This window comes from Notechis scutatus, chromosome 2 (assembly GCF_049901735.1).
Source record: "Notechis scutatus isolate UNSWTSFEM ecotype Mainland chromosome 2, rNotScu1.2, whole genome shotgun sequence".
NCBI classification, from domain to species: domain Eukaryota; kingdom Metazoa; phylum Chordata; class Lepidosauria; order Squamata; family Elapidae; genus Notechis; species Notechis scutatus.
This window is the reverse complement of record NC_142010.1, coordinates 210212272-210470094: the sequence shown is the minus strand read 5'-3', so window position 1 is coordinate 210470094 and position 257823 is coordinate 210212272. Positions and strand designations below refer to the sequence as shown.

Below are 257823 nucleotides of genomic sequence, written 5' to 3'. Positions count from 1 at the left end.
TTATACATTAATCAGTTTCTTTCAAAGGTAAATAATGTGCAGCTGGTAGGTTGAAAGGACAGTGCCAGCCTCTAGCATTATTAAGATTGCCTTTAGCGCCTTTAGCTCCAATGGTGTTCTGAGAAAATAACAGGGCTTTGAAAGGATCTTAAGTATGACCACCTGCCTTCAAAAAGGCTACTGGGAGGTAAATATGTCCACAGATTCACTATGTACTTGCAACAGGGAAACTACAGGGAGAATGTTTGAAGTAGTGCTGTTCTGCTGAGATGAGTTGGTGCTAAAACAGACTTTATGCAAAATAGATAATATGCAATTACAGTCATTATCACCTTGAAGACAGAAAATTAAACCAACAGAAACATTCAGAAAAAATGTGTGATTCTAAAGGTGAAATCTATCTTTCTCAACCCATAAAAATATGTTAGAAGTGGAAGTTTACTCATTATATTTCTCTTTTGCACTTCTGAAATGTGATCCTGGTCACTGATGAATGATGGACTGTCTTTATTATTCTTCCCACCCACCCCTCCCATCTGGAGTTTATTACTTCAAAAGGACCTGTGGAGTGTTGGCATTTGCTGATATCTAGCTGCTACTGCACACCCAGGTTACATCCGTAGAAGAGTTATAAAATGCATTACAGCAGCAAAAGAAATATCCTGCATGTGCCTTCAGCACATATGAATTTAATGCGTTCATTGCAACAGAAAATGGAGATATCTGTTCAGGTGTGTATACGCACATATGTGGTATTTTGTTTTGTTTTCTCACAACATGGAGAAATATGAGCTGATGTGCGTTTCCCCACTTATCCCTACCCATATCCCTAGTATATCATGACATTTTTGCTATATCCCCACGACATTGCCTTTATCTTGGTCCAACATGAGAATGAAGAATATCATAAACCAGCTGCTCATTCACAGTTCTGAGGAAGGTTGAATTTTTGTAAATATCCTAGAATAATTACTTAGGGAGGAGTTCTCCATTTGTGAATTGTAAAAATGTACTGTAAGTCTATCAAACAATGTGTTTTGTACTACCATTCATTACTATTCATAATAAATGACATATCAACATTTACTATTCTTAAAATCAATAGATGGTGAAAATCCCCAGTGAGTTCATGGGTTTAGATAAATCTTGTACAAAAGACCTGAGGAAAAATCTTCCATTTCAAATTCACCTTGTTTTCCTTGACTGGATAAATACATGAAAACAATCGTATTGGAATGGAAGTCCACTTGGATTAGGATTAGGCTTCCAGGAATTTGGAGAAGAAAAGAAGCATCACTAATTGATTTAGTGAAGCTCATTATTTTCCAAGGCTGATTGAAATGGATGTTAATATCTGTAAGGTATTTCAAGTAGATTGATTGATTAATTATTAAGGATTTCTTTAAATTGGAAGGATATTCCCCGCTAGAGTCTAGGCTATCCCATTATAGTTCCTTTGTTGAAAGATTTCTTTTACTCAAGTATGGCTAGATAGGATTATGGCGACTTTAATTTTCCTGACCTTCCACTTTATTTTTGGATTAAATCCAAGCGATCAGGTTCCAAAACCACCCAGAGCACAATTAGATACTTTTTGCGCCAAATTATTTAAACATTCAGCTGTATTTCCAAGATAAAGATCTGCAAGGTGTAGATAAAAGAATGGAGGTATATCTTCCATCCTGATGTTTATCCTACATGAACAATATATAGCATGGAAATCCCAGTTACATAATTGCTGTAGAGCTGCCTTTTGGAATTTATGAGCAAGTAGCAGTATTAGTATTTTAGATCCGCTTATTACCAACCACATTTTTAAATCCTTTGTATTCCAGCAAGTGAACTTGGATGATCAGGAATGGCAATATATTCAGTTAAAATATATTTTGTTTTCATAGGAACGTGATGGCTCTGTGATTAAAGATGCTGAGCTTGTTAGCTGGAAAGCTGACAGCCTGGATTTGAGACCTGAGCCCCTTGCTATGGGGTGAGTTGCCATTACTTGTCCCAGCTCTGGCCCACCAGTTGTTCGAAAGCATGCAAATGCAAGTAGATAAATAAGTACCACTTCGATGGGAAGGTAACAGGATTCTGTGTGCCTTGGCATATCTGGCCACATGACCATGGAAATTGTCTTTGGACAATGCTGGCTCCTTTGGCCAAGAAACGAAAATGAGCACGGTGCCCTAGAGCCGGACATTACTGAACAGGAATGCCCTTACCTTTACCTTGCTTTCATAGTTTTAGTAGTATCTAAAATTCAAGATTTACTTCCAGCTTTGGATTTTCACTCTACTTTAAATCAAAGAATAGTAAACATAATAATTCTAATAGTAATTATCCTGAACAACGTTGGAATATAAAATTGCAGTATCTCTACAGAACCAATGAGACTTTCGTGGAGTTCCTCTAGTATTGCCTGTGTTCCTTTTCAAGCCTTGGAAGATGCAAGTTCCTCATTAAAATATGGGAGATCTTATCTTCAGTTCCAGTTTAAGTGGTGGCAATCCAGAGAGTTCAATTGAATCAAGGAATTCTGCTGGAAATTGAGTAATGTTAGTTCCTTCACTGACAGCAGTGGCAGGAACAATAATCTTTCAGCATTCCAGGGAAGCATCTACTGCATATGGAATTGATTTTTCTTACCATTTTATTGAGACAAACTAAGATGGAGTTTGAGAACAGTTCTTCAGAATTGTTAAATGTTGGGTAGATGAAATGTACATATTTTACCATAGTTCTTGTTGGCAGTACCATATGTTCAGATAATTCTATTTCATCGTTTTGATTTTTCTGAATTTTGTTTTTGCCAACATCCAATAAGAACTCAGGATATTTTCCTTCTTCCTCCCTCAATCACACATTTCTCTTTAATTGAAACTTGACAAAGCATTTCCACAAGTATGATTTTTTGTTGTTGCATGAATTCTGCATATCCACATTTCCTTATTTCACAATTAGTAGAAGCTGACAAAAATTACCACATCACCAAAGGCCTCATTTTTTGCCACATATATAATGAAGATATATGGCTACAGCTTCAATGATGATGACTTCGTTGGCAATTTGTGCATTAAATTTTCTCTCATATTCAAATGCTGGTCTCTGGTCAGGATCAATAACAATGGAAACTTCTGGCATGTCTCAAATTTGTTATTTTGCAGGCTGAAGGGACTCAATATATGGGTTTCACTGTAATAGTTTCTCCAATAATTCAACAATCTCATGTTGAATTCCGTCATTGTGGAATATATCAATTCTTAATTCCAAGCTATCTTGGAGATCCATGAAGTAAATTTGAATAAATTTGGCTTGCTGATTAGGATCTGCCATTAACTGTTCAGTGTAATGATGGAATTGCCCTTGTATAATCATAGGATTCCATCTGTTCTTCATTAGAAGACCTTATTTGGCACCAAAGGATGTCATTTGAAAGAGACAGTTATTTTGTCTGATCTTCTTGAATTCATTTGTAGTAAGTTCATCAATGCTATATAGATTGAGTACTTCCTTAGGTAAAGCTTGAAATAGCTTATTGTGACCTTTCTCTTCATGCAGCAGAAAATGGTAGTTTCTTCAGAGAATAGGAGTGCATAACACTAGCAAAAGGCAGACTTTGGTCATGATACCAACAGAAATATATCATGCACACTGCATTTTGCCTTGCTATTTCTCTCTTGAGGTCTTCTTGTTGAAAGCAGATATTGTTGTGTTGAGGAACTCTCACAATAATTAGTGTTTGCCACATATTTTTGAGTTGGTGTTCCCTTTCCTCTGCCATCTTTTCTTGTTTCCTCATGCTTTACCTTTTCTTGTAATTCTGGAGAAGTGCAATCCTTTCATCCTCTCTTTCTTGAGCTCTCCTCCTCCTTGCTACATCCCAATGACATTTGGTGTCATCTCTTACCCATGACATCCCCTCTCTCTTTTCACATGATATAATTATGCTGATGATGTTTTAATTTGGTTTAATGTAATTATTTTTACAACAGTGTTGGACATAGCTGTTCTCACTTCAGCATAGTTGAGAATCCCTGCCAGCTTCTCCACTGAGTTAGAGAAAACTATCATAGACAGTTTACACACAACTCTTTGTGTATGCTGTAAAACAACTTTTGCTTTTTTGTTCAGATTCTGACCTGGATTGCAAAAATCAGATGACCATAATGAGACAGAACATTCTAAATTTGTTGTGCCATTGTGTGATCATTCAGAGTTTTGTAGCCTTTATCTGGTACCCCTATTTCAAATGTGTATGTGTTTGAGTGTAAATGTGTGTGTATCTGCATCTGTACATACCTGATGGGAACTAGTACTGTGATAAGCCTTCTATGATTGTTCAGTTTTGGCTTAGTAGGCTATGTTCATCCAATCCTTTAGATCAGTGATCCCCAACCTTTTTTATGCCGCGGCCCGGTACCGGCATCAGCTGGACGCCGCCATCTTTTTTTGACGAAAAAGTGCTTCCGGTGACCTCACCGGAAGCACTTTTTCGTCAAAGATGAGCGGCGCCAGCGCTCGTGAGCTTTTTCGGGTAGAAATGGCTTTCACCCAGAAAAGCTCACGGAGCGCTGCGCCGCCATCTTTTTGATGAAAAAGTGCTTCCGGTGAGCTTTCTACCCGGAAAAGCTCACCGGAAGCACTTTTTATCAAAAAGATGGAGGCGCCCAGCAACCAGCAGCCCGGTAAGACTTGTTCCGCGGACCGGTACCGGTCCGCGGACCAGCGGTTGGGGACCCCTGCTTTAGATAATAAACAAGGATTTGTGGTTTATTGAGCCAGCAGTGGTTTATTCAATAAGCTATGGTAAGCAAGCCTGGCTTAATAAAATGTGTCAGGAATCACATGCCCACAGTTTGGGCATGAATCTATTGACACGCTTCATTGGAATCAGTTCAGCTCTGGTGATCTCGATGACAAGAGATCAGATGTGCATATTCTGTCCTGCTGGAACATTAGTTCCAGAGCTCCATAGAATAATCTGTCTCTTGGCCATGTCTTCGCCTCACTTCATCCCTTTCCAGAGGGTTTGTTCTTGCAATGTGCAAGTCTGGTATGCATTTAAATAACATTTAGTACATTCAGGAGCACAGGATACAGAAATAATCTGCCCTACGGCTTTACCAATATCAGTGAAATCACTGGCAGTAGGTTAAATATGCTCATTTGGTCAGTAGTGCACAGGTGCTATTTTCTAACCCAAAATAGATTACAGAAAATTGTTCAAGGGAAAACTATTTTCATGCTGTTTTAGCAGCCAGTCTGCTTATATTTCGGTTGAACTGCAAGAGAGATACCCCCCCCCCCACCCGTGCAATGTGTTTTGTGAGGAAACAACCTTAACAATTTCATTCTCCACTTGGCCTAAGACCTAAAATATTTTTCTGAAGCTTGGAACAGGCTTGCTGGCTCTCTCTTTCAGCCAAAAGGCTGACATGTTAAATTACACCTCGTCACAGTGAAATTAAACACTAACTTTCTCAGAATCTTTTTTTCCTCTATGTCAGGCATCTATGTATATGTATACAGAACATTTTTCTCTACAAGCAACATATGACTATAAGGCAGGAGTCTGGAGACTGCAGACAAACAGCCAAGTTGAGCATTTTCATAAACCCCAAAGATCAGGTCTGCTACAATCCAACAAAAGTCATACACTGGGAAGACAGAAAATTTTAGAATAGAATAGAATACTTTATTGGCCAAGTATGATTGGACACACAAGGAATTTGTCTTGGTGTAAATACTCTCCGTATACATAAAAGAAAATATACATTCGTTAAGAAACAAGAATCATAATGAACAACACTTAATGATAGTCATAGGGTACAATCAGCAATCAAATCATACTAGGAAACAGTCAATATAGATCATAAGGATACAAGCGACAAAGTTACAGTCCTACAATCACAAGTGGGGGTGGGTGGGTGATAAGGAGTGATGAGAAGATGAACAGTAATAGTAGTACAGACTTTGTAATAGTTGAACAGAAAATTTTAAAAGACATCAAGATGGCAGCTGCAGTATCATGATTGAAACTCTGACTCTTTTTTTAACATGTAGTGCACATTAAAAAGGGAGAGATTTGATTCTGCAGTCATGGCCATTATCTTGCCTTACTTTGACTGCCCTTCCCCCAACTTCTTCATCCAGCATGAACAAAGAATGATGGTGTGAATTAAAAAGGATGGATCTGATATATACAGTTGTATGGCAGCAGAATTCATCTACAAAACTTTCTTAGCTTCTCAGACTTGAAACAGTTCAAAGCAGCAAAGTAGAAGTAGTCCTCGACTCCTGACCACAGCTGAGCCCAAAATATCTGTTGTTAAGCGTGACATTTGTGAAGTGAGTTTTGTCCCATTTTATGACATTTCTTGCCACAATTGTTAAGTGAATCACTGCAGTTAATAAATTAGCAGCATGGTTCTTAAATGAATCTGGTTTCCCCATTGATTTTGCTTCTCAAACGATTGGAAAAAGTGATCACATGACCTTAGGACATAGCAACAGCCATAAGTATGAAGCACCTGACCAACATCTGAATTTTGATCACATGATCATAGGGATGCTACAAAGGTCGTAACTGGAAAATGATCATAAGTCATGGTCACAAAAGGTGATCTCATAACCCTGGGACACTGCAACCAAAATAAATACAAGTCAGTTGCCAAGTGTCTGAATTTTGATCATGTGACCATGAGGATGCTTCAACAGTCATAAATGTGAAAAACAGTCATAAGTCATCACTTTTTTCAGTGCAGTTGTAACTTCAAACAGTCATTAAATGAACTGTTGTAAGTCGAAAACTACCTGTAATGAAGTTTTTGACTCCTCCAGAACAGCTGTCAATCCAGAACCATGTGTGAAGTGAGAGTTGCAACTTAGCATCACTGTAAGGCAAGTTAAGCTATATCTCTCCTGTGAACCAAAGCAATAGCTGGCAAAGTATCTCTTGTCTCATGTCACAATTCTTATTAGCAGAATTGCATGATCAAACTTCTTAGGTCCAATCTTTCAGACATGTATCAAGTGGAGCACATTGAGAGAGAAGATCCTATGTTGAATTGCTTTTCAATTTAATGAATCCAGCCAGCCAGTTATGAGATCTATTTAAGATCTTACAGAGCTCCCTGCTAACTATAGCAGGTTGTACTGAGCTAGCTTGCAGCTCCTTATTATGCTATGCATAATTCTGGGTTTTTGCAGGTGGGCTATCTTGGATGCAAAATTATGTATCTATGCATTCTCTGAAACAAATCTTTGGTAAATTTATAGGTAGCTTGGAGGTGGAAAGGGATTTAAAATGGTCTGGAAAGAGCTTTCACATATAATTCCAGACAAATTTATAATTTAATAAGTGCATCCCCTCTCCGTTGTTATCTCTTATTTCCTATTCCAGTTCCTCTTCTCTTTGAAACAGAACATATTGTTATGCAAGGAAAATGCAAGGTTCTATAAAAATGAAAAATTAACATGCATTTTAGAGTTCCAGAAGCCTGCACAGTGCTGTGTGACTGAAAGTAGATAAATATATTGAGTTTTAAGAATGTGAGTTTAAAGGTGCAGTTGAGATCATTTGAGTGAGAATGCAAAGAAGACAAAAACCATGTGTGAATGAAAGAAACAGCCAAGCAATAAGAAGTGAATAATACCCCCCCTGAACCAGATTACAGAACTTTCACAGAAGAGACACATAGTAAAAATGCAATACTATTTAGAATCAACTTGGTCAAGATTTCAAGGGCCCCAAAACTCCTCAGTGGACTTTCCAATTGTTTCATTGTGGAGGATTTGGTGCTCTTTAAGATTTGTTGCTTGCTTGCAGGCATTTCATTACCCTACTATGTAACATCTTCAGTGAGAATGGTGTTTATATACTATAGCTTGCCCTGTCAGTTGGGGGTGTAGTTTGTTTCATTTTCCAGAGGACTGAAGAAGACATGAGGAGATCAGTTCTTTTGACCTGTCCTTCACCGATAGGAAAAAAAAACTCAGTGAAAATGTGAAACAGGTCACAGGACAATTGGCAATTTGTCAGAAATTATATACTGTATCGGCACTTGCACACTATTTCACTGAGAAAAAAAATGGAAGAGGGGCAACTTTTGATTGAGCTAAAAGATAAAGGTGAGTGTGCATCAATACCTCATTATCAAATTAGAGGGAAGTATTGACTGAAGTACTACATAGCTCCTTTCTACACCTGGTGCTGTTCAACATGTTAAAGATTTTCTCCTCTGATTGAAATGAAATGAGAAATGGCAGTTAGCAAAACTTAAGAATGCTGTAATTTTATGATGTGCAGAGCTTATGTGGACCAGAGTTTATTTTTACTCTTTAGCAATTCATTCAAGGAATATAGGAATATGAGAAAGTGTTTAATTATTTTTATATGATCTGAAGAGTTATTTCATTGTTGATTTACAGGATGTGCACAATAGGTTTGAATTAAGGATATTTTGTGCAAATATTAAGTTGAAAATTGTTTGCTAAATGTGATGACAGTTAAATGATGGAAGTAAAGCATGCGTGAAAATAAATGGAAACCCTTGTGTATGTTTCAACACAAAGCAGGGAATAAACCTCTATTGTTATTTCTGGGAAATGATATGTTCATTGAGAATGTGAAACTCTAGCTCTGTATGCAGGGTATGTTAGTGCCTGAAAGCGTCAATGATTTTCAGTGTGTATTAATTGCATTGTATGATGAAATGAGGATGATATATTTAAAAATTACTCTCAAGACCAAAGTAGTTGCATGTGATAGAACAATGGAGTGAGCATGCATGCATGGCAAACAGCTTAGAGCAAGTACAAGACTCAGCAGTCCATCTGCATTTAAAAGATAAAAGCCACTCTTTTGAAGAGAGGAAAGTCCACATTTTGGACAGAGAGGACCACTGATTTGAAAGAGGGGTCAAAGAGGCCATTGTGTCAACACTGAACAGCCCTCTCTCAACAGAAGAGGACGGATACCACATCCTCTATCTCCAGTCTACAGCACAGTTCCAAGAAGTTTCCACACTCATTTGCACTACTCAGGTGACCCTGATGACACAGATAAACCTCCAGGTGGCTTTAATGATTTTCTTAAAAAATGCAAATGACCATCTGTCTGCAAGGAGTATAAATCCTTCCATTCCCTACCATTCTGTCAAAGCTGAAGAAGCTTCTTGGATGAGAAGCGAAACATCTTCAAAGAAGAACAAGAAAGTCCAGTTGCCTCTTGAAAAAGCACCTTTGGGACAACTATGTCCTGACTATGACTAAGAATTGCCATAGACATTTAGAGCAAGGAAATAAACTTGTGCAACCTGTCCTTTGTGGGATGTTTTCTAAAAAAGTGTATATAATAAAACAGAGATAGGATTATGAATGAATAGAAGTAAAGGTGGATTGAGTACAAAAGTGAATTAAATATGATGAATGTATATTGAAATGTTTAATCATGCAGAGGGAGTGAATGAGAACCAAATATCAAAGCAAATGGAGGAAAGAAGAGGAAGGGAAAGACCAGGAAAGACTTAGTTGGATAGAAGAGAACTGCTAAAAGAAAGAAGTTTAAATACCAAATGACAATTCAGAGTGTACAGACAAGATGAAGTAGTTATAGTTTATTTATTACATTTGTTTGTCACCCATCTCAAATACAAGGTTGCAAAGTTATAAATGGAGCTGTATAGTTTACTTTAGTTTATTTTCATTGCACCTCATACAATGAAATTAAAAGCCACCTTCAGTGTACATTGTAACTATAAAAATAAAACATAAACACACATCCTTCACATTCTATACAATTGAATTGAAAACCCCTGATATTGCATTAATATTGCACTATGCAGTAGAATTCAATATAGTTACTGCCCTGGGATAGAAGCTGTTTTTCAGCCTATTGGTCCTTGTTTTTATTATCCTGTACCATCTCCAAGATTAATAGTTCAAAAAAGGGTGCCCAGGATGAGATGGATCTTTAAGAATGTTTTGAACTTTCTTAAAACAGCGGGAGCAATAAAACTCTTCCAAAGAGAGGAGAGGGCAACCAATAATCTTCTAGGCAATGATGTTGTTAACCCTCTGGAAAGCTGTCCTAGTGCCACTGTGCAATTGGCAAACCATACACAGGTGCTGTAAGTTAAAATACTCTCTATGGTGCAGCAGAAGGTCACCAGCAGTTTTTCATTCAGTTGTTTCCTGAGAAGTCTCAGGTAGTATAATCTTTGCAGGGCCCTTTTGACCAGTGCTGCAATGTGAGTGCCCCAAGTCAGGTCCTTTGTTATGATAACACCCAAAAACTTAAAACCATCCACTTGCTCCACTTGGTGGAGTGGTATAGTGAGTTGTATTGGTGTAAAGTAGGTTTGTTTAGAGTTCCCTGTCTTCTGTCTAAAGCAGGGGTTCCCAACCACCGGGCGGTCCGTGGATCACTTTGCACCGGGCCGCAAAGAAATAAAAATAAAAAATAAAATACAAATGGCGGGTTTCTTCGCCTTCGGTGAATGCTGCTGGGATCAAGGATCAAGGACACAAATGAAAGAAGGGGAGGGAGGAAGCAACCAAAGCCTGTCCTGCTCTCCGGCTCAGTGGCTTCGGTTTCCTCCCGCCTCGTTCCTCTCAGTCGTTCTCTCGCTCCTCCACCAGCCCAGGAAGAAACTGCTTCAAAGAAGCCGGCAGGGTGGCTTTTCCTGTCGGCGCAGCTCCCCCGAAGCGCCCGTTCACCCCCACCCCGCTGCCAATCAATCCAGGTTCAGTCCAGTGCTCCGTTCTGCCTGCCTGCCTGCCTTCGTTTCTGGTTGTTTCGGAGAAGCTTCGGCTGAGAATAATAACCATTCGCCTCTTTTTCTCAGCCGAAGCTGCTCCGAAACAACCAGAAACGCAGGCAGGCAGAACAGAGCACTGGATTGAACCTGGATTGATTGGCGGTGGGGTGGGGGTGAACGGGCGCTTCGGGGGAGCTGCGCCGACAGGAAAAGCCACCCTGCCGGCTTCTTTGAAGCAGTTTCTTCCTGGGCTGGTGGAGGAGTGAGAGAGCGACTGAGAGGAACGAGGCAAACACCTTAGGGATGAGGCTGAGGGAGGCAGGGCCGAGAGGGGCTTCTCAGCCGTCCTGCAGGGACTTGTCCTGAGCCGCGGAGACAGCCGTGGGCCGCCACCGCCCAGCGCTCAGTTTTGAAGGCGCTCCTCAGCCCGGCGCAGTTCCTGAATCTGCAGCTGAAACCCTCCGTTTTAAATGTCCCAATAGAAGAGAATATCTGTCGCTCAGGGTTGCAATGAGGAGGCATTGGCGCTCCCTGAACTTGGTGGTTTGCTGGCAGACGTTTTATTACCTGACTAGGTAACAACATCAGATGTTAGTCAGGTAATGAAACGTCTGCAAGCAAACCACCAAACTAGGACTCCTCCCCCCCTGGTCCTTGAAAAAGTGTTTCTGCGTGAAACTGGTCCCTGGTACAAAAAAGGTTGGGGACCACTGGTCTAAAGCCTTGCCCTGTCTTGCATAGTGTTTTTCACTTTTTATTGTGCTTGTAGATATGCTAATTATCCTAGAAAGGGAATTGCACAAGGTAGGTGTATATATGCCATGTCGGATGAGGCATTAGTATCCATTTCTTGGATCACAGAGCTTGACCCGTTCTTTATAACAAATTATTCCCAGCCTTGCCTGGCAAATCCTTTGTTTACTCCCACTTCATGGGAAAATAATGTGGACTGGGAACTGTTAGATGTAAATCTTTCAGGTATACATTTGTGATGAATCTAATTGCCCCACACCAAAGAGATTAAGTAATTTGAGCAGAAGATTCTCTTTCTTACCTAGTTCCAGCCCTAGAATCCCTAAAAGGTCCACTTTCACAAGTTAGGAGCACAGTAATTAACCGTCACCTTTAAAGTAATGCTTCCCTCCTCCAGGCAGGTGATGATATTTTGACCTTTTTGTACCTGGTGCAGCTTTAATCATTTAGATATACAGTAGAACTAAGAAGGTTCCAGATGGAAGCTGAACCTACGACCCCTTAACATAAAAACATCTCTGACACCAATTACACCATCTGTTGGTCATAAAACCACATTCACTATCTTCCCTAGTCTCTTGTGTTTTATAAAGCTGAAGGTTGAGATTTGGGACTGTTCAAGTTTATCCAGGAACTTTAATACAGAACACATTTCTACCCAGAGAGAACAAAGCACAAAAGCCCTGTACTTAAATATATGTTCCTTAAGTCAGTTGAAAACAAAACAAAAATGAAAATAAGAAACAGTTGTCCAAAGGCCATTATTTTTTTATCCCAAACTAGCGTTTCAGATGAGTACATCTCATCCTTCTTGCTGATTGTATTACATATATTTACATAAGATAGATAAAGTTTAAAATCTGAAAATAATTTTGTTTTTTAAATTTTTTTTGCTCGTGATATAAAAAATAAATGTAATTAGCTGTTTAAACCCCAATTCAATTGACAAGCATTACTTTGTGCTTTCTTTTCTCCTCAATCTCTCTCTTTTTTATACTTGTCTTTTGAGAATTTTGAGCAAGCTTATTTTGAATGCATTGTAATACGTCCAGAAACTTTGCTGGTCCTTTTAAAGCTTAGGAATAAAAGATTATTTTGCAATAAAGGTAACTTTAAAATAATATTTTAAAAGAAACGGGATGTTCTAATGTAGGAGAAACACTCTATTCTACTCCTCTACTTCCATAATGTTTACTTTCTTGTTCTTCTAGCATCAGCTGTCTCCACAGAACCACTGGGAATACTTAATTTACATTGGCCAGCTTTTGGGGAGCACTTATGCAAATCTTGGGATTCCCTCCAAACTTGGTGATCCCCCCTTCCCTCCCCATGCATGGGACTTGCTGTTTTAGCTATAAAAATCAGAGGTTTTCCTTCCCTGATGTTGATGTCTAGTAAAAAAAAGTTCACACAAAAGGTTTTGGCATGGAATAATCCACAAGATATATTATTTTCATTATAATATGGAACTTGCAAGTATACCTGTTGAACATGAATTAATGCAAACTTTGGGGAGCAAGTGAGCTTTAGCTATAGCTACTGTATCATTCCTCACCCTCAATTGAAATTATATAAGCTTTTTTTAAATGAACTGGTTTAAAGTGCAAAGTGAAATTCTTATTCCAGAAAAGGATTGAAAATGCTTTGCTCGGGCATTCAAAAGCCTCTTCAATGACTTAATGGGAGTTTTGCCCCAGAGCTAAGCATATTCAGTTAATACTTGGAAAAAAGATTCCCATGGAATGTCTTAAATGCAGCAGGCATTCAAATTAAGCTGATTGGTTCCTCACAATAGAGACAACAACTGTATAATCAAAGCTTCACCCCTTTTTATATGTATTGCATCATTAAAAAGGGGGCAGGACTTTGATCTCATAATTGTGGCCGGTATCTTGACTTCTGTAATGCTCCTGCAACAAGCAAAATACACAGACTCAGAAATGCAAATGCAAAACAAATACAACACATACATCTGCAAATTTGAGGCACCTTCTCTTTTTTCTTCAGCAGGGAGACAAATGAAGAATGTATATCTTTCCTCCTTAAAGTTCTCCTTGGAAGACTCTGAGAAAGCAACTAAGTCCAGATTTGGGCTGTTATTTGTCAAACTATTCTTTTCTTTCCCAGAAAGTGATCCATCCAAATTAAAATAGAAACAACATGGCAGGAAACCTTTCTGAAAATTACTAGTAGAGGGTAAAAGTTAGCTAAACCAAGAATGAATTTGCATCCTCATTATCAGAATTTGAATTAAATCACAATATATTAATGCAAAGGACTTGCAATAAATTTAAAATCATGAAGAAATTGTGGCCTATTCTGAAATGTCTTATTGTGTGATGATGTCTCACCTTGACTTTTAGTTTATTTCCATCATGAAGACATATAGTGTCATATCCATACACCATAGACTCTCTCTTCTATAATCAACTCTGCATATGACCTGAAGACTATTTGGGACAGTGTCCTCTAAGATGTAACAGCTTTTTCGAGAAAGATTAATGTGCTTTCAAATGCTGTGGAATTTTTTTTCAACTGGGTTTAGAAATATTCTGTTTGCAACTTCTTCATTAGTGTTCCTAGGTATTAAATATGGCAGTGGTGACGTTACACAATCCAGTTTAAAACCTAATCCAGAATTAGGTCTGAACCCAGTCTGTGTGGCTTCCAAGGTAACTTGTTCTAAATCATGGGTGTCAAACTTGCCGCATCATGTTGCTTTCACATGATGTTTAACAACATTTTCCCCATTCCTGGAGATGGGGTGGGTTTGGCCTGCACGTGGCACATCCGGCCCATGGGCTGCCAGTTTGACGCCTCTTGTTGTGGTTTGCCAGCAGCAGATGCAGACGTCTGAGGTCTCAGAGAGCGAGGACTCAGATGAGGGGCCTGCGTGTGATGCAGGGATGGGGCCAGGACCATCAGGGAGTGGAATGCTGCTTCGGAGATTGTGGAGGCTGGCAGTAGTGATGAAAAGCTCCCCGAGGAGCCCGTGCCCAACGTGCATGCACACAGGGCTGCTCCAAGGAAAGGGCAGCTGCAGCAGCACAGGCGACTCAGGAGTAAGGCTGGAAGGTAATGGCCCCTCCCTGAGAAGGTAAAAGCCAGCTGAGAAACTGCAATTCTTTGCAGAAGGCAAAGAAGTTTGATACTTAGGCCTGATGGACGTTAGAATATCTGAGTTAGTGTTTGGACACTCTTTGATTTATTGTTTAGGAACTTTATCTGTTGTTCTTGGCAGCCTTGCAAAAACTTGGCAAGGCTCTTTCTTGTCTGAGCTAATTAGTTGGAAGCAGCCTTTTATCTGTGAAGAAACAGGATTTGTTAATGAAACAGTAAAAGGTTGTGCTGTTACCTTTGTCTTGTGTTTACTCTCTTGGAACCAGGTTTGGGTCAGAACACCCCTGTTCTAAATGAAGCAGAATGATACGAAATTTATATACCTACCAGGCGTTATGGTGGGGGGAAATGTGAAATAAGGGTTATAAAAATTGCTCCAGTTGGTTTTAGTCTTTTGACTGATATGTTAAAATACTGCTCATGATATTGTTTGAGAGACCAACCATGAGAAAGCATGTTTCAATAATGACCCACATCATCAAGAACATCTTGTCAAATTCAAGCAAAAACATTGGGGATTTTGTGTAAAAAGAAGAGCCATTTGTAAGGAATTACAGTGCCCCTTCCTGAATGTAATGAAACATTATAGATGGAATAAGGTTAAAATATAAGGATCTGACTTAAGGTTCCATAAAAGTTGTTAGGGATTTGGGAATTAACCCCTAGAAGAGTATTGCAGCAGTAGTCAAGCCAGGAAGCCAAAGGAGAGCGGAAGGGCCCCAGAGTATACACACACTGAACACAAACACTGTTTGTAGTTTAAATAGTTTTTAATCCAGTTAGAGTTTATGCATTGTCATTCAGTCCATTAAGTCATTCACAGTATTTCCATCCAGTAAGACTCACTAGTATAGTCCAAGTTAAGAGTCCTTGCAATATCTTTATCAGCCGATAAAGATATCTTCTCCTCCTCCGGTTTCACTCTCCAGAGAAACAAACGCTGGATATTCAGTAGAATTACGCAGTAATCAGCAAACAGTAGCAAACAATAACTGTTCAGTCACAGACACTCACAGTCAGTAATCACAGTTAGTCACAGCAACACACAGTTAGTCGCAGCAGCACACAGTTACAGCTAGCAAGCTTTTAATGCTTCCTTATATTGTAACTTCTAACCTCACCCTTAATCGGCTAATTGCCTGCTGCATTGTGCTTAAAGTGATAAGCACTTAAACCATGATATCTAAGTTTTATATATTTATTCACCCAAACCATATTTGGTATCAATGTTATACCTAACATACTCCCTTTTGGGTGAAATAAATATATAATACCTTTACAATCTAACCCCATAATTTTCACAACTCTCCTGGTGCTTACTGGCACCTTGGGCTTTAGTAAAATTATCAGCTAAATTGTCCTCCGACATACAGTACTCTAGCTGAATCATCTTACTTCTTACAGATTGTCTCACGTTTAGGTATCTTAGATCTGTATGTTTGCTCCTTGTTTTTACTCCAATATTTGTGGCCATTTGAATTGCTGCCTGATTATCTTCATGTATAATTATAGGATAATCTACAGTTATACCTATATCAATTAACATTTGTTTATACATTATTAATTCTGTACATAACAATGATAAACAGGAGAATTCTGCCTCCATAGTAGACAAACTTATATGCTGTTGTCTTATTGACTTCCAGCCTATTAATGTATTACCCAGCATTATGGCTGTTCCTGAAGTCGACTTTCTAGTGTCTCTTTCTGATGCAAAGCTAGCATCTGCATAAGCACTCAAAATTAAATCACCCTTTGGTTCTAAATACAATGAATAATTCATTGTCTTTTTAAGATATCTTAATATCCTCTTAGCTGCATTCCAGTGTCTTTCACATGGTGCAGAATTGAATCTAGCCAACTGATTCACACAGTACAATATATCTGGTCTAGACCAATTACTAATATAACTCAAACTACCAATTAAAGATTGATAAATCACCTTATCAAACTCAGGGCTTTGTACATCAGTGTTGCTAAACTCCTGACTCATTGGAGTCTTAGCTGGCTTACAAAGCTCCATCTTGTAATCTTTTAGTAATTTGCTTATCTTATCTTCCTGAGATATCTTAAAACCTTTCCTTGTTTTCTTTATATTCAAACCGAGATACTTCTTTATCTCCCCTAATTGCTTGATCTTTATTCTCTTTCCTAATGATGCTATTATTTTATTTGCTTCATCATTAGTTTCAGTAATCAAAGCAATATCATCTGTGAATAGTAATAATAATGATACTTTCCCATTTGTCTCCCTCTTAAACAGACATGGATCGGCTAAACCAGCTTTAAATCCTATATTGTCTAGTTCCTTTACAATATACTGGTTCCATTTATAGCCTGATTGTTTAAGACCATAGAGGCTTTTCTTTAACAACCAACAATCATTATTATCCTTATTTTCACTTTTAATACCAACAGGTTTTTTCATATAAATAATATGTTTTAATGGGGCGTGCAAGTAAGCAGTTTCCACATCTAAATGGTTAACTATATAGTTTTTACTAGCTGCCCACACTAAAGCTGCTCTCAAGGTTGCTGCCTTAAGACTAGGTGCAAACACCTCATCATAGTCATTAGCATTCTGCCTAAAACCTTGGGCTACTAACCTTGCCTTATGGATTAAATTACCATCTTTATCTGTTTTTTACCTTAAATATCCATTTGCAGCCAATGGATTTCTTTCCTACAGGTAATTTGGCATTTTCATACACCTTCATATCACTTAATGAATTCAGTTCCTTATTCATTGCTGCATACCATCTTTCTTTTTCCTTAGTAGGATACTTTTTAATTTCTTCTACAGAATTAGGAACTTGATTAATCTGGCACACTGTGTTAGCCTGGTACCTATCAGGCGGTCTAGATACACGTGTAGTTCTTCTGGGAATTACAGGGCTTACAGGAGGACTTTGTTGAACTACTACCTGTTCATCTTCCTCATCCTGTTCAGCTATTGAATATGTTTCTTCCTTTATGGGCACTATTTCATCCTGTATTTGTCTCTTTACTTTATTTTTAAAGTTACAGGGATAACTAATGGGATTTCTATAGGATTCAACAATTACATCTTTATTGGCATCCTGTTCTAATTTCTCCCATCCTTCATGTTCTAGAAATTGGGCACTAGCACTACATAACACTTTAGATGTGCCTTTCTCCCAAAATCTATATGCCCTATGGTTTGCCTGATAACCAACGAAGAAAAATCTTTTAGCTCTATGTTGCCCTTTTTTCTGAGTTGTGCAGGAATATGCACCCATGCTGGTGCACCAAATGTGTGCAGGTAACTTAGATCAGGTTTCCTGCCATGCCACCTGGTAAATGGTATTTCACCTGTTGTTGTATTAACAACGTTGTTCAATATGTTATTAGCACACATTGTAGCCTCCCCACAAAGAATCAGGTAACCCAGAATCAGTTAACATTGTTCTAACCATTGCCTGTAGTGTTTGGCCTCTTCTTTCAATAAAAGCGTTATGTTCTGGCCTGTATGGAGCAGACTTCTTATGCTCTATTCCAGCTACCTTAAGTCTGTTCTGGAATTTGTTATTAACAAATTCCGTGCCATTATCTGTCACCAGGGTTATCAGTTGTCGTTTAGACTTTCTTTCAGCAAACCTAAGCCAATTGAAAAAATGTTGATATGTTTCAGTTTTGCTTTTCATTAAATGGCAAAACCCATATCTAGAATAATGGTCCATAATGCTCAGTATATATCTAGCACCCCCATACTGGGTTTCTTTGGACCTATTATGTCTGCAAATACTACTTCTAAAGGTTCTTTTGTTTTGAAACCATTTAGCCTATTTGCAGGCAATACCTTGCTCTTATCTTCACAGCAAACATTACAACGTAAATATTTATCACAAGGTTTTAACCTTATTCCTTCAGATAACTCAACTGTACGTTTTAGCATTTTAAAATTTACATGCCCCAAACGCCTATGCAATAAATGGATACATTCATCATGAGGCTTTATATTATTAAATACAGTTTGAGCCTCCCTTTCTTACTATTATCTAAGACATATAATGTTCCATTTAAAGCTGCAGTTACCCTTTTGTTATCTTTTTCAATTATGCAATTATTATCCTTAAAAGTAATTACATAACCTAATTTATCTAATACCCTTACTGAAAGCAAATTAAACTTTAGTTGCGGTACATACAACATTTTTATATCCTGGTTTATGTACGGACAACGTGCAAAACCTTGACCTTCGCTTTCAGGTTCCAGCCATTTGCAAGAGATATATGTTGAGAGCTTGTAGACATTTTTATAAATTTTGTCTTATCTCTTGTGATGCAGTGGGATGCGCCACTGTCAACCACCCATAAATTATTCTTCACATCAGAGTTGCTAAACGTGGCTAGTTCAAATGCTTTCTTTGGCTTTTTTATATTCTGGCTTTTTCTCTTTTTGCAGAATTTTGCCAGATGTCCTCTGCCTCCACAATTAAAACACTTTTTAATTGTGTATGCTATCGAAGATAAATTCTCTTCTTCCAGGTGCTTTACTTTGCTTTGCTGGTTTCTTTCAAGCTTTGAAGATAATTTCTCTTCTTTCTTATCTTCTCTCAGCTCGTCACGCTCACGCCTTCTTCTGGCTTCTTCTAATAGCCTGCCTGTAATCTCGGTTAATGAGAGGCTTTCTTTTGGCAATACCTCTAACGAAGTCACATAGTCATCATAGCTTTGATCTAATGAAGATAATATTATGTAGACTTGTTGCAGTTCATTAAATATAAGCTCTTTTTCTTGCAATTCTTGAAAAATGCTCTTCATACAGTTTAAATGAACTAACATATCTCCATTCCTCTGAAGATGCGTTCGAAAAAACTTCCGTGTAAGATTTATATGTGCTCCTACACTGTCCCGAACATAAATCTTCCTGAGGTTCTCCCAGCAGTTTGCAGCATTTTCTTCTCCACGAATATGGACAAGCTGCTGATCACAGAGAGTCAGTCCTATGATGCATAAAGCCTGCTCATTCTTCAGTTTAAAGTCTTGTAACTTTTCGTTATCATCATCATTAGCAGGATCCCAGCTACTCACATCTGGTGGGTTTGCTATAATGTCCCACAAACCTTCTCTGCGTAGAAGTAAACTACATTTCATTGACCATGAAACATAGTTTGTTCCATCCAGCCTGGATATCATGGACAGTTGTGACAAATTTACTTGTGCCATTACTCTTCAGATATTTTGACTATTTTAAACTAATTAAAACAGTTTGTTTTTTACAGTAATGTGCAACTCACACCAACTCTCTCTGCTATATCCTGGTTAGTTAGACTATGCTGCTGGGCCCATAACCAATGTTAGGGATTTGGGAATTAACCCCTAGAAGAGTATTGCAGCAGTAGTCAAGCCAGGAAGCCAAAGGAGAGCGGAAGGGCCCCAGAGTATACACACACTGAACACAAACACTGTTTGTAGTTTAAATAGTTTTTAATCCAGTTAGAGTTTATGCATTGTCATTCAGTCCATTAAGTCATTCACAGTATTTCCATCCAGTAAGACTCACTAGTATAGTCCAAGTTAAGAGTCCTTGCAATATCTTTATCAGCCGATAAAGATATCTTCTCCTCCTCCGGTTTCACTCTCCAGAGAAACAAACGCTGGATATTCAGTAGAATTACGCAGTAATCAGCAAACAGTAGCAAACAATAACTGTTCAGTCACAGACACTCACAGTCAGTAATCACAGTTAGTCACAGCAACACACAGTTAGTCGCAGCAGCACACAGTTACAGCTAGCAAGCTTTTTAATGCTTCCTTATATTGTAACTTCTGACCTCACCCTTAATCGGCTAATTGCCTGCTGCATTGTGCTTAAAGTGATAAGCACTTAAACCATGATATCTAAGTTTTATATATTTATTCACCCAAACCATATTTGGTATCAATGTTATACCTAACAAAAGTACCTCAGTTGCTCAGCTCATCTATTAGCTGACCTAATTCACAGAACAGCAGCACAACAAATTGGTGACAAATGAGGTATTATGGATACCTCACTAAAGCTATGGTTGAGCGACCAATGAGGGGATTTGATCACAAAAATTATTCTGATATCAGGGGAAATCTTCATTCATGTATTCAGGACTGCCATCCCCCAGAGCATTTTACTCAACTAATAACCTTTGTTCCCCCTTGATTTTTAGGGTTGCCGTTTCAACACCATCATTTTCCAGATCCCTGGAAAAAAGAGAGGAGGCATGGAGTTTCCCTGAGATCCAGAATTAAAATAAGGAGAATTCAGACTTGTCCACTCCATCCAAAGGAATGAAAATCAAACGCACACTTCTTGATATATATTGGGTTAAATTGGAAAAAAAACCAAGCTTTTGTTCCCCCAGAGATTAACTGCACTTTTCAAAAAGCTTCCAAGAAATGAGCAGCCAATCATTTGCACCTTGAGGGTGGAGATTCAGTCCCTGAGCTTGTGGGTTGGTTTCCTAAAGTTTTGTTACTAGGCTAGGTAACATCTTCAGTGGAGTTTAGGGCATGTTAGTGTCAGTGTTCTTCTGTTTATAAGGGTTTCAGGTGTGGGTGGGTCAAGTGAGGGTCTTGTTATAGGTCAGGTGTGAGTCATCAGTGAGAATCTTATGATGGGTTTTGTGGTAGCGAGGTTACATTAGGTAGGGTCATTGGGAGGTAAACTGCTGGGTGTGTGTGGGGGGGGGGTTGCATGTATTGGTTGAGGGTTGGTGCTGTCTCTGGTTGACTGTGCAGTGATTTGGATTCTGACAGGTTTGTTTGTGTCTGGTTATGTCTGTTGATGGCATTGCTTGTAGAATGCCAGGCTTTGATGAACTCACAAATGTGGTGGGTGGTAGCAAGCAATTCCAGCCTGGCTGATGATTTTTATGTTGCTCCAGTCAAACTGGTGCTATTTGGTGTCGGTGTGGGTAGAGATTAAGGATTTGGGATCATGGCATTTGACTATGGTGTTCATGGATCCTGGTTTTTAACTGATGTGATGTCTGTGCCCCAATTGCACAGTCAACCAGAACAGCACCGACCCTCAACCAACTCCCCCCTCCACCACCAGTTCATCTCCCAATGACCCTGACCTGATGTAACCTCCTTATCACAAAACTCCCAGTGATGACTCACACCTGACCCATCATAAGACCCTCACTTGACACACCCACACCTGAAGCCCTTATACACAGAACACTGACAGCGATATCCCCTAAACTCCACTGAAGATGTTACCTAACCTGGTAATGAAACTTTCAGAAACCAATCCACAAGCTCAGAGAATGAACCTTCACTCTCATCCTACACCCGAGCTACAGATATTCACCACATTTGCACCTTGCTACCATGTCTACTTTGATACTATATCCTAATGCCCAGAAAATGAGGGAATAAACTGCATGTAACCAAGACCATTTTGTCAGTGGCTGCTTTTCCTTGAACAAGTAAAGCTCAAAAAAGTATGAATCTTTACAACCTAGCCCAACAAACAGCCCCTTGACCTTTAATCCAGGACTATAATGGGAAACAATAGAGCATAAAATTAATCTTTTTAAAAAATTAGCAAAAGGTATGTTTATACAGAAGCTGCCAAGAGAACATTTTAATAGATAACAATAAAATATAGCTTGACAAAACATAACACATACATAGGCAATATATGATAAGATTAGCTGTTAATTTAAGTGTATAAAAAGCAGTCCAGTGTTGGCATAATTGTGTGATTTATGGCAGTTCTTAAGTTCATGCAGTTGTTTATTTGCTGGCATTGTAACTCTTAAACTAAGGCCAAGGATTGTTGAGTGCCAACATGACTTAAACAGTTACTGATTTTTGTTGTTTATGTTTTGTCTGGTTGAAATAATTGTTTAAAGTAGACATTTAGGTCCAAAAGCCACATCTGGTACCCACTTTGGGATTGGGGGATGCAGACATGTGTATACATGCATTGCGCCTACCAGATCTGGGCTACAAAAACCCAGGTGGCAACCTTTGTTGATGTTGTTCACTTGTTCGGTTGTTTCCAACTCTTTGTGACCTGATGGACATCATTTTGTCAGGATGGTTTGTCAGAAATTGCTTTTTTTGAGTTCCTGTAAGCTCATGCTTATTTCATTCAGACCTGGATTGAGCTACTTTGTCTTCTATTGGCCTCTCTTTTGATTGCCTTTGACTTCTCATGCCTTTTCATTATGTATCCAAAGTACATAAGCATTAGGTTCATTATAGGGCTCGCTCACAGGATTCAAATTTAAGTGGAACCCAGAGTGAAGGTGTATGATATTTCTGATCAGTAGGGTTAGAAATCTTCTGTCTGCAAGTACTTCTATCTTCTTCAGTATCTATCAAGATATCTGTCAGAAATATATAAACAGGCACTTGTCACAAACTTTTATTGGCACTGGAACTTTGTATTAAGACTCTACCACGAACAATATAGGCTTTGTGTCTCTAAAGATATTAGAAAGGCAAAAGTCTCCAGATTTCTTATATGGAGAAAGCAATAGAATTGCCTTGTAAATGTTAATGTGATGAGTCTATTCCTCTTTGGCATGAAATAACAAGTCGGTAAATGATGTCGTGATGAAAAAGAAGTGCCTTATCAATGGCTCTTTCAACTGTGGATAATTCTTGCTCCCAACTCAGTGCCAAAGAGTTGGTGTTTGTATTTCTACATATGGTAATTGTGAAAAATATGGTAACGTTAAAATGTAATCCTTTTGTTGGAAATGGAAGGTATGTATGCTTGTTGTTTATATAGAAGCTGGTTATGTACTTTTGTTACATGCGTCTGATTAAAACTTGCCAAGAAGGTTGTAAACTTGCTTTCCTAGGAAGACTCCATTTCTTTTTCTAGCATTGGAGATTTTATTATTTCCATAAGCTTTCCATCTTATTCGGCTCTTTGTTTCAAATCTCCACTCCTCCTCCTACACCAACAAATTCTACTTGTTATTCTTCAAATCAAGTTAATATATTGCATCAGATTTTAAAACAAATGCTGACAGCAGCGGGACTGGACCTAAATACCAGGCCGATAACACATGGTTTAAATAACTGATGGAACCCCACAGAGCGGGGATCAAATCAAAATCCTTGAACACTCATTGCTGAACATTGATCCAAATCTCTGCCTTTAAAACTTCTCCTTGATTTTTCACTGTAATTGGGTTGGGGGATGGGGAGTGGGGCTGGGGGCGTACAATATATCCTTTTCTGGGTATATTTATGTAATTCTCATTGAAACTAATGAGATTTCCCAAGGGTTCCAGGAACAGCAGCTCAATTACTTGCTCAGCTTAAATCTTGCTTCTCAACTGGCAGTCCTGCTACAAACACATATATTGGCATGTCTGCCTGACATACTGCAGCAAACAACACCGCAGCACTTGATGCAAAGAACCATCAGCTTTCTTCAGGCAGATTTTATCATGTGCAGCAGGACTCATATTATGTTGAGATCTGTACTTCCAATTTGCCAAAAGATTCTTTTTTCCCTGCAGAAAAGGCTTCTGTTTTTCAGACTCATTTTAAAGCCAAACACTTTCACCTTTTGTTTGATTTTACCTTATTGCCAAAAGATCACGTGCATTCTGCTGGTTTTGCTTTCTGGTTTCCCTATCACGCTACAATCTGGCCAATATCTGTGTAGGGTGAGGGTGGAGGTTCATTCTCCAAGCTTGTGGGTTGGTTTCTGAGCATTTCATTACCAGGTAATATCTTCAGCAGAATTTAGAGAATGTCAGCATTCCTCTGTTTATAAGGGCTTCATGTGGTCAGTAGTCTTGTGATGGGAGGGTCATTTCAGATGAGGATCTTGTGATTGGTCAGGTGTGGGTCATATCAGATTGATGGTCTTGTGATGAGTCTTGTGATGGGGAGGTCATGTGACCAAGTTTTGTTATAATCACAGATTGCAATTATGGTAAAATAACCCTTAGGTGCAATCAACAAACTATATCAACCACATTACAGACACTTACTTAGTTTGGTGTGTATGGGTGCACAGAGATGCATGCATATGTATCTATGTACTAATCAGTACTATCCTATGGCAATGATTTTCTTATTTCTTTTTATTAGACTCTGTGTGTGTGTGTGTGTGTGTGTAAATATAACAATCAGAAGACACACTAAGCACAGTGCTAATAAAATTAGGAAAAAATAGAATTACTAAGTGAATGACATTTATAGAAACTAAAAGTATATCATTCAAATGTTAACACTAGTTTAGTATTATTATTAACTAGCTTAGTTTTAATATTAAATCTAACCATGTAAAATATCTATTGCTCCATGTGTCAATATGCCATTTTGACATAATGATATTTATGTACTATCGTTGGATCTACAATATAGGCACCATAGAATAATAAAGCTTTTTGAGTCCTCTCTCTAGAGAAGTTCATCTAGTTGACTAAGCAAAGTTGTTATTAAAGACAGAAGCAACCTTAGGGTTCATTTGCACTGTCTCAGTACATGGATGGATTATACCATTTATTATTTTAGGAGGGCAGGAGAAGAGGATGTTCTTGTCAGCCCACTGATAGTATGTTGAGAAGGTGATCTTCATCTGAATGTTCTGTGATACATCAAAAGTAACATTTCCCCCTTTCTTTTGACAAGAGTAGGACAGCCAATTCCAGTCTACCTGTATGATTGGATACAGTGTTGTACAAATGCCTCCATTCCAGCTGGTGTGTGCTCTGGTAGGCACATTCTTCCTTTTCCTATTTTTCTGCCTTCAAGAGACATTTGCACTCTACAATCACCTGTCAAGCCCACCATCATCACCTACTTACAATTTAATGCACCAAATCACACCACACTACCTATATGTTAAATTTAGATAACCAAGAGAGCATGTAAAGATTTGTGAGAGGACTATGTGGTGACAGCATCACCATATATGCTGTCCCACTCACTCACATATTAACTGTGGTTTAGTGAGTATATGTATTAACTGTGGTTTAGTGAGCGTACTAATATTCCCCAGCAATTCCCTTCACCCAAACCCCAGAACCAATTAAGTCCAGCCACAAGCAGACCAATGCTAGTCAACAGAGCAATGCCCAAAGAGTCCACAAGACGCTTAAAAGTTTCTCAGTCAAAATAAATCCACCAGGTAAACTTAAATCCACAACATGAGAGAGCTCATGAGGCAAGAACAGTCAAGTTTCCAAGGCATAATCCAAGTAAAGGCATGGTGTCAATCCAAATTGAGGCAGGAATCACAATGACCAGAAAACACACTACTAGGAAACAAACACGTTGTTCCCAGCATCACCTCCATCTGTCTGCTATGCTAAATAGCCAGCTTCTGGTGCAGCCCATCAAACAGGGCAAGGCTTTCTCCTTGCAAGTAGCCTGACTGACCTCTCCTCCTGCCTTTTCTCTGCCCTACCTGTTCTCAGATCAGGTGCAGAAGGCAGTTCCTCTTCCACCTCACTGACTGGCTGCAGCTGCATGCTTCTCCCACCTGGAGCCTCAGCCAAATCCCACAGGCAGCTGCTTGGAGCCATCAATCAACTCAGCTGCTGATGTGCCAGGAATCGGTTCATCCTCTCCCTAACTGACATCTAGAGAGGTATCTGGAGAATCAGCTGGGAGAATCATCACACCAGGTGATTCTCTCAAATCATCCATATGAGAAACGGGTTATCTGCCTGTCTGATCAACTATCCCCTAGGTATCTCTTCACCTGCCTACGTGTCTATCTCCTTCCCCCACTTCCAGCCTCCTATTCTAATGTGTAAAATGTATTTGCACGTACCTTTTAGCAATGCTATAGGAATCTTCTGCAAATCTGTTTTGATTTTAGTCAATTAACTCTGATCTGCTGACAATGTTTATATCTTATCAATCTGGGCAATTTACAATTATAGCAGTGTATTTACAGCAGCTGCTTACTATGTGAGAAAGTTTTTTCTGTTTGCACTTTAAGGAAATAACAGTCTGGATCTCTCTCTTTCTCTCTCAAAGAAATCTCTAAAGTTCTTATTTTCTGTTGGAAGAATGAAAGCCTGATAGCTATCTTGCCATTAAAGAACTTGCATCCTGTGTCAAGATGTAAAAACTAGACAAAAGTTGAACCAGCTATAATCTTCAGTTTTTCATAAAGAAAGGACGGTAATGATAACAGCAAGCTAGAAGAGTTTGCTGCTTTCAATATTTGTGCTCATTACTTGGATTTCTGAAGTTCAGTGGTGGTAGGCTTCTTCAGAGGCCCTGCTTTCTCTTCTTAGGCATCTCTATCTTTAATTAGGCTTGGCCTGGACTATTTCAAACTGCAGTCCAACAGATAGAAGTTCAACCTCTTTGTGATTGTGATCATTCTGCCCATTTTTTGCCTTTTATAAAGTGGGAAGTCAATTATATTAACTTCACCTCATCTTTTAATTATAAGCTTTATTAAGAAACCAGGAGAATCCTGCATAAGAGGGCTGCAGATCATGGCCATTAATCTTGACAATATGTTTGTCAATTTAAATAATTTTAAATTATTTTTATTTAATGGTGAGGCTGCGAGTCCTGTTACTATGGTCCTGATAGCCATAGTAAATGAACTGATTTATTTAAACTTGCAAGAAATATTCAGTTATAAAATATGTAGATATATTTAGATTTCTTTTTAATTGCATGTCCCTCATCTCATATTTAATGGCAAGATAGCAAGCATTTCTCTATGTCCCACTATGGGACAAAATTGATGCATTCATAGAATGCATAGTATACAGAAGCATAACAAGAGCCAAGTTAAAAATACCAGATAAATTTGTATAGACGCTTCACTAACAAGTTTTTATTTGCCCATACAAAAGTATTCCACAGCCGTGCTTATTTATTTATAAATCAAATTTATAAGCTGCCTAACTCATTACAACTCTGACACATAGGTGAAAAAACACATCCATACAAGAAAAACCTCACAGAGAATTACCTAGAGTATAAAAGATTGTAGCTTAATCTAACATTGGTGTCAAACTCAAGGCCCATGGGCTGGATCCAGCGGTGGGATTCAATTTTTTTTTTACTACCGGTTCTGTGGTCGTGGCTTGATGGGCATGGCAGGGAAGGATACTGTAAAATCTCCAGTCAGAGGTGGTATTTGTTGGTTCACCGAACTACTCAAAGTTTTCACTACTGGTTCTCCAGAACTGGTCAGAACCTGCTGAATACCACCTCTGGCTGGATCCAACCCAAAGGGTGCTTAGATCTGGCTCACAGGACTGCCCTGGAAACAATGAAGGAGTGTCCTGTGGTGCCTCTGCCAGTGAAAACGAGCTCAGGGGGGCTGTCTTCCTGGGCTCCATTTTCGGCTATGATGGCCTACAGTCCTCTGCCAGCTTAAAAAGAGCTCGGGAGGGCTGCGTGTGGCCCTCCCGGGCTCTGTTTTCACTGGCAGAGGGCTGCAGGAGGCCATCGCAGCAGAAAACAAAGCCCAGGAGGGCTGCGCTTGGGCTGCAGGATGTCGAGCTGGCCATGCCCACCCTGACCACACACCCCAGCCATGCCCATTCACACACCCCTGAGGTTAAACACAACCCTGATGTGGCCCTCAATTAAATCAAATTTGACACCCCTGATCTAATAGAATAACTGAGTTGTAAGGGACCTTGTAGGTTTTCTAGTCCAACCCCCTGCCCAAGCAGAAGATCCTACACCATTTCTGACAGATGGGACTCCAATCTCTTCCTGAAAGTCTCAAGTGATGATGCTCCCACAACTTCTGAGGGCAAGCTGTTTCACTGATTGATTGTTCTCACTTTCAGAAAATGTTTCCTAATTTCTAGGTTGAATCTCTCCTTGATAGGTTTCATCCATTATTCCTTGTCTGGTCTTCAGGCACTTAGGAAAATAGGTTGACCCCTTCTCTCTGTGGCAGCCCCTCAAATATTGGAAGACTGCTGTCATGTCTCCCTGGTCCTTCTCTCCACTATACTAGCTATGCCCAGTTCCTGTAACTGTTCTTCATATGCTTTAGCCTACAGTCCCCTAATCATCCTTGTTGTTCTCTGCACTCTTTCCAGGATCTCAACATCTTTTTTTATAGTGTGGTATAGCTTCAAAGACTCACTCCAAATGTGAGGAAGTTGACAAGAATGGAAATAGAAAGAACGGGAAAAAATTATTGGGCTCATCTCTATTTTTCCTCTTTGTGTTGTAACTGCAGTTTAGAATGTTTCAAGGAAGCTGATTCCTTCCTAGAAGAAATCTTCTGGAACTTTATTTTATTAAAGTAACTTTCCAGTCTTTGCCAAGCTAGTCCTTGCAGTTCCAGAATTGGGACTGACAAGTGAGAAATCACATGTTCATGATTGTGCTTTCCTTTCTCCACTCCAGAGGTGGTATTCAGCAGGTTCTGACCAGTTCTAGAGAACCAGTAGCAGAAATTTTGAGTAGTTCAGAGAACCGGAAAATACCACTGCTGACTGGAGATTGTACAGTATCCTTCCCCTGCCACGCCCACCAAGCCACGCCCACAGAACCTGTAATAAAAAAAAAATTTGAATCCCACCACTGTTCCACTCCCTCCACGCTTCAGAATGCTCACCCTGGCAGTGCTGGGTGGCCAGCTCAAAACTTGAGAAGACGAATCCATTTTATACCTTGGGCTTTTATTTTCTTCCTAACCACTTCCCTATCATTTGAATAGTCACACCCGGACACTGGGATAATTGACAACGGTGGAATTAATGCTTGTATTACATTCATTGGAGATGAAGAGATCACAAGAGAGTAACCCGGCACACAGTGGGGAATACACATCAAATGAAATGCAGTGGCACTGGCAGCCCTACGCACTCTACGCAAATTTCTTTCTCTCCATTCTCTCTTTGGGTGGGGGGGCAGAGAAAGAGAGGAAAAAAGCAATTTCTATAGTCAAATTCTCCTGTGCCTAGATTACCCAAGAGTAAGCAGCTATACAATCTGGACTACATAGGCTGTTTGCCTGTGAGAATTGCTTTTGTGCATGCATTATATGCTCATTTAGGACTATATCCATCATTTAGGACTATATCCATCCCACACCATCAAATAATGCATTTTATTTACATTTTGCAATTGCTTCTTGCTATTTCTTACTCACCTTCTTTCTTATATAAGAATTTGACCTGCGTAGCCTAAGCAAAAGGGTTGCATTATGTACCTTTAAAAAATTGTGATGCCTCCATCTGAAACATTCAAAATTCATTTATTGCATGACAATTAACACTAATAGCACAAGTGTTTATTATCTGTGGTGGGAGCAACTAAATATTTAAGACTTCTCCTAAAATATCTATCAAAGAAAAAGACTTTGGTTTGGAGTCACAATTAATTTTATACCTTCCTTTGAAGTTGCTATTACTTTATGTTTTCATCTTTAAGCTCTGTCAAAACCTGCTTCCAATACATCTGAAAATTGTTCCATATTTAAATGCGGAAACAACAGTCACTGGAAAATTAGGATGAAATATCCTGGGTTTTTAAAAGTAATTTTAGTTTATGAGGGTCAGAGAGTTCAGACTGCAAAATGCTACAAAGGATCTCATTAATGCTTTTCACTGGAGAATTATGGGAATGAAATCTGTTCCTTTGAACAGATTTGGACGGTTTCTTTTCTTTTTTGAAAATAATAAAAAGTGTTGAGTTTTGTTTTTGTTTTCAGGAAGGGGAAATGCCGCAAATATTATAGTGTGCGCCCTTTCCCACATATCGCTTCTTATGACATGAAAACTCTTCAGCATCTGCCTGATGCAAAGGACTGTCCAACATCTGTTCCAGGAACATGTGGTATGTTTACAGAGGCAAGAGAAACCCAGAGACAGATGTTTTGTGTGCATACTTGAAAGAGAAGGAAAGAGAATCCCTTCAAATATTTTTTTTAATGATCTCGGAAATTACTTCGAGAAAGTACAATATATTAAGGGTCTTTCTAAAATATTCAGTATACATGCCATTAGATGTCTCTTAAAGCTGGTATCCAGTGAACCACTCAATTGGTTCCATGTGCCCAATGGGACTTTGGACATGATTTTTCAAACTGCAGCCCCTCACCCCATAGAGCAAGTCTTGCTTGAAACAGATGAGATTTCAAAAGCAGTTTGTGACATGAGGATTGCTGATCAAAGCGTGGTGTGTTGGGGAGGGGGGTCAACTCCACTTCTAAGGGGGCGCCTTCAATTTTTGGCCTGTGAACCTAAGTTGCCAAATGTGTAATCAGTGCTTTTCATGACGTTTCCAGATTAATTGGAAATCTAGATTGTACCTGGTATATCTTTACTATTTTTGTTTCAGTAATAAAAAAGAGGAACAAAAATAAATTTGCAAGTAATAAAAGTATGTATTATAATGAAAACAGTATTTGCTGAAAATATACTATCTCCTGAACTAGAACGAATAGAACAGGAAAAAGAACTGATGTTCTTTTCTAATGTTAAAAAAGTGGAAATGACTCTATAGTCTCATAGGGAGTAAATTCATAAGGAATACATTTGTAAGTAAAATATTTTAATCTAGTATTATAAGAACTAACCTTTACATAAACTTTAGAATAAGGTGCTTAAATGTTTGTGAACCAGTAGGAAGTTGCCTTAATTTTTTTAAACCTTAAAAGCTTAAAGCCTTATCACAACAGCAAATTCAACATCAACCTTTTGAAAAGAGCATGAACTCTCAAGTTTCCTCTTTTCTTTATGTATTCAAAATAGACAGTGATATATGTGTGTGTGTTCGTCTTTATGTGTGTATGCATGTGTATGTATATATATATATATATGTTTTCTTAAGTTTTCACGGGTACTTACATGTATGGCATTCAGCTTTGTTCGGGTATTTTCCCACGTCATTATAGTTGTGCTTTTAAAGTTGTAGCAACGTTTCGGCAGAATCTCATCTGCCATCATCAGGCTTCTGTATTGTGTTCGTCTGTGAGTCAGACTTTTACTTATACACACACACACACACACACACACACACATATATGTCTGTCTGTCTGTCTGTATCTCTCTCTCTCTCTTTGTGTGTGTGTGTGTGTTATGTATGAGTATGGGTAGATATATACTTTCTTTTGAGAGAAGGCAACAGAATTTCATTTTTAATGTGGGCCAGTCTAAACCCCTGCTTGAGGAGGAGCTCCTGTACCATTCTGGACAAATGGCTGTCCAATCTCTTCTTGAAAACCTCCAGTGAGTTATGAGGATCACCCATGGTTTCTGGAGGCAAGCCATGGGTGATCCTCATAACTGCTTGTTCTCACCAACGGGAAATTTCTCTTTAATTCTAGGTTGGATTCCTCTTTCATAATTTTTCATCTGTTAATTCTTGTCCTGTTTCCAGGTGCTTTGGAGGATACCAGTTTGTTGCAATTGCCTTATTTTTCAGAATTAGAAAAATTAATTCACGTGTTCTGGATCTGTCCTATTATGTTATTTTTAGCTGAAATTCATATAAGATTGTTGACAGGACATCAGATGTTGATTATATTACCAACAACTGGTACATCTAGAACTGTAGAATTTTTGTAGATAGTGGATGGCCAAAATAATTATTATATAACATTGAAAGGTCACTGATTTGTAACGATGGATTGTTTATTGACATATGAATTGTTATTTTTCAGGGAAGCAATAAGGTATCGAATTTTCAAGCAATTTGTTCAATTTTTTAGGAATAGTTTTGTATTGAAATAATTTTCCAATCCCTTAATCCTTTTGAAGTAACTTTAAACACAGCCAATTGACCAAAGTTGAATGTTTCTGGGATCAGTTATTTCTGGACATGGAAAAAGCTACTCTTAAATTCCACAAAGTATTGCAATCTGACCACTGGCAAAATACAAATATTTTCACATCAGAAATATTATTTTTGAGGGAAAGTATGTTTGGTTGTTGTGAAACTATCGAGCGAGAAATGAGGAGATTTATCAGGCAAGGGTTCTTGAACAAAGGGATTTCCAGAATTCAGTTTTCTAAGAGTTTTTTTTAGGTCTTGACAAACTAAAATTCTTAGGATTCTTTTTTTGTTTTTTGGCTCGGTGAGGAAACCATTTAAAGTGGTAAAAAGTCAGCAAATCTACAATGTGGTTTTCTTCTATGAATGCAAATCTCTGAGTCATTTTTCCATTTTTTTGTAATCCAGAGAATGAAATTCTTCAATTTGTGCACTCTTCTGCTCTGTACTCAGAACTCAGATTTTGTCAAATCTTCTGAGAGAAATCTATTATCTTTTCTTAATGTGTGCACAAAGTTCCAAAAAAGTGTGCTTTTGTTTGCACACTGCTCTTCTTAAAGGGGTTTTATTCCAAGATGAATTGTAAAAGTGGTTCTGTAGATTCCAAGACAAATTAGTGCACAACTGAAACAATGGGAAATCATACTTGAAAAATAAACTATTGCTTTGGCCAGTATGGGAAGAGCTGTTCTTAATATTGTGGTCTATTCAGAGAAAATGGACTTGGACTACTGATTAGTCTCTTGGTCTCAGGATTTTTCAGAGCTTTATTTTGCCTTCTTTATATTAACATCTGCATAAAAGCTCTCAAAAATAATAATAACCCAAATTACAAAGTGAAAGACTCAGTGTTAATCTGGTGAGTTTCAATTGTACCTCCTTTATTTCAAGTAGTGCCAAGTCCTAAGTTATGAAACTACCATTGGGATTGACCCATTCACTGGACATAGCAAAGGATGAGCTAATTATGAACGTGAGAATTAATACTTTTTCATAGTCAGAAGGAAAGACCCCGAAATCAGAGGAGCCTATTACTATAACAAGGCAATTGGTCTTACTGTTCCAAAGAGAAAATTGCCAACATTTGAACCATGATGATGCTGGTGATGGGGCTGAATTTTTGTCACATAATGAGGCACAAAATCAATCATACACGTTGTTTTAAAAGTAGTCAGCCACTTGAAGAGGTAGGTTGGACTAAGGGGTAGTAAAGTGATCAAAGTAAGTTTTCTGACTGAGTCTGGAGTTGAACATGGCTGTCCTCAATCTTAATTCGAAGTCTTAGCTCTACACTGGACTTATTGTACTTTAATATTGCCTGTGGTTGAAAGGAATGTATGTTCTAATTAAGAATTACATTTTATCATTATAAATAAGAATTATGGGTTTTTTTTTAAAATAAAAGATCATAGATTCAGTTGTTTTCTGCATTGTCATAAGTTGCATTGGAAGCCCATTCAGTCTCAACCCTCAGGCAAAGTAAATCCTTTTAGTTACTATATGATTTGAAATGAGTCTGCTTACTCATTGGAATAATCAATGAAATATTACTTTCATGTCCTGCCACTGATAAAGATTGACTTGGTGCAATTAGATCTTTTCAAAGACAATCCTGGGATTCCTATTCTCTTCCTTCTCTGCTACCTGTGTTTAGTCTTGAAGCCAACTTTTTTACTTTAATGTTTTGGCAATCCATCTGGTAAACTCACAACATTCGTTTTTCTCATCATGTGCATGTATATATCCAAACTAGACTCTGTTGTTTCTCTATGTCATATAATATATGTAGGTATATGCATATTTATTTATTTATTTATTTATGATCATGTTTATGTAGTCTGCATTGGGGGTGGTGACCATTTGAGAGCTGTACACAACAAAATTTCATTTTAATGTTTGCTGATTAGTGTACATTTAAAGTAACAATAAAGTTATTCTAAGTCTAATGGATTGGAGGATTTTAAGAGTCAAAATGGATATTGAAGCTTCTGTTACTAATACGTCAATTTTAAGTTTTATTTTACAGAAAAATAGCTTGCAGGTTGAAGTTGCCATTAAAGTAATGATACCAACTAGGGGCTGCTGCTAAATTATGCGAATTTCAATATCTTCCTATCTTTGTTTTAGTAAGCTCCAGGGTTTAATTGAAATTCAGATTTAAGTGGAGATACACCAATATGAAACAATTTGTTCGTTATTGCTACATACTGTCTAGATTTAAAATTACCGCAAACTAGAAGCAGCAAAAGTCCCATAGGAGATGAACAGATTCTAAACCAGTAAGTCATAATTAGTTGCCAAGTTCTTGGCTGTGGCCTGCTTCCAAGCACATATGAGTATTGGAAACTGAAGCTAGCTACCAAAGAAGGTGAAAGAAATTAAGCAGCAAATTGGCACATAGGAGGGAGAAGAAGTGATGGAGTATAAGAGAAAGAAGCCATTTTGCCATCAAATTTCAGTGTCATAAACTGAGAATTTTCTGGAAGCTGTAACATAGAGATAAGGAGTAATAACATTTAGCCCCTGGTGCTTCAAATCCAAGGATATAATATAGCACAGGGTGTCAAATTCGATTTCACTGAGGGCCACATCAGGGTTGTGTTTGACTTTGGGGGGGCAGGGGGGCCATGGCCAGCTTGATGTCACTCATGTCGGGGGCACCTGTGGTGGCCCGAGCACTCTGCCAGCAAAAATGGGCCCCAGAGCTCTGTTTTCAGCTGGGATGGCCACCTGCAACCTTCTGCCAGGGAAAACACAGCACATAACCCCCCCCAAACTCCGTTTTTGCTGGTAGAGGCCAGTCCTTTGCGGGACAGTCCTTTGCTGTTTCCAGGGAAGCCCGGCGGCCTTGTGTTTGACACCCCTGATGTAGCAGATGTAAAGAAGAAGTACCTGGTAGAAGATTAGACAAGAAAACAATATGAAGAAACTGTGAGATTATTGTACTATGCCTAAAACAGTTATGCAATAGAGAGAATAAAATACAGTTTTCTCTGGAATCATTGTAAAGCATCCTCTAAGGAAGAGTACAATGTGGGCTTTGGGTTAATTATTCCTTCTCAACAGCATGAAGATAACTTCTCTTAAGGAAGAGAAAGAGATTGATACAGATACATAAGTAAGTTTTTATTTGTGTTGTTCTCTTGTTTCCCGTTAAGAATGATTATTTTGTAGCAACTTGTTGAAGATTTGGAGGCTATACCCTATTGGGTACCATTGCTTCTCAAGGAAAGGAGCTGCATAACTTCAGTCTGATGCTGGTTTACTTTATGTACAGCAAACATAAAGTAAAATGCTATATGGTGTCCACAATTTGGAACAACAACTTAATTCATGCTAATTATTATACAGTACATTCTAATTTATAAACCAGTAGCCTAAATTTCAGAAATAGTAAAAGCAACTTGGCTACAATTAAACTTCTCTCAATGTAGTGGAACTGACTTCTAAATATGTGTGCAGAGAAAGAGACTAGGCTAAATCAGAGTAGGTTACATTGTATTTTCTTCCACTACACTCTTCAAAAGTGTATCCTACTTCTGCCAGATTTTCTTCTGTTCCCTAACCAAATAGTACAAAGAGCTTTGTTACCAGATCTAAGCTTTCTCCCACACAAATAATCTTGTAAAGTGATTCATAGCCTGCAAACTTAAGTTGAACAAAAATGAAATAAAATACAATATTGTACTCTTTTGTTTTGCTTTTGTTGTCCCCAAAAATACCTGTGTTATGACCAAAAAAGTTGATAAGCAAGGATGGAACACTCTTCTGTGCAAAATCTTTTCCTTGCCCTGTCCTATTTTGAGATTTTAATAGCAACATAAGAGAGGCCTGCGCCATCGCCTGCCTTTCCACATCATGATTGATTTCACCACAACTCACTGAGTTGAAGTCAGCAGTAAAAAACAAGTTTCCATTTTTACTTTAAGAACGAGGTCATATTCCACGGAATTTTACACAATGCCTTACAAATCTTCTGCAGTATTTACAATGTTATGCCACTCTGGGAATATACAATACTGGAGATATTCAGGCCTTTCAATATAATATATACATTTATGCTACTATTGTAAATGGATGGTAATGGAGAATGGACACCCCCCCGTTATTAGATATATATGTATATCTCACTTTTAATTTTGTTCAGTTCAAGGCAAGGTACATCATATTTCCTCTTCCTGTTTTTCCCATCATAACAACAACATTCCTGTGAGGGGATTGGGCTGAAAAAAGAATGATTGGCTTCCATGCCTAAGGGAGGACCAGATTGCCTTCCCATTTAACCACTACTAGTTCTCAGGGCTCTGCACTGGAAATGAAGGACTGAATTGCTGTGTAACATGTCTTGAATGCAATTTTGCAAATGTGCCATTTGCAACAAAGAGGTGGTATTCAGCAGGTTCTGACCAATTCTGGAGAACCAGTATCAGAAATTCTGAGTAGTTTGGAGAACCGGTAAATATCATCTCTGGTTGGCCCTTCCCCCATCTATTCTCTGCCTCCCGAGTCCCAGTTGATCGGCTGGGTCTTCTTTTGTTGCCCTGCACAGGAGAACGGAGCTGGAAAGCAGGTTAGTGGGGTGGGATTGGGGATTTTACAGTATCCTTCCCCTGTCACGCCCACCAAGCCATGCCCACCAAGCCACACCCACAGAACCAGTCGTAAAAAAATCTGAATACCACCACTGATTTAAATGAAGAATTTAACTTAATTTCCTGTACTGAAAAGTACTTCCATTCTTTGGGACAAGTGAAGGCAATTTATTGCAACATAATTGTAGTGGATAAAAAGGATGGTCTTGAAGGACAGAAGGAAGATCTGCTACCAAGGTATCTGCTATCAGGTGAAGAACACTTGACCCCAGGCCAAAAGAGTTGTTTGCCAAAAGGAATCAACTTTCCTCCTGCTGTAATTCTCAGAAAAATAAAAGAGGCAAGACAATATTCTGTTATTACATGTAGTCCTCATTTAGTGACTGCAGTTATGTCATTTGCAGTTATGACAGTGATGAAAAAGTAGCTTACCAACCAATTTTCTCATTTAAGACCTTTGTAGATCTATTAAAAAAGTTGAAGTAAGATTGTAAAATCATGTTTCACTTAGCAACCACTTTGCTTAACAACTCAGTTGGTGATCCCAATTGTGGTTACTTAATGAGGACCACCTGTAGAACTGTTCTAACAAAAGTAGCTTTGGGTCTGACTGTGTCTGTGACTTGGTCTGGTCCACTTGACAGAGGTGACAATAACAACAGTCTACAGTCCACTTTATCCAAGCATGGAGAATTATGTTGAGAAAGAATTATAGATACCCACCCACACTTGTAGGAGAGAATAGTAAGAAGAGAGGTCGGGTGAAAATGAAAAGTAGGAGAAAACAATGATGATAATGACCCAATAGGATTATGCAATGCATTGGGAAGAAGTATTTTAATACAGAATGTTGTTAAGAATGAAACCATTTTTTGATGCATTCAAGCAGCCTCCATCTGCTTTTCATCACAAATGAAAAGAGGGACTAGGGCTGACATGACAGCAGTGAGTGTTTCAATATCTCAGGGGTTGCCATAAAGAAAAGGGAGTCAAGCTATTTTCCAAAGCACCTGATTTTCAGGACAAGAAGCAATGGGTGGAAACTAATCAAGGAGAGAAGCAACCTAGAACTAAGGAGAAATTTTCTGACAGAACAATTAATCAGTGGAACAACTTGCTTCCAGAAGTTGTAAATGCTCCAACAATGGAAGTTTTTAAGAAGAGATTGGATAACCATTTGCCTGAAATGGTATAGGGTTTTTCCTGCCTAAGCAGAGGGTTGGACTAGAAGACCTCCAAGGTCCCTTCCAACTCTGTTACTCTGTTCTATTCTATCTCTAGAAGTTCATAGAACTGGAAATCCACACACAAAACTCTTCAACTTGCAGCGAAGAAAGAGTCAGCAAAATGAAGAGGCAAAGTTAGGTGTTTGTTCCAACTGTGAACTTTTAATTATCTCCAGATTAACATTAACACTTGTACCTGCATAATATTATTGGAAGGATAGGGTCCTTTAAAAACCAGCTAATTTTATTATAGATTTAGTGCGTGGGACAAAAATAACTTCCCCAGGAATTTAGAAGCAATTATGAAGCCACTGAAAATTTATGATGCTTGAGCAAGACCAGCTCTCAACAGCATTTTGAAAGAAGAGTCAACTTTTAAATATTAAACATTTAACTATTAAATAGCACATAGTTAAACACAGAGATGATCAAAGACTTTTCATCATTAGGCCACAATTTCCTAAGCATACATGCTTGAAAATAAGTCCCACTGAACTTAGCGGCACTTGTATCTACAATTTGTGGCTCCTTGCACCAGTCACATTTTTTACAGATGGCCTTGCAAACAAATCTTTGACTAGATCTTGTTTCATCAAATGGAAAGCAAACAATTTTTTGTGACCAGATGTTTAAAAATCTTAAGCTTGCATTCTAAAGATGTAAAAGAATAGATTAAGCAGCCCAGAAGCTGTTTGCTCTTTTGTAAGCCTCTATTATTATTCCCCTAGCCCCCAGGAATGTATATGTTTTACTCCTCACTGTAATAACAAAGCATGGATTCTGAGAAGGTAATGTGATAGCTCCGCACAATATGAACATCAGATGAACATCCAAAGCTTCCTTGTACAAAATCGAGTCATTCATGCTTCTGATCTGTGTGTGCAGTGATTAAGCTGTTAAACTAAGACTAGAATACACCTAGAGTCAAGTTTATCCTCAGCTATGGAAACAGACTAGGTGATTTTGGATTAATAAATACAACTTACCTCTCAGTTTAGTTTAGTTTAGTTTACTTTGTCACTGCACCTCATACATCGAAATTAAATATCATCTTCAGTGTACCTTATGACTATGAAAATAAACACAAACACACATCCTTCATATTCAATACATTGAATTGAAAACCCCATTAATTTTGCACCATACAGTAGAATTCAATAGAGTTACTGCCCGGGGATAGAAGCTGTTTTTCAGCCCATTGGTCCTTGTTTTTATTATTTTCTGTACCATCTGCCAGATGGTAATAGTTCAAAAAAAGAGTGCCCAGGATGAGATGGATCTTTGAGAATGTTTTGAACTTTCTTAAGGAGCGGGAGCTATAAAGCTCTTCCAAAGAGGGGAGAGGGCAACCAATGATCTTCTGGGCAATGACATTAACCCTCTGGAGTGCTGTCCTATCTGTCACTGTGCAATTGGCAAACCATACACAAGTGCAGTAAGTTAGGATTAGGGTTGATATGAGGGAAAATTAAAAGAAGATAGGTTTGGTATACTGTCTTGAAGAGAAAAGAATTAATATAAATTTATTTAATAAAGGACAGTAACTCCCCAGGTTTCATCCCTAACTTCATTTACAGACAGATATATTTAGTTAACAATATTGCTACACAACAAATTTGTACAGAAAAAGTTATTTGCTTGCAATGGAGAGGAGGATTGATGTAGAGCGGGGTGTCAAACCTGAGGCTATATTGCAACGTATCGGGATGTTTTTTTGCCTTTGCGGAGCCGGGGTGGACAAGGCCTGCCTGGGTCTAGGCATGGCCTACCAAGGCTGAATCCAGCCCGTGAGCCACCAGTTCGACAGGACTGATGTACAGGAAGACTAGGGGAATAAAAAAGTTTACCATTTCTCCCTTCCAGGTAGCGTTTGTTGAGGAAGGGTGGTCTGTACATGCATTTCTTTTTAATCAATAGATTTCGTTCACAAGCAGAGATCTCTCCCAGACCTGTGAGCAACTTGGAAACTGTAAATTAATTGGTGCATGAAAGGATGTGCAAAGCACATGTTTGATACTGCTGAATGATCTCCCGTTAATGTAGTAGGAAACACACTATCAGACTTAAGAGATAGGCAGGGCCTTTTAGACTCATCTTGCTCCTCCTCCCACCCACTCTTTTTTTTTTTGCAGGAATATATTTTTAATAGTATTTGTGCAAAGAAACTGAGTTTAACCTTGGAAAGCTTACACAGAGATCAGTATCTTTGTCTTTAAAATGCCACAAAAATCTATATCTCCGTTGCAAAGATGTGCAGAAGGAGGAAGATCTGATGTCAGTGGAGGAGATCTGATCTTGCAAAAGCCTTCAAGACTTTATCTAAAGTGTTAATGGTCCTTTCTCCAAATTCAAAGAAAAAGAAAGTGTGTTTTGCTATATCAGGATGTGGCCTGGAAGTGCAAAATCTGCAGCCTTTCTAGTTCCTAACCTAGAGTTTCAGAAAATATAACACCTAGCTGCCATATATAATGTCTTCCTAACTGTACCAAGAAAAGACTTTTAGAAATTGAAAAGAAAAATTAAAATACACTTCTTTGCTTAAGAGAGCAACTGTTTTTATATACATGCACACGCAGTGTGTGATTGATTTGCCTGTTGTTATTTCTTAACAATGGTTTCTCTTATGCCAAATTTACAGAACAGTATTCTCAGTGTGTCTCTTGGTGTGTGGAAAAAAAAAATCTTTTCTGGTATTCTGCCAAGCGCTAAGTCTAAACATGTTCTGTACGCAGTGTACATTTTTACTTCAGTTAGCCTTGGTGGTAGGAATAGAAGGCTGTGTGTTAATAGCAATAGTTTTTTACACTGAATTCTATACTGCTAGGAGACTAGTGATTGACCACTGAGAGGACAGGTTGCTGGACTAGATAGGCCAGGGGTCCAATCTAGCAGGCAAGGCTTATGATCTTATACAATTGTAAGGGGAGGAGGAGTTGAATATGTAAAAAGGAGAACATCTCCTTACACTTTTTCTGCATGAAGAGATAAGGAAATTATTCAAGGGCATGGCGTAAATAAATTAAAAACCATGTAACTTTAATATACTAGAGATAGAAAGGATATATTACTTGTAGCTGTTTCCTCCTGCTCCTCCTCCCCCCTCCTTAGCCTTTATGAGTTTAACAGATTTAAGAGTAGCTTGGAAATAGCTCAATACAGCAATGTAGCCCTAAATAAGAAGAGACCTAACAGTGAAGAAAACTTTCTCTTCTCCCAGTAGTTTCCCCCTCCCCAAAGAATTGAAAAAAAAAATAACAGCAAATGTTTTGTAGAACATATGGAAAGCTTATTATGTTTTAATCATGTGTTATTTATTATTTAGATTTCAGAAGAGAAACATGAAGAGGTCTCCTCGGACAATTCATTGCAGTAGTAAATGCTTACATAAGGAATGCCTTAATGTTCTTGAATCCAAGAATTTTGCGATTTAATAGGATAACTGATCATATGTAGTCCATGTTTGCCTGAAAATGCTTTCCTTGTTCTTTGACACAATATTCTTGGAACTAAATGAAGAATAGGACTGCTTGTCCTGATATGAAAATCTCAAGACATATATTGCAGATTTTATTTTTTAAAGTTTTAATTCAGAAAGTTTCCATATAACTATGTACAAATCAATTAAAGTTTGCATTAATAAGCACAATCTTTCTATCAAATTCTTTCAAGAGTGGATTTGTTTTCGAGAAGGGATGGGAATTAATTTTGCTTCTCATTTTGCACATTCATCTTCCAGAAACAGGGAAATAGTGAAAATTGTTGGATCTCTTTATTGTCCTCACTGCTGTCTTAATTTGAAAAATGCAGTTCAGTCAAGGCAATTTTTTAAAAATCACATCCATTTTGTAACATGACCCTTTGTAGATCATATAAGTTTGTAAACATTTGTCCAACATGTGGGGGCGTTTTGAGTTTTAGTGCTCAAATCGAAAATAATTGGTTCTTGAAATAATTTCCTCATCTGCATAAAGATACCATTGTAATTTTGGAGTTACAGTATCTTAGAAAGTAAATCTACACAATGGACCCTTTTCTTCCCAGGCTGTACTAATCAATCCATGCATGTTCCACAAAAAGTCTTTCCAAGAGATGACCTGCAGTCTCCTGTGTGCTGTGAGGAAATTTGCTCTGCTTGATGAATGTTTCCAATTTTGGAACACTTCCTCTTCCCTGATTTGCTGTACTTTGGATGGCTTTCTTAATCCTTCATTAAAACAAACATGAAGCAACCCTGCTCATTTAGAAACTGTGATAAGGACTTTCCTGTTTCATGTCTTCCTGCTCATCATAACTGCTAGTTTTTTAAATGCCATTCGGTCAGATTCTCACGCAGTGGTAACATCATTCATCCTGTACTGTGATCCTACATTAGTTCCTGGATGATGCATTCAATTTTTCTCTTCCTATTGCTCGGAACTTCATCTATCGGTACTTCCACCACTCCACTTTTGTTTCCTTTGTGCGTTATTTTACTTACTTCTATGACTTAATTTCTACCTTCACCTCTCAAAATGTCTCTCATTCTCTCCCTTCCACTCCAACCCATTTTGATGTTAATCCATCCATTCCTAAATGGCAGATAATAATTTTTTTGGTATCATTTATCTAACCTCCCATCACCCATGTTGCTGTGCTTACAATATATAGGAAGTTGAATTGTGGATGGTGGCATGGAAGAGAAGGAAGACATGCCTGTAATTTGCTCTTTATGTGGGCCAAGTGGCTATATAGGCACACTGTCTCCACCCTCACTTCCTCAGGAATTCTGGAAACGAACCCAAGGATATGTATACTGAAAGCTAGTGAAATACTGTTCCCAATGTTGTTAGATAGACTTATCTTCATACTCCATTTATTTTTCAAGTCACCTGAGTTAAGCTGGGTAGTGCCAAGAAAAAAAACTCTTAAAGTGCTCTCCTTGATTCTCCTTCTCCTTGCTCACAGCAGCTTTTAGTTTCTATCCTTTTTGTTTCTATCCTTTCTTTCTGTCCTTTTTGTTTCTATCATGCCATGTAAACAGAACATCAGAAGGACCATACATAGAAACAAGTTACGTATCAGCCAAATGGCTCTTAGGCAACCAGAAAAAAAAGTACTGTGATTACAAGTTTTCTTCAAGTTGTTGGGAAATTTGGAGAAGAGCAATCCTTCATGGCAAAAGGTTTTGTTGCCCAGCCCCCCTTACAAATTCTACTAAGAGTGTTTTCGTGTTTTATAGACTGATTCTTTTAGACCTAAGACATGCATAGAAGACAGAATAACTCTAATAAGAAGGCTACATACTGTTTGAGTTCTTTTCCAAATGACTTTGACAACTGCAATAAATCACTCTTGAAATGTTTTGCAAATTTCAAAGGCCAATCAGAAAGAATTTTAGTCCCTCACTGGGTAACATTACTCAATTTACTTTTAACACTGAATTGAGTGAAATGTAATCCCCTGTGTTTTCCAGAAAGGCTCATGTTCTCTTGGACAATCTGATCTTAGACTGTGTATTACTGCTATAATCAATCTGGACAGTTTGTTAGAAAGAGCAATTGGTTTTTGATCACTTTACTTAAAAGTGACATAGATGTTCAGGTTGTAGCTAAGATTAACAAAATTTATCATTGGGCATTTTTCCTCTAGACAAGATTAATGGGCTACAAGACCCGTTAAACATTTTGTTTCTCCTCCACCCACCTCAACTTTGCTGCACTGTTTGCTACACATGCCTAAGACCTTGTTTTCAAACATTTTCATATTATAGTGTGCATTTTTCTATGTATATTTAGGTAGTTAATATTTCTGCCTTACTATTCTGTCCCACATTTATAAAAGTAACATTTAGAGTCTGCATGTAAATTTTATATAATTTGGAAAAAATATATAATCTACAGCAGGGGTGTCAAACTCGATTTCATTGAGGGCCACATCAGGGTTGTGTTTGACCTCTGGGGGCTGGGTTGGCCCAAGCACTCTGCCAGCAAAAACGAGTTCCTGAGCTCTATTTCCAGCTGCAATGGCCTCTTGCAACCTTCTGCCAGCAAAAATAAAGTTTGGGAGAGCCGCACACAGCTCTCCTGAGCTCCGTTTTCACTGGCAGAGGCACTGCGCGCCAGTCCCTTGCTGTTTCCAGAATGGCCCTATGGGCCAGATTTAAGCTGCCCACAGGCCAGATCCGGCCCCCGGGCCTTGAGTTTGACACCCCTGATCTACAGTATATCAAATTGATATTCTTTGATGGAAAATCATATTTTGTAGGGATTGACCTTCAGGCAAGAGGAATTGGATGATGAATGTACATATACCACATACATTTAATGGACATGTGCTTTAACAGACACCCCTTCCATCAAATATCTGTAAAATTGAGGTTTTAGGATCTCTTATACTGCACATTATTGCTCATTCGTTCTAAATATTAAAATGAAAACCTACCTGAACAGTTTGCCTTGTCCCTTCTTTAGTAAATCTGAGACAAAGCTTGTTGATCCTTAAAATGCCCTGTTACTTTTTATCCAAATCTGTAGTAACAGGGTTTTTGTTAAGCAATAAAATATAACATCTATTAAAAAACAATTTCATACGAGAACATTGAATCTCATGAAATGCTATGATTGCAATATCCTATTTTCCCTTACATAAAAATAGCTTTTCATTTCAGTTTACTATCACCAGGAATTAGCCAAATCTTGCTTAAAATTTAGTCTATGTTATCAGAGGATTGAAATCAGTATGTCATTTCAAAATAAATTTCAAATTGGCAATTGAAAAACTGGCCACTAATTTGATCGGATAGTACTTGACAGTGTGCTGGAAAAATATAGAAGCATGAACATAAGCCAAAAAGGAGAAATGCTTTTTGACTGATCCCTAGTCCTGCTAGGTATGTAATAATCTGTCCTGGAGGATAATTATTAGAGGGAAGAATAAGTTAAAATGGAAGAAACCATTCAATTCATAGCAGAGAAACTCTGGATGCAACCCAAAATATTATGGACTACTATTTCAATATATTCTTGTTTCTTATTTCTGAATTTCTGACTCAAGTGGAGGCCATAGAAACAAATGATCTCCTTCAGTATTATTAATTTTTTCTTCTTTATTGGTTGGGATTTCCTAACAAATCTGGAGCCAGGGTCCAGAAAGCTGCAACTATTCATTAGACTATAACTAGTCAATATAAAATAGCTTATAGGGAAAAGGGACCTTTTGGTTTTACATCTGGGTGTCCTTCCAATTTCCTATCAATAATTTTATAAAGACTTTTGATTATAATGGTGAACTAAACTAAACCAAACTTAAAGAACATAGAATACAAAGGAGTAAAAAGCACACACACAAAAAGAGAAAGTAAGAAAAAAGAAATATATAAGAGGTGAATCCCAACATTCAACACAAGTATATAATTTAGTGATTCTTCACCCCTTCTTTTTTTTAAAAAAAATTTTATTTCATTTTTTCACATTTTAAAAACATCTCTTTTAGAGAACAGCATGATTCCAGGATTTTACACTTCCGTACAGACATGACTATAATTATATACTCTTTCACATTTAGTTTCATATCTTACCAATACTTTACATACTTTGTGTTATTGTTATTGCTTGTTGTTGTTGTTGTTGTTGTTGTTGTTATTGTTATTATTATTATTATTATTATTATTATTATTATTATTATTAATTATCCAAATACTTTCCTCCAGCTTAAACCTTAAATAGCTCTCATACCTTTCCATTCATTGTACTATTATACTTTTATCTGTCAGGTTTGCAATTTCATCGCATATTCTTATTTCATCATTTCACAAATTCTAATTCAATTCAAACATTTCAATGAGATTTCCCCCCACAATTACTAATAACTTATATATTCTTTAATTAACTTTAAATGCCATTATTCACTCAACTTTTAATTATTACCTAAAATAATAATAATAATCTCCTAACAATTACATAACATAGATACCTTTTAGGTTCAGATTCTGCATGGTACTTTCCCCTTCCATTACATAAAAATATTTATAATTTCAAAAAGAACAATTAATCTATTCAATTGATCATAAACACTGATATTAATCTCATTGCAACAATCCTCATAATTCATTTCAACTATATTCTATACATTCATTAAACATAGTTAATAAACTTATCATAATTTTTCTTTTTTCACATTTATTCCATTTATCTCTATATATAGTTTAACAAAGAATGAACATTTCAATAACAATTAAAAATATCAGTTCCAACCTTTCATTTTAATAATCCATATTTCCCTATTTTCTAAATAGTTTATAACTTCTAATACATTTATACTACCCCTCATCTCCTTGCAGAATCCCCTTTTAAAATTCTTATTTAACTATTATCTCTATGTCTTTTAAATAAGCAATTTATTTTCATTTTTATTCAATTTCCATATTTCTTTGTTTCCTGGTCCTGTTTCTTATCCTTTCTCCCCCCCACTTCTTTTTATCCTCCAGCTTTTATCCTCCTCCCTCTTTAAAGCTTCCTTCCACAATTTACTTTTCTGCTGTTTCTTTTTAAAATGTTTGGTGTTTAAGATATTCCCCTTTTTAGTTACCTCCTTGAACCCCAAGTTTTTAATTCCCACTCTTTTCCCCCTTCACTTTAATATTCATTATTCAGTTTGTTCATTAAAAATGGCCTCTTCTTTAATCAGATCCTCTTCTACTGGCACTCCTTGTTGCTCTTCATGTTCTAGAATTGCCATTTCCAAAAATTTGAAAGCAAAGCCAAATGATTTGCCTCTTTCTTGTAGGGTTTCTTTCATATTTCTAGTTCCAAAAGAGATTCTGCCATTTTTAAACACTTCTGTTCAGTAGTTTAATTCAACTAACATCTGTAAAGTTTATTTCCAACAGTCAGCTTTTGTTAATTTCTCTTTAAGTTTTTCAGATTCAATAAATAGTCCAACATCCATAAGTTTAAGTTTATACCAAAATCACCAAACAATCCCAAGATAATTTCTTCTTGCTTCTTTCTTTGTTTTAATGTTCAAGATGTTTTACTTTCCAGGGTCTCTATTTTATTGTATCAAGATTTAACTTACTTTGTATCAAGTCAAATTTAACTGACTTTGTATCAAGTCAAATTCTTAAGAAAAACAGGTTTTTTAAAAAAATCATAAATAAGTTCTTTGGCCCCTTGATGGCACTCTCTTTTTTGCCCAAATTTCACCCTTTTTTCTTCTGCTTTTTCTTTATTTAGGGCTTTTTAAACTTCAAAATTCCAATAAATCCAAGTATCAATTACTATTTTTTCTTTTTTTCTTTGACATGTTCAAATTCAGCTTTAGTTATGCCTTTTAGTGTCAAAAGTATATTTATTCAGTTTAAACAGATGTCTTCTGGTTTCTTCCTTTTATGGTTCAAAGCCACTCTCAGCTGTCAAAGACATTTTTCCCCCTCACTTTCTATGTCAGCTGCTTTAATTGTCTTTCTTAAAAATTCTTATAATTTTAATTCTGGGGTACCTTATATTTAAATGTTGTGCCAAATTATCCGTTTCCTTGCCATCCTCTTCTTCACTGTTCCTGCACAATCTTATCCTGGTTAGCTCTTCCTCTTCAGGGTGGCCACATTGATGACTGCTACAGCTGTCTTCGGAGAGGAGTTGCCAAGCCAAGGAGTTGCCAAGCCAAGGAGTGGAGATGCAGCTCCCCTTGGCTCAGTGGGTGGTCTTCTCTTTCTTCACCACCCCTACAGAGTGGCTCCGGCTCCAGATCAGGATGATCGGGGCCCTCCGACAGGAGAGTACAGATCAAAACTGCGGACAATCACGGTCTCCAGTCCGTTTTCAAGGAAGTCCAACTGGAAGTCGATTCTTCACCCCTTCTAAGGTTACAAATATTGATCTCTTCACCCCATACCTCACCTATTATCTATAAACAAATAAGTATCTTTTCAGTCTTGCTGTCAGCAAAAAGTCCATAAAGGATGATCAGGAGTAATTATATATTGTTTTAACCCTGCTCAAATAGAACATTTTCTATTCCTTCCTTTTCCTTCTAACAGTTTATTTAAATATTGCTGTAGGATTTGACTTCTCTTCACTTCTTCTTCAGAGAAGATCACACAGTTTTTTTCAAGGCCTTAACAAGCCTCTTTTAAATCCAATAGGAAAAAAATAATCCAAATCACTCTCTTGGTTTGTTATTTGTATTTCCCTTCTAATTTTTAAAACTTGGGCGGTAAAATAGCAAAGTAGATCCATTTTCTTAAAACTTTTTCTAAGTCATCCTCTTGGCCTGTCAGTTGTAAATCAATTTTCAATATCACCTCTGTCCTTTTAGATAATAAATTTTGTCATACATCTATAATTTCTTCAAAAACGTATTTTGGACATAAAAACAAACCTTATCTCAGACATTGTTGATAGTGGAGCTATTATTTTATAATTCCATTCTTCAAAAGTCTCCTTTAGTATTTTTATTGTTATAATATTTTGCAATATTTACAGGCTTGTAAATCTTATCTACTTAAAAACTTTAGTCTCCTCTATTATCATTTTTCAAATCATGAAATTGCTTGTCTTTGTTTTGTCTTGTAAAAACCAAAACAGGATTATTTCCCATAAAAGCTGTTTGTTCCTTATAAATTTATTGTAAATAAATTGTAAATTATTCCAAATTTATTTGGACCCTTAGTCTATTTATAACTTTGTAAGATCAAATTTTGCCAGGCATTCCTGGAAGCCTGACATTCCATCAATATCATTCAAGTTTGCATACTGTCAGATAAAAATCCTAGACATTGTCATTCCACTTTTAATATCATATTAATGCCTCTATACTGACTGTCTTGATTGTTATGCTATCACAATTCGTACATTTATTTCATTTTTATTGATACTATGCTCTTTCTGTGTCTGCATTTTAGGGTATAAAAGTCTTCTCACTGTCCCACCCTTAGGAAAAAATATATCAAATAGTGACCCAATGCAGGGACTTCTCAGAGCTGGCAGTCTTGGAATGGTCTTTGCAAAGATCAATGCCTTTATTGATATTTAATTTCTGTATATGAACAATTTATGTACTTTGTTTTTTATCTTCTCTTGTAGTATCTGTAATAAATGATGGGATCAAATAATTAAAATGCTATGAACTATATTTGCAATATTTATGATTACAACTGTTCAAATACCCACATCTTATCACATTTTCAGGAGATTCCCACCCACTTGTTTTTATGCAGGGAATAATTTTATGCAGATATTGTTTTAATCAGGCCTTGAATGATTCACAGCTTTACCCTTTGTACAACTGACTACATATTGCTATTGCGTTTTCTAACTCTTAACTCTTAGATCAAGTGTGTTTAAATTTTCAGCAGAGAGAACAATCCTATCAATGGGGATAGAGAACTCTGAAAGCAGAAGGGCCGTAGCATTCATAGTGTGTTCGGATGAGTAACAGGAAAAATTTCCTCTTTCTTCATACTTTGTAAATCAACATGCAAAATTTGAGGCTATAGCCAAAAGGGATAAACCACACAATATTGCTCCTTTGTCCATAGAATATCAACAGATGAATATGAGTAAAAACAGTAACTAAAATTATCTGCACTTATCAATGATACTAATATAAAATCTTTATTGGCAAAAAGCAATTTTTCTTCTGTAGCCAGTTTTATATTAACTAAATGCATATGTGGTAAGCATCACATCTTCCCATCAGGGATTATGCATTTGTTTTGTCTGGATCATCATCTCCAAACAAATGGAGAATTTGGCTGTCTTGATATACTGAATATTCAATAGATTTTGGATACCACTGGCTGTGGAATTTTACCTGTGGGCAAACTACCAGGTGAATGAAAACATTATCTTAGTTCTTAAAAGTGGTACTGGAAAACTATTATTTTGTACTGGAGCAGCTGTTATATGTGGTTCACCATGAATCCATTTTGGAAATTGTCCTTCATGCTGTTGAATAAGTATATGAAAAAGTTGGGAGAGGTTCTTAAGGAACTTGGGATGAAGCATCACCAGAGTGCTGACAACGCCCAACTCAGATTTCTCCTTTTCATCAGAACCAGGTGTAGTGATAAGCTTTCCAACCTTTCTACTCAAGATAACTTGTGTATGGAATAGGGTGAACTGACTGTGGGCAAACTAATTAATCCTGAAAAAGTGGATTTTGTTATGATGAAAAGCCAGGGAATCCAGGGAGCAGTCGCTTTAGTTATCTGCAAAAGGGATCAAGGGTTAGTGCTGTTAATTCTAAACTTTTGTGTGTGTGTGTGTATACCAAAAACTTGGTATTTTTTTATGGAAAGTAAAGTTTGTGTACATTTTCATGAGTTATTTCATGTGCCTACCATCCCTGTCCTATTGTTTCTCTTATTCTTTATTTTCTTATATGTACCCATTTCATGTATTCACAACTATGTATACACTTATACTTATTATCTTGTAAACAATTGGCAAATCAAATAAATAAATAAATAAAATAAATAAAAAGCACGAAAAACATTTGTAGCCGGTTCCACAGACGCGGCTTTTCTCAGAAATAACGTTTCTACTTCAGTGCGATTCTGCAATGCAATAATGCAACGCTTTCGAGAAGTCAGATGTTGGGTGACCCTGTTGTGTCTTGTCTACCAGGGAGTTAAGACCCACTAAACTCGATAGGTTTTGCTTCCAATTTGGGCCTTCCAATGAAGCCGCAAAGCAACGTGATCTACCCCGGTGGCATCCAATCTTTCTCCTTCATGATTGGTTTCAGAAGTCCCGCACAGCGCCCGGGGCCAGGCCGGACTTTCTGCCGTCCTTTTCTTTCTCCGGTCGAAGGCTGCCAAAAGAAAGGAGCGATCCTCCCACCGGCCGCTCGCTTTCCCTTCGCTTTGGGACTGCAGGTCGGTCATTTGGTGGGCCGACGGGCTTCAGGGTAGCCCGAGCAAGAGGCTGGTCAGCGTGAAGGGACGTCCGCGCCCACCAGGCGGCCTCAGCTCTCGCTTCCCCTCGTCCGCCGCGGCCAGTTGCAGGGCGCGGATCCCGCTCGGAGAAGGCGGAGCGGCAGCTCCTCCCTCAGCTAGGAGCCAGCGGGGGCTGGTCGGACAGGCAACCTCGTCGGGAAACTCCAGTCCGCCGCCGCCGCCGCCAGTTAGCCCAGAGGAGACGCGAGCGAGGCCACAAAGACTTCTTTGTGCACCGGCGGCCGCGGCCCCCTCGTCCCTCGCTCTTGGCCGGCGCCAGCATGGGCGCAGCCAGCGCCGCCTTCTTAGTCCTGCTGGCAGCGTCCGGGCTTTTTCCTCTGATCGCGGCAGGTAAGCCCGAAAGAAGCTCAGACGGCTCCGGGCGCGCGAGGGTTGAGCAACGTCTGGCAACCGCCCGCTGCTCTTCATCCCCAGAGCAAGCGAGGGTTGCAAGAGGAGCTTTTCCCTCGAGCTGAGCCCACTTGAAAGCAAACTGTTGAGCGTGGTGGCGGGGACCCCGCCTGTTTCTTCTTGCTCCTCGTTTGCACCGAGATGGAGAGGGAGCCTTGGGGGGGGCGGGGGAAAGGAAGGGCCCCACCCGAGAGTGAAAGTCTCCCTTAACTTTAAGCAGCCTTGTGCCGGGGACAAGAGACGTCTTCGTTTCTGCCCTTTCCTGAGCAAGTGGCGGTGGGCTTGCCCTGCCGACTCCCTGGCTAACAAACAGCCTTCGCTGAGGACTAAACACGCCTTGGGAAGCGCGGGGGGGCTTTTCTCTGGGAGGAATTCTAGCCTTTGTAGGGTTACTTCTGAGGGAAGCCTTCCCGGGTCCTGCGGAGCTGCGTGCATATAGGCTCGCCTTTAAACCGCTTACTCAGGGGTTCACCAGAGACCTTAGTTAATTCTCGTCAGGGATTGGGGGCTAAATGGCCTCGGGAATGCAGTCCTTGTTCCCGCGGTTTCATGGAGGGAAAACTGTCCTGAAGAGACCACGAAGAATGTCCCGTCCTTCCTTCCTTCCTTCCTTGCGGCGATGCGTGCCATATCCAATGCCGGAGGCTCCTTACAATGCCCACCGTCGTGTTGGGAACTTGTAACATCGCCGCCGCGCCATCCTCGCCTTAACCATTTTAAGCCCCAAGTCTCAGCCTGGAAGATAGACACGAGGGATGGAAAAGTTTTTCTCCTACCTTGACCCTACTCTGAAGTGAAATGGCTACTGGGGATTGCCGGCTCCCCCCCCGTTTTTTTTTTTTTTTTTGCTGGAGTGGGTGGAGAAATACAAAGAACAACCCCCCCTCTCCTTTGACTACAGGGTGTTTCTCAGTGGCAGTTGGGGGGGCAGGACCAGCTGCCTCCCCTTAAAGGAAGGGGGATGTCTACTTCTTTGTTTCAATAAACACTTCTGCTGCCTCCCTTTCCAGCTCAGTGTGGTTAATCGGTGTTGAGTGAAGCCAGAGGCAAACCAGGAAACCACCAAGGGAAATTTGCCTGAGTTTGAGTGGCTTGTTTGGTTGTTCTCCCCCTTTGCTTTTTGGGGAGGAGAATCCTATTTCCTGTGCACTCCCTGGCTGCCCCAAAACTTTCGGCCTCAGGAAACATTAGGACTCGGTTCAACAAGCTTTGCGATTGTTTAGAGAACCTGAATACAAGCGGCCCTATTAACATCTGACCTTGCGCCATGGTGGGGTGGCGGGCTTGACTGCTGTGTCCAGTTCATCCCCCGGCATTTCTTTCTCTCTCTTTTTTTCTCCTTTAATAGCAGCAAGATTTATGAGCACAAGGGGCAGGCGGGGGAGGGGGGAGAGAGAGAGAGTCTGAAGCGTGTTTGAGACTCCAGTGGAAAAGACTTCACAGTTCTCGCAAAGGCAGTTGCCTGATTGTGCATTCAACTGTGAAAAAGTGGTGTTTCTCAGGAAGATTAAACATGTCTTACATTTGGTGTCTCTCGCATCCTCCTTGCCTTCCTGATGACATGAAGCAGGCAAAAAGGTGCTGTTGGGCCACCCTTTGATCCCCGGTGTAAATCATTCTATGCGTAGCCACCTTCCAGAACTCTTCCAGGTCTACCCTAATTTGCCTTGCACTGTAATGGAAAGGAGAAACGGCATGTTGAAACATCATTTGAAAGTGGAATAATTTGGTTCGTAGCCTCCTAACCTTCCCTGTTTAATAAATAAATAGATAAATCCATAAACAAATAAATGGCTGAATCTAACTTATATGAAGAAGAATGGGAGAATCTGAACCTAGTGGACAAAATAACAGACCATAGGCCAGATTAGAGAGGAATTGTTAATAAGATAGGGGCTTAAAATAATGTTTCTTCCTTTTGTTTACCCACACAATCTATTTCCTTCACCCCAGGAAGTGACAGATGCTTAGATTTTCTGTTATTTGGCTTGGGGGTTTCAAGGGTTTGCCATTTGTTGCTTTATTATGGGATGGGAGATAACATTTCTGAGTTAATTTGGGGGAGGGTCAGGGAACCTTATGGCTGCATGGTTGGAGGGCACAACAGCAGAGTTAGTTCCAAAAAGTTCTATGTATCTTCTATTACTTCCCCCTGCCTTCTGTCCTAATGGGAAAATGCAACGGAAAAAACCTTACTATTAGGAGATAGTTGCAAAATGTAAGGGTGTTGGTGATTATATATTTAATTTTTGCAAAGTGAGAATGTCAATCTCTCTCAGTAGGAGTTGCAGCCCAAAATAACTTTCCAACTCAACCCCAGTTTTCTTGCAACTGGTGGATTTGTTTAAGGTGATTAGTAGTAAAGAGCACAGAAAGTCATTCTAACTACTTCCAATGTTATAATGGAGCCTTGCTCTCTTTTTAATAAGAATTATTCTTTGCTGTAAAAACTTTGTAGATCTTGTACCATTATGATTGAAATGCTTGCTTTTTTTTAAGAGAAAGAAGAAATAATAATAGAGGAGTGACATCTTGGCCCAAAACTAAAAATATGTTAATTGTGCCCTTCCTCTTTATTTTCCTTGAGGTGTCTCATGCTTAAGGATAATCCATATCTTTTCTTTCTGTGGAAAACTTGGATTTTTCTGACAGCGCAGTCTATACATTATGATTGTTATTATTATCATGTCAAATTTAGTCCAGTTCAGGATAAAATCCTCTTCACTGAACATTATGGATTGTAATCTACTACACTGATACGGTGTAGATTTTAAATGTTTTCCACTTTTCCAGTCTAGGGTTGAGATAAAATGACAGGCCCAACCTCACCCAGCCAACTTCTGTCCCTAAATGACTGAGGACTAGAATCTTCCTGCTTCCAGGCAAGTGCCTTAACCACTGCACTTCATTGCCTCTTCTTATATACACTTACTCAGAGTGTTCAATGAAAAGATTTTGTAGGTAAATATGCATAAAACTCATTTTTGTATTAGCTAAGTAGCTTTGCATGATTTGACTATAAAATATGTATTGCAGAAATTGGCGGATAGGAAGAAAGTATTGGCTTTCTTCTTTTTGTTGTGTAGTTTTTACTGAGATACAACTGAACATTTTTATTTCAAGGGACAAAAAGTCCCAGCCAAACTGTTAAGTGAATAGCATGGAAACATCCACACATATTTGTGGCTTACTGTAATAGAATGAATCTTACTTTGACCACCCTCTTTGCATTTCTGATGAGAGAAGATACAATAAGGATTTTTTTAAAATTACCAGCCATCACCAGCTTGTTCATATTTGAATGAGATAGACTTCAGTGGGAGCATGGTAGGAGGAAATCAACACAAAGCCTTCCTCTTTACTGTAGAGACAATATTTTACAGCTTCTGTGGGTACAGTATGTTCTATCATATTAAGACTTGTTTGAATGATGTCTCCTATCCCACTTTAGGAGCGTAGATGGTGTTCTATATCAATTGCTTTTGTGGCAGTTCTTAGGATGACTGTAATGGGAACATTAGATGCCAAACTTGCCAAACGGATTCTTGATAAGCTTTTTGAAAATATATTTCATTCACTTCTATGGGAATTACTTGTTAAGATTGCTGATTAATTTTCTGACTCTATTTCTATACACTTTTATTTAGAAGTATGACGTTTCTTTATTATATACTAAAATCACACAGAAGTTACTTCCTTGTGGTATAATTTCAGATAGTTTCAATATGTATATGAATGCCATACTACTTGGGTGGGTCTGGTTATGTGGTTTCTTTCGGGTCTAGTAACTATTTGCTATTCTGGTAGGCTAAAACAGACTTAGGAATGGTGCTTTCTAAATATTTTAGATTATAACTCCCATCTTCCCATAATATTGTGAGATATAATTCAAATATCTTAAGGTAATCAAATTGTCTGTTACCCACAGGGTCAGGCAGTCTAATTAGTCCCATTCACATGTATGCATGATCCTATAGTATTTGAATTATTCTTATACCATATGTAGTCCTTATTTCTTAATGATAGATGTGTAAGATAAGTTGACTAGAGCCACAGATTAATTTGTAATCTGTGGTTAACAAATTAAAATAATGTATTTGATGCAATATATTCAGCGAAAAACTTGACAACCTATATTATGCTTGGCTACATATGAGCCAATTGTTCTGTAAAAAAGAGACTTCATGGTGCATTATTACATATATCATGGTAAGTTCATGCTTTTGAAGGCTACTTTAAATACGTGATGCTTCTAAGGTAGATTAAAAACAATTCTGTTGCTATACTCAGTGGTGATAAGGTTGACTGCCATCCCTCTAAAGAAAATGCTACTCTACTAAGCACACTTAATGAGGCTATATTATTCCATGCTAATGTTACATTTTGATTTTTACAAGAAGTATTACTATGGTGAGCATCCCAGTTTGGGAAGTTAAAAATATTATTATAATAAAAATTGACATGTCCATAAACTAACAGGAATTGTTGCTTTTCAAGAAGGTGGATTGATGCTATTGTCTTATTTATAACTGAGAGAAAATCCAGAAATCAGTCCTATTTTTGAGTAAACATGTAGAGAATTATCATCTGATTAATTGTGCCTTGATCCAGTCATGTATTTTCATACTAGTCCCAACTCCAGATAAATGGAGAGGGTTGATGTAACACTTGGTGATCTGCCTTGTAAAAATCTTATCCAGGAAATTTTATATAAAGGCTCTCAGGAATTAGTTATAGTGCCCAGTGGTAGGATTTCCAGACCAGAAAATATCCAACAAGTTACTGAGGAAAAGCAAGAACCTGCAGTGAGTAATCCAGGCATTAACAATGTATCACTCTGAGAAATTCACTATCTATTACTCAGGACAGGACACCAGGAAAACAAATGGAATGACATTTATCAAAAACAAGAATCTCACCCAGGCAGTGCTTTTCAATAGTTAATGTTCATATTATATCCATCCAAATCTGTGCTAAGCACTGCAAAATCACCGCAAAATTTATGTCCCAATAACTTATATGAAACCATCAGAACAGATGAATGAAACCCAATTTACTGCTTATAAAAGCATCAGAAACAAGAGAAAGAACTATCTGACCAAGGTGTCAAGAACAGATGGCGTGAATATACAAAAGAACCCCCTCTTTGAGCGAGGTGGGTTGTTTAGAAATATGAAATACAAAATAAATAAGGTGTATGTCAGTAACAAAGAGACCAAGCCTCCTCAGGATGACGAGGCAAGGGAAGCAAAAATAAAATTAGCTATTTTTTAGGAGATTGAGTGGGCAATGAAACAACTGCCAAGCAGCAAGGTCTCAAGTGTTGATGTATCCTGCAGAAATGCTGAGTCCATATTTCTCATAGTCATCACAGCTTTGGGAAATGAATACATGGCCACAGGATTGAAAAATATTCATTTCATTGCAGAAAAGTTTTTCATTAGTTCCAACTTCAAGGATTGCTCCAATTATCCTACAGTTGGCCTCATCCAAGCAGAATCATTAACAATGTCTGGCCCAACCATCAAAAGATAATTACCAGATGTTCAAGCTGGCTTCCAAAGGGGTCATATCAATTATACTTCAAATCATGAAAAAAATTTCATGGATTATTGAAAAATTTCAGTATCAAAAGAACACCAACATTTGCTTTATTTATTTATAAGAAAGCCTTGAATTGTATTGATCATAACAGACAGGAGAGTCCTAGAAGACATGGGGAGTGCCAACACATATGGTCAAGGTGGTGCAGTCATTGTAATCAGGAAGCCACTGTGCAAACAAACACAGTCTTAATGGACAACCAGCTAAATATGAACCAGCAGTGTGCAGCAGCCGTCAAAAAAGCTAATGCAATCCTAAGTTGTATTAACAGAGGGATACAGTCAAGATCAAGGGAAGTACTAATACTACTCTATAAAGCCTTAGTAAGACCACACCAGTTTTGCATCCAGTTTTGGTCACCATATTATAAAAAAGATGTTGAGACTCTAGAAAAAGTACAGAGAAGAGCAACCAGGATGATTAGGGGACTGGAGGCTAAAACATATGAAGGAACTGGGCTTGGCTAGTCTAGTAAAGAGAAGGACCAGGGGAGACAGGATAGTGGTCTTCCAATATTTGAGGGGCTGCCACAGGGAGGATGGGGTCAAGCTATTTTCTAAAGCTCCTGTAGGCCAGACAAGGAATAGCGGATGGAAACTGAACAAGGAGAGATTTAACCTGGAAACAAGGAGAAACTTTCTGACAGTGAGAACAATCAACCAATGGAATAGCTTGCCCTCAGAAGTTGTGGGAGCGCCATCAGTTGAGACTTTCAAGAAGAGATTGGACTGCCATTTGTCAGAAATGGTGTAGGGTCTCCTGCTTGGGCAAGGGGTTGGACTAGATGACCTACAAGGTCCCTTCCAACTCTGATTATCTGTAAGAAGTGAAACCTTTATTACTTAACCTGTATGCTGAAGTGATCATGAGGAAGATAGAACTTTAAGAATCAAAAATTGAAATAAAGAATGGAGAAAGGAACATCAACAAGCTTCACTATGCTGATGACCCAACTTTCCTCTTGGAAACTAAAGAAGGACTGAAACATCTTGCCAAAAGGTTTGAAGAAGAAAATGTGAGATTTGATGTCTTCCTGAATATCAAAAAGACCAAGCTTGTGACTACACAGAGGAATGATAGCAAAGTGATTGAATATGTGTAAGAATGCATTTTCATGGGATTGCAGATTGATCAAAGCAGTGAATGAATCCTGAAATAATGTGTTGAATTGCATTATATTGCACAGCAATGATGAGCATGAATTGAGTATAGAAAAGCAAGAACATGAATGTGACAATTAAATGTAGATTAGTCCTCACTATCATGTTTTCCATACTTATCTATAGTTGTGAAAATTGGTCCAGAAAAAAATCAGACAGGAGGAATATCAATCTGTTTGAGCTGTGGTATTGGAGAAAGCTCCTTCACATTTCTTGGATAGCAAACAAGTACTGGAGCATATAAAACCAGCCATATTGCTGGGATGGAAAATCACAAAATTCTATCTTGATTATTTCAGCCATGTCATGCAATCAAACTCACTGAAAAAGACAGTTATAATCAGAATAGTCAGCAGTAAAAGGAAACAAGGCTGCCAAAAATGTGGTAGCTAGACACCAACATAATCCAACACCAACCAAAGCATAAAACGACTGAATGAAGCCATACAAATCAAAATGTGGAGAGGGCTGGTCCACAGAATGCATTGTTTGCTTTGTCTTGGTTCCAAAGCTCAGCAGGATGACACCTTGGGAGACCTCTAGGGAATATCAAGAAGATATTCTTGAAGACTGGGAAGTTGAAAGACCTCCCACAAGAAGGCAATGCCTATTGTTTCTTGGGGTTACCAAGAAAATGGTGTGGATGAGGAGTGTGTCCTCCAGGAATCAAGCTGATAACTTTACTTTTGAACAAACATGACTGGTATTGGACTCTCAATACTAATATTATGCTGGCTGAGTGAGAGGTAAGTATCTTTCTGTTAGGTAGGTATATTTTCAGACTAGCCCCATGAGATTTAACCAACTCCATGGCAAGTATCACAGATTGGTTCATGCAATTTGCAAATCTCCTGTTTTTTAAATGAAAAGGTTTTCTTTAATTTCAAAAAAGATCTGCCCCCTTTATTTTACATTTCTATTTCACTAAGGAGAGTTATCTTTATTCCTGGGAAACCCCCTGATTTTGTAAAAAGCAGTTTTCTGACACAGATGCAATCTCAATCTGTTGCCTTGTTCAGAAAAGCGTATAAATGCAGGGGGTGTGTGGGTGTGGAGATTGGCAGGAAAAAGGAAGATTGACAAACTTGAAGGATTAATCCTACTTAGGCGCTTTCCACTGTTTGCAAGAAAGCTGATCTTCCTTAATATGCTGCACTTTGGCCAAGGTGTTAATAGCATCCACATTTGACATTGGTATGGAAGCAATTTGGTTACTAATAACAAAATGAACCTTTGAGCCCTCAAGAGTTTGGATAGGGAAAATAGGGTTTTTTATATCGAGATCTTCCGTGCTTAATGTTGACTAAATTAACTCTTATTCAGTGAATAATATACATTAGTAATGTGTAACAGCTGAAGTGTGTATTAAATGCCAGAAATCTTTGCTACTTCCTGGAATGACAAGCCTTTCATATATTCCAAACATTAAAAAAACTCGTATCTAACAACTTAAGTTATATTATTCAAAATACATTTAGATTAGCTTACATATATTCTATATAAAAATAATTGTTTTTTTAAAAAGTAAGAGTTGATAAAGGGTGGATGGGGTGATAAAGAAGAAAATGCAATTTAACTTTGGGACTATTTCTTTCTGAAGGAAGTGCCCTTTTTAAGCGAGGTGTGTTTGGAAAGTATGCAAGTGTCCATGTTTTCTAATTCAGTGGGTACAAGTCAGCTAAGGCTTCAAAGAAAAGGACTGGGAGGCTTTTGCTGCAGAAGAAAGAAAAAAGCTTTGTTAATTCTGTCTTTTATTGTTATTTAGACTGCTGTCTTTGGTAATATATCCCCTCACCACTTGGGAGAAACAGCAATTTGATGTAAATGATTGTCTTCCCTTTGTTTCTTGAGTGAACCATGTGAGAGATTTAAAGTCAATGCCTCTTTCCTTCCTTTGCTTTTCTGCAATAGTCTTACTTTTTTAGAGTCCTCCTAATTTTCTGTGTGTTTGGGGAAAAAGCATATAAGTTGTACAGTCTTTCTTCAGCCTTCATCGAAACTAACATATTAAATTGCATGTTTTGAAAATGAAAGATTAGTTTTTACTACATATTTTAATTGTTTTGAAATTTGCATGTGGATAGCAAAAATGCATCATGGATTTTGTGCCTTAATGCATGTTTTCTTATATATGTTCAGTAAATTTGCCATTTCAATGCTAAACATTCACTAAAAACTTTCAATTGCACAAGAAAAGCCTCTTGACTTACATTTCTGGAAGTACATTTATGGCAGATGAAGTTTGTAAAAATCATGTGCCTTGCTGGCTAATGCAAAAGAAGAATTCTTAAAAGATGTAACAAGGTATTTATAGAAGAAATATATTACTGTAATTCGTTCAGTTTTTTTTAAACCTTTTGACAAAAGTGATTTGTTGGGACGAAGTTGATAAAGTAACACTCAGCAGACTCTAAAGCAATGTGATTGTTTTGGTCAGTATTGTGCTTTAAATTCCTTCAGCTTATGCTATTATTGAGCAGTTTATTAGCAAAAGGGAACGTATTGTCTTAAGACAAATTGCTTTTCTCCTCATAGTCTTCTTTATAATCTCAGTTTATATCTTGTCTGGCCTGCCTGCCTGCCTGCCTGCCTGCTGGCTAATGCAAAAGAAGAATTCTTAAAAGATGTAACAAGGTATTTATAGAAGAAATATATTACTGTAATTCGTTCAGTTTTTTTAAACCTTTGACAAAAGTGATTTGTTGGGACGAAGTTGATAAAGTAACACTCAGCAGACTCTTAAGCAATGTGATTGTTTTGGTCAGTATTGTGCTTTAAATTCCTTCAGCTTATGCTATTATTGAGCAGTTTATTAGCAAAGGGAATGTATTGTCTTAAGACAAATTGCTTTTCTCCTCATATTCTTCTTTATAATCTCAGTTTATATCTTGTCTGGCCTGCCTGCCTGCCTGCCTTTCTCCTCAGCTTTTGATGACCTCACAAGTTATAATCTTTTTTTCTTCTTTTCAACCATATGGTGTCTTTGTCCCTGTAGCTATATCTCTTCCCATTCCCTGCTAGCTTCAGTGGGTGACAAGTTGAGACTTTGATTTTCAAAAACCACAAGACTGGCAACAGGGTGATTTTTCTCACTTTTCACAGGAACCAAGAAAGTTGAGGACAGTGTAAAGAATTGTCAGAGACCACATCCCACTTCTTTTGAGAGGCTTAAGGATTTGCAAAACGTAGGAATAGCACTGTTCCCTGTTTTACTCCATCTGTTATGTATGAAATCTAATCCTTTGAATCTTGGTGTTGGGGAGATGGTGCTTCCTGCAGAGTTACTCTTCTGGAACTTTCTTTGCTGACACTGAGTTGTGAATAGCTGTGGAAGTTGCTGTAATTCTGAACTGATAGTATAGAGCAGGGGTCCCCAAACTTGACAACTTTAGGACTTGTGGACTTCAACTCCCAGCATAGCTGGCTGAAGAATTCCTGGGAATTGAAATCCACAAGTCTTAAGGTTGCCAAGTTTGGGGTCCCCTGTCATAAAAATACAAGGAAAAAGCATTTAGAGGGAAAATCAGCATAGCTGGCTGGAGAATTCTGGGAATTGAAATCCACAAGTCTTAAAGTTGCCAAGTTTGGAGACCTCTGGTATAGAGATTTGTGTTATTCTATATCCCTATCAAGATTGTTATACATTGTTCAAGGATATATTTAATCTAAAATGATGAAACAATGATAATCTTTGGAAATTACCATCACTTTATCAGAGTGCCATTCATTGTTTATTACTTACTAGCAATCAGTAAACCTTGATCAGAATGAATGCATGTGATTATTGTTGAGTACTTCCCATGGCTAATACTGAAAATATGGGCAGAGCGGGGTGGGCCTTCTAAATTAAAGCCATGGAAAGACAGCTCCCCTTGTAATCTCTTACACATCCAAAGAATGATGGGAATAAACAAACTGTTCAGATGGTGTGCAGACTGAAAGTGTGGTGCTCTGTTTGTATAACATTCACTAAATTTAGTATTTCAGTTGGTACAGAATAAAGAGACCTCTGTGTCTAGTGATCTCTGTACAAATAAATAAAAAGACATACAATACAATATAGGATTTCCTATGACAGATATGAAATTGTGCCCACTTTGACTTCCTGTTAGAAATTTTTCCTGTATTGTCTCATTTTAAATGTATGTGGGAGAAAGGGATATTCTGTAATAGGTCTTTGTATTAATGCATAATGCATAGATCAATATTTTTAGATATCTGGAGATATAATGTAGTTATTCCCTCCAGATTATATTTAATAAGCTCCAGTTTTGCTTATTTTTGATATGCCATCACCTGACTGCAAAGTGACTTCAGTGCATTAAACAGAATAAATCCAATATAAAAATAAACCAGTTACAACAACAAAAAATCTAAAAAAGGAAATAAGTAAAACAATGAATCTGGTCCTAAACTCCTAACACTGTATAACTTTTATGTATTATGTATTCAAAATTTGTGTATCCTTATTATTTTATTATCTTAAAATGTTCTTGGCTTTTAAGCTATTCTTGTAATGCAAGTAAGAACAAGTGAATGCTAAGCTAGGATTTTGAAGAAATGTGCCCTAATGTTTTTGAGGATCAGAGTTTTTGGCTTCCCTATTGTTAACTGCACTTTTGCTGCATATGTTGTAGTACTGAAATAATACAGCATCTGACTTCTATGGTTCTATGGACAGCTACATTTTTCTCAAAGGATGGCACCAATAGATTTAAAGGATTTTCCAATAGATTTATTGGAAAATAAAGAAGGAAAGTTGTGTTTATTTATGATAGCCAAACATCAGAAAGCTTCTGATAGCGTCTTATTGGACAAACAAATATTAAATTATAGGTAGTCTCAACTTATGACCACAATTTGAGCCCAACATTTCTGTTGTCAGTGAGACATTTGTTAAGTGCATTTTGCCCCATTTTATGACATTTCTTGCCGCAGTTAAGTAAATCGCTGCAGCTGTTACATTAGTAACATGATTGTTAAGTGAATCTGACTTCCCCATTGACTTTGCTTTTAGAAGGTCACAAAAGGGGATCACATGACCTGCAACGGTCATAAATATGAGTCAGATGTCAAACATCTGAATTTTGATCACGTAACATGGGAATGCCACAGTGGTCGTAAGTGTGAAAAACAGTCATAAGTCATATTTTTCAGTGCTGTTATAACTTTGAATAGTCTTTAAATGGATATAAGTTGAGGACTACCTGCACTCTTAATTTTGTTTAAATTGTAATAAACGTTATTCTGAAAAAATGTACCAAATTTCCTCCTGATTTTTAGTCATATTGGAGTACTTTTTATTGCTCTGGTTTCAAGTGATGTAGAAAGATGCAGAATGCTTCAAGTAATCATTCTTCTGTAAAAATACAGTAATCTTTATCCTTCTGTTTTAAACAGTTAATCTGATAAATATTATTTTGCAATGAAGTCTGCTTTGGCTGAATTTACTTGCCGTTTCCAGTTTAACATGTTGAATTTTTTTTGTACTTTTGTGTATTTTACTAGATGCCTTTGCATACAAAATTCATAAAACTATAGTAGCATAGACTTGGGATTGAATATGGTAATTGACTTTTCGCCACACACTAATATAATTGTCTTAGTTGAATTGTACAGCTATTTTAGAAAACTTTTTTTGGGTGGGGGGGTTACTGTGAAGATTGAATTCTTCATTGAGCACCGATATCTGAAAGAAGTAAGTATATGGAAGGAGGAAATAGTGGTGATACTTTCTCTAGAATAAATGTTCTTTGATGTCTTACAACTTTTAGTCTAACCACACACAACCATGCTTTTTCTAGTTTGTTGATGAAATTAAGCTAAACAGACCAAAGTGAAATCTTTTCTTCCTGCGAGACCACATAAAGAGAACATATGCTGGTGTATACTGTAATCCTGTTGTTTTCTTTTTGTGGTGCAGTTTATTTATTTATTAATCAAATTTGTATAGCCAGCCATCTCACAAAGAGCAGCTGGGCATTGTACAAGAATTAATAGTAGCTCGAGATTGAATTACATGTACTAAGCTGTATTCTTTATAGCATACTTCTGTTTGCCATTTGATGGAGCTATGCATTTATTATATTGATTTTCTAAATTATAACAGTAAGATGGCTTATCCCACAAGTAAAGCAAGAAACCTGGTGTTGATTCTTTCTTGATCAATAGCCCCGGAAAAGGTTATTTTAATTCCTAAAGCTGATTTTTCATCATTTTTTGCCTGTCAGTTTTGGGTAGTGGGCAGAGAGGTTTGATGGGTTCTGTAATCTACTAAATCATGTGGTAATTATGATAAAGGTATTTGGGGAAAAGTGAGGTCTTAACCTACTAACCTCTGGGCTTAGTTTAGCAGTCATGAGTGTAAACAGGCACCTATGACCTTTCAGGCTGCTTGCCCATATTTTCCATTTAATAAGCTAGGGGTCTTCTATCATCAGACAATCAAAGATCCTTTTGCCTTTTACCATTACTTTCATGAAGCTACCTTTAGCAAAGTTACAGCATATCGTTTCTTGCATTTTCCCCCCTCCACTTCTTTCTTATGTGGTTGCAAGAAGGTTTTTGTCATTATCTTAAGAGAGACTTTGCATTTCAAAAGAGCTATTTCAGAATATTTTTCAGAATACCATAATGATAATAATCTGAGCAAAGTAAGGGTTTATTTATTCTAGTATGCACTTATATGCAGTTATTGTTAATATTATCTTGTCTGACTTTTCAAAGTTTTCTCAAAACTTCACTGTTTTGAATTACATAGAGAGGCCTATCCATGAATCCATTAATAATGCACTTATTAAAATACAGCAGATCTCATGTTTTTACTAGGGTGGATAAAAATTGATTTTTAAAATAAATAAATAAAAAACATTGGATTTTTTAAAATTTAAATCAGATTTTTTTTATTTTTATCAAATTTATTTTAATAAAATGCTTTTGGAATAAAAATCTATCTAAAAATAGTTTTCTATTTAAGATACTATAATAATTTAGTTTATTCAGCATGAGCTGAGTTATGTAGCATGAGGCTGTATATTCTGCAATATTTACATTTTTGGTAAACTCATTCAATGAATCCAACCTCTGCAAGCTGAGATAATATGCACTGAGTTGATGCATTCACACAATTTCACAGCAAAGATGATAGCTTCTCTTTAAAAGTTATGATTTAAATCGAGTTGATTTAAATCAAGCTTTTTAAACTAATGATTTAAATCATTAAAATCCTGATTTAAATTGAGTTGATTTAAATCAAATCCACCCTCGTTTTTACTGACCCAATATGCCATAAAGAAGTATACAAGAACATCAGTTATGTTCAAACTTCCAGTAGTGTGTCTTCCCTATCTTACTTAGATCAGAAGTTAGATTGTCCTGTTTGATAAAAATAACCAAATTGCACTAAGATGCATTAATAATTACAAGGGATCTCTTAATGAGATCTGGACTTCAGTGAAATCTCTTCAGTTAAAACAATGATTTAGAATGGAGCTTTGACTCCCCAAGAAGTTGTCTTTATTTTGTTTATACCACTTTGTCACAATCCTTCTGCATTGCCTAGCCAGAGAAAAAGCAAGGAAATAAAAAGATAAATCCCATGCGTTTAATAATCTGTTTTTGTATTTTTTTGCTGAACTGCCTTGTTTCAAGATTCCAGTTTTGGATTATTTAATATCAGAAGTAAGGACAAAAACTTAAAGGGTATTTTTATAATGCTTAAATATTTTTATGGAAAGATTCAATTCTATTGAATGCAAAAATGTTTTTGAAGCTGAAATTGTCGGAATTATTGAATTTGAATGGCTGTAAGTTAATTTTACAAAAGAGAAACATTGAATGTTTCCATATAGAGTTGTTAAATAGCATTATCTTTTAGTAAGTCTCCATTTGACAGCCCTGTGATATAAATCCGAAACAGATGTGGTGCAGTCCTAAAGCTACTTTTACTATGGTAACAGAGTCATGCTAGTCTGAATATGCTACTTCTGTTCCTTCCTTTATCATAACTGGGAGGAGGGCACCCTCTGAAACATTTTTGCAAATTACATTCCTCACTTGGGTTCAAGTTTTGTTTATGACATAGTTGTCTTGGCAGTGAATCTTGCCTTTGTCCTGTTTAATTCACTATACTAATCCTCTTTATTCACTATACTAGTAATGCAATGTTACTTTTATTTTCATAATTTAGATATTTAATAAGTAACCCCTAACCACTGTGGTACACTCAAATGTGAAATGTTATATACCACTTTGACAATAGTCAGAACTTTGACAAATGTAGAACTTAGGGATAGGCATGATGTGGTCCTGATGTTTTTGTATATTAGTTCTAGGTGCCTAAGTCAGCAGGGCTAAGGATAGGAATTCATGAGAAGCATGATTCAAAACATCAAGATTCACACACTTGTTCCCCCCAAAAAGTAATTGCACATATAGATGTGCTGGTAGGTCTCGCCTACAAGGAGAAATGGTGTTCAGGTAAAACAACATTCATTTTGATTCATAGATCACTTCTTCGATTACATGTGATTTTAGCCAATAATAATAGATAAAATATTTTCTTCATCATTATCTAGGCTAGGCTAGATTATTTACCTTTGTGTTTCCAAACTTAAGTTTCAATTTGAATATTTTTGGCTAGAAAAATAGTTGATTTACTTTGAAACATAGATCTCTTCAGTAGCTCCAGCCATACTTGGCAACAGAAATGTAGAACTTTTTAAATTTAATTTGGGATGGTTACTACTACATTTCTCAGTATGCATTATTCATGCTTTTAATTTTATTTTCACATGCTGTTACTGATAGTGTTTTTCATAATGTTCCTGTGTGAGAGAAATAAAAGATTAGAAAAAGATCCTGTTTGGATTTAAATGAAGTATTAATCCCATTTCTGTTTTCATGTGGCCTGTTTAAAAAAAGCAAATGGATTTCTATTTTTTAATGCAATGAATTTCTAATCTTATTTAGGATTGGATCACTTGGGTTGCTATGTGTCCTCATATTTTAGTTTCTTAGTGGAAAATTGGCCATAGTTCCTCCATTATCAGTTGCAAACACTAAAATTTAGAGTTTTACTAAGATTGTGCATGCATGTGTTGGGAGTCAACCAATGGTATTAAAAGACTATTTGAAGAGATAAAAATACGACTGCTAGTAAAACCAAACAGTTCAGTCTATGCAATAAAGTGCTTTTTGGGTGGTCTGCTCCTGCAAAGAAATATGAGAGTATTTCTTTCCTCACTGCAATTTGGGATAGATAGCAGAAAGAGAATATAGATGAGCCATCTATGTGATCTTGCATATAGGTCTCTGCAAATCATACGAATCAGACATGTTCTACTTCATGTAGTGTTAATAATCTGAAAAATAATCCGAATATAATATTTTATAAGGGGATCTTCACACATGTTTCATATCTTACACATATATAATTGCAGGAAGAAAACAGTATATGCAGAACATATGTGATAACTATACATGTCTGTTCTGCCAGATGTTTCCATGGTTTTTCATTTAACTAAATAAAAACTTTTCTTTTGATACACATTAATACAGAAATAAACAATATAGTGCTATCTAAATCTTTTGGTTTAAATACAAGATCTATAAATCACAATCAGTACACCAGTGATTTCTGGGAGTTTATTTCATTTTAGTTAATTTCTACCTCACTTTTTTGTTCATTGTACAGTGCCAAGATTCTATCTGGTTAGAAGCAAAATACATCATGTATGTGTAATGTAGTATTATTGTGCTATATTCCGCCTTTGCTTATCTAGAATGTGTTCCTTTGTTTAGTTTTTACCGATGAACTGATGGAAATATATGGCAATTAAATGGAAGTTACAGTCTAACTTCTATAGTCAAGTAATGACTATAAAACCAAAAATGGTGTCAGAAATCCCCACATTATTCTTGTTTCAAAAATTTGTCGAAAGGCCTTTCATGTTGTTCCCCTTAAAGATAGCAAGATAAATACTGTATCAGTTGCATGTTTCTACTGCTTCATATTAATCCTGTGTCAGAGTTTAGCATGTGGCTTCAGTGCTTCACTGATTTACCTTGCTATTTAAATATTTTGATGACTTTGTGTTTAATACATACTTCCTGTATCTGCCTCCCATCTCCTTTCATTCTGTCTTCAAAATAGTCTGAATGGATTTATTTTCTCCCTACAATCTTATCTTTTCAGATATTCCTTATTTCAGTTTCTGTTGGTTTCCACAACAGGAAATCACAGGCTTTATCATTTAGTATTTTTCTGTCAAGATAGCCCCTTTTGGTCTGATAATTTTATCAATGTGCAGTATGTAAGACTCAGAATTTTGGATAAGACTCAAGTTATCAAGGCTGAAACTCCTAGGCTGGGAAATTACATCATTCAGCCTACCGAAAGGCATGCATTTCAGGCATTTGGGATTTTTCTATCAGTGGGATATCTTATCCCTAAAACATTCCTGCCAGATGGTTTTCCTACCTTTGCTCAGAAACTGAAACAAGAAGTCCCTTGGCCTCTCAAGGCAGCATATTCCAAGTATTTGCACTGTTGTTGCCCTTACGACTCGATTTTCTTCTCTGTAACTTAAGTCCATTTTTCCTGGCATGTTTTAATACAATTTTCCCTGCCACTTAAGATATAACTAGGTTTTGCAAATTGTCCTATAGCTAAAGGACCCCGATAAAATAAAGAAAAACAAACTGTCTGTGCTTTATATTCTATATCCTTTATTATTTTTGTCTTGTTAACGTGGGTGCATAAGAATTGCTTTTTCCTGTGCCCCAGGGTGCCTCATTTAAGTAAGCTTCATTCACGGCACAAATAGTTTCCTCTTCTGCCCATTTCAAGAGTAGATACCTGAATCCTTGCCTTAGTTAGTTCCTGCTAGTCTTCCTGATCTGCTACTATGTGACAGTTCCTAGAATATGCTACTATGCTACTATGTGACAGTTCCTAGAATATTTCCACTGGAAAAAAACACATTTATACACAATATACATTTCATACACTGTATGCTTTTAGAAACTAAAATGTAATGTGTCTGCATTTCAGTATGTTGGTTTGGAAATCATCTACATTCCCAGAAGTGAGACAACATTAATCCAGGTGGTTGAAATAATTCAGGGCTACTAGTGAGCATATTGTTGTCATTATTGATTAAATTTATTTGCTACCCATCATGCCATAAAGAGACTATATTTTTAACCTTTCTTGTATGATGTTGTTTGGTAACTTGTTTTTTCTACAGATAACTTTATTTTTAAAGGAAAAGTAAAAGTAACAAAAAACCAATAGTCAATAGAGAACAGAAGGAAGAATAAACAAATAAAAGACAGACAGAGGTGCAATAAAGAAAAAAATAGAAGCAAAGATGCACACACAAAAAAATGACTCCTGACTTCTTTTACCACAGATATACAGGAAACTTAAATTCAACTCTTGCTTTCCAATTAGATGTAACACCCATTTTATACACTAACTAGCTTGATATATGAAACTATGTGATCAGACTTAGATTTGGGGGAGGAAAATAAGGGGGAAAAATCTGACTCTGTTTACCAGCATCTATTGGTATTCAACTGGGTAGCGTCCTGTCAGTGTGTGAGAGAGTTGAGGGCTGTTTGGAAACTGAAACAGTATTTGCTGTGTGAGCAAGAAGGAGACAGCAAGGAGCCTGGGCGTGGCTTATGTCAACTATTCTGCACTAAAGCTGCTTGGTACTGTGAAACTGAAACTGAAACTCCTCTCCTCTGGTTATGTTTTGCATTTGGAACATATTTTTTTTCAGGTGGGGAGGGGGAGTAGAACTCAGGGGTGGGATTCTACCTATTCGGACCAGTTCTGTAGAACCAGTTGTTACAACTCTGCACAGTTCGGAGAACCGGCAAATCGCGCCACTAGTTGGCCCCTCCCCTCCCCACTCACTCCTTACCTGGCATACGTACCATCAAACTTGCCTGCGGTTGGTAAGTTGCTATTTTTCCTCCCCCCGACCATCAGCTGTTCTGCTGTGCCAGGAGATTTAGATTCACTAGAAAGCAGGAAATCGTTGGATTTCTTGCTTTCTAGCTAATCTAAAAGCAGAGCTGAACCTTCCTTAGGACTGAAGCTTCTATTTTTCAGTGCAGACTCAGGTAGCAGATTGCAGAAAGGTAGATCTCTGAGTGAATCTGTGATTCTGTGAGCAATTCAATCTGCCTGCCTGCTTTGCCTGATTTTGGGTAAAAGTTGCTCTTTTTTAATAAAAAAATTCAATATTTATATAAATATTTATAATATTTACATACAAGCCATGCCCAGCCAGTATCCAGTCAGCAAGCCATGCCAAGCCAGTCACATGACAACCAAACCACACCCACAAATTAGGCCATGCCCACAAAACTTGTTAAGAAATTTGAATCCCACCCCTGGTAGAACTCCTTAGCATCAGAGTGTGTTAATAATCATATATGAAATACTATGCTCTGATGGTCATTTAGAAAAATGGAGATTTTGTGATGACGCTTGAGTGGTATTTCATGTATATATATATATGTTGTATGTATGTATGTATGTATGTATGTATGTATGTATGTATTACTAATTGTCAGAGTCTGTAGCCATCTAGCCAGCACACAAGTAAATAATTCAGCAGGATTCATTTATAGAAGAAACTATTAATATATATATTACCAGCCATTTGGAAACCCGCCCTCATGAACAGGCAGTACCCAACATGATAAATGACACCAGACCCACACCCATGAGGGCCACACAAGATGCCACCACCACACTTCCACGTAAAAATCAGACTCACACCCACACAGATGAGACACGACCACAGACCAGAAGCCGCACTGCAGCTGCATCACTACCCACTTCAAACTCCTCTGAACCATACATGAAGCGAACTGACCCCCACCATGAAGATGTGGCACGACCACGAACTCGAAGCCAAAAGCGAACACAGACCCAGACCCCAAACTCAAAGCCATATTAAAAACCCAAAATGCTACATCACAGCCACCCGCTCAGGACATCACATCAGAAAACTCAAGAAACTACACCTCAAGAACTCAAGAAGTCACAACACAGCAAATGACCCAGGATATCACAGCACAAGACCAAGGATACCACAGCAATAAATCTCACAAGGTCATCACACAACCCATTACCCAAGCTGTTACTACACAGGAGGCTAATCGAAAAGAGATCAAAACACAAAGCGACCCAGGAGATTACAACGCAAGACCCAGGATACCACAACAAAAGAACTCACAAGCCCATCACACAACCCATTACCCAAGCCGTTAAAACACAAGAGGCTAACGACCCAGGAGATGACAGCACAAGATCCAGGATATCTCTACAACAAAAGGCCATTACACAGCCCATTATACCAACATCAACTCCATCAACCAATCAAGAGGCTGCAGCACAGCCAACCAGCCCAACACACCATCCCCCACCACTTGTATATATAGAGATGGCAGCTCCGGTCACACACTGCTTGCACTGGCACTAAGCCGAAAGCACCAGCCTGAAGATGGCGAGTGGGACCTCGCCCGAAGCGTTGCCTAGATACTTTGAATCTTCGCGGGAGAGAACCCGAATAACCAAAGATCCACATACAAATACCCATGAGAACCTCAGAAAACATATATATATATATATATATATATATATATATATATATATATATATATATATGTATGTATGTATGTATGTATGTATGTATGTATGTATGTATGTATGGTGTTCGGCTTGGTTGGGTATTTTCCCACGTCATTGTAGTTGTTCTTTTAAAGTTGTAGCAACGTTTCAGCAGAATCTCATCTGCCATCATCAGGCTTCTGTATTGTGTCCGTCTGTGAGTCAGACTTTTACAGTGGTGCCAAGCTGCACTAAAGGCCTCCATTAAAGCAACACAATGCTGCCAGCCAATCAAGATACAAAAAGAGCCAAAAACAGACAGAAGATATTAGAGACACCAATCAAGCAGAACACAGCAAACTCCGAGACCAATAAACACAGACCAAGACTCCCAACCAATCAGGATGAAGAAAAAAACATTCTGGCACAGCAATAGGCTGCCCCAAATTCAAATCTGAAACCACTGTAAAAGTCTGACTCACAGACGGACACAATACAGAAGCCTGATGATGGCAGATGAGATTCTGCTGAAACGTTGCTACAACTTTAAAAGAACAACTACAATGGCGTGGGAAAATACCGAACCAAGCCGAACACCATACATGTAAGTACCATGAAAACTTAAGAAAACATATATATTTATATTTATATATATATATATATATATATATATATTTATATTTATATATATATATATTTATATTTATATATATATATATATATATATATATATATATATATATATATATATATATATATATATATATATATATATATATATATATATATATATATATTATACACACACACACACACACAATAATATAAAACATTCAGTTTCACTATAAATTGAAAAAGCAGAAATTTTACATACACACATATAGTGACCAGACACATCAGTAGAAGCCAAAATCACAAGACTATGTCTGATTTACTTTGGGCATGTCATGCATGCAAAGTCATTGGAGAAGGCAATTATGCTAGGAATAGTTTGTGGAGCAAGAAGGGTCAAGCAAAGAACTTTCTGGCTTGATACCATCAAGCTGATAGAAAGATCAACATCCAACAACCAAAAGAAGCTGTTAAAGATTAATATTGAGAAAACGGCAGAACTTTATTTATTGGAACTAATGTATAGCCAAAATACTCATGGAAGCGATACCAACTGTATCAGGATTATTATATGCACAACAATAGAGGAATACTGAAATTCTGTCAATGGTGGAATGGTTATCAGAATTGGCGGCAATGGCAAAACTGATCTAGTTGGTCAGGAACAGTAAGCATTTTTTTAAAAACTGGAAACCTTTTATTGACTTTTTACTAAAAATAGAAAAAAGTGAAATTATGATATTTGAATTTGATGATTGAAAAGGATTAAATAAAGGGGTAAAGAGATTTCAATACAGGTTTCCCCCAACTTACATAGGGGTGCTTAATGACAGTTTAAAGTTACAATGGACTTGCCTAGGTGGAGTCAAGATCCAGATTCCAAATTTTGAAAGTCTGCCCCACCCCGAAAGACACATGACCACACTTAGTGTGCTTGGCCACCAGGCCACATTCACAGTTGTTCTCCAGTAACATGACTGTGTTTTATGACAGTATTGCTGAAAACAGCATTTACTTCCGTTTTTTGGCAAAACTGCACCCACAGCAAACCATTGGTTCATTTAACAACCATGGTATTTGCCTTATGAATGTTGTGTTCACTTAATGACTGCCACAAAAAATGTAATAAAATCAGGTAGGTTACATGGGTGACTGGATCAGGTCATGTTAGAACTACCACAGATGTAACTGAAAGACTACCTGTAATATCAGGGGTGTGTAATAAGTGTATTTATAGCTGTTGAAAAGGTCAAAAGTCACTTATTTTTCTGATTCTTGTTTCATTAATTATCTTTATACTTGTTTTCTTTCTGCACTTTCTTTCTGTCCACTTTGTTTTCTTTGTATTATTTTTTCTTTAGATGTGTATTTTACTTAGGAAAAATTATATAAAAATTATTATGGTCTTTGCTGCACATTTGCATTTCTAGACCGCAGTGTTAAAGATAATTGTCACTAAATTCAATCTGCATTTTTGAAATCTGTTTGCTTGGGTGTGTTTTCACACAAGCAACAGATCGCAGAAACAAATTACTTTTGCTTTATTGGTTTTGCATGTCCTTTGGTAAATTGAAAGGAATCACTACATTGACTGGGACAAGCATTCAGCTGAAATATTTCTTTTATTTTATGTAGCTATATTTATAGGGTATAGCTCAACTTGTAAAAATGCTTCAAAAATCCCAAAGTAACACAAGTGTATATTCACTCATTCACAAGACAGTGATGAATTGGTTCTGCCTTGTCTCTATCTCAGCTAATTCAGAAAATGGGAGTGTATTTTCTCATGCAGCTGCAGAAACTGAAAAGTCTAATCCCAGTGTGCTATGAGAAAACCTGCATATACATATGCAGTAACAACTGACAAGTATCTACTGTTTCAAGTCCAGAAAGATGTTCTGGATTTATTGTTCTGTTCAAAATTAAACAAAGGGATATATTTCACATTTACAGTTGTTCTGCTTCATGTAAATATGTCTTGGCTACATAAATAATAAATGTAATTTTTGCTGCCATATAATATAAGAACATAACTGTAAGTACATTAATGTGGAAGTATGGAGAGAAATGAGCCTCTTGCATAGTTTTCTCTTTAAGTGAGTTGTCAGCTTGTTGGTATTTAGATATCTTGGGGTTTTCTTTACTACAAAAGGACAAGGAAGCTTAAAAACAGTTTATATTGTACAACTTTGGTTTACCTTACATCAGGGGTGTCAAACTCAAGGCCTGTAAGTCCTTAGATCTGGCTTGCAGGGCTGCCCTGGAAACAGCAAAGGACTGTCCCACAATGCCTCTGTCAGTGAAAATGGAGCTTGGGAGGGCCGTGCATGGCCCTCCCAGACTCCATTTACGGCTGCAACAGCCTCCAGCAGCCCTCCTGCAGCACGCGCTCCCCTGAGGTCAATTTTTGCAAGCTAGAGGGTTGGAAGAGGCCGTTGCAGCTGAAAATGGGGTCCAGGGGCCATGTCCATTTTTGCTGGCAGAGGGCTAGCAAAACAAACTAAAAGCAAAACAATATATATAAATATAAATATTTCTCCTGTTGCATTTGAGCATTCAAGAAGGATGGGAAAGGAAAGAGAAAGAGCAAAGACAAGGAAAGATAGGAAGATGGGAAGAGAGCAAGGAAGGAAAAAGAAGGAAAGAGGGAAAGTAAGAAAAAAGGAGAATGAGGAGGAAAGGAAAAGGAAAAAAGGAAGAAAAGAAGGTTTAGCATGTTTAGCACTTGGCCACCAGCAGCCCTGCTGCCCTTTCACCTTGTCTCTCCTCCTAATCTCTCCTGGCAGTCTCCCATCCTATTGCTTAGGATGCTTTGGTTACAAAGCCAGGTCTTCTTTCATGGAGAGGGAGTGGGCCTCCCTCTGACCCAAATATGATCCTGCACACACCATGAGCAACCTGGCCAAGGAGAGTGAGAACAACAGCAGCAGCAGGCACCGCCTCAAGGAGGAAGAAAGCGCAGCCTGGCACCCCTTTGGGGAAGCAAGGCTGGGCTGGACTGTGTGGTCCTGGTGCCCTGGGAGCATGAGAGCCAGGCAGGGCATTTGCCCTCCACTGCCTAGGGCTCTGGACAGCCTTCACCACCATCTGGGGTTCCTCCATGTGATCTGAGAGGGACGATGAGGCTTCTCTGGAGGACAAGGGTTTGGCGCTCTCCCTGGTCTCGCCTTCTTCCACTGGACGCAATGGATCCCCCCCAGCCCTGCTTGGGCCACCACAGGTGCCCCCAACACAAGTGACATTGAGCTGGCCATGGCCACCATGGCCACACCTACCTCCAGCCACTACCACCTCGGCCACACGTGCCCAAGGTCAAACACAATCCTGATACGATCCTCAATGAAATCAAGTTTGATACCCCTGCCTAACTCGACCCTTTGAGGTAGGCTGAGTCAATTAACAGGCATCTCATAGTATTGATATGAGATAAAATAATCTTGACATTACTTTGTCCAAGTTTCTGTCTGCCACATCTTATTCTAAACCAGATCAAGGCAGGGTTATTTTGACTTCTTTTCCTATTTCCTGCTACCTCAGGGTTGTATAATCTTTTTTTCAAGTCTCACTTGAGTGGCTGGCATCCTTATTTCCTTCTTAACAACTCTCACCCCAAGGTGAGTCAAGTCTCTATTCCTTATACTTTGTGATTCAGTTTTTAGCATAATTTGCACATTTGGAATGTATTACTAAATGAATAAGTTTCATTTCATCGTTTATATTTTTGGCAACTTGTGTTTTAGAGTGAGTTTATTGAGTTATCCACATTGCTAGTTTTTCTCCTAAATGCTGCTGTGAGAGCCCAGGATGGGTTAGATTCCTCCTGATGACATCATCAAGATGACATCATCTGTCTTGTATAAAAAGGACTGCCTGTGGGAGTTTCTCCCAGCTTTGACTCAGCTTCTTTCGATGACAATTGAGCTGTGTCTCTGAAAGCAATTTAGCAAAGCAACAACAGCAAATTCGAAACAGCAATTACAAACCTTCAGCACAGCTCCTGGGGACACGGTGCAGCTGTGCCTTCAGGAGAGCGGGCTTCCGTTCTTCTGCAATGCAGGGAATCATCCCGTAATCCAGGGAGACTGTAAGTAAGGGAGAAGCCATAGGCCCTCCCCTGCAGCTCTCCCTGAGCAAATTTGGCAGCCGCGATTGTAAAGATCGGAACTGAGATAACAGCGCCTCACAGCTGATAGTAAACAATGCAGTTTCCTTTCTACTGCCGATTTAGCCGCTTGGGCCATTTTTTTCTGCCTATAGAGCGAGGATCAGCCATTGCAGGCTGCAATTGTGTGAGGGGCCATTTGGATCGTCTTCTCCTCAGTGCACGTGGCGAGCGGCCATCTTAAGTGGCCACACTCATCAGCGGCCTACCCTGTGGCACAGCAGGCCCCAATCAAGGCCTCTACATAGTCAGCACATAGTGAGGGTTGCTCCCAGCACCTCCTGCGCTTGTCCATACCAACGATGGAGGAGGATAGAATTCAACAGAGCTTTCAGGCCTGGACAACCAGGGTCTTCAAACAACCAAGAGGAAGAGAAAGAGACAGCGCTCTCAGTTAGTGCAAAGGTAAGTAGAGGCCAGCTGCAACAGGCCTCCCAACCATCTTACCCTCCGATTGTTCAGGCAGGTACTTCCAGGGGGATGGTTGTAACACTCCAGCCCCTTTTTGACAACACCCAAGTCCGGTCTCCAGAGCTGGTTGAGGAACAATTCAGGCCTCTAGACCTAAGCAGATCAGGGCCCAATTTTTAAACAAGCCTCTTGGGACCTCTCTTCAGCTTGGCCCTCCATGGCCTAAGGTGTTCTTGACCTAAACTCGAGGCTTCCTTCATCCCTACTACAGGCCTTTGCCCCTCAGATCCATCATTTGGTGGCAGACCCAACTACATCCAAGATGTAGTCTCCTCCATTGCCATCAGACAGGGCCTAGCAGAAGGGCTGCAACAAATTTTTTGACCCTCAAGCAAGGCCCAAGCCCCCCTTTGCTGGCTTACCACAAGCCTGCTTCCCAAGGACTGCTTCACCCACAGGAGACCAAGGCCCTTCTGCTCAATCAGAATGGGGGGTGCTAGAGCAGGGAGACTATACAGAACCAATCAAAACGTAGCCACTCCCCTGCTTCTGTATGGGAGGTGGGAGAAACCTGGGTCCCCAACCTCTCTGAGGAAGTGGAAGATCTGCGACCCGATCAACTCCCATCAGCCACAAACCGGCTTTATTCAAGCCTCCCCTCCACAAGGCACTGGTTACTGCCCCGTGTCCCCAGAGGAGGCTGCCCCCGAACCTCAGGTGGTACAGTCGGGGTCCAGAGATTCCCTCTTCTCCAAAAACATAGTCCACTCGAAAGTCCTTCCATCACCCATATTTTCTGGATCTGATCAGAATTAATTCGCCTCTGCTGCCGCAGGCCCCTTCCTCTTCTTCATATGACAGGTGGTTCTACAATGTGAGCCCTTCCCTCGCTGCCACTCTTACAGTTCCCTCTGTAAATGCTCCAGTCATGGCTTCCTTCTCCTTGGGCACTCCAACTGAGCCCGAGGATGTACTTTAGGCAAGGGACAAACGTGCTGAGCAGACATTAAAATGTAACCACCAGGCCTCTGCTTTGGCTGTCTGGGCCTCAACTGCTGCATCGTTTTTCCAAGGTCCTCTATCCGCTGGCTACACCAGCTACAAGACTGCATATCTCCATCAGACTTGAGATCACATCAAGATCTCAATAAGATTATAGCAGCAGCGGAATTCACGGGGATGCCACCCTAAATTCCGCCAGTTCTCCTCTATCATCACTCCCAGGTAATTTTCTGCTCTGTCCCGTCTCGTGGGACAATAAAAAAAAGGGGGCACTTATGGAATCTGCCATTCAACACCTAGTTGACATAATGACCATTCAACCAGTCCCTGAACTCCAACGGGGATGTGGGTTTTATTCTCACCTTTTTGTTGTCCTCAAGGCCTGGGGGGAAAGCTATTCTCAACCTAACATTTCTGAATGCGTTTATCCCATTCAGGTGCCTTAAAATGCAGGTGCTGCGTTCTATTCTAGAGAGTGTTCTGGAGGGCTATCTCCTTTCTTCCATTGAACTTATGACCCATCGACAGTTCCTCAGGTTCTGTTATAATGGGAGACACTACCCATACAGAACCTTGCCCCTTGGACTTTCTTCAACCCCCAGATCATTTACTAAGCTGATGGCAGCCTTGCCAGCCCTTATTAGGGCAATCCCAGTAAGAGTCCAGTGTTACCTGGATGATATACTGGTCCAGTCATCTTCCCCATGTAGGGCAGCAGAAGATTTGGATGTCTCCATTCAAGTTCTCCAAGAGCACGGCTTCTCTGTCAAAGAGGCCAATAAGCCACTTTACTCCCACCAATTCCTTACTCCATCTGGGAGCTGTAATAGATACTTTTTCCTGCAAGGTGTCCTTGTCCCAGGAACATCAGGAGAGTATCAGTTAATTGGCCATATAAAATCTAACCCTAGAGTGCCCCTGGCTACACTTTCCAAACTCCTGGGGAAAATGATATCATGCATTAATATAGTGCCCTGGGCTAGATTCCATGCCAGGTTGCTCCAATGGTTTCTTCTACCTTATCAGATGACAGGTAGGAGTTGTTCCTCTTTCAGGTCAGATTAACTCCGTTGATCCTTAAATCTTTTTGATGGGGGTCATCTGAGGCGTTTTCCATGGGACTCTTGTTCAAGGAACCAGACAGGTTAGTGCTGACCACGGATGCCAGTCTGTTTGGCTGGGGAGCCCACTTTCAATCCAGGGTGGTCCAGGGACAATGGTCCCAGGCAAATTTGGCCCATAATATTAATTGGCTAGAGCTTTGAGTGGTCCATTTGGCCCTGACACAATTAGAGGATGCTGTCTCAGATAGGGACATCCTGATCTTGCTTGACAAGGTGTCTACCAAGGCGCATATTAGCCAAGGCGGGACACATTCAGGACTGCTGATGTTAGAGGCAGATCAACTCTGCTTATGGGCAGAGAGACACCAGGTATCCCTCAGAGCTGAGCTCATTGCAGGCGGGGCCAATGTTGAGACTGACTGGCTTAGCAGAGCCACCACTGACCAGGAAGAGTGGCGTTTGCACCCTGATTTATTTCAGGAGCTCTTGGAGCACTTCGGATTGCCAGCAATGGATCTCCTTGCTTCTCAGGACAACACACAACTCCCGGGGTTCTCCTCCAGGTGTGCGGTTCCGGGGTTGGAGGGAATGAATGCTTTACACAGCCCTTGGCCACGAGAACTCCTGTATGCCTTTCCTCCTCTGCCCCTGATTCCGGGACTCATCCAGAAACTGGGGGCAGAAGAGCAGAACTTGTAGCCCCTTACTGGCCCAGGAGGTCATGGTTCACAGACTTAGTAAACCATTCCATCTCCAGTCCTTGGAGGATACTGGTAGACAGAGTGTCACTCAGACGGGGCCAGTATTGCTTCCAGAGCCCTAGTGGCTTCAGTTGGTAATCTGGAGATTGAGTGGGGATCCCTGATCCGGAACTATCATTCCTCCAGAGTAATAAGAACTATCCAGGCCTCCAGGGGACCCTCCACCAACTGCATCTACAATGCAACCTGGAAGGCTTTTAGATTGGTGTTGTAAGTATGACATTCCCCCTCTCAATTGCCAGATGATGGACTTCCCCCAAGACAGCCTAGACAAGGGACTTTCACCTAACACTCTGCAGAGGCAGGTTGCAGCCTTGTCCTCTGTTCTGTCCTTGTGGGGAGTGGAATCTTTGTCTAGACATCCCACGGTCCGCAGGTTTCTGAAGGGTGCTACAAAACTGCGGTCTCCAGTGGTCATCAAGATCCCACATGGGACTTCTTTAAAGTACTGCAGTCTCTGACTGAGGCCCCATTTGAGCCACTGAGGTCAATTTCCTTGCAGTTTTTTGTCTTGTAAGGTGGCATTTCTGGTAGTGATCTCCTCTTCTAGAAGGATTTCGATCCTGGCAGCCTTGTCTGTCAGAAAAGACATCTAGACCTTACCTTTTGTACCTAAGAGTAATACTGGGTTCCTCAGATCCCAAGACATAGTGTTACCTGATTTCTGTCCCTTTCCGCTCCTCGACTTAGAGTGCAAGTGTACACCCTAGATGTTAGCAGAGCGCTTAGAATTTACATCAGATGTCCCTCGATGTTTAGCATAACTGAGGCCATGTTTGTGTCCTTTCCCCTTCCCATTGGGGGCAACAAAGCCTCTCCTCCCACCTTGAGTAGGTGGATCACGGCATGCATCGCACAGGCCTTCTAACCAGAGACCTTCCAGTACCCCAGGACCTAACAGCACACTCTGCTAGGAGTGCCTCAACTTCAGCTGCCTGGGCCAATCAGACACCCCAATGGAGATTTGCAGAGTGGCTACGTGGACCTCCCTGTCTCTGTTCATCAGACATTACCGTCTGGACTCCTATGCCTTGAGGAGTGTGGCTTTTGGCAGACGGATGCTTCAGTGAGTGGTTCCAACTTCGGAGAGACTTGCCGGACGAGGACCCTCCCGTGGACATGCGGGCTTTGGTATGTCCCATCCTGGGCTCTCGCAGCAGCATTTAGGAGAATGGGCGTTGGTAAATTTACCTGAGAACGCCCTTTCTATAGATGCTGCTAGAGAGCCCAGCCCCTCCCTTATTTCGTCCAGACCATGGTAAGATGTGTTACTGTTAAGGTTAAAGATTTTGTTTGGCTTTCAGAGATACTTCCTTTACCTTCGCCAAAGCTGGGGGAAACTCCCACAGGCAGTCCTTTTTATACAAGACAGACCCAGCTTGATGATGTCATCAGGAGGAGTCTAACCCATCCTGGGCTCTCTTGCAGCATCTATAGAAAGGGCATTCTCAGGTAAATTTACCAACGCCCATTTGACAGCATTGTCTTTTCTTTTTATTTAAATGTTTTAGATTTCCTTTGGAATGGCAAATATGTTTGTAGCTTGCCATCGTATGCCTCCTATCCAAACTTTGTACGTAGCTCTTTCACTCCTACCATCTTTTCATGAAGGCAGACAAGGAGAAAATTCTAAATATTCTTAAAAAAATTATTAGTAGGACTACACATTATTTAACTACAATAATATATTCAGTGGTTGATTACATTATGTATTGGAGGAAACTCTGCAATACTGAAAATACTTAAGAATGGTTACCTACTAGGGTTCTACTTCCTTGATCTTGGCCAGCAGCAGGAAGAAGAAGAAGAAGCAAATATCAACTGGGTGGGCAAGACGGACAACAGAATAGGGTCCCAGAGTGCAGAGTAAACAAAGGGTAGAGATGAGGGAAGACAGGCAGCTGGGGGAATTCAAGCAAAGACATATGTCTATGGAGATTCTCAGTTATCCAGGTCATGGTTGTCCCAAAGGTGCTTTTTCAAGAGGCAACAATTTATGTGGAAACTATGATGGAAACATTTACCATTCCATGTAATTTATATAGAACATAATAAGACATACTGTGCCTTTGAGACTGTTTAGTAGGCCTTCTAGACTCTTCATATCCAGAATTAGAAAATATGTACTCAGGATACAAAGGAATAATTTTCAAGCAAGGATGGAACTTGGACATCTCTTCCTATGGGTAATAAACATGTGAATCCAAGAAAAACATTGCTGTATCTTCTCTAGTTGAATCCTATGCCAAGCTGTAACTATGTGAAATGAATATATACTCAAAAGGAAGAAAAAGGTTATGGGAAGAAATGAAGTGTAGTAGACCACCACTATGTATGCTCGGAAATGCCAAGTGGAAAATAGAAGCATGCAGAGTGGCCAAAAGGTCAGAGATAGGGTAGTGATAGACAGGTGGAGGGAGTTGGAGATAATCCCTAACCTTACAGAGGCTTGTGGATAGAAGGGATTAAGTATGGAATGGCTTGGATAGGGGTGTGTAGTTGCTTAACAATGTGCGATTCTTGGTTGATGACTGCAATGCCTCGAACCGGAATTGTCATCTTAAGTCTTTGCGTAACATGATGTCTCACTTTATGGCTGCATTGACTTATTGCAGGAATCCCAGTCTCAATTGTAATCATGGAGACTATTTGTTAACTTACAGTCTCTGAAAATTCTTAAATGGCCTATAGCTACCATTCATGACTCAACTGTTTCCACTGGTAAATATAAATCACAAGGTTCTTTTTGTGCTGCCCAATTTTATTAATCAAAAAATACCCTTTGGATGAGTATTCTTTGGCAAGCCAGTGAATCAGTACAGGACCTCTTAAAAGTTACACAGAATTTTATTTGAATAAAATAAGGCTTTTAGCTTTTACACTGTTGATTTGATTGATTCACTTGAAATAGATACACAGCTTTGGGCCATGGAATGAAAGTCTTACGTATATACTGTGCATATTTCTTCAGTTCAAACTTCTAATCCAGCCAGAGTTAACTATGCTTTTATTCGCTATATTTGCTATCAATTACATATGGCTCTATATTGCTAACTTTGATGTGATCTAAAATAACATTGGATTCATTAGCTCAGATTTTTCCTTCCTCCTTTGACACATTCACAGGAGATGGGAGGGTTTGTATTTGAGCTGTGTTTTTTCTAAGAGATGAACTGAGATACACTGAGGATATACCTCAGTGGGTTTAAAGAAACAATCTGTGATCGGGGATTATAGTTTGAAGTAGGTTTTTTCCTAAAATTATGATTATGTGCAAACAAAATTCTGTACAACAAACTATTTAGATGCTAAATGAGTGGAAGATAAGAAGTACTGTATAATGTTATAAGTGAATAAAGAAATTATTTACATTCATTTGCTTAATTTGTCATCTAACAAAAGTAATGTAATTATAAAATAAAATTACTACTGTTTCTAATATTAAAAATATATTACAGAGACTCTGGTCATTATCTATTTATTATTCTGATATATTACCTTTTAACTAATCTTCTAGTAATGTAAAATATTTCTTACATTTGACCTATATCTGATTTTTTGCATTTAGATATTGTGAGTCATATTGTGTACCCTTTTAACATGGGGATAAACATTCAGCAATCTGGATTGTGTATGGCTACTAACTGGTTGGTTGCACTTGGGGACTAGAGCTCATGAAACTGTGTGAAGCAACAAACTGATTCACAACCATAGAAGACTCAAGTAAAGTAATGGTATTTTTGTCTATTTGTGAGAAGTGTCACATAGTGTAAAGTAAAGGTGGTCCTCAACGACCACAGTTACAACCAAAATTTCAGTAGCTAAGCAATACAATTATTAAGCAAGTCATTATATAACTGGGAGTGATTTTATGATCATTTTCACCACAATCATAAAGTAAATCACATGATTGTTAAGCAAATCCAGCTTCCCCAACTGATTTTGCTTGTTGAAAGTTGGCTTGGAAAATCACAAATTGCAATTACGTGACTGCAAGATGTTAGAACCTAGCCAGTTTCTAAGTGCCTGAATTGTGATCACATGATTGTGAGGTTATATGGTGGGGTTAATAGTCTTAATTTTGATGATGGGGTGTCACTTTTTCCAAGGCTATTGTAACTTTGAACCATTGTTAAATGAATGGTTGTACGTTGAGGAATAACTGCATTTCAGAAAAAGGGATTTATTTTTCTTGGGAGTACTGAAATGTTACATTTAAACATATTGTTTTTAATTTAACAAAGCGCTATTACTACTATAATTATGTAAGCAGACTGCATAATAGGAAGCAGAAAATGAAATGCAATCTAGCAGGAAACTTTCAGGTGTAGGCAGGGGTGGGATTCAAATTTTTTAACAACCGGTTCTGTGGGCATGACTTAGTTGGTGGGCGTGGCTTGGTGGTCATGTGACCGGGTGGACGTGGCTTAGTGGTCATGTTATTGGCTGGGCATGGTCAACTCAATATCACTCACATCGAGGCATGTATCTCCTCGCCTGGCCTCTCATGATTGTGGGGAGGCTACAACAGTCGTAAGTGTGAAAATGGTCATAAGTCACTTTTTTCAGTGCCATTGTAACTTTGAATGGTCACTCCACACAAGCAAAGTACCAGCAAAGGAGGGGAAAAAACTCCAGAGAAGTTCCTGAGGCAGAAAGCCTAGTCCTGCCAAGAATGTAATAAGAGTTAAGAGGCAGTAAGAGGCAGTAATAAGAGAGGCAGTTTCTGTAAGCAACACCAGAATGTTTCCTTCCTGCCTTCCTTACAGGATTAGGCCAGTAATTTCTTCTAATAACTGGTTCTCCGAACTGCTTAGAATGTTAACAACCGGTTCTAGCAAATAGGTGCGAACTGGTAGAATCGCACCCCTGGGTGTAGGCCACAAATTTTTGGTATAATATATATATTTGCTTAAAGATAATAAGCAGATCAGCAAGATTTGACTTGGAAACATAAAGTCAGAAAATCAATATAAAAATGTTTACTAGGGTTTAATTATGTAAAAATGACTGAGGAACAAAAGAAAGAAAAAAGAAAAGAAAAGAAAAGGAAGGAAAAGAAGGAAAGAAAAACATATTGTGAAAGCCAAAGGAGGAAAAAAAAACCTCTAAAATTTTAAAGATAAAAAGTTGTAACTGACTTTCAGAACCAGCTGTCATGATAGTTAAAGAAAAACTGTGTGAAAACCTTAAGCAACAATAATGATTACTGAACACAAACATTCAGTGTCAAGCAAAAAAGGAAAAGGAAAGATAACTCGTTAAAAATAGAGGAATACAACATGATCTTTTTTTTTAAAGGTCAGAAAAATCACAGGAATGTTTAAATCTAAGGCAGTACTATAGTAAAAACAGAAAAGAACTAATAAAAGCAAATAAGATTAAAGGAAAACTGGATTATAGGATGATAGCGTAGAGAGTTTATCCAGGAACTGGCTCTAAAAATGGAGGTACAACATATCATTAGTTTGTTTAAAACTGAAGGAGGAGAGGCAGATCAAATACAAACAGCTCTATAGTAAAAAAATGGTGTGGTATGGCCCAAAGATCAGAAAAGATTATTATATATACTTAAAAGTGAAAAGGGGAGATAGAAGAGAAGGCACAAATATACCAAATCATTCCAGTAATTTGCTCAGCAAGCCAAGATTTGGTTAAAACTTTTTAAAAAATACACAGAGAGAAAAATACTAAATAAATAGGTTTCAGAAAGAGATGAGGGATGAGATGAAACAATTGTTATAAAATATTGACTAATGGACAAAATAAGAAAATGCAAAGAGATTTCATTGTTAGACCTTCTTAGCAACAATCAGTGCTGGATCTTTGCAAATTCTGATGGATAACACTTAGAAAGAATGTTTAATTAAAAACACAATGCAAGTATAACATTGATTTCAAAAGTGGACTAATTTACAAGGAATGAAAGTTGTTGGATTCTGGCTGATTTCCTCCCTCATTTTTGGTATAATTTGTAAGACAACAATGTCATTTGAGAAAGCAAGTTAATCTGTCCTTGGGTTTTGTTCATGTAATGGTTGCTAGAGGCCTTATTAGTGTGACAATTCTCTCTAACATTTAGCTTTGTTTCGTTACTTGTAGCAAGATCTTTCACTGCAGAAAAGAATCCAGAATATGGAACATTCAAAGACTAACCGAAGGTTAATGGATGTAACAAATGCTTAATCATGAGTTTTAATGATTTCTGCAGTGTTATACACAAGATGAGATGATCTGGTAGATTGTGAAATCAGAAAAACTGACTAGACTGTGAGATATCATTTTTTTAAAAGTTTTCTGGAGGTATTTTCCATGAGTTGAAGTTTAATTTTAAGACTGGGTTTTGAATTGAAATTATAACTGGAGGCCAAAGTCCTTTGTAAAGGCTAATAAAATCCAAAATGTTTGCCTGTACAGTGTGAGATTAACCAGAAAACATCTGGGTAATGAGAATTGGAAAACTATACGTTGGCTTTCAGGAAAAAAAATGATGGGATTCATACAAAGCGTTAGGAATTTTTGGTTTCTTGGTAGAAGTCCATGCAAGTAGTTTTTAGTACCCTAAAGCATTCATTCTCTGTACTGTGTTTTTCTCTGCCTCTGTCTGGGATAGTTGTTTATTGGCTGGCTACAGCTTTTACAAAAGTAGTAACTAATAAATATTAAATAGAAGCAAAAATCGCTGTAATGAAAAACTGAGGGCAAGATTCCTCACACAACTACCACAATAAAGCTAACTACAAAGTGTGGTGACCACATATCTGAACGTTCTTTAGATAATATTTTGTGCACCTGGGAAAAAACACGTATGCACATGAACACCAGGTTTCATTTAGAATCTGTTCCACGAGTATAGCCAGAAGCAATTCCATGTTCCCTGAAATAATTCATTCCAGATACATCAAATAAAAAAGAATTCTCTTTCTTTTGATAACCACATTTAATATTTGGTTGGACTGTTCTGTAAACACTAAAGTGCTTTTTATTGAACAAATAAAGTAAAAAAAATCTTATAGATATAGACGTTTATAGAAATAAAATATAAGTGATAAATTTGGTAAAAAGCCAGTCTCCTGATATTTGAAGTGAGTACTGAAGCAATTTTATGTAATGTTTACTTTAACATGATTGAATTGGTACCGTATTATTTTCTGTTGGGAAAATTTTTCATAATTTTAATTGATAACTATCTCTATAATACTAGTGATACTTTATGCCTTTATAGTTTATGAGTTGTTCAGTCTCTCCAGCTTTGTCCACTAACTCAGATATTACTTATGAGTTAAAGTGAATATTCTGGATAGTTCATTAGATCTTTTATCATATTTAAAATAAATAAGATGTCAATTCAGATTATAAATTAATAAGAGGTAATCTGAACTAAACTTTAAAGACATATAGAGTTGGTGTTACTAGTGATTGTTCTGAATTTCTATAGAGTTTTGGTGAAAATGTTAATTGCTGACTGCAATTTAGCCATCAATGACTTAGGCTGAATCACCTAAGTTAAAGCATGAGGTTTGCCTGATATTAAGAAATTTTAGTTTAATCACTCTTTAGTTTCCCTGAAATCAATAAATATTAATGATTAAGTATCTAATTTCTCTGTATTTGAGATCAAAATTTTCTTTTTATTTTCATATTCTTTCAATTTTAGTTATTTGTGTATGAAACTTAAAACAAGTTTATTTTAAAATAAAACCCATGAAAGTTGTTCTCCTTCCTTTTAGACTAGTGCTCCTGTCTCCCTTCCATCTTTTATGTCAGCTTCCCATCCTTCCAATGTTTTTCCATCACAATCCTGCAAGCTATTACCTCCATAATGTTACTCTTCCAGCATAATGAAATTAAGCGTTAGTTGAGAGATCTAATAACATGAAAAAATAAGTTTCTCTTATCTTAATGTCATATGATATACATACTTCATTAAGATTCTTAACCCACTTTTATATAAATTAGTATGCATAATACACTAATGATATATTATGCATATTTATTTATTTATTTATTTGATTTGTCAATCGCTTACAAGATAGTATAAGGATAAACATAGTTATGAATACATGAAATGAATACATATAAGAAAAATAAAAGAAACAATAGGACCGGGATGGTAGGCACATTGGTGCGCTTATGCACGCCCCCTACAGACCTCTTAGGAAAGGGGTGAGGTCAATAGTAGAAAGTCTAAGATTAAAGTTTTTGGGGTTTGGGGAAGAAACCACAGAGCCAGGTAGAGTATTCCAGACATTGACCACTCTGTTGCTGAAGTCGTATTTCCTGCAATCAAGTTTGGTGCGGTTAACCTTGAGTTTGTATCTGTTGTATGCTCTTGTATTGTTATGGCTGAAGCTGAAGTATTCATTGACAGGTAGGACATTGCAGTATATGATTTTATATACTATACTTAAATCGGACCGAAGGCGGCATAGTTCTAGGTTTTCTAGGTCTAGAATTTCATGTCTGGTGGCATAAGGTATTCTGCAACGAGTAGAGGAGTGTAGAACTCTTGTGAAATATTTCTGGACTTTCTCAACTGTGTTAATATCAGATACGTGATGTGGGTTCCAGACTGATGAGCTGCATTCGAGTATTGGTCTAGCAAACGTTTTGTATGCCCTAGTTAGTAGTGTGATATTACCAGAGAAAAAGAATTGTGAATACATAACATCAGAATGTGGACATACAACAACAACAGTTGGTCACTGTTTAATATGTTGATTTTGCTGTCTGTTAGATTATTTTAGTCTAGGTTGTTCAATTTAACCATTTTAGCTGTTTTTATGTTTTTTCTACTTTTGTACCTCATCCTGAGTCCACTGAAGTGGGTGGCCAGTAAATTTAAATAAATATTTTTTTGTAAATCATAAGGCCTACTTAGTTAATTGAAGCAAGTCTCATATACTTCCTATAACTATAGTATATCTATGTAAATATGTCAAATGTGTAAAATTGGAGTGTTTGTTTCAGTTCTCTTAAATATCTGAGTATGATAATTCCAAAGAAACATTATTCATTTGTAAATACAAATATATTAAATTGCTAATATTGGATATTTTAAAAACTATGTTCCTATGTTAAGAAGCTTCAGAAAAAAATATTTTTATTGATGAATAGGTAAGTAGTGTTTTATGGAAAGGAGAATCTTCTGACTTTTCCCCAGTTTTGGATATCTATTATGATAGTAAGATATCTAATAGATAGTATTTTATCACTCCTGATTTTTCACGAGGCCCACTTTTTGAATTTTATTTCCTTGTGGAATTCAAGTAGTGTAGTCGTCAATTTATGACCACAATATGGACTGGATCAGGGGTCCCCAACCACCGGGCCGCGGACCGGTACCGGTCCGTGGATCACTTTGCACCGGGCCACAAAGAAAATAAAAATAAAATAAAAATGGTGGCTTTCTTCGCCTTCGGTGAATGCTGCTGGGATCAGGGATCAAGGACACAAATGAAAGAAGGGGAGGGAGGAAGCAACCAAAGCCTGTCCTGCTCTGGCTCAGAGGCTTCGGTTTCCTCCCGCCTCGTTCCTCTCTCAGTCGCTCTCTCGCTCCTCCACCAGTCCAGGAAGAAACTGCTTCAAAGCCGGCAGGGTGGCTTTTCCTGTCGGCGCAGCTCCCCCGAAGTGCCCGTTCACCCCCACCCCGCTGCCAATCAATCCAGGTTCAATCCAGTGCTCCGTTCTGCCTGCCTGCCTGCCTTCGTTTGTTTTGGAGCAGCTTCGGCTGAGAATAATAACTATTCGCCTCTTTTACTCAGCCGAAGCTGCTCCGAAACAAACGAAGGCAGGCAGGCAGGCAGAACGGAGCACTGGATTGAACCGCGGGCGGCGGGGCGGGGCGGGGCGAGGGTGAACGGGCGCTTCGGAGGAGCTGCGCTCCGAAACCACCAGAAACGAAGGCAGGCAGGCAGAACGGAGCACTGGATTGAACCGTGGGCGGCGGGGTGGGGGTGAACGGGCGCTTCGGAAGAGCTGCGCCGACAGGAAAAGCCACCCTGCAGGCTTCTTTGAAGCAGTTTCTTCCTGGGCTGGTGGAGGAGCGAGAGAGCGACTGAGAGAGGAACGAGGCAGACACCTGAGGGATGAGGCTGAGGGAGGGAGGGAGACACCTGAGGGATGGGGCTGAGGAAGGTAGGGCCGGGAGGCGGGGCTTCTCAGTCGTCCTGCAGGGACTATCTGTCGCTCAGGGTTGCAATGAGGAGGCATTGGCGCTCCCTGAACTTGGTGGTTTGCTGGCAGACGTTTTATTACCCGACTAGGTAACAACATCAGATGTTACCTAGTCAGATAATGAAACGTCTGCAAGCAAACAACCAAACTCGGACTCCCGGTCCTTGAAAAAGTGTTTCTGCATGAAACTGGTCCCTGGCACAAAAAAGGTTGGGGACCACTGGACTGGATAATTCATCATTAAGTGATACAGTTGTGCGACATCATATGAACACACCCAATTTTATGACCTTTTTTTACCATAGTCGTTAAGCCAGGGGTGTCAAACTCAATTTCATCAGGGTTGTGTTTGACCTCAGGGGGTCAAGGTTGGCATAGCTAGCTCAAGTTACTCATGTCGGAGGCACCTGTGGTGGCCCAAATGCTCTGCCAGTGAAAAAGGGCTCCCGAGCTCCATTTTTGACTGCAACGGGTTCCTGCAACCCTCTGCCAGTGAAAACAGAGCTTGGGGAGAACCGTGGGTGGCCCTCACAAGTTTCATTTTTGGCTGCTAAGGCCTCCTGCAAACTGCCAGTGAAAATGCACGTGGCCTTTCAAAGCTCCATTTTCGTTGGCAGAGGCACCGCGGGCCAGTCATTCGCTGTTTCTAAGGTCTTGAGTTTGACAACTCTATGTTAAAAGCAAATGTACTATGGTCATCAATTAAGGCACACATGACAACTTGCAACCTTCCTTGCTGTCTTCTCCATTGACTTTGCTTGTTAGAAAGTGGCTGGGAAGGTTACATATAATGGTAGGATGTTGTGACCATTATAAATGCACAACAGTTGTCAGGTTACTGAATCATGATCATGTGACTTAAGGGATGCTGTGACAATTGTAAGTGCAAGGACTGATCCTAAGTCATTTTTTTTCATCACTGGTGTAACTTTGAATAGTCACTAAATAAATGGTCATAAGTTGAGGACTATATTTTAAAAAATATAGTGGGAATCTCTTTGTTACAATAAGCAGCCTTGGTGTTCTCAATCTTATTGTGTTTTCAGCATTAAAGGCCACTGTATAAGATATTTCTAAAAAATGATGCGATGGAAGTATAATTTTGTCTATTATTTTCCTACATTTGAGAATTGCAGGTTAATTTTTTTGGAGGGGGGATATTTCAGAATTATATTGGTTTATTACCAATCAAGTTTCTAAATTATCTGAAATATTCTAAGAGTAATAGTTATGTAGGTATTTAAAAATATTTCTAATAGTGTTATTGGCTATTTATTTTAATTTTGAAATAGAATTGGAATAAATGATATGAATAATTCAAGGTTTCTAATTTAGAATAGAAATTTCAATATAACCCTTCCTCCCCCCACACATATACACAAACACACCCACAAACAAATATAAAAGACTCCTTTGGGGTAAGGAGGTTTTAGTCAAGACTAAGAGAGTAAAGTGGTGGGCAACTTTGCTGGAATTCTTCTCATGGAACAGTTCTGTTGGCTTTTAGTTCTTGAAATACCGTATGTACAGACCTCTTGGCTTTCTTGAAAATATGATATGTTAACACTGCAGCCCAATAATAATATGGAGACCCAACTTTCTCATTTGCTTTTAATTATTTTTTAAAGGCTTTTCCATAGCAAAGGTCAGAATTGTCCATTTATATGAATGATTACATTTTTCTTAAAGCATGTTTTTTTGTAAAAGGGAGGGGAGAAATGTTGATTCTTTAATTATAACTGCAGTGCGTTAAAGAATACCAATTTTGTGAACGCTTCTTAGTAGTGTATAGTTGATAAAAGAGAGAGAAAGGCCACCTGCATGAATATTTCTCTTTGTTTTTTTATGTTCAGTTGGGTAGGATTTATGCTTGATTAAGTTACTGTCTTTTATCATAATTAAAGAAAAATGTTGTGGAGAATGAACTGAAAACATTGCTCAATGAAAAACAGATTGTCTGAACCGAAGTGAAACAAAAGGTATCCTATCGCACATGTTGCCTCCTTTTTACTGAATAATGATCAGTCAGAAACATTTATTGGCTGTGAAAATGATCTTTTAAGAATAGGTAGAAAAAGAGAAAATGAACATACTTTTCCTCAGAAAAGATGCTGCATCCTTTAGTTGAAATGATACTCATATTTATTACTAACGTTTCTTTTTAAAGTTTCTATGTTCCCTCAACCCTCCCCCACTCCAATGGCCCCAGAAAGTTGTTTGATTTCAGCTGAATTTATGGGCTTGCATTTGTGTACATTCATCTTGGCTTAGAAAAGAATTAAGTGTTTAATATGGTGCCTTAGAGTCTCTATTTTTGAACAATATACATGCTTCTCCCAAGCTTAATTCCATAGTTTGCTTGTTCGTTTTTACTTACAGTTACCCACTAATACTAATATGCTATATGGAAATTGTATAGTGTTGTTTTATGTTTTCTTATTTATTTAGTATTTTTTAATATTGCTACACTCTACAAGCATAGCAGTGTATCATTATCCCCCCCAAAATCACAAAAATAAAATGTGGAATTAAACAGAAAAGGTCTTAAATCCCTTCCTAGTAGAAAACAAGGATAAACGGAAGGTGTCCTCTCTTACCAGGACGGCTGATAGAAGGGCTGCTCCCTACATCTGTAGGCAGCCATTTCATTCCTCAGTCTCAAGTCAGGAATTCTCACAATTCCAAAGATCCTACCAGCCCAGATCAGATCGACCTCCAGAAAGATCAGGATTTTGAGATAGAAATAGACAACAGTTCCAATCCAAATGGCCCTTTCGTGGAATAGGAGGTTGTCCCTTTCATTGATCCAAATGACTGCTGGACCCCTCTCCCCATCGGTGGCTGGCTGGCCCTATTTGCAGACCAATGGGAGTTGGTCACATCCGATTTTTGAGTCCTGAAAACTCTGCAATTCGGTCTCACCCTGGATTTTATATCCACTCCTCCGAGGACCTTCACATGTTGCCCAACCTCCAAAAACCCTTTGTAAAAAAGCTCATGAAAAAAGTGGTCTAGCACTTGTTGAGTATCCAGACCATCAAGCCAGTGCCAGAGGACCAGAGGGGGCAGAGGTTTTACTCCATTCTATTCGTAGTTCTGAAGGCCTTGGGGGAATGGGGGGTGGAGAGCGATCCTGGATCTAAAAAAGCTGAATGCCCACATAGAGTATAAGAGATTCAAAATGCAATCCCTGCAGTCAATCTTGGAAGGCATGGTGGGGGGGTCGATCTCCTGACATCCATCAATTTGATGGAGGCCTACCTCCACATTCCCATCTATCCCTCCCATCGGAGGTTTCTCAGGTTTTATTATGTAGGGAACCATTATCAATACAAGGCCCTGCCATTTGGCCTATCATCGGCCCCCAAGACCTTCACAAAAGTGCTGGCAGTATTGGCAGTGCACCTCAGAACAATCCCGGTGCGCATTGAGTGCTAACTGGATGACATCCTTATCCAGTCCAGTTCTAGTCAACAAACCCGGTCAGACCTGCCTCCACAATCCGGGTTCTACAGGAACAGATTTTCTATCAACTTCCAGAAAAGCCAGCTCATTCCATCCACCTGCCTACTACATTTAGTACGGTGATAGATATCAATCTGTGCAAGGTTTACTTGTTTCAGGAGCGTCAGGAGAGCATCAAGTCCTTGATCATCCAGATCACAGTAGATCGAGTGGCTCCTTTAGTGGTGCTTTCCCAGCTCCTGGAAAACTGATCTTGTGCATAGCCATAGTGTCCTGGGCCCATTACATGCCAGACCCCCTCCAATGGTTCCTCCTGCCATTTCAGAGGGCAGGCACCAGCACCTCCTACATCAAAGTTCAACCGAAGTCAGATGTCCTCAGGTCCCTCAGTTGGTGGGTTTCCCCAGTGATCACCAAAGGGTCCCTTTTCAAGGAACCCAATCGCATAACAGTCACCACAAGTGTGAGTCACAAGTGTTAGAATGGGGAGCCCATCTCCAGTCTCAACGCACGCAGGGACAATGGTCCCTAGTGGACCTTCAACACAACATAAACTGGTTAGAACTCCATGCCATGCACTTAGCTCTCAAACAATTCCAATGCACAGTAGCCAGCCAACACGTATTGATCCTAATGGACAACATGGCGGCCAAAGCACATGTCAATCACCAGGGAGGGACTCACTTCAGATCCCTCATGACTGAAGCAGAGCAACTGGGAATCTGGGTGGAAGCTCACCTATTGTCTATCAAGGTGGAGCACATATCAGGGACATCAAATGTACAGTCAGATTATCTGAGCAGAACCAGGATGGACAACTCCGAGTGACGTCTCCACCCAGATGTCTTTCAGGAAATGTCTCAAAAATTCAGGAGGCTGATACTTGACCTCTTTGCCACCTCAAGAAACACCCAACTTCCCTGATTCTTCTCCAGATTCCTGTCGCCAGGTGCAGAAGGGGTCAACGCCCTTAGCAGCTGATGGCCCAAGGGTCTCCTTTATGCCTTCCCTCCTCTTCCCCTCATCCTGGGGGTAATAAGGACAGTGCTACTAGAACCGGCAGAAATCCTTCTAATAGCTTCCCGTTGGCCCAGACAGTCATGGTATGTGGACCTAGTGAACTTGTCAATGTGTCCCATCCTTGGAGGATTCCTCAGCCAGGGGGTCTTGGAACACCCAGAGCCTCAGTGGCTCCAATTGACTGCCTGGCACTTGAGAGGAGGATCCTGAGGAAGGATAACTTTCAAGAAAGGTGATCAGGACAATACAACCCTCTAGGAGGCCCTCTATGAACAGAATGTACAATGCTACCTGGAAAGCGTTCCATCACTGGTGTTCCAAAAAGGACACGGATCCCACTGCGGCCTCTATTTCACAGATCCTGGACTTTTTGCAGGCGGGACAAAGGTTCTCTCCTAGTACAGTGCGCAGACAGGTAGCTGCCCTACACAGTGTTGCACTACGGAAAGTGGGACTCCCTAACCCACCATCTGATGGTCTGCACCTTCATCAAAAGAGCTGTCAATCTCAAACCACCAACAATTCACAGGTACCCTTCTTGGAACCTGTCTACAGTTTTACAAGCCCTTACCCAGGCACCGTTTGAAACTCTTCAATCTGTAAGCCTGCGCTACTTAACACTCAGAGTTGCCTTCTTAATGGCCATCACTTGACTAGGCACATATCAGAATTGGCAGCTCTTTCAGTCAGAGAAGACCTCTGCACCTTCCACACAAACAGGGTAGTTCTGCGCCTTGACCCCTCCTTCATCCCTAAGATAAACTCCTGCTTCCATAGGGCTCAGGAAATCATCCTACCTGACTTCTGCCCCACTCCACCTCATGTTATGGAGCACAGATGGCACAAACTGGATGTAAGGAGGGCACTTCGCAGATACATCAAAAGAACATCGTTGTATCGCAAAACCGAAGCCCTGTTTGTTTCATTTCAGCCGTCTTCAGTGGTTACCACAGTCTCTTCTTCAACCATAGGCCATTGGATCAGGGCTTGTATAGCCAAGGCCTATGAGATTCAAGCTCTTCCTGTACCCAGATGAGTAACTGCCCCTTCAGCTACCACAGCTGCCTGGGCGACACAAGCCTCACTTGAGGACATCTGTGGGAGCTGCGACATGGTCCTCCCCGTCTCCTTTCATAAGGCACTACAAACTGGACATATACGCCTCAGCAGAGGTGACCTTCGGCAGAAGAGTGATACAACGACTGCATATAGATGGGGGTTCACAGGACCAGACTTCTTCCTGGCCATAGGGACTGCCAGCTTTGGTATGTCCCATATGTGTGGATTCTCCCATAGGCATGCTAGAGAATAGGCATTGGCTTACCTGAATGCAGTTTCTGAGCATGCCTTGGCAGAATCCACTCCCACCTGGCAATCATCTGGTTCAGTGTCCAGGTGAGAGGCAGAGCCAACGCCACAAAGAAGATCATCAGGTGGCTGTGCCTTTATCATGACTAGGGCCAGGGGACTTCCTGGCCTGACAGGAAGAGGCGTGGCAAAGATTGATGACTCAGTCTCTGGGCAGAAAGGCAGATTCAACCCATATGAGTAGATTCTCCCAAGGCATGCTGAGAAACTATTCAGGTAAGCCAACACCTATTTTGTAAAATATAGTCAGAATAATATAATTTTTAGTGACAATTACTTTTTCTCAAATCCTACTGCTAATGTATTATTCCTGGGCAATAACACATTTTCTATGTCAGTTTTATATCACACTGCTTTTATATGAAGGACATTTCTCCCATGATAGCCATCTTATAATACAGCTTCCTTTGTGTGTTATTAGGTGAATGTCACAAAATATTTTAAACATTCTTCTAAGCAATGCTGTGGGAAAATAGTCGCCCACATCATTGACATAAACAAATAGAAATTATTCAGTTTTGCAATTCTGTTTTGGCTTTTAGGTCTTTTCTCACCTACTTAGAACTGCAAAGACAGAACGTAAAATATGATTATTGATTGGCACTCAGCATGCAGGCAGCAGAGCGGTAATTACTAGCTTTCAGTACCCATTAGTTTCAAATGTAGATTAATTTTTCTTTGGGGAACATTTTCCAATGCCTTTTGGTTAAACAAAACCACTATAAGGTATGATTGACAAGGTGCATAATTCTTTAGCATTTTTGTCAAATGTGTATAAAGCAAAGGTGCCAAGTACTCTTGATGACATTTTGTTTCTCTTAACTGTGTGCTGGAAAGTTGCTAGGAAACAATGCAATCACTGCTAAAGCACTTTTCTGCTGATTTCAAACCAGTTTGTGGTTTTTTTTAATGGCAGACTAAGGGGAACCAAAAGATATCTGTCTTCTTCTACCCTCCCTTTCTTAAATTACTGGCTGCTGGTGTGTGTGTGTGTGTACACCGATTGTGATGAGTGCTTATTATAAGTATGATACTGTTCTTTCAAATAACCAAAGAGGTAAATAGTACTTGGAGTCAAATTGATTGAATATATACAACTTAAATTAGTTTTGAAGATCAGTTTTACTTGTTTCAACTCCTGAGAAGTAGTCAAGTAGGTTTGTTTGTGGCAAATGGCTATTTAGGTGTTATGTGATTTCTCTAAGTGAAAACTGAACTGATATTGAAACTGGAAATAGAATATCATTTTAACTCACCCCTTACCTCTGTCTAGATTCTAGGTATACTTTTGGCAATGAAGATTAATTAAACAAAGAATTAGGAGAAATTGCCATCACTGTTACCTAAGCAAAATACATTGACAACTTCTTTCATTTTCTTTTTTTAGTTTATTATGCCAGTCTAGTCAGATTTAAGCAAAGCTTTGGGACAATTACATCTTTTGTTGTTTTGTGACAAGCTACTAAAACCAGATTGGTAGCTATTCAGGATTTAGTATCATTCATGATGTGATGGATTCCTGCACAAAGCAGGTGGTTGAATTAGGTGATCTATGACAGTGTTTCTCAAAATGTGGTCTGAGCACCACTGATGGTACCTCAAAATGAAAATAATTTGCAAGCTTATGATGAAAAGTAATATATTATTGAAATCCTCTAAAACAATTGTGAGAAGTTGTAAGTGGCAGCTAATACATTCATTTTAATTTTTAATATTGTAAATATTATTAAATATGGTCCATGTAACAAAAGCTATAATATTTAAAAGTGGAAAGTGATCCTGAGAGAAAAAAGATTAAGAAACTCTGATTTATACTGTCTCTTCCAACATGCACACTCTACCATAATTTGCAGTGTATGCTTTGAAAGAAGGTTTATGTGCCATTAAGGAGCCCAAGGCTTATATTGTCCAAATTCATTTAAACAGAAACAGGCATCTTTATTCTTAAAGTCACATAACCCTGATGGAGTGAGATTGTGAGGGGGTAGGGATAAAGAGATAGTTGCCTGCATCAGCTACTGGCTCATGTAGCTTGATTTGAAAGTTTGCTGGAAATATAATGTCCTTGTGGTTCTCTTTGAAACCAGTGGCGCCAGAAATCACTTGCAGGGTTTTACTTTTTTTTTTCTTAAAAATGTTTTATATTTTATTACATTATTAGGTTTTTTTAAAGTGTTATTATTCCATATTTGGATCATTAAAAACTTTTAGGGCATGTACTCTTACATGCTATAAGAAGTATGGACGTCACCAGGACCTAAAAAGATGTATTTTTTCCCCCCGTATCTTTCCTTTAATGTCGTTTTTGACTCTCTGCCCAGGTTTGGGTTATTAGGTTTCCTCTTTTGCTAGAACAGAAATTAATCTACTTTTCTCCTCTGAATGCACAAAGGAGCCTTCTTTTCAGTTATAGTGAATTAAAGTTTTACTGTAAGTAGCATAACTGTATATTCTTCTCCTACTTTCTATTTTCTTAGGAGTAGGAATAGTCCATTTATTTTTATGAATACTTCACCTGTAAAAAGGTGCTGTGTCTAATTATGAATTATTATGTTACATTTTGAGCTAATTTTAAAAAGATCTTTTGACATGTTCAGTCCCTTGTGCATGATGATTTTTAAACATATAGTCTGGTTGAAAAATGCAGATCAGTCATCTCTGTTTTTGAATGCATACCTTTCTGTCCTGTCCATGAATTGAAGGGAAGGTGCAAGTTTTACCTTGTTAGTTTGGCAGAGAAATAGTTGTTAGTTTGGCAGAAAAATAGATCAAAATGGGGAATGTGAAATGTACAAAAAAGTTGAAATAAGTAGAATATAAAAAAGAACCATGACCTTAAATATAAAACAGCTGCTTAATTTGCAAGAATTGACAAAATGATTTAAAACTGCTGAAAAGCAAAATCAGAGAAGCTGGTGATCTATCTAGAGATGTGCTTAGGAATTCCCCCCCCCATAGTGAGAACAATATTTAGAAGGCACCAAGTTGAAGATAATTGCTCTAAATTATAGAAATGAATCATGTAAACTAGGCGAATGTGGTACATTTGCTTAATTTATTTGTTTTATAGCTTTCTGTACTTTTTCAACAGGGTGTGAGTGCATATTCACAATTAAAGTCTGGAGTAATTATGTTCACTGAAAGTGAATTTCCCTATGAAGCATTATAATATGAAAGTGTAATCTGTAAGGAACAATAATGAGAAACGTTTATGTCTATAACTTATTCATTCCTTGAGGTTTGAAAAACATTATTATATAACACACATGTAATCAAGGACGGTAGAGAGCTTTGTTTTTTCCCAGTATTTTAGTTATAAAGCTAGATGCTTCATGTTAGGCATATATCTATTCTCCACCTTCCCTTCCACTTTTGTTTTTCCTAATAAAAATTGCTTAGGATGTGAGCATGCACAGAGAAATGAGACGGAAGGGATTCAACATCTTGTACATGTTGAGAAAGCTGTGGTTTATCATGTTTTTCTGACTTAGACACATGAGTCATAGCAGAATTTTACAGCCTAATGGTGCTAACCACCTTCTTTTGGTCAACCTACCAGCACTAAATCCTCCTTGTGATAATTACTCATTCATACATGAATCACAGAGGCCAGGATGAAGAAACTGACTATAAACCTTCACTCCCAACCCATTTGATACTGGGTAATGTCATTATTCCGTTCTGGGTCTGCTATAATGATCTAAGAAGCTGGAGAAATTCAACAGGAATTTGACCTTACTCATATACGTTAAGCAAAAATTGAGACTCTCATCCAGACATTTTGTACATGAGCATAGATTTATCAGATGTCCACTATTTCTTTTTTCCTGAAGTTGAGGAAATGAAAAGAAAACAAGAGCCAAAAGTCTAACTTTTTTTTTGTCTCTGTAAGCACGTATGTTGTTGTAATTGCTTTTAGTAAGAACCACCATTGCAATTCTATAGTTAATCATAAAGTATTGGAGTATCTTTCTTCAATCTGTTTTTTTTTTCTAACATACAGGGAGAAAAGACAATAATAATATTAAGACTGAGTATAGGAAATAAAGGAATAGAAAACAGGCAAGACAGGGAAATGAAGAGTACAAAAGGAAGACAGTGGGGGAGGAAATAAAGAAGAAAAACTTTTTAAAATGTGATTTCTCCTCCACACTATGTCCTCCCCTTCAAAAGATTAATGGGGAGTGGATCCAGCTGTTCCAGGCAAGAGAAATTTCCTTTTGCTAGTCATGTCATTGGAACAAATAATTCCATTCCACATTAAGGAAACAGGCTACTGGGCACCAACAAATTGCCGAATAACCAATTTTACCTATTGTAATTGCTAATATTTCATCTTTGAACATCGTTCTCACAAAGACTCCATATGCCTTCTTTTCCTAAAGACAAAACTATTTTAGAGGTGGGGTAGTGTTGGATTTAGTGACTGTGGTGTAGATAACGGATTTCTTGATGTTTCATTGCTAAGTATAACCGACATCTTTGGAGGCAGGGTGATCTCCATATGACAAAAGTGTCATTTACCTCCTAGAACCTTAATGATGGTTTTGTCATGTCCACTGCCTGTTGTTCAATTTTGCATGAAGAAATTTTCCATGACTGGACTCTGGAGGTTTTCCATAATGACTTCTTCAATTCATACATTTCATTTACTCCATTGGAAGTAGCATACTGGTGAAGAAGAATAACAATCAAAACTGATCTGTCTGATGTTTGGACCAGACCAAAGACTAAGTGTTTTCAGTTTCTTAGTAAAATGATATATGTATATGTTTGTCCAATATATGGTTCAGGAAAGTTAATATGTATTTGGCAACATGATATATGGGGAGTTGATGGTGCTAATTGGACATAATGGGACATGTTTCTTATCTATCTTGAGAAGCCCATGTAGCTGGAGCGGCCAGCATTGCTCCTGTGTAGATTTCTCCGTCTATTGAGTAAGACTGATAAAGTCGTGATAAGGCAGTTTCATGGTACTTTTGTTATGGCATTTTTTGTTATGTTGTTACAGTTAAGAGATCCTGAATCTTCTTTTGATAGTCTTCAGTGTTTATAAAGACAATGACATTTCAAAATAATGGTCTTTTCTGCAGTCAAACAGTTGCCCTTGTTCCTGAAAAAACTTAATACAATTTTGTATTTTGAGCATGACAAGGTAAAAACAGCTGCAGAAGCCATCAAATGATCCAGCCCCAGTGCTATTTTGGAGTAGAATAATCCTTCAACTTGACCGCATGAAGAATTTGGCATCAAGAGGGTTGTTTTATTCTGCTGAAAATCCTTGGAAAGTTGATAGATGCAATAAAGAAATATACAAAATTCAGTGTGATCTTTTCTATATAAAACTGAGCCCTCCTGGGTCAAGCACACAGGAAACACAAGAAGGTGAACTAAATCTACTTTATCATAAAATTACACCAATAAAATGTTGCAAGTCTCGAGGGATGAACTTGCTGCTGCCACTTTTGACCATCTGATCAATTAGGGCAGGTCTTTTTAAAGTTTTTTCTCTGACCATTAAGCCATTTGGGGGAATCCCCTTTCTCTTGTCTCATTGTTTCCTAGTGAACATGAGAGCACATGCACATTTGGCGAGTATTTGCCCTGTGTCATAAATTAAAAAGCTATACAATGGCAGGGGGAGAAGGATCATTAAATTGAAACTGAATTATTCACAGTCTACTTCAGGGGTGTCAAACTCAAGGCCCGCAGACAGGATCCTGCCCATGGGGCCACCCTGGAAACAGCCAAAGACTGGCCAAAGGTGCCTCTGCCAGTGAAAATGGAGCTGGAAAGTGCCTGTTTTTGATTGCAGTGGTCTCCTTCAGCCCTCTGCCACTGAAGATGGAGCTTGAGGAAGGCACTTGTGGCTCCCCGAGCTCTTGTTTTTGCTGGCAGAGGACTATAGGAGGATGTCATGGCTGAAAACAGATATCAAGCTGGCCCTGAGCATGCCCCTGTCCCTTGAGGTCAAACACAACTCTGATGCGGACCTTAATGAAATTTTCAGTAATTTTACTTAATTTCCATAAGATGAAGTGGTCTTCTTCATCTTACTTTTTTCAGTATTTCCTGGCCTGTAGTTTAATTTCTTTTGTCTGGAAACTGTAATGTCAGTGTTCCAAGTAACAACCTCCAAAGAAAGAGACTCTGAAAATATCATCTTCCCAAAGATCCACTTTATTAGAGATGTCATATTGGTGCATCTGGGGAAAACCCAAATCTGACAGTTCCAGGTTTTTCCTAACCCAAAGAAAACCCCAAATCCAACCCCTGTACCTAATCATCCATCACATTGTCAAATCCTCACTTCGTTCCAACTGGAGACTACCCCTAGTCACTCTCTCCAGGTGCAGGGTAACATGTCCTTGACTTCCTGAGAAAGGAATATTGTGGCTAATCTTTCACTGCTCCTTGAAATTCCCCCCTCTCAAATCCCCAGACACTGAATGTGACAGCCCAGAAGCCTCAAAGAAAAAAATGGCTTCCAAGCTGACATTTAATGTATAAACATACTTAAAAAAAAGATAAAGGTTTTCCCTGTCCAGTTGTGTCTGACTCTAGGGGGCGGTGCTCATCTCCAGTCATAGCTGAGAGAGCCATTGTTGTCCAAAGACACTTCCATGGTCATGTGGCGACTATACACAGAAGTGCACAGAATGCTGTTATCTTCCCACCAAAGTGGTACCTATTAATCTACTCTCATTGGGATGCTTTTGAACTGCTAGCTTGGCAGACACAAACTAATGAAAGGCTACCACAGGGCTTCATCAGAGAGGAGATTGTTGCTGCTTGTCAAGGAAGAAGTGAGCTTGGATTCACGAACCACATATCCTCCTTCCCTGGGTATCCTTTATTTTATGGAGGCTTGGCTGAGAGAGACCAAGCCAGGAATTGCTGGTATCAAGGTGGGTTCTTGCCTAATGATTGGTGGGATTTGGTTAATGGGACTGCCAGGATTGCCTCTGCTAAATTATGTATTCATACAGGTAGTACTTAGCTAATAACAGTAATTCGGACTGGAATTTCCATCGTTAGGTGATATGATCATAAAGCATATCACCTAACGATGGAAATTCCAGTCCGAATTACTGTTGTTAACTAAGTACTACTTGTATGAACTTAATATAATTTGTCTTTGATTTATTATCATCAAAGTTAGTAATTCTGTCTGAATTGGATAAATTCTATTATTGTGGCTTGTGAAAAATGGTGTGTGCTCTATTATCAAGAGAGAGAGAAAAGGAGAGTTAAGTTGTCCTTAGAATAGATGGCAGCAAAGGTGGAATTTTTTTTTTTGTACATGGCAGCCTGAATTATGGGTAAATTGCTGTAGAAGGAGGTGCTGCATCAGGTATTTTGATATAAGGCAGACAGGTCTTTAAAGTTAATTTGGGCTTGGAAACTGTCCAGAAACTAATGAAAATCTGTTAATACTGAGAGATACTGTCATCATAACAGTTCCTAGAAACAAGCTACTGATCAATGAAATGTGTGAATGGTTTTCAAAGGTAGTCCAATCACCCAGAGTTTTTAAGAGGTGGCAGCATGTAAATTTAATTTATTATTATTATTGTTGTTATTATATACACAGAACCTGAAATCACAGCTGCCAGTTGTTTACAGGTGTTGACCTTCATACACATTAAGAACCTAGGACAGGGGTGTCAAATCAAGGGGGGATTATTATTCCAATATAATCCAGGTTTTTTTTAAATAATTGGATAAATCTGTTGATTCCAAAATGGCAACAACAATTTATATAATTTGTTATTTGTGTCAATTTATGTTATTTATGTAGATGTAGTTCCATTAAATGTGATTTGTTAGTCAGTTACAGGTCTATTTGGTGGTAATGCTGTCTATCCTACATTTTTTTTTAGCTTACAAAGAAGTAGGTTGTGGTCTATTTTGTCAAATGCTTTACTGAAAGACTTATTAATGAAATACTTACTGATATTTATGGCTCCATTCTCCAAATGTTCCTGAAGTCCCTTAAGATCTGCCTGTTTTCCGAAGCTGGGGTTAGGGATCCCTACTGTAGTTGTCTTTAATGTTATTCCTGTTGAGGTAATTCCCCGTTAGGAGAATGAGTGCATACAGGGAGACGTAGTGAGAGAAGTGAAGAATACCGCACAAACAGCACACAGATACACTGTACAGTAAATGTAAGTTTTTACTTCCAATAAGCACATTCCAAGATAAGCACATTCCAAGATAAGCAGTCTAAGTCATTCACAGGTAAGGCAGTCAGTGTCCAGTCCAGGGATAATCCAAATATCAAAGTCCAGTATCAAAAAACAGTTCAGTAACAGACTTACATCAACGATCAGTAACAGTCATTAGGAGGAACAGCAAAACTCTCCAACAGAAGGAAACAGAGACTCACTGAGACTAAACAACCCAGGTTTCTGACTCCATCTTATGGCCGTTTGAGAAACCACACCCAATTACAGTTTTAGGATTCTCTTAAAGACATAGTATTAAAATGTCTATCCTAGTTTATATATTTCCAACTCAAATAACTGTTAGGTGACCTACATTCCTAACATTTCCTGCTATGATAGTAATTTCCCATCTATATTATTTGTTGAATGTTGTTTTGCTTTGGGATTTTATTTTTATTGATTTTATTGATATTTATATTCATAATACACATGAGTTTTTAAATACTACAAGGGTATTCTATGTGCTGGTAGAAGTGTAATGAAAAGAATCAGATTCTGAAAGCAGAAATAAAAACTTAAGATATAAAGAGGATTAAGTTGGAAATAAATTGGCTGTGTGTTTCTATGTGGCAGACATTTTTTTTGAAAATAATAGGGAATATTCCTTTTGTTTGTCAGTAAAGCAGATGAATCAGTGATTTTTGTAATTATAGTGGCATGCAGGAGGTGATAGTTAGATTGAAGTAAGGCAAAAATAGTTGGCTTCCAAGTTTAGGCAACTAAAGTAAGCAGCAGACCTCAGAACGCTGAAGAAGAACCAACAAAACTGGAATAAATTAGTCAAAGCAGGATCCGACTTTTTTTGTAATAGAGAAAACAGAGGTTATGTTTTTGTTTCAGGGTAGAGGAAATGATGGATGATAAAAGAATGAAAGGGTGGATAAATGCATGTTAGATGGCTTTCAAAAGTTGGGGTAGGCTCATGAGACAAGTGGATACATGAAATAAGGTAATTTGGTTGTATAGGGGGAGGTGTTGGAGAAGATAATGAAGACAAGAAAAATTAGCTAGAGAAGTCAGAACAAATGGGATCTTTGTTCAAAATATTGAACAAAGTTAAAAGGGAGGGATAAAGACAGAGGGAGCATTTCAGCATGGATCAAAGAGAAAGAACGCTGTTGTTTTATTAGTTTAATAGTAAAAAAGGAGCAGATAATATTTTTGGAGTTGAAAAGGTTAGCTAGCTCTCTTTTTTGCTTACGATGACATTATATAGTATCAAATAAGGCAAAACTGAGAACATGAATTGTATTAATTTTAACCGAACACAACATTCTATATGAAAGGAAGGAAATGTTACCAGTTTATTTTGCTATAAAAAAAATGCAAAAAAGCTTCTGGAAGTTAAAAATTGGTAATGTGCATAATACTAAGTGGTTCTGAAGGTTGCAGAAATCAGGATGGAATTGCAAATTGTTTGACCCTGATGTAACAAATTAATTCTCTGGTCTTTGTCATAAAGCACTTGTTACTACTTGTTACTTGAAAAATTAGAATATCGTGCAAAAGTTCATTTATTTCAGTAATGCAACTTAAAAGGTGAACCTAATATATGAGATATATTGCTTCAATATATGCTTCAAAACGGTGTTCGAGGGTGGGGGGGAATCAGCAGTACAACTCAGGATGGAGCAATACGAGCCACTGGATAAATGAAGGAAAAAAACGGAATGAAACAAAGCGGCAAGGAAAAGGGAAGACAGAATGGGGTTGTTTTTTTTAATTGGGGTAGTGCGAAGCCGCAACTGACCCACTTCAAAGCCTGCCCTGGGGGCACAGCTGCGCTTCCCCTAGGCGGATAGGGTGCCCAAGAAACAATTGCGCAGAGGCTAAAGGGAGTTAATAAATCAGACCTGGAGAGGACTCTATGAGTGTGAATCGCGAAAATTCCTGCTTCGGCCAAAGAGCTAGCAAAGAAAACAGCCTGTCTCGCACGAGGCTGAGCAAGAACTGGGGAACGCTACGGAGGAGTCGCATGGAGGAGGAGGAGTGTTCCTCAATTCAAGCTCAGCCTACGAATGCAGAGACTGAAGCACCTTCCCAATCCTGGATGCTCGGAGCAGCTCACAGGAGAATTTGGAGCACTTCATGCTTCCTTCCTCAGACGAGCTTTATGGGGATGCTGACTTCATTTTCCAGCAGGACTTGGCACCTGCCCACACTGCCAAAAGCACCAAAACCTGGTTCAATGACCGTGGGATTAGTGTGCTTGATTGGCCAGCAAACTCACCTGACCTGAACCCCATAGAGAATCTATGGGGCATTGCCAAGAGAAAGATGAGAGACATGAGACTGAACAATGCAGAAGGGCTGAAGGCCGCTATTGAAGTATCCTAGTCTTCCATAACACCTCAGCAGTGCCACAGGCTGATAGCTTCCATGCCAGGCTACATTGAGGCAGTAATTGCTGCAAAAGGGGCCCAAGCCAAGTCCATATGCATGCTTCTACTTTTCAGAGGTCCGATATTGTTCTATGTACAATCCTTGTTTTATTGATTGCATGTAATATTCTAATTTTCTGAGATTGTGGATTTGGGGTTTTCATGAGCTGTAAACCATAATCATCTCAATTATGACACATCACGGCTTGAACTATCTTGCTTTGCATGTAATGAGTCTATCTCATATATTAGTTTCACCTTTTAAGTTGCATTACTGAAATAAATGAACTTTTGCACGACATTCTAATTTTTTGAGTTTCATCTGTAAATTAAACCCGCTAGTTGTTTGAATTAAAAAAGGAATTGCTCTGAGTGAGAGAATGAGAATAACGAGGTAGACCGTAGACAGTCTTTCAGCATCAAAGTTTCTTCTGACCAAGATTCAGTGACTCTGAAAACCAAAAGCAGACTTAAAATGATCGCTCTAATTGCCTTGTTCAACTTAAAATATGGAATGCAACTAAGTCCACTCAATTAGCCCTAACTATTATATATCATAATAACAGTTTCCTAACAAATATTTTACAGTCTTTATGAAAAAAAAATATTGTTTCATGAGTATGGATAAACTTATTTGATAAACCAATATAAGTTATTAAAAAACCCTATTGAATTGACTATGCCTTTCTTTAAAACAAGAAATTACAAAATCAAAGTACTGTAAATAATTTAATTTAAAATCTAGAAAAGAATATAAATAATTAGTGATGCAAACATTCCACTTTGGAATCATCTTTCTCCAGAATATTGTATTGTATTGTAATATTTTCTGCCATAAGGTTCTTCTTTTCCTGTAAAATTGACTACTACTTACAGTAATTCAGTACTGTCTATTCTGCATTTTTCTATCTTACAAAGAAATGAGGCCGTGGTCTTCTTTTTTAAGTGCCTTACTGAAGTCCAAGTATACTATGACCACAGCATTTTCCTGCTCCACTAATGTATTCAACTTTATCAAAAAAGGTAAATAAGATTTATCTGTCATAATCTGTTTTTAACAAATCCATGCTGGCTTCCAGTAATTGCCTTGTTCATTTATAGGTACTCACAGATCTACTACTTGTTTTAGTTTTTCCAAGATTTTCCCAATATTGAGGTCAAGCTGATTAGCCTATAATTTCGTGGAACCATTTTTTTTCAGCAAGCAGTTAAAAGTTGTTATGATAGGTGCTTCACAAATCTCTGTGGGGGAGAGCATAGTAGAATAAAGACGGCACCAATGAGCAATCTTCTTTCAAGTAATTAACTATAAGATGATACTCTTCAGGTTGGGGTTTACATAGTAGGATCTAGCAATCTATTGCGAGATTGGGCCAATCACCCTCTCTCAATCCAATTTACTTCACAGGACTGAAATTATGGGGGGGAAGGTGAAAGTATTATATATGCTTTCCTGAACTCCAAGAATGGAGACAGCAATTAAATCTAAAAAAATCAAATCAAATAATAAAGAGATTAATGTAAAATTGGTATAGATGTTTCAGTAACTGGAACATTCAGATCATGGGAATATTAATAGCCAAAATGTTGTAGGAAAATAAAAGTTTTTAGTTACAAGCTTTAATGTGTGCATGTCTACCACCAAAAGTTGCATTTTCAATAAATGTTCTGCAATGATGCTTCTTTAAAATTTAATCTGCATTTACAAGAGACAATTGCTGGGGCTTAATATCCTAATTGTGGATTTGCTGGCTTTTTCCCCTTCCCCTTTTCAAAATCAGATCGTCTTTATTTTATCATAGAGAAGAAGGTCTGCAGTGTGAGCTGCCTCTTGTTAAACTTGCATTGTGAGGTGAGGTTGAAGTAAGAGCACCAGGTTAGCTTTGCATGATGAGGAAGGATCAGCATCTCAACTAAAAGTCAGAAATAATAAAAGCTTAGTGGGCTTTTTCAAAAACATTATCCCAATATCACCAAGGAATGTGGTGCTCAATAAGATCAGGAGCTGTCTTAAGCCCCTTGACTTATGAGGGTTTTAAAGTTCTGTTTCATTCTAAATTGGCAGCAATTTTCCATTAATATATCATCAAATTTAGATGTGCATTCATAACATCATATTTTTTTTAAAAAATACCTTATATCCAAATGCTTTGGAATAAGCATTTCTTTTCGGCAGGATAACAAGTTAGATGTAATTAATGTAATTATAGTGTAGGATGCTGCAGTGCATCCTGTATTCCAGACCAAGGATATTTTAGATGCTAATTTTCTCCATTGCCAGCTAGGTAATTTTAGGCTCTGTTTCCCTGTCTCCTTTTAATGGCAATGATGATTTATTTTTCTCATCTATATATTTGGAGGTTCTCCTCACGTTTCTGCTATGTAGGAACTTGGGTTTTGCTCCCAAGTCTTGGCCTGATGGTACCCATATTGCTTTTGGTGATCAAGACACTTGGTAATTAAAAACATTTCCCTCACTGCACCCATGTAAATAGTCACTGTTTTCTAGGGCTATGCTTGTCAACACTTTACTGACAGCTGGACTAGCTTTTAGACAGAATAATCTTCAATTAAATGTAAGTTGCTATTCCTTCATATTAGGGTAGGACATATTGTCATAGAATGGCTGCCTAGTTCTCTGCAATTATTTCCCAAGGTATTTCACAGCATCTATCGTTTATCAAACAAGACTAAATCCTCTAAACCCTATATGTCTTCTATTTTTATATTTCAGTTTATTGCATTGTAATTTGCAGCAAAGCTTTATTGCAATTTTATTACAAGAAGATAGGTCTGTAATGAAAAAATAATTTTAATTGTTGATCATATAATCCTAAAAATTCTATTTTGTATATTCCATCACGAAGATAAATTATATTAAAGGTAAATATAATTATAGATTTCATTTTTATACTATATTTTCCATTCCTCCCTATGAATAGAAGTTATCTCTCTGGAATTTAGTGTACTTTTTATCTGACATTTCCTATATGGTTGAAAAGAGAAGCGGATATACACAATAACAAAAGAAATTATATTTTAAATTAAAAAGTCTTGAAAAGATTTAGTGTTAGAACTGCCACCTTATGCCTGTGCTCTGCAATTGTTCATGAACCCCCAGGGGCAGACGGAGAGGGAAGGGGAGCACTTGAGGTGAAAGTTAAGACAGGGAAGGTGCCTTACCCGAGATGGGTCTAAGCAGGGAAAGGTTTTGGTGCACATATTTCAGTTCTAGATTTGCACTAATACATTTCACTTGGCTTTTAGTAAATCATATCTTTCTCAGCTCAGTGGTATTGAGAATTGCTTTTACTTAGAAACCTAAGTTAAGGCAAGTATGACCTTTAGTATATGTGTAAAAATACGGTAAGTTGTTGTGCTAAACTACATTAGTATTTATAAGTTACTATAAATCCTAAAACTGAGTTTTAGTCTCACCTTAGCTGTGAAAGCCAGCTGGGTAATTTGGGGCAGTTACTGTCTATCTCTGTCTCTCAGCCCTCAGCCCAACCCACCTCACCTGGTTGTGTGGAGAAAATAGGAGAATTAGATATGTTTGCTGCCTTGAGTTATTTACAAAAAATAAAAATAAAGGCAGGATTTTAAAAAAGGAATGTAAGTATAAGATATTGCAAGTCCATTAGAATCCTCTGCTGGAGTCTCTGAATGTGTTATACTATAGCTGCAGCATTCCCAACCTCAAGTGATGTGACAGTTGTGGATAATCGGAGTTATAACCAGAGAAATCTGAACAAATAGAAATAATTTTGAAAGCAGTAAAATTCTTTATTTCAAATTCTCCAAGTATCCTGTTTCTTTATTCTAAATATCACCGTGCACTTCAAGTTTATACCTAGAAAAGGCTGAGATCTGAAAATGCTAAGGTGATTTGCCATACTGTCTCATAAATCTCATAAAGCAGATCATCTACAAAGAACATTCCTAATAGATGGAGCCCTGTACCAATTGAGCACATCTGGGAGTAATTATAGAAGGAAAAGTAGGGTTTCTAAAGTAACCAACCTTATGATCCGATGCAGTATATGTGTGTGTGTGTGTGTGTGTGTGTGTGTCAGATTTTCTTTTTTAAATTGTAGCATGTCAGTTAACTTCTGGTCCTTCAAAAAGTTTGAAGAGAACATAGGTACTATATAAGTGTCAGGCCTATTTAGTCAAAATTCTTCTTTAAACTTGTTGATAGTGGTTTAGATTTTAAAGGGTATGCTTAGATAACTATAAAACTATCATTTTGCAGTGCCATCTTTATTTTATACAGTTTTAAAATATATTTATTGATTTTCACCCAAGAGATTCTGTGGTTTAGGGACGCATTTCTACTACTATATCTTTAGTTATATTCCCATACTGAAACCCAAGATAATATACAATGGATTTGGAAAGAGGATTCTTTTATCTGGAAATTGATTTCTCTTGTATCTGGTTTAACAATATACATTGTTTAAAGGCATTTATTACTTCCATAGTCAAGGCTTCATTTCCGTCTTGGCCAGAATAATGAATTAAAAAAATTCAGTACTTAAGCAGGGTAATAATATTTTTTATTGTCCCAGGGGTCAAATTCTGATATTAATGTTGGCGGGACAGTTTTGTGTGTATTGATCAAGAACACTTCATATGATACATTCCCATATTGGAATCAAAATGAAGTGAATTTAAGTGACTGCATTTGTAAAACAAATTCAGCTCAATTTATGGAACTATTGTGAAGACATGGACTCTTGAACCTTCCCCCTTTTTCAGAACTTTGGCTTCAAGCATTAAACGGTTTTGGTATATATAATCAACTTAAACTCAACATAGCAGCCTTCTTTAATGCCCTCTCCAGCAGCCTCAAAGGAACTTATTTTTGAAAAAATAATGAAAACAGTTACATGCTCTGCCCGTTTTGTAGATGTAGATGCATATAGTGTTGCAATGCACATATTATAAAGAATGGGGCTTGCGACATTATGCCCTAGTGCTATTTTTTTGTATTCTTTCTCTCCTTTGCCCTATGCATGGGCACTATTGCCCATATTGTTGTTTGACACTTTGCCATTTTACAAAGATGCATGACATTTGATTAAAAGGTTTATGAAGACTGTTGACTTTTGCTTTGTAAGAAAAAGGGTGCTCAAATAGGAACATTTGAAGGATGCGAATTATTCCCCTCTCTATTTTTAAGCATTTTAAAAGAAAATTAGTACAACTGGGTTAAAAATGTGATTTTAAACTGTTGTCTTCTGACCTTTAGGATATATAAATAGAGGAAAGGAAGCTGCTTATACTGAGTTATAGTGCTAGTCCATATAGCTCAATATTGCTTATCCCATACTGATTGGTAAACGAAAGTATACACTATCATCCAAAGAGCAAGAAGAACTGATGGCAGGTGGACCAAGACACTCATAGAATGGATCCCACTTGATAAAAAGTGTCCACAAAAGAGACCTGAAACAAGATGGATCAATGATATCAGCAAGTATTGTGGGACCAATTGGCGAGACCTTATTGGTTAGAAACATGCGGAGGAGGCCTTCATTCTGCAGTGGATAGACAATGGCTAAAATGATGATGATGATGATGATACTGATTGACAGTAATTCTCCAGATTTTTAGGTAAGAGTTTTTCTTAACCTGTTTTAGAGGTAACCTGAATTGATTTTTGGAATCTACAACATTCTACACTGGAACGGTTTCATTTTACTCAGTGTACAGAAACTGATATCTCTTTAGGACAAGCAGAAGTGAATATATTTTTTGGATTAGAAGACTGGTTTTGTGATCACATCAGTTCTTCATCACAAAAATATTATTTATATTGTGAAATACCAACAGTCATGGGATAAATTTCTTTCCAAACATAGATGCAAAAGTTAATTCTAGAGGTATGTGAAACATTTTTGGTTTATGAACACACAGTCCATGATGGTTGAAAAGTGTGACTAGTCTTAATCTAAACCACCTGAAGTTACAACAGCACTGCAAAAAGTGACCTATGACAGTTTTCATGGTTGAAGCATCCCCACAACCATGTGACCAAAATTTGGATACTGTCAGATTTATGACTGATGCAGTGTCCTGAGATCACGTGATCAGGTGATCACCTTTTGCAACATTCGACAAGCAAAGTCATGGGGAAGCCAGATTGATTTATAGCCATGTTAGTAATTTAACAACTGCAGTGATTCACTTAACTTTGGCAAGAAGGGTTGTAAAATGGATGAAATTCAAGTAACAAATGAATAGCAATAAAATATTTGGGCTCAATTGTGGTTGTAAGTCGAGGACTACCTGTATAGCGTGATTATACTCATTCCTCATTGTAGACATTCACTCAAGGAACATGGAAACTCGTCACATATGTTACTAGTGCCACCATGAAAAGGGAGAAGGCCTGCTGACTGTTCCACAGATTCAGATTAGGCAGCTTTTTCCTGAATGTAGACTATAATAGTCACTTGCTCGCTCAGAATTTCTAAGGCAAGCAGAAAGATAAGTGCTAACATTCTAGAACAAGCTTTATGTGAGTGGAATAGGAAAAATTGATGGGGAGCCACCCAGAATAGGTTATTAGATGAAAGCTATATAAATCATAAGAAAGAAAAAATAAAAGAATGAAGGGAGGGAGGGAGGGAAGGAAGGAAGGAAGGAAAGAAGGAAGGAAGGAAGGAGAAAGGAGGGGGGGAAGGTAGAGAGAGAGAGAGATTTGGATTAATTCTAAATAATTGAACAATTTGATGTTGGAACACATTCAATTAAAACAATTTTATTTATTCCTTTGGATTTGGACTCTGGCTCATGAAAGTTTATACTACAAATGTTCCGTCTTTATGAAAATATTTCAGTCAGCCATGATGTTGTGCTCTAAAGCCTAGCTAATCCTTTAGGCATTTATTCCTTTTACCGCATTTTTTAAATATTACTATACAAAGGACAGCTAGAAAACTTGGGTGCTTCAGCTTGCCTAATAATTAAGACAATATCACACTTCTTGAGAAAGGAACAAAATTTGTGCTGTTGTATAACTGAAACAGGCAAGTTCTGCTTCAGCAACAGTGTTCAGTTTGTTTATCTGGGGATTAGTGAAAATCCCATAATTCATCACTGATCTGTCAGAAGCAAGCTTTAGTTGATTTAGTGCTTCATTCTACATTGAAAATGTATACATTTTTACTTTAAATGTTTAATGTTCTTTCTCAAATACTACTTTGTGGCTTCATGTTCTGTTTCAAATGGCTTCAGTTTACTTTTTGAAATGACAGCTCATATTAATGAACTAAGAAATGATGTATAGAGTATTGCTAGGAAGATAACAGCTATGACCTAAAAATGTGAATATAAGATATAGGTCTAATAGTGATTTTTTAGTGAGACTGTAATTTATTTTCACATATAGGCTATGAGGTTGTAATTTAGTTCCACATACTGTATGTGCAATATTAGTCCTGTACAAAAAATTTTTTGAGGTGATTATTGTCTTAGATTCAGGTTTTCCCCCCCGCAGTGGACCTTATAGCTACTGTGTTTGATATTATAGCCCTTAAAGCCCACTATTAAACATTTTTGTTCCAAGAAAGTACTCCTGTTTCCATTACATTGTAATATTTCAGTGTATATGTTTGGTGTTGCCCTCTAGATAAACTGAACTACAATTTTAACCATTCCAAAGTCCTATGTTTTCTGGGATTTTTAGAATTATGATCCAACTTAAATAGGGTTCAAGTTAGAAAATATTTGTTTAAAGGAACATAAAGTAAAAAATCAGTTGTATATTGTGATTGTGGTACACCAGAGATTTGTCTTTTCCTTTTTTTAGGAAATTGAGTCCTATGAGAGATGCCATATTATCTTGTTTGGCTGCAGATGAATCATTTTCATCTCTCTTTTCCTTAACAAATTTATTATTATTATTACTACCATTATTATCTTTGTTGTGCCTTGACAAATATTTTTTCTAGTCGCTAATTTCTGTTTAAACATTAAGAACATTCCCATTAAATCTTGGCTTTTCAGAGGAATTCCCATTTCATTAAAGTCATAAACACCTCCATGCTGGGTGGGAAACCTTGTTGAGTGTAATTATGAATTTGATGGCATTTGTAGTAGACTAAGGCCAAGTTCATAAAATCTTGCCTTATGGGATATTTAAAACACTGGGTCAATTTAAAAGATTTCCTTTACATCAATGAAATAGCTTATAATCTTAGTTCTAGACCTATTTTTTCCTATGGTAGAATTACAGAATTCATTAGTTGTAAGAGGGAACAGAAGGAATAAATCCAAATGAGAAAGAAATATACTTTAGTACTACTGTATAGTCATCTCTGCCAACACAAAGGAGAATAGTTAATTTGTTTTAAATCCTGAAAGCTTAAAAATATAACTAGTCAGTGATGGCTCTTTGGTGGCATGCATGTAATGCTAATGCAGTGTCATGGTTTTTGCTGTTCATTGGCACGACCACAGATTCAAAGGATCATCTTGTATATAGTATATTTGAAAACGTTTTCATATTTGAAGTTAGAGTTTTTTCTGTCATTGCAGCTGTTGAGGTTTAATCTCATGTATGCAAATGCACAAACCTTAAAACAGGCATATTACTGTTTAAACAACTAGTATAAATAATGAGCCGCTCCATTACCAAGAACATAAATAAATCTAGACAGGTAAGAGTTCTTTAGAGTTGAAAGTTTAGGTTATGCAAAAATTTCAACAGCTGTTATTTGTAGGTCCTTGTAGACTGAGAGGTGTGAGTGATATGAACTGTGGAAGCCAACATTTAGTGAATGTATATATTGTCACTTTGCCAAAAATAAGGATTTTGTTAATGCTTCTTTTGCTGTGTCCAATTTTTGAATAAGGATGCATTTAATAATAAAGTAATTGTTTTTAATATATCCATTTTTATTTGTTGAAAGGCAACATTCATGAATAAGGGACTTTATAGATAACTTAATAATATTACTTACTAATAAGATAGTAGTAAGGGGTAAAAGACTTGTATTGTGATATAAATATTTTTGGTCTAAATCCTCATTTTGTTAAGTTCATGAAAAATTATCTGTGGATATTCACACATGCACACATACATGCTAAGAAAATAACAACAACAACAAATGAATCTAAACTAAAAATGTAGCTGGATGAGAGATCTTCTCACAAATGGTTACCTGTAAACCACCTAGTATCATTGAGTGAGATGATTCAGATGTGCGGTATCTAATTTTGATAAATAAAATGACCCTGATTCTATAGAACATCCCAACCTCCCGAAATAGGTATGACTCATATTTCCTTGTTTTTAGCAAGGCCATGAAGATCTTCTAACACAGGGATCCCCAACCTTTTCGACGCCGTGGGCCGGCACCGGCATCAGCTGGGCGCCGCGCCTGGTACCGGCATCAACGGGCGCCGCCATCTTTTTGACGAAAAGTGCTTCCGGTGACCTCACCGAAGCACTTTTTCATCAAAAAGATGGCGGCATTAGCGCTTCCGGTGAGCTTTTTCGGGTAGAAATGGCTTTCTACCTGGAAAAGCTCACCGAGCGCTACACCGCCATCTTTTTGATGAAAAAGCCCGGTGAGCTTTCTACCCGAAAAGCTCACCGGAAGCACTTTTTACCAAAAAGATGGCGGCCCAGCAACCAGCGCCCGGTAAGAGTTGTTCCGCGGACGTGTATCGGTCCGCGGACCGCGGTTGGGGACCCCTGTTCTAACATGAATTCTATCATGAATTCTTCTGGATTGATGGTGGCTAAATATTAGGTTAGATATTACTAACTATAGTAGTTTGATTTTTATGGGCTCCTTTTTATTACTATATCCTTACAAGAGTTGATAAAGGAGTTCATAAATATGATAAAATAAAATACAGTGTTCGAACTCACATTATGTGTTGAATTGTATGCAAGAAAACTTATCAGGGTCTAGACTTCCTGCCTGAGTATATCAACTCTTCTGTAGATTAGTTATACTATCATGACTTTGTTGCAATAAGACTGTATGCTTGCTACTTGCATGTTAAGTTTTAAAACTTTTTGTAACACATGATCAGGGTATCTGGCACATAGCTGGATTATTGCACATCCTTACTTCCAATAACTAGTATTATTTTTTGTGTTTGCTTATTTCACAAAAGAATTAATAGCATAGTATTTATTAGCAGATGCAATAGTTCACTGTTCACACAAGCCATCTACATACTCTTTCTTTTAAGAAAAAGAAAAAAGAAAAATGCCAGACTTCGAGCTCACACACTCTACTTCTAGAATTCTTGATGACAACTCAACGTTTAAAATGTTAGTTGGAGAAAACGTTGCAAATTTGTATTGCATCTAAGTCAGATTCTTTTTGTTGTCTGTTCTCAACTGACATGGCCAATAATCACAGATGTTGGAAACAGAGGTCAAACATTTTCCTGAATGTGAAGGCCACACATTTTCCATCCCTATAATTGCTATGGGCAGTTTTCAATTTATAACCACAATTAAGCCTGAAATGTCTGTTGTTAAGCAACATAGTCATAAACTACAACTGATTTGCTTAGCAATGGCATGTAGTCTTGGTTGCCATCTTTAAGTGAATGCTACACTTGTTAGGCAAGGCAAGTTCCTGCTGCTCCTACAATAAAGTCAGTGGAGAAGCTGGCAGGAAGTTAAAAGCTCCAGATGCTGCCAAGTGGAGCAGGGAGTGAAGGGGTGCATGGGAGGGTCAAGAAAAGACTGTGAGGGCCTCTGTACCCCTTGGATTTTCAACTCCAGAGTTGAGAGGTTTCTGAAGCCTTTCTGCTCTGGGGCTGAAAATCCTCCCTGGCTTTAAATCTTGCTTGGATTTCAGCGCAGAGAATTTTCAGCTTCTGAGCGGAAAGGCTTCAGAAGATTCTAGGATACTGGGGCTGAAAATACTGCTTGAATTTTGACAGAGCCTTTTCAACCAGCCCCCAGAGGTGAGAGGGAAGCCTGTTATGACCACCTTATACTCAGAAGATGGCCCTTGCACTCTTACAGAAGGGTCATCACCCTGAGAGGATTTAGCTGGAGGAGTCTCTAACAGGGAAAGCAGCATTGCTTAGCAACCAGAAGAGATGGCTGTCACTAGCCTGAGAAGATGAAGAGACAGAGCTAACATTTCCTGCCAGTGCCAGGCCTGTTGTGAAGAGAGGAGGGCTGAATAAAAGTTTTAGGCAAGATTAATGGTCAGAAAGAAATCTGCCCTGGCAAAGGAACAAATCAGGGTCCTGCTGTTCCTATATAAAGGGAGCTGCCTATCACACAGATCTGTTGGCAGTAATTTTCTCATTACCTTAACCACCCTGTTATTCAGTTTCTTAGCCTGCCTTCTCAAGTAAGGATTCTGGACCCTTATACCACATTTGTTTGACCCTTTAGTAATCTGATGGCGAACCTATGGCATGCGTGCCAGAAGTGGCACGCAGAGCCACTTCTGCTGGCACGTTAGAGGTCGCCCGGAAGAGCCCCACTGCGCATGCGTGTGCCCCCCCACCAGCCAGCTCATTGTTGCGTATCTGCCGTGCATGCACAGGGGAGATGCATGTGCAGAGGCATGCAGTGTGCAGAGGCAGGGATTGCATGCGCAGAGGCGTGCCGTGCTGGGGGGTCATGTGCACATGCGCAGGGGGGGCGGGGGAAGTTGTGCGAACATTGCATCATGGGTGCAGGCACGCAAGCACACACACTTTTTGGCATTAAATGGGCAAAACGTTAGCCATCACTGCTCTAGTATCTTGACCCTCTAACATCTTGTTTACAACTTGAATTCTCTTATGTCTCTAATTTAAGCTGCTTGATTTTTGATGGCTGGGTATTTAGAGTGTGAGTGACTACAAGTGTTCAAAAAATTTTGCCATTAGGATTCTGTTTGAAAACCATTTTAGCAAAGATACAAGACTTAACTGTGTGTCTGATTTCTGTAGGCCAGGCCAGGACAAAGCCTTTTGGCAGATGCAGTGACTTGCAGCCTTCCTCCTGGCTTCAGCTTCAGGCACATATTGTAAATCCCTTCATTCAGCACTATCATAACTTTGAATAGTCATTGAACGAATGGTTGTAAATTGAGGACTATCTGTACCAATATTCTATAAAGTTGAGAAGTGCTGATTTAGTCAAGAGAATGTGTGTATGTATTTTTACGTTACAAATTAGGCGAGTTCTATTAATAAGTGGATGCCTTTGCCTTATATTGAAATTAATCAATTTCCCTTCAAGTGAGAGGCTCTTAGAGTTCTGAATTCTTAGTGTTCTAAATTAGTCCATTTCACTTCAAGTAAGAGGTTCTTGGAGCCTAGCTGGAGTACCAAATTACAAAATTACAGCCAACTATTTAGTAGTAGAGGATTCAGTGCCAAACCTCAGTCTATCATATTTCTTTTCTTCTCCATATTTACTTTTTAATAATACTTTTTGCCTTTAAAGTTTTTTTTGTGTGGAAGTAGATTTCTGTAAACTTTTGGTTTCCCTAAAAGTTCATTCTTTGTTATCTTTCTGTGCTGTATCATTTAGTATAATTTGTTTACAATCCTCCCAACAAATCAATCCTAAATCCTTTATTGGAATAAATTATTACAATGAACAAGAAAATTTTTTAGAAGTCTATTAGAGAAATAACCAAAGAGAAAAATAGCCATTAAATGCAATATCTGATTTCAATATATCATTAGGCTTTTTTCCTTTTTCTGTTTTTTTTGACTTTAATATAATTATTACATTATGAGAGTTCTTTAAAAAACCTTCTTCTTGGCCACTATAAATTGAGGCCTATCAGATCCTGGCCACAAAAACATGGATGGATTCTTTCTTTCTTTCTTGGGTTTCTATACTGCTCATTCAAATCAACTCTAAGCAATGTACAGTATTTCCCTAAGTACAAGTTCTTCTCCAGTTACTTCCATTTATACAATGTGTGTTCAATATTACAGTGACTAAAGAAATGGACTTCCAACTGATAGCCATGGGGCCACCCTGGAAACAGTGAAGGACTGTCTCGTGGTGCCTCTGCCAGCGAAAACAGAGCTTGGGAGAGCCACTCATGCCCCCAAAGGCGTCCCCGACATGAGTGATGTGGAGTTGGCTATGGGCCTCCTGGCCACGCACTCCTGCCCCTCTTCTCTGTGTCGTCAAACACAGCCCTGATGCAGCCTTCAATTAAATCAAGTTTGACACCTGTGCATTAGAGCATCCAAGTCCAGGAGTGCATGCATTTGTCAAACTAGATGGAGTTGTGCAAAGACTTTCCTGTCTGTGACTTCCATCTGCTGTTCTAGTGGGAGTTGTGAGTCCAAGAAGAACCCCCCCCCCCAGACTGCAGACCTGATTATCACAAGAGGGCAACCTCCTCTGGATGCAAAGATGGACTTTTACTGAAATTAGCTGGCTTCTAAATAGAAAGACTTGCTGTGATTCCATCTAAATCTGTCTTTCTCCCTCCAGACCCAGTCGCTATTTCTCTTTCAAACATGGAAATGGAAGCTTGCAAAGCAGTTTTTCACAGAGTGACACTGGTGGTCTATTAAAGCCACGTCTGATAGAGCAACCTCTACTTACATTGTAACTATGATACTCAGAAGTTGTAGCATCATGATAAATTTGAAAGTTGGAATTCCAACACTGGAGTACACAACGTTGATCAAAAAGGCTACCAATATTTTGCTGTGCAATATCTTACTGTAGTGTCCCCATGTTCTCTAGGAATGTTGTATAGAATTTTATGCTAGAATCATAGAATTATAGAAATGAAAGATACCACTAGAATAATCTAATCTAGAGTTTGCAGGAAACCAATTAAACTGTCCACAAAAGATTGTTTTCTCCTCATAAAAAATATGGAGAACCCCACAATTTCCAGAATTTTCTATAGGATGCTTATAAATGTTGTGGTTCGCCGGCAGCTGGTGCAGTCAGGGAGTCTGGAGTCTGTATTTTATTTTCTGAAATCTGCAATTTTAATGATGAAATATTTTGATCAACACTGTAGAAAAGGATACAGTTCAATAGTGTTTTTACAATTCAGCTTTCCCCATGTTTTAGTTCTATTCAAAATCTATTGTATAGTTTGATAGAAATTCTTCTTCTCTGCTTTCAATAAATTAACATTTTAAAAAGATTGCTTTCATTTATTTTGCTGATTTTTGTTATCATACCAATCAGATGCAATTTATTAGAAGCTAAAGACTTTGTGATCTCAGTAATACCTTGCCATGTATATGCTTGGTTAAGCATTGCTAATTAATGCCATTTTATAGAAACTGTCTCTGTGAATACATATTTCAGCATGATTTTTCATTTTAAGGCATTTAGAAACATTTTAAAAAGTTGAATACGTGTAAATTTTTCTTTCATGGAATAATTTTTTGTTTGCTTCTTTTTATAACTTCCTTTATAACTGTGGACATTTCACATGGGAATCATAAAATTAGTTAAATTTATTAATTTCTATTCTCTTAAAAATAGGCAGGAAACCTTTAAAAATCCATTTGCTTGCCGATTTATTCAGTGCCAGGGCCACAAATAAGATTATTTTCAGGTTTTTCTTTTTTTGAGAGAGAGACTGGATTTATGTGTGTTCCTGTTGCGTTGTTTTCACAGCCAGAAGCAGTGAAATAATCAATCACACAGTAATGTCATGGATAATGATTGTGTTGCTGGATGCACTTTAAACTGCAGGTGTGTTCAGTACTCTTCTTGAGTGTATTTAGGCAGTGATATTTACGGCTCGAGCTGTGAAACAGTTTTGGGAATGTCTCCTCATCTTCAGGAAGTATTTTTATTTGGTATAATGCTTTATTGATATTTACCATCTGTTGGCCAAGAAAGTGTGTGTTACACTATGTAGTTTAATGCCGATCCTCATTCATTAGCTTCCATTTTTTACTTTTTCCTAAACAAAAGTTTAACAACAGATGTGGAGTCTACAAATAGATGTGTATAATTGTTATCTAGACAGTCTATTTAATACTTGCAAAGTAAATAAGGGCTTAAAACTATAAGAATCTTGTATTGGAAATGATTCAGAATGTTATACCACTTAGCAGATAACCATTTCAGTTTAAAGTACTGAGATATGTTCTGTGGAAAAATAATAAAATCCCCTTTCCCCATTATTTATTAAGTAATAAATTATTATATAAATAATTAAAAAGAAAAAAAGAAAACTTTTTTTGGGTAATCCGTAGGGCAGTAAGAAATAATTGAGTCATCTGCTATTTTCCAGTTAGGAAAGACTGTTTTGGAGAAATCAAGTTGCTGTTGTTGAAGGTGTTAAACATCTTCCTCCAAATCCAAACACTTTTCCAAAGGGAATCAAAACTCTAAGAACAGCCCAATTTATTCAGTTTATTTCATCAGGACCTGATTAGAAGAGAATATTTGGGCTCTGCAAACCACTCCGGTTCCCATCTCTTGAGACTTCAGTTTTCTAGCAGTCTCGGGAAGTATCTTCTGTGGAGGCACACACACGGTGAGTAGAATGGGAAAAGCTGTGCCACGCCTTCCAGAGAAAGTCATTGGTTCGGCATTTTGAATATCAGGGTTTAATAGCTGCAGTTGTGGCTTGGTTTGTATTGTAATTTTCATCATGACACTCAGTGTTGTACACATTGAGTCTCATAAAGTATATCTAAAATCCTTCTTACATTTTTAGCAGATATAACATCTTATTAATTACAGGGTAGCCCTAGATATTCTTTTAATATTTATTAGATCCCGTATTAAGGGGTCTGCATAATCGCACAATCGTGCCTACCGTCCCTGTCCTATTGTCCCCAATTATTAGTTCCTATTTCTTGTATTTAAACTTATGTTTATTCTTGTTTATGTTATATTGTAAGCTTTTGACAAATAAAATAAATAAATAAATAATGAAAATATTCTTCCAGCAGTTTAGAGATAGCATACAAACTTTCCTTTTGAAGACTTCCACATAGCCCGGAATTGTGCAATTTACAGGTCACTTTAAAATCTTTGTATGTCACGTTCTCTTCTCTCAACAGGCAGTCAGGGCTATTTTTTGTAATTCTAATAGCCAGTTATACCCTCAAAAACCTGACATATGAACAACTTGTCCGTTTGCTATAAATTTCCATTTCCCAAATTCAAAATTCCTGCATAAGTTACTTTGCTTCTCAGATCTGTATCAGTTCTGCTTCCAACCAGTCTGATTTTTCAGACATACATACCCATAGCACTGTTACTTTCAAGATTAACATTATGCAAAGCCAGGGTCCCCAACCCCTGGGCTGCGCACTACTACCAGTCGATGGCCTATTAGAAATCAGATTGCACAAGCAGTGGGTAAGTGAAGCTTCATCTGCACATGCACAGGATGTAGGATGCGTGTAAAACTATTCCCCTCCTCTTCCCCCACCTGTAAAAGGCAATTTTTCTTCCAAAACTGGTCCCTGATGCCAGAAAGGTTGGGGGCTGCTGACGTAAAGGACAGAAAAGGAATGCAAATGAATAAGAGAAATGAATCAAAGACATGGGATAAGATAAACATAGCTAAAATTAATCTACAGGTTTCTTTCCGAAACCTTTCTATTCTTGTAAATAATCTTTTCTTCTTCCACATCTACACACCATTTCCTACATTGTCTTTAGTTCTTTAAATTTCTCCCCTTTCTCTTTTGATAATGTTATTTATCCCATAGAATAATATATTTCTCAGTCTTGCTCTTGCTTTGTTCCTCCTTCCTTCAATATTTGTTTTGAAATCTGGTTTACATTCATTTCCTTTGCATGTTCAAACTATCGACTGTTGTATTGATCACTGACATTTATTCAATTTGCTTTTATTCAGCATTTTCATTCCTGCCATAGTTTCTTTTTGTTCTATTTCTAAACATTTATTTACTCCACTGCATTCAATGTGCTTTTGCGTGATATACTCAACTCTTGTTTCCATATAACAAAGTAGAGAGAAGCATGCTACATAGCCACTTTAGCTGATGGTCATGTGAAAAGATCCATTCAAACAAGTAACATATAACTGCAGCAATAAAGAGTGTAGTACTAAAAGTGTTACAGCCCTGTAGAATTTAGCTATACACTCTTTTCAGTTGCCTAGGTCAAGAGTTCACTTTGCATACCTGTCTATGTATAGACTTTATGACCATTGTATAAATCAGCCAATGAAGGGAGAGAATGATCTTATCCCACAGTGCTATCTTTCAGATAAAAGTCTGAAAAAGAAATTATCAGTCAATTGTGTTTGGGATACTTTGATGGGTTAATGTATCGACCCTTTTGGTTTGAGGAATCTTTTTTTGGTACCGATTTTCAAAGAGATTTATTGACTTCTGGATACCAAATTCCATAGTAGCATTTGTGCAATTGAACCCTGTGTTCAGTTCTTTCAGTTCAATTTTTGCAGGCTAGCATTTAAGTCACTTTATATAGTTTTTAAGTGTCTAGCATTATTCTAACGTATGCTAGACAGTTTGTGTCATTTGTATTATTTAAGGCTAAATTTCAGTTACTAATAAGGTAATTTTATATTACAAGTACTAAGAAGTTCTTCGCATCTGGTTGTATTCTAATTTGTTTGTTTGAAAGAGCAATAAGTAAATCACTGCATTGCTGAAGATGTAATGAGAATTATACTTCATTAAGGAATGATTTTGCAATGTCCCAAAGTTAGTATGTTCTGATAAAAATAATTACATGTTTTAATCTTTAATTTGAGATGAATTTTAATATTTTGGAGTGTACACTTTTGAATTTTATAAATCTATGTCAAAATTGACAGCTGTGTCCTCCAGCTTCCATATTCTCTGCAGGGGTATGCTTTTTGGGGAGTTCTGGAAGTTGAAATGGACACAACTAAAAGGCATTCAGTCAGGAAAGTCTACTGTGCTTTTAGTTTCCCTTTCTAGTAAAGAGATAATTTATATATTCTTTCCTCCTTTTAATAGGGTAATACAAATATTCAAATTGTTTTGGGATCTAGTTGTTGCTTTTATGAGTAAAAACACTTTTGCAGGCAACATTTTGACACAATTCCATGGTTATGTTGCCAATTTTTATTTCTTGTTATGTTGGTTCTTAGCAAAATATTGGCATCAGTATATAATATCTGGAGTTGTACATATTTTTTTCTTGTGCTTTGTATTATGTAGCAATTAAAATAGGTGTCGTAAATGAAATGACACATTTAAATTATAGTTGGAATAGGGTTACTATTCCAACTAAGTTGCTGGAATCCTAATAACCACTAGATGACAACAAAGTGGCAGAGAAAAACTCTTATTAAACCTTATGAAATGAATACTGGTCACTCAGAATATAAGGCAATAGAACAGCTACATCAATCAGATTTAAACTTTACTTTGAAGAACTTTTATAAGGGACGCGGTGGCTCAGTGGCTAAGATGATCAGCTTGTCGATCAGAAAGGTTGGCAGTTCGGCAGTTCGAATCCTTAGCACATATAATGGAGTGAGCTCCGATTACTAATCCCAGCTTCTGCCATCTAGCAGTTCGAAAGTATGTAAAAATGCAAGTAGAAAAATAGGGACCATGAAAACGTCTTTGGACAGTGCTGGCCCTTCAGCTTTGTAATGGCTCTTCAGCTTTGTAATGATGAGCACTGCTCCCTTTACCTGTTAAGAACTTTTACATCGTGCACTGCTTATATAAAAGGAAATTTTCTTAAATAAGGCTACTTATTGTTGATTTTGCATAGATAAGCCTTGATTTCTGATAAAAACTACCGACTGATTCATTGAATCAAAAGTAAATTTACATGGAAAAACTTTGAAAAATATAATTTTATTGGATCTATAATTTACACAATGCAAAGTTATTTAACATTGTTTATTCATAAATGTTGTTATGAATATTTTACTTATATATAGTTTTTATGTTTATATTTATGGCTTACAATTATCTACTGATAAGTCACATTCAGTATGCACGCAGCTACTTTTTACCAGAAATAAATATATTTGACTCAAGAATTGGACAAGATATTATTAAACAATTTTTAAATAAATATCTATACATTTTTGTCTCTTTTTGTTTTGATTTGAAAGAGCTGTGGGATGAGATGGAGAGAAACACTCACACACAAAAGTTTGGCTCTTTTGTGTATTCCTCTATTGTTTATTTATCTTTAGGGCTTTTCTTGCCATCTAAATCAAGAAATTGTTTTAGATGGCAAGCTAAAATACCAGCTAAAGGTTGTATTTTTTCTCTCTCTATCAACAAAGCCATTTATGGCCCTATTTATTTTAATTTACTAACTGAAAGTTACATTTAAGTATTTTGATCCAGCCGGATGATTTAAAGTTTTGGGGTAGTAAACGTCTTCAGTTTCATATCATACCTTAAAAATATCGGCACAACTCAAGACCATTGGCCAGTTTCTTACATAATCTCAATCTAAACTGCACTTAATTTTTGGCATAATTTAGTACTCACTTGGGAATGGAAACTCAACCTTTTCCATTTTTCTTTTAAAGATAAGCTAAAAGTATTATCAAACCTCAATTAATATGTACATATTTTCTTCACACCCTGTTAGGAATATAAGTCACCTAACAGCTATTTGGGTTGAAAATATATAAACCAGGATAAACATTTTAATACTGTATCTTTAAGGGAATGCTAAAAGTGTAATTGGGTGTGGTTTCTCAAACGGCCATAAGATGGAGCCAGAAACCTGGGTTGTTTAGTCTTGGTCTCAGAAGAAGTCTCAGTGAGTCTCTTTTTCCTTCTGTTGGAGAGTATTGCTGTTCCTCCATTCTTCCTAATTGACTGATATTCTTGGATTTGATGTAAGTCTGTTACTGAACTGTTTTTGACACTGGACTTTGTTATTGGATTATCCCTGGACTAAAAACTGACTGATCTTACCTGTGAATGACTTTGGACTGTGTTTGAACTTTGCTTTCTGGAAGTAAAAACCTACATTTACTGTACAGTGTATCTGTGTGCTGTGTGTGTATTATTCAAACACTACTTTCAATACGTCTCCCTGTATGCGCTCATTCTCCTAACACAAAATTACCTCAACACACCCTGATTTGGTTTCATCAATAATATGCTTTTGGAATCTTTTTAATGTAAAAAGTAAAAGCCAAATGACATTTTGAGATCTTGATGATGACATATGGAAGGAAGTTCTGATCCAAAATTATTTTATAAAAATGTTTTAGAAGCAGTGAATCAAAAATGTTTCTCCCCCACCATCTCTGTGAATATACTGCCAGATCTTTTCAAGATCTAAATAGATGTGTGTGTGTGTGTGTGTGTTAATGTCCATTGGGGCTTGTACAGCAGAGAGCACACAACAGTTGATGGAATTAATGAATTACAACTGATGGAACTAATGAGCTCTAATTTTCTAATCATATCCTCTTTTTGAAACATTTTAATCAATGTTAACCATTTTTATTACATTTATATAACTTGTCTCCGGAAAAAGCATCTTTGGGACAACCATGACTTGGAGGATTGAGAATATCCCATAGACTGTAAATGGGAATTATGCTCGGAGAAAAGTGGTTTTTAGAAAAGAAGATAAACTGAACATCATATACCTGGGTTGGAAAAGTTATCAGCATTCAGCATTTTCCACTTCAGCAAGTTTTAGTTTCACTGTTTTTGATGTTTAAATTATAATTGGTCTAAAATTGTATTTATAAAAGTACATTGCGGTTGCATATTATTGTATTGCCTTTTGCCAAGTATTGGCCTCAGTATTCCACTAAAAGCATTTTTTCCCCACAAAAGCTTTTTGTTACTTTAAATGTACTGTCCAAACCTCATAAAATAGTCTATGTATTTTTTGATAAAATTATGCCCAAATGCTTGTGCAGATGATTGGATTTTGATAACATAACTTAATTTGTAATAATTAGCACAGGATTCAAAATTTTCCAGAAAACCCAATTGTCGATCAGAACTCAGTTTCATTTTACGTACCTTATATTGTTTTCATTGTTTTATACAGGTGAAGTACAGCTCCCCGATCCTGATGATACCTTAGGCCAAATGGATGGACATATTAGACCCGTTCCAACACACAAAGGTATTAGAAGAGAATCTCATTTTTTATAACAATGTTGTTAAAGTATAAGATCTGAATGTTTTATTTTTATTATTTACTATAATTATTACTTATTTATCTATATAAAAGCAAAGTACCACTCACACATCATCACAAAATCTCCAGAACCATAAAGCCTACAAACTTGAAATTTGGCACGTATGTTGCTCTTGGCTTCTAGGTGCTCACTAAGAAAGGATTTTTCGAAATGACCATCAGAGCATTAGTATTTCGTATGTTATTATTAACATGCTCTGATGATAAGGAGTTCTACTCCCACTCCCCACCTGAAAAGAAATCTGTTCCAAATGCAAAACACAAGCAGAGGAGAGGAGTTTCAGTTTCAGTTTCAGAGCACCAAGCAGCTTTAGTACAGAACAGTTGAGCTAAGCCACGCCCAGGTTCCTTGCTCACAGAGCAAATATTGTTTCAGTTTCCAAACAGCCCTCAACTCTCTCTCACACTGACAGGACGCTAGCCAGATGAATAACAATGGATGCTGGTAGGCAGAGGCAGATTCCCCCCCTCCATATTTTCCTCTCCAAAAACTAAGCCCGATCACATAATTCCATAGTGAAGCAAGGTGTGATGACCCGTAGTCTCTCAAATTAACCCCAAACCCAAAACATATATTAAAGTCCGGTAAAGCCTTCAACTTAATTTCACTGTTTTATTAGGCTCAGTTTAAAGTCACAAAAGTAAATAATGAGGCAAAAAGAAAACCAAAACAAACCACATTGATGAGAGTTCTGAAGCAAGCAGAGATAACTAATTATAAACTCCAGGAAAATAACCGAGAAAAGTCCATGGGAAGAACGCCAGCAAAGATAATCCTCTTTCAAGGTGAACACTAATTGACTTCAGCAATTCTAACTGCGCAGTTGCAAACTTATATACATAGCTCCCATCTGCAAGCCACGAGGAGGAACATGGTAATCTCCTCTTGAGTAGACCTTGCTTTTCCCTGATCCTCTCCTCCCTGCGTGACCTATGATGGATAGAGGAAGGGCCTGGATCCTCCCCTGACTGCTAGCCGGCCTCTGCCCTTCCCAGCCTCCTCCACCACTTCTGGAGCCACATTCCCACTCCCTGTTGGCTGTTCCTCCTCTTCCTCAGAGTCAGTCTCCACCAGTGGCATGACACAAGGGTATCAAGCTAGTATATTTATATGATCTATAACAATAATATACCTTGAGAAATTCTATTTTTATGGCTGCTAAGAGTCAATCCAAACTTTATGCCACAACCAATTTATTATAAAGTGATACCTTAGTACTCAACTGCTTTGAATCTCATCAAATTTGGTATTCAACACATTTTGATATGAAAATTTTGTCCCAATGCTCATCACTTGTTTGGTACTCAATGCACAAGTTAAAAGTTGTTGTTGTCAGCTGCCTTGTGATTCATTACATTATTCCTTACGGGGAAAATTGTTTGGCACTCAATGTTTTTGGTACTTATTCCACCTCCCAGAACCAATTAACAATGCGTATAGAGGTAACTGAAAATTGCTTTGTATTAAAAAAAAGAATGGCATATCAAATAAAGCTATTGTTTCTTTATTTCAAATAAAGCTATCTTTCTTTATTTCAACAGGAGCTTTCAAGGTATTTATTTTGAGCATTGAATATGAATACTCAAGTTCCATCCTAGGCCATGTCCTAAATGGGATTTCTTTCCCAGCGACCTCATTGTCCAAAATATAGTTAATTAAAGCGCTATCTTCGTTTGGGAAGAATTAAAGCAATAGTTTTCCTTATGTATTTTCCACCTTTTCCATCTTTTTTATGAAAAGGGAGGAGCAGTTACTTCTGTTGTAGAAAGTAAACCAAGATACCCCCCTCCCCACCTTGTCTATATCAGGGGACTTTAAGAGTTGATTTTTGGGGGATTGGGGTGGGGGGTTGTCAGCAACAAAAGAAGCAAATTCTGGAAACTGTGGGAACATGGGTTTTTGGCATCCAAGATAACTCATTGATTAGGATAATGTTAGCTCTGAAGAACATTAGTTATAGCTTGGTTGAACATTGTTATGAAGTATACTTTTTAGTTTTAAAGATGTTTCTAACTTAAGTTTGTGTCATTCAGTCTAGTATTCGAGGCCCCACAAACAGCAAGTAGAATCTTTCTTAATAAAAGACCATCAGAGTTTGCTGCTCTTCCTCGCAGTTATTGGCAATTAACGAATAATTTATCATGGCTATCTCAAGAACAATAGCAACCTCAGTTAAAAAACACTTACACTTTGTTGTGTCTTTCAAGAAAAGTATCTCTTACTCTGTTCAGTCATCCAGTTGCCTAAACTGATCATCCAGATCAGTTACTCCAGTGTAAATATCGGACTGGAATTTTCCCATGTCACTAATCAAGAAATATTTTATATGTTAACAATCTTTGTACAAATCAGTCACTATTAAAATCCCTGGGAATATTTATGTTTTTGGCAGTGAGTCATACTTAAAGTTGTAGTGTTTGGGTTATTTTACATGAAGAAATAAAATAACTCCAAAGTAGAGCCTTGAATTTATGTTATGATCCTAGAACATCTACAGTAGTATCTACATACTCATTTTCCATTATCTGGAATTTGAAATGTTTGAACTTTGTGTTCCTACACTATCTCTGGCATGTATTGACATTGTTCTAGCCAGTGTATCAGAACTCAACTTAGCCCTTCTCTTTATAAGCTATTTTGAGCACACACTACAATTTGGAATGTTGTTCTATGGAAATTATGCTTGGCTATATGCCAGCCAACTTGCCCTCCCACAACATAATATGCACTCACCCAGTTTAAAATCAACCTGCCAAGAATCTGAACACTTTAGAGTAACGTATAATGTATCTAAAATTTTGAAGTACATAACTTGAGGTTATTATTCATACAGCTCAATATTTATTTAGAAATTCTAGGAAAGATCTCTTATTATTCATGTAGCTCAATATTTATTTAGAAATTCTGATGAAGATCTCTTATTCTGGAATGCAATATTTTGTTGTCCAACAAAATATTGTTTGTTTGTTTGTTTCCAATGCATAACTGTTACTTCAATGCATTCCATGTGTTGAATCCGAGAGTTAGATTAGATTCATATTTGGGCACCTGCTGTAATTTATACTCCTTTGTGAGTTTTATAGTCTGCTTTCTCTTAGGTACCTCATTAAATAGGTAAACAAACTATAAATACAAGAGCAATATGTCAAATTTGTAACAAGAACAACAAAAAAAGAAGAAGGAAACTGAAAGGGAATGCAGCAGACTGTGAAATTAAGTTTTTTGTGTGGTTGTCATGGAGGAATCATTGTGTCTGAGTGGGAATATATACATTGGCATACCTGCCTAGATAGAAAGGGGAATGATGTAATAGATATAAGTGAAGGTGGTTTGATCTTGCCTAGCAGAATTGACTAATACATGCAGAGAAGTGAAGGTGATGGTATAATTATGAAGGAAAAGATGAAAATGTGCAATTATATAGTAGTTCTTGTTTAATGACTCAATTGGGTTTGGCAACTCCATCACTAAGCGGCACAGTTGTTAGGCAAAACACCATATGGCTGCATTGGACTTATCACTCAGACTGTGGTTATTAAGTGAATTACCGACAGTTGTTAAGTGAGACATAACATGGCCACGACTTCCAGTTTTACTGCCAACTTCACCACTGACAGTGCCTGTTGGGACCTGGTTGCGAAGCATGTAAAGGCAATCATTTGGGTGATGCTATTATGGTCATAATTTTTTGCAATTCCACAAAAGTTATGAGCAAGTTATCTCTCTTAGAGGCTACCATAATTGGGTGATATATTGTATTTGGCATGGAAAGCTACAAGTTGTTTAGACTTGCTTAAAATTAATGGGCATTGTGTAATTGGGACGCACCCTTTTCTTCAGTATTTAATATAAGTAGTATCAAAACAGTGTGAGAAAGTTTGGCATTTCAGCAAGTACTGCACCATTCAACTTCGTGCCCCTTCTCCTGCAACTATGTCAGAATTGTAATTTCTAGAATTCTGGGTGAAGTTTTGGGAATCAAAGCCCTGACTCATTTTGAAAACACCAGAATCGGGAAACCTGCACTATACAATTCATCTTTTAAATCACACGTTAGCATGGGATGAACAATTATGTCAGTAGATTCTGCCTGGTCTTCTTTTTCATCTGAAGGTATAAAACTGACTTTTACACAACTCAAAACATACGAAACTTCTTTTGTTTCATCCACTGTTGGGATTATATTTGACAGATTACTTCCTTTCAGGGCAAGCAATAATATATAAATAGTAGAATAAGAAAAGCATGAAATAAAAAAACAGGAAAGGAAATAACAAAAAATAAATATATCAAAACATAATTCCTTAAGATATCTGTGTTAAGTTTCCAACCTATTCATAATGGCTCAGTTTTGGCAACTTGATCAATATGCCACAAGTATAACCAAAACCCTGATCATTTGTGCAAGCTAGGGTCTCTCATCTAGAGGCAGCTTTTCAAATTAATATAGCCTGAAATTAACTCGGGTACATGCAGTAGACTGACATATAATCATTATTCTGCTGTAGAGAAAGAAAAAAAGACTAAGTATAGCCAGAAAAATTAATTATTCATTATATATACCAGTATATTGAAGAGTAATCAGATATGTATTATACTAGTAAAGAAGAAGAATATTGTTGGTCAAAGGATTTATGAAGCCAATTCAAATATTGAATTAAACTTAACCTTTTTTCCAAGAACTGCCTAACTAATTCTATATACCCCAACAAAAGGCATCCCTTGCTCATGCAACATGAGAAAGCTCAAAGGATTTCAAACTACATTTAGGTATGGAAATGGAGATAGAGATTGTCCTCCCTTAAAGAAATAATGAGTAAAGAATATCTAAGCTTTGGAATGCTTCTAGAATAACTTTTTGGATTTCAGCCGATCAAAGTTCATAGACAAACTGAGAGCTGATATAACATAACTATATGATGGTCACTTCTGACCAAAAGTTAATTTTCCACAGAAATACAAGTTCTCTTTAATAATATTTTGTGTTATTTCGATTCAGGTATTAAATGTAACATCAATCTATTCTTCCTCTGTATATATTTAAACAATAAAATTATCTTATGTCTGTTAATTCATATTCTGAATTTTTTTTGCAGAAATTCTTACATATTTTGTATTACAATCATACAAAATAATAAATTCTTTAATAGCATGGCCAACTTAATGGCTAATTATTAAGTTGCCTTGATTTATTTGTTATACCTGAGATAATTCAAAATGCTGGAAAAATTTAACTAAATATATTCCTCAACTATTTAAGAGGTTGTTTTTAAGATAATATGATACACTACAAGTTTTATCTGATTAAATTGTCAATACAAACTTGCACTTAGATCTGAAAGCTTTTAGTATATTCTAATATGTCTATTTGTTTACATACATTTTGTAAAAAAGCATAATTGAAACTAATTGTAGTGATCTTAACTAATCCAGAAGAAAGCTAAGCAGTACTGGGTTTAGTAAATACTTACAGGACAGACTAAGATTTCCAGAAGTGTTTTGCCCTTGTCTTTTCCAAGGGCTGAGAGAAAGTGTCAGGCCCAAGATCAGTCAGCAGGCTTTATACCTAAAACTCATAGTCTCCCAATTTCTAACCTGGGGCTTAGCCACAACACCAAGCAAACTGTCCAAAGGAGGTCTTTACCTACCATAAGTTTATTTCAGAAGTATCATTGAGGTTATAAATGTAATTCAATGTTGTGTCTCTTTTTGGTTTTTCAAAAGTGAATAAACTTCAAGTTAACCCAATTTCTTTGGGATGAGTTATATATGACATTAATTTGATGATTATAATTAATCTGATTCAGTATGGATCAACAGCTACTAAAGAAAGACCAGAGCAAAATCAGAATAATTTCCTTCCTGGGGCTAAGAGGGTTTTCCCCATACAATATGTGTTTAGTTTTGCTGTTTGTAGTGCAGATATACTATATATGTAGCAATATCTAACAGCTCTTTTTAATTAATTTCATGAATATATATGATCAAATTGTTTCACTTTTCATCTTTTTGACTAGAATCAAGTTTATACGTTCACTGGTTGAAGCATTGCTTCTTGTCAATTGATATATTTTTTACATGTAATAGAATGGTTTGAATAAATAAACTTGATTAAAAATAGATTTATTTATTTACCAAATTAATATTTGGGGTACACTCCACAGTGTTAAAATTCAACATGAAATTGTTGATTTACTGGAAGAAACAGTGAGACCGGGAGGGAGGAAGGGAGGGGAAAAATGTCTAATGCTCCCTGTCAGCTTCCCACAAGCAATCCTGAAGGGGAAGCCAACAGAATGATAGAGGTCACTCCCACTCCTATCGATTTTTTAAAATTCTATTTTCAGTAAGGAAGTATCTCTGAAATGATGATCCAGCAGGGCACAGGTTTTTAGTCTTTTATAACGTTCTTTTATCACTCTTATGACTTTAGTCAAAATTGGGTATTAACTCCAAAGTAGAATATAAACCAAACTTTTTAAGGAAGTTACATCAGGTAGGAAAATATCTCCCCAAACCTACCTCTGCCTATATAGGTGTAATAGATAGGTGTAAAAATGGAAACCAGGGCATTTTTACATACATTGAAATGTTGACTAAATGTTAATTTTCCCTGTCAAGGTCTTATATATTTTATTCTGATAGGTAAATATTATTGGAAATGGCAAATAGAAGAATAAAAAATAATGGGATTCTCCCTTCAGGTTATGTTGGTTTTCAGGCAAAGGATTATTGATGTAAAATTATAACTGAACATAATAAATTCTCACAAAGAATAGAAGTGGGTTAACCTCATTTTTTTAAAGAGTTTTTTAAAGAGTTTTTAAAGAGTGGGTTAACCTCATTTTTTTCTGCTTTAATCGTCTTACAAGTTATACATTTCATAGGGTTTTTATATTATTGTGATTTGATACCTTACTATCAGCTGTGCTGGAGGATTCATTTTTGTCTTATGCAGAAAGCCTTTGCCCCTTGTGGGAACAGGAATATTGAATCACAGGCTCATGTTTTATTTCAGTACTAATATCTCTCTTTAATTCATTTCCTGAACAGACACAATATTTTTTGCATGATTTTTCCTGTTGAAAAAGATGCTGAAATAATCCTTACTGTACGCAGTTTGTAACTGTAGATGGTACAATTTATGCTTGGCTAATGGTAAAATAGACTAAGTGCAGTCACATAAATAGTTATCTGCTTATCTCAGCTCAATTTTTAACGCTTCTGCTTTCTATTTAATTTCTTTTAGGCTACTTTTTGACCTTTTTGGAACCAGTAAACAATATCACCATTGTCCAGGGACAGACAGCAATTCTACACTGCAAAGTAGCAGGAAATCCATCGCCCAATGTTAAATGGTTAAAAAATGATGCCCCAGTAGTTCAAGAACCAAGAAGGATCTTTATAAGAAAAACAGACTATGGCTCCCGATTACGAATCCAAGATCTTGACACAACTGATACTGGTTATTATCAGTGTGTAGCCACAAATGGGATGAAGACAATAACTGCAACAGGAGTTCTTTTTGTAAGACTAGGTGAGTAACTTTATTTTAAAATGGGAGGTTTTATAACAAGCTTTGTTGCTTTATAGCAGTGGTGCGAACAAAACTGGAGCACACACACATGTATGCATGCCGGAAACCAGAAGAACAGCTCCCCAGCATGCGCACGCGGGAGCACCAGAAACCTGAAGCTTAGCTTCCCAGCGTGCACATGTGGCACCAGCGGCCACCTGGTCTTCCGGTTTCTAACATGCATGTGTGTGCGAAGACCAGCTGGCCGGCATGCGCATGCCTGGCAGGGAGCTGCTCTTCCAGTTTCTGGCCCTCCCGCACATGTGAAGACCAGCTGGCTGGTGCGCATGCCTGTACCAGAACCCAGAAGAGCAATGGGCGATGGCTGGCGTGCCCAGAGAGATGGCTCTGCGTGCCACTCACAATATGAAAAAAATTGTTTTTCCTTATTTCCTTACACTTTATAACTTGTGGCATGAAAGAAAATCAATAAAGTCCTTGCCTGGGGCTTTCTTCTAATTATGTCTGTGTTGAATTTGATACCATAAATTAGTAATAAAAGAAAGTAGATAACAGATGGAATGGTCAGCAAATGTGAAGTTTAGAGAACTGCAGAAATGTGAAAGATGATTGTGAAAATATCCTTGTGAAAGATACAGGCCAATGGTCTTTCATTACTTCATATTTAATAGAATTGTTTGAAATTGTTATCTTTTTCTGCTCAGACCAATAAGTCCCAGTTCCCATCTAGAACATACTACTTTGATCATGTGATGTAAAAATTGCATAACTTGAAAAAAACTTAAGTAATCCACTTGTACAAAAGTCCCATGGATCATATTTAGCCACAATGCGGTTTTGTTGAACTTAGTGATGGGCTTAATCTCTGCATCCAAAAAGTGCTGGGTTTAATTCTTTACATCTAAAATAATTAAAAATACCTCATTTTGAGTTTGTCAATCAGATGACTGCTGATGAGCTGCTCTCTATCAGAACAGAGTTGGATTATAGCAATTTATTTCTTCTGGGAAAGCCCACAGATAGGTTTCCTTAACTAGAGAATTGTGCCTCTTTCTGGACAAAGCAGCATGCAGGAAATCTGCCGTTAATTAGTTCCCTTCTTTGTCTTTTAAATGGGTTGTCCTACTGTCTTCTGTGCTTTAGAGAATTCTTCGAAGATTTGATGTGCTTGCAGAAAAAGATTGGAGAAAGGGCTCTATTCTGCTAGAGATTTTTTATTTATTTATTTTATATAACTGATACCTTTCTAGTTCTACATGTCTAGGAATAATTTTCACAGTAAGAGTGTGTCTAAAATGTAACCAATCCTTTAGCTGACAATAGTTTAAAAATATTTTGCCAATAGTTTGATAGATATTGGATCATGCTGGTTGGGAGATGATGGAATAGCCGTCCAAACATTTTTATGGCAAAATGTAGAGTAGTCTTCATTATAGTAACTCTAGAGTCTAGACATTCTTGCTCATTACATACATTTCAAGGTGCTTTTATAAATTGTAAGGTTTGATCCGCAATTCTCTGCAGTCATTATATTACAAAGATCACATTATATTACAAAGATCACATTCAAACTGAATTTTCTTATTGAAATAAATAAAAATACAGCAGTCTTATTGGTTAGTGTAAATTGGAAAGTTGAAAAATATTACTAAAGATGGCAAACTAATTCTATACTTTTGTCAAAAGCCTCCATAGTTATGTTCAAGTAGTTAGTAGTAGTAGTAGTAGTAGTAGTAGTAGTAGTAGTAGTAGTAGTAGCAGCTTGTTTAATTATTGTTTATTTATTCCCAGGTCCAACACACAGTCCAAATCATAATTTTCAGTAAGTATTGTTTAAAATTTATTTATTTATTTATTATTCAGCCCATTTATTTCTGAATTTGTAAGTTTGCTCATTGTAACCGAAAGATTTTGGTAAAAATGTTGAATTTTAGAACAAATAATATTTTTTATGTTTGTTTTTCTCACATTAAGAGCGGCCATTTTGGAAGAGCAGTTCAATATAACATGGGAATAGCATTTTGTGTCATCATATCCAAACCAGATTTACCAAAGAAAGTGAAGTGGCCTTCAATCACTGCAGTTTTAATTTTCACCAGATTTTGTGTACAATAACTCTGAAAGTCAAGAATTGGAATGATTGTTGTAACATAAATAAATTACATTCCAAGGTCTTGGGGTTTTTATTTTTGTTGTTTCTCTAAGTTTTAATTTGATGTGTTGGTTATAATTGTATCTGAATTTTAGACTGGCTGGGAATTAATATGATGTATGGTACATTAATGCTATTTATATAATTTATTTATACAGTCTTAGAAGCAAAATTTCAAAAGTAAATTTCAAAAGTAAAGAAGTGATATTTGATGTAAACATGCTATTGACAAAATTATTTTAGGGCATTGAATATTGAAATAATAGAATGAAACTAACAATTGTGGAGACACTCACAAGCATTCATACATAGCCATCTAGGAGTGCATTTACTGCATTCAGATATCATATCTTGCTTTACAATACTATAATGAGAATAGGACTTGAACACATGTGTCCTTTTTCAGCAGAGCTATTAAGTAGTTTAGATTTCTCTTTTGATTTACTGCAGTTGAGTGTTCTGTTCCAACCCTAAATTACAACTAATCCTAACAAGACAGTTTCATTAATTCATCATAGTTTTAAGATTAAGCAGTTTGTCAAGTTGATAGAAAACAAATTGTGAGGAATCTTAACTGTAACAAAAAAGCTTCTTTTCCAAAGACGAGAAGAGCCGGTTACAAAAATGTTACAAATGGAACTCAACTCATGAAATAGCCCTACCACCAGATAAGGAAAGAACACTTCTAATGTTTAAGCTTTCTTACTCTCATTTTGCGTACTGAGGGGCAAGGCTATGGGAGATTTCCCCCAAACTGGGAATCTTCTCAGAAGATGGTTTTCCCAGAATGACAGTCAATGGCTATATTGGCTGAAGAATTTTAAGAATCACTTCTGTACATCATAAGGTTACCTAGAGTCAGAAAAGATGTGGAACAGGCTACAAAGAAAACCATGTATTGGGGGGAGGGAGAATAAACTTCCTTTGTAAGTCCTTTAAATGAAGGAATTCCAGATTCCCTTTCTAATTCCAGAAACTAAGGTGCTCAATTTTTAGTAAATTATGCTAATAAAAGAAATCAGACAGACCATTTCAGCAGGACCAGTTGCTCCAAATAATTTTGGGAATGTTTTGATCTGCCTTGTCGGAGCAATGGAGATATATTTTGATGTGTGAAAGATATTTTATACCAGAATTGTTATAAATATTCTTGAATGCATGAGGAAGTATCTGTTAGTTCATTAAACATGCAAAGAGGAAGTATGTATTAGTTTATTAAACTTTTAACTGAATTGGATCTTCCCAGAAATAAAAGAGCAGCAAAGAAACTTTAAGTATTTCAGTCTTGTTGGGAAACAAGAGGCTGATGAGAAACTCCATTTTTTTCCAATTCATAAATGAGCTTATATTTCTCCAGCAACAGCAATTACTTGTAGAAATGAGCATTCAATTGTCACAAGAAATTAGCCTTCTATCTCAAATAACAATCCTGATAGTCAAGCAGAAATCAAGCAGGTACCAGAAAAATTGGTTTTCCACAGATTATCATACCTTGAAAAAAGTAGTTTAAGATTATGTCAGTTGACTGTATTCAGGACATTGAGAAACCATGTGGAAATATATGTGGTGATAGTAGTAAGAAAAACAGTGAATCATTAATTACAAAGTGTCTCTTTCCAAGTTCTGATGAAATTCATGATCAGAATTTTTGCACAGCCTGTCCCAAATATCAATTACATTAGCAAGTAGAAATAAACTCAAAGTTGATTAATAATATAATTTATTTTCAACAAAATCATAACTGGTTGTATATCTTCAGCAAATTCAATGATTAGAAGCAACCTTTTTGTCTAACAATGGAATAATTTTATCATGTATGTTAGGCTAATGGTTTTTTTTAAACAGTTTGCCATTCTCCAACAGCAGGAAATCTACAAAAAATAATGCTCTTAATATGGATGCATCATAGAAAATCTGAAATATATTGCATTATGTTGCTGGTTCCAAAACCTAATGGTTCTAATTAAGTCTTATTATTCTGAAATAATATTGAGGCATTTTCTTGTATTGTAGCAAAAGCAACATTCCAGAGATGGGAGTTAGAGTAAGAAGAATAAAGAGTTATCCAAAAACTAAATACCATGCCAGAGGAGATGAGTAACATGTGCAAAGTTTGAATGTTCTTCAAGTTGTGGCAGTGCAGATTCATATTACTATATGTGTGCCAATGTGGGTGAAAGTATGTGAAGAAATATTGTAGTGTGCCTTGTATCCAACTGCAATGTACAAACACCAGCAGATGGCTCAGTTGAGTTAAGGACTTTCATGGGAATGAAGCATTTATTATAAAATATTATCACAGTCCCCAAAATTGTTAAATCAGTAGGAATCAAAATTGGAGTTTCACCACAACATAGAGCTTTCAAGTATTTCCTATGCTTTATACATGCAAATTTTCGTTGAAATATATTCTGGAAATAGTTATTGGAAAATTGCCCAAGATAGAAAAATTAGGTTTCAGAGACTTGGTGTTTTTAAATACATCTTTATAGCAATATTAAGTAGTTAATAATGTACCACAAAATAGAAAGTTTCTGAAATATTTAAGAGGCCCTTGTCTGTTTTGCAATCTTATTATAGAGCAGTGTTTATCAGCCTTGGCTACTATAAAATGTTTGGACTTCAGCTCCCAGAATTCCTCAGCTAGCTGTGCTGAAGTCCACACATCTTAAAGTTGCCAAGATTGAGAAATACTATTGTATTTTCTGGACTATAAGCTGCTACTTTTTTCCCACGCTTTGAATCCTGCGGCTTGTACAACAATGCGGCTTATCTATAGATTTTTCTTCGCTAACTGCCATCAGGGGGGTGCAAAAACGTGACAGACGCAAGAGGTCAAGGCAAAGAAGAAGACGCTACCGGTAGTTTTTAGCACGCTCAACGCAAGCAGCACGACACACACGAACGCAAAATATTTTTCATACCCTCGTCATGGAAAGTACACGAAAAAAAGCATATGATGCAGCTTTTAACTTGAAAGCAATGGATCTGTCTATCCAGGAAGGAAATAGAGCTGCTGCACGTAAGCTTGGCGTTAATGAATCAATGGTGAGATGTTGGAGACGTCTGGCCACATGCAAAGAGCATTCTTCTCTTTCTGTGTAAATATCTCATTTCACAAAGTATATATCTGCCGCTTATAGTCTGGTGCAGCTAATATATGTAAAAATATTTTTTTTCTTTTAAAATTTAGTGGGTGCGGCTTATATTCCGATGCGCTCTATAGTCCGGAAAATACATTATTATAGGGCAGCTCCTTGCAGTAGTATTTTGATCCATGATCTATGCAAGAGAAATGAGAAAAATGCTCACAACTGATCAATTGAAGTCAGGGAATACATTTTGACTAATGTAAACTATGATGAAACAATGGTTCACCCAACCAACAATCAGTCTTTGTCCATTTTTTATTTGATTATGCAGAAATTATACAAGCATTGATTATTGTTTCTATCCTTCACAATTATTCTTACTTACATCTAAGTATTGATAATTTTATACTTTAAGACAGCGGTCCCCAATCTTTTTGGTTGGGACCAGAGGTGATATTCAGCAGGTTCTCACCAGTTCTGGACAACTGGTAGTGGAAATTTTGAATAGTTCGGAGAACTGGCAAATACCACCTCTGACTGGAGATTTTACAGTATCCTTCCCCTGCCTCTTCCACCAAGCCACGTCCACAGAACCAGTAGTAAAAAAATCTGAATCCTACCACTGGGGAGTTGGGATGGTTTTGGTTTTGTTCACTTGCACTCACCCACTGCTTACCTCCAGCTGTGCGGCCTAGTTCCTAACAGGCCACGGACCAGTACTGGTCCATAGCTGGGGGTTGGAAATCCCTACTTTAAGACACTTTTATTCAACGAGTTAGTTATACGAACAAGGATTTGTAATTTATTTATTTTTACCAATTATACTTAGCTTTCAACCATCCTTATGATTCATTCCTAACAATGAGCCTGGAATAATAAAAATTGAAACTAAATCTTGGTTAAGCCTTTCTTCTAACCCTGTTGGAAGAGAATAGTGGTGAACATGAGCCTGAGGCATTGTTTATTCTCACAGAAGCTGATCCACACAGAGCTAAATCAAGGCTTAGTTATGTATTGCCTTGCTTGGGCATAAGGCTGTTTGCCTTCTTTGTTCTTTCCGAAATTAATTCATCTTGCAAATTCTGTTCTGCAGGTACAGTTGTAAACTGAGATTGGAGAGATTCAGAGGGAGAGTATATAGCTTTCCAGTAAGTTTCCTGCTGCTTAAATCTACCCCCCCAAAAAAGAAAAAAAAGCCTTGTGTCATGATAGAGAGCAAGTAGTAACGGCAGGAAGCATTTTACAGACAATAGAGAAGAGAAGGACACTAGGAAGAGCTAAGCAAGTTTGTCAGTAGAAATTTTCCAAGGCTTTTGGCTCTCACTAGACTGACCAGAGATTAAGAACAAAAATCATTTTATTTGCATGTAGAGGTGTGTGTGTGTGTGTGTGTACAGGTAGTCCTCGAGTTAAGAACCATTCATTTAGTGAACATTCAAAGTTACCACAGAACTAAAAAAAAGTGATTTATGATTTTTCATACTTAAAACTGTTGCAGGATACCCATGGTCGCATGATCAAAATTTAGATGCTTGATAATTGGCATGTGTTTGTGACAATTACATTGTCCTGGGGTCATGTGATCACCTTTGACAAACAAAGGCAATGGGGAAGCCACATTTATTTAATAACCATGTCACTAACTTAACAAGTGCAGTAAACTTGGGCAAGAAAGTTCGCAAAATGGAGCAAAACTCACTTCACAACTGTCTTGCTTAGCAACAGAAATTTTGGGCTCAATAGTGGTCGTAAGTCGAGGACTACCTGTATATATGTATGCCTGTAATTGATTTGATTTGATTTATTTGCCGGCACATTTCACATACATGACCCAGCTATTTGACAGCTAGCAATTAAACAAAATAAACACAGGATAAAACAACATCAGTAAAATAGAATAGCTGCCAAGGACATTCATTATCCCACATTCAAATCAGCCACAAAAATGCTTTCCCCCCCCTTCCACTGCCAGGCCCCAGCTAAATGGCGAAGCCAGATTTTTAATACCTTGGAAAATGCCAGCAGGGTCAGGAGCATAATATTAGAGAGGGCCAACACAATGCAGAAAAGGAAAAGGGGCTCTTCTCCTGCCTCCCACTAGATGGAGTTCTCTACTGGGAGCATGCTTCTTCTTCTTTTTTTAATAAAGTTTTATTTGGGTTTTCACACATACAAAGTACAAGTAAAACATCTTTTTTGAAAATAACATGGTCCCGGGTTGAACTTCTTCATACAGACACAAAACTCAATTTCATGCTCCTTTTTGTGTTCTATTCCATACCTTATACTATTCTACATTTTCTATATAGTTTTTCCCCTCTTTTAATTTTCTCAATTTTATTTTGATTATCTCATCTCAATTCAAATCATTATATTTATACTTTTGTCTGTTCTGTTTCAATTTCATATTATCTTTTCTCATTAAACAAGTTTTCTCCTGTAGTTACTAATTGGAGTATGACACCTTTATATCTTTTAATTACATCCATTCAACTCTTATTTAAACTTCAGTATATGCCTTAAGTTTATGACCTTCAATATAATACATAATACATAACTTCCAATCGAATTCTGCTTGGTACATTCTTATAATACACACTATATTCTTTTTAAAAAAAAGATTGTAAATATATGTAATTATAAACCCTCATTCCATTCCAGTTCAGTCCTATCATTAATAATCATTAAAATCTTAACATCTTTAACACTTCTTTTCAATTAAATATCATACTTCCTTAATCTCCATAATTAATTTTTCCCTTATTTCTCTTCACATATGTTTTATAAATCATTAAATATACCTTTTGTTACATTTATTTATTGACAAGCATTCCACTGAATTACAATAGCTATTTTATCAGACATTTTAATCATACATTGTTTCATATTTTCTAAAATTATTTCTGCTTCTAATATAACCATACTATCTTATGTACCTTTGCAGAATCCCTTTTTCCATTAAGTTTTCACCCATTATCTCTAAATAGACCCTGTTTCTCTATATTTTGCTTCTGTCCTTTATAACTTCTTTTCCTTTCTTTCTTCTGTCTCATCTTCTCCCTCTCCTTTTTACCCCCTTGTCTCTCTAGTTCTAATTCTCTCTTCTGCATTTCCCTCTTCTGTTGCTTTCTGATTTTATACTTATTTTTCACTCTATTTTTTTTTTTTTTGGAGTTGTTTCCCAATCTTAAACTTTCCATTCTCTTTCCCCCTTTCCTTTTCCCCCCCAATCTAAGATTACTTGTTCATTAAAGGTGGCTTCTTCTTTGTCACAATCTTCTTGTTCTGCAGGCATTTCTTGTTGTTTCTCATAATTCCAAATCTCCATTTCTAAAAACTGAAATACGAAGCCAAAATAACCTCTCCCTTCTTGTGCATCTTCTTTGTACTTTTCAAGTTCCATTTTCAGTTCTTCTAAAAGTGGAGCCATTTTAAACAGTTTTAAACAACCACCCGATTGATTTTAGTCATTCAAAACAATAACCAAGAATCCAGAAATCATCAAGTAATCCAAATAGTCCCAAGTTATTTCTTCTTATTTCTTTTTCCACTTTCTCTTCCTGGGGTTTTTGTTGCGATATTTCAGTTAGAATGTATCTTTTGGAAGTCTTGTTGAGATTTTGCTGTAAGTTCTTTTTTAATTCCAGGCAGTCTCCTCCCTTCCAGATCCTGCCCTTTTATTCTTCCTCTCTCCTTTCCTGTTTTCAAAAGCTTTTAATTATCCAGAAATCTTTATTATCCCTTTGACTTTTTATTTTCAGCATTAAATGCCTATTGATGTCAAAGTGGATTTTTTTCCAATTTCTTCCTTAAGTCTCTTAGCTGTCAGTATAGGAAAAGGAGAAAACCAAATCTTTTCCCTTTTCTCTCTCCTTCGCAGCTTAAAAATCTTCTTAGGGAACAATGTTATTGTTCCTTTAACAGTTTCAATTCCAGGGTACCTTATTTGTTGCTTTTGCTGTTTGACCCGGTCAACCAAAACTTTCTCTTCTTACCTTCCTCCTGCACATTCTTTTCCGGTCGAGTTCTTCTTTGTGGTGGCCATTTCTGACCACCGCTACAACCGCCTTCGGGAAAGGGAGTAATGGCCAGCTGGGGGGGAGAGATGCGGCTCTCCTCAACCCTGCTGGCAGTCTCCCCCCTCTTCACCACCTCTACAGGGTGGCTTAGCCCCGAAACCAGCCGGCTCGGGGCGTTCCAGTGGCGCACACAGATTGAAGCCTCGCAGAGACGAGGTTTCGGTCTATCGCTGAAGAAGCTCAAACCGGAAGTCCTACTGGGAGCATGCTTCTGTAGCCAGATCTAACAAGATGGGTAACTATCACTTTGGAGAGACTGTCCCCTAAGTAACCTGACCCCAAGCCACGAAGGTTTTAAAGGTGATCACCAAACCTTGAGTTGCACTCAGAACCATACTGGTAGACAATGCAGTTCGTGGAGCAGAGATATCACATTTGCTAAACGACCACACTATAGTATTTTCATCAGGTGAAACTTCCAAATACTTTTTAAGGCCAGCTATACATATTGCAATAATCAAATCGGGAGATCACTAGGATATGAGTAAGTAGAAGCAGGGTCTCCTGGTTTAAGAAGAGGAAGTTGTGCAAAGGCTGTCCCAGCTATGGATGCCACCTGTTTCTTTAGCAGGAGCTATTGAGTCCAGTAGGATATAGTTTAAACTAAATATACTGTATTTTAGGTGTAACCTATTCCTTAAGATCAGATTTATAAATTATCTAGGTTATACAATCACTTCTGAGAAGAAGCAGCTTGTAAGATTTAAAAAATGATGTTATGTTCTCACTGTAGAGTTCAGTAGATAACTGCATTCATATGCTCTTTGATTTGTTGATGACACCCTGTTACAGTAGATGTGTTAGGCAATTATAAAGCATATGTTCCATCTCTGTTTAATCTGACAGTTAACTTACTAGATTCATAATGCTTGGTTCTATTGTTACATTTGACAGATTTGTCTAGCTAGAATTTGCATCCCACGTATTTAATTCTATTTAATCTCCTGATCTTTCTGGCATAGACCTTTGCCAACTTGGTACCCTCCAGACTTGTTAGGACTGTGATTCCCATATTTTTTTTTAGTACAAGAGCATACTTTTAAATCAGAGGTGGGGACATGTTTGATTGCTGTTCCAGGTTTTCCTGGGCTGTTCTTAAATTTCTGATTGTGGGGAGTTAACACAAACTAACTAGAAAAAACAGAATTGCTGCCTGCAAGCATTGCATTGGCAGATATATATCACACACACACACACACACACACACACACACACACATATATACATACATACATACACACACACACACACACATATTTATTTTCTAAAGTTTTCGCGGGTATTTACATGTATGGTATTCAGCTTTGTTCGGGTATTTTCCCACGTCATTATAGTTGTGGAACAGACGAACACAATACAGAAGCCTGATGATGACAGATGAGATTCTGCCGAAACGTTGCTACAACTTTAAAAGCACAACTATAATGAGGTGGGAAAATACCCGAACAAAGCTGAATACCATACATGTAAGTACCCGTGAAAACTTAAGAAAATACACACACACACACACTGCTCAAAAAAATAAAGGGAACACAAAAATAAGACATTCTAGATCTGAATGAATGAAATATTCTTATTAAATATTTTGTTCATTACATAGTTGAATGTACTGACAACAAAATCACACAAAAATTATCAATGGAGATCAAATTTAGCAACCCATGGAAGTCTGGATTTGGAGTTAACACTCAAAATTAAAGTAGAAAAAAACACTGCAAGCTGATCCAACTTTGATGTAATGTCCTTAAAACAAGTCAAAATGAGGCTCAGTAGTGTGTGTGGCCTCCATGTGCCTGTATGACTTCCCTACAATGCCTGGGCATGCTCCTGATGAGGTGGCGGATGGTCTCCTGAGGGATCTCCTCCCACACCTGGACTAAAGCATCTCCCAACTCCTGGACAGTCTGTGGTGCAATGTGGCGTTAACGGATGGAGCGAAACATGGTGTCCCAGATGTGCTCAATTGGATTCAGGTCTGGGGAACAGGCGGGCCAATCCATAGTATCAATGCCTTCATCTTGCAGGAACTGCTGACACACTCCAGCCACATGAGGTCTAGCATTGTTGTGCATTAGGAGGAACCCAGGGTCAACCACACCAGCATATGGTCTCACAAGGGGTCTGAGGATCTCATCTCGGTACCTAATGGCAGTCAGGCTACCTCTGGTGAGCACATGGAGAGCTGTGCGGCCCCCTAAAGAAATGCTATCCCACACCATTACTGACCCACTGCCAAACCAATCATGCTGGAGGATGTTGCAGGCAGCAGAACGTTCTCCACGGCGTCTCCAGACCCTGTCACATCTGTCACATGTGCTCAGTGTGAACCTGCTTTCATCTGTGAAGAGCACAGGGCGCCAGTGGCGAATTTGCCAATCTTGGTGTTCTCTGGCAAATGCCAAAGGTCCTGCACGGTGTTGGGCTGCAAGCACAATCCCCACCTGTGGACGTTGGGCCCTCATATCACCCTCATGGAGTCTGCTTCTGACTGAGCAGCCACATGCACATTTGTGGCCCGCTGGAGGTCATTTTGCAGGGCTCTGGCAGTGCTCCTCCTGTCCCTCCTTGCACAAAGGTGGAGGTCCTGATGCTGGGTGGTTGCCCTCCTATGGCCTCCTCCACATCTCCTGATGTACTGGCCTGTCTCCTGGTAGCGCCTCCATGCTCTGGACACTACACTGACAGACACAGCAAACCTTCTTGCCACAGCACGCATTGATGTACCATCCTGGATGAGCTGCACTACCTGAGCCACTTTTGTGGGTTGTAGACTCCGTCTCATGCTACCACTAGAGTGAAAGCACCGCCAGCATTCAAAATTGACCAAACCATCAGCCAGAAAGCATAGGAACTGAGAAGTAGTCTGTGGTCACCACCTGCAGAACCACTCCTTTATTGGAGATGTCTTGCTAACTGCCTATGCTTTCCACCTGTTGTCTGTTCCATTTGCACAACAGCATGTGAAATTGATTGTCAATCAGTGTTGCTACCTAAGTGGACAGTTTGATTTCACAGAAGTGTGATTTCCTTGGAGTTCCATTGTGTTGTTTAAGTGTTCCCTTTATTTTTTTGAGCAGTGTGTATATAAATTTTATTTGGAGCCAAGCCGCACTAAAAGCCTCCAATACAGCAAACACAATGTTGCCAGCCATTCAAGACAAAAAAAAGCTACAAAACAGACAGAAGATATTAGAAACACCAATCAAGCAGAACACAGCAAACTCCAAGACCAATAAACACAGACCAAGACTCCCAACCAATCAGGAAAAAACCATTCTGGCACAGCAGTAGGCTAGCACCAAATTTAAAACAGAAATGGCTGTGAAAGTCTGACTCACAGACAAACACAATACAGAAGCCTGATGATGGCAGATGAGATTCTGCTGAAACGTTGCTACAACTTTAAAAGCACAACTATAATGATGTGGGAAAATACCCAAACAAAGCTGAATACCATATATATAATTTGGCTACACTGGATAGAAAAACTGGACAACTTCCTCACAAATCTTAACAACCTACACCCCAAAATACAATTCACCATGGAAACAGAAACCAACAACCAACTTCCCTTCCTGGACATCCTAATTTACAAAAAACCCAATGGCTCCCTAGGACACACCATCTACTGGAAAAAAACACACACCAACCGCTACCTAAATGCACAATCCCATCACCACCCTGCACAGATCAACTCCGTAGCCAAGACCCTCCTCTCCAGAACCAAACGCCTAGCTGACAAAAATCACCTGAGAACAGAACTACACACCCTAACTAACGTATTAATTTCCAATGGATTCCAAAGAAACACTATCACCAATCTAATCCAAAAAGAGATACCCCCAAAAAACCAAGACACAGAACAAGACAACGGTATCGCACTCCCCCCTTACATCAAGGGCACCACAGACAAAATCAGCAAAATTCTCCACAAACACAATATCAGGACAGCCTTCGGCACTGACCAAAAAATAGCTAACATCCTAAGAAACCCCGAAGACAAGATCCACCTAGAAAACCAAGGAGTTTATGAAATACCATGCAACAATTGCCCAGCCACATACATTGGACAAACCAACAGGAGAATAAATGCACGCATCATAGAACACAAAAACGCAGTCAGAAGAGAAGAAAATACTTCCTCCTTCTTCCAGCACCTTAAAGCCACAGGACATGAAATTAATTTCGAAGGAACCAAATTAATATCCAACACTGAACACTCCAGCAAGAGAATAATCAGGGAAGCCATCGAGATAGAGAAACACCCCCATAACATGAATAGACAGGACGATACCTCCCGCCTATCAGACATCTGGAAGCTAGCCCTCACAAACAAACGAGTCCCAGCCACGAAAACCAACACCAGACCCGAAACAACACGGGACACCACCGCCAATCCCCCTCATCAGACCCAGGCCCAAGCCCATCCTATAAACGAAGGACAACCACCATCCAGAAAACAGACCACGGCTGCCTCGCCAGCTGTCGCAACCCCCGATCCCAAAACCAAACAAGCTGACACACGCCAAGAACACAGACCCAGACCCCAAACTTGAAGCCAGACTAAAACCCAGAATGCTACATCACAGCCACCCGCTCAGGATATCACATCAGAAAACTCAGGAAATTACACCACAAGAACTTAAGAAGTTGCAACACAGCAAATGACCCAGGATATCACAGCACAAGACCAAGGATACCACGGCAATAAGTCTCACAAGGTCATCACAGAACCCATTACCCAAGCCATTAAAACACAAGAGGCTAATGGAAAAAAGATCACCACAAAACAAACGACCCAGGAGATTACAGCACACGACCCAGGATATCTCCACAACAAAACTCACAAGGCTGTCACACAGCCCATTATACCAACATCAACTCCATCAACCAATCAAGAGGCAGCAGCGCAGCCAACCAGCCCAGCACACCATCCCCCACCACCAGTATTTATAGAGAGACGGCAGCTCCGATCACACACTGCTTGCACTGGCACGAAGCCAAAAGCACCAGCCTGAGGATGGTGAGTGGGACCTCGCCGAAACGTTGCCAAGATACTCTTAATCTTACACGGGAAAAGAACCGAACACACCTAGACCTACATACCTGTACCCATGAAAATCTATGAATGAATATGTATGTATGTATGTATGTATGTATGTATGTATGTATGTATGTATGTATGTATTCTGAGGTTTTCGCGGGTATTTGTATGTGGATCTTTGGTTATTCGGGTTTTCTCCCGCATAAAATTGGAAGTATCTAGGCAATGTTTCGATGAAGTCTCATTCATCATCTTCAGGCTTGTGTCTTCGGCTTTGTGCTTCTCCCTCCGATTTCTTAATATAATTTTTATTACAATTTTTAAACAAGAAGATAACAAATACAAACTAATATAAAGGGAGAAAAAGTAAAATCAAAGAAAAAAACCAAACATGCAATAATTTTTTTAAAAAATGAAGACAAATATAAAAGAAAGTAAAAAGATATAAAGAAGTAGCTTCTGGTATTCTTCACAGCAGTGGTAAGTATAAATATATTTTAAGTTCCCTTTTTAAAGTTATATCATATTACTCTTCTTTCTACAAACTGTCCAATCTAATCATCAAATCCATAAAGCATAAAATCCTTTAAACATTTTTTTTAATGCAAAATATCCATAGGAGGCTTCCACTCACCAATAAATATCTCTTTTCTCTAAATCGGGGGTAGGGAAACTTGGCTCTTCTATTACTTTATGGACTTCAACTCCCAGAATTCCTGAGTGAGCCATATGTCCTACATTTGTATATTAAACAGTCCCATTCAAGTCAAAAATTGATTTCCCCCACAACTGAAAAACCAGTAGGCCAGGGATGGGGAACCTTTTATGGCTCACTCAGGAATTCTGGGAGTTGAAGTCCATAAGTGATAGAAGAGCCAAGTATCCCTACCCCAGCTCTAAATGAAAGAAGTTGATCAATCCATTTCAGAACTTCACCATTTCTGCCTCAGTACATACAGCAGTTTCTTCTCAGTAATCATAGTTTTAAATAATCTTCCATAGCTTTTTTCTGTTTATCCATTAATCCTAAAAGGAAAAGTTGTGGCTTGAATTGAATATTGATCTTTAAAATTCTCTGTATCGAAGTATGTATCTGTATCCATTTTTTAGCTTATTTATTTTTAATCAGACAAGTACTCTGCTTGCATGGTAAAGTATTTGAGTATACTTAAAATATAGGTAGTCCTTGTTTAGTGACTTCTCACAACCTTTTTCATAGTGATGAAAAGTAACTTTACAACCAATCCTCACATTTGCAAACTTCACAAGACTGTAAAGCAAAGGAAAGCTGAAATAAGATTGCAGTTTCACTTAATGACTACTTCACTTAACTACCAACTTGCAGATCACAATTGTGGTGGCTAAATGAAAACTACCTAGATAGTTGCCACAGGTAGATTTTTAACTGCATTGGTACATGTAAATATGCTTACCTTAGTTATGTTTCATTTCTTAGTACATGGCACACCATACAAACTAATCCTTTGTAAGCTGCCTGAAGCTTTTTAGATTAACTGTCAAGACTATTTCCACAAGAGACTGTTCAATGTTTCTGGATTTCCTGAATCTAATAACTCCTTTTCATTTTCTATATTTCATGTTAACAGTCCTTGCAAGAGATGTATTTCGGGCTAAAAGTATTCTTTGTGCTAACGTCTTTGAAGCACCTTCCAAGAAATGGTATATATGTAAGAAATAAAACATTTCACCACAACATCATAAATGCAAGAAGAAGTTTATGCCACTCAATAAAGCAATAATAAAATATTATTTAGGTGTTAGTGCATAAATGCATAGTGTAAAAATTTTCACGTTTGAAAATTTAGCTTAAACTAACAACGTGACTCAATTATAGCATACAATCCATTTGATTTTGATCCAGCATTCTGAATCAGGATTAAGACAATATGATAGACAAGTTTGTTTGGAAAGTTGCCTTTTGTTTAGGCTTTGGATGATTTTGTCCTGGCCACGTGAATAAGAGTTGTGTATGCATCCTGCTCTGTACATCTGTGTATGCATCTGTTTCTTGCCTGGTCTATTACTACTTCAATGAGTCTCTGTACTTAAAAGACAAAGGAATATCTCTCTCTCTCTCTCTCTCTCTCTCTCTCTCTCTCTCTCTCTCTCTCTCTCTCTCTCTCTCTCACACACACACACACACACACACACACACGTCTCTCTTGGTAAAGGCAGTGGAAAGAATTCCAGAAAGCATGCTCTGTATTCTTTGTATTTTTTAGATACTTCTAATAAAGAATAAAGAATAGTAGTCCTAGTCAAGACATGCAAAATTCTGTAAAATTCAAAGGAAAGAATTCAAAATAAGTATTAACCAGACAAGCACTCTTGCATTTATACTATTTCAATATTAGGTATGGCTATCTTTCTGTGTTGCTTTCTGATTAAAATGATTTATCTAAAACCTAAAATATACGGAAATATTATTTACTTAGTCCTTGGGCGTCGGTTACCTACTTTCAGACTTTTATATATTCAGAATAAGATTTGATGAGGTCTTACTTCCTCCATTATTCCAGTTACTTCCTCCTTTATCTGTGTTTGAATTTTCCAATATTTTAAAATCTTAATATGCAGAAATAGAGCAAAAAGAATAAAACAACCGACAAAACAGAAAAAAAGAGAACAGAATATATCCTCAGACTTGCAGAAAATAACTCACTTTTAATGCAGCATTAACCTTTATCCACATAAAGTACTATTGGTCAGTCTTTTCGTTATGTTAATAAAACAGTTAATAAACAGAGCAAGGATGATCATCTTCTTAAAACTGTAAGTCCAGTCTGATCCTTTTTAAAACTGTAACAGAGAAAATGCCTTTATGGGCTACACCCCATATTCAATGAATTTAGAGTTCTTTGTATATTAATAAATTCCACATTTTAAAAACACATTCATTTTCTCAAAACCAAATTAACAAACTTAATAATATTAAATTAAAACAGGACAATAGTGGGTCAAACCCACATTATAGATGAAAAGAGTCCTCCCCATTGCTTTATATTTCCAGCATAATGAAGTTGGCAATCAATTTTGCCATGCGCATAAATAATGTACCAAAGGTGCTTTGCAAAAGGCAACTGGACTTCCTTTTTTTTCTCTTGAAGACATTTCGCTTCTTAACCAAGAAGCTTCTTCAGTTCTGCCTCAAGAATTCAAGAAGCTTCTTGGATGAGAAGCAAAATGTCTTCAAGGAAAAACAAAGAGAGCCCAGTTGTCTTTTGAAAAGTACCTTTGGGGCAGCCATGATCTGGATGACTGAACATCTCCATGGATGTCCATAAACAATAGTTTTGTGTGTTGTTTAATTAGTTTCATTTTAAAATCATAAGTTAATACAAAATCCTGAAAAAAAAACCTATACATATAGATAGTCCTTGTCTTATGACTACTTGAAGTTATAGTGGCACTGAAGAAATGATGGTTATGACCAGTCTCTTGAATTCCAGCCCTCCCAAGTCATGTGATAGTGAACTTGGGTGCTTGGCAATTGGGATACATGTAATTTCAGTGCCCATGATCATGTGATAATTATTTGCGACCTTTCTTGCCAGCTTTCCCAGAAAGTCAAAGGAGAAGCTGGCAGAGAAGTTCCAAGGCACTGGGAAGACACACTCATCTTACACCCTTCTCCAGTCCTTCTGTGCTTGCATCATGCTGGCCCTCATGCACCCCTGCCCACCTTTTCCAAGTCTGGCTATGTCTCCTTCATGTACCCTCCCTAAAGAGCCCCATGCACTTGTGGCTCTCAATCATCCCCAAGCCTTCTTACAACTCTTTTGCATCCTCACACATTTCTGCAGGCCCTTATAAATATACCTGTATATTTCTATATAATTGTGAGAGTAGAATTATCTCAGAATGTAAATTTATACTTCAGTTCCAGCATCTTCCCAAGTGCAAACTTTATTATTGGAAACAGCATGATTATGAAATGAAACAGAAACAATATGATGCAAAGGAAACACAAACAATATGATGCAAAGGTATCACATACTAAGAAATAATATACCCAATAATAAAATTGAATAAGGGAAGATAGAATCTGTATCATTTTAAGGTAAGTATAATAGTGGTTTTCTACACTGATAAGGATTCAGGATGTTATGTAAACAAGCAGACAACATTTCTGCATTGTATAAGCATAGGAAAGCTGTTAGAAATTGAGAAAGTCTCAATTTGATGTACATGGAAATATGGGGTTTCTAAATAGAAAATTATTCAGTTGCCTGTAATTCATGTAACTTCATTCATCTTAAACCAGGTTGCTAAGGAGCGCAGTATGAAAATTATGCTTGGAAAAAAAATGTGTGTAAACAATAACCAAAGAGGCCAATAACAATTTGGGATAAGGGAAATCTTTGTTCTTCCCACAAAGAATTTCTCAGTAACTTACACATCTTAAAAATATACTACTGTTATTAACATACGAGACATCTGAATACATGTATTAGAGTTGCCTAATAATTTCTTGGTGACAAGAACAAATTTGTTACTTAAGTTTAAACAGAAATCTTTCTAAGAAACTGTTTTTTGAATAAGCTGTAATCAATTTAAATCCACTTTTATAGACTTTTATAGACTTTTTACTAGGATGTAGTGGTTACATTTTGCATTAGAGGTTCCCTGAGCAGGAATTCCAATTATCTTATCAACAACTGCCACCTACCACTAAGTATCAGAAACTCAAAGCAAGCTGTTAAGATGTAGAGCATGTGAGAAAAAGAAGCATCTGTTTCTGTGGCTTTAAACTGCAGAGGGCATAATGTGAGGAGGTGCGTTGATAGTGAGCCATCAACTGCTTAAAGCATCTTCATTCTAATGTACAATAAAGATTCTTATCTAACAGTGTTTTGTTGAGTGCCTGGATAACTTCAGCTGAGTTCAGGCAGGAGTATCCTGACAGAAAGAAGCAACTGACTCATTCAGCTTATTAGACTATTCACTTTTTAAATCTTTTAGACAAATTATTTTATCCTAACAGTTTGAACAAGGTACCCTGAAAAGACAGCCTAGCCATTTTTGGGGGGCTCAAAAAAGAATAAGACCCGGCCTTATTATATGAGAAACACGGTAGATCCTCAGTTACTATCACCTAGTATGGCTTAGGTACAACATCCAAAATCATTATTAGTATAGTAGTTACTATTAATAGGAGGACTAGATGGAGGAATTTTTTCTTGGAACAAAATAGCATCCAGATCTAGCTCCTCATTCTCTCCCCACAAATCTTTCACATGCCATTTTTGACTTCAAATGTCTTGGGTTAGAGTGAAGCAGTGATGAGACAAAAGGCAAAAATATAATTCAATTTAAGAGATAAAGGTTAAAAAAGCAAAGGTTTCCTCTGCCAGTCTTGTCAATTCTAGTGGGTGGTGCTCATCGCCAATTCTCAGCAGAAGAGCCAGCAATGTCCCATGACACTTTCATGGTCATGTGGCCAGCATGACTATGCTGAAGGCGCATAGAACACTACTGCAAAGAGAGTTTGTTCCACCTCCTGCACACCTAGCAGTTAGATAGGCAGATACCACTTTAGTGGGAAGGTAACTTAATGAATATCCTGGCTGAAAAGGAATTCCTAGTTATGATGGCCATTTGTCTTTCCAGTTCTTAATATTTGGCTATCCAAAACACTGAGAAAAAGGGCTTTTAATCAGTGCTATTCTGGAGCAACTCAATTTAAGTTGGCTATGTTAAACTCATTTTGGAAAGTTGGAAAGAGTTCAGCCAAGATAGCAACTCAACATAAGACTTAGGTTCTGTAACGGAAAAAGATTTGGCGTTACTATAACTAAAAGGGGGAGAAGGAAGTTAAGCACTGATTTCATTTCATTTACCTAATCCCTAGTTCAGAATTATGCCATATTTTAATTACATCTTGACAAGATTTGTTTTGCTGTCCATTGTAAGAATTGAAGAACCGCAGGACAAGGTAGGAGTAGAGAAACAACTGCTTGCCTAATTGCTTAGCGTGACATTTGATATCAGCAGTGTATGATGGGTGAAACATGACACATACTGCTATCTTTTTAATAAGATAATCTGTCACATTGAATTAGCTTAGTATTTCTAGGATAATACTTGTTTTCACTTTGCAGATGTCTTTCTCATCCACTACTTCAATTAAAATGTTCCTTGGTGCCTTTTTTATTTGCAAAACAATGTCAAGTCAAACTGAAATAAAAATTAATGTCTGAGAGAATTAATAATGTCAGTTTTACCACCGATTTCCTTTAAAAAGCATACTTTAAACTCAGTAGGGACTTAGGAACATCTGTAGACATAGTTATAGGCTCCCAATTTGTCTCTTGCAGAGAAGATTACAATGAAGATGGGTTTTGCCAGCCTTACAGGGGAATTGCCTGTGCACGAATTATTGGAAACAGGACTATTTATGTGGACTCTCTTCAAATGCAAGGGGAAATTGAAAACCGAATTACTGGTAAGTCAGTCTACTTCCCTTCATGTCAGAGAATATTGTGTTTCATGCAGAAACTTAAATCCAATTTTAACACCATCATAAATGGAAATCAAGCCAGGCAATTTTTGGAGGAAATTGAGGCAATATTGCTTTCTTATTATGCAGTAATTTTTTCAGTAGGCACCAATTTGATATTTGTTGGAAAGCTTTTTGAGAATTAGGACTGTATTTTTAAGTTTAAAAAAACATTTTTAAAATAAAATAAATTGTATGTATTTAAATGATAGCTGCATGAGTTATTGTAGGACATTTATAGTCTTTGGGGAAAAATGAGTGAAGAAATGGATGATGGATCTACTGTGTCTGAAAAAAAAAAGGAAAATGTGTTTCCAAACACTGGAAGATCTATAAGTGATCTTTTTGGCTATATAAACCCTATGACATTATAACTTTTATCCTGTTAGTTTCCATTTGCATGCATAAGGAGTGCAAACGACACCCTTAATATTAACAAATATGCAAATTAGAAAATTAACTCTTATCTGATTGATTGCTATGTTCAGAATTGTGAATTTTAAGCAAGGAATTTGATGATCTTTGTAAAGGATCTTTGCTTAGTTAAATGATACTTTGATGCTATCTCTTTTGTTGACCACTTAATGGAAAACAATCATTTCCTGTTTAGAGCTTGTTACATGCATTCCCAACATGCAATTTGTGATTTTCATTTCAAGTGTTGTGGTGTTCATATTATGTCAAATTATATCAAATGCTTTTTATATGAATATATTTATATCTATGTGCTTGGAAATGGGGTTACGTTGAGTGGAATAAATGAGTGTGATCAGTGGTGGGATTCAAATAGTTTAACAACCAGTTCTCTACCTTAATGACTTGGTGGGTATGGCTGGTGCTCATGTGACTGGGTGGGCATGGCCGACTTGATTAGGAAATTTCTCCTTAGTCCAACGCACAATAAAATAGCACTGTTCCAATATTTAGAATAGAACAGAATAACAGAGTTGGAAAGGACCTTGGAAGTCTTCTAGTCCAACCCTCTGTTTAGGCAGGAAACCTTACACCACTTCAGACAAATGATTATTCAATCTCTTCTTTAAAAATTCCAGTGTTGGAGCATTTACAACTTCTGGAGGCAAGCTGTTCCACTGATTAATTGTTCTGTCAGGAAATTTGAGGCACTTCTACAAAAATGAGGAGTCAATCTATTTTCCAAAGCATCAAAAGGCACAACAAGAAACAATGGATGGAAACTAACCAAAGAGAGAAGTAATCTAGGATTAAGGAGAAATTTCCTAAGGCTGAGACCAATCAACCAATGGAATAGTTTGCCTTCAGAAGTTGTGGGTGCTCCATAACTAAAAAGAGTGAGGGAAGCACACCCCAAAAGGACAGTGGCAGGAACCACTAAAACAATGCAGAAAACTTAAAACAGCCATTCCCCTTTTTAAAAAAAAGTCAACCTCAAAGCAAACACAGCAGCTGAGAGGGAAACTAAGAGAAGCCGCTCATGCTAATTGAAATCCATTAACCCTTCCAACTCTATTATTCTATGTTCTAAATTGGGTGCTTCACAGCAAAAGCAATACAGCTAGCTGGACCACACATGCATTAAATTCATGGGCTGTATGATCAAACTGCATCATTGTCCCCTCCTGTATCTTTTCCCCCATGAAGAAACAAGTCGCCAACACTGCAGCAGCTATAAAAGGTCTTGGGAAACTCCAATGAGTATCAGCTGATCACTGAAGTGTTACTTAATACTCTTTATAATGAAAGTATTTGTAAGCTTCCTGTAGGGAAGAGGTTAATCCCATCCCTAGATAGGTGATTGATTGGTTTCCCTGCCCTAATCCTGTCAGTTTCTGTTGTTTATTGACTTGATTCAGCAGATATCAGCTGCATTCCAACTGCAACTGTTAAGTGGTCCTTGGCTGTCTGCCCAGAGCTATTAACTCAAGGGAGAGAGAGAAAAAAAAAACCCTCTCTTGCACTGTATTTTTAGCTGGTACCCCGAACTGCAGAAGCAATTAACTAACATTTTGGATGAACCTGTGAAAACTGGCTGAACACCACCTGTGAGCATGATATTTTGACCTTCCTCGGTATCTGATTTTTCCAGCTTTAAGTTCATTTCATCTTGGCCTTGAATCTGTTTTCTGAGATAAAATGGGGCTTTGTCTCCACAATGCTGCGTGTAAATGTCATTGCATTTCTCTTCTTACTTATGGACTTTATGTGTAAATTTCTTTAATGCACATTTCCTGCAAGCTGTTCTCTATACATTTATTCTGTATGTTGTTGTCACTAATATGTGGCCTTTATGAACACATTTTTGTTATCTAAGTGTTAAGTAATGTAATTTTCCCAAAAGTAAAGATATAACTAAATAATGTTGTGGTTAGTTATCCAAAGAGTGCAATTTTGTGATAATTCTTGAGGCTTTATAAGTAACTGCAGCTGTTCATAAAAGTCTGAATTCCAGAGCTCCAAGTATCATATATGGGCACTGTGATCCATAAACATGATAATTTTGTTAGTTTTTAAGATGCCACAACTTAATTACTTCTACCAGGATAAAAGTTTGCTTTTTATGTTTTTAATTATAATTAAGGATAGTTATATTGTGAACTTCCTTTTCTAGTAATAGATGAAGATTATAGGCACAAAACAAGAACTGAAAATGAAAAATGTAGTGAAAAGAGAGGGGGGAAAATCTAGATTTCATTCCTACTTGAAAAGTTGCAGTAATTCTGTGAGAGAAATCCTTATTCCTTTTTAGTCCAGGAGACCAGAATATTCTAAACCTTTATTTTTGCACAATGTGACTATAGGGTTCACGGTACTTTTTTATTTGTGTGTATATTTAATGCTTACTATAAGGATATCTTACAGGAGACACTCTTAGATTTATACTTATTGTCCTTCCCTACCTGCCACCCTGATTTAGGAGATGAGTTTGTAAATACAGTCATTGTAGCTATATTTTGGAACTTTTCATCAAACTGAAGTTCTGTTTACTAACAGACTATTTTCACTAAATTTTCATTCTTTTACAACTCTCGCGTCAGCTTCCCCACTTCTGGGATAAATTTTCAGGAAAAAATGGAATGATAAATCAACAAAATTGCATACAGGAGAAGCCTACTATAATCTAAGGAAGTTTTATGCCTGTGATAAAGAAATGAAATATAGCTCTTAAATCATTGCCATTGCAGGTTCCACTGATAAACAGATGAACAATCTTTGTAATAAAAAAATAGTGCTATATAGGCACAGAAATATTAGTTGATTATATGTTCTGTATCTCATGTGGAATCAGGGAAATTTCTCAAAAACATTTTTGTATGAAGGGAAAAAATTACCATAAATGAATATACTCCATCCACTAATTTCTTTCTTGGTTACCCAGTGACATATATAATTCTGAGAATGGAAATTAGTGACATCTACTGTCCAAATAGGAAAATTAGCTAAAAGATATTACGTTCAACTTTATGGTAATAAACTTTTTAGTGGGTGAGTGAAACAGTCCTAATAATTTTTGGAAACACAAATATAGATCAAATTGCACATGGGTTTCTTTCTCCTTGCCTACTTTGCTACTTAAGGCTGAAGTTTCCTTTACTTTTCTGTAGTTCAAAACTTTTGTACCCGGTGATGAGACTTGGTATCTTTATATCAACCAAACCCGTAGAAATAATTTGTATAATATTTCTCTGAGGACTCAAACTGGAGTTAGCTTAGCTCTGTGATGGCAAACCTTTTCCATGTTGTGTGCCAAAAGTGTGCGTGTGTGCTCGCCTGCCTGCACCCATGATGCAATGCATGCACGACTCCCCCGTCCCCTTGCATGCGTGTGTGACCCCCACAGATGTACATGTACACACAGCCCCCCCTCACACCGCATGCCTCTGCGCATGCGCACGCATCTCCCACACTCGCAGGTCTTGCCTCGTGCATTCGTGGCAGATACCTGACAATCAGCTGGTGTACCACTTCTGGCACGCATGCCATAGGTTTGCCATCAAGGGCTTAACTTCTGGGGGGGTCTATGTTATCAGGAGGACCTGCAGGGAATTTAAAGTCAGTGTTTAGGAGATTAAGCCATGGAACTGCTCTTTGTTCATTTTTTCCCTGGATTTCTCTGTTCCATTGTCAAACCCAACCCTGCTCAAAGTATTTCAGTAGCTTCTGGCTAACTTTCAGAGATCCTGAATAAATATACATCTTTCTGGTTTAACTGAATTTAAGATTTAGAGAAAATATTCAAATCCTAATTCACATTCTTTCATGCAGTTACATAGGCTTGAACCAAGCTATATATGGAAAGTGCCAGTAGCAGCATCAGGTGAAGGATGAAATTGCTACTAGCGCTATGCACATGAATTAAACATTGATCAACAATGATTGTGACTGAATGAAGGTAGTAAGCCCAAGCACTTATGGTCACAAAAATTGTTTGTCAGTTTCCTTTATCTGAAAAAAAAAATCAAGTTGATGCACAGTTGCCTAGGAATCAAATTGTCTGACAGAACATTTTTATTCTGTAATGTGTTTGTGTGTGGGAGAGAGACAGAAGTCCATTATTTTCACCTGTGTTGGCTTTTTCCTTATATGAATTTTAAAAGTCTGTTTTGCTCAATAATGTATTAATAATGTATTGATAATGTGTCATCATTGATTAAAGTGAGTTCAGTAGCCCATTATACTCTTCAGTTAGATTATAGAAGTCATCAGCAACCACCTAATTCTTTTGTATATACTCATTTACAGTCATAACTCTTGCAATTAAAAAATCTGTAACAGAGAATGCTAACTAACACAACAGAGAATGCTAACTAATGCAACCTAATGCAATTGCCTTTATTTTACTTAACTAGTAGATTCAGGAAGTTTTTAATTCAACTGTTAGTTTGTTTGAAACTTGCCCAAAAGTTTTTGGACTTTTATGGAGAAGTGGTATTTATACAGAAATATTAAAAATTCAAAAGGGTTTACAAATGTTTAAACACCACTGTATGTATTCAAGAAAACTCAAGTAATAAATACCAGTATTTGGTATGCAGTTGTTGCTGAGGCATAGGAGGAGGCAAAGCACGTCAATATTCAAGACTCTGGCTTTAAAATATGAATTAATGTTAACAGTATAATTGAGCTTAATAATACCCATCTCTTCTTAGCAAAATGTGGTGTCCACCCAGTGTTTGAGGATTTACTGGTTTGTGTTTTAGAGTAGAAAATGCATCTTTAATACATATCCAGTGTAGTAATGAAAATAAACAATTTAATTTTAGCTAGAGCTAAGTATGGCTTACTCCTAGAACTTGCAAGAACTCAGCTACAAAACATATGAAGTGAGACTATAGAAATGCATGCTTTTAATAAACACATTGTGCTTTTATCTTGTGACTCAGTAAGCACAGTTCATTCCAACTCATTTTGGATTAGACAAGTACGCACACGTGGGATTTTTCAGGCAGGTTGGAGTCTCTTTATTTCCAATTAGTAAAATATTATAAGCCTCTACTTTTGTAATTCAAATCAGTGAAAAGTTGTATAACAGAAACTTCCAGTGAGTAATTTGTGAACTATCAATGGGCCCTGGTAAATTGCCAAGTTTTTTAGAATGAAAAAAATCAATATACTAGATTTCCTGGGAAGTCATATTTATGTAACAGACATGTAATCTGATAGTAAATTGCATCTTCCCCTTTGCTCTGGAAGCAAGGCTTAGATTTCTGAGAGGGATTAGCCACTCTCTCAGGTCTAGAATGATGCCATAAAAACAAAGACAAAAGACTTAACATATGTGAGAAAACTATACATAAAGTTTGTTCTAGTTATGTATGAAGCCTTGAAATATTTCCTCATCTCGATACTGATGGTTGATTAGGGGCTAGAAAATTAACCTTCAGAGTTAGTACCATATACCATTTTCCTACTACAGAATCTTGTTAACTTTATGTGTCAAAATATATAAAGACTTTGACAGTATATCTGATCTCTGTTGCAAATAGATTTTTTTTATTAATGCCCTTAGTAGTTTGGCTTGAAGTCATTTCAAATATATAAAAAGCAGTAGTAATGTATTGATGTTCATTTATTATAGAAACTGGATCTTGCTTCTCTGTCTGTTTTTTCAGCTGCATTTACTATGATTGGCACATCCACCCATTTATCTGATCAGTGTTCCCAGTTTGCCATCCCATCTTTCTGTCACTTTGTGTTTCCACTGTGTGATGAGCGTTCCCGGACACCTAAGCCTAGAGAGCTGTGTCGCGATGAGTGTGAAGTTCTAGAGAATGATCTCTGTCGGCAGGAGTACAACATTGCTAGATCCAATCCTCTCATTCTGATGCAGCTCCAGCCCCCTAAATGTGAAGACTTGCCACTACCTGATTCTTTGGAGGCTGCCAACTGTATAAAAATTGGAATTCCTATAGAACGGCTCAATAGATGTAAGTTATTGTCACATTTCCTTTCTACTTTTCTCTTCTATTTGTTTAATGCAGAAATGGGGAACTGTGGCCCACTTTATGACTTGTGAACTTCAACTGCCAGAATTCCTGAGCCAAGGAAGTTGAAGTCCACAAGTCATAAAGGGGGCCATATTTGCCCACTTCTGGTTTAATGAAAAATTAGTATGGATTTTTCATCAGTGCCATTTCTGAATGTATGTATCTGCCTGTGTTTCTAAAACTTAATATGTTTCAATGTTTTGCCTTTTGACTGCTTGGAATTAGCTTGAAGGGGAGGATACAGTGATGAAGAGGAATAGCCCAGGTGAAAACTTTCCCCAGCTTCACATCTATACAGTGTAAGGGAACATTGCCAGAAACACACAAAGGCTGCCTCAAGCACCTGACCAGTGCCAGACCTCCCTGAAAGCAAGGAATGCCCTTCTTCAAGCGAACTGCTTTAAGTTGTGTTTGCTTCAGAATCGAACCCTCCAAACACAGTGCGGTGAGAGTATAATCTTTCACTGTGATTAAGCAGTCAAGAGGTTAAGACTGCAGTGAAATAAATTTGGTGGGTAGGAGAGGAGATAATCTTTTGCAACAAGACTAGATATAATATACAAATATGGTGCTTGGTAGTAATACATTTGCAAGTGAAAGATCTAAGAGGAAAAAAGCAGAAGAATGGGGCAGGAGAAGGAAGACATATTCAAGGTGGGGAATTCACTAAAATACTTTGAGCAAGTCAAACCGTTGAGACAAAGCAATGTTGACAAGGGTGTTCTAGTTAATTTCTGGACTCTTCCTTGGGCATAAAGCTTATCAGAAACTCATACTTCCTGGCTAGGTTACTCTAGTTTGTTTCTGCAGGCTTGATTGTTTTCTTTATTTTCTGCTTTTAGAAAAAAGTAGCCGATCTTTTCCCAAACCAAAGAAAGGAATACTGTAGAGCAGAAGCTTTGTTCTAGAGTTACACACTGTATGTAGCAAACATATCATGTGTAACTCTACACATTGAGTATTAGAAAAAGTGGTGTGGTGGCCTAGAGGTGGAGCCCTCGCCTCACAATCAGGAGGCTGTGAGTTCGATCCTAGGTAGAGGCAGATATTTCTCTCTCTGGCCACACTGAGAATATAAATGCTAAAAACAACTCAACATTGGTGACAGGAAGGGCATCCAGCCAGTAAACACTTAGCTCCATTCAGTTGCCCAGACTCCAACCTGCAAGGGATTATGGGGTCATTAAAAAGAGGATTACACATTCATTGTATGTAACAAAGAAATACATTTACGATGCAGAGAGAGAGAATGGGGACTTTTCTTATTGTTTCATATGTCTCTTGTTAAATCCACTTTTTTTGCAGATCACCAGTGTTACAATGGCTCTGGTGCTGATTATAGAGGGACTGTCAGTGTCACAAAGTCAGGCCACAATTGTCAGTATTGGGATTCCCAGCATCCTCATCCCCATGACTTCACAAGTACAGAGTTTTCTGAGCTTGGAGGTGGGCATGCTTATTGCCGCAATCCTGGAAGCCAGATGGAAGGACCTTGGTGTTTTACTCAGAACAAAAACGTACGCATGGAACTGTGTGAAGTACCTGCATGTAGTATGTATTACTATTTTTTTTTTACCATTTCTAGAATAAAATTATCCAAGCATGAATTATTCTTCCTTTGTATGGTCTTGCTCTGTGTGATGTAAAAAAAATTGCTTTTTGTTGCTGTTTTTATAAATGAAATGAATTCTTTTCCTATTAATGTACAATGTATGTATTCATTGACATTGATGCTAAGAGACCTAAGGATCTGGCAGTTGATCTGGCAATGCCTGCTTATATTTATTTCTTTAATTTAATTTAAAGGAGATAGAGGCTAGAAGGCTTGGGAAAAAATCTGGCAAATTTGTCATGCGGGACAGTGATTTTGTCTAACAATTTTTCTGGAGTAATGTAGCAGTTGTTCATCTCTATCATTTATGTTCCTTTGTTGATATAAAAAGTGTGTGTGTGTGTGTGTGTGTGTGTGTGTGTGTGTGTGTACTAAACATGGCTATTATGCCTTTAACATGTGTGAGAGGAGATATGATTAAGTTCAATATGCAGTTGCTCATCTTGGAAATACAGGACTTACGATATATAAGAGCATATATATTATGCAGGCAATGGTAAGATTTTATGTTTTTAAATTTCTGCTAGTTTTTATTAAAATGGGTTGCTGGCCCTAAATTGAAAATAGATGGAAATGGTAGAATATGAGGTTACAGACACTTATACTGAAATAACCTCTACACTGAATGTTTGCTGCTTTTAAGTTGTTCACTGGGCCCCAAATGGATGCCTGTGGGTAGGACTACGGAGAGATTAAATTATGGTTTAATGTTATTTCCAAACGCGGTCAGGATCAATTCTTTGTACTGTGACTTTAAAAATATTTTTTCATATTTTATTACACAAATACGTGGAAAAATAGGAAAGTCCCGTCAGCTGCCATTGGTTTATTTTGATGCTGAATTAGACTATCAGATCTTTGGGAATAATAATAATAATAATAATAATAATAATAATAATAATAATAATAATAATAATAATGAATGAGGTCATGGCATTGAACAATGCCTCATTAACATTCATTATGACTAAAATCAATCTATTGTTTTGAATTTTGCTTTAATTACATTTTCCTTTTTACATCCTCTTTGTGGCATCTTTGCTCTTTACTAAAAGAACAGGATATAAATATTAAAGTGGATGTGGGTCAAATAAAGTTGTACCACTGTAAATGAACGTTTATTTGAGTGCTGGGTTTACGCTAGCCCCAAATCCACTTAATTTTGAGAGAGTATAGCCAGGTATCTCCCCAAAACCTTCACCTGCTTTCCATTCACTTTTTGTGTCCACCCATTCTTCTTTCTCTCCTTTCTTCTTCACTTTCTGTTTCCTCTTCCACACTCTGGTATTGTGCAGTAGAAGACAAGGAGCAATTATTCCCTGCCCCCATGCTTAGGAAAAGACACTATGTGCAGAGAAAATAAAAGGTAAAACCAGACTTTAAAAAGGCCATTTCGATCATCAAATCCAAATTCCTACTCAGTGCAGGAAGTCATTCACTGAAGGGAATCTCTCCAGTTCTCAAGGTAATTGAGCTTCACTGTCAAACTGTTTTAACCAATAAAATGTTTTCTTAAGGTTTGATTTTAACATAAACCTGTTTTCATTCTGCACAAGAAGATGATGAAGAACAGATCGCAGTTTGTTCCTGTTTTCTCCAAGCACAGTGCGCCTTCTGTTTTATAGGAGGATGGTGAAAGGAAGCAGTTATTTTCTTTTCACTGCAGAAATGAAAAGAGGGAGTGGAATCAGGTCTAATTGGAGAGCAGAAGAAGGAAACAACTGCTCCTTCGTCTTATGTGGGGAAAAAACTAGGAGGGGGATACAACTCCATCCTACTGTTACCAAGTCATATATTGTAATTGGAAAAGACAGTTTGGCTCATAAGCAAGCTTCACTTCCGATTCCTCCTGTCTTTCCAACATCCTATGTACTTCAACAGTTGACCCACAAGTCTAAGCTAAAAACTAGATCTTAGATTTTGTGTGTGTGAGGGAGGTAAAAGCCTTTTCTTTTCTAGCCTTTCTACTTTTTAGGTTAGTGTTTTTACTCTTATTGTATCCCTTTTGCTTTTTAATCATTGTACTCCATACTTCTTATGGTCTTTCCCTCCTTATGCTGATTTATGACTGCAATGCAGGTTTGATTTGATCTAATACTTTCACAGGGGATCAGTTTTGGATTCTTTTCCACTCTACAATCTATGTGTACATCATAATCTTACCATTAACCACTTGACCCTGAGAACGGTCTGTGACTTAATGATATGCTTTGGTAACACAGTCCATATAGATAGTATTGAAATTCATACTAATCACGCAATCCCCTGCATTTTATTTATGATAAGCTCTTTGTGTCCACTGTGGATTGTATTATATAGATGTATATAAATTTATATTACAGATAGTCCTCAGTTGAGCCACAAATTTCTGTTGCTCAGCAATTTATTAAGGGAATTTTGTCCCATTTTACACCCTTTCTTGCCACAGTTGTTAAGTGAATCACTATAGTGTTAAGTCAGTAACAGGGTTAAGTAAATCTGGCTTCCACATTGACTTGGCTTGTCAGAAGGTCTCAAATGGTGACCACATGACCCTGGGACATGCCAACTGTCATAAACACATGCCAATTGCCAAGAGTCTGAATTTTGATCACGTGACCATGGGGATGCTGCAGTGGTCGTAAGTGTGAAAAACTGTCATAAGCCATTTTTTTCAGTGCCATTGTAATTTCTGGAGGTTACAAATAAATGGTTGTAAGTCAAAGACTACCTGTACATATTGCCATGGGCTATATTCATTGTCTCTAGCCTTGGAATATAAAAATTATTTGCATTGCTTTTGAACCGAGTCTGAAAACATGCAATCCTTTTTATAATCTCACAGGCCCACGTGACAGCAGCAAAATGGGAATCCTCTACATCCTGGTTCCAAGCATAGCCATCCCTTTAGTTATTGCCTGCCTTTTCTTCTTGGTCTGCATGTGCAGAAACAAGCAGAAGGCATCTGCCACCACTCCACAGCGTCGTCAGCTAATGGCCTCTCCCAGCCAAGATATGGAAATGCCTCTCATTAATCAGCACAAACAGGTACCTCGCCCAAATGTATGCACACAGTATGCATAGGTTACTTTACATCATAAGCATAACATTTAATATTAATTAATGCTAAAGTCTTCTGCTATGACATTTTAATTTGAAATTTCTTGACCACATCAAACCTTCCAGCATGTATTCATTTCTCAGTTGCTTGACCTCAGACCAGATGTAGAAAGATCACCAAGATAGTAAAAGCCCTTGAAACAGATTTTGTGAATTTAAGCAGGTTAATGTAAATGTGACCAAAGCCTTTTAATTTTAACTTAGATTTTTTATCACTGATTTGCTGCTAAGGGTTTCTAATATGGTCAGCCATCTTACCTGTTACTCTTTTTTTTACTTTCAGAACAAACTAAAAGAAATCAGCCTTGCGACTGTGAGATTCATGGAGGAGCTGGGTGAAGAGAAGTTTGGAAAAGTTTATAAGGGTCACCTATTTGGAACAGCTCCAGGGGAGCAAACACAAACCATTGCCATCAAAACACTTAAGGATAAAGCAGATTTAACTCTCCGAGAAGAATTTAAGCATGAAGCAATGATGAGGTCAAGATTACACCATCCCAATATAGTTTGTTTATTGGGAATAGTTACCAAAGAACAGCCCATCAGTATGATTTTTAGCTATTGTGCTCATAGTGACCTTCATGAGTTCCTTGTTATGAGATCTCCTCACTCTGATGTTGGTAGCACTGATGATGATAAGACAGTGAAATCAACATTGGAGCCAGCTGATTTTTTTCACATTGTAACTCAGATAGCATCAGGAATGGAATATCTTTCAAGCCACCATGTGGTCCACAAAGATTTGGCTACCAGAAATGTGCTTGTGTTTGATAAACTCAGTGTGAAAATATCTGACTTGGGTCTTTTCAGAGAAGTTTATTCTGCTGATTATTATAAACTAATGGGAAATAATCCTCTTCCTATTCGATGGATGTCCCCTGAAGCAATCATGTATGGCAAAGTTTCAGTTGATTCAGACATCTGGTCTTATGGTGTAGTGCTGTGGGAGATCTTCAGCTATGGCTTGCAGCCTTACTGTGGCTATTCCAATCAAGATGTCATTGAGATGATTAGAAATAGGCAGGTTTTGCCATGTCCAGACGACTGTCCTGCATGGATGTACTCACTGATGTTAGAATGTTGGAATGAATTTCCCAATAGAAGACCAAGATTCAAAGATATCCACAACAGGTTGAGAACATGGGGAAACCTATCGAATTACAACAGTTCTGCACAAACCTCTGGGGCAAGCAACACTACACAAACCAGTTCCCTCAGTACAAGTCCTGTTAGTAATGTCAGCAATGCCAGGTATGTTGGGCCAAAGCAGAAAATTCAAGCTTTCTCTCAGCCACAGTTTATACCAATGAAAGGACAAATAAGACCAATGGTGCCACCTCCTCAACTTTACATTCCTGTTAATGGTTACCAACCAATGCCAGCTTATGGGGCATATTTGCCAAATTTTTATCCTGTCCAAATCCCAATGCAGATGGCTTCTCAACAGATAGCTCCTCAGATGATTCCAAAACCATCCTCCCATCATAGTGGGAGTGGTTCCACTAGTACAGGATATGTAACAACTGCTCCCTCCAATGCTTCCATGGCTGACCGGGCTGCGCTCGTGACCGAAGGAGTAGAAGAGGTACATAATGTGACAGAAGACATTGCTCAGAATCTGGTCCAGGAAGAGGAGGAAGAAGAGGGCTCTGTGCCCGAAACAGAATTATTGGGTGACAATGACACTCTTCAGATGGATGACACCGAATTTCAGTCAGACCCTTAAGGATGTTGCCTTACCGCAGTGACAATACTGGACTTTTTTTTTGTTTGCTGAAGACTGTAGTTCTTCTGATTTATACAATCAGTGTTTTACTTCAGGCTCATATCTACAACTGCTAACCCCAAATCTACATAAAGGCAGCAGTATTGAATACACCATTTTCATGGATTATTTTTCCAGAAGAAATTTGCAAACATGATGTAGAATAGTTATTTTAAAATCTAGGGTTGATTACAGCTCTTGCAGGGACGCTGCTTTTATAAAATACTGTTGCTGTGCAACATATAGTAGAAATGCATTACACCTCGTGTATATCTTGAACTCTGATTGTATTTTTAATGAATTCTGGTTAAAATGATAACCAAACAAAGTAGCTGACATGGAATTGATCTGCATGTGAAGAGATGGCCAAAACGTTTCTCTCTTTTTTAAAAAAACAACACTAGGTTTATCTTGCTGATGCAATAATCTTTCAATGGAATTGTTCATAAATGGGTAAAGTACAGGTAAAAGCAGAATGACAAACAATTTTTCTCAGTTGACCAATCCTTTCATAAAGAAATCTGATAATTATTTTTATAATTAAATGGAACTTTGACCTGATTTAACAGGAAGTATATTTTGCTCCCCAAAGAAAGGACAGACATAAATTATGCTGGAAGTTAGGAGCTTCCCAGGGTAGATAATAAGATGGGCGGCTATATACATGTTTTAAATAAATAAATAAAAATAAAATGCTATAACTTAACCCTTTTGCCCATTCAAAGTAAGATTTAGTAAGGATTAAATCACCACAATTGGTTGATTTCCCTGGTCACCACAACATTCACTTAATTTTCCTTTAAGATGGTGCTAGAGATCAGAGTGATCAGTCAGAATTGCCAATTTATTTTATGTTAGGTACTAGACGTATGCACATACATTCTTCATTTTTTTTAAAAATAGTGATTGTAGATTCTTAACCAAAAAAAGTGACTTTGTACAGAATGTATTTTTTTGTGATTAATGCCTTCTTGTGAGATAAATCATGTACAGATTTTGAAATGTAATTTATGTTTTCATACATTTTATGTGTTTTTTTCCTAATTGCAATATTTTGGTATTTTAAATGCTTATATAATTATGATTAATAGTATTTTATTGGGATTGGAATTTTGTACACTTCGGTATGCTGATAAAACTGGTCCATACATTTCACAGAAATTTTTGTAGCATGAGTTACTCCCTCAATATTGTAGCCAAATATAAATTAATGTATTCGGCTGTACATTACGTACATGATCTATCCAACCAACCCATCAGTGGTGATTAATATTAATGTGTTGGACGAAAAAAGAGAAAAAAGTAAAAATGGAAATTCACGTTTTTGTTACATTTTACTTATTAAACTGTATTTTTCCTAAGAATGTTTGGATTCCTTGAGGTGTATTATAATAATCTGAAGCCAATAGTAGCAACAGGAGCTGTTTTACTAGTTTGTAGTTTCTCTTGAATTGGCCTATGCACTGGTAGTTAAACAATGAAAATCTCTCTTGCTTTTTAATATGAATTGGAGACTATTAATAAATCATTTAAATAAATTGAAATTTTTAAAATTGTATTGAAATCTGATATTATAAAATCAGGTGAATTTAGTAATGCAGTTCTATTTTTTTAAACTTGCTTAAAGGAATTTGAAACAAAGAATAAATGAAATTACTATTTTTTCACCTGTCCATAGAAATAATCCTATAATGCAAAAATGCTGAGCCTGGACCATCATATTTTTACATACCTTGTAGCTTTATTATCTGGTCTGAATTTCTATATCTCAAAAATTCCATATCATAATATCACTATCAACGCACAATGATGAAAAGGAAGAAGATAATCAGTGAAAAAGAATATGGCATAAATAAATCTTTGCTTCCTGGTGCTGAAAAATTATGATCGGGTACTTGCATGTATATTGGATTACCATCATAAGTCATTTGTATTTTTAAAAAATTCTTGACTGAATGTCTATTGAATAAATACTGTTCATTTTCTAAATAAATAGGAACAGTATCCATGTTTACAATATTGTTCAATTTGCCACAAATATATTTTGTTTGCTGTCTACATGGGAAAAATTGCCAGAATCAGAACATATGTTCTAGCAGGTTGTCAGTAGCAAACAGAAGCATAAAAACAGCACCAGAATTATGCATTATCACAGTTTTTTGTCAACATTTTTTCTTGAACTGACTACACCTACCTATCTAAAACAGGAAGAGGAAATTGATTGAAGACCTGTTCGATTTCCTGCTGTTTCTGAGGTGTAATGGGGCTGTACATGTCCACCTGTATGAAATGTGTGGCTTGGGCCCTCTAATTCCTGTGATGTGCCCTCTAAATTTTTCTCCCCAATCCTGCTTTTCCTACCCACTATTTCTGTATCTCCCACCAGCTGCTGTATCCCAGGTAAAGTTTTTTCTTGTCATTGTATTTGCAGGGAAGGGAGGGAAGTGATAACTTCCTATTCTCCATAACCAGAAAGCAGGAAAAGTACAGGTAGCCCTCAGTTTATAACCGCTCATTTAAAAGTTCAACCTCACAATGGTCTTAGGAAAAGTGACTTAGGGCCTATCCTCAAAGTTACGACCATTGTACCACTTCCATGGTTTCATGATTGCAGTTTGGATGCTTGGCAACCAGCCTGCATTTATGACTGTTGCAGCATCTTGCGTTCATGTGATCAAGATTTGTGACTTTTCCAGCTGGATTCCAACAAGCAAAGTCAATTAGGGAAGCTGGATTCACTTAATGACTATGTGACCCACTTAACCATGGTAATTTGCTTAATGATCATGAAATCAGATCCAGTTCACATGATTGCTTTAAAATCACACCTACTTAAAATTGAAATTTCCGGCCCAATTGTTGTGTCGAGAACTACCTGTACATTCCAAAGGCTATTTCCTTTTCTCATAAAGACCACAGTAATTCAATAAAAATGACTTTTTATTTTATATATAGCAAGGTCAGAGCCTTAGTAAAAATGTGAAAATTCAATTTCTAGCCAATTGATAAAACTTGTGGTAATTCATATTTGATCCATACTAGCCAAGTGGTTTCTGCCCCATAATTTTACAACTAGGTTTCCCCAATGTATGAATTTATGTATGCATGAATTTTAATTAATTACAATACTCATTTAGGTCAGTTCATTTCTCACCAAATAGCTGACTGGGTACAACTTTATTATGTTGGTTCAAGAGCTTGTGCTATCACTAACCGTGCTTAGCAGCTATTTCATTTATTCATATTCTGTGTTTATGAGCTTTCAAATCCTCCAGCTGTTATTTGCAAGCTCTTCAACTTTACATTCTTATACACAGCATTATTAGACCATTAAATTCAGCTTTGGTCTCCATAACTCTGCAGCTGCTTATGGCATTCTGTAGTGGAAAAAAATAATATAGGTGAATTTCATTGTTCATTTCTTTTATTGTGTGCTGAAATGATAGGGGAATTTCTTTTTTGAAATGCATTTACTGACATTGGCTGAAGCTCTGTCCATGAGTAGCTTTACCTATCGTATTTTCATATTCCTTCAGTAAAATAGACCTGAATCTATTCTTTACAGTTGGATCCATGCCCAAATAAGCATTATATTCTCCAATTTATGTAACTCAGCTACTTTTAGAAACCACTTGAGTCAATTTCAACTGGCCATACTACCTTTTTTAAAAAAAAACAACCTTAAACCTGATACTTAAAAGTTCTAACCATTAGCTTGCATTATCTCCATTGAAAGGAAGCCCGGATATTTCTAATTTAGGGAATTAGATATGTATCAGAATATCAAATCACCCAATTCCAGATTTATTTCATATGAAGTTGATGGAATTATATAAACTGCAACTGTGGGATGGCCTCTGGTTATGCTGACATTCCTAGCATGGAATGTCTAGGAGAGCAGAATGTCTAGGGAGAGTCTACAGGTTATCTTTGTTCACATATTAATCATGTGGGAGAGGGCACTTGCTTATGAATGCAGAGGGAGATAAAGATGGAGATGGAAAGTGTCAGATGTTCCAGTGAAGAACAAGTATTAATAACTTTTTCCTCATATAACACTAGTAGTTCTCATGACCACCATTGAGCCCAAAATTTCTGTTGCTAAGCAAGACAGGTGCTAAGTGAATTTTGTCCCATTTTGTAACTTTTCTTGCCACAGTTGTTAATCACTGCAGTTGTCAGGTGAATAAGATGGTTGGTTGTTAAAGTAAATCTGACTTGCCCGTTGACTTTGCTTGTCAGAAGATCACAAAAGATGATCACATGATCCTGGGATACGGCAAATATGAACCACTTGCCAAGCATCTGAATGTTGATCATGTGAACCATGGGGATGCTCCAATGATCGTAAATGGGGAACAAAACGGTCCTGGGTCACTTTTTTTTCAGTGCCATTATAACTTCCAAGAGTCACTAAGTGAACTGTTGTAAATTGAGGACTATCTGTACTGGACTTCTCTTGGTGTGTGTTTTTGATGAACAATGCCCATTCAAAGAGTAAAAATGAGTACATATTGTTGGAATGACATTCCAATTCAAGCCAAACATCTAATTCGGGGTAAGAGGAAGGAGTGGGAATCATAGTGTCACATTCAATGAGGCAAATAAAATAACGCAATTGCATGAAACAATATTATGAAGCATTTTAGTGAATATAATATGCTCTGAAAGAGATCTTTATGACTAATGTTACTGGATCATTTTTTCCATTGGAGCATTTGTATTCTTTGCAGTCTTCTCCCTCCACAGTTCCCCTGCAATCTGATCCTAGCAAGATTCTGGAATACAGTGGACATATATTTAACTTCTGTCATTATAATTTCAGATGAAACATGCTCTGGCTGTTCTTAAACATGTTAAAAGTGGCATAAGGATAGATAAAATATTCACAAGAAAATTTTGAATGCTTAAAAATAAAAGTCCTAACATAGCCTAGTAGTTTATTGAAACTGAACTGGGACTTAAAAAAAACTCTTTGTGATGATACAACACATAAACATAATAATTTTTTATTAATAAAAAACTAGTTGAACTTAATACTTACAATACACATAAACAATAATCTTTTATTAATTAAAAAAACTAGTTGAACTTAATACTTACAATACAATTTGTATGTTTAACAAACAGCTGCATATTTTTTGGATTGGTTTTTATTTGATAGTTGCTTTCTGCACCTGGCCACCTTCTGGTTTCATATAGTGAGCATTTCCATTATTCATACTCAGAATCTCTATTATCTCTATGGGGAGCCTCACAAATACTGAAAATATACCTCACACTTTTTCTGAAGAAGATATCTTGTTCAGAAAATAAGTTATATAAGTTGATGTAATAGATTCATTATAATTGACAGTTTCTTTCAAGTCAAGCTTGACTCTAGATGACTGATCATGGATACGCCTCTGCAGTTTTCTGCCTTTATACACAGGTGGTTTCGTCATTCTCTAACAGAATTTTAGTCTAGTCCTAGTCTAGTCTAATCTCATTGTTTTATTCTAGACTAAACTAGACTAGTCTAAAACTCTCTACCAGTAAGACAGTTGCACAATCTGAGGCCCTGGGCCTTGTATGGTCCTTAAATTCCTGAGATGCAACTCTGAGAACCATTCTCTCTTGTCAGTGAACTGTTATTGTGACAGGAATTAGAGAGTCAACCTATTTTCTGAAGCACCAGAAGGCAGGACAAAAGTAATGGGTGGAAGATCATTAAAGAGACATCTAACCTAGAAGTAAAGAAGAATTTCCTGACTGAGAACACCTCAATCAGTGGAATGGTTTACCTCTGGAAGTTGTGGGTACTCTATCACTAGAGGTTTTCAAGAAGAGATTGGACAGACATTTTTCTGGAATGATATAGGCCTGCTTGAGCCTATATCTAGTTTGGACTAGAAGACCTTCAACATTCCTTTCAATGGTATTATTCTATGCTCTTAAGTTCTACTTTCCAAGCAGGCTATCATCCAACAGAGCCTGCTTTGTTTTTTAGATAGTCTAATCTCAGCTAAGGGCTGTCACCTACCTGGGCTAGAGCTATAAAAGGCTGTAAAAATAAAAGATTAAACTAATCATCTTATACTTAGCAATTCCAAGAGTATGCATCCTCCTAATGTAATGGGGGAAAAACAAAAAAGTGCAATGTTTCCTCAATTTAATTACTTTTGAAATGAAATTTCTATTGAAGCAAAACACTTGAGATTGAGTGTGATGCATTAATTTTTGCTCTCTACTTTTTAACCTCCACATATATTTGATTGTTGAATAAATACATTTTATCATTATGTTCATTTAAAATTATTTAATTCTCAGTAGGTCCAGAGCAGTTATTATGGTTGGGATTATATTTCAAATTAAACATAGACTTAAGATGACAGTCTGATACTGTGTGGTAGAATGGGTTATTTAACTAATGAGCTGGGAATAAATTGCCAAAATAGTCATTATATAAAATGTCTTAGTAAATGGAATTGAATTCCCTATGATGGGTAATGGGAATTTTTTTTAACATGCCCTGTGGGGGGAGCACTGAAAGAGAAGAAGATGATAACTGGCAGAAATTATATTGGATCATAGATCAATCTTTTTTTGAAGAGACGGGCATTGATTGCTTTTTAATGGAAATACTCCGTTGTTTTTTTAAACATGGGGAAAGACGTTTCTCCAACACAGTGGTTTTCAACCTCAGCAACTTTAAAAGAGGCATGGACTTCAATTTCCAGAATTCCTCAGACAATCAATTCATCATCACTGCCTGGGGAATTGGATAACTAGTTCCTTCATTTTTTTAAAAAAAATATTTGTTTCAGTAAATGTCATCTATGGAATTGTTTTCAGTCCTTATTTGCCATAGGTATGGCACAGAGTTGCACTCCAGTTTTCAAATATGAGAAATGTTTCTTTCCATCACTGTTCTTACAGTACTTCAGTACAGTCTACTGTACTTTTATAGCAAACTGCAAAATACTGTATTGGAGAGTGACAACATTAACTAGGGCAAAACTAATCTTATATTTGTAAAGAGCGTTCTGTTAGGAAAAGCTGAAAGACTAAAGGTTGATTTTAGAAAAGCTGAAAGGAAGGCACAAAATATGGATTGTGAGAAGTTTGCATGAAAATAGCTATTTTAATTGGGTTGTTTTTTTTTTTTTCAAAAACAGATTGCCACCAGCCATGAAGAATTGCTTTTCAGGAACTTGTAGTTAGTAGTGCTTTTACTCAAGTAGAAAAAGTTACATGACTGCAAATACTTTGTTATCAAATTTTTTGGACCTCAACTCTAAAACTTTTCTGGGTGGTTATTTTGCTGTCAAAAGAGGTTTTAGTTACACTGACCTGAAGCACATGCCCATGCTGATCAGAAGCATCATTAAGCTACCCCATTCTACTAATGCTTTTTTTAAAAAGCAGCATTACACAGTCTTAATTATAAAAGATGCATGCTGGAAGTGTACAAAAATTTCAAATTCCATGTCAAATTTGAAAGGATTGTTTCAAATTCAAATTAACTGCAAGTGCTCCAGGATGGTTTCAACCTTATGGTGAAAGTATTATGTTCCAAGAAAAATCGAGAATGATGGGAATTTCCCATTTTGAACACAAATGATTGCCATTTAATCTGGAACTATTTTCAATTTATAACACTTTATAAATTGACTGTGTTAACAATTTATAACACTCTTAGTACATACATCTTTAGGTTTCCTTATTTGAACTATATTGGTATATGTATTTTTGTATGTGTTATTTAAATTTAAAAAAAAACATATGTGAAGCCTACACAAGATTCCTGGTTCCAGGTCTCTGGAAGCCATTATCTACCCATAGATACCTGATATTCAAATATTGTCCAAATGTGTTCCAAATGATAGGAACACAACTCCTATGATTCCTCACCACTGATTAACCAGTCTGAAATTGTGGAACTTTTATGTCAGTCATTTGGGTAACTGTAGCTTCTTCAATCCTAAGAAAAATAGGCCAGTTTTAACTTTGACTAAGGCAAATTCCTATGCATTTATTTAACTAGATGACCAAAATGTAAATGTGTGAATATCCTCTTTTTCACAGTGAACTGTACATGGCATAGATTTAGATGGCATAGATTTATAAATCATACGTTTGTAAGCACAAAACTAATGCTGACATTTGTTAAGAACTGATTATAGAATAGAATAACAGAGTTAGAAGGGACCTTGGAGGTCTTCTACTCCAACTCCCTGCTTAGGCAAGAAACCCTATACCATTTTATACAAATGGTTGTCCAATTTCTTCTTTAAAACTTCCAGTGTTGGAGCAATCACAACTTCTGGAGGCAAATTGTTCCACTGATTAATTGTTCTGTCAGGAAATTTCTTCTTATTTCTAGGTTCCTTCTCTTCTTGGTTAGTTTCCATCAGTTGCTTCTTGTCCTACCCTCAGGTGCTTTGGAGAATAACTTGACTCCCTCTTCTTTGTGGCAACCCCTGAGATATTGCAACACTGCTATCATGTTACTTCCTAGTCCTTCTTTTCATTAAACTAGACATACCCAATTCCAGCAACCATTCTTGATATATTTTAGCCTCCAGTCCCCTAATCATATTTGTTGCTCTTCTCTGCACTCCTTAGAGTTTCAACATCTTTTTTACAGTCACCCTATACTCACCCTTCATTCAAATCCCGGTCTTTTCAGGGATCTTTTCTTACGAAACTCTGTTTTGATACTTGCAGTTGGTGTGCTTTCCCACAAGATGGGGTAGACACTCAATAATTGCAACCTGCTTGCACAATGTGATTTTCTGCCTTCTGATTCTGATGGGCAGGTAGGCCTTCCTTGTAAGCAAAGCAATGGCAAAGCAATTACAAAATAATTTTCCCAGCTGAGGAATGGCATTTGTTGTTGTACATTAATAACAGATAAAACATTTGTCAAGGAAGCACATTACCCTCCTGTCTGTTGACTTGGGGCTATAGGATTGTTTGCTTTGCTGAATGATTTTTCGAGTAATATACATGAATATTCATGGGATGCATATGAATTAAATTACAAAGGCATCTGTTACACCATGAGGGACTTATTGGTACACTGCCCATTTGCTGCTCAATTGGAAAACACAAAACAATGAAGAACTCTTCATCCAGATGAAATGCTGAATTTCATAATCAGTTCCTGCTGAAGTCATTGAGGTATTAAGCATGACAAGTTTTTTTATGCAAATTGACAGATGGTTATTTTAAAAGAAAGGAATGTTTAAACCGGAAGTCAAGTCCACTTTCAGTGGCCTCTCTGCTGTATCTAACACAGTGCTGCTTCTTCAATTAAGCTTTCTTGTTAATGTCTGAAAGAAAGCACAAAGATGAGTTGTTTCATAAACAGCGAGTACCAAAGTTGGTGACCAGAAACCTTAAACAAAAGAAACCCATACAGAACATCTATGGAAGAATTAAGGCAAAAAGCCCCAGTATCTTATTTGTGTTTCAAGTAACTTCGCTATTCTTCTCTGGGTTCTCAGTTATTTGCTTTCCAATAATTTTACTGAAGAATGTATTACACGAGTAAAACTCATACAACTGCAAAGTAAATACATAAAACATTAAAAAATTTAAAAATGGAGAAATCCCCAGTAAGTATAGTCACCATTAATAGTTAATACTATTTCTTAAAATATAACCAAACATATCTTCATTTTATAATTCAATTTCTATAAATCCATCTCTAGAACCTTACCCCTACCTATTAAACAGCAAAAGTCCAGGGTTATCAGAAATAACAATATAAATATTATAGATTATTACTGAACCAACCCCAGGGGATCCTTTTAATAAGAGCTGTTGTCAATTGCCATCAGTGTTCTCATAGGCAATACATGAACACAAAGTAAAAGGCAATCCCTAAAAATAATCTTAAAACAAGAATACAAAAACTATTTTAGTCCCACTGATAGAATGCAACACTACCACCTCCAATTTTATGAAATGCAGTTATTAGTCACTAAAACATTTTCTAACAAATTGGATACCTTTGAAACTTCATCAAAAAGTGCTCAACTATCCAACCCTCTACAGTACAACTAACACAAGTTATGAAAAGGATAACATTGCCGTGCATAAGAAATGTTTCAGACATGCCGTCACAGTACACAAACCAAATATCACATCATCACGCAAACCAACTGAACCTTTCCAAAACATCATAAGTAAAACAAAAGATCCAGTAGCCCAAGAAGAAGAAGAAAAACTACTTACACTGTATGTTGTACAGTGTAAGGAGTGTAACAGCCATTAAATAGGACAGGCGGAAGACTAGCAGAACACATTCATGAACACCAACTAGCAGTTAGAGGATATGGTGATAACTCTTTAAACTCATGACACATGGACAAACCCAGTCATAATTTCAACTGGGAAACTTTGACATCCCTGTTTGAATTTGCTAAATCCTCAACAAAATTCCTGGAAGTTTAACATTCAGACAAGTCAGCTATCAATAAGCACATAGAGGCAATTAACATTTGCACACTATTCAAAAGAGAGAAATAAAGGACTAAAGGGAAACAAAAAGACCATAACACCACCTTGCCAGCAATCATATTAGTAGGGAATAATATCAAGATTAACAGCAGATGAACAATCAAGCAGTAAACAATATCCTACTCAAGGAATTACCAGTTCAGAAAAGCAAGCAGTAAACAATAGCCTAATCAAGGAACTACCAAGAAGAAAACAATACCTGCACAAATATTGACAGGGCAAACCTGTCAAGAGAGTAAACCTCATTCAGTTCTAGCACTGAAAATGTTACCTAATCAGGTAATGAAACATCTATAAGCAAAGAACAAAGCTCAGAGAGCACCAAGACAGCACCAAAACATGCTAATCTGCTTTCAGATGAAGGCAAATGTTATTGATAGTGATGTTTTAATTATAAAATAGATTTTTGATTTTCTTTTGATAGAATTCTGGGAACTATAGCCCCAACATATTTGGAGGGCACCAAGTTAGTAGAAGCTGGTACAATTAGTAAAGGTAAAGATGCTTCATTTACACACAACATAATGTTGACCTATTCATCTCCCTTCAGCTTCTACTTGTAAAATAATGATAATAAAAATGATATTAAAAACCACAGTCTCCACTACTTGATATCACAGATTGGTTGCCAATCATCTCAGATTGCCAGTAAATAGCTGGTCAATGGCACAGCAGGTGTGTCCCAAATCTTTCAAAGGTCTTCAGATGTATGGGAGACCTTTGAAAGGAGACCTCTGGAAGGCCACTCCAACATTCCCTAGCAAGCTTGACCATCACAGAGAATTCTGGGAGTTTGTCCACACCATTTGAAAAAGACTTCCAGTAACAAAGCGGATGGAGTAATTAAAATGACTGCTAATGAACAAGAAGGTTTTTTTTTAAGGTGACCGCTCAGCTGTTTCACTACTTTAATTGCACAGTACAGGTAAGTCCTTAGACTTTTTCTAAAGTTTATTTATTTTATTTATTTATTTATTTATTTGATTTGCCAATTGTTTACAAGATAATAAGTATAAGTGTATACATAGTTGTGAATACATGAAATGGGTACATATAAGAAAAATAAAAGAATAAGAGAAACAATAGGACAGGGACGGTAGGCACGTTGGTGCACTTATGCACGCCCCCTACAGACCTCTTAGGAAAGGGGTGAGGTCAATAGTAGACAGTCTAAGGTTAAAGTTGATCTGTGGCTCCATACCCTTCCTTTATACCCAACATAACATTGATCTATTCATGTCCCTTCAGCTTCTACTTGTAAAATAATCCTTGCAAGGAATACTTAAAGGAAAGCTGAGAAAAAAAAATCACATGCTTATGAGGATAATTAATAAATGATAAGAAGATGAATAATTGAAATGCATTTTTTTTGAAGGAGGCTTGCTGTAAAATGTAAGCTAAAAATGGGAAAAGGCATTAAAGAAATGATATTTTTACAGCTTGTATTATAGGCTTTTTCCATTGAAAGTTTGATTCAGAAGATACTTATGATTAAATGTACATTCACTACATAAATTGTCTCATTCTGAACAATCATAGATGATCAAGGATTTACTCGAGGGTTTTAACCAAAAACAAATTTCATCCAATTTTGGGACTCCCATTGCTTCCCTTGGCTTTTATGCAGGACCAAGTTTTCCTGTTATCATATTGCCATCCTGGAACTTCAGAATTCCACAACAAAAAAATTAATTATACCAAAGCAATTAATCTCACTTTCATTTCACCACAGGGAAACAAAAACCTGTCTCAAACACCTGAAGGTATGGAAGAATAAAAGCTGGTCAATCATTGGAAAAATAGAAAGGCCTCATTTGAATATAGATAGTCTCAATTTACGTTCACAATTGAGTCCAAAATTGATGTTGCTATGAAAGATGGTTTCTTGCCAGACTTGTTAAGTGAATCACTGCAATTGGTAAGTTAATGATATGGTTGTAAAGTGAATAATTGGCTTTGCTTGTCAGAAAATTGCAAAAGATGACCCGGAGACATGGAACTTTTAGTATTTGTTTCTTCTTTCCCAGACTTATCTATCTCAGAGTTTCATTGAAGAGAGTGTTTAATTTTCCTGTAAATGCATTATCTCCTTTATTAAAAACAACTGCTGTTTAATAAGAAAGGATAGGCATTCTGAAAAGAAGTCATAATCTAAATGAACTGATCCTTATTAGTCTGCAGCTCAGAAAAAAAATTATATTCTTATAACACAGCCGATGCAAATGTTTCAGTGACTCTTTTTCCTCAAAGTTTGAACACATTTCACTATCCTTTGTATTGTATCTCATTTAGATGGTGTGATTTTTTTTTTAAATTGAACCTCTTTTTGAATTATTTAGCATGACATACAAAATGAGATTAGACTTTGTGAGGAATAATTTTTTCCTGTTGCTTTTAAGGCAAACGTAGTCTTAGATATTCGAATCCCAGTGGCTGGGAAGACATTGCAAGATTATTTTTTCAAATTCAGCTCAATGTGAAAGGTTTTTTTTTAGTGCTTCCAATACAGGTAGTCCTCGACTTAGGACCACAATTGAGCTCAAATTTTTTGTTGCTAAGTGAGACAGTGGTTAAATGAATTTTCCCCCATTTTACAACCTTTTTTGTCACTGTTCTTAAGTGAATAACTGCAGGTATTAGAAATACGGTTCTTAAGTGAATCTGGATTCCCCATTGATTTTGCTTGTTAGAAGATCACAAAAGGGGATTACATGACTCCAGGACACTGCAACTGTCATAAATATGAACCAATTGTCAAGTGTATGAATTTTGTTCACATGACCATGGGGATGCTATAACTTGTGTGAAAAATGGTCATAAGTCACTTTTTGTAACTTCTAACGGTCACTCAATGAACTATTATAAATCAAGGCCTACTTGTGCAATGCAAATTGCAACAGAGAAATGGGTGGATACGAAATATTTGGAAGTGCAGAACAATGATAATGAATGACAGATAATTGTTACTTGGAAGTGAAATTAATGTAGTGTAGAGACTATATTCACCTAGAGCATTCCGCATCCCTTTATAATAACTTCCAGCAAAGGTCTTTCACACTGTTAAATGTGTTCTAGTTAAAGAACTTGGCTCTTTTATTGCATCCTGTTGAGAATGGCTGGAAAATGTAAGATGAATTGCCCAATCAATCACTTCATTTAAATGTTCTGGGGTGAGTAAGCTTTAGAAGCACACCGAATGACTTTGGATCTGTTTCTATCTCCCGCTGGAATCTACCTCAGAGGATTGGTAAACACAATGGTCAGAAAGTGATATGTGTAGTCATCTATTGTTCTTGGAGGAAATACAAAATAGAAATCTTACAAACGAATAAAATGATATCCACTTCTCTGACAAGAGAAATTTTGATGTGTCAATTCTGTTTTGGAAAAGAAAGAAACATCAAGATTATTAAGGAGAAGTTGTTTATTAAGGGGCACCTCTAAGCTAAAATGGCATCTGGGATCACAAAATTGATATTCTGCCTTGCTTGTATGTGGCACGTGTAAAAAAAGATGGTGGTTTGATCATGTAGTTGTGAGGGCTTGACTTTTTTGACAACTACTCCTGCACTCACACTCTGGGGAACACCTACAAAAATGTCTTAATGCCATTTTGTCTCTGTACGTCGGAGAGGCGGGCATTAAAATTGTGCTTGCTAATTTCAAAAAACCTACTATGAAGATTATATAATGTAGTAGCACCAGTTATTCAGAGAATGAAATGAATGATAATGAGAAAAACACCAAGCTTTGACTTCTCCATTCTATCAGTCCTATCATTGGCACATGCAATTTTCCTTTGCTTGTTGTATGAATATGTTATTCTTGGTACTTTTTAAAATCATTGATATAATTCTAAGATTCACCATTCTAACACCCATCTCTCAAATGATAGCTGATCATATAACCAAGAAGCAGTGGGTATCCATTATGGAACATAAAGGCAAGGTTTGAACTTCAACTTTAATTTCTCTGTTCAAATAAAATGGCTGCTGCTTGAAAACTAATGGGAATTTATGACTTGGAACAGTGATCTCATATTTTGGATGAATAGTTGGGGTTTTGTTCAATACTGAAACAGCCCGGCCTCATAGACTCTGCTTAGATTCCAAAATTCAGAGTAGGAAGAGAGATTTAGGCTTCTGACATTAATGCAGGAATCCAAATCCAGGCATCCCACACAGATGACTGTTTAGCATTTGCTTTGACACAACCAATGAAGGGAGTTTTCCCTTTGTACAAGTAGTTGATTCTACTATCAAATGGTTCTTTTTATAAATTTTTTTGTTTTCCTAACATGCTTTCAGAGTGTGCCTTCATCTAAGTTCAGTCCATTCTTCTGTAACCTCCACCATTTGTGAAGGAGAAAGTTGTCAAGTTGGGAATTTCTTGGAAAGATCATACCCGACAGAGTTTGTCTACTAACAGATGTTGGATAATTAAGTCTCCCGTCACTGTGAATTTGTGCCACTTTAAAAGATTTGCAATTTGTTTTAGAATATCAGGATGCAAGAGTCAAGAAAGGACTATTTTGTGTCTTAGGCAAGATATTACTCCCTCCAGTAGATACAAAATTACTTTGAATGTGCCACTGTCTTGTTTTAGTTATTGATTAAATCAAGGTTTGAGGTAAGGATGCTATTTCCAACATTGCCAACTTCTCCCAAGCTTTATAGAGTTTTTCATAGATGAATTATATACAGAAGTGAATGACCCAGCCAGTTTAAACCTCACCAATTTAGTATGTTTAATCTAATAAAATTGATCTAACTCTATATGAGTAATTTCATAATGTGTTTGAAGTGAAGTGAAATGATCAAAATGATTGTTTAATTAGTAAATACAGCTAAATTAGTCCTGTTAGCTCCCATAAATCCCTGTCCCTTTTGGTTGATTAAGGTCTTCCCTGAAGTGACAGGTGTTTAGGTCCACATTGTGATAATTGCTTCTCTGCCAGAGCGGGTGGTTCCATCAGCAATGAAAATGACAGTTGCCCCCCCCCTTCATTATGAGGCCATTGCTGGAACCAATTGTTGTGGTCCGCCAGCAGCCTGTGGAGATGGCAGCAAAATCGGACAGTGGGGAAGAACATGGGCAAGTCCAAGAGTCTGGCTGACTCTGGAGCCTCCAGAATCTGACAGCAGCGAGGCAGACGAACAAGGGGAACCTGTTCCCAGTGCACATGTACACAGAGCTGCCAGATGGCAAGAGCAGTTAAGACAAAAGGGGTGACTCGGGAGTAAGGCTTGGAGGTGATTGCCCCCCATAAGAAATAAAGGAAGTGCAAAGGGAAAGGAACCTTTGCAGGAAGCAACGTTGTTCGCTGTGGTCAGTTTGGAACCTAAAAGCTCCATGGTGAATTTGTGCTCCATTTAGCTCTGAAAGACTAATTGGTATTTTAATCGTAGGCAGCATTTCAAGTAAGAAATGCGTTCTTATCAGACTTCTCCTGAAGAACTTTGGCAGATTTCCATGGGACTATTTATAACTGATTGAGACTCATTATTATCATTATGACGATAATTCACAGCTATTGAACTAAAATAAAAGGGTTCTGGATTTAACATGTGTTTGTTGGTGTCTCAGGAAGCCTTGGTCACAACACCAATGGATCTGGACAATTTTTGCCCAGTTTCCAACCATCCATTTTTAGAGGAGGTTTTGAAATGGCAATTGGCTTACAATTCCACAGGGCCCTGGAAGAAATAATGGTCTGGACGTTTTTTCAGTCAGGATTCAAAACTCATCATAGTACTGACAAGACATTGATCATGTTTGATATTGAGCTCTGGTGTACTCAGGATGGAGCTAGTGCATCCATCCTAGCGCTCCTTGATCATTCAGTGGCTTTAAATAATTATCAATAATGATATATTTTTGGGTCAACTCAGGAGATCAGGAGTGAGAGGCACTACATTACAGTTCTCTTCATTTTGTTAGGACAGGTTCCAATTGGCATTGGTAGTAGGAAGAGATTGAACCTGGGGTCTCAACTCTCTCCCTGCTCCTATTTAACATTTGCATGAAGTCTCTTCCAGATGAAGATGCAAAACATCCACCAACACAGAGAGCAGTATTATCAATATGTTGATGATACTCAGTTGTACATCTTCATTATGGGGCAACCAGCTGCTGCTGCTGAAGTCCTTTCCCAATGCCTGTGTCATGTCCCTGGTGGAGACTGACTCTAAGGGAGAGGAGGAACAGCGGACAGGGAGTGGAAGTGTGGCTCTGGAGGTTGTGGAGGAGGCTGGGGAAGGGCAGAGGCCATCTGAGCAGTCAGAGGAGGACCCAGGCCCATCCTTTATCCATCCTATGGCACGAAGGGAGGAGAGGATAAGGGAGAGACGTGGTTTCCTCGGGAGGAGAGGGCCTTGATCCTCTTCATGGGCTACAGGGATGAGAACTGAATAAGAGTTTGGACCTGCGTACTGGCAAACGCTGGAAATAAAGTGTGTGTTATTTTGGGCTGAAGTTATCTTGGTTGGCGTCCTTCTAACAGACTGTGCCTTGTTATCTCCTTGAATCTGGTAATTACTTATCCTGGTCCGTTGTGGAAATTTCATCATTGTAGTTTGTTTGGTTTGTTATTTCATCTCTATCTGCTCATTAAGTTTGGACTGTATTGCTTTCTTTTGAAGACTATTTTTGAATATGTTTTATCTCCAACTGAGTATTATTGAACAGCGGGGCCAAGTTGGAGGCATTAAAGGACATTTATTTACATTTTGGATTTTGTTACATTTGTGTTACACTCTGGGTCATCACAGCCTGGAAGACTTAGGAGGACTGGATAGGCAAGAACAGGCTTTGTCTTAACCACGACAACACTGAGTGGCTGTGACTTTTAAGCCTCTCTTCCAGTTTTGTGCATGATTTAGTTTAATTTAGAGTTGGAAGGGACCTTGAAGGTCTTTTAGTCCAACCCCCTGCTTGGGCAGGAAACTTTATACTATTTCAGACAAATGGTTATCCAATCTCTTCTTAAAAACTTCCAGTGTTGGAGCATTCACAATTTCTGGACGCAAGTTGTTCCACTGATTAATTGTTTTAACTGTCAGGAAAAATGACTGATGACTTATTCCTTAATTAGCTTCTATTTGGATTAGTGTATAGATATGCTGTACATGGGCCTTGAAGCTATCAGGATGCTGAAGTTGATCCAGAATGGGTGCTTCCTTTGATTATCTTATAATAATGTTGCTCTGCAAGCTGCACTAGCTCCCGCTAGGCTTCCCAGTCTGATTTATGATGCTGGTTATCACCAATAAAGCTAGCTATCTTGACTATATTCAGGGGTGGGCTTTAAATTTTTTAGCAAAGGCTTCTCTGCCTGATTGCTGGTGGGTGTGGCTATGATGAGCATGGCCTACTGTACCATGGCAGGAGAGGGGGCATTTTTGCCCTTCTTGGGCTCCAAAGGCTTTCCTCAAGTCTCAGGGAGGGCAAAAATGGCCTCCGCAGGCTCTGGAGGCCAAAAACAAACCCATTTCTGGCCTTCCTGAACTTCCGGGAGGCCTGTTTTTTGTCCTCCCTAAGCCTCCGTGCACACCCTGCCCTTACCTGAATCCAAAACAAGCTGTGTGGAGACTCCTGGGAGGGGACAGCCTGGGTGGATGGGGCCAGCCAGGAGTGGGATTTGGGGGTTTTCCAAACTGCACAGAATCTTAGATAGGGGTTCTCCTGAACCCCTGCAAACCCCCAGCAGCCCACCCCGTCTGTATTCCAGTCTCCCATTGCTACTGATTGCATATGCACGAGGAAGGGCATACTCCTTTCTGTTTCTATCAAAAAAATGCCATCTTCTTGGACCCAGGAGTTGTGTTACCTGTCCTATAGAACAGAATCTTTCTGAAAATTGAGATGGCCCCATCCTTGTTAACCTTTTCTAAGACTCTGAAGACCAAGTTGTTCTCCCAAGCACTCGGTCCAGGAAGTTAGGTGAGCTCTGATGGCAACGCTGCTTTTATTATTTGGTGTCTTGTTTTAATCTCGGGCTATTGTTGTTTTAACATTGTATGCTGCCTAGAGTCACTGTTATGAAATGGGCAGCCATCTAAATCAGTGGTCGCCAACCAGTGGGCTGGAGACCACAGGTGGTCCATGAGAAAATTTTGGTGGTCCGTAGAGAAATGTCTCCCCAAATCACTTCTCCCAAAGCAATTAATCCAGGCTGTGTGGGAACACAAGGCTGTGCCACCCACAAGACTGGCCCTTTGGTCATCCTGAAGCAGCTCCTCCAGTTCATGGAAGGCCGGTGCACCCAGGTGGAGGAGCAGCTGCTCCGGGATGACCAAAGGGCCAGTCCAGTGACTACTGCAGCTCTGGAATATGGGACCGACTTTCCCACCAATGTCAGCAAGCCATCGTCAGTCAAAAGTTTTATTAGTGGTCTGCGGGATTTACAGTTATGAGTTTGGTGGTCCCTGAGATCCAAAAGGTTAGCGACCCCTGATGTAAATCACCCAAATAATAAGATGTAAGTACCATTAACCTTAAAATATAGAAAGCTCCTTTAACATTTAAGTGTTAAAGTCTGTAACAAAGAACTTAAATCACCATAAAAAATAACTGAAAAAAGGATTGGATAATAACAGTAGAGAAACTAATCAGATAGTGCTGATCTGTATTTTTGGAATTATTGGGTCCCAAATAATCCACTCTCATAAATTAAACCATCTATATGATGAAAACACTTTGAACACATTCAAATTATTTTGTCTCTGGTGGCAAGATTCAAATTCAGTTTGAAATAAGGACAACAGATCATAGGAAAGATAATAATTTGTAGCAACAGGACAGCTGGCTAATGATTAACATATTATATTTTAGATCTAATTGCACATACCTATTAAAGGAGAAGGAGTCCAACAGTTAAGCAATAGAAACACAATGTAATGGAATAAAACACTCATTTATTTTCTATGATCATCCTAAATAAAAACACTAGTTGCTAAGGGGAGGGGTGAGGAGGGGTGGGGAAGGGGGAAAAATTGCTTAGGGCTAAAGCACACATATTACATAGAAAAGCTCCCAGATGTTTGACTTTGGCACCACTATCAGGAAAAAAATTCCTTTGTGTAACTCTGAACAGTTGTTGCTAATCGCTGTCAAGCATATTGGAATCAATGGACTCCAATGACATGGTTCACTATAAAACTGTCTCTTGCTGTACAGGGTGATAAAATGTTAGCTGAATATAAGAAGGCCTATACTTATGCTTGAACTTCAAGTGAATTGCCTTTTGTCCACTCGCTTTAGAAAATTAAGGACAACAAGATTTAATTACAAAAAGGCAGCTGATTACTAGTATTGTACATATTTTATTAAATCACATACAAGGAAGACATTGAACAAAAATGCTAGTGCAATTATTTATTTAGTGTATACATTTTCCCCTGTCTGGATGATACTTAAACTGGTTAAGAAAATGTTTCACAAGGCAATCTAAAAAGACAACTAAAACTGATGCTAAAATTAATACTAACTTCAAGGAACAGTAAAAGGTTTGGCAAAGGGTTTATCTAAACTCCTAGACCAGCGGTGTCAAACTCACCGTTGCGTTATGTGATATATCGGGACTTTGCCCCCCTTCACTAAATCGGGTGTGGCCAGAGCATAACGCATCCAGCCTGTGGGCTGGGAGTTTGAAAGCCCTGTCCTAGACAATAAGGTCAAACATAATTCCCATTGCAACTATATTCCATAGCATGGAACCTGCATAGAAGTTCTTCTCCCTATAATGTAGAAAGATGGCAGAAGACCCTCTCCTCCAGCAGATCTTATCAATTAGATAGTTCATAACAAGAAAGGTTGTCCCTTAAATAGCAGGTCCTAAGCTGTTTAAGGCTTTAAAAGCTACTAGATTCTGTCAACACTTTAAAGAAATTCTAGTTGTCAACTGACAGTCACTACACTTACTTTATTATAGGCATCATATGATCCCTGGGGACTTTCACTTATCAGCAGGCTTGTTGTCATAGTATGCACTAATAACAATATCCAAAATCTGTTGAAAGGTAGTTCCATGTAGAAGATATTTCAGTAGTCAAGATGCGACACAGTCAAAATGTGGACAGCCATCACCAAATCCACCTGCCTCCTGAAAGGTGAGAGCTGACAATCCTGACAGCAAAAGCATTCCTCACCTCAGTGGCCACCTGCATATTTAATGACTGCTGGAGATCAAGGAACATTTTAGAGACCTAGAAAAAAACCAGCTGAACTCTGTGCTCAGTTTCCTCTTTACAAAAGTGTCTCCATCTTGTCTGGATTCAATTTAAATTTTCCCTAAGGGTGTCCTCACTGGGAGGGATGCAAGAAGATTGACATGATTTTATGATCCAAGCATCAACCTTTTTATAATAAATCAATGTAGAACACATATACAAAATGTGTGGAGCTTGGAATAGGATGTTATGCCACCATATTGTAGATGTTGATTCCTCCTGCAGATACTTGGAGTTCTGTCTAATCCAAATCATTACATAATTTAGGCAATACAGGACGAAAACAGGTGGAACTTCAATTGCACAATTGTTCTTGCCATCTTGACTTTTTTTTTGTACCTATGAAAGCACTTGAAAGAATGCTGGCATCTGCATCAGTGGTGGGATTCAAAAATTTTTACTACTGGTTCTGTGGGTGTGGCTTGGTGGGCGTGGTAGGGGAAGGATACTGTAAAATCTCCATTCCCACCCCACCCCACTAACCTGCTTTCCAGTTCTGTTCTCCTGTGCAGGGCAACAAAAGAAGACGCAGCCGATCAGCTGGGACTCGGGAGGCAGACAACAGATGGGGGCGGGGCCAGTCAGAGGTGGCATTTACCTGTTCTCTGAACTACTCAAAATTTCTGCTACCAGTTCTGCAGAACTGGTCAGTACCTGCTGAATACCACCTCTGTTCTTCATATGCTTTTAAGAAAGTTTTCATATTAAGTTTTTGTATTAAGTTACAATATCTACTCAATGTGAAGACATCATAATATTACAAGCTTAATATTTTCCATCATAAAATATGAGGTGAAAAGTTAGATTAAATGAGATGCTATTCATTTGTATTTACCATGTTCTTTATCGCCGGCTTTCCAAAATGCTAAATCCAATGATATAGTTAGAAATTAGATAAGTCCATGCAGGTGCAAATCAACTGCATGAATTCAAACAGCTGCATTTTTACCCCACGTGAATTAGGTTTTAATCACTGTCTCATTGCCATTCATGCAATAAACTATAACCTGCAAACTGAAAAGGAAAAGAAATTGACTTATCTGAAGGCGGCGGGGGGGGTGTTAAAGGGGAAGAGATAAATTAAGGAAAACTATTAGAAATACAGTACCTTTCTACAGTATGCTCTAATTCAGAGGTGGTATTCAGCAGGTTCTGATCAGTTCTGGAGAACCGATAGCGGAAATTTTGAGTAGTTGGAGAACTGGCAAATACCACCTCCAACTGGCCCCACCCCAATCTATTTTCTGCCTCTCAAGTCCCAGCTGATTGGCTGGGTCTTCTTTTGTTGCCCTGCACAGGAGAACAGAGCTGCAAAGCAGGTTAGTGGGGTGGGGAGGGAATGGAGATTTTGCAGTAACCTTCCCCTGCCACGCCCACCAAGCCATGCCACGCCCATCAAGCCATGCCCACAGAACCGGTAGTAAAAAAATTTGAACCTCACCACTGCCTTAATTGTTCTAGTATTTGTTTGTTTAACTGTCTTGCAGCTTTGGACTAATACAGTTACAACAAGTAAATGAACAATATTTCAAAAACATCTCATTCAGAAATGTTAAGCCCACAACCAAAAGCAAACCATTACTTATCAGATAAGGTATTTCTGTATGTGTGTGTGTGTGTGAGTGTGATGGCATTTGTATGTTTGTTTGTATTTTTGTGTTTCTCAAATCCAAAGTATTGCACAGCTGTCTACTAGAAGTTATTGTACAGAAATAGCTGAAAGGCCATGAATGCCGATGGTGCAGTTGATACAGTTGAAGCCAGAGGGGCAAGTGAGTAGAGTTGATAAAAACCTGGATAGCTTAATTTATTTCCCATCCTTAGGTTCAAGACTAGAATTGATTTTGCCACTGATATCATGTTTTGTATGGAAAACAAGTTTAAGCAGACAGCACAAGGATGCAAAGTACGGTTGTTCATAGGGCACAGATCTTGGGCTTTCTTGGAGCTTCATAGGCACATTCATTTGACACCTTCCCAAAGGACATCTATTCCCTAAATTACAATGGATCAAACATGGTGTGTGATGGGGGGTGGGGCTTATGCTGAAGGAAAGCACAGGGATTAGCTGTTAACTTGCCAGTAGAAGAAAATTCATCTAATAAACCAAGATCAGCAACTACGCTGTTTCTAGCACAGGAGTGTCCATCTTGGATGGCTGGGGAATTCTGGAAGTTGAAGTCCCCAAGTCTTAAATTTGCCAAGGTTGGACACCCCAATTCTAGAGATAGAATACCTGGATAGAGGAAAAGCTTGAAAGCATTAACTCATCTGTCTCAAAGGTGCTTTTTTCAAAAGGTAACTGGGCTTTGTTTTTTCCCCTGAAGACCTTTTGCTTGTCATCCAAGAAGCTTCTTTAGTTTTGACTGAATGATGGTGACTGGAAAGATTAATATTCCTTGCAGTCATCTGGTTGTTAGCACTCTTTCTGTGAGTCATTGAGGCCACTTGGAGGTTTATCCTGAGCACTCAGGATCACCTGAATAGTGCAAAAGGGTATGGAACCTTCTTGGAACTGCTGAAATGACTGTGTTGTAAACAGAAGACAGATGGAGTTGTATCTATCCCTTCCCTTCTGTTGAGAGAGTGCTGTTCAGTCTTAATGTACATGGCCTCTTTTGTTCTTTTTGGAAGAGTGCTAAATCTGTTGTCCAAGAATAGACTGATTGAGAGATTTTAGTAGCAGAGAACAAATACTGAATACAATAGAAAGGAGTTTGCCTGATGCACTGGAAAAAATTTCATCCCACCTGACTCATACACCCTTTCTCTGCTCCACTAGGAGAATCTATCCTCATCTGCTAACTTGGCTATTCTTAGACATAGGTTTGGTGCTATTTCAGTGGAGACCTGTGTTCAGAAACAGTCTAAATGACTGGTCATCAGAAATACACTAGTGATGGGTGAAACATTAAAAACTGAATTAAAGTTTCTGCCCACTTGCTTCCCATAGTCTTCTAAGCCCTACTACCAATACATACAACAACAATAGCACTTAGATTTATATACTGCTACATTGTGCTTTATAGAACTTTCTAGGCCAGGGGTATCAAATTCACATTGTCACAGCGCCGTCACATGACGTATCGGAACTTTTTTTTCCCTTCGCTAAACTGGGCCTGGGTGTGGCCAGCACATGATGCATCTGGCCCATGGGCCAGGAGTTTGACAGCCCTGCCCTAGATGATATACAATGTCAGCATATTGTCCCCAGCAATCTGGGTCCTCATTTTACCGAACTTGGAAGGATGGGAGTCTGAGTCAAATCCTCATCAGGATTGAACTCCAGGCTGTGAGTACAGTTTGCTTGCAGTGCTGCATTCTAAACACTGCACCACCAGGTCATACCCTGTTCATTGATCTTTCCATGGCCAAATTCCATGTGGGGGAAAAAGTAGTCAAGGTAACTTGTCAACCCCTGTCCTATTGTTCCATATTAAATCTGTAAAGACAGCCTTGTCCCTGAAACCAGTAGAGTTTGGCCATCATGGAAGCATAGTTTATGCCTGCACATTTTCCTGTCTGCTCAAAGAGAAGACAGGAGAGATGCACATGAATGCAATCATGAGGAAGAACCTTTAGTGTCATCTTATTGCGATGAAGTTTTCTAGGGGAGACAAAAACAGACCTGCATTTGACAACCCTGAGATTGTACAGTGTCCACCATCTCACTTATTTTGGTGAATAAAAGAGAAAAGAGTTCTGACAGTGTTTTGCCACCCATACCTAAAATTTCTCTATAAATGCTTTTTGTGTGATTCAAGCTTATGTCAGACGTGTGATACTCTTCAGATGACTTTGATTGTAAAGAGCAGAGAGATTTCATCTATTTTCCTCCCCTGAAAATAATGGAGAAGCTTCTGCTGATGGTTTTAGTTCAGCTCTTCCAGTTAGAAAATAGCACTTTGATCAGTTCATTTCATTTCCGAGTATCCATTTTCTTGATGAAGTGGGAGTGCTTCAAACAAATGGAAGTACAAGAAGTTTATTTATAACAGAATGGGAACTGCCCTGGCTTTTAGAAGCTGAAGGAAAGATCATTCTTAATAATACAAATAACAATGGTTGAGGCTGGAGAGAGCGGAGCTGGTGTCATGGCAGTACAGCGCACGATCTTGAAGTTCTAAGATCACTGCTGATATCTCCGTTGCAGGACGGTTCCACCGGACCTAAACCATCCTGTAGAGATGGTGATTGAGGAGGGCACATCCTGTTGATCCCAGGGACATCGCAAAGTCCCTGGTAGATCCAGGAGAAGCCCTTTATTCCCACAGCAGAGAGGCAGCCATTAAAGCTGCTGAAGCTGGGACAGCTCCAGAACGGAAGAAAGCTGGAAAGAAAGTGTGTCAGTTTGGTGAGATAAATTTCTACTTATTATTTTCTGGAGAGAACACCCTAAAAGACTAAAAGTTAAATTTAAAAGTGAAGTTAAAAGTGGTCAAGCGGTGAGATTAAGCACAAATTAAACCTGAAGTGTTTTTTTTTCTTTTTATTGGAACTTTGGATTTTTGTAAAAAAATTTCAATTTTTAAACTGGAGTGGTCTTTCCTTTTCAACTTTTATTTTTTCCTTTTAAAATAACTCTTTGAAAAAGTTTTTTTGGGGTTTTTTTCTTCTTTTCAACAACTTTAGATTCTTTTTATTTTTTTATTCCTGGCTTAAATATTAGAGGGGAAGGGAAAGGAAAGGGAAATAAGTAGTGCTGCCATATGGAGGCTTGGATACATTGTTTTTCTTTCTTTCTTTCTTGTTGATACATTTGGTGTTACATTCAAGGACTCTGTGTTTTTCATTGAAAAGATAGTGGGAAGAGCATGTAGATTGTTTATGTAGGTGCTCTTCTGTGGAACTACTGATAGCTGGAGTCTGGACTTGAAATTGAAAGAAAGAAGATTGAAGTGACCTTGAAAAGAGAACTGGAAATTTTGTTTTTTGACTTAGTAAAGAGCCTCGAATATTTAGTGGCAGTGCTTTGCCTACTGAAAGAATTGCATTTTCTCTTTTCCTTTTTTTCTTTTTACTTCCCCTTCCCCTCCCGATGGATTTTTATATTTGGACTTGAGTCTTTTGATGCAGGAATAAGATTACTTTTTTCCCCCTCCCTCCTCCCTTTATTCTACCTTTTTAGCAAGGGGAATATACAGATTTCTGTCTTTTAAAACTTTTTCTATTTTTTTTTATTTTTTCATCTTTTCTCCATTTTACATTTTTTTTCTTTCTTTCCTTTTCTTCTATATAATTGGAACCAATTGGATTAAGGTGTTCAAGTGCTTGAAGATTTTTTCCCTTCCCTTTTTTATTACTATTTTTTGCTCTTTTTTTTATTGGAGTGGCAGTTGGCTGCTCTTGTTTTTTCTTCTCAACTTTCCTATTAAGTATTCTAAGATGAGCAGAAAGATACCAGCTTCAGCTTCTTCAATCCCGACTTCTTCCTCCTCACCATCTGGAGGACAACGATCAATATAGATGATGTTACAACAAGAGAAGGAGAAAGAAGTGACACTGCAGATGATTATGCAAGGAATTCAAAAGATAAGCAAAAACAGATAATAATGAAAAGAGAACAGAGAATATTGAGCAAAGAACTGAAAAGACAGAGAGAAAATTGAAACTATTCAACAGATGAAGATGCAATTCGAGGACAGAATCAAGAAAATTGAAGAACAAGATGTACAAAGAGATAAGAAGATTGGAGATATTGATACCCGATTGAGTGAAGTTGAAAGAGACAAGGGCAGATCTCTGCGATCACTGGGATGGGAAATTGATAGATCAGAATTCTATCTTAGATTTCAAAATATAGAAGAAGAAAAGGGTGAAAACCTTGCTGAAATGATGACAGAAATCTTGGCAGAAGTATTAGAGGTAACTAAGGAGAAGATGATGGACGAGGTTTTTCTATACAAGATATGTGATGAGAAATAAACGGCCAAGAGAAGTTCATATCAGATTTACTAAGAAAGTAATTAAATCACAAATACTGCAGGCGACAAGAGAAAAAACACTAAAGTACAAAGATAAAGAAATAGTGGTACTGAAACAGGTACTGAGAAGAGTGAGAGAGATAAGAAGAGAATATTTATTCTTGACCAAAGAGTTAGTTAAGAGAGGAATAATTTACAGATGGCTGATACCAGAAGGTCTCATGTTTACCTGGCAGGAACAAAGACACAGAATTGATACAGTTGAAAAAGCTGAGTTATTCTATCTGGAATATTTCAGAGGAAGGGAGGAAGATACAAGAAAAGAAGAGTCATTAATTGAATTTCAAGAGGAATGTATAGCAGTAATTGAAAAAGAAGAAGGAGCCGTAGGTGGTGTACCCAGAGAGCAATGAGAACCAAGATCTACTAGAGCAACAAATCCTTCTTATAAAGTCTAAAATGGATGAGAGAAAACTGATTACAATTAATATAAATAGACGTAATGCAGCTACTAAAAGAAGAAAAATATTTCATAAGTTAGAGAAATTAAAATTTGATATAATCTGCCTACAAGAAGTACATATTAAAAACAACATGATTATATATTGAAACAACAAAAATTAGGGAAATTATTTACAGCATTGACACAGTGTAAAAAGACAGGAGTGATGTTATACATTAGAGATACAATCCCTGTGGAAAAAATATATACAGATGATGATGGAAGGATTTTGATGGTGGAGATAATGGACAATAATCTAAAGATACTTTTAATAGCAATCTATGCTCCAAATGATAATCAAGAAGATTTTTACAGGAAATTACATAAGAAAATAATTGAACTGGGCTATGCTAATATTTGTCTGATGGGAGATTTTAATGGAATAATAAATGATAAATTGGGTTATAAAACACAAAAAACAGCAAAGAAAACTTGAAAGACATTGCCAAAATCCTTCTTTCGAATGGTAGATGAGATAAACTTAAAAGATGCATGGAGAGAGAGAAATGCAAAAAATAAACAATATACTTTTTATTCAAATAGACATGCATGTCTAGAATATATATAATATGGATGTCAAAAGAATTACTCTCTAACACACAAGACATTGAAATAGAAACAAGTACCTGGGCAGATCACAATCCAATAACACTTGTATGGAAAGGACAAAAAAGGAGATCTAGATGGACTTTAAATAATACAATATTAAAGGAAAAAGATTTCAAACAGAAAATTGAGAGAGAACTGACTTTTTTCTTTAAAGAAAACACAAAAGAGGATACATCATTACAGAATCTCTGGGACACGATGAAGGCTTATACAAGAGGCTTGATAATGGACTATACAAGGAAAAGAAATATAAAACAGAGAAAAACCTTTAAGATATTGGAAGATGACTACAAGAGGCTGGAAAAAGAACTACAGAAATTTCCACAAAAAAAGAACATTAAAATTAAAATGGACATAACTAAACATAAAATGGGTCTAATGGAAAAAGAAGAAATAGCACAAAAAATTAAAAATGCTAAGCAGAACTATTTTGAAGATGCAAATAAACCAGGCAGATGGCTAGCATATAAATTGAGAAAGGAAAGAGATTTGAGAAGGATAAATCAATTGATAAATGAACAAGGACATGTATGCTAAGGAAATGCGGAGAAGAAAAAAAATATTCAAGATTATTATGGAAAATTGAACCATCAAGAGAATGTTCAGGAAGAAAGAATTCAACAATACCCACAGGAAGAAAATTTGCCCCAGATACCCAAAGATATTGAAATAATGTTAGAAAGTAACATAATGATGGAATTAACAGAAGCTTTAAAAAAGCAAAACATTGGGAAAGCATCAGGTCCAGATGGTTTGCCGGTGGAACTTTATAAGACATTTCAGGAAACATTGAATCTTCACTTATTAGAAGTTATGAATGAAGTTATGACAAAAAAGAGAACACCCAAAACATGGTCAGAAGCATACATTACACTTGTACTGAAGGAGGACACAGACCCACAGCAAGTTAAAAATTACAGACCTATATCACTATTAAATTCAGATTATAAAATTTTTGCTTCAATTCTGGCAGAAAAACTGAAAAGATACCTAAACAATTTTATTCATCCTGATCAAAATGGATTTCTGCCAAAGAGACAAATTAAAGACAATATGAGAATAAATTTTGATACATTGGAATACTATGAGGCACATCCCGAAAAACAAATGGCTGTGATGTTTTTAGATGCACAAAAAGCTTTTGATAATGTGAATTGGCATTTTATACTGCTACAATTGGACCAAATGGACATTTGTAAAAAAATTATTCAAGCCATAGAAACGATGTATTGTAAACAAACTGCAAAGGTTATGATAAATGGAGAGTTAACAGACTTTATAGATATAAGAAAAGGGACTAGACAAGGCTGTCCATTGTCACCTCTGCTGTTTGTATTAACACTGGAAGTGCTGAATCGGAACATCAGAGAAGAAAAAGAAATAAAAGGAATGAAAATTAAAAAAGAAGAGTATACCTTACAAGCTTTTGCAGATGACCTGGTATTCATATTAGAGGATCCATTGGAGTCAGCACCTAAACTGGTAGAAAAGATAGAAGAGTATGGGAAAGTAGCAAGTTTGAAAATAAATAAAGATAAAACAAAGATTTTAACAAAGAACATGTTAGCAAGACGAAAGAAAGAATTGGAGGAAGTTTTGGGCATCCAGGTCACAAATAAGGTGAAATATTTAGGGATACATATAACATCAAGATGTAGCACACTTAAGGAGGATAATTATCTTAAACTCAAACAACAGATTGCGACAGATTTGATAAAATGGGAAAATTTACAATTATCATTGATTGGGAGAATATCTACAATTAAGATGAATGTATTGCCTAGAATTTTATACTTATTCCAGACAATTCCAATCAGATTAGGGAAAGAATTTTTTGAAGTTTTAAACAAAATAGTGCTAAAATACATCTGGCAGGGGAAGAAAGCGAGAATAAAACTTAAATTGTTACAAGATGCAAGAATAAGAGGAGGATTTGCACCAGGCAACGAGTTTGATGTGGGTAAAGGAGTGGATAACACTAAGGAATACTAGACTTTTGAATTTAGAAGGACATGACTTGCTGTTAGGGTGGCATGCCTTCCTCTGGTATAAGGGAACTAAAACGCAGGGGTATTTTAGAAGACATTATATTTGAGAAGCATTGTTTCTAAACTGGGAGAAGATAAAAAAGCAATATTATTTAAAAATTCCACTATGGTTATCTACTATTGAAGCTTTTTCCTATCCAATAATGTATAAAAAGGAACAAATAGTTAGATATGGTAAGATATTGAATGAAAAGGGTGAACTTAAATCTATGCAAGCATTGGAAGAACAAAGTGTAAAAATGAATTGGTTTTCATATTTGCAAATACAATCTAGATTTGATAAAGATGTTAAAACAGAAGGTATTTATGATAAGTTGACTGATTTAGATAAAATTTTGACAGGTACTGATGAAAAAGTAATTAAAAAACTTTATGGACATTGGCTGGAGTTTAAATTAGAGGAAGAACAAGTTAAAGAAACAATGATTGCTTGGGGGAAAAATTTTGGATATGGGATTGACTTAGAGAAATGACAAAAATTGTGGTCTCAAAATTATAAAATGACAATGTCAACTGCATATAAAAAAAATTTGTATAAGATGTTTTACAGGTGGCACTTACCCCTGACGAGAATTGTGAGGATGTTTAAGAATAAATCGGATAAATGGTGGAAATGTCATCAGATACCTGGTTCATATTACCATATGTGGTGGACATGCTCGGATGCAAAAAGATATTGGACTATAATCCACACATGGTTGGAAAAAATGATAAAACAACACATAGACTTTAAACCTGAGATATTTTTATTGGGAATTATACTGGAAATATACTGTAAAAAATTGAAATATTTAATTTTAAATGTTTTAACAGCGGCTAGAATTGTATTCACTAAGAATTGGAAAAATGAAAAAATACCTATGCAGGTGGAAATTATTAAGAAAATCATGGACTGTGCTGAAATGAGTAAATTGACATTTGAAATTAGAGAACAAGAAGATAAACAATTTTATATGATAGGGGATTTATTTTATCAATGGTTAGATAAAAAGACACGGTAAAGAAATAGATTAGTAAGCCTCACAATAAAAGTTAAAAGATTGATATAGAATACAATATAAAATATATAACCATTGGATGAATGTATAAGATTAAACCATAATGAAATTTAGAATATCTCGAATAAAGTGATGGAAAAATAGTTTAGTCAAATGAATTTTTAATAATTGATATTACATAAGCACAAGCTAGATTGATAAGGTGAGAATTTATATAACTTGTGAGTAATGGTAAAAAAGGGATAGCACAAAAGATTGTAACCAACTGACACAATGTATGTATATAATTGAAAGAGGGTTTTATGTTTTTATGTTTTGTTTGTATGTTTGTTGTAAAAAATAATTTAAAAAAAAACAAAAAACCAATGGTTGAGGCTGCCATAAGAGCAAGAACCAGAACTTTCTATCGCCCTTGACACCCGAAACGAAAGAGGAGGAGGAGGAGTCAATAAATAATAAGGCTTAGTAATACTTTTAATAATAATATGCTGTTCAAATTCAGTGTTCTTACAGAGATATATGTGCAGTATTAAAAACAAGGAACATTAAAATATAAATGAATAACTTCTGCTTCCCTAAAATCAGAGGGAGGTTAAGGATATAAAAACTTCAGTTATTTATCAGAAAAAAAGTCATCTACAGGTAGTCCTCAATTTACAATCGCAATTGAACCCAAGATTTCTGTTGCTAACTGAGACACTTGTTAAGTGAGTTTTGCCCCATTTTACAACCTTTCTTGACACAGTTGTTAAGTGAGTCACTTAAATTGATAAGTTAGTTGTTAAATGAACCTGGTTTCCCCATTGACTTCTCTTATCAGGTCACAAAAGGGATCATATGACCCCAGGACCTTGCAAGCTCATAAATATGAGTCAGTTTGCCAAGGGCCTGAATTTTGTTCACATGACCCTGGAGATACTGCAATGGTCGTAAGTGTGAAAAAATGGTCATGTCACTTTTCTCGGTTCCCTTGTAACTAACGGTCACTAAATGAACTATTGTAAATTGGGGACTACCTGTATTAGCTTCCTTTTAATTCTCTGTTAAGAGGCAACCGAAAATAAGCCTCAGTATCTTGCTTCTTCCAAAGACCTGAAGGGTAGCCTGTTCAATCATAGCCTTTTAGCCCCAGAGATAATTCGCAAGTCATTGGTTGGTTCTGACATCTGCATCAACTTTGGTGATACGACTTGAAACCCAAAGAGATTGTACTCAGTATTCAGAGGGCTGATTGATGGCAAACAACTTGAGAATTCATAAGAAAACGAGCTACCAAATTAGTGCAGCTGAGTATTTCTGGTTCAAGTAGTTTCAACTCTCATTCATTGACTAGGGAAGGTGTGGGGTCCTTGGTGTTTCTGAACTTGGTTGTTTTCTTGCAGACATTTCATTCCCAAACTAGATAATGCCAGCAGGGAGTGGGTTTGCTCTCAGTTTATATTCTATGGCTTGCACTGTCAATGCTGGTGGGATTGGTCTTGGTGGTTCCTTTGTTTACTGTTAGCTTGTTCGACACTTCCTTCATTGGGGTATTGTTGAACTGATGTTAATCTTGATGTTAATCTCTGCTCTTCTGGGTATTGATTGCTGGTGAGGTGTTTTGGTCCTTTTTGGCTTTTTCATTGTCTCTTTTGAATGGCATGTAGATGTTTATGTCTATATGTCTGTTGATGGCCAATTTGTCTAAGTGCCAGGTTTCCAGGAATTCTCTAGCAGTTTTGGACTTGGCTTGGTCAAGGATGCTTACAATTTCCCTGTTAAAATTATAATTAATTCTGTCTGTGTATTGTGTCTTTCATCATGTCTTCTGACCGCTAGTTGGTGTTCACAAATACAAATATTATCTTCTGTTAGTAGTGAAGATGCTGGCTTTCACGGCTGCTTCGTCAGGCACAGATACAGGCCTCTGCCCACCCGTAGGTTCAGTGCACATAAGTTGCTGCCGGTTGTACAATTCCCCCAACACAAGATTCCTCCCTTGTCTAGGGAAATATTAACTGTATACATCAGCAGGAGTTGCTGGAGATAGCAAATATGACTTCAAGCCTGAGTTGTGTTGGTTTTAAAATTGGCTTCAAGCTTTTCAGGCTTTGCTCTAGTACAGTGTTTATAAAACTTAGCAACTTTAAAATGTGTGAACTTCAATTCCCCAAATCCCCAAGATTCATGAATTCTGGGAGTTGAATCCCATATGTCTTAAAGTTGCCCAGATTGAGAAACACTGCTCTGGGTATAGAAAATGTGTGTATTCAAAATATTTTTTCCCGCTATATGTCCTTTACAGCCATTTTTTTTCTTTCTCCCAGAAATGCAATCAATCATTCACATGATTTGAGATTCAAAAATATTGGGTTTCTATATGGTTTGGAATGTTGCTTTCTTCTGCAGAATTTCCAACTGATGATGTCTATGAAAGATGATTTCCCCCCCCCAACCTCTGGTAGTGTTTAATGGAAAACCTCTCATCAGCCATACTGAACATGAAAGAAGCAATTTAATTCTAGGCAATGTTGGTTGTATTTAATACAGCTAAAAGCCATTCAGGAAAGCATCAGCTTTGTTTGTTCACATAACTCACTTAAAGTTTTGATTGTTTTCCTCATGTTGAATGTCTTAACACATAAAATTAAATGCTTTTAATAAAGGCTATCGATTTTACATGTTGCCGGAAGGTTTTTGAAATCCCTTATCTAAATGTTTAATCTTTGTTTCGGTTTGAAGTTATTTTTCCCCACAAGGGATTTGTGCAAACTAGATAAAAACATATGTGAAAGCAGATATATCTGTAACTATTTTTGTCCTAGACTGACATTGTGGAATTGAGGCTTCTCACAAGCTACCACATGGCATAGAGCAAAGGCTTTCTAGCCTTCATATTTTACAGCTCCACACTTTTCTGTGTATTATCAGGACACTAAATCTGTTCATGTATATTTAATATCAATGCACTACCCTACTAAAAATAATTATCCATTAAAACGGATTTAAGATTGTGACTATAAAACATTCAAGCATATTTTTTTTTAAAAAAATTGTGGCTGCAATTGTTATACCAAACTCACACCCTTTTTAGGGTCTCTGGCTTTAAGTCAGCTTTGACTACTGACAAGTCCCTGCAGTTTTATTGACAAGGTTTTCAAAAGTGGTTTTCCACTGCCTTCTTTGAATTGAGAGAAAGGGACTGCCCACAGTCACCTAGCTGGTGACTAAGGCAGAACTGGAACTCATGATCATTCCTGGACTAGAACTCATGGTCTGCCACTTTCTAGGCTATTCACTTCACCAAACTGGCTTTCAATTTTCACTTTTAAAGAAAAAAATTAAAGAAGTTCAATCATAACTTGCTATGCTGGCATTATCCAGTCTGATGACTTCTACGTATATTGAGACTACAACACACCGAATTCCTAGCCAATTTGCTGGCCATTGGCCATTCACTGTCTTGACAGTCTCATCAGGATAAGGAAGGTATGTCACACAATCACACCACTAGCATAAATACTTGGACATATCATATGTGCTTTATTACTATAGTACACTATTCTTAGCATGCAAAGCTGGGTAGGGAATGTTGCAAGTACATCAGATGGTTGAAGAAGAAAAAGGGACATTGGAAGACTATCCGAAAGACAATGAAGAAGATGCACTGAAGCACGTATACCTTGGAGGGTTAATGAATACTAACTAGACCAAACTGACCTATAAGAAAAACCAAATAAAAAATAGAAAAGAGACATGGGGAGGCAACATATTACATGGCCAGTAAATTAAAAATATCTGTTAAAAAGAAGAAAAGAACAAGACTTGGAAATGGGTAGGACAGTTGAAGAAAGAGACATGGCTAATTTGGGCTGTATAAAATAAGACCAAGTCTTAAGAACAAATGCATAGAAAGCCCTATTGAGAAGACAGCAATAGACAGCAAATCACATTTCTGCAAAGAAGCTGAAGGAACAGTGGACCAACTAGTTAGCAGAAGTAAGAAAATCACACAAAATGATTACAAACAATAGCATGACAGAATAGTAATGTTTCATTGGAAGCCGTACAAGAAATACCATTTGGCTGCAAGTAAAAACTGGTAGAATCACAAAACCGAGAAAGTAATATAAAATGAAGAAGTTATAGTGATCTAGGACTTTAGAATTCATACAGGCACTTGCCACATAACATTCAGATTTAACAATTGTCAATAAGCCAAAAAAAAAAAAAATCTGGATAGTGGATCGTTGCAGTACCTAAAGACAGCAGAGTAGAAAAAACTAGAGAAAATAATGAACTATAAAGACCTGAGAACACAAATAGAACAACGGTGACAAAAGAAAGGAAAAATACTACCAATACAGTTACAAGTAATAGATGCACTGAGCATAATTCCAAAACATGTAGAGCACAACTTGAACATCAGTGGCATTGACAAAACCATCATCAGTCAATTGCAAAAGGCAGCTTTACATGGAACAGCTTATATCTTGCAACGATACCTTTAAGACCGTCAAACAACAACATCCCAAATCTTTGGGAAGGGTTTGACAGGTGGCTAAAAAACACCAAATTCAATTTAAACATCTGATGGACTGTGTGACCAACCACAATTGTGTAATAATAATTCATTTTCTAACACCAGTGTTTTACTACATCTTTCAGTTTTGAAATATTTTAGATGCAAGATAGCTTTATGGCAACAGAAGAAAGAGCTCCTGTTGAAAATGAATCTCTCATTGTGTAACTGGTGGATGCAGTTCAAGCGATGCTTGTTGATGGCTGATATCAATTGTGGCCTTTTCTTTCTTTGCTTCTGTCTCCATTACCATCTGCTGCAGGAAGGAGGCCTCCTGGAGCTTTTGCATAGCCCAGGAAGCCAGCTAGTCATCTAAAGGCCAACCGTTGGGCATGAGCCAGGGAGTTTTGGCCTTCTGCAACAAAACAGACTTTCCCTTGAATGAATCAGCCTTGCACAGAGCCAGCATTCAGTGCCCTGTTCAGGCAGTTTGACTCACTGGGTCATGGAAACCTTCTGCTAGAACAAGTCTGTTCTGCTTGTCAAATATTGACTTTTCACTTACAGTCTTTTTTTTTTTTTTTTAATCCCAGCTAGGTTATTTAATAGTGTGCTTATGAGGGAGACGTCCATGAAGTTATTTTAAGAAAATTGAGCCAGGAGAATGCCAATTGGTGCACTTCAAGCATGCGGGTGGAGTATGATGCATTTGGCTGTAGGTGAAAATGCTTTCTTGTGTTTGTGGTCAGTTCTACAGTTACCTCTTTTAGCTTCCTTAAATCTGAACTGGTGGACTTCCTGGTTTTTATGTTTGTTCTAGATGCTTTTGACTGCCACATTATTTGATGTCTTTTAAAAATGGGATTAGATTAAATGTGACCCCAAAATTGTTTCAGGAAAAGGAAGATTTATTTCAACCTAGTTTATAGCAATGGATGTAACATAAAAGGCCACTCTATCTACCAGGATTTTATTTGTAACAAAACATCATAGACATATTGAAGTATCATTGTATATTAACTGAATTTCACAAAAAGTTGGTGTTTCAATTTACAGCTGTTCTAATGTACCTGAAATATGCATGCCTGGAATTTGAAATGCATATTGTTCCTGAATGGTCAAAAGGAGTTTACCTTGAGATCAAATTTGGATCTTTTTTTTAATTCAAAACATCCGCCTGAGCAGTAAATCCAATTCTCTAATTTCACACAGCTTCATTATTTTGGCTGTTGTAAGCAAGTTAATTTTGTGTGTGACCCAGAGACTGCTCTTAGTACAACATTGTGCAGCAGCAGCAGCAGCAGCAATATACTTTATGGTGAATTTAGCCAGTGCCATGTAATGCACTTATTAGAAGAATTGTGCTAGCTTCCAATGTCTAACTGGTGTGTGTGTGTGTGTGTGTGTGTGTGTGTGTGAGAGAGAGAGAGAGAGAGAGAGAGAGAGAGAGAGAGAGAGAGAGAGAGAGAGAGAGTATATTTTGATATTAATTTATAAATCCGGAATGAATCAGGGATTTGAAATGTTCAGTTAAGAGAATGTCTTCTCCTGTTTTTATTTGGTCACCCCCATGATCATTAAAAGGGAACTGCTCTGATTGTATCACTTCCTGTGAATATTCATTTGGCACCAACCAGGAAGATTTTTTTTTCAATTGTAATGCCATTTTCTGGAATACACAAATATCCTTCTTGCCGAAAGAAAGGCTGCTCTGATCTTGTTACAGTTTAAGTGGAAGCTAAAACATTCTTATCTGTTTGGCATTTAAGAGCTGCTGCTACCAAGCACTGGCTATGATTATGTTTTCTAATATACTTGTTGTATATTATGCTATTTCAAACATTTTTAAGTGTTGTGGTTTACTGTAGTAAAATGAATGTTTAATTCTGCGCCCTGCCTAAAGGTGAATTGCGTGACATATAGAACGTTCTAAAATGAAGTAAATGCAAGGAGGATTAGGACAGGATTCATATTACTTCAACAATGGGTAGGTGTTGCTACATAGATGTCATAAATCACCAGTCAGGAAATAGTCCATGGCTGAAGAAACAGAAACAGCATGAAACATCTAATAATAAAAAGGTTGCAGGCTGAGGACAGAAATTTTCCCTTTCTGTATGTATTATGGGATGAAGAATGATAGAACTGTATAGTGTTGTTTACAGAATAACAATCTTATTTAAATTGAGCTGAACTTCCAGTGGCTTCATAGATACATCCTGGTTGCTTCAATGGCAATAATACAGAAGTGATTTGCCACTACTTTTCTCTAAGATCTTTTAAAAAATTTTCCAGGCTATTTATTTATCTGTTAGATTTATATCCCACCTTTTCAATATAAGCTCAAGTGGTATACATAGTAGTCGCTCTTATCAATTTCCCCTCACAAAAATAAGTTGTGAATTGTCAGAGAGACTGAGAGATAATTGTCCCTAATCACCCAGTAAACTTTCAAGGCTGATGTCAGGGTTCCAAGTAATATACCCATAGCCAGTGGTGGTATTCAGCCAGTTTGCACCGCTTCTCGCGAACCGATAGCAAGGATTTGGTGTGGGTTGCTGAACCAGTAGTAAGTTCTGGCTGGCCATGTCCCTGACCCAATTGCCCAGTTGCTGCTGGCTCACTTGCCCCGCCCGCCTGATGCTCGCTCACCCTGCCCACCTGAAGCTCGCCCCTTAAGGTATTTCTTTTTTTTCCCTCCCGACAATCAGCGTTCATACGATCAGCTATGCCAGGATTCCCCTAGCTGTCTTACTGCTTCACCCAGGAGGATTCCCTGAGGCCCAGGAAGGCAAATAATGGAGGGGGGCAGCCCACCTCCATTTTTTTGCATTCCTGAGCCCCAGGGGACCTTTCTGGTAGCAAAAACGGCCCCACCAGGAGGCTCCCCTGAGGCCCAGAAAGCCTCAAAATGGAGTGAGGGGTGGGGGTGCTACATGGCCATCCAGGCTCCATTTTTCCCAGGGGAGCTTCCTGGGAGCAAAAATGCCCCCCCTGGAGGCTTGTCCGAGGCCCAGAAGGCCCAAAAAAACAGGTGGGGTGGCTGCAAAAAAAGAAAAAAGAAGTCACGCCCACCCAGTCATATGGCCACATCCACCAAGCCATGACCATATCACTGGTAGTAAAAAGTTTTGAAATCCACCACTGCCCATATCAAACAGAACTCTGAGGCAGGTAGATTTCTTAAAGAACAGTTTTATTGCATATATCATATTGGCACAGACTGGTGAAAACTGACTCTAGAGGTTCTTATGGTTTTCACCTAATTAAAAGTAAAAATTCCCTCCCTTTCCCAAACATTCAAGCACATGGTCCAATCGAGCTGCTGTCCGGTTGCTTGGAAACTTCACTACTCCTCTCTTCAGCCACCTGTGGGAATGTCCTTGGTTCCCAGGGGAAAGTATTTTGTTTTGGCTCCAAAATCCCAACTATCTCTATTCCCCACTCCCTATCCCTCATTGCCATTGTGGCAACACTGAAACCTCCAAGATGGCCTCAGTCAGGCCAGCTTCAGAGTTGACAGCTGAGATTCAAGCTGAACCTGAACCTGGAAGTCTAATACCTCAGACATATTGTCTCCCTGCAGCCCTGGACTTTTTCTGAAATTCTTCCATCCCAAAATGAACCAAGCTGCCTTTTTTGAGATGAAATATCTGCTGAGGCTTTTTTAAAAACATATCTGATATTGTCTATGGCTTCAGTTATTTGGGAGCTTCTGTTCTCTACTTTAAAAAAATGTGTCATTATGGCTTTGCTTTAGTCATTTCTTCCCTCCCAATTAAAAACTTTCCAACATAATAAATAATTACATTGATGCCACTGTGAATGTATGAAGATCTATAATCGTTAACTGCACAGTAGGAGACAAATCCAGAATTCTGATTAGTATTACTGGTTGTAGTTCTCCCATCCTGACAAAATAAAAAGCAAACACGTATGGACACATGGACAAGTATGTGCAGATGCATTCCTGAGATATCTAGATTAATACTAAATTATGGAGTGGGTTTATTGTTCATTACTGGTATACAAATTATGCATATAAATGCTCTAATATAAAATTCCTAACTGAAGCATTCACAAGACTAAGGCAATATGGTTCTTCATGGGATCTGATGGATGTGTAATTGTCATTAAGTAACATTAAGTTCTCACTGTTTATTTTCTTCTTGTTTCTTTACTCTGATCACTGAGCTTGTAGTACAGGATGTCATGTTTATCCCATAACTGGTTAAACATGATCAAACTCCTGATCTCATTCTTATAAAGTCAGACAGACTGAAATTACGTAAATGGAAAGTGTCCTTTGAGTCAAACTTTTTGCAAAACAGGTTTTGCACCATGATCACAAGCACAGAAGGCTAAAACAAAACCAAGTACAGTCCATGCCCACTCCCCCTCTCCCCTGGAAAAAGCCAAGTGTCATTGTCAATTAAGGGAAATCAGGCATGTAGATATCAAATTGATTGATAGGTAGAAATTATGGAAATAGAAATCCAATAAATTTAGCGGATGCAAGGTTAGTAAGGCTAAAATATACAAAAAGGGGGCTAACTGTTGTTATTGTGTAATTCACCCCACCATCCTGCGCTAATACACTTCTTGTATGTTTCTAGTGATCTCTGTTGTGGAGGCATATGTAATTCCTGCCCCTTTACTTCAAAGGCACATGTCTTTTTATGTTCTAGTTTCCATACCACAGTTGTTAGGAATGTTTTTCCTAACAACTGTACATAGTTCCTGCTATTCATGTTCGACTAAGAAGCTTATTCTAGAAGCACAAAGCCTCTCAGCATCAGTAGCAAAACAATTTGTCTTTCATTCTCTGGCACACACACAAGAAGTGACTCTAGTTTCATTGCTTTGTATAAATACTTTTTTTCAAGTGAATTTTGATATTCAGGAAACTCCAGGTCCTGGTTACCCACATACTCGTTAAGTTTAGATTACCGATTGACCTTTTAAGACTTCTTGGTATCTCTCATCTTCTCTGGTTGGCTTGATGTTTTTAAGGCCTGTTGGCATCCCTCCTCTTCTCTGGTTGGCTTGATGCTCCCACGTACAGAAAGCTAACTGAAGCAACCTCCCTTTCAGAATGGTACTCCTTGCACAAAATCATCCGCTTTGCAGGTGCCCAGTTTTACTGTCAGCCAGAATGACATGGCAGCGTCATGGAGAAGATCTTAGGCAATGGAAACCAGCAGTAAAGTTCTTGAGGGCAGATCTGAATATATCCTGCATGCTGCATCCTTTAAACTACCTTGCTTGTTTCTGATACATGGGAAGGGGGTGCTATTTTCTTTCCATCAGACAGGAAAAGATCTTATGCTGGACTTGACTATACCACATGCCTTCTTTTGGAAAGATTTTTCTTGTAGCTTCATTGGAGGATGACTAATTCTTTCTATAATATAGTGACTCATTATTTGTTCTGAGAAACAGCCTTTCTCAACTGCCCACTCCATTACCACCACCTCCCTAATCAAATGGGCTGCTTATCGAACCCAGCAGAATGTGTAACTTTTAAACTTGTTTTGGAAAATTCTCATGTAGGAGGGTCTTCCCCTCTGATTCAGTCGTAAACTCTGCTTTCTTACTGTATAAACTTATTTAAATGTAAGTAAGGCTACTGATTTTCTGTATTTCTACAGCAAACTTTGTTCATCTTAATACAGATTCTCAGGTGGGCATATACTTGTAATAGAAATGGTAGGGTTGTAGTCCTAACTACTTTTTAAAATTAAAACTGGATTTTTTTTCAGGTGTGTGCATGTTTTTGTATGCAACTTTATTTTGTTCTTGTTTAATTTCATGAAAAGAAGGAGTAGGAGTGACATGATAGCAGTGTTCCAATATCTCAGGGGTTGCCACAAAGAAGAGTCAAACTATTCTACAAAGCACCTGAAGCCAGGACAAGAAGCAATGGATGGAAACTAATAAGGAGAGAAGCAACCTAGAACTAAGGAGAATTTTTCTAACAGTGAAAACAATTAATCAGTGGAAAAACTTGCCTCCAGAAGTTGTGATTGCTCCAATGCCAGAGGTTTTTAAAAAGAGATTGGACAACTATTTGTCTGAAATGTTCTAGGGTTTCCTACCAGAAGAGAGGGTTGGACTAGAAAAGGTCCCTTCCAACTCTCTAAGGTTACTTCCAACCAGTGGTGGGATTCAAATTTTTTTACTACTGGTTCTGTGGGTGTGGCTTGGTGGGCGTGGCAGGGGAAGGATACTGTAAAATCTCCAGTCAGAGGTGGTATTTGCTGGTTCTCCAAGATACTCAAAATTTCCGCTACCGGTTCTCCAGAACTGGTCAGAACCTGCTGAATACCACCTCTGCTTCCAACTCTCTAAGGTCTCTTCCAACTCTGTTATTCTGTTGTTCTATTATAATCTTATATACTATATACAGATAAATATATATCTTATTCATCATTCAAAGTCACCAGGTTGAACAGGTTTATACACAGGTTTATACATTGTTTAAATTAATTAAATGATAAAACAAACAAACAAATAAATGTTAGATTTGTTTATGCCTCAACCTTCCAGCTTACTTATTCAATGGAAGCTATTTATTCGAATGGAAGCTATTCCTCACAGCTCACTATTCAACTTGAAAATAGAGCAGAACATTCACAAGCTGAGATCCTAAATCTGAGCCTAATGGGAACATTTACCACTAATTTGTTAGCATTTTAAGCTCTCCCTCCAGAAACATATTGTTCCCAAACAGAATGCATGCCAAAATTGTTTGACTGAATAACTCACTTATTAAAATTCTAATTTCTTTCCCCCCCATCTCCTGCTGCATATTTGAATATCTTAGGCAGGCAGAAAGTATAAACTCTTTGATTCCAAACAGGGGAATCTGAAGTAGACAGAGCTAATTCAGCATATAAAAAACATCTGTATATAACCTCCTGAGATGAAGTTTTTGCTACATGAAAGTAGTCATGTCACAAATTGGCAGGAAAAGATGAAACTGGATTGGCTTCAAACATGAAATAATTTTATTGAATAAATCAAGGCATGGGAATGCATTATGTTTTCCAAACACATTTTTTAAACTTTCAAAGCAAAAAAGAAGAAAAGAACAACTTCCTTCATCTAAAATGACTACACATAAAATGTTAAGGGTAACATTTTCCCCCCTACAGATTCACATGTGGTTATTTTGCTGCATAACATTTGATCCAAGCAGGGAAATTGTTGTATGGGAAGCAGTTCGTAGATGTTCAGCAGTAAAGCACATTTTCATTTGCTTTAGAATAAATGATGGACACAAACTGAAGATGAAAGCTCCTTCTAGGAAGTAAACATTGCATATGCCTAAGGGCTAGGATAGGAAGATGGAAAATGGCATCATGGAGCTACAATTTTCTACCCTTTTCCACTTTGGAAGTAGAATGTTCTCATGTTTTTCCATAATATTGAATTTTATTCTAGTGTTCATACTGCAGTCTGGAGGCATTTCTACTAAAACAGTACAAACCTTCAAAAATGCTTTTATCAGAATGTAGTAGAAATGACAGGTTTCCAGTCCTCAAAGATTTTGAAACTGGATGGAATCTGGTTTTTATCTGTAGTTTAATTTGGGCAATTGTAATTGTACTGTGGACCTTTTATTGTTATGAGTGTAACCTTCAGAGAGTCTTGATCATGACAGGCAATTTTTAAAATAAATAAATAAACACAAATAATAACAATTTGCATGTATTATTAGGACTGACGTGATAACAATGCTATGATAGCAGTCAACCTATTCTCCAAAGCACTTGAAGGCAGGACAAGAAGCAATGGGTGGAAACTAATCAAGGAGAGAACCAACGTAGAACTAAGCAGAAATTTCCTGACAGTGAGAATAATTAATCAGTGGAACAACTTGCCTCCAGAAGTTGTAAATGCTCCAACAATGGAAGTTTTTAAGAAGAGATTGGACAACCATTTGTCTGAATGGTTTCCTACTTGAGTAGGGGTTGGACTAGAACAGTGGTCGCCAACCAGTGGGCTGGGGACCACTGGTGGTCCGTGAGAAAATTTTGCTGGTTCACAGAGTAATGTCACCCCCAAAGCACCCACCAAAGCAATTAATCCAGGTTGCGTGGGAACAAAAGGCTGCACCATCCACGTGGCCTGTGGGAATATAAGGCTTGCATTGCTTGCATTGTGAACAACACGTAGTGAGGGGAGGAGGGAAAAGGTGGAGGGGGGGAACTTGCCCCACTTGCCCCATGCGCCTCGCCTGCTTCTTTCCACTTCTTTCTTCTTCTGCTTTTGGCAGCCCGCAAGGAAAGCAGCAAAAGTCTTTCTTGCTCTCCCCCAAACTCCTCCCTTCCTGTTATTTGGTTAATAATAATGTGTTCTACAGGCTACTCTCCCTTTCAGCTATATATGATGGTCTATCAGAGTGGAATTCAAATGTGCCTTGAGATCAAAGAAAACGGAAGGCTTGGGCAATGCATGATGCATGGAACCAGCCCTAATATTCAGAAGAATTATATTATATTTGGTGGCAGATGGCCAGGATTTCCAAAACTTCCTCTCTCTTAGAAGACACATTGAAGAGGCCACGATTACATAAACTAGTCTGCTCTCAGAGATATGGGAGGACTTTTTCCTGATTCCATTTTTGCTTAATTGCCAGTCCATTCAACTTTTATAAAATGAATCATCTTCTTTGTTGTCCATACAATGGCTGGTGGGCTTCATTTGCTCATCAGGTCAGAAGTTATGCAGGTTGATGCTAGGTGCATTAATAGGTTTTTACAGAAAGTGGAGTTTCACTATCAATGTTCTCTAATTCAAGTTCTGATATTTGCTATCATTTACAATTTAGATTTCATTAATCCCTATTTTAACCATTTTGTATGTTTTTACAAGGTAGGGTGAGTATAGAGACTGGCTTGTGCCCATACAAACTGTCCCTTGTATATTTACTGCCTTCCCCCCAATATTAATGTTATGTCATCACTGGCATAAGTGAATTTTGAAACAAAAGTGATTTTTGGGGAGGGACAAATAGGAGTTGCCAGTTCTCTGGACCAGGGGTTGCCAACCTTTTGGACCTCAGGGACCACTAAACTCATAATTTTAAATCCCGGGGACCACTAATATGAATTTTGACTGGTGGTGGCTTGCTGATGTTGGTGGGAGAGAGAGAAAGAGAGAGATCTGATCTAACCTCTCTCTCTCTCCCCCTCTCTTTCTCTCTCTCACACAGATAAACACACAGAGGCAGGGGTGGGATTCAAATTTCTTAATCGGTTCTTGGGCATGGCCTAATTTGTGGGTGTGGCTTGGTGGTCATGTGACTGGCTGGGCATGGCTTGTATGTAAATATTATGAATATTTATGTAAATATTGAATTTTTTATTTAAAAAAGAGCAATTTTTACCCAAAATCAGGCAAAGCAGGCAGGCAGATTGAGTTGCTCACAGAATCACAGATTTATTCAGAGTTCTATCTTTCTGCCATCGGCTAGCTGAGTCTGTCACATAAAATTTGCTAACAAGCAAACTCACAAAATTAACTCACAACACACCATGTATGTAAATATTGAATTTTTTTTATAAAAAAGAGCAACTTTTACCCAAAATCAGGCAAAAAAGTCAGGCAGATTGAGTTGCTCACAGAATTACAGATTCACTTAGAGATCTGTTTTTCTGCCATCGGCTACCTGAGTCTTCACTGAATAATAGAAGCTTCAGTCCTAAGAGAGGCTAAAGATTAGCTAGAAAGCAAGAAATCCAAAGATTTCCTGCTTTCTAGCTAATCTAAATCTCCTGGCACAGCAGAACAGCTGATGGTCGGGAAAAAAAGGAAAATTAGCAACTTAGCAGGCCAGTTTGCCAGGTAACGAATGAGTGGGTGGGGAGGGTTCCCGTGGGCCATGTTGGCAGCGCAGCATTGTGTTCCTGTGCAGCCTGGATTAATTGCTTTGAGGTGGTGCTTTGGGGGTGACATTTCTCTGTGGGCCACCAAAATTTTCTCGTGGCCCACCAGTGGGCTGCAGCCCACCAGTTGGTAACCACTACTCTGGACCAACTTGCAAAATTCTGGCACCATAATTACAGGATAAAAAGTATCAAAATCCCATATTAAACACATAACATTCAGCGGAGTTTGTCATTATCCCTGAGAAGGCATAGTATGGCCTGAGATGAACTAAATAAAGACCATTGTATTGACAAAGGTCTTCTTCCACCCAAAATTGTCCTCCTCTCTGAATAGTGAATGGGAATTTTAAAAAGAAAAACAATATTAAAACCTTTGGCATGTGCCAACAGATTTCTTGTTTTCATTTTTTTATTCTTTACTGACATATATATGTAGATTGAGAATGTTGTAAAAGTGCTAAGTGTACAAGTGGGTGGATAAGGTGCCAGCTCACGTCCTGAGATACTGCATCTTCTATTAGGACTCATAGGCTCAATTTATAACACATTATCTAATAAAATATCTGGGCCTTTTTATGTGCAGTTTCTGTTATCAGATTAGTATGCAGTAGTTTCTCTGAATGGGGCCAGATTCTGCTATGCTGTATGTAAAATAGGCAAACTTTAGCTGCTCACTGTTAATCCACCACCAATCACTATATATTATTCTGTCTTTTATTTTTATTTTTACTACTATTATTATTGTTTTAATGCTTTTATTTGATGGTCTATGACTGTAATAAAAATAGATAGGTAGATTGATTGATTGAGGTGTACAGGTAGTCCTTGACTTTCAATCATTCATTTAGTGACCATTCGAAGTTACAACAACACTGGAAAAGGTGACTTATGACCAGGGGTGGGCTTCAAATTTTTTTAGCAACCAGTTCTCTGCCCGGTTGCTGGGTGGGCATGGCCATGGTGCGTATGTCCTAGTCGGCCTCCTGAACCATGGCAGGGGGGCATTTTTGCCCTTCCCCGGGCTCCGGAGGCTTTCCTCACACTTCCGGGAGGGCGAAAACAGCCTCCCTGGACTCCGGAGGTTCTGGATCCTCTGGGAGGCCCATTTTTCACCCTCCCCAAGTCTCTGCCTGGGCCCTGAGCTTTTCCTGGGATCCAAAAGGGGCCATGTGGAGACTCCTCGAAGGGAAGGGGTGGGAGGGCCAGCCAGTCATTGCAACTACCGATTTGGTGAACCAGATGTAAAATTAATACCCGATTTTGGCCACCGGTAGCAGCCCACCCCTGCTTATAACCATTTTTCACAGTAACATTCATTGCAGGATTGTCATGGTCATGTGACCAAAATTCGGATGTTTGGCCCTGGCATGTGTTTATGAAGTGTCCTGGTTGCAGTGTCCCTGTGGCATATGATTCCCCCTTTGCGCCCTTCTATAAGCCAAGTCAATGGGCAACCCAGATGCACTTAATTACACTGTTACTAAGTTAACCTGCAATGATCCACTTAGCTGCAGCAAGAATGGTTGTAAAATGGAGCAACATTCACTTAATACCTGTCTTGCTTAGCAACAAACTAATCGGTTGCCAATGGTTTATTAACACTAACAGAGAACAGGTCAACTGACCGTATGGCAACAACGAACAGGGCATCTGACAGCTCTTCTATACTGGCTGCTCAGGCAGGGCAGCCAATCAGTTCTCAGCATACAGTCCTCTTTCTGCTCCGGACCGGAATGAAGACTTCGGACACGACAGGGCTCATTTGAGTTGGTAAATTGAGGATTATTGTATAGCTTAGCTTAGGTTCTCTCAGCTCTTCCCCACTCTTTTTTAAGGAGTAAACTTGCTTTGGACTGGGCCAGGTATGCTTTTTCCACAGCATCAAATAAAATGGTAAGGTTTAGTCATATACAATGTATAGTGCAGTTATATCTTAGTCATAATTGCACAATGTAATTGTTGTTGCAACTATCACTGTTGCCTTCACTGCCTTTTTTGAATGGTGTTTTTGGTACTTTTCAAATTCATTATTGCTTTTCAAGCCATATATATGGTCCCTAATGCAGCATTTTACTCAAAAGAACAACCTGACATTTTCCACATTTTCCTCTACCTTTAAATTAAACATTAATTTTCTGATCGGCAGCAAAATGCCCTTTGAAGCAAGACTCATTCTTTAATATTTTACTTTCAGTTGCATCTGCCCCAACCCTCCTGACCTTGGGGCCCCAATGGAGGAGCATCACTATGGAAGTGGTTGGTCAATTAATAACAGATCCTATCTCTTCTTCACCCCGCCCCTGGCCTCCCTATCTGTAATTGGATTATAGTGTTTTGTATTGATTTATTTAATTTTTAACACACACACACATACACACATGTGTGAGTATGTGTATATATGTTCTCTCTCTCTTTCCCTCCTCCCTCCTTCCCCCCTCCCTCCCTCTGTTATAATTATAAGCTGCCCAGAGTTATCCTGTGGTAAAATGGGTGGCTTATAAATTTTATAACTAAATAAATACATAAATCTTTCCAGGCTTTCCAAAACCTTTCTCTCAATGTTAAAGCTGAAATGGAATATAGGGTTTGTATACATCTTGTTTCTCTTCCTTATATTGTTTTTCCCTCTTTTTAAAAAATATAGGTTGAATCCGAGATTCATTTACAAGAAGATTTACAGAGAGAGGTTCCATCTGTACTGCTCACACTTCCATCCTTAAAGAGATTTGGTCAAACAATGTTCATTGGCTTTATCAAGCCAGACAGTCTCAGCTGGTTCTTTGCTCGGTAGAAGTGGTGCCATGAATTTTCGCATGACCCAGTTCTGGGATCAAGACCATTGTGGGCATCCTGATTTGCTTCTGGAGATTGCCTAATACTTCTTGCTCTGGGAGATTTTAATTCTACCCAAGGAACTTGTTTTTCATCTACTTTTTTACCCCTCTCCAGTGATTTTTTTCAATAAATAGAGAACTTGTTTGAGAATAAGAGTGTTCAGATCAGTTGTTGAGTGGGTGAGATGCTTCATGAAATTCACAACGGGCTTAAACATTTTTTGGTTTTTTTGCTTCCAGTAGCATATGCTCCTTGTTTGCAGGCGTGAGATTTCTGGTCGTGCCACATATTTGTCTTTTGTGTCACAAATCTCCTTAATTCTTATTTTGTTATATTTTTTCTCCAAAATTGCAGAGAGGGGGAGTATGCAATATTGTACCCATTTAAAAAAGATCACATACCTTGACTACTATATGTAGCACAAATCCAGTTACAAAAACAATGTATAACCTTATTCCTTTTATGTTTTAATACACTGTACTACCCTGGGTGATTTTAAAATGAAAATCCTATCCCATTTATAGATGCAAATAAGTGTGTGTGTGTGTATGTGTGTGTGTGTGTGAGAGAGAGAGAGAGAGAGAGACAGAGACAGAGAGGGGGGGAGGGAGGGAGGGAGGGAGGGAGAGACACACACAGAGAGAACACACATATAGATTGCATCTGTGCCCTGTTTTATGTTTCCTCTTACACGGATTTTAAAGCAAGAATCTGTTTGATGCTTGTTATTTGAGAGGTTCATTATACATCTTTCCAATTCATTTGCCAAACTATTTAAAAGCAAGCATAGAGGCTTATGGAAAGAGTTTGATTTTCCATACTTTAAAGCTGACAGCAATATTTTGCTCTATATGTAGTTTGTTTTGGCTGCCCAGATTTAAACTGTGCCAAGAGTTTTAGTTAGTTGTGAGGGCGTGTGGCAGTGTTTCATTTGGTCTGGAAGATATCCAAAGAATTTCAGTAATCAGGTATTCATAGAATGAAATTGCTTACAAAAGGTGACATTGAGCTAAATAAGAGGTGGAATGAATTTGCATAATGTGGGGTATTGTATAATGGAGCCTCTATAATCTCTGTGCACGTGACATAATATTTCTTGATGAAAGTAAATGTATGCATAGATATCAACTTTTGTAGATGAAAAAACAACATAATAAGTGCCTTCCTACACATTAGCATGTCTATTCAACAGTAAATACCATTGATTCCAATGGAACTTCTCTAAGTTGAGTATGTATGGTTACCTCTATCGCTTTAAAACTGTTTATCTAAATCAGAATCTGGTACTCTTTTTACACAGTAGTAAATTATTTGGACCTGCCTTCCCAGTGTCCTGCTTTATCTGAGGTGGGGATGTCTTGAAAGGGATGAGTGGAAAATGCCAAGGATGTTCTCCCAGCAAACTCACCGAGAGTATAAAGGTCACCCTAGCTGTGCAGTTGAAGCAAACAAGAACCTATATTGAGTAGGAGCAACATAGGATGATCCTGGAGGCCACTCATTTTAGTGACAAGAGCAAATGCATTATTGAGAAAACAGTGGCAATCTACTTGTGTATTTTACACGGATAGACAAAATAAAACGATTGATAATATAGTGCTGGATGATAGCCTCCTTCGAGTTAGAGGGTACTCAACATACTACTGAAAAAGAGCTGAGGTACTTTCAGATATTAATAGTACTTACTTTAGCACTAGACTTTAGCTCTTAGGGCAGTGATGGCTAACCTTTTCCAGATGGAATGCCCAAAGCGCATGCCCAAACCTCCAAAATGCAATGCATGTGCCCCCTCTGCGCATGGGCCCTACCCCTGTGCATGTGCACACAACACCCGCACGTCCCTGCCCCATAGCAGAGACCCGATGACCAGCTGGCCGGTGGGGGGCGCACATGCATGCGCGGTGGAGCTGAACTAGGGCGACGGCACACACGCCCACAAAGAGGGCACTGCATGCCACCTGTGGCAAGTGTGCCATAGGTTCGCCAGCATGATCTTAGGACATCTAGTTGCTGTTATTGCCATGGAGGAAAAAATAATCTACAGCGGCAAAGACAGAATTACAGTGGAAACATGACATATAAGAAGCATAAACATGGGAAACTCAACAGTGTCATCATCTTCTTCATCTTCAAAGTTTGAAAGGAACTTGGAGGTCTTCTAGTCCAACCCTCTGCTCAAGAAGGAGACCCTATACCATTTCAGACTAATGGATGTCCAGTCTCTTCTTAAAAGTCTCCAGCGATGGAGCACCCACAACCCCTGAAGGCAAGCCCTTCCACCAGGGGTGGGATTCTACCAGTTCGCACCTATTCTCTAGAACCGGTTGTTAACATTATAAGCAGTTCGGAGAACTGGTTGTTAGAAGAAATTACTGGCCTAATCCTGTAAGGAAGGCAGGAAGGAAACATTCTGGTGTTGCTGACAGAAACTGCCTCTCTGTTAACCTTTATTACATTCTTGGCAGGACTAGACTTCCTGTCTCTGGAACATCTTTGGAGCTTTTTTCCCCTCCTTTGCTGGTACTTTGCTTGTGTGGAGTGACCATTCAAAGTTACAATGGCACTGAAAAAAGTGACTTATGACCCTTTTTCACACTTACGACTGTTGCAGCATCCCCACAGTCATGAGAGGCCAGGCGAGGAGATGTGTGCCTCGATGTGAGTGATATTGAGTTGGCCACACCCAGCCAATAACATGACCACCAAGCCATGTCCACCCAGTCACATGACCACCAAGCCACACCCACCACCTAAGCCACGCCCACAGACCCAGTTGTTAAAAATTTGAATCCCACCCCTGCCTTCCACTGGTTGATTGTTCTCACTGTCAGGAAATTTCTCCTTAGTTCTAGGTTGGTTTTCTCCTTGGCTGCTTTCCATCCACTGCTTCTCATCCTGCCTTCTGGTGCTTTGGAAAATAGGTTGATCCCCTCTTCTTTGTGGTAGCCCCTCAAATATTGGAACACTGCTATCATGTCACCCCAGTCCTTCTTTTCACTAGACTAGACAGACCCAATTCTTGCAACCATTCTTCATACGTTTTAGCCTCAAATCCCTTAATCATCTTATTTGTTATTCTTTGCACTCATTCCAGTCCCAACATTTTTCCAGAGCCTCAATATCAGTTTAAATGAATTGACTATACATTGACATCATAGATATCAACAAATGAAAGTGCACTGGAATCAAATATTTTTGATCAGAGTGTTATGAACTAACAAAAAACCATTTTAATAAACTTATTAACAATATGATAAGCAGACTTAAAATCCTGCACTTTGGATTGGCCCTTGGATAGCGAACTGGGATTGGTCCTCATGGAGCAACCTGATTGGCTATTAGTTTAACATCTTTCATTGGCCAAAAGTTAAGCATGTGGACACAGGTCATTGGTTAACAGGTCAGCAGCTAGCTCTATAAAAGGGCTACTGCTGCCCAAGGGTTTTGCTCTCTCTTGTTCTGATTCTTAATAAAGAGTTGAAGTTCACTAAGTCACTGACTCGTCTCAATTACTTGCACCCATGCCCAGAATATAACACTGGCGACGAGGATGGGATGCAAGAGACGATAGATCTGACTGAACACTAAAGAGCGCCAAGCAGAGCACGTGGCTGAACACGCCGGCAACATGGCCAGCGGTGCTATACCACCCGCTCCATTCGACCCGGCAAACGAAGACTGGGACTCATATATGGATCAGTTCCAAATGTTTTTGGAGACCAATAACTTAAAGGATGTGACAATCGGCAAGAAACGAGCAATATTCCTGACCCATTGCGGGCCGGCCGTATTTAAAATGGCAAAATCACTCGCAAAACCGGCTGAAGTGAAATCAATGGACTGGGACGCCCTCGCTCCCCTCCTAAAGGCCCACTATGCACCCGCAGTGCCCATACTTGTTCGAAGACATGAATTTTACCAGAGGGACCAACGGAAAAGTGAAAGTCTCGCAGACTACATCGCTGACCTCCGGAATTTGGGAGGCCTCTGTGGGTTTTCCAACCTCGAAGAAGCTTTGCGAGACCGCATAGTTCTGGGATTAGATGACCAAATGGTGCAAAGCAAGATCATGGCAAAAGGGGACATCGATCTTGCCGATGCCATCGCAGACGCTACTGCAGCAGAAGCAACCAGGAAGTCGGCCACTTGAATGCGCCGCAACAACGCACCACTCCGTCAACTCGCGAATGACACCTCGCCTCGCCCCGAGAGGCACTCAACAACGGCGCATCATGAAGACCTGGAATCCCCATCAGAAAGTGATGAGGAAGAGGTCAACCGACTCCAGTCCGAACGAGACCAACAAACCCAACGATTCCCGTGACAATGCGCGGGTTGTGGGCAAACCACCCACGGTCCGATTGCAAATTCCTTGACACACTCTGCCGTTCCTGTGGAAAAAGAGGCCACATTGCAAAGGTCTGCAGAAGCAAGCGAGGGTCCAGTCCCAAGCGCAGGGAGAATAACTGCAGCCAGTCTTCAGGATTCGAACCCGCGAATCGGAACCACCCGAACCACCAATGGAACAACCACTCCTACAGAAATAAAGCACCCGCCTCTTCCATGAGACGGGAAGAAGCACACCAAACCATTACCATCGGCCACGCTACATCCTTAGACGCAAGGAAGATCCAAGTGAAGGTCGCCATCGAGAATATAACACAGAGATTCATAGTCATTACTATTATGGATGCAAAAAAAAAACAAAAAACAAAGAAGGACTGGCATTGCTTCCATGGTCAGGAAGGATATAGCAAAGACATTACTTCAGGAAAATGCAGTCAGTGACTAAAATAATAAATTTTAACTTCAGTGGCAACTATTTAATATGGTATTTCTCCAAGTTTATATTCAAATCATTGATGCAGAAGAAGAGGAGGTGATCAGGTTTTATGGTCAAGTTCAATCTGAAATTAACAGAATATGCAAAATACGCTTCTTGTGGTTGGAAACTGGAACAAAGAGATGGAATTAGTACAGAGCAAAACATAGGTGTATTGTACGGCCTAGGAAACAACATGAAATGGGATAATAATTTATGATTTTCTGTCAATCACTTTGCTTTGAATATGATTGATGTTTGTCAAACAATAATAAAACAATTTGATGGTAAATTCTAAGCTGTGGGGCACCATCAGTAATACCTGTAATAACACATAATTAAGTGGGGTCTGACCAGGAGAACTGGTGTGTGGGTGTATTATTTTTATTCATAGAGTCATAGAGTTGATCTCAGAGGTCATCAAGTCCAACTTCCTGCTCAGCACAGTATTTGCTAACTTGTTTCAGAAGATGGCTATCTCAGAAATGAAGCATGTTCTCTTCTGGATCTAAATAGAAATGACTTCACTTCTATTCTCTCAACATCTTGATAAGCTTTTTCTGAATTTATTCCACATTGTTGATGTTTTAGGGATAATGATGCCCAGAACTGGACACGCTATTTCTAAACTGATACAGTCATTCAGCCAATTATTAATTCACTTAATAGTTGTGTCATTTAGTATACATGGCTTCGTTTGTTTTGTGGTGTTCAGTCAGCATTGATTTCCAGTGACTGCTTGAACTAGTTCCTGCAGTTTTCTTACCAAGATTTTTCAGAAGTGGTTTGCTTTTGCCTGCTTCCTAGGGCTAAGAGAGAGTGACTGGCTCAAAGTCACCATCTTCAGATAAGGCTGAATCAGAACACAGAGGCTTCTGGCTTCTAGCCTGATGTCTTAACTACTATGCCAACTGTCTCTGTCACAGTACCATTTTCTTAATGAGAATATCATTTGAGAATTTGCTGAATATAGGTAATCCAAAACCTATGACCATAGGTTATGGCTATCACTTATGAATGAGGAAAAAAACAATGTATGACTGGTCTTCACTCTTATGATTGATCAAAATTTCACCGTGCTTGGCAACCCAGGATGTATTTATGATGGTTGCAGCATACATACATACTGTTCTGACCCAACCGGGTTCCCAAAGAGCAAACACAGACAAAGGTAGCAGCCCTTACCTTTTAAGGTTTAATAACAAATTCTGTTCTGAAGGCTGCTTTCCACTAATTAGCTCCGACAAGAAAGAGCCTTGCCAAGTTGTTTGTCAAGGCTGCCAAAAACCCAGAGATAAGAACTAATTTACAAAAGTCTTCAAACATGAACTAAGATGTCCACCAGTTGAGTTTAAGAGCTGCTTTGCTATTTGCAAAGAATGCTTTTCCAAACCTGGCTTTTATCCTCTTGATGGAGGGGCCATTACCTTGCAGCCTTACTCCCGAGTCACCTGTGCTGCTGTAATTGTTCTTTCCTCTGAGTAATCCTTTGTGCACGTGCACTTGGCACAGGCTCCTTGGGAACCTCCTCATCACTGCTGCCAGCCCACACAATCTCTGAAGGCAGCAGTCCACTCCCTTTTATTTTTCCCCATTTTTTTAATTTTTTAATTTTTACATATCTCTGTGCGTGGGCAACGTGATTCCAGATTATAACACTTGTACATAATCATACTTTCATTTTCACCAATCTTATATGATGTCGTCTCATATCATTATCCATTTCACTCATCTTTAAATAAATTTCTATTTCATATTTCATGCAGCAGTCCACTCTCTGATGGTCCTGGCCCCTCATCAGAGTCATCGTTCTCCTCAGCCATCTGCACCTGCTGCCAGTTAACCACAACACATGCATGCATGCATGCATACATACATACATACATACATACATACCCACAGAAAGGGGGTGATATTCCAGTGTAATTTGCTCTGTCGTATCTCTGCCCCTGCTATTATGCTTCTAAACGAGAGACATTTATTTTAAGCAAATTCACTTTTAAACTATTTAATAATCTAATGTATTATCAATCACTAGAACAGTTTAGTCTGTAATACATTGAGAGAATTTTTATTGGAGTTCTTTCTCCAGATACTTTTTAAAAAAAAGCTATCTCAATGGCTTCACTAATCTCTCTCTTTGAATCATAAGCCTTAATTATTCACTCAAAAGAGAAACAAATGAATATATTGATGTGAATGGAAAGTTACTATAAACAAACTTTAAAGGAGATGTGAAATGCAATCACATATCTACATTATATTGTTTCATTTAGTTTTGCACTTGACTCTAAGGAAATTGATAATCCAAAAAGAAAATATTGGCTTTTGTTTTTTTAAAAAAATATTTAATACAACTACTAAAACTTCCATGATGCTACATTGCATTTTTGACCTTTATTTGAGAAAGTATTACAGATTAAAAATGCACATTGTAGAGGGAGATGGAGGAATGCTTTGTTGGACCTATTTTAACACTCAATAAAAGCAGGAAGAATAGCTTGCTGTCTGTAATCTCATGTTCAGAATATGTACAATAAACAAGATGAGATTGAACTCTTAATACAGAAAAGCAAATGCTCTTTTATACATCTAACAAAGACCTGGTAGAATAATGTCTATAACCTGAATATGGAAGTTAAAGCATGCCTTTTGCTTAGAAGGAACAGAAGAAATGGAAATGGAGAAAGAGTAGCACAGTATGTTAAAAAAAATATCCACTCCTGCTTAGAAATTCAAATAAATGAACTTGGCAATTGATATAGAAAGCATCTGGATGAAAATAAGTGGTGGAATGAATAAAAGCAATGCCATTGTTGATGCCTGCTAGGCTGTCATTTACCCACCAACCAAGAAAAATGATGTGGATTATGCTTTCCAAAAATAAATTGCAGATCTGTAAAAGAAACATGAACCAGTAATGATGGGGGTTTAATTGCTCCAACGGCTATTGCAAACAACCTCTATTAAGCATGGTCCTTCCAGAAAATTCTTAATCTGTCTTGTTTGCATTTTATTTTTCCTCTTAGAGAAGGAGGAAAAGAATTCTTGACTTGTTACTAACCAATAGGGAAGATTTAGTCAAGAAACTGTATCTGGGGATGGTGACCACATAATGATGGAATTCTTGATTTTAAAGGAAACTGAAACTGATCAAATGCATATATGGTTTCAAGAAAGCTGTTTTTAATAACTCAGAGCAAAGAAGAGAAGGATTTTATGAAAGGAATCACTAATAGAAAAAGGAGGAGGATAAGAGTTCTTAAAAATGAGTGTAACAATTAGAAATTAGGAACAATCCAGTGACTGAACAGAAGAAGGTAATATTGCTATGCAAAAAAAGTTTAATTAAAATCTAATAAAAAGAATTCATTCAGAGGCAGAAGGATATTTATAAATTTGTATAGCAAGGGAAAAACTATGAGTTAAATACAAGATATATAACATGTGAAGGAAAGAGGATTGGGTTTACCAGATTTGAAACTATATTTTGCTGCTTGCTGTTTGGTTTGGATGAAAGTGTGTGTGTTGGCGTTAAGATATAGAAGGTTATTGGATTTAGAAGATCACCATTTGAGATTTGAGTGGCATTGGATATCTATGGCATAATAAAGTTAAGGTAAATGTAGACTTTATGTCTTTATGTCATAATCTTTATGTCAGATAGGCTATTCTTAAGAGTATGGAATAAATATAAACTTAGATTTTGCTTGTAATTGCCTTTGTGGCTTTTCAGCACCAGAAACATTTTATAGATGAAAAATGATAACTAAATATAAATGGTTAACTTATCAGAAAGTATTAGAATTCCCTCAAGGATATTATAAAATGAAATCAAGAGAAGATTTGATAACAGAAGTATAGTCGTGTCAATGGTTTTCTCATGTACAATTTATACAAAGATTTCCAGTGGATAAAAGATTTTATGGTTTTGTAGAAAGTAAGACCGACCTTGAAATAGAATTATGCACTAATGATGAACATGTTATTGCTAAAATGTATAAATGTTTGTTGTAATATGAGACAAAAGAAAAATAAGTAAAAGAATGTGTGATAAAATGGCCTAATTTTTGGCTATAATATACAAATGGACTAATGGGAAAATATGTGGTGAAAGGACTAAAACTTACATATGTTCTAATATTAAAGAGAATGTTTATAAAATGATGTATTGCTGGTATTTGTCACTAGAGAAATTGACTAGAATATATAAAGACACGCTAGAAATGTAAACAGCATGAAGGGATATTTTATCATACTTGGTGGACATATTAACCCCCCACCCCAAATAAAGGATACAGATGCAGACTTTAATACATTAAGCATTGTACACCAGAACAACTCGACACAAGGACAGTTTTTTCCCGAAAGCCGTCACTCTGATAAACAAATAATTCCCTCAACACTGTTCAATTATTACAAAGTCTGCACTACTATTCCTGTTAATCTTCTCACCACTCCTTATCACCCATCCCCTCCCACTTATGACTGTATGACTGTAACTTTTTGCTTGTATACTTACGATTTATATTGCCTGTTTCCTAGTGTGATTTGATTGCTTATTGTACCCTATGATTATCATTAAGTGTCGTACCTTATGATTCTCGACTCTTGATGAATGCATCTTTTCTTTTATGTATACTGAAAGTATTTACACCAAGGCAAATTCCTTGTGTGTCCAATCACACTTGATCAATAAAGAATTCTATTCTATTCTATTCTATTCTATTCTATTCTATTCTATTCTATTCTATTCTATTCTATTCTATTCTATTCTATTCTATTCCATTCCATTCCATTCCATTCCATTCCATTCCATTCTATTCCATTCCATTCCATTCTATTCTAAACATTCAGAAGATTTTAAAGGTTACAGTACAATTGAAACCAGAGACTTTTCTTTTGGGACTAATGGACAAGCAACTAGAAAAAAGATTTGACATAATGGAGAAATGATTGGTAAAGATGATGAAACTTGCAGATTAATTTCTTTGATTAGCAAAAAATCCACATCCTCCTCACCCCAGGGCCCATATTCTTATTTATGGCTGATTTGAAACCCCTTATATTCTTTACATCAAAATATAAAAATGCACTTATGATTTCTGGTTTTGATTATTAGAAAAGACTGGATAATACAAACACCTCTTGGAACAGATTATCAGCATGTTTCTGAGCACTTGGACAGGTATGCTAAAATTAATAGGAATTTGATTTTGCCTGAAACAAATTGTGCAAAACTTATTTTATATCAATCTTTGATAGAATTACTAGTTTGGCAGACCAGGGTAGTGGTACAAGCATACTAAAATTGGACTTCAACAAAACCTTTGACCAAGTGGCTCATGATATTCTCTTCAAAACTTGATAAAATATGAGCAACTTGTAATATTGTTAAATGGGCTTACAGTTGCTGAAGGAGTGCATCTAAAAAGGACCTGTAAATGTCTGGGTAGCCAGATTCTTCACTGAGCAGAGGGTTGAACTAGTTTACGGGTGTCAAACTCGCCATATCATGTTGTCATCATGTGCAGAGGTGGTATTCAGCAGATTCTGACCAGTTCTGGAGAACCGGTAGAGGAAATTTTGAGTAGTTCAGAGAACCGATGATAACCTTCCCCTGGAGTGGGGAGGGAATGGAGATTTTACAGTATCCTTCCCCTGCCCCGCCTACCAAGCCACACCCACAGAACTGGTAGTAAAAAAATTTAAATCCCACCACTGATCATGTGACATTTCGCAATATTCATAGAACTGGGGTGCATGTGATATCTGGCCCTCGGGCCGCCAGTTTGACACCCCGTCAGTTTGATCTCTGAGATAAGGAAAGAAGGAAGTGGTAGACCTCTTGCACGGCACTTTCAGGTACTCCAGTTTCTGTGTGTTCAACATAGCGTAGCTACTTATAGTACTGTTTGACAGTAATACCTCCTCAAGACCTGATAATTTTATGCATTATGGAATCATGCTGAAAGAACACCAAGAACCCAGGTATTTTTCTTCCTTGTGTCTTATAATGAGGTAAAAAATTGGTTTTGAAGAGGAAAAAAGTATTATTATAGTAATTAGTGATAAATATTAATAATGAAAGCTCCCAATATTACAGCAGGTAATGGGCTATGTACCATCCTTTTCTTTCTTTTCTTTTTTTGCCTTGAATCTTAAGAGTAGGCTGATACTACATAAGTAGTGAGTATATTCAAATACCATCACATTACTTTTAGAAATGCTATGTATGACATATGTGTTTGCTTAGCATGAGAAACCCTGCCAGGAATGTTAAATAGGCTGTTGTGTTCACAGCACTCTAAGATGGAAGGAGATCAAAAACTGAAAATAGCTTCATCTTGTACAGTATTTGAAGAACTCTAATGTATTCTGTGACTCTTTTGAATCGAAATAAGAGCTAGCGGAGAAGGAATGGAAAACTGAAGGGTGCAACTTTCATGATTTTTCTGTTCTGCTGAGGTCAGGCTAGGAGCAAATTAAAATATAGCTGCATGGGGTGGGCATATTTTTGCTGAAACAGGTCAGAAGGGTGAAATCCTCATTTCCTTTGTATTCCCTGTAAAGAGAAGCCAAAGCATATTTCTGCCTTTGTTTATTTTCTCTTGGGAAATTTAGTATATTAAAAGTATTATGTAGAATTCCTTCTTTCTAAAAAGCAAACGCTTTTAGAAATATACCTGGGTTACTTGGACTTCTGTACATTTGTTTTTGCCCATTCTACTTAGATTTGAAGACCAAAATAAGGTGAGAATGCTGTGCAAACATTTAATTAATGGACAGGGAAGGCTCTGTTCTCTGGTTTGGATAAACATATAGAGGTTGGAGAATGGCATCCTTTGTGATCCTGCTAAACTAAAATTCATGAAAGCTTCAGCAATTGGAAATATCTGACTGTGCTTGGCTGAACTTAAAAACTAAGGCGAATTGGCCCTGGGACAGGAATCATGTGCAAGTTCTAGAGGGTGAGCCTGAAAAAAAAAAAATCATGGAGAAAACAGCGACAAACAACATCTGTACATCCTACCAAAAGCACTATATGGATGCTATGACCAAGATTGAGCTTGACATAAGTTTTATTTTAACATTCCTCTGACTATAGTATGAAGATGCCCTGCTGTCTTTCAGGATATACACTTACGTTTTGTTTTTAATACCCTCCTCAGTCCACAGCAGAGGCAGTTCAGATTCATTTGTAGGAGCCATGGTGGCACAATGGTTAGAATGTAGTATTGCAGGCTAATATGTAGTATTCCAGGAGTTTGATCCTCACTGGCTCAAGGTTGACTCAGCTTTCTTTCCAAGGTTGGTAAAATGAGAACCCCGACTGTTGGGGACAATGTACTGACTTTGTAAACTGCTTAGAGAGAGTTGTGAAGCACTGTGAAGCAGTAAATAAGTCTAAGAGCTCTTGTTCTAGTCACTTGCCCTATTTTTTTAAAAAATAATGCTTTTCCTCTTGCCTGATCTAAATGGACACCATTTTAGATCTTGCCCTCAACAATGCTAATTGATGATACTGTCATGGATTGACACTGTCATAGATTGAGATTTTCCCAGCTCCTATTAGTTACTTTTGGCTGTTCCTGATCAGTTGCTGGGCAGTGTCCTCTGTGGTCATTTTGGTTTGATGTAGGAGCAAGTGGCTTCTGCCCATGTAAGGCCAGAGTAGCATTCTAGGACTGACTGGTAATGCATTATATGAACTGTTGATACACAGAGATTTAGCACTAAAGAACAATTTAAATCGGGAAAGAAAGATGGATTCTGCCAGCTGATTGCCAGCTGGGTCTGTCCGAAATGAGTACATTACATTCCAAAACTTTTAATACAAGCTTTCTTTTTTCTTCTAAAATGGGAGTTCACACCATCTGTACACCTTTTACAGATTTTTTTTTAATGTGGGGGGAGGGGACACAGTGCCACTTGTTATCCTTGCTGATCATTTTACATATTCTATGGGCTATGTGCCACTGGCCACGAGATGAAAACTGGATCCCTTGGTTACGCATTCCTCACAGGAAAACCACAGTATAAGCAGAGACTTTCAGTCACACATTCAATTATGCGCATGCATTACTATTAATGAAAATAACTATTAAATTACAGTCAAACATAACCAGCCAGACGGGTCGAACATAGAGAAGACCCGTATCACTTCTTGCAATCTCTCCTCTTCCTTTCCACACTTGTGACCTATCCGCCAGGGCAGGTCTGTTGCTCTTTTAGTAGAGCGCTATGTCCACATCAACAAAATTGCCCATGTGGCACCCAGCACTAGTTTCCTTGACAATCTGTGATTTGTCCCAGTTGAAAACTAACTAATCCATACTTTCCAAGTATCCACTTCACTAGCCCAAACCCACAAGTTCACCTGTTAAGGAGAGATGAGTGGATCTCACTGGCAAGGGACCACTGGTAAGGGAGGAAACAAAGCACTAATCATCTTCCTTTAAAAAAAAAAATCTGCACTAATGGCAGAAAAAATACAGCAGAATTCCAGCTCCATCACTGAGGCACAAGACAAGACATGGCTAACAAGGCAGCATAGTTTAGATTGGAATGTTTTTTTGCTGATTCAAGGACTGAGGGCAGTGGTGGGATTTAAATTTTTTTACTACCGGTTCTGTGGGTGTGGCTTGGTGGGCATGGCTTGGTGGGCATGGCAGGGGAAGGATACGGTAAAATCCCTATTCCTTCCCCACTACTGGGGGAAGGTTACTGAAATTCCATTCCCTCTGCACTCCACTAGCCTGCTTTTCAGCTCCATTCTCCTGAGCAGGGCAACAAAAGAAGACCCCGCTGGGACTCGGGAGGCAGAGAATAGATGGGGGTGGGGCCAGTCAAAGGTGGTATTTGCTGGTTCTCTGAACTACTCAAAATTTCCACTACTGGTTCTCCAGAACTGGTCAGAATACCACCTCTGACTGTGGGCCATCATATTAGCCTGACCATCAGGAAGAATCATTCTGAAAGTTTGACTTTTTAAAGCTCATATCTTCCTTCTCTTCTGGAAAGCTGACTGGAGCTTTGGAAACTCCAACTTATCAATACCCAAAGGATCACATGTTCTCCACCATTGCGGTAAATAATAGTCCTGTTGTGTAAAGTGGCTGATGTGCATTTTTTTTAACCATGTTTATTTCTCTAGAATAACACCAATGTTCGCTTCTGCTTTTAAACCATATTTGCAGAGATTACCTCCAGTGATTCAGATTCTAGACGGGCAACTCAGAATCCACAGATCTCCAATTCCATTTTCACAGCTGCTAATGGACCTCAAATTGCACTGTAAAAACTAGAAAGCAAAAGTGCTTCATTTTATAGTGCTGTGATTGTTTGCTCTTTGGCTGCTTAAAGTTCAAAATAGCCTGCCCTTAAATGTTCATGAGCCTTAATATGTCTATAACGTGTAACCATCTGGAGCAACGTATTTCAAACCTGGCAATTTTAAGATGTGTGGACTTCAGCTCCCAGGCTGGCTCGTGAATTCTGGGAGCTGAAGTCCACACTTCTTAAAGCTGCCAAATTTGAACAACATGATCTGGTGGGATGAGATTCTTCTGATCCTCTCCCCAGGAGATGAGAGGAATGAGAAGGCAAGAACTGGCCTTTTGATAGCTGTCCCAGGTCGGTGAATCATTTTCTGACCTCACCTCCCAGTTATTTTTTGGGAAAGTGGTGAAGAACAATCCCTTCTGCCAGGGTTTTGGAGTGTGGGGGGTTGGTTACAATGGTTGCTATATTTAGCATCTGGAGACTGTTTTTCTCCCATCGTTTTATCTTGAAATTTTATGTTTTTATCATTTGTGTTTATATTGGATTGCTCTGTGCTTCCTACAGTCAGTGATTAGGATAGACTACTATGCTTGTGAAATAAATAAATTCTTCCAAATGATGACAACAACTGAATAATCATTTTTGGCCCTAGCCTTTGATTGATGTCACTACATCACCAGGCATGTAGCTTGCATCCCTAAGTAGCTAGCTAAAGACATACATGCACACTGCATATAACATTGCTTGGGACTGGAGAAAGGGTGTCAATCCCATCAATGACCTGCCCAGAATAAATAATTTTGGTTAATTCCTGGATTATTCTCATTGCAGACAAATGCAGATTGTGCGTGCATATGATTTAGGGTTAATGACCTGTATAATAAAAAAAATATGGCACTAATAATGCCTCCAGTCTGGCATTATGATATGTCTTGTTACTCTTCAATATACTGAACCAAAAGTATGGGAGTTTCTGAACTGACATGTATGCTAACCTATATTTTTTTTCTAGAGGTGGAAGAAGAGAAGGAGTTTCGGTCGGGTATGCACAGATCCCAGAAGATTCTATTTCTGCGCTGCCTCTCATAGTCTGTGGCAAAGTTGTTGAGGATTCATGCTGAAAATAGAATGCTTCTGTCTCCTTCTGATAAGGGAGGTTTTCCATACAAGCCCATCATGCAGTTTGCAACCAAAATTGTTGCATTCCACTGTACAATACCACAATGTGCAAACAATAATCTTATGGAATAAGAGAGGTTCATCATTCTTTTTCTGGTCTCACTTTGAAGTTGGGCATCACCAATAGGAATAGTTGGTTTGTGGGTTCATAGCTAAACCATGACTTTCATAAAAATATAATTTGTTGAAGAGGCAGTAGTAATTGTTCCTTGAACATGTCCTTCATTGTGGAATTTTGCAAATGTTTGAGGTAACGCTGTTATCTCCCTGATGTTTGGAACATTCTTTGTAAAAGCTTCAGTTATTTAGAAACATTATTACCACTAGCTCTTTCATATGGAAGATGTAGAATAGTGATGGAAAAGTGTTATAAAGCAAGAATTAAATTTGGCATTCTTAACAATGGAACTGTTTATAATAGTCTGTTTACAGAATCTTTCTTTGATGCCCAACTTATTGATTGATTGAATTTATTAGATTTTTATCCTGCCTTTATTACTTTATTTTTTAAATTTGTAACTCAAGCAGCAAACACATATAATGTTCCTTCCTCCTTCTATTTTCCCCCTATTAAACGATCTCTGAGGTGGGTTCAGCTGAGAGGCAATGACTGGACCAAAGTCCCCCAGCCAGGTTTCATGCCTAAAGTGGAATTAGAATCCAGTCTCCTAGCTTCTAGCTTAGCTGGGATTTTTCTGTAATTTCTTTTAATTAAAATTGGAATTAATTATAATATGGAATGCAGTTTATAAAATAAAGCAGTAACCTTCTCACCTACCTATTTAGAATGGAAAATGAAAAACATATTCTGAAAGAAGAATTTCCAAATTGTTGCCAAGAAATCTACATGAATGTGTCCATGAAATCTCAACAGATAAGCTTCACTTGAAGGACATTTTACCTGTCCAAGTTAAAAATAGAGGGGATAGGTAGTAGAAAATAAAAGGGGAAGATGGAATTGTAGAGAATATTCACTGAAGTCACCATATCTACTGCAGTTTACCTTCTAGGAAATTGCTGTTTTATGACTAGTATGGTAGCAATTTGATGAATAAGCAAGCTTTCCCCAACAGAAGTCATTTTTTTGAGATTATCTAGAGCAGAGGTGGAGAACATCAGTGCTTTTATGACTTGGGGACTTCAACTCCCAGAATTCTTGAGCATGCTGGTTCAGGAATTCTGGCAGTTGAAGTCCTCAAGTCATAAAAGGGCCATTATTCCCCACCCCTGATCTAGGGTAAGTCTCCAAACAACAGACTTAAAAATTCAGAAATTTGCCTTCTGTATTATCATGTGGCTTTTCCAAAAAATGTAAGAGTGCATTGACCTCAGAAAATATTGCTGTGTCAAAGAATAATAAATGAGATCCTTCTGTCAGTCAGCCGTTAGGCCATTCTTATGGAAATATTAACATGCCGAAGCAGGCATACAGTCAGGCCAGCCATTATCCTTGACAAAAGATATAATGTTGGGAAATTGTATGTAGAATTCAGATTTTTTGTGTGTGCTATTATCTAATAGCCACACTGATGATCTGGTTTTGGGCTGTTCAGTAAATCCTCCTTCAGCCTATTATTAGGCAACATTTAACATTTCAGCAAGCCCTGAAGTGTTTGAAATAGTTGGAGGATTTGTGCAATGACAGAAATAGATAAGATGTTTGAAGAAAACAGCTTAGCTCTGTTTAGCAAAATTTCCATAGGATTTATGAACCACTGATGTGATACAATGGATATTTTTATTAATGTTCTCTTAACATATACAGTAAAACTAGAAGCCTATTGCTATGGCAGCCTCTTCTTGACCTCCCCTTTACAGAGGTAAATCCCTCTTGAATGGTGATCTGGACCGTGCCAAGTTAAAACAGTGTAGTAGATAGGAGCAAAAGTCTGAGAACTGAAATATTTAGACAGTATTATCAGACTCAAGCTGCCACGGGTCATAGTCTTTAGGAATGCCTGTCAAAGACTGGGCAAAAGAGGAAAATAACATCATATTTGAATTTCAGTAGGCCAGAGCAAATCATTTGTCAGAATATATCTCTTAAAAGAGAGTCAGTCTTGTTCTCCCACTTAAGTTCCAAAGGGAACAGATACTTCATTCATCTACCTATATCAATGCTATGTGTCCCATTCTTGAGATTCTAAATATTATTACTCTAGAACAGGGGAGTCAAACTCATGGCATCGCGGCATTGTCACGTGACATATCAGGATGTTTTCCCCCTTTGCTAAACCGGGGCCAGCATGTGATGCATCCGGCCTGTGGGCCACGAGTTTGACACCCCTGCTCTAGAAGAACCTCAACACGTGCCACAACTGTGCATTCTTTTTTTATTTAATGGTATTATATCATAACAATACCAAGAGTGTGGAAGTAAACATAGGATGACCTCCTAGGAATCAAAAAAGTTACAACACTAGTTGTGCAATGAATATTTTGAGCAACATGGTTTGGAGATATGCTTATCCACCCCATCCCTTTGCATGTAATTAACATTTTAATGCATTTCAGTTGGTATGGGCTTACCTGTATATTAGTACTTGTTATGCAAAGCCTATGTAATACTGCAACTTTTCTCAATCTGGTATCCACCAGATGTGTTGTGATGGTAATTCAGAGAAATTCCAGGCAGCATACTATTTGCAAATTCTGGGAATTGTTTTCCCAATGCATCTGGAAGGCTCCAGATTGAGGAAGACTGAAAAAACAATTTCATGTAAACTCTGTGTAGAAATTATAATTAAAATATGTATATTGATATGAGTCTAGTAACTCTGTACTTGACCCTTATGCAAGATGTTAATTGAGCTTACCAAAGCATCTAGGGTTATTGCTAGCATCTTGCTCAATTTAAATAGACATTTGTATCTTCTGCAGTTGTGTTTGTACTTTACTGCATGGAAGTTGGGTCTATCATAAACCTAGGATCCTATGGGAAGAATATCTATGGAGATTCTCAGTCATCCAAGTCATGGTTGTTCCATGGTTGTTCTAAGAAAGTCCAGTTGTCTCTTGAAAAAGCACATTTGGGACCTAAGGGAAGAGATTATTCGTACTTTTCTCTTCATACTATTTATCTCCATTGACTTAATGAAGAGAGGACTTTTCTCCTAAGCTTGTGCCATCAATTCTAATGTCATGATTGTGGATTTGGTCATCTATTGGGACATTCAATACTCCAGGCTTGAATAAACTGTAGCTGAGATCTCTTTTGAGCTCACTGGAATTATATGCTACATAAGTGAAATCACGATTTCCCCCCTTTGTTGAAAGAGCGCTGCAATCGATATTTGAATTTCAGTAGGACAGAGCAAATCATATGTCAGGATATATCCTTTAAAAGAAAGCCAGTTTTGTTCTTCCACCCAAATTCCAATGGGACACCAAATGTTGACAGATGCTGCATTAATCTAATTACATCTCCATGTAGAAATGATCTACCATAATTATAAAAAAATAATCTATATTTTATTTCTTTTTTCTTCCAGACTGCAAGTGGAAGAATGGTATAGATTGGACAGAAAAATTAATATTTTATATTTCATTACATGAAAGTTGTGGTTGATGTATAAGGTCAAAGACTCAGTGACCTATAGAAGTACATCATGCATCTCAGTCTAGGTCTTTCAAGCAAAATGAGAAACTTGTTTAATGAACAACGAATCAACTAAAAAGAAAAAGATCTGGCACTTCACCTCCTGCCGTGATAGGGCACTTCAAAATGCAATTCAATTTCCTGGAAAGGAAAAGAAATTCATTCTCACAAAAGTAAATATGTTTAGAGATAACAAATATTATGCTAGAAAGAAATAATAACCCACTTTCAAATTTTGATAGGTATCTGAAGAGACCCAGGGTCTTCAAACTTGGCAAGTTTAAGACTTGTGGACTTCCACTCTCAGAATTCCTGAGCTAACATGACTGGAGAAGGAATTCTGGGAGTTGAAGTCCACAAGTCTTAAAGATGCCAAGTTTGAAGACCCCTGGAATAGGCTATTCCTTACTCTTCCTTTGGAAATAATACCTCTTCAATTTGTCTGAATTATGTTATTTGTAGGGCAGGGTTTTTCAAACTTGAAAACTTTAAGGCACTATAAATCCCAGAAATCTCCAGCCAGCCATACTGACTGGGGAATTCTGGGAATTGAAGTCCATCTAGTTTAAAATCCCCAAGTTTGAGAAACACTGATTTGGAGTAAAGATAAGCAGACTTGTACATTTCTTTTTCCTTCTTTGGGAAGGGATTGCTCCTGGTTAGGTTGGCCATGGAGTGTCACAGTGATATCTAGAGACAGGAGCTGATTGTTTATTCCCTTTTTGAAAAAGAAAAAAGAAATTTGCAGAACTTTTTTTTTTAAATAAAAAAAAAAATATTTATGTTAAACATACTGGAGGCGTGATGAACCTCTTTTGCAACTTTTTTTTTTTTTAATGTGGAAAAACATGCCACTGTAATTTGGCAGTTTGCCATTTATTCTTGGCAGTGCCTCAGCTTAAGTCCCATGTGATTTACAGGTTGTTTTCGATACTTTTGCTTTAGGGTAATATGTAACAGCTCTTCTAAAGCTCAAGTACAATTGTCAGAAAGTTTTATTCCAGTCAGATATCTGCTCTATACAAAGAAATATTATATAAAACCATCACTGTAGCTCCATCAATTTTGATGCTATTTTTTCCCACTTTATGCCCTTGGAAAGCTCTTGCTATTGTGTAAGCAAAGTAAAGAACCTGCTTCTAAATGTGATAATGAAGACATGCTTAATCTACTTGTTATATGACCAAGTGGAGTATGAAATCTTTTTAAGTAAGGAAGGCAAAACTGTTTGCCCCTTACCTCTTTCTCTTGCTATCTTTGGAACGTGGAAAAGCAACACTCAGTATCTTTCAGCCAACATAGTCCTGTTCAGCATCTCTGAAGGTTTAGTAAACAGCTGTGGTAAAGCAAGGACAAGCACACTCATTCTGTGGCCTTTTAGACCCATTGCCACCATCCATCTATCCTGAGAGATAGCAGTTGCAGCAGACATCCTTACAACATTGGTGTGGTTTCTCACTGTGATTTTTTTTAGAGTTTTAAATAATCAGGAAGCAATAAGTCTTCCATTAAAATAAACACAGCCAGGATGAGAATATGCCGTCAGTCACAGTAACATATTGGTCTCTCAGAAGTGGCAAAGCTCTCTCTATAAATGCACTTGGTTCTTTTTGTACATTTTAGCCCACTCTTTAGCCAAAACAGGCTCCCAAAGCAGCTCAACAACATCAGATAGGAGGCAGTTCCTGTCCTCAGACTTATAATCTAAAAGATGTGACACAGAGGTTAGAGAAGTAAAGGAACAAAGGTGTTGTGAATCAATAAAAGTGAATAACCTAAATGCAAATTAGGGGTTGAAAACCTGCACACTTGATTGGTCCTTATACAACAACTTGGGATTGGGCCAGAACCAGTCCCTGATTGGTCACTTTTGGGACTGTCCTTATTGGTCAGTAGTTGGAACCTGTTGTGCATTTTCATTGGTTAATAAGGCAGCAGCTAACCCTATAAAAGGGTTACTGCTGCCCATAGCATCGCTCTGTTCCATTCTGATTCCTGTTATTATTAAAGAGTTGAAGTCACTGGTCAGATGTCTGGTCTCCTTATTCTCCAAACTTAACACTGGCGACGAGGATGGGATACGGAGACCGAAGAGCTGACTAAACCTACAGAGCAACCTACAGAGCACGTGGTCAAACACGCACCATCAACGGCAACATGGCCAGCGGTGTCGTACCACCCGCTCCATTCGACCCAGAGACCGAAGACTGGGAGTCATACATGGATAGGTTCCAGATGTTTCTGGAGACCAACAACCTAAAAAATGCAACAGCGGGAAAAAAAAGAGCTATCTTTCTAACTCACTGCGGCCCGACCGTGTTTAAGATGGCAAAGTCACTTGCCAGGCCAGCAGAGGTAAAAGAGATGGACTGGGACGTCCTCGAGCCTTTACTACAGGCTCACTACGCACCTACGGTGCCAACCCTCGTCAGAAGACACGAATATTACCGGAGGGACCAACAGAAAGGCGAAAGCCTCGCTGATTATATCACGGACCTCCGAAACCTTGGAGGCCTCTGCGGATTCGCAGACTTAGAAGAAGCTCTCCGGGACCGTTTGGTTCTGGGCCTAGAAGACGGCACGATCCAGAGTAAAATTATGGCTAAGGGGGACATCAGTCTCAACGATGCCCTTAAAGAAGCCTTGGCAGCAGAGGCGACCAAGAAGTCGGCAGCCCGAATGCGCCGCACCAACGCACCGCTACGTAAACTCGCCACGGATACCTCGCCTCGCTCAGAGAGACACCCGGTATCAACTCACCACGAAGACCTAGAATCCCCGTCCGACAGCAATGAGGAAGAGGTCAACCGACTGCGAACGGAGCGAGACCAGTCCACACAACACTCCTTTCGACCATGTGCCGGTTGTGGATCCAATCACCCACGATCCGGCTGCAAATTCCTCGACGCGCTCTGCCGAAATTGCGGGAGACGAGGTCACATCGCAAAGGTTTGCAGAAGCAAACAAAACTCCAAACCCCGACAGGCCGAATGCCAGTCTTCAGGATTCTTCAGCACACACCGAGAAAAATTAAACCACTCCTACAGAAACAAACCGTCCACCACTTCCACCAGGCGTGAAGAAACCCGGCGGGAAGAGACCCACCAAACAATCACCATAGGCCACGCTACATCCCTTGATGCCGGGAAAATCCGAGTAAAGGTCGCCATCGAAAACAAACCTTGCGTGATGGAGGTAGACTCGGGATCTTCCCTCTCGATGGTGTCGTGGAAAACGCTCCAACAGCTCCTTCCAACGATTCGCTGCCAAGACCTTAACCCTCAGAGGGTTATACTCAAAGACTATCAGGGCAACCGAATTCCCATCGTCGGGTCCCGCAGGTTCCAGGTCTCATTCAAGAACCGCACCGTCGCATTACCACTGACTGTCGTGGATCGAGACAGGCCTAGTCTTCTAGGCCTGCAATGGTTCAGGCCGCTCGGAATCACTGTAGCCGGAGTCCACAAGGCCGAAAGCGTCGATTGGGAAGAAGCACTCATGCAAGAATTCCAAGACGTTTTCGCGAACGGACTAGGCAAGTATAAGGGGACCCCGATCTCGTTTAACTTGAACCCTGAAATAGCACCCATCCGCCTTAAGCCGCGTCGGGTGCCGTTCGCCTTAAAGCCTAAAATCGACGAACAACTCGATAAGCTGATAGCGCAGGGCATACTGGAACCCACCGACCACGCCCGTTGGGAAACCCCGATAGTAACACCTATCAAGCCTGATGGGTCCCTAAGAATTTGCGGAGACTACCGGGCCACTTTAAACCACGCACTGCAGCAAAGTGCTTATCCAGTACCGGTAGTGCAACACTTACTCCATTCTCTGGGTGGCGGGAAAGTTTTCGCCAAACTAGATTTAGCCCAGGCGTATCAACAATTGCCTGTAGACCCAACCACAGCCGAGGCACAAACGATCGTAACACACAGGGGCGCATTTAAATGCAACCGGCTCCAATTCGGAGTAAGCGTCGCCCCTGGAATCTTCCAGAGTTTAATGGAAAGGTTGTTACAAGGGATAAAAGGCGTTGTTCCATATTTCGACGATGTACTCATCGCCGCACCTAACAAAGACATCCTAGAAAAACGACTCAGAGAGGTTTTACGAAGATTCCAAAATGCGGGCCTCAGAGTAAAAAAAGATAAATGCCACTTATGTACCGAAAAAGTAGAATTTTTGGGATACCTCCTGGACAGCCAAGGAATTCATCCCACCGAAGACAAATTACGAGCAATTAAAAGGCACCCACTCCTAGGAACAAGGCAGACCTACAGGCGTTCCTTGGACTTATCAATTTCTATAATGTGTTTTTACCCCACAAAGCAACAGTAGCTGAACCATTGCATAGACTATTAGACAAAAAAGCAACGTGGGTTTGGGGACAACGGGAACAACATGCTTTCCAACAAATAAAGAAATTGCTAACTTCTGATTCAGTACTTATGCAGTACAACGAGACTCTGCCGCTCACTATCACGTGTGATGCATCACCTTTTGGGGTTGGGGCAATTCTGGCCCACATGTTACCAAACGGAGCGGAAGCCCCCATCGCGTTTTTTTCGCGAACCTTAGCTAAAGCTGAACGAAATTATAGTCAGCTGGACAAAGAAGCTTTAGCTATTGTTGCTGCAGTTAAAAGATTTCACGAATATGTTTATGGCCGTGCGTTTACAATAATCACTGATCATAAACCGCTACTGGGGATCATTGCGGGTAATAAACCAACCCCGTATATATTGTCCCCCAGAATGACCCGTTGGTCTGAATTCCTGGCGGCCTACAACTACACCTTGCAGCACCGCCCGGGGAAATCGATTCTCCACGCCGATGCGTTGAGCAGAACACCGCTCCCAGACGCTGTTGTGGATCCAGCCCCAACCCTCTCAACACTACAGATTGAAACTCTACAGGCACCACCCTTGACGGCTAGAGACATTGCTTTTGAAACGAAATGGGACCCAGTTCTGCAACACATACTATGCTGGGTTGAACGGGGGTGGCCGACGGACCAAATTGCACCTCAATGGGCGCCCTTCAAAGCCCGCCAAACCGAGCTGTTTTCCCAAAAAGGCTGTATCTTGTGGGGCGATCGAGTCGTAATCCCTGCCAAATTGCAACAGACTGTGTTGACGGTATTACATGAGGGACATCTGGGCATTGTGCGGATGAAATCACTCGCACGCAGCTACGCTTGGTGGCCGGGAATCGACAAAAGAATCGAGGCCTGGGTCGCTACGTGCCAACGTTGCCAGGACGTCAGCAACGCCCCACCGAAAGCAAGCCCAACCGAATGGGAAACACCGAGGGGACCGTGGTCCCGTATTCATAATGACTTTGCGGGGCCTACCAAAGGTCACACTTTCCTGATTACTGTCGACGCCTATTCCAACTGGCTCGAGATTCATCGAATGCACACAACTACAACCGACTCAGTTATTAATAAATTAAACAGACTATTTGCCACGCACGGATTTCCGGACGTGTTGGTCTCGGACAACGGCCCGCAGTTCACTGCATTGCCCTTTGAACAATATCTGGCTGATCGGGGCATCCGCCATGCGCTGACCTCGCCCGTGCACCCTGCGGCGAATGGACGTGCAGAACGCATGGTACAATTTGTGAAAAAGACCCTGCATAAAATGGAATTTGGCAACATCTACGAGAAAATCAATCGAATCCTCTTATTGCAGCACATCACGCCCCACAGCGTGACCAACAAAACACCCGCTGAACTTCTTATGGGGCGGAAAATACGATCGCACCTTGACCGGCTCCACCCCGCTTTCACACCAGAAAAACCTGTCGGCTCCAGCAGCAAATGCCGAGAATTTAAGGTAGGCGATTTGATCTTTGCCAAAAACTTTTCCGGCGACCCGTTATGGATACCCGCAACCGTTACCCACCTCACCGGGCCTAGATCTTACCGCCTGCTAACAGACGATGGGAGGGTGTGGAAATGCCACATAGACCAACTCCGATCGAGATTACCACCCAGCGGCCATGACTTCCCCGGTTCAACAACTCAAGGGGGAGGGAGTATCGAGGGAATTGACTTTGATATAACTAATAGCGGGTCAACGGGAGCCCTACAGCCCAGCGAAGCACCGGAACGTGAAGCGGGGAGGGAGTTTATGTCTTCAGGGAACTTTAATACAGGGGAAAATGAACTGCAAAACCCCGAAGAAACACGCAGCAGCAGAGACATCCACAGTGAATGCAGCACGGAATCGCCGTGCAGCGAAATAGAACTTAACAATGGTCATCCAAACGCTCCACCGGAACCGGACATTGGACAAAACCCGGTGGAGCCTTGGAAATCATCCAAGCAGACCAAACGACCTGCCTATCTTGAGGATTTTATCACAGCTCCCCTCAAACGGAACCCAAGGGGGAGGGGTGTTGTGAATCAATAAAAGTGAATAACCTAAATGCAAATTAGGGGTTGAAAACCTGCACACTTGATTGGTCCTTATACAACAACTTGGTATTGGGCCAGAACCAGTCCCTGATTGGTCACTTTTGGGACTGTCCTTATTGGTCAGTAGTTGGAACCTGTTGCGCATTTTCATTGGTTAATAAGGCAGCAGCTAACCCTATAAAAGGGTTACTGCTGCCCATAGCATCGCTCTGTTCCATTCTGATTCCTGTTATTATTAAAGAGTTGAAGTCACTGGTCAGATGTCTGGTCTCCTTATTCTCCAAACTTAACAAAAGGAAAATCAAAGTGCTAGTTCTTACAATTTGGTGGCTTTATAATGAGAGCTAGTGGCAACATCTAGCTGACTTGCTGATTTGGCTGACTGAAAAAAAGCTAAGCAGGGATCAAACCTATAAAAGAGAATACTTGTAGCTCAGGGTTGAAATGAGGGGGTCCTTGGTGCTCTCTGAGCTTGCATGTTTTCTTGCAGATGTTTTATTACCCTAAATCGGTAACATCATGCTAATAAGTCTTACCCCTTACTAGCACTGATGATGTTACCTAGTTAGGGTAATGAAATGGCTGTAAGAAAACAAGTAAGCTCAGAGAACACCAAGGACCCCTCAGGATCAGACCTGTTTAATACTTAGACAGGCACGAACCAGGTAATCTTAGAACTGTGGGTCAAATGGGACGTTGAGGAAAACATCCTAGGAGGAAGCAGTGGCAGGCCTTTTAACCATGTTTCCCCAAAAACCTACATGGGCAAGCCAATGGCGTCAGCAGGGCCTTGAGCGAACCTTACCTTAGCACAGTGTCTTAGCTTGATGGAATGCTTGTTGGCTGGTTCCTAGTTGTGTGGATTTCCCTCAGCAGCTGGTGGCTCAGCAGAAGGCATACTTCTCTTCCTCTGCTGTGTTATCCCAGGTTTTGGAATGGCTGCAAGAGATGATCAAAAGCAGCTGATCTCCCTCAGCAGAAGTGCTAGAATAGCCCCATAGGTAGTCCTTGCTTAGCAACCACAGCAGGGACTGATAACCTGGTTGTTCAGTGAAATAGTTGCTAAGTAACATTACACGTGTTTATTACTTTACTTCAGCTTTCTTCTGCTTTATAGACCGGCGTAGGTCATAAATATGAAGATTGGCCACAAAGTTATTTTTACCCCCAAGTCATAACTCAAAACAGTTTCTTATTTGTTTGTTTATCAAATTTAGATGACATCTTTCTCACAATCCAGCTGACTCTGGGCTTGCTACATGAGGCAGTTGCTAAAGCAGAAAAATGTGTAGGGTAGTCATTTTTCTCTCTCTGCAATTTGATACTTATGATTGGTTACCTCCTTCACCATCATCGCAGGTTATTCTGTTATGTTTAAAAATGTACATAATATGGGAGGGTGGCATTGTGGTGTCAACATTTTCTCCCAAACCAAGTCTTTTGTCTGCTGCACATATGTAATGGAGAAGGCAGTCATACTGCCACAATTTCCTTCTCCATTTCACATATTCATCATTTATAACAACATCTGTAAATGACAGGTTTATTTTATTTTATTTATTGCAAACATTTACACCTAAAAGTGTACATCATGAAAACATGCTGCACTAATTGCTATAGAGGCCAGTTCCAAGCAAACATACTTAGAATTATAGCCTAAAGAATGTCAGCTGGGTTTCCTGTTTAATTTTTGTTTGATTGTTTGGTCTGGTCCCTGTTGGGTAATGAATCTATAGAGTGAGCAGGTAATGGCTCCTGTATAACCCCAGTAACTAATCTGTGTGTTCTCATCAGTGGGCTTTGGCAGAATTTCTTTTCTGCAAATAAGGGAAGAAAATCAGAAAAGATTTGACTGCTGATAAACAGTTTGTCATAGAGACTTCAGTACACTGTGTACTAAGAACAGCACAAAGGGGAAAAACAGTCTAGACTAGTTTGAGCATACAGACTTCTCAGCATTTCTTTTAAGCTTACTTGTCAGAGACATAAGCATTGCAAAAGAGGATGGGTGTTTAGACTGCTGTCCTGGAGGTGTGAATTTGAATATGTTTTCAGTGAGAATAGTAAATCTTCTTAAGGAGTCTATTGTAGCAGCAAGCTGATTTCTTTTGTCTTTAACAGATCTGTGCAAATTGCTTTTTATTTTTGCTTATGAGCGAGCAATCCCCAGGAACAATAACAAAGACTAAGTAATCCTGCATTTAATCTTTGGCTCCGCTCTCTCACAACTTCAGGATCTCAGGGACCATATTCTTATCTCTAGCTTGCAGTTACACATTGCTCTTGATGCTGTGTAAGTCCTTCCAGGTAGACGGTGCGGTGTTCAGTTCATTCAGGATCACAGGTTAACCCAATGTGGTCTTGAAAAAAGCAGGATAAACAAGAAGCTGAAGGGAGATAAAGGACAACAGCATTCCAATTGTGTGGACTGATGTTCTACATCTCTAACACATCCTTGTTAAAAGATTCAAAATTGGGGCATCCACACAGTGTGGTAAAGAAAGTGAAGGTGGCGGTCAAGATAGTGTGTTTGAAACCTCACCCATTTTTATATATATGACCCACATAAGAAAATATGTGCAGCCTTGATAACGCCATTGTGGCCGCCATCTTGATTTTTTTCCCACCATCTTCTGTGGATACCCCTGTATAGAACACTTTCTTGGTTGTCTCAAGGATCAGAGAGCTTCCTTCAGAGAGCTCCTTAAGCTCTTCTTATACGTAATTTCAATGGAGTTTTATGGATCTTCTGTGCTCCTTTCTCTGGGAAATTAACATGACCAAATGGTCAGTAGGAGCAAAATATTTACATATAGGACATTTATGAAGGATGGAAGAAAAAAGAGTGAAAAGATCACTTGTGGTCTATGGACTTAATAATTGAAGATACAGGCCCCTATTCACTGCAATAGAGTTAAAGACACCAATAAGCTAAAGAAGCCCTTCGAAGGTTAATTTTTCTAGAGTCAAGAACATAACCTGAGATCTCAGGATCTCCTCCTGGTTTATATGTTATTCAGAATCCTGCTATAACCATTTTTTCTTTTAAAACTGAAGGGAAAAATTATGACACACATGATATGCATGTTTAAAGTTAACAAGAGTCAAAGAATTGAATGGTAGTTTTTAGCCTGACCTCAACTATTATATTTTGGACTATAACTCCAAGCACTCCATTCAAAATGAGATGCTGTCTTGGCCTAAAAACATTCACATTGCGATGCTTAAAATAGCAACAGCAGCATTTTTACATTTAAAAATGTGAACGCCAGGAATCCAAATCAGTGTCTCTTACTCAGAATTTTTTTCTGGCCAGTGGGATATTTTGTACCTTATTTTCTCAACCTTGGAAACGTCACATGGAGTTTGTCTGGTGATCCAGCCAAAATTGCCAAGATGCTTCATGCATCTATTTTCTACCTATTGTGTTTGTGTATGTCCATGCGTGTGTGCCTTTAAACCAATGTTGATTCCTGGTGACTACCTGAACAAATGCCTGCAGTTTTCTTGGCAAGGTTTTTCAGGAGTGGTTCAACATTGCCTGTTCCTAAGGCTGAGACAGAGTGATTCGCTCAAGGGCACCCATATGGCTTCTTAAGGAAAAACTAGAACTCTCAGTCTCTGTCCAAAATTGATGGATACACAACTATAAATTTCCATGTACAATCTGTGAGTGCTCAGTGAAGCCAGCTGTGAGACAGGTACAGATTCATGAGCAAAATTATTTTATATATCTTAGGACTTAGGAGATAACTTACGAGATAATCTTGTAGCTTGGCAAAGTGTATACTCAGCTTTAGACTTCTGTTGTAAAGTATTAGGGAACTTCAGGGAGGCAATCTGATCTCTATATCTATGCTTCTGAATAAGTTGTATTACAAATAAAAAAATAAGCAATATTAACTAATTCATATGCTTCAGGGGTGGGATTCAAATGTCTTAACAACCAGTTCTGTGGGTGTGGCCTAATTTGTGGTCATGGCTTAGTGGTAATGTGTCTGGGTGGGCATGGCTTGCTGACTAGGTGTGGCTTGGTGGTCTTGTGACTGGCTGGGCGTGTATGTAAATATTGTAAATATTTATGTAAATATTGAATTTTTTATTTAAAAAAAACAACAACTTTTACCCAAAATCAGGCAAAGCAGGCAGGCAGATTAAGTTGCTCACAGAATCACTGATTCACTGAGAGATCTATCATTCTGCAATTTACTACCTGAGTCTGCACTGAAAAACAGAAGCTTCAGTCCTAAGGAAGATTCAGCTCTGCTTTTACCCTGTTTCTCCAACAATATGGCCTCCCCCAATAGGAAGTCCCAGCATGTTTTATAGGCATGAAATGAAATTAAGCCCCTCCCCCCAAATTAAGGCCTATATTAAAACATGCAAAATGGGGGGAATGGTGGGGGGGCTTGCCGTTAGGAAGTACTTTTGTTGCACACCCAGATATGGTGCTGCCTGCGTTGACCCCGATACGAAGTGCCCACCAACGCCAAGGTCAACATCCAAGCTGTCGCCGCCCGCCTGCCCAAAGATGCAAGGGGGGGAATTAAGTCACCCCCGAAAAGACGACCTAGCCATTTTTTCGGGGTTCAAAAAAAAAATAAGACCCGGCCTTATTATATGAAACATGGTAGATTAGCTAGAAAGCAAGAAATCCAATGATTTCCTGCTTTCTAGCTAATCTAAATCTCCTGGCACAGCCGAACAACTGATGGTTGGAGAAAAAAAAAGGAAAAATAGCAACTTAGCAGACAAATTTGCCAGGTAAAGAGTGAGTGGGCAGGGAGGGGAGGAGCCAGCCAGTGGCGTGATTTGCTGGTTCGCCGAAATGGGCAGAATCATAACAACCGGTTCTATAGAAACGGTTCAACCAGGTAGAATCCCACCCCTGTATGCTTCATACAGAACCTAAAATCTAATTCCATAAACTTGCACCAAATGTATTATTTGTCATTCCAGTTTCTACCATGGGAGAAAACAAGAGTTTCCCAAAGATAGCAGTTTTTCTTCTTTTTATGATCCTCTTTGTAGTCCCTTAATTTAGAGTAGAGTTGGAGCGACTGAATGGAACTGAGCATTTGCTGACCAGATTCCCTTCCTGACACCTACATGGAGTTTGCAGCAGATATTTTTTCTTTGTGCTCTAAGAAAGAAACATCTGTCACTACCTAGGATTGAACTTTTAACCTTCCAACTGGAAGGTGAGCATCTTCACCACTAAACCACCACGCTGCTGTAACTAAGATAAAACATTTTGGCCCAAGACAGATTGGGACAAAATATCACTTCTACATAAATAAATAAAGTGAGATCCCCTAATATGGAGTGTGGTGAAAGTTACGACTGAAGTTAGAAAAAACTGCTCATTCTATCACAAACTGACAAAGAGAACTCATTCATGGATTATAATACAATTTGTTTGGGTGTGACTTAATAGGTTGCACAAATTTAGCCAGCATGGTTTATTAATTAAGACTAGTGGCTTAATATACTGCAAATCCAGCTGATCATGATTTATTTAATAAGCCATGATAAAGCAAACCCCATCTTAGTGCAGTATGTGAACCCAAATACAAAATAAAATGTAAAACCACCCATGTAGCTTTTACAAAAATCACATTATCAGGCCACAGTTACAGATAAAGGGCTGGCACTGAATATGCTGGGAGCTCTTCATCATCAAACACTTGATACGATGCCAACAACATCCCTGTGCCAGAAGACAGGCATTGCATCAGTGTTTATCCAGTACTTTTTAAAAGAGAGATGGTGAGAAAGAGAGAAGGAGAGAGGGAGGAAGGGAGGAAGAGAGAGAGAAAGAGAAGGGGGAAGGGAGAGAGGGGGAGGAAGAGAGATTGGGTTAAATCCCATGCTGGAGGGAAGCTGGGTGAATTTTAGAGAATTTCAGGTGGAACTTTGCTGTTTAAATTTATTTGTTTAAATTTATTTCTGTGCTAGTCTCAATTTACATGGATAGTACATAGGCATGAATCAAGACAGTAATCTGTAGTTTTAAAAATATCTGAAAGGACAATAAAACTCAAAGGGAATACATTTATTTGAATCTACCAAGGCCATAGAGAATGATAATTTGGCATGAAATTTACACTAGGACAAAGTGCAATTGTATTTTGGAATCTCACCCACCACCAAATGTTTCAAAGGGTCACCATAAACACCTAGGTAGTGTAAATCACACTCCAAATACTGGGAAAGTGAATGTGTGCCTATTGTAGTTCTGCCTTCAGCAACTAATCTTTATAGAACTTGGGTTGAGGAACCATCCCATCTCTGAGATCTACAGTAGATTTGTGTCTTAGGGAAATACTTTATTTGTTTATTTAAAGCAAACGATCCTTTCAAAAGATATAATACCAGAAAGAATTATTAAAGTTATACAATGAATGTGCAGTATAACATTTAAAAATTATTGAGCATGCCAGACAAAGTACATTGAATTATTTTATGGCTACCAAGGATTACATAGGAACAGAGAGAGATGATGAACAGAACTATAACAATAAAATAAGTTTCTAAACTTTTTTTAAAGGATTAAATCAGGAAAGGTGCCTAGACTAGATGGATTATCAGCTTCTTATTATAACATTTGAGAAAGAATGTTTGAACCCTTACAAAAGACATCCCACAGGAGGAAAGATGCCAGAGAATTGGAAAGAAGCCAATATAGCATTAACATCAAATGAAAGACAACATTTTACTTTAACAAGAAGCTATAAGCCAATATTATTATTGAACAATGACTAGAAATTGTTCACAACAAGAACGACAATAATTTTGCAAGAATTTATTCCTGAAGATCAATGCAGGTTTTATCTAAAAGATAAAGGACGGTTTTAAAAATGTGTTGGACATTTTGGAATGTTTGGAGCAACATAATGAAAAACAAGCCACGCTGATTTTATTAGGTGCAGAGAAGGCCTCTGACAATTTGAACTGGGCTTTCTTGTGCAGTGTTTTAGAAGATATGCATTTTGAAGAGAACTTTATGAAATGGATAATATTGATTTACACTTCACAGAAAGCACAAATAAGTGTTAATGGAGTGCTAACAAAACCTTGTGTGATACAAAAAGGAACAAGATACTTTGTCCTCTCTTGTTTACTTTGGCTCTTGAAATACTGAACAGACAGTAAGATAAGATGAGAGAGGATTTTGGGAGTAAAAAGTAAAATAGAAACTTATAAGTTAAAGGTTTTTGCAAATGACTTGGTGAAGGCTTTGGAATATCCTTTAAAGCAGGCATCAGCACCAGTCTGCAGCCCATCAGGAACTGGACCATGCAAGCAAGCAAACTGACCTCATCCCTTTCCCAAGAGGTCTGTAGGGGGTATGCATAAGCGCACCAACATGCCTACCATCCCTGTCCTATTTTTTCTTTTATTTTTCTTATATGTATCCATGTATTCATAACTATGTTTTTACTTATACCTATTATCTTGTAAGCAATTGACAAACCAAATAAAATAAAATAAATAAAACCCTATCCATGCATGTGTGGGATCCAGGCAGCATGCAAAACCAAGCCTTCCCCAGCTTGCAGAAAAGCCACCCATGATGGAACCAGTCCCTGGTGCCCAAAAAGTTGGGTGCTACTGCTTGAAATATTAATGTTGAAATAAAAAGAATTTGGTGCATTAATAAGTTTAAACAAGATGAAAATGTTAACAAAAATATGAATATGGAAGATCAAACATAATTGATGAATAAGATGGCTTTTAAGATTGAGAATATGGTAAAATATCTGGATATCATTATGACAACTATGAACTTTATGTTCTTTCAAAATAACTACATTAAGACATGGAATAAAGTTTTAAAAGACACATTAAAATGGGAGAAACCAGAACTGTCATTGCTGGGAAAAATTTGTGTGATTAAAAATGAATGGCTTGCCTAGAATGATGTTTTTATTTCAGGCAGTATCTGTTTTAAGAATTGATGCACTATTTAAGCAGTGGCAGAAGAATACGTCTGAACATATGTGGCATGGGAAAAACCTTGAATTAAATATATAAGGGATTCCAAGATGCAAAAGATAGAGGACTGGGTTTATCTGATTTAAAATTGTATTTTGCAGCTTGCTGCTTCGTTTGCATGAAAGAGTGGGTGCTATAAGAAAGAGAAAGTTTTTGAAGTTAGAAGGACACAATCTGAGATTTGGTTGGCATGGATATCTGTAGTATGACAAAGCCAAGCTGGGCCCCCAAAACCGGAGCCACTCAGTCTTGCCAGGGTTCAGCTGAGACCCTCACAGCCTCCAGACACTAGATTTGATGAATGGACAGAATAGATTATAGAAAGAAGAAAGTCATATTGTAACCAGATAATAAGAAATATATTTATAATTATAACTTACAACTGCAGTAAAAAACATTGGAAGCTAGTTCTGTGTATATTTTTTCTTTTCTATATTTTTTACTTTTTAAACTTTTTTGCACTTTTTACCTTCTCTTTGCTTGCTTGCTTTTTCTTATTTTACATTAATTTGTACTCATTTTTATCTTTCATTTAAAAATATTTAATAAAAATTATATATTAAAAATGATTTTTATGATATGAACAAGAATACAAATTTTCAAGCTTAGTGCCAAATCTCTGTTGGATTGTTATTTTGTAAATACTAAAAAAGAAGAAAAATGAGAAAAAATTGAGTAGAGCAAAAGAAAAAAAAACCTACTAAAAATAATATGGATAAATATTTGGTTTCTGACCTCTCCTCTTTGAACTCCAATTGGTTTACAGTGTTTATAAACATAAACTTTAGAAATCGTATTCTAAATATTTGTATTTGCCTTGTTTCATGAATCCAAAAGCCATTCTAATGTCAATTTAGTTAAACTTTAATTTGTATATATACTGTTAGTTTTGCCATTGTTGCATATTCTCTAAGTTTCCTGATCACACATCTTTTTTCCAATATTGTACAAAGCTTGACCTTGTAGCTATGACTATGTATCTGAGTAAGTTGTGGTACTTTATATTGATAGGTTTTGGAATTATACCTAGTAAAAAGAATTGTGATTTCATTTCAAATTTGATTTCTAAGATTCTCTGACTGGCATTGTGCATGTCTTTCCAACACTTCAGTCAGCAGCTCTGGAAATTGTAGTCACAGGAAATATTGTTTGTTGGCAATGTTCTAATCCTTTCCCTTCAGTCTGATGTTGCATGGAAGCAAGACATCTACTGCACTCGCCACTCATTTTGTTCCAAGCTATTTTCAAGTCTTCCCTTCAAACCATAAAACGTAGAAACTTTGCGCTGAGCATTCCTGTATAAAACCAAAAATTAAGAGGAACTGTGAGCACAAAGCACTTAATCTGGCACAGCAATAAAGTAGGACAAGACATATATTTCCCCAAATATACGAATGCATGTTTGATTATTTCAGGGAAGGGTGACCTGCATTGTCCCTCCAAATTTGCAATATCTTTAATCCTTGGATACATAGTGTATTGCTGTTATGAATTGTATAGTAATAGTAGTAGCTGGTATAAGTTGTTCTTACTGCAGAATTATTATCTCTCCCTAATTTATATAAGTGTTTTATTGTTGTTCTCCACCTGAAAATACTGCTAAAGTAGACTTTCTACTGCTAATGAAAATCAGATATTCTGAGCCATGTTTCCTACTTCTTGTTCTGGGGCAGTCTCTACAAGTAATACCTACTAGGCAGGCATGGAGGAAGGGAGGAGCCCAATGGAACAATTACAACACATCCATTGGTTTCTGGTAAAGTATTTAGCACTCTGTAGGTAACCAGGTACCATCCTAATATTTTGGGGGGTTTCAAGAAGTACAGAAAGCAGAGTGACGAAAAGTGGGCAAGATTGCATCTAATTCACAGGCAGGGTCAGGAGTTTTTATATTTTAATTCTATTTGGCAGGTCTTTCTAAAACTATGTTAAGCCTGTTTAAGGCATACTCTGCAATGTTTATGTGCTTTCTGTTTCCAAGTGGGACTCTCCCTGATAAAATTTGGGGTATAGTTGAATAGGATTGTGGGCAGGGCTGAAAACGAAGATTCGGGGGCTGCGTGTGGCTGAATCACTGTAGGTTTCCCACCCCTTAAGAAGTTTAACTCTGTATGGTTCTAGAATGGTGGATGAATCAGTGACAGGGGTACCAAGAAACTCCTGGTTGTTCTCTAACCAAGACAAATGATTAGATTATGGGAATATGAAAGACCTGTTATTTGAGTGTTATACACAAACCTTTCTTGATTTCAAGTTTTCCTTCTAAGAACAATAACATACCAAGAGTGAAAAAGAATGTGGTAAACCACATGAGTTAAAAACAAGTTTCAAAAACCTAAATGATAGCTTTATCACAATGAGTCATGCACGCACTGCTATTGCAAGTGAGGCACATGATTAAGTTCTTCACTTAATGCATTCATAACTGTTTTACAAGGTAGATCACTGGAATTTTTTAATGATGTTATTAACTAAGGAAACTAAGAGTTACCATAAAGGCAGAGAGATGACTATAGAACAGTAAGCATTGAAAGCAAAGAATATTTTGCTGTGTTACATATTTACACAGACAATATTTTTTAGTTAACTAATTCCCTTGGTATGACATAAAGCAAATTGTCAACAACTCTTCAGATTGAGAGACTTTGGGGATCCCTCCTCAGAAAAATGTTTTTTGCCCTTTTGTCTCAGTCTAGCAAAGATCAGCTTAAGTATGTTTTCAAAATGGGTACAGAGATGTTGGGTAATGGAAAGTATTTACAACCTCTCGTTTGTGATGCAAATTCTTATCATGCAGACCTACTATTAATTTATCAGACATGTGATCTGTTCTGGTAGAGAGTTTGCTGAGTGTTGGGATAGTTGTTTTTCTTTTAGAAGCAGATAGTTGTTTCATGAAAAAGCATGTGGTTGGGAGGGGAAACTAAGGATGGGGAAAGAGAATAGTGGCAGGTGAAATCTTTAGGGAAAATAATCATGCACTCTCTTGATATGGCTTTCCTGAACCAATAAATACTTAGTTAGGAATGAAGATACAGTATTGGCCTTGATTCTGGGACACTCTGTCTAGTTTTTTTTAAAAAATAAAGAAATGAATGAAGGTGGCTTCTTTGTAAATAATAACATTCAGCTCTAGGCTGATCAAGCCTGCATCGTCTGGCATTTTGCTGTAAAGTTCCAGCCTTAGGGATGGAGGAACAAAAAAGCACCTGAAAATATGTCAAAAATTAAGGAGAGCTAGGGAAGCATCTTTCTTGGACTGACCTGTGTTTAAATGACATGCTCTTAATTATTAGCTAATAAATATCATTGGAAAAATAAGGAATTGCTTATATTTAAAAGTTTGAGGAGTTTGGAATTCCAGACCATTTTAAGCCTGATAGTAGATTGAAAAGACAACTCTTGAGTCACATACGTGTGAGTGCACAACTTCAGGTTTAAAGTGAAAAGCAACTTGCTTCAAAATCCTCCTACATAAATACTGTGCTCAATATCCAAACTTACCACCGCATAGCAAAAGCTAACTTTCAAGTTTTTAAAAAAATAAATGGTGGTAAAAGCAGTACTCATGCACTATATTAATGTCAATATTTGTGCTTTAATTCTACATATATTAGTTATCGTGAGAGGACTGTACCTCTTCAGCTTGTCAGTGTTGAATTAGCTTGGTTGCGATTTTGTAACTCTGGTTTCCTTCCATCATCACATACCCAAATAATGAACTTAGAGAAACTCCTGGGCAGATGAGGGTTCATGAGATATTTCATGAGTTGTCAGGCAATCTATTCAGAACTTGGCACAAACTTCAATGCTGCCATTGAACTTCTCTGGGAAATATTTCGTCCACTCTCAAATAATCCAAAGCTATAATTTTGCCAGCCTGTTATAAGTAAAAGGTCCCAACTGTACAGGGCATTAAAAGTAAAAGCATCTCTTTGGTCTGTTCTCCATGGAGGAAGAAAAAAAAGGTTCTATGGGTGCTCCTTTTCCTGCTGCACCTTGGAAACAGTGATTAATAATGTTACATAGATTGGAATTTGTGGTTATGTTTCTGGAGAAGAAGGAATGCATAGCACTCATAATGTAGCAGCTGGCGGAAAAGGCAGAATAGATAAATAGAAGAGTGGTTGATGATTGTATGGTATAGAAACTAAGCCAAACTTGTGGTAGTGTAAATCAGTGGTTGACAACTGGTGGGCCATGAGAAAATTTTGGTGGGATGCAGAGAAATGCCCCCCAAAGCACCCCCCAAAGCCTACTCACCCGCTGGCTCCTACCCTTCGGCTGAGCGCAAACCTTCAAAAAGCAGCGCAGTCGTCTCCGGGCAGAATGAGGTAATGGTGCTGTTGCAGCAAGAGGGAGCTGGTGGCACAGGCGGGCTGAAACGGCAATGGAGATGGCAGGAGCACCGCGCTACTTGCATTTGTGTTGTACTCTTGTGCCTTCCAGTTTGCCTCTCCTGGCCTGGACTCTTCCTCGATGGCTGCGGGATGTAGGGGCAGGAAAAGTACTGGGTGGTGGTGGTGGAGTGGGCAAGTCTGCGCTCACCATCCAGTTTAGAGGTCTGGAATGGGGTGGAGGGGACGGCATCAGTTCCCTCAACCCTCTTGGTGCTCTGCTTTGTTGCTGCCTCCCCCACAGCCCAAGCCATTGCTGCCCGGGGAAAGCACAGGAAAAACGAGCAGAAACAGCTTAGACTTGAGGAGTCATCTTCTTATGTGGAGGCTGAAGCGGGAGGGTGTTGCCTGGTTATTAGGAGCCCGTCGGCGATTCCAGCCTGGCCCTCCTTGCCTCCCCAACTAACTCCCGGCAGCCACATCTGGCAAAGGAGGGAGAGGTTTCCTCTGACTTGGGGGAGATATGAAATGGCTCTGCTTTTCTTCTGTTTGAGGGGGAGCTGGTTCCTCCCCCATCCAGATCTTCCCAGCCTCCAGGCACCATGTGGCTTCTTAAATCCTCCCTCTTTTCCCCCCAAAGGATGAGAGAGGCCCCTCCTTTCCCTTCATTCTGTCCCACGGTAATGATTAAGCATTTACGATTGTTATAATTAAAAAAGCATTTATGTGTGTGTGTGTGTGTGTGTGTGTGTGTTTAATAAAAAAATGTAATATTAAATTTATATTTAATATAAAAAAATAAAATTTTTATATTAAATATATTATCTTTTAAAAAAAATTGTATTAGTGGTTCTCGGGATTTAAAATTATGAGTTTGGTGATCCCCGAGGTCGAAAAGGTTGGCAACCCCTGGTGTAAATAATGATGCTGCAGCACTGCAACAGTTTGAAAGGGCCTCTCCTGATTGTTGAGTTAAAATAGCATCCACCCACCCTTAAGTGAGCACAAAACAGTGCCAGCATTTTCTGTTCCCATTGCCAATACCTACCATATTCCAAGTCCAATTCATATTTGTTTCTTGATTTGTTATGGGGGAGGTGATATATATGAAGGAAACTCAGAAACAATGGAAAGATCAAACTCTGGGAGGGATGCCTATGGTAGAGATTGACTAATGACAAAGTTTTATAGATTTTGCACACTTAAAGCTATGATGTGAATGTTGGCTTAGGGACAGAAATACCACTTTAAAACTGCTACACTTTAGTGATAATTAAAGGTTGTTTTGCTCATGGGCTGTTGACGACATGAGCACAATATTAGGGAGTCAAGTGCTGTTGGAAACAGGGTCTCAGGGCAACATTTTTCTGACTTCAATGAAAAAGGAAAAAATCTATTTATTTATGAAAATCTATTTATTTATTTATTTGTCAGGCTTTATCCAAAGCAATACCCAAACCTGAAACCTAGTAGACATTCAAGGACATAGTTCTTGGTCAGTTTTATTAATGACATTAGATAAATTATAATTAGAGCAGAACCAGCTACTACAAAGGATAAATTGATATATGCTGTACTTGGGTTTTCAGATCTCATGATTCTTTCCTCTATGCTCCTCTACAGACAGAGGGCTAGCAGTAGGAAAGGCAGCTTTGCATTATTAAAAATATAGTAGAAAATTGAAAGCTAGGGAGTGCTATACAAAGTGCTCCAGAAATGCATGTTTGTAATGTTGCAGGCAGAGCAGGAGGATAAATATTGTTATCAGTTCTAAGATAAATATTGTTGTCAGTTCTAATACAGACAGTGATTATTTGAATTTGTCATCTTTTGATTGCATTAATTCTTAACTTTCGTGATGTATATAATTTAGTAGTGAAAATTGAAAATTTCTAATATCCCAAACATATGAAGAATTTTTTAAAAAGAAAAATATTATAGGAGTTGAAGAAATTAAGTTGAAATTAGGCCCAGGATTCTGTGATTATTTATTTTGTTTTACTTTCAATTCTTAAATTTGACAGTGTGGCTTTTCATTGCAAAACATTTCTAACACTTAGAATGTGTTAAAAATTCAGAGGAACTTCTGAATGGCACAGTATAGGAATGTGTTGTAAGCATACCAAGTGAAGTATGGTTAAATCATTGAATGCAACCAATGCTGGAAGAGTATTATACTGTGTCAAAGCATGCTACTCTTTTCTCTCACAAGTAGCAGAAATCAGCAAAACAAACACATATAAACACTTTTATGTGAGGTACCCCTTTTGTATAGTTCTTTTTTCTTATGGCAAAGGCTAAAGATTTCACATTTTTTCTTATTACAGAGTTTGAACAGTTTGGTTATTGGGCTTTTTTTCTCATAAAAGAAGTGCCCTAATTTTAAGTCTCTTTATGTCTATGTATTTTAAATAGCAATGATCTTGCTGGTTTTTCAATCAGGCTTCCTAAATCAACTTTGCCAAGATACTTATTCCTGTGATTGAGAACTGACAGCATGCCAGCACTCAGCTTTCTTGATAAGAATAGAAATACAATAAATAAGAGGATTTTGATTGCTCTCCCTGCCTCATCATTCTGGTATGAATCATTTGAATTGGCAGCATGTCTGAGACCAAGATCCTGCTAAAATTATCTTAGTAGCTTTGCTTGCCCACAAGCATGATTAAATGCTATAATATTAGATACATATTTGGAGCAGTCATTCTTCCCCTGCTACCACTCAAAGGAGAAAGAAAAGGGAAGGAAAAGGATGCTGTGACATCTTGGAACTAATCCTGGTCTAGGCAGCAGATGCTCAACCACTCACAGAGTGTAGATGATTTCAGATATGAGGTGAGTTTATTCTCCAAGCACGCTGCTTCCTCCCCAGCACCAGCTCTGACTCATCACTCCTTGACTCTGTTCTCACCCCAAAAGTAGAATATTACAGATGTGACCTTTTCTGTCTTTAGCAAAATGATTGTTCTGTGCATCTGTTACAAAACCTCATGAACTTTTTCAAAGGCAGGTTTACCTAGAACATGTTTTGCTACCATTAAAAGAGACTTTACAGACTTTTAGCATTAATGTGGTTCGTTTTAAATGTAAAAATTCCTCTCCCAGTGGGATCT

General features: G+C 38.0%; 1 protein-coding gene across 1 annotated transcript; it reads left to right on the top strand.

Annotated features, from left to right (window-relative positions):
* Positions 1 to 51162: 51162 nt before the first annotated feature.
* ROR2 (ROR family WNT receptor 2) lies at positions 51163 to 170503 on the top strand. Its single transcript, XM_026674009.2, has 9 exons — positions 51163 to 51423; positions 127499 to 127576; positions 134902 to 135189; positions 136981 to 137011; positions 155895 to 156022; positions 162166 to 162480; positions 163846 to 164091; positions 166977 to 167179; positions 167535 to 170503. The coding sequence occupies exons 1-9, from the start codon at positions 51354 to 51356 to the stop codon at positions 168975 to 168977; spliced, it is 2802 nt and encodes a 933-aa protein (XP_026529794.2). The 5' UTR covers positions 51163 to 51353; the 3' UTR covers positions 168978 to 170503.
* The last annotated feature ends 87320 nt before the right edge of the window (positions 170504 to 257823 follow it).

Coding starts and splice junctions, on each gene's coding strand:
- ROR2 (XM_026674009.2), top strand. CDS start 51,354: ATGGGCGCAGCCAGCGCCGCCTTCTTAGTCCTGCTGGCAGCGTCCGGG. Junction 51,424..127,498: donor TTTTCCTCTGATCGCGGCAG/GTAAGCCCGAAA, acceptor TGTTTTATACAG/GTGAAGTACAGCTCCCCGAT. Junction 156,023..162,165: donor AATTGAAAACCGAATTACTG/GTAAGTCAGTCT, acceptor CTGTTTTTTCAG/CTGCATTTACTATGATTGGC.